Source organism: Gavia stellata, chromosome 4 (genome assembly GCF_030936135.1).
Source record: "Gavia stellata isolate bGavSte3 chromosome 4, bGavSte3.hap2, whole genome shotgun sequence".
NCBI lineage: Eukaryota > Metazoa > Chordata > Aves > Gaviiformes > Gaviidae > Gavia > Gavia stellata.
This window is the reverse complement of record NC_082597.1, coordinates 60,010,127-60,298,484: the sequence shown is the minus strand read 5'-3', so window position 1 is coordinate 60,298,484 and position 288,358 is coordinate 60,010,127. Positions and strand designations below refer to the sequence as shown.

The 288,358-nt window shown below is 41.0% G+C and overlaps 1 protein-coding gene across 3 annotated transcripts; it reads right to left on the bottom strand.

The window, feature by feature from the left end:
• Nucleotides 1–76,143: 76,143 nt before the first annotated feature.
• On the bottom strand, nt 76,144–285,102 carry LARGE1 (LARGE xylosyl- and glucuronyltransferase 1). 3 transcript variants are annotated; one of them, XM_059815933.1, is made up of 14 exons: nt 284,949–285,102; nt 230,196–230,497; nt 223,532–223,614; nt 213,144–213,267; nt 192,035–192,206; nt 145,087–145,191; nt 122,022–122,134; nt 120,380–120,505; nt 110,625–110,780; nt 99,017–99,180; nt 93,094–93,372; nt 86,691–86,837; nt 80,815–81,010; nt 76,144–76,678 (listed from the first exon to the last, which is right to left on the bottom strand). In XM_059815933.1, the coding sequence occupies exons 1-14, from the start codon at nt 285,052–285,054 to the stop codon at nt 76,481–76,483; spliced, it is 2,271 nt and encodes a 756-aa protein (XP_059671916.1). In that variant the 5' UTR covers nt 285,055–285,102; the 3' UTR covers nt 76,144–76,480. The 3 variants fall into 3 exon arrangements, with proteins under 3 accessions (XP_059671916.1, XP_059671919.1, XP_059671918.1); XM_059815936.1 differs by lacking the exon at nt 86,691–86,837; XM_059815935.1 differs by lacking the exon at nt 110,625–110,780.
• Between the last annotated feature and the right edge of the window lie 3,256 nt (nt 285,103–288,358).

The window sequence follows — 288,358 nt, the reverse complement described above, 5'->3', positions numbered from 1 at the left end:
AAAAAAATATCTCCTTCTGTGTTTGTGCCATTGTCAACTAAACGTAAAATTAAATTGTAAATTAAAACGTAGGGCTTGAGGTAACATACTTTTTACACTCGAGGGAGCTGAATAGACATTTCAAACCATGAAGACCTGGCAGAAGACACTGGTTACCATCTTTTAAAAGGAGTTGGTGTGTGTGTTTGTTCCTGTGTATGAGAAGAAATAAGGAAGCCAATACTTTTCCATGCTTACCAGGGGAAGTATTCAGGGAAGAAGTGCTGGCCCTGGTTTGTGCTGAGAGCAGGAGACAAATCAGCCAAACCCCACAATGTTTGGCAAAAATGAAACTTCCTTCTTCAAAAAAGCCACACCACTCTACACCACTTTGCACAGCTCCTCTGTCCTACTTTGTACAGCTCTTCACCTGTCTCTCCAGTCCTTCCATTTTCCTCCCTTTAACATGAACTCTGACTTCTTTTTCTGACCCATAGGAAGATAAGGCTGCTGATGTTCTTCAGGCTGGAGTATTGTACAACACAACAGCTGTCTGTCTTGTTCATATCCCAGTCTGACAGTTTACAGCAAAATTTAATATGCCTTTAAAAACAACTGCAGTTACTCTCTCAGAAGTGATTTGAAGGCAATACTCCCAGGTTCAGGAAGCCTGGAAAAGGGGTCTTTTCTACCCCATCCAATCTAATTTGTTTCCCCCCCATGACAACCCATCACAGGCCACCCTGGGAAGCAGACAATCTTTTCCTCCCCTTCATGTCACTCTCATAGCAATGCAGAATTCAGCCCTTTGCAACAGAACACTATCACCAGGACAAAAGATCATTTCCACCCCTAAAGCCACATGATAGACTCTTTCTCCTACTTTTCCAAGGTCATCTCATTATTTTTTTCCCCTTTATGAGCAGGGTCTAAATTACAAGCACGTGCCCTGGGCCACCTTTCCTGTGGCCAGTCTAGTCTGCTAATGGCAGCAAACCCATACTGCACCCTTGCTTTTGCATTTGATCTGCACAGACACAGTAGGATTATTTCTCATTAAACAGACAATAGATGAGTGTCTGGAATCTGACAACCATTAATACAGACATTGTTAGTTCTGCATAATCACTTAATTTTCCTTGATAACCATATTATAAATATATATGAGTCTACAGTACTGAACCAGTAACAGATCTGCTACAATTGCTAATCAGATCTCTGCTGTTTGTCAGCATTCAAGAAAAATTCCTTGACATTTTCTGATCTCTAGATGAGGTAGGAGAATACCACAACAAACCATGAAGGATGGGAAGAAGTGAAAAATTATCCAGAATGGAGAGAGAGCATGGCTTCCCCACTGCTTAAACAGAAAGGAAAGCATTTTATCACACAAATAACAAGCATATCTAGAAATTGGAAGGTTTCCATTTGGTCTTACCGAGTCTGTTTGAAAACTTATGATCCAGGGCTTTATACACCTCTGGGGATGCAAGCCAGCTGAAAACACAGAGGCCTGAGGGGAGAAGAGAAACACGAGTGAGCAAGGGAGAGGGTTACAGGAGGCAGAGCAGTGATGTTGTTTGAAAGAAAAGGCTCTCACAACAGCTCCCAAAATGCCCTGGGTGTTTTGTTTGACATTTCGAGTTAGCAGTTTCACCTACCAATAGATTACCAGATCAAATTGCTGCACCTTTATCAGCTAATAATTGTATCTGGGCCAGGACAGCTCTTTGTTATGCCCATCTGGGAATTCTGGGCTTATTTGCTTAGTTATTAAAGTGGCAGGAAAGGAATTTTTAGCCTAAAAACTTGAAAAGGAGTAAAACATCTTAGAGTGTTTACTGCAAAACCTGACATTCTAGAGAATTTCCAGACTGAGTAAAAAGTAATCCTATGCCCCTGTAGACAGAGCAGCATCCTCTGAGGGGAGAATGCCACAACACAATACACCAGTCACTATGCCATAAGAACCAAACTCGCTTTTTACCTTTTCTTTTTTTTTTTTAAAGGACAATAATAGGGTTTTTTCCTTGCTGGAAAGTGCAACATAAATTACATATATACATGGAATTTTTGGAAGGTGGAGTAAGATTTGCAAGGTGGAAAAAGCCCAAATTAAGTGTTAAGATTAAAGCAACAAGCCTTCTTAAGAAGGAGTTGTAAAAGTTAAGGGCACTATGTTTCAGTCCTCTAGGGCAGAATTTGCAATACTACAAATCCCATAAGAACAATTTTTCACACATCACATGCAAAAAGAAAAAAAAAAAGAAAGAGAAAAAAAAAAGAAAAAAGAGAAGGGGAAGAGTGGTGAGCCAGAGAAAAATGGTACCCTTTCTGCCCTTTCTGGGGGAGGAAGGATGACCTGGAGAACACTGTGGCTAGCTCATTGTAATTAGTGTTAACATCAATAAGGAGCACAAGTTTTGCATCCCATCACACCCCTCATTACTAGAGTACATAACCTCCTAACCTCCACCAAAGAAAATTATATCATTGCATGAATTAATCATCTGGGCAATTAATGGCAAAAGGGACCTCAGGTTTGCAGCACAGTCTCTGGCACCAATGAATTGGCAATGACGTAAGCTTCCCTGGGAATACACTGGCATTTTGCCCATTCCTGAGCCTCGCTGTTGACTCCGAAGGCAGAAGCAAACAATGTAGTCACCCAACTGGTGATAAACACTGTGAGCAAATGCCAGGCTACTGCTGCTGCAGCGTCAGAGGGATGCTTCTCCTGCCAAACCTCCTGTGTGCCTCTCTCACGGAAGATGCATATCCCAAAACAGGCAAGTGCGAACGGCTTCCAGTGATGCACAGAGATGAACTCTCCAGGTGCACTGAGTATCTGACCCCTTTTTAGTAAGGAGAGCCTCCTGCTCTGCACCTGGAAGCTATGCAGCCTTTTGGAGTGTGTCAATAAACAAGTTACTTAATTATTCCTCTTTTGCTGGGGCAGAGGTAAGGGGGGAGAAGTTTATTTTCAGATGGCCAGACTTGTTTTGCTTCATTTCTTAGCTTACTCTGTTGCTGTGAGTACTTTGAAAGTTGGAGTCAAACTCAACTATGACCATGTTTTTTCTAACTTAGAGGAGCTGAAGGATGGCAAAGGCATGAGAAATCAAAAGACAAAAAACTGCTAGCTTACAGTCTTAGACCTGTTTTTCAGTCAGCTATTCAGGTGAGATGAGGAGAGCATGGCTCTGTCCTATGAGAATCTGCAGCATGTTCCCTTTGGGTTTTCCATCATCAGATACAAATACCCTCTGTAAGGTGGAGCCTTTTTGTATCTGTGCCAGGTGAGTGCCCCTTCGGTGTCACCTGGGGCATGTGCACAAGTTGTGAGGCAGAGGGGGTCAGACTCAGCCTGCCACCCCCAGCAGCAGATCCCAGAGAGTTCAGGAGAGCTCATGGGCAGAGGGTAGATGTAAGCAAGGAGGTGCTCTCTGATGGGAATATCAATCATGTTTGTATTTTCCCATCTTCGGGCCACATGAGAAAACCACAGAAAAAAAAGGAGTTTGGGTGGGGGAAAGTTAATCCCTGATGTAAGGGATTTGGTGTCAGGGAGGAAGGAGAATTTATTTGGGCACAGGTTTGGTTAATCCAAGACAAGCCATTTTGTTGCTTCTCCCTGTGGGGCTTTCTGCCTTACTGCTCCTTTTGGGGGGAGCCTCCGGCTATTGCTTTCTGAGCAAGCAGAAAAAGCATACCTCCCTCAGCACTCATCATAAGAGTTAGTTTCCAGCTGAGATGAGATATCCACAGGTGAGCAGCATCTTTGTCTCAACAATGCTTTCCTCTGGATCCTGGCTTAAAAAGAATGAGGTAGTGAAAACATATGAGAAGCAGCTAAACCTGTTAATGTCTTACAGCAAGCTGCGATCCCTACTCGGGTTAGTGACTGGACTAAGGTTACCCAGCTCAGGACAGCCTTGTCTTAAAGGCTTGCAAAGATGTAAGCTGCAGAAGTGCAATTACAGCATCATCACTCCAAACAACATTCCCTGCCTACATGGCTTAATGCCACTTGTCACATTTGTAATCCAGCTTCCCCCACCTGCCCTCTCTGTTTAGCAGTCACTTGTTATCAAAGCAAAGGCAGTGAAAAAAAGGGAAGGGCAGAGGCTAATTTGCTTGATGTGTTCCTGCTCTTCCAGATAAAATTAATTTGTGAGCTCTAACCTGATCCTCAGAGGTGCTCACCCTTTCTTCACATCATTAAAAGGGAGATAGCAAATCTGTGGAAGCAACTCAATAGGTTACCACTTTAGCAGCAGGCAAACAGGATGGTTTGATCATCAGTTCTTCTAACCAGTCATATAACCTGTCCTGATTCCCCCCGCCTTGCTTTCCAGGTGTAGCTGGCTCAGCAGATAGGATTAATCCACTTTTCTACTCACTTGCACTCTCCATGTTAGAGAATCTGATTACACAGATTGCTTGCAATTTATCTCCACCTGCCATGACTAATGCTCCAGCCTGACCTCCTCTTTTGCATTTTCACATCTCACTGCAGATCTGATACATACACAGACAGATGCACATACACTTGCTCTTTTTTGTTTGCAAACAGCTCACTAAGACCCTCGGCATTTCCATTTTCAATCAAACCAGAAAGCACTAGTTTTCCCCGCACTGCCCATGAGGTAATTTCTCCCTTTTGACTCCTTTCATTACATTCATAATGCACAGGCTTCATACGTTGCTGCTTTATCCACAAAAAACACAGGCATCTCTGTACAGACACACACAATGAAATGCAATGTTATAAACCGCTGCAGCATATATAAAGACAAAGGCACATGCTACATGCACTGAGCAAGTGCCACCACACACATTCTTGTTTCCTCCAAACCCTGCAGGAAAACACTGCCTGCAGAGTGCTTTCCTATAAAAAAACCCCACCCTTGCAGCACAGAGTCAGTATATGAATCTGGCAAATCCCGTTCCCACTCGCTCCCTTACCTTTCCTTAGTCTGCTAATCTGGGGGCCCTGGACCGATTCGCTTTCCCTCCTGCACACAAACTGCCAGTCCCTCCTGCTTCACATTCACAGCACACTAGCAAGATTCACCGTCATCCCATTCTGCTGGATCCTTATCGCCCTATTGGCCAAAGCCAGACAGTAAATTCAATTAGGCTCCTCCTTATAACTACATTATCACAGAAACAGGATGAATAATTCAGTAAAACAACAAGGGTGTGCAGGCTCCAGTGTCACAGACTTCACCCCCACTGGCAGGCTTTTATCAAAGACAGGTGGGTAAAGAAACCAGAACCTGTCATTCTCCTGAAAAGGAGACTTAGATTACCCACTTGTATTTCCCATTCTGTCCTTTTTGTCCTCCTCCCCTGAAAGCCATGGCATTCCCTTTTTATTGTCGTACATCCATCCCCAGCCCACGACACAGTATTTCCCTGGTGAATGGTCATTACCATCTCAGTGGATGCAGAGATTTCTGCCTGGGCAAAGTGAAACTGCAGCCCATCAAACACCTTGCCTCTTCTGAATGCAAGACATGTGAAAAGAATAAAACTGCTCTGCAGAAGGGTGTGACAAGACAAGCAGATCATAAGGAAATGGGAGAGTCTGCCTTGTATCATGTTATGTTCCATTCAGCAATATTGCTGAAATGTGCTGTCATCCTGTCAGTTCAGGCACCCAAGGGATGCAAGTACATGGTTCCTGAAAGAGAAAGGCTCATATATGCGTGGCTCGGGGACTGTGATTTCACATGCCTGTTGTGTGAGTTTGAAGCCCCATATCAAAAATCCACACCAAAGTGGCAGTGTTCTCCCAGACCAAATGACTAAGCTGTTATGCTTTGCTTTTTATTTATATTTTTTTTCCTGACCAGAAATTTGTAGGGACAACTAACTGCATCTGTATTTCCCAAGAAGTAGTTTTCCCAAAATGAACACTGCTTTTTCCTCAGGTGATGCTTTGTTTGAAGAGTTACAGAGCACTGCATCATCCCTTAACAGGGTCACCACTGTCTAAGTCAAGCCTTAGATTACCTCATTTGCCTGAAGAGTTTTTTGTTATGGGACCAAAGCTGGAAGTGGAGGAGGTCAGTGGGACAACCCCTCTGACTCCCAGATCAAACCAAGCAGCCAGCAGGGCTTTTTAATGACCATTCACAGCAATATTGAAAGCTATTGCTAATACGTTCATGCGCACAGTATTTACAAGCAGCTGTGTCATTGCACCGTAACTGAAAAATAAATAGGCAGGATGAAGGAGTCATTCTTCTTCCCTTATAGGAGCCTGCGTCCCTTAGAGTCCAAGAACACCCTTTGCACTCTGCTTCCCCTATGCTAATATTTACTCAGCAGAGTCTATATACCTACCTATCATAATAATGTGAGGTTCAAATTTGTACTAGAGTCCAAACTCCTTCAAGTAACTCCTACACCAGCTCTCAGTTTGGCTCATCTCCCAGGGCTGGCTGGGTAGCCCTTAGCTCTGCCTCTAGAGGCAGCAGGGACACGAGGTTGAAGTCAAGCCCAAGTACCAGCATAGCTACAAAGGCAGACCACCGGTGAGAGACCAGCAGTTTTCCTACTGGAAAACTTCTTTAGGCACTGCCTTCATGGTGAAGGAGTGGCAGAAAGCTGGGACAACCCATGGCTATTGCCACCTTCTAAATTGCTGGGCTATCTACCTCTGTCAGCCCCGGTGCAGGATGGAAGTCGTGCTGCCTTCCCCAGGAGAACAGGGCACAGGAATGGTGGATGCTTTTGCCTTCCCCACCAAGTTCAAGGTGATGTAAGGAGCGAAAAAGTAAGAGTCTCAATCAAGTTTTTGCCTTTGTCTGTTATGGATTTCTCTGCCAGAAAAAGGGACAAAACTGCCTTCCTGCTCCTGAAAATGCTTCACTTTCGAAGAATGGCAGCTGCTTTTTTTCCCCCTCCTCTTTCCCTTTCAGCCATCCAAACTTTTAAGAGCTTTTGTGTTAAAGGAAACCTTGAATTATGCACTTCATCATAGCTTCAAAGCAATTAAATTAAGCCACATGGCAAGTTGCCCAATGTCACTACCAAAACTCAGGATGTTTTTGCATCATTTATTGAAGAGTTTTTACATGATGCTTCCTTAAATCACAAAAAGAGAGCAAATTAGGCTGTTTCCATGACAACTAGAGAATCTGCTCAAAATTCAGGAGATGCTGGGTACGGGGGGAGCTCTTCAAGGGAGAGCTCCGCATCATGAATATGGCCTTTGGTTATCAAATCCCTTTCAAGTTAATTCCTAGCATCAAAGCCTCCCTGACAAATGGTTTAATAATCAGGAGCAAATCTTTGGCTAAAGAGGGCACAAGCCAACTCTCCCAGTACTAATGTGAATTTACTTCTGGTGAGAGGTGCTCAGCTGAGAGCCCCACAGAGCAATCACAGAAGTGGCAGAAGTAGTACATAAACATACATGAGGCAGGTGGGAGAAGTGGCAGGAGGCTTCATTGCAGACAAGCATTGAATTGAAAGGCAGATCATGACTCTGGTGCAGTAACGGTGAATGACAAATTTCACAGAGTAGATGGGAGGGAGAGAAGGAAGCAGGAAACCCTCCGTAAATTGGAATAAACTGAGCAAACTCTTCCACCAACCCCAAGAAACAAATTAAAACAAACCAGAGAACAAAATGGCAAGATAAAAAGCAGGATGAAAGGCGTCAGAAGAAACCGACAGGCTGAGCAAATGGAAGACAAGGTACTAAAAGTCTTCTGCAGGAATTAAATCCTTGGTAGGATTGTTGAATATTTTCCATCAAAGCTGGTTCTCTGGGTAATTTTTTTTTGTTCTCTATGTAAATTTTTTTTCAGCTGAACATTTTTTTGGTTGCAAGCCTTCTAAGAAAATCACTATTTTAGGAGAAATTTTTCAGTGAAGTCTTTTGGTTCTCAATTGCAATAGCTGAGGTATTTTTGGATGAAAACAAAGAATGCTTTTTCTGAAAAATTTCAGAAAGCTTTGTAGTTTATGTGGAAGATCTCTGCTTCCTCATAATTATTTTTGATCAGACGATTTATTGCCATTAGAAGCTTTGGTGTACTACTTTGAAATGATGCCTCACTGGGCATTAGCCCCTTTTGGAGGGTAGGAACAATAAGTGGGAGTATATTCAAAATTAGAGAAAATTAAATACACAGGCAAATGGAGTGAACTGTGAAAGTGTCTCCCAGTTCCTCTTCATCCCCAGATGAGAGGAACTGTGTTTAGAGATGAAAACAAGAAGTAATTGAGAAATTTAGGGAGAGATATATGATTGTATTGTTGTGAGTGTTACACTCTAAGTAGGTTACTTGCAAAAGCATACATACTACAGGGATCCAGAAGTTCAAGAAATTATGAAAAAAAACACTAATAACAAGTACGCATTTTCAAGATGTAAGTACCCCTTTATCTGATGTCTTGTTTACCCTTTCAGTCTCAAGACTGATTGTCAGCCTGCCTTACTTGGGATGTTGCAGCAATATTTCAGCACCATAAGTTGGTGGTGTTGATCTTCTGTTGGGGTCTTCTTCCTTGTGCCTGGGTACCACTTTTACAGGTTACTCATAAGGTCCAGACTCTGATTGGTTGGAACTGAATAAAAAACAAGTCTTTACTTTGTTATCTACTTGCAAATGAGACTGGCTTTTTCTTGCCATGTCCCCTCCCTGTCCCTCCCACTACCCTGCCAAAGCCTTGCAAAAAGCATTTATTAGCTAATGACATTCTAGCAACAGGAGTAGGTTGGGCTGCACACAAGCCATGTAGGCTTGTTTTGGATCCACAAACCGTGGCAGAGATGAGAGGTTGAATTGAGCATTTTTTCATGCTGATTATATTGTGACACCATCTTCAACAGCTGTCAGTTTGGCAAACATGTTCTTGGGACGGTGTAACAGCAGCAGAAGCATTCAAGTGGCAGGTTCCGCAGAAATAAATCTGAGGAATAGAGAACAGGGTTAGAGAGAGAAGAAGGAAAGGGCAATGCATAGCAGAACAGGAATGGGCTCTTGGGAAGTGTCTGGCTTGTCATTTTCTGAAGTGAGATGCCATTGGGACAAGCTGCATTTTACCTGGACAGACTAAGGCATTATCCTGGAGATTCACTGCTACTGCATGTATGTATGGTGGTCTCTATAAGAAACATATTACTATCCCACTGGAAACATCTTTCAGTGTCCCAAACATGCTCCTAATTAAGAGAATTTTTTATTCTTCATCAATAGTGCCTTGTGATTTCATTAAACTTTCCAAGACCTTCTAGGTAGCATGTCTTAATCTAGGAAAAAAAACCCAAACAATTTTTCTAGTGGCATTCTTTACTTACTTCAGTAACATTTTTCTGTAAGTTTATCAATGGCAGTGACTTATTGCCATCTCAAACACCATAGCAATATGAGGGCTTAAAAAGCCATATTTTATCCCACTATGCTATTCTAACACAAGAAAACACAAATACAGTATTTTTCCATGAAGGTCTTTGAGTGAGAATCTATTTAATAGCAATTAGCTTTAAAAATACAAGTACACCACTTCTTCACCAGATCACCTGCCATATTTTGCAAAACACTGTTCGTAGGTTGTGGAAGTTTCCAAAGTGAAAAGAATATTCTTATTTACTGATGGGACAGGTTTCCCCCTCCCAAAGGTTAGAAAAGATAGAGACATGCCCTAATTCCATGTCAGCATAGGCAATATCCCAAAAGTATGGCACTCGTTTAGGATGCAGGAAACAGAGGGCCCAAACCTGAACAAAGCAAACTGGAGACTCACCTCTGGGTCCTCCCCAGGGCCGAAAGTAACTGCAACAAGAGTTTATCAGCTATTCAGAAGAGAGACTATCATTGTACCTCCTGCATAAATTATTCTACAGTACAGAGACTCCTCTGACATTGTGCCAAAGGCTGAATCCATGACCAAGTCACTCATCAGAAAGTGAGATTCATGTCAGTAGCTTGTAACTCACAGAGCACAGCTTTGACTTCTTTCTCTCATATCCCTGTTGTCTCTAAGATTGTTTTCAAACTACAAATCCTACGCTGAACATATTTAACTGGAGATGACAATTTCTGCTTTCTTGTTTGTTTGCTTTCCTGAATTGGAAAAAGCTACTTCATCTTCCAGAGTTTTTAGCCTTTTTTACAACCATGGAGAACGTCTGGTACAAAATCTGAGGCTAAACATCATGTTCAGAAGGGACAGCTGAGCTGAATACTTCTTTGGCTTCCTTTAAGCCAAGAGCATTGCTCAATCACACAGTGTAGCGAAGACACCACAGGTAAGCTCTGTGCACTGACCAAATCTTGTTTCTTGCCTCACTTATTCCCATGCAAGAATAGTAGTTCTGGCAATGCCGAAGGATTCATATTAGGGAGAAACTCATGTAAAATTAAGGCAGGATCATCATCCTCACCTTCAGCAGACAATAATCTAAAAAAGGCCAGTGCAGATATGACCTATTGCAATGGAGAAGCAGTTCAAGAGAACCAAGAGCTGATTTGGCCAATTGGTTTCCTACAGATGATCTGCTTCTTCAGGTGCCTCCACGCTCTTACATCCTCCTCCTCCCTTCCCTGGTTGCCCGGCAACTACAAAAAGGACCGGAGAGCGTGCTGGAGGAAATCACCCCGTAGGGCACCTCGTGGGTTCGGGTTTTCTTTCCTAGAAAGGAAAGAAAGGGCAAAGTGGCCTTGGCTTCAGAGGCGATGTCTCGCTGTGAAACGTTGCTTTGCATGAACACTGGTTGCGGGGCAAGTGATGTATACCCATAATAACCAAAATAAATGTCTTCACAGACTCCAAGCTTGCTTCTGAGCTTTTTCTGGGGCTCAGCTGTTCTTCATCAATTCCACAGATCAATAATTTAAGGAGAGGCATGGAAATCACCAGCCTGTACAGGAGGAGATTTCAGAACACCAGATACCCCATGTAGCTGCGGTGTCTCTGAGGATCACTGCTGTAGCTGGCCATAGCCATATGTTCACAGCATTGACTTAACAGTGTGTCCTATAGGGCAAATGCAAAAGGAACACAACATTTTTGACCAGAAATCTGTTTGCTTATAAAAGCTTAGGCACTTTTGGATGAGGAGTAAATGAGATCAGCCACTAGAAAATTAAACAGAGAGCCCTGTACTGGACTCCATGAAGTCCCTTGGCCAACTTGGTGTGGGAGAGGCTGTCTCATTCTCCCAGGCCTATCCAGCTTCCTTCCCTCAGGGTTTATAGTGGAGGGATAAGCCTCAACTATATGAATAAAAAACCCTGGGATCTGATGTTTGGAGTTGCAAAAAAGGAATACCTACACCCTGAAATGACATGATTAGTATTTCAAAATACAATTTAGTTTAAAAAATGGTAGCATCAACTAAACACAGGTACAAAGTCAGGTAAAAAATACCTGGAAGATTAGACACACACCTGTAATTTTACTTTCAAAACAAGCTTAATTTGTGAAGTCTTAGCCTGTGTAGGACTGCATCTAACAAGAAAGAGAAGAGAAGAAAAGAAACTTTCTATTTCAGCAACTTTAATATTACTTTTCGTTTCCTGTAATCACACTGAATTCTCAATGCTTTTAGTATTTCAGGCATATTTTTGAGACCTATTACTGCACAACAAAATTTGGTTTTTACCCCTACCTCCATATATCATGCCAGAAAGGCCATCTTTTCTAAGCAGTTTTCCATTTTTATTATCTAGTGTTCTGCCTAAAATGATAAAGGCTGTACCCTGAGGCCATTCAACCTAATAGCATTCACTACAGACTCTGAAGTCATAGTTTAGGACCATATCTTCTTAACCACATGTCCCATATATCTTGGGAATTTTCACGGTTTTCCTAAGAAGTCTCCTTCCCTCCCTGCCCTTCTGAGTAGACACTTGCTATTTCTGTATAATCCACAAACCTAAATGATCCAGTCATAACCAGAGCCACATGTTGCTCTCAGTTGAAAGGAGAAATGCTTTTGCTTCCCTCCCCTAAACTTCAACCAAGATGATTGAGTTTTACTAGCAATGAGATAATTTCATGACTGCAAAGGTCCTACTCTGGGTCCTGCTGTTCTTGTTTGAGCCTTTCTTAAACAACTGCATCCAGCCTTCAAGTTTCTCTAGCAGTGCAATATAGGTAGTTAATTTTTGTCCCTGATTTTTTTTTTTTTTCCCCTGACACATCCAAGGTTCCCTTATCCCCTAAGGTCACAGTTTTGCTTGCTGCCTTTTCCGCTGAGGTTTGAAGTCCAAAACAGTACCCTATTACAAAATCTCAGTAGTACTTTTGCAGTTCTTGGAGTAGAAAATTGAAGTTTAGAGTGACTAAAAGAAGGAAACTAGGATTTAGGAATAAATTTTTGCTGAGTTGTCCCTTTCCTCCTTTTAAACACCACTTAAATTTAGCACATAAGGGTAGAAAACAAAACAGATGTTCTGATTAAGTGCTCATATCAGCTTTTTAATGTCAAGGTGCCCCTACTATTACGGGAAGGGTATGGATGGGATTATGAATTCTGGCAACTAAACTTTGCTATTTTTTAAAATGGTCTATCCCTACACTGGCTTTAGAGGGAAAAGTCCTTAGAATAAGGAAATAAGGTATGAAAGGATTTCCTTCAAAGACATGCATAGGCAGGATGGACAGACACATTTTTCTGCATGATGCAAAGACCTCAACTATGTAGTCTTGTGCAGCAGCATCAGCCACAGGATCTCAGCTGGGCTCTGGACAGTGGCACATTTGGCATTATCACAAAACCCAGGACATTGCATCGGGCAGGCTGAGGCAAGACGAATGAGGAGGGGGCAGAACAAGGGGTATGGGGGCAAATGGTGCAGGGAGGGCAGTGGTGAACCAGCAGAGTGGAGGGCAGGTGACATGGAAGGACCCTGGTGTAGCCATGCAGGCTTCTCTCATTGGGGGTGATTGAAGCCTTGCTCCATGTGGAAGGGAATAAATTCTTTCATGAATGCACACATCCTAGGGAAGCATTTCAAATAGCAGTCTGCAGTGGGCAAGAAACCACTGTATTTAAATACAGCTCACATCCCAGGGAATCAAATGAGAAGCTACTCATAAAGCTATAAAATGAAACCACATAAAACATTAACAGAAAAGTCATGTTTTAATTTAGAATTACTCACTGACTGATAAGAGAGCCAAAATACAAACATGTTCCCTAACGTTCATAGCTAAATGCCTTTCTCAAAGCAAGTTAAAGGAGAAGGAGATGGCAGCAGCAGGCTGGAATGAATTTGAGAGAAAGCTGGGCACATGCTACAGCACCAGACAGAATTGCAAGGACCAAATGACACAGCAGGACAGTGTAGGTATTGACCACCATTCCCACTTAGTACCTTTAGTATCTCCTCTGGAGTATCATAAATAATGCGACTTCAGGTAATTTTAGAAATAGCCTGTTCTTCTTTGGGGATAATTTTCTGGGATTGAATAAATCAGAGTCACCCCTTTCTTAGGGCATATCTATGCAGCACAATACAGCCCTGTGTCAGGGTGCCTACAGTAGTTCAGATCTGTATCCTGTCCCAGCTGTGTTATTGTGCGAGGTGCTGGGTCAGCCCACTTAGGCAGAAGAACATGCTAGTGCAGCTCAGGTCTTCCTAGTCCTAATGCCACTGCTGTAGCCCCAGCTCTGGTGTATGCAGCACAGTGCCCTGTGCCATGCAAGTATGCTTCCACATTTTCATAAGGGAGCAGCTCTGGCTTTAGGGACTGTGGTACAGATTAAGACTGTTTGCAGCCTTAGTAGTAAAAAATGAGCTATGTTATGTCTACAAAGCACATAAGTGATGGGCAGTGATGGCCCATCAATTTTCACTGGTTTTCTCCAGTACTGTCCCACAAACACACTTAAGCAAAACCACATGGTAATCCTGTCTCCTGAACACTCAGGAGAACGCTTTCATCTCTACAGCTCCGACAGAGTTTGCACAGGTCTCTACCATGGGGTCTTCTCTATTTCTTAATTGTTTCTACTTCTGCTGCTGCCTAAATGACCTCCTGCCTGAATGACACAATGACAAAAAGATGGATATCTTTCACATTTTCATGGGGTTTAAATTTATATATTCAGTTTATTTCTCTCTCCAGTTCCTTATGTTTTCGGATTGAGCATATCTGGACAGATTCAAGATTTCTATACCTTCCAGACCCAGTACTCTTTCCCAGATGCCCTTAGACATCTCAGTCAAATGCTGTTTTCCACATAAACTTCTTTTCTCTTCTTTGGTTCAGTAGGCACCTTCTCTGGTTCAGTAGGTTCTAAGAGACCCCACAGAGAAGGAAAGACAACACTGAGAGTCCCAAATGTTATAGCAATAGCACCTGCCCCTTCCTTGTGAGCACTGCTGGGCACTCTCTGCTCATTCCATTATTCAACATTGGACTTAGAGCAGAAGTTCAAAACCATCTTGCAATACACGCAGTGCAACTACACGCTAAGCACTACCAGTAAAACACTCAGATTGGTTTATACTTTCCAAAAAGAGATGCAACAATTTATTTGTGCTAGGACTTCTTCTCCATACATATTTATGGGGTCTGTTTACTCAAATAAAGCAATGTGTGAAAATCAACAGACACAGAACCTCACAGAGAAGGCTTCTGTCTGCTTTAATTAAAGAGAAAGGGAAAATACCCAAGGATTCTTTACTGTAGTGAAAGTTAAAAAGATCAACAGGAACCACTGTGGGTGGATGAAGCTCCTACATTTTAATGAATCCTGACATGTCTAAGTCCTCCAGGCTTTCAAACTATTACAATACAAAAAAGTTCACTGTGGTCACTAGATGGACAGATACTGTCCCAAATTATGTACTGGCCATTGATAAGAAGGAGAAAACCAAAACAAAACACCTTCTGCTTCAAGGAAGGAGAGAAAAACAACACACTTTTTTTTATTTTATAGAAGTATACAATACCCAGGATGCAGAGGATGAGTGTAGAGCAGCCCTTACCCTGAGTTAAAGCTCTCTGGTTCTAATATGTATATCGCAAGTAAGACACAAAGAAAAAGCCAAATCTTGGGAACGTCAGTTAGGAAAAAAAAAGCCTACCTGTGCAAAAGAGAGAGATTCATATGCAAGTAGAACCACAATGCTTTCCCATATTCCCTTCTGTTTTGTTTGGGTTGAGCGTTGATTTGTTTACAGTATTTAAAGGTCCTTTTTAATGAGTTGTGTGAAATCTGGCAAACACATAAACTTTTTGAACAACAAAGAATTTACTGCATTAATCAAGGAGGAAAGAAAGCCAGGAATTAATTTATTACAACACATTAATTACTGCATGAAATAAAAGTTCAAATAATCAGCAGGAACCACGAGGGTGAGGCAAAGGTGAGAGGAGATAAAATATGCACATTCTGCTTTGGTGACAGGCAAAAAAGGCCCCATTACTACCAAACAAAAATATAAGAAATGCAGCTGGAGTTTGTTATTGCAGAAGAAAGGAATTATATTGAGGGAACTTCTGGAAGTCTTTCCTTTTGACAAACAACTGCTCCAACCTTACGCTGAGGGAGCAAAATAAAAACAGACAAATCAACTATGGCTAACAAGAGTGAGTGGATAGGTATACAGAATTGCACAGCTTGTTCCGAGACACATATGTCACATATTGAAAAGGCAGCTGTAGACTTGGAGGAAAGTTTTGCCACAAGGAGGCATTAAAAAATACACAAACCCCTGAAACTTTTCCGCTTGAAACAGAGCTTTCAAATTGTATGTTTTAAAAATGTGTGTGCATGCATAGGCGGGGCGGTGTGAGTGTTTAAATACTTACAGAAGTTACCCGACTGGGAGAAGTGGTGAAAATGTCATTATGACAGCATGAAATGTGAATACAACTATTTGTATGCCTATGCATACACAGAGTTGAGGTTCTTCTTTTGCAGTCTATATTGGAATACCTCCTAGAGGCAAAGCAGCAGGGAACTGCGTCCTGCATATCCAAGTGTCCTGGTGTTCGTCACTCTTATCTCCAATCAAATCAAAAGTCTCCACTCAAAGAAGGAATAACAACAATCTTACCCAGAGCCTAGCATTTTCAGTCTTGCATTTACTGCCTGTTGCCACAGCTCTGAGACCATCACACAGTATTGCATGGTATGTACTACGCATATGATTTACTACGTACACTGGCACTGACAAGTCTTGGTAGCTGTGCCTGTGCCCTGCCCTTGCTGATGACCAAGAAGTCACTCAGTGCCACCTTCCACATTTTCATTTAAAGGTTTACTGGGAAAAAGGCACAATACTGAGTATGGTGAATGAAATGAATGACCATAATCTTGCTGGATTAGCTAGCTTGAAGAATTTTGCTGAGTCAAATGTTGGGATAGCAATTGCTGTTTTCAGTTACTTGTAAGGTGGTCTGCAAACCTTTTCACTGGAAGCACAAGACGAACATTTACGGTTTTATTGTATTTCTGTAGTTCTAGGTTTTCTCAAAAGAAATATGGATTTACAATCAGTAAGAGATGTGGGTGATAAAGATTCTTCATTTAGCCATGAACTCACAGAACATAAACCAGAGCTACAGGTAACAGCTCAGATTTCCTGCAGTGCTCCTAACATTTCGCTCTGTGTGAACAGCCAATGTTAGATAGAAAGACAGCCGTGTTGTAGGGGGGGATGCCTTTCGTACTTGTTTCTGGATATCCCACAAGGCCACGTGGAGTGCAAATCTCTTGCTCTAAGAAATAAAGGATGACAAGAGACTGTTAATTGCAAAAGGAAATGGATCAACTGAATGCAAGACTGAGATACTCAGAGGAAATCAACAAGGCACTTTGAGAGCAAGTTTGCTCTGAAGGGGACCATGTCTTCAGTCCTGCTGCTTGGCTGATGCAGAACACCTCAAAGATCACACACAAGACATGAGCTGCAGTGACAGCCTAAAGAAATCCAGCGTACTTGGCAGTGCTCACCCAAGTGCGTTTGCAAGGACAGTGTTTCCTGGAACCGGAGTCCTGCTCCCTGCCCTGGCAGTTCTCCCACTCCAAGCACTGCTGGTTGTTTTGTGAACAGCCTCATTCACTGCATGCTGCACTTGCCTAAGGCTGGAAATCCATCTCCCACCTTCTCCCTCCTCCAAGCCTGCTGCTAGTTTTGATGGCACATTTTTCTCCCCACAGTAGCTTGCTCTCTGCTTCTCTCTCTTCTCGAGCTGGGTCTGTTTCCTCCTCCTAATTATTCATGCAGGAGAACAGATGGCAGGGGGAGTGGATTTCTCACTCGCTGGGAGTGTGCTAGCTTATACAGACACTAGGTTTTGTCACACAAAGGGTAATAACGCCAAATGCAGAAGAAAGCAAGATATTCTAAAGCCTGGTTCCTAGCATCCCCTATTCTCTGTTCTTTGTTCAAGCAGGATATATTTTGGGCAACACCATTCATTTCTCAGTGTGTATTTATGCCAGTTACATCACATGGTGCTTTTTCCTTCTCTTGTTTTAAATTTTTGAGAAAACAATTCACAGCATATCATTTAGCAAAATGAATGAGGCTTTTTAATCTCAAGAAATAATCTCAAGAAATAGCTGCAGTTCAATACAGTCACAAACATTTAGAAGCACCATTTTGAAGTCTGCAGTGGAAGCACCGGTAGTCCTCTGCAAATCTTCCATATTCAGACAATGCAGGTCAGTTGTGAAGAGGTAAGTGGGACATGGGCAGGATCTTTGACTGGAGGACATTTCTATGTACACTTTGCTTGCAAACTGCACTAGGACACTCATCAACCATCCCTATGCCTGGTTCAGTGATGAGGGCATTGCTGGGACTGTTCCCAATAAGCAGCCTATGCAAACCATGCTGTTTTATAGTCCAGCAGTATTTACTGTCACAGAAATAGGCCACTCAATGCCAGTTGGCCTCAGTACCCCAGGACACTCCTGGACATGTATAATTTATTAGACTAGATGTAACTGTGCTACAAGTACCCACACAGGCATCTCAGTTCTGCTGGCTGAAGTGATCTTTTCATTAGCATGCCAAAACTGTGGCTGCAATTATCATTGGTAAAGCTTCTGTTGCAGTTATCACCATCACCAAAATAAAATGCAGATGAGAATATACATACTTTTACCCATCCCTCGCAGTCTGACCAGCTCCAGCTGACAAACCATTATTAGGGACATTATCAGCAAAGCTGCTGTTGTAGCACCACTAATAAAGAACAGCAATGCTTCACATGAAGTCTTCAAATCAAAATTTTGCCTGGTAGGTCCTGTAGCAATAACAAAGTGCAGTCACCTTTTGATTTATAGTGACATTCAATGGGTACCCCAAGAACAGCACAGAGAAAGAAGTCACTGGTAAAGGCCACTGGGGTCTGTGCTGTTTTAATTACAGCAACAATGCTGTCTCTGACTGCTACACAAGTACTGCCAGACTTTCAGAGTTTTTGCTGTTTTTCAGAAAGCCTGAACCGAAATGACCTTGCAGAAAACTATCCGCAACTGAAAACAGCTATTCAGAAAGAATGGACAAGTCAACCAAGTCCAGATTTTAATCTGTGGTTTCAAAAGCTTCTCTCTCATGCTATAAATTAAGGTAACTGAGTTGTAAATCAAGAGTTGCAGTGGGGGAAAGCTGGTGAGAGAGGACCTGTCTGATGTTTTGCACATTAAAGCAAAAGCTCTATTTCAATTTTATGTCAGGAGAATCAGCAGCAGGAGCCAATGGGCTTCCAAACAGCAATTACAGGGATGGAGAGCAAAATAGGCTCCCCACATTCCAGGAGGAAGCAGTTAACGACCTGCTATGCCACCTGGACACTCACAAGTCTATGGGGCCTGATGGCATCCACCCAAGGGTGCTGAGGGAGCTGGTGGAGGAGCTTGCCAAGACACTCTCCATCATTTATCAACAGTCCTGGTTAACAGGGGAGGTCCCAGTTGACTGGAGGCTTGCCAATGTGACACCCATCTAGAAGAAGGGCTGGAAGGAGGATCCTGGGAACTACAGGCCTGTCAGCCTGACCTCGGTGCCGGGGAAGATTATGGAGAGGCTCATCTTGAGGGCGCTCATGGGGCACGTGCAGGATAACCAAGGGATCAGGCCCAGCCAGCACGGGTTCATGAAAGGCAGGTCCTGCTTGACCAACCTGATCTCCTTCTATGACCAGGTGACCCGCCTAGTGGAGGAGGGAAAGGCTGTGGATGTTGTCTACCTGGACTTTAGTAAAGCCTTCGACACTGTCTCCCACAGTATTCTCCTGGAGAAGCTGGCGACTCGTGGCTTAGACAGGTGTACCCTTTGCTAGGTAAAAAAACTGTCTGGACAGCTGAGCCCAGAGAGTTGTGGTGAATGGAGTCAAATCCAGTTGGCAGCCAGTCACAAGTGGAGTCCCCCAGGGCTCAGTTTTGGGGCCGGTCTTGTTTAATATCTTTATTGATGATCTGGATGAAGGGATAGAGTGCACCCTCAGCAAGTTTGCAGGTGACACCAAGTTGGGCAGGAGTGTTGATCTGCTTGAGGGTAGGAAGGCTCTGCAGAGGGATCTGGACAGGCTGGATCAATAGCCCAAGGCCAATTGCATTGAGGTTCAACAAGGCCAAGTGCTGAGTCCTGCACTTGTGTCACAACAACCCCATGCAATGCTACAGGCTTGGGGACGAGTGACTGGAAAGCTCCTCCGCAGAAAAGGACCTGGGTGTGTTGATTGACAGCCAGATGAATATGAGCCAGCAGTGTGCCCAGGTGGCCAAGAAGGCCAACGGCAAGTCCCTTTTAATCTAAGGTACTGTCTTCAGACATCAGAAGCCATTTAATTAAACGTAATGCAAATGCTACTTTGCTTCCATTTGTCATCAGTGATGCTAGACTGTCATGGTAACACAAAGAAAACTTAAGAAATGTGTTTTCATTACATGTCTCACAGATAAAAGCCTTGGCAATTTGAGCAGACAAAGGAAGAATTACAACATTCCCTGGTTCCATCATATGCAACATGTGGTCCACATACCTCCCTTCTAGGATGGTTTCTTCATCACCATAAAGCTTAGACTACTGCAGCTATAATGCACCTACTAATCAACTTCCTTTTAATTGGGTCCCTGCCATGTGTAATTGAGATGTGGCTTTTGCCATGAAGCCAGTCAATAGCTCTTCTTTACACACTACAGCAGAAAAAGTGTATTCAAAGAAGGTAGCTGTAAGAAAGGCAAACTGAATAATCCTCCAAGATTCAAAGGGAAGCATGAACTCAGCTCAGTCACGTTTTGGTCTATCAGTCATACAATCAATGAGAAGTTCCATCTCCTGAGCCCAAAGTTGCATGATGGGATTCTTAACTCCATTGGACTCGTGCCCTTCCAGCCCAGTTGAAGTTGAGACTTCGCCAAGCACTTCAGAGTGTAACAGTATTTTGTTGAATTGGGAATTTAGCCATGGGATCATAAAAAGAAGTTTTTTGTGCAGTACTATTGTTTGCACAAAACCTGGAAATGCGTAAGCCTATTTACAGCAATAAAGACACGCTAGAATATCAAGAACTTCCAGAGTCAATCAGGAGGCTCCTCTGAGCAGTTTAAGTTGTGTTCACACAGCAGGGCCTCGGGAAACCATTCTGAGACACTTGCTGTAGGATTATGCCAAGCATTCAAGCCCAGTCACATTAGTACCCAAAGAAATGGTCTCCAGCCGTATTAGCATTTGTTATTTGCAATACCAGTCTGCAGAAACAACCTTGTGTGCAACCCCATACCACCCCCTTGCTATACTTTATAACTTGGATTTCCTCCTCCCCCATTCCCAACTGTTGCTGACTCACTGGTAGAGTTTTCTTCTTCTTCTACTTTGCTGCAATTGCTTTATGCTGAGGCTCAATTGATATGTTGAGGATGTGTGAGCAGGGTAATTTCTTGATAACTCTGAGGCCACAGGTCTCTGCCTGCTGGCAAGCAAGCATGGGCAAGTCAGATGGGCAGAAGTACTGGGTCAAATCTCAATTCCTTTTTACTGAACACCATCTTTCCTGTGCCGGCGACACCACAACCCTTTACATAGCCTAGCAGAAGCATTTAAATGACCACATGAAATTGTGGCAGTTCCTGCTTCTCCCAGGTGCTAAGACAGACACGAAAACAAAAACAAAAAGCAAAATCTAACAGAAGAACAAGCAGGCTAAGCATGTTACCTACAGTGACACAGATGTTTGATCCTGTGAGTTACTGAACCTAGTTCTTGCAGTCCAAGCTGCTGGTTAGTCTCCATTTCCATGTAGTTTTCAGAGCACTGTAGTCACCTTTCTCAGGAATTGAACTGCTGTTCCACCCACTACTCACAATGAACAAAGCATTTTCCATTTCTTAAACATTGTGCATCCCCTCTTCATAGGCAGCAGAGCCTACTGGGAGCCACAGAGCCCTGACCACAGCCACATAGGTTCTCACCCACTGTTTCCTCAAATGTTAGTGGTTTCAGGATTACTAAATGTTTATCCTGGGTCACAGCAATGACCAGGGATGCTTTAGAAGTCTCATTACTGGTTAATGAAACAGATACTCTGTTTGTCATGAACCAACTCACATTGTGCATCCAGCTAGCTTCCTGCCTGATTTCAAATGCTGAGCTTTTCCCTAGCCAAGCTTCCAAGCATGAAGGTGCCAGCACTTCAGACCTCACTATCCCTCAAATCTCTGGATTGGCTTTGTTGCATGGATGCAGTCAAAGTTGGGCCGAGCAGAATGCACAAAGTACTCGCTTCTCTTTGTATCGCACAAAGCTCTTTCATTAACAGTTCCTGCAATGCAACGTCATTTTGCCATTCAGCATGAGAACTGTTGGTGAAAACGGATTAGTCCTTTTATTTGGAGTGCTCCCAGCATAGGAGAAGAGGGATTTCATAAAATTGACGGTCTGCTGTGGTTCAGAAAGCAATTTTGATGTGCAACTAAGCATGCAAGCTGCATTGCAGCCAGTATTAGAAAAAAGGAAGAAATAAGTGGGTGTATTAAGGCAATTGCAAATGGGGTGTGCAAACATAGAAGACGCTTTTACATCCTTGTCTGGGAGATTTTTGTAAGCAGAACTAATAAGGCCCAACTGAGTTGATACAAAAGAAACATACTAAGCCTGTTTGACTAGATTACAGAGATGGTCCCATTAGAGCGCAATGTTAACACTGATCAGTATACATCACATGGGATTTCCCCCCCCCCCCCTTGCCTGCAAGATTTGTTCTGTCACCCAATAAATTTGATTTTTCTTATTATGACTTAGAGGCTGAAGACTTTATACTGAGCTGGCGACACAGGGTCTCAGGTATTGTCTGGGCTTGTCCCAGTGTGATCTTATTTTAGGTTTTTCTAACAACAAGGAAACAGTTGCTTAAATTTGTTTTATTCTCACTTTAGTTTAGAGTGGTAACAAACAGTTATTTTATATGGACTGTTGTGTTGTTCACACCTTTCCTCACCTCTGTGCTATCAGTAATCTGCTCTCCTAATCCTGCACGCACACAAGGCTTCCTGTGCAGGGCTTGTCACGTAGATAAGAGGCACTGTACGCTGTTACTTACTGACGTGCCCTGCAGCATGCAAAGTAATCAGACATGAAGCAGGGAAAGCAAAGAGGCATGCTGGCATATTAGATGTCCTTAACAGATGACCACAGAGCCCTGGAGGGGCCATTTTTGCTCTGTACAGGAGCATAGCCCTGCACTCCTTGCCGCTCCTGACAGCAAGCATCGCAGTTGCACTTTGCTGCCTGCAACATGCAGTACTTTGTAGGTTGAATGGGCTGCTCTGCCAATGTGTTGGGTGAGCTGCTCAGTTCCTTTGGCTGCCTAATTCACCTCCTTAAAACAAACACTTCAACACTTGGTTTCTTTAATTCAGGCCCCTCTAAATATCTCCTGCCCTGCAAGCCATTTTCAGCTAGCAACACAGCTGAAATACAGTCCTGGTAGAAATCAAGCTGTCATCTTGTTTTGAGGTCAAGAGGCTTTTGTAACTTGAACCCCTGATTGTTTTGGCATCAAGACTACAAGGCAAGAAATATGCCTCTACTTGAACAAACAAGACACCTGCCAAATAGCTGTGCACAGTGACACATAGCTGCCTGTGACTGACACCTTTTTCTGCTAAAACCAGAGCATGGTTCCATTGTGAAGAGCCACTGGCAGTGCAGGATGTACCTCATCTTTCCTTGCACCGGGTCCCCAGAGAACATCGGCTTAGTCTGACTGGAGCATGCAGCAGCCTCTTGTTGTCCCAGCCCCTCGCCCTTGAGAAAGTGGCTGCCTGTAGCAGTAGCAGGAATCTCTGCTGAACAAAAGGGAAAAGAATGACTTGGTGTAAAGCTCTCTGTCCTGTGCAGAGTTGATGACCTCAGCAGCCTATACACAGGGCAAAGCTAACAACCTGAGGAGAAGTCACAGGATGTAGCAGTTTCTGCAACAACTGTACTTTTCAGCCTAGCTAGACAGAGTAAGAGGTGAGAGAAAGGGGCCTGCTGGGTCCCTGGAGAGGCAGAATTGCTGTAGATTGTGCAATGGCTCTTTCGCTCTTTGTCTTTGGCAGAGTTACTTCACAGAGGTTGTCAGACTGGTACGTTTGCACGGCATGAGTACTGCTGCTTTCGGAGCAAAAGACACTATAAAGCAGCAGTGAAGAACAAGGATGGCCTATCAAGATGGTAGGAAGAACACGGAGAGCCTAAAGCATTAGCCAGGCAGGGCCCAGTGCTTGCAACTAACCTTGTGTCGTGGTTTAACCCCAGCCGGGAGCTAAGCACCACAGAGCTGCTCACTCGCTCCCTGCTCTGGTGGGGTGGGGGAGAGAATAGGAAGAGCAAAGGTGAGAAAACTCGTGGGTTGAGATAAAAACAGTTTAATAATTAAAAAGAAATAACAAGCACCCACACCAACCACAACCACCACCACAACAACTTGTAAGGAAAAGAGAAAAAAATAATAACGAAGAGAGAAATAAAACCCAAGAAAGACAAGTGATGGAAATGAAAACAATTGCTCACCACCAACTGACCGATGCCAGCCACTCCCCGAGCCGCACTCTCCTGCCAACCTCTGCCCTAGTTTTATTGCTGAGCATGACGTTACATGGAATATCCCTTCGGTCAGCTGAGGTCAGCTGTCCCCCCTCCCAACTTTCTGTGCGTTTCCAGCCTACTTTCTGTGAGAAGCAGAAAAGGCATTGACGCTGTGTAAGCACTGCTCAGCAATAATGAAAACATCCCTGTGTTATCAACACTGTTTCCAGCACAAATCCAAAACATAGGAGGAGGGAGAGCGGGGTGGGGTATCAGAGTTTGGGTGGGGGGCAATAGGCAGGTAGGGGGGTGCAGGCAGCACTTCAGGGGTCCAGAGGCAGAGGGATTTAGGGGGGGCAGGCAGTGCAGAATATGGGGTTAGGGAGGTTATGGGGTTATGGAGAATATGGGGTGTGGAGGGGGGACTGAGGGGATGGTGTGGGCAACGAGATTGGAGGGCAGGGGATGGGGAAAAACCCACGTGAAGAAAAAAAACATGGGGGGGGCAGGGAAGGGGGAGATGGACCCTCTCACCCACACATGATTTTCTATGTAACATTTTTAAACTGTATTAATGAGGCTTTTCTGTATTAGTTTGGATTACGAATGTATAATACTGTAGCAAAGCTAACAGATAAGATCAGGCAGCTGTTAATCAGCCATTGCCATTCTTGCCTGAAACTCAAACAACTTTTCTGGTGTGGAGACTGAAGGCAGTTTTTTTCCCCATGATACTGAGCTGCAGCACACTGATCAGCTCAGACTCTCAAGGATGCAAGGGCCACATTTTCATCTTGATATCCTTTTCTTTTCCTAGGATCTTCCACAGCTTACTCAGATATACACCACAGGACCTGACAGTTTTCTATCTCATTCCAGGAAAGGAGCTCTGTTCTTATTTGTAAATAATGCAGGCATTTTCATGAATGTCACATAATCTCCAGTTTGTTATTGGTACTCTAGCTCTGGGGCTCCTATGAACTTTTAAAATCACACTTCAGCCTTGAAAAGAAGGATGCTAACCCTTTCTTCTGGAATTATCTAACAACTTTTCCTGACTTGACATTATCAGCTGTACTAAATGAGTGGTGATTCCAGAGAAATAAAGGTAGAAACAATATTGTGAAAACACAGAGTTAATGCGGAACTTAATCCACAGTGAATCTCTAGTTGGCTCACTATAATTTTTATTACAGAACATACCAAAAGAAAACCTTATGCTCCCAATCCACTTCACAGAGCATAAACCACCCAAACCCACCACCAACAGCAAAATCTACTTCTTCCTAGCAACAGTGTGAACCTTGATCCTAAATTGTTTCTGAATTTTCACATGAGATATGACAAAACATTAGGAACTTGGAGATTTTTGACAACTGAAATTTAGGGGGAAACCTGGATAGAAGCAACAGTCTTGCATTAGAAGTACAGCAAATTCTCAGAAGAGTTTGAAAGTACAATTTTTTAAGCTTGTATTTGGGAAGATTTGAAGCATCAACCCTTTCATTTTCCTTTGTCAGAATGAAAGATGTAATTTCTGATCAAAAGAATTTAGCATCTCTGATTTGAAGACTTTCAGAAAGTGTCTTCCTTCAGTATATTTCTGTCTCTGCAGACCAGAGGAGAAGCTAATCTTGAAATGTTTAAGCTTTCAAGGGATGAAAGCTCTATTTCTGGACCAGCTCTACTGAATACGCTGTGTGCCACTTGGGCTTTGTGCTTCGAAAGAGCTTCAAAACCACCTCAGACACACAGAATGAAGCCAGTCCAATTCTGCTCTTTGGTCATGGAGTTTAGCATCACATAGGGCTGACACAAAACTGAGATGTTTTACATCAGAAATGACAGATGGCAAGATGGTTGCCACCCCTATCAACTCTGTCCTGCCACCAGCTCTTGAGTCTGAACCTGCCTGACACCAGGACAGCTCCAGTTTATAGCTGTTAAAGGTGAAAGATGTATTTTTTTCATGTCAGCAGAGAGGAACAGTTGGCAATTCTTCCAGAGTAGAGATTACAGCAGGCTGCCAGACAGCTGTCAGTTCTGACATGCCATTCGGAGAGTCCCTGTTGCTGTGTACCAAATGTCTACTCCACAGCTCAGGAAAGAACTGGAGGGTGGACTACCAGCTGATATGCACGTAATAAGCTGGTATTTCTGCAGCATGGTCATATTTTCCTAACAATCATTTAAAGATTATAAAATATACCCAACAGTTTGCTGAAAATTCTGAGATTTAGTCACACATACACACTGATGGGAGTTAGGCATTCAGGTACACACATTGAACAAGTTCCACAGATATTTCAATTAGTCTAAAACACTTAACACATTCAATTTTTGAGATTGAAAAGGACACAGGCAATATTATAAAAAAGGAGGACAGGAATTTTCTGCCCTTTTTCCCCTTTGCAGGTGGGGAAACAGTGAAGGTTTCTCATTAAAGGGCAGACCCGGGCAGGAGACTGTTCTTACAGAAGTCTATAGGTCTGGCTAGGGACTACTGAATGTTAAGTCAAAGCCACAGCACTGTGTCTGAAGTGAAGGCATATTTCAGATCTCTCAGTGAAGTGCTCTGGTACGCTACCAACACTTGGTTAGTAGGTTGTGGCTAGAAGGGAACGCAGCCTACCTAGAGAGCAACCACCCCTTTCCTGGCCATCCTGTTTTCTCACAAAGGTAGCATTGACCTTAATAGGTCACTGGATCCACTGTCCTGTGGAGAGAAAACATCCCTCAGGAAACATCTTGGCTGTTGATTGTTCAGGCATGTGTGCAGATAACAACTCTCTTGCTCCTACCCTCTGAAAGTCTCCATAAGGCTGATTCCTACTGTTCTGGGCCATCTGGATACATCAATTCTAAAGTACTGTTAATAGAAAAGCAGTCCATAATGTACTAGAAGACAACGTGTAGTGTTAGCTGGGCATCAAAGATGAGGTAGATTAAATATTCCCCAACAGTTGTCATGTGCCATTTATACTGTGCATGTAGGATGTGCGGGTATTTAACAGACACTGTTCTCACTTGAAACAAGACCTCATTGACCAGATGGTCCAAATTGTTTTACAGTTAATTTAAAAAAAACCCAAACATATAAATTCTGATTAACTTGTGTAGCACTCTACTGTGAGAAAAATATTAGGTTGAGTAGGTCACTTGTTACACCTTAAAAGACTTCCAGTGCCCTAGCAAAACAACTAGACTCTGCAGGGCTCCAATGGCCTTGGTTCAAGCCCTACCACTAACAAGACAGTCCTTCTAACAACACTAGGAAGGATAAAATTGCAGCAGCTATTATTTTTCATTCTTTACTTAAGAAAATGACCCACCACCTAGAATTAGGCTAAAACATCTTCCCTTGAAGTATAGTGTATGAAACACACTATGCAAATTGCATGCCTTTCTTTGAGGTATTCAGGTCTAGTAACCAAGTAAGAAGGGCCATACAGTTACTGCAGGAAGTTGCTCTTACACTATTATGTGCCTGAGGCAATTCCCCATCTCTCTTACAGAGGGAAGCAGTGAACATACCCCAGGCCAATATTCTGTGTGATGTAATTCCAGCCAACAATAGACAATTACAAGATTACTCTGATGCAAATGCATCAGTAGGAAAAAGGGTTATCTGCTGCCTCCCCTACCATGTTCCTCACAGCATTTCTGTCACCCTGATTTGCTGCTCTTTTGTCTACAGAAGTGAAGGGTAATCCTGTTGTGCAACCACCTCCTTCTCCAGTAATTAATTTGTTGCTTGAAAGAACAAAACTAAATGACTTTTAATTTCATTTTAAAATAAACTGTGCTTTGCAACTCCTTTTGCAGAAACTAGAAAGGAGATGATTTTCTTCTGGATTGTGTTCTTTCTTAGCATTGTGTGCTTGGTAAATTATATTAGCACAGCATGAAGTTGGCACAAGATACATGATGCAGCTTCAACTGTAAAATCAAAACTGTTTGGCTGGAAGAATAAAGGATATTGCCTCCGCCCCCTCTATCCATGATATTCAGGGAAGAGGAAAAGCACAGTTTGGCTATGTTCCCTAATTTGTCATTAAAACATATAGATACATTCTACAGCAAATTCCTTTTGACTGATGCTAAATGCCTGACTAATTCTGTAGGCTGAGATCAGAAGAAATGACAAATCTACAAAATTTGCATTAAGTCAGTTTTAATGTGACATACATTGTACTTCCTTCTCTTGGATCAGAATCAACTTGCAGATGTTACTTTAAAGAGTTTTGCTCAACCTCTGCAAAGAGTCCTGCCAACAGTATAGACTGGATGGCCAATAAAGAAATCCAAGATAATTGATTCAGGATCTAGCCTCAATATATTCCCTGTCAAAAGGAACAACTTCTACACTTCCTCAGGGTACAACCTCTTTAGTATGCCTCACTGGATAAGTTTGGCCAAAAAACTCAATCCACTGAAGAGACATGTTGTCATGAAACACCTCTTTTGATACTCCCATAAGGCACCTCTGGATTTCAGATAAATTCAGATGCCCTGAAGAAAAATATTTCCATTAAAACAGCCAAAATTTTCCTTTGGATCATTTTGATGTTGAATAACTGTTTTTGCTGTCCAAGTTTTCAATGGACAAGGGGTTTGGATATGATGAAATGCCAAGCAAAAAGCATTAAAGGCTCTTGTTATCATTTTTATTGAAGTTCTCTCTGAAATCTTCTACTCCATTTTTATAACCAGCTTTGAAACTTACATACTGATTATTTCACCTGGCAGGGCTTCATCCATGTGGAAGACCATAAAAATGTAGTTACCTTAAAGGGACCCTCTGCCTTATCTTGCTCACCCTAGCAATGATCAAACTCTTCAGAAACAGGTTTAGAAACCCATTAGCTGCAGTTACCTGCAGCACTGAACCTCAAATTCAGCTATTTTAGCTCTGAGGGAAGCTCACGCTATAGAAAACTGTAGTTTTTCTGAGACCTTTGATATCATTCTCTCAACATTTTGAATATCCATGGATAACGTTAAAACAGGTTAGGGCAGAGGACTCCCAAACCCGACGGAAGCGGAATGAGGATTTGGCTCCATTCCAGGTAACGGCCCATAAAGCAGCTCCTGACTCAGCACCTTGGACAGGGAAACAAAGGTGAGTAGACGGTCCTCGGAGAGCAGCCGTCTTCCCACGTATGAGCACACACATGAACCACAGATGAGTGGTGCCTCTTCCCAAGAGAGAGCAACCCATGAGGTCTTCTTGCTCAGGAAGACTCCAAGAAGTCCTAGAGTTTTGACACTAGCTATAAGGATGTTAGCAAATAAGTATGAAGAGAATAAGTGGATGAAATATGAACACAATCTCCAAATTACCTGCATTGCTGACAGGTTTAGTAAGAACCTGCAGTAGCTGCAGTGTAGAGGCAGTGAGGTGAGGTATACTTCTTAACCACCATGGCTGTATACTGTTCACAACATTTCAAGTCCACCCAAGGATAAGCAATATGAAAAAAAAAAAGTAGAAAAAAGAGAAAGTTAGGGAAAGTATAGTCAGAGTTACTCCTTCTGCAACTCATGACAGCATAGCATAATAGTACACGGTGATAACATGTGAGTTTTTAAAATAAGAAAGAAAAACAACTACTATGATAAACTCAGTGGATTGGAGATATCCAAGTCATGAAAGGGCTTAAGACTCAACGAATTCTCAGGAGAACAGGTAAAGAGTACACTGAAATGCTCTAGAATTTCTTAGGTCTCTCAATCTCTTTTCTTCTCCTATAGCATGCTTCAAGAAAACCAAAGCCCCTGCTGTTTTGTCAGTCTGGCCCTTATTTATAAACCTCACCTTATTCACTAGAGAGGAACAATTAACTTTCCAGCACAAGTACAATTCATGTACTTAAGAAATTGCATAAAATGAGTGATGTGCAGTCCAAAATTAAGCCACACAAATGTTTTAAGCTCTTGAACAGACTGATGAAGATAACTATTAAGACAAAAAGACATATTCATTGAGGGTGCCTGCTGAACTGATCACACCAGGCTAGCCACAAAAATAGCCTTACATATTGCAACATATTACAATAAGCTAGCATCCACAGAAATATAGAACTTCAGTCCAAAATACTACTAAAAGATGTAACTTTTCTTCAGAACTGCTTTCAAACTATGTACTTTTCTATTAGCTTGTAAATCAATATGGTCAAATAGTGCAATTAAGCAAATGGGATCAGAGATCTGACAAATGCCTCCAGTCCAATGGCAGTTTACTCTCACTTACTTGGCAAGAAATACTGACAGTTTAGCTAATCTAGAGTGCAGGCTTGAGTTTCATCAGCACACTTGAGAAGAGGTATATTTACAGCAGGGAGGGCCATCAGTGGAGACATTTATGTTGTTTAGGAAATCAGTTCATGCTGCTGATGCACATGTCTAAGAAGGCTCAGACTGGGGTTTTTTCGTCTAGTCTTGGCACTTGCCAATATGTTATGCAACAATCGGGGGGAGTTTGAAAAAATTTCTGTATCTGTTTATTTGCAAGACTTTTACAGAAGATTAGCAACAGTTGCATACAAACCCTGGAGGAATTTCGTGTCAGAAGGGGATCTTTTAAAATACATATTAAATTTTGAATGCAGGCAAATGCATTTTTACCTTCCCTGAGAGGGGAAACAAAGTTGCTATCACAGCAGAATGTGTTAGTGTTCCATTTCAGAGCTATATGTAGAGAGACTAATATTATCTTTGCAGAAACGTCAATAGTAAGCTGCCCAGAAGACAGAAAAATTGAGCTCATGTGGGGGCGCATGCACACACACATATATAAAAATTTAAATTGCGAAGAGCCTGAAGGAAGTTGGCTACATTTCAATTTTAAGTAGAAAAATCATTTCCACAGACTAGACAATTATTCCCACAGGGTGAAGGCTGGAATATTTTCTGTATTTTCACTCAATATTTTCTAAACTTCTGTTATCATTTTGAAATATGATACCAGGCAGAAATGTTTCAGCATATGTTTGATATTGTTATTAATGAGGAAGAAATTGCAGAAAATACTGCATTAGTGCACTCTGAAGGACTCCCTGGACATGGACAGGATACCAGACTGACTAAAAGACTGAATCCTGGCCTAATTCAATTACTATGAGGAATTTAATTACTTTCTTTTGTTAGAGGGGGTGTACAAGTGTCCAATAGACAGAGATCTGCATACTCAACTCCCATAGGTAGGTGAGGAAATATCATCTAAAGCATGCTCTCTCTGAAATGCTGTATTAATCAAAACTTAAAAATCTAGAGCCAGGACTAAGAAATATTGAAACAAGGGGATCTTCAAATGAGTGACTGAAGGTTTAAATCAGTCAGATCATCTAGATCATCCACATCAGTTTAATTTGGTTTAAGACAGAGCAGCTAGGTGTGAACTATACCCAGATTAATAAACATGAGTGAAAAATTTGCTGTAATGAAACAAAGTAGAAAATTTTTGAGGGCAGTAGAAGGTTTTAAGACTGTGGTTAACTTTTTTCTCTACTGCCATTTTTACAACTCAGAATAACGTGCTATACCTTTTCCTGAAACTAAAGCTCCTCCAGAAGATGTTGTTTAGTAACTCTCTTTTCAGAGGGAGCTACAGACCATATCAGTGCCAGGTACCTCCTCTGCTTTGAGCTTTACAAACTTATTATACAGCTGCTGATCAAGTTCCCTGAAAGAGGTGTGAACTGCAGATCAAAAGGTGAAAAGAAAAGGAAAAAGAATGTATTTCTCTCATTTTACAACCTCAATCACTCTCCGTGTCAGACACTAAGTTACATTTCCACAGATCTCAAAAAAATTAGACACAGAAGCTAAAATGCTGAACTACAGCTTGACTTGAGTTAGACTAATTTTCTACTGATGTTCCCAAGTCACTATATGCTTCTGTGCCCTGCAAATGAGGAGCCAAACTCTCAATGTCCTCTCCTTTCCTTCTTCATCAGTTCCCACGCCGAGTTCCTGGAGGAAAAATGAAACATCAGCCTGCTCACCTGAAGTATACATCTTCAAGCAGTGAGAAACCCTCTCAGCACAGTAAGACAGCAGGACACACAGCTGCACACCTGAGGAGTGACTTTTAGTTTGCTATGGCACACTACAGAGTAACAGACTCTGGAGTACAGCTTTGGCTCTGGGAAGTTGGCTTCTGGAGCCATCTAAGCTTCACCCTTGGAGGCCAGAAATGCACCAACTCCTCTCCTCAGCTTACACTGTCCTGTAACATTGACTGCGTGTTTACAGTTCTGGGTGCTATTTCAGCACTACAGAAATACAAAGCTTAACTGTTGATGACAGGGATGAACATTGCATGTCATGCAATACCACATTTTTTAAACACTATTTGCAGGATGAGTGCATTTTGCTTACTGCTGGTGGGACAGGCCAACAAATATGCCAGGATAGCAGAATGGACACAGAGCTGCTGCCTACTTCACATATATCAGAGTCAAGATAGCCAGGGGGAAGTGGGGTACGTGGAGCACTAGGTCTTGCTGGGAAGAGGAAGAAAAGAGTATGCCTACATCCAGGGATGCTACTAGACCAGAGAGAGTGGAAGAGATTAGTGTTCTACAGATGCACCCAGACAGAGCAGCTACAAAGGGACAACCTACATACTTTAACCAAAACAACTGTTTAAGTATCACCATCAGGAAGAATTGTGGTCTTCCCTACCTGACTTTCCAAAAAAATGAAAAGGAGATTGATAACTCCTCTCTTCCCACCCTGTACAAGATACTTTGACACCACCGAGTACTGTCAGACTGGAAAAGGGGAGCAGGGTGGAAGATAGGTTTCTAGCCTTTCTCTCACTGGGTTTGCAATGGAAATCACAACCATTGATAAATGTGTTGCCAAGCAGACAATATATGTTTACTCATTTTGGTTCATTTGTCTCCATGGAACTCAGAGAAAATTGATCTCCTAGTTGAAACAAGCCATTGTCAGAGACAAACTCTTCCAGCTTGCCTGCAGGGAATTCCTCGCCTTTCACTATGAGTGAAGGCCTGTACCACACTACTGAGCTGCACCTCATTAAATTAGCACTGAGCAGACTTCACAGAGCTGCTTCCTTCCTACCAACACCCTGACAGTCAGAGCTTGCTGCTGCCATCAGGAATGAGCTGCTGCATGTCACAAAACCAGACATTTGCTGCAGCTAGATGTAGCTTTCATTAGGAGCCACACAGCCAGGTTAATAATTTCAGTACCAAATTTCTCTGCCTCCCCCCCTTATGAATAACAAACAGATAACGTTATATTTTAGTTTCAGCAGCCTGATTTGCTTCTCCTGTTTTTAGATTACTTCCATCAACTTTGAGAAAAATTGTGCACATGGCAAACTCTTTGACTCAGACTTGGGTTTGTGTGAAGGACTTCATCAGCAAAGCCTCTCTTTTGCCATAGAGTGCTCGTGCACTTTATTAAAGCACGTATTTAAACACATTGGCAGACTTTGTTCCATCGATTTGCAGAGGAGGGTGGGAGCGTAAAAATGAACCATTGAGGCATGGACTTCAAAAAGATGCTCATCTTTGCAGGCCAGCCCTTCCAGATAAAAGGAAAACAGCCTCATGGGGCAGCTACTGAGAGCAAGGATAAGGCAAAGCAGTTCCCCGGTAATCCTGTCCCCAAACCCAAGTTTGAAACCTAGTGTTTGTGGAGCTGAGTAGCGCAGAGTAGCTGATAAAAACTGCTTTGATCAGTTACCATGATCATTCAATGGGTAGTCTGAGCTTGGAGTAGTGAAGCTGGACAGCCTGTAAGGAACAGGATTTCAGACTAAGTGATGCAAGGATTCTGTCTGGCTTTAGGAGTTTAAGTTGAGCTCTTATCAAACTCTTCCTGGACAAGTGTCCACACTTTAAATGGTGATCCAGGCAGTATCAGGGTGGAGGGGCTTATTAGTATCATCATCCACTCCTGAAATTGAGCCTGCCATGGGAGAGCAGTGTCAGATCAGTATGTGGGAGCTCTGCAGCTGATACCAAGCAGTTCATTGCAGGTCTCAGTGCAGCAGATCTGGAGGCCCTGCTGTTCACTTTGTGTCCCCTTCCAAGTATACCAGAGAGAGCTTTAAAAGGCAGCTCTGGAGACAGAAAGCCTGTTCATGCCATATCCCATGTTAGTGCCCAGTTTGCTTTCTACCTTGCCTCTCAGAGCTGAACCTATGTATCCAAGAGGCCTGTGGAGTTATATACTCTGTTACTGCATTCATGAGTCTTGATAGGACTTTCTTTTGAAGTAATAAATTCAGCTGCAAACAGATAATTTCACTTGGCTAACAAGCATAGCATTAGCTTGTTTCACTGCACACTGCTGCCTCCCTGCTGGAACAGAGCTCAACCTAGAAGGATGCAAAAGAAAAGAAGAACAAAGGCTTGCCATAAGAAATACTAAAGCTTTCTTGCTGTTAAACATTGTTCTCATCCAATCAGAAAGATTAGAGAGCACTTGAACATCTTCAGATTATCACTGGAGATTTAACCTTTCAAGTTGTGACATCTCCTTCTAGCAATTGTAGCCACCACACATTGGCACTGGTCACATCTTCAGATCTGCTGTATGGTCAAGGACAGGCAACCAAACACTAAGGCACATGCAGGCTGTGCAAAATGAATGTGCCATTTTTACTACTACTTTGTCTGAAAGACCACATTCAAAACTCAAGAACTGCTCTTGCTGAACAGCCCCACTGTTACCTCTGATCCTTTGATCAGATCAAGCCTTCTGAGATTTTACCATCTACTGGAAAAGAGCACTGAACTGTGAAGGGTACCCAACATGATTCAACCTGCAGCAACAGCAATGCCTTCAGGTGGCTTCCCCCCAGCTAAACTGAATTTAATCTGTTAAACACAAATTTAAGAGTAGAAACAAACATGATACATCAAAAAAGCATAACCTGATATTCAAGAGAGAACAAAGAAACAGCCACAAGAAGAACTTTCCTCATACCCTGTCTCATAGCAATTACTGCATCTCTTGTGCTTTGGGACTCCATCTTTTTATATTTTGTGAGATGACTTCTGCTGCTTCATTCACTTCCCACCAACTTACTGACTAGAAAATAACAACTTGAGTAGTTCCTGAAGGCCAGCAAAAACATGTTTCTACATTGCCTGCTACCACTTTAAAAAAAAAGAAAAAAAAAAAGGGTGACCTTTCAGCTAGAGTTGGAGAGACAGCTCAGCCTCTGTGGGCTGCAAATCACTTTTGGACCTGCAACATGCCCAGCTGAATTACACTGGCATGGCTGGGCTGCTGAAGAGGAGGATTGCCCTGATCTCTTCGGAGTTGTTTACTATGCAGAGGTTAGGACCAAAGTGCTCATGTTTAAGTTTTACTTGTCTCACTAACTTCCTAAATGCCTTTTACTCAGATAGTTTACTGCTTTCAGCAAATGGGCTGCTTGAAACTAGCTGAAATTTCTAAGTCAGGATAAGGCCAAGACATCTGCACAGAAAAGGCTTTGGGCAGATGTCTTAAAAAAAAACCACCTCTAAACCAGTATGTTTAATGTCTCAATCAGATTTCAAGTTTTTTTGTCATGCTTCCCCATTGGTGGTGGTGGTGGGGGGAATCCCTCTGTGGCAAGAAGGCTGGGAAAGTGACCCCTTCCCAGATTCCTCTCAAAAATGTTACTGGTAGGAGCCACAGTCCTTTGGAACTTCCTGGGAAGGAAGCTGCGAGCTTGGCCCTTCTCACCAGAGCCCTGTTCAGCATAAAGTGAGCATAACACACAGGGTCTTTCCTCTGTGGTTGTAGCCAACCTCAGTAAAGACCAGGTAACTCAGCAGTACTCCCATTCACCATGGCCAGGCCACCAGCAAGACACAGGTCATCAAATGCAGAAGGTTCAAGTCCCCAGCTATTTTGGTGCAGTAACAGTGACTGGGTCTCAGATCACCCCAGGTTCTCTGCTCCTGCCTCCTAGTTCTTATCCTGAAGCACATTTGTTCAGCAGTCCAGATTTATTTTAACGCAGAAATCTCATGCTATACTACTAATTTCATAGGGTCAAAGCCACAACACCACTAAAACACATCCAATCTGGAAGTTGGAGTGTGAGAGCCAACTTTACAGCTGCAAGGAAGTTTTGGCAAAAGGCTCTGCAATTCTGAAGAGTACCACAAGACACAAGGATGACGCAGATTGTGAGTCATGACAGCTTTCCTCCAACAGCTACCATACAGCCAGTTGCACAGAACTCTGTTTTTCTGCTTCACATAACACCACAGAACAATCTACCCCCTGCCATGATATAAGCCAGCAGTTCCACAGAATCCATACAGTTTCATCATGGTATCTAAAATAAGAAACATTTTATTTCTAGAAATATATTTCTAGAAGGACGAAGACCCACCCACACCCACCTTCCCTTGCTCCCTTCAAGAAAACTATTTTCAGACACAGCTTAAATATCTGTAATACCTACCTGCTTATCAAACTCCATTGCCTTAAGTATGTGAAAAATAGAGTATAATTCAGTCAGCACATATAACATGCAGAACAGCTCCATCACTAAGTACAACTTTCATTACTCACATCATATTTGTTTTATGAATTCACTTACCCACTCATTAACAATGTAGTGCATTTCTTGCTGGACAAAACCTCTACCATGGTGGGATATGTGTTGGAAGTAGAAAACGTCAGTGCTGGCTTGTTAAATAAAGTGGAAAGCTGGGCTCACATGCTTCAGAAACAGCATGTAAAGAGGGACTTACTAACCAAGAAGGAACAAGATTTCTAAGGAAAAAAACAGGAAATACAAACACATCTTAAGATATGCTCATTATAATGCATACTACACTCCCAAGATACAGACACTTGTAATATATAACGTTTGCAAGTATATAGACAAAATGACTACATCAAAAGGAATATAACTGGGCAAAAGCATTTTGAAGGAGTGAAGTTTTGTGATACAGTTACTCTAAATGCTCTTGCACTGTTCTTAGAATGAACATTTTACAGGTCCTTTTCATGATTTCCTAACACTCCCGTATCAGGCTTCAGGAAAAAAAAAAATCCCTCCTCCCTTCAGGCTTCCCCATCCGGACCTCACTGCTTATTTGAATATCTGCTATGCATGCTTTCCCTGCACAAACAACTTCATTTAAAAATAGGTAAGTATAAACACTGAATTTCTCAATGAACAGACAAGTTCAGTTTGGCACGCCAGCTCCCATGATTTCAAAGCAACATGTTCCATTTTAAAAAAATACACAGGAAATAGACATCACAGGTTTCCTTCCCTCGCCTAATGGGAATAACGATGCCCAAGCTCCATGTGGAAGTCAGTGATAGCTTTGAAGGCTTAACTGACAGGCTATTAATTCCATAGTTTCCACAACAACTGCTTAAATATTTAATCTCTTGACACGTCTTAATGACATTCCTCACTGCTGAAGGTTTAGCTTTGTGAAGGCACTTACTCGCTGCCCAGCACCCTACTGTTGAAGTCCTAGCAGAGTCCTGCAGCAAGCCAGCAATGAAAGAGTTAAAACTGGAGACAAATGTACACACAATAATTGTAACTAGCCCTCATTTAAGCCTGCTTGATGAGCATAGCAGATTATTTTCATCACAACCGCAAGCAAGTGAAAAACCCCAAATGAATTTGATGCATTCCTATATGGCATGGCTAAGCACAGGGGCTTTAGCAAGTTTAAGGAGAAACGTGAGAAGGCAAACGGGGTTAAACAGCTCAGATGGCAGCTGTTCTTGTCCCTGAAAAGAAAATGTGTTCAATTATTCATGTTCAGCTTAAACTGACAATGAAGCCAGCTTCAACAGAGCAATTCTTCTGCATTATTCATACTGTGGAGCCCGAAGAGTCTCTGCAATGAGATGTTTTTGCAGATGGATGAAGCCTACAAATGGTTCAGAAGCTGGGCTTGTTCATAAACTCAATGAAGAGAGTGTGTGTGCGCGTGAGATTTAAATATGAAAATCCATTGAGTGTTCCTGTGAGTGAACAGATAAAGTTTACATCATCTGGAAGCAACAGAGGCTTAGAAACCTCATTGAGGTAGATTTTCAACCATCAACAGGAGGAAGCAGTGAAGTTTCCATCCCAGGTGTCTGGTCATTGCATCTGTTAACCTGCAGGATGCAGCAGTACCAAGAAAATCCATTTAACATAGTTGTTACTGCATTACAACAGGCCTTTTGTGCTCACTTCTGCTTAACTTGAGGGCCAGGGAATCTCAGTTTCTCCAGACTCCAGCTAGTCTTCAGAGCAACTTCAGCAGACAGCTGCATCCCTTTTCTATGTCTTTCAAGGAACACTAACAGCTGTGCTCCTCTGGCCATCAACAGCTGGAAGAGCTGCTCAGGTCTCTGAAAATCACACCTGCAAATTAAGTAGGAGGCTATTTTGTGAGTAGGAATTTTAAAGAAGTCTGAAGATATACTTTGGCATTGTGTCTATTGCTTATGACTGCAGAGCTCTCCTGCAAGATTTGTAAGGCCCTATTCAATGGAAACACCACAAAACCACAAGTTAACTGAGAGTAGGACCTGCACTTTTCAAAGTCATCCCTTCCATTCTTCTCTGAACCTGATGTTCTTCAGAATAACAACCTGCATGGATGCATTCATAGACCCCAAATAAGTGTCTTGCTATAGATAGGTATCCAAACCAGTGAGCTCACAAGATAATACTTGCCACCACAATGGAGAGAGAATAGTACCAAGCTGTAAGTTAAGGCCACAGATGACAGCAGCCCCTTTTAGTACTTCATGTTTCATGAAAGACCAGAGCCAGAGGTAGCACAGTCCTATAATCCACATCAGGGATCTTAGGCTGACCTCTTGCAGTAAGAGTATGCTAGTGTAAAAGCAGCAAGGCACAGCAGAAGTCTTGCTATGCCTCCTCTGCATTGCTAGCCTCCAATGAATACCCATGTGCCCATGCTTTCTAGTGACTGGTGTCACTGTGCAAAGCTCATTTGTCTGATCTCAGTCTCACCTGTGTTACCTAACAAAATCCCTTATTCCTACTAAGAGGTCCACACATTTGTATGTCTTACCAACTCAGAAGTTGTTCTTCTATAATTGCTTACTTCAGAAACTGAAGCCCACCCTCCACAGAGCAGACCTAAAATTTCTGTTGAAATTTCTGCATTGAGCCCAGAACCCATCTTTGGGATATAAAGCATTTTGAGAATGAGAGCCAGGTTTTTAATCAATATTTAAGTCACATAGTCCTCATGTCCTCCCTACAATTAGTCATCCCATTAACCAATTATCCTCACTGTTGGGAGCTGGAACTCAATTTTCAGTCAGACTTTGTCTCACTTTAGGTGCCACCCACTGTGTGTCAGAATTTTCTCTTAGGTTAGAGAGCCATCTAGCAGTAGATTCAGCACTTTGTAGACTGCTGTAGCACATGAATCACAATCATCTTTCATGTAAGCAAACTAAGCATGAGTTTTTTGCTATACACATTTTCCTAATTTAGCCTTGTAAACATTTTCTAAACCTTTCCAGACCTCTCCCACCACCAATTATCCTTTTTGAAATGTAAGTACCATAGACTGATGAAATAAAAGTACTCAGGGACTTAAGAGGTGACAGCATTACTATTTCACAGATTATTATTTTACTGACTTGTTAATTGCAGTGTTGCTTTTTACTACCCAAACCAATTGATTTTCAGAGCTTTATGTATTTTCACCTCATACCTTCCCATCATGTTACACAGTATCTTGATTTTTCGCTGTGCTTTTTATTGGAATCAGTATTCTGGATGGGATTTCAAAGATCCACCTGGAGTTTATGGAAGATATTTTATGGAAAATGTTTTATTACCAAGAGGAACCGAAGCTAAACATAGCAACATCCTGTCTTTGCATTCATACCGCAGGAAAGCACACACCCTTCCCTCAAGGGCTTCTAGACCTGGCTTCTCCTCCCCACCAGCCTTGGCATAAACCACAGCACTGAAACATGGTGGCAGAGAATGAGGTGTCTTGGAACTGAGGCTTTCATCCCCTGGCAGAAAGCATGCTTATTTTAGTGGTATGATTACAATAGCAGATGAGTAAGGACTGGAGTAATAGGAAAAAGGGGAGAAAAAATAAGTCAAGATCAAGAACAGAGCTGAACCTTGGTGCAGTGAGAACACAGTCAAATATTTATCTGTTTTACAGATGTACTTGTCATTCAGACAAGCAACAGACACCAGTCCGATTTCCTTCATAGTCCTTGAATAAACTCATTGATGTTAGGCAACCCCAGACTTACACAAGCCAGAGTCTAGCCCTGAGCATTTCAGAAGGACCCTCTTTTAGAAAGGGATTTCTGACAAGACATCAGCTCTCAGGCAGACACAGTCTTGATGTGAACGGCGAAGCAGAGGGCAATGCAGTTCTTCCCGTCCTGTGCCCTCATCCACCCCCTGGTTCCTCTGCTACCAAAGACAACGTGAGCTGGCAGTGCTGCAACAGAGGACCAGGAGATGGTGACAGTAGAAAAGTGAACTCGTCATGGCCCTTCTGGTAAATCTATGTGTGAGTCAGTCTCCTGGGTCTGTAACATTCGATATTGTTGCCTTCAGCAGTATCCGCTCTACGTAAGTCAAGTGTAGCCAGAAGGCCAGACTTGTGGCTTAGATGCCTGTTACAAGTCTGGCCTAGTCTAACCTAATTTTTATTACTTGTTTTAACAAATTAAGATTCCTGGCCTTACATTTTTTAAGGAGAAACTGAAAATACGACAGACATGAAGCTTATTCATGAAGGAAATAAAAATATTATTTTAAAATCTAAAAATACGTATGATGATGTTTAAGATGCTGAGAAGTTAAAATTTTTATTTTATTTTTCTGATGCGGAGATACTCCTAATGTTTTGCTTGCTTTGTTTTAGCTAATACTGCTACTTCAAACATACCTGAACCCCAGCCCCTTTGGATATTTTTGCTCCACACTTAGCTTATTAATCAAATAACGTAAGTCCTTCAGATCACTAATAGGCTGCAGGATCATTTCCCCACCTGTGATTAATCTAAGTGCAGAGATTTATTGCAAGTGTAAGCTACTGAATTTCTTTCTATGCTGAAAGGAAAGAAACCACAGTTGATGCAGAATCAGAAGTTATCTCTTCCCTCTAAAGCATCTTTTCTTATTGGGGGGAGCTCACGTAACACAGAGGTTAATGCTTCCATAGTTCAGGGTCTTCTGAAGAAGAAAACAAACCAGCTTCCACGTGCGTTCCTGAGGGACAGCTCTGCGCCCGTGTGCGCGGTTCCCACGCACCCCCGGGCGAGCTCTGAGCCGTTCTGCTCCCCCATCAGCTGCACGATCCATCCCCCCTCGCCTTCCCTGCGCTTTGTTCTCCTGGATGAGCATCGCGATTTTCCCAGCAATGGCGATCAGGAGGCCCCATCTAGTGGTGCCTAGAAAACCCGCTTTTGCATTTAGTTGTAGTTTCTGAGACTTACAGAAAGAGTTTGTCCTATATTTTAAGTGCGCGCCCTCTACCCCCTCCCAGACAGGAAAGGAAACCTAACATAGAGTAGGCAGGACAGCCCTGCAGAAACAGGTATGACAAGCAACTGGTCACCAGAGTCCTGGATGGGCTCTAGGCTAAATTAAGCTGCATAAAAATCCTGAACTACGTGTTAGTGCATAACACCCGCTGAGGGGAGCAGAGCACTGGGGTGTTACCCCTGGACCTTGCCATGGGACATTCAGGCTTCCAGAGCCACAAATGGGGCTCCCAGACCCAAGATCTCCCTTGTCAAGACAAGGACTTGCAAAAAACAGGGTCCTTATACCAAAGCCTGACCCTGAAAACCAGATAGCTTTGTCAAAGGGAGCAACTGCTTTTTGATAATGTGGCCATTTATTGCAAAATTCAGCATCAGGACAACAAGACTCCTAGAGTTTTTTAAAGCCTGCCCTTCCCTCAGCTTTCCCCTTTGACAGCTACTTGTATTCTTTTCCCTGTCCTTCTTCAGGAAAGCCAAAAAAGCAGGCACTGATACAAACTAAGAAACAGATCTTGCCTAGGACTTAGCATTTGCAGTCTGTCTTTAGTTACATGCACTCAAACAAGTTATTTGGAGATAAGTATGCTGCAAGCTTAATGAGCTTCAGTTATTCCAGGATAACCCACATAAATTCTTGTCCCATGGTGAATATAGGATTTTTTGACATTCAGGAAAAGAGTAATGAGCTACCTTCACAAGCTTTCAGCTAGCAGCCCATGCACAGCATTTACTACAGCTAGCAGCCCATGCACAGCATTTACTACAGTTATATGGCACAGTGTAAGTTTTCAACCTTTCTTACCTCCCAGAAGCGTATCAGCATATCCATCCTGTATGGTGACTTCAGCTTGCCCATCTCCAAGAGGATGCCCTGCAAGACAGCTTCCCTGGAAAGTTTCTTAGGTCAAAGCCCCTCAGTAAGCATTTGCTCAGTTTTTGCCATACACCCATCTCTCCAACCACCAAGTCAGCCCTCCCCCAGGAGCCTCATAACTTCTCACAACACTGTGAGATCCTTCAACACTTCTGCTAAACTAACATAACCTCTAACCAAACAGGGGTAGAAAGCCCTCCTGGACTTTTAGAGACATCCACCACACCCACCAGTGTGAGTCAGCTGATTGCCCAGGTGATAGAACACAGGCACCACTGGGCTCAATGCCCATCAGTGATGTTGGGCAGCAACTGGTTTTTAAGTGGGGAAAATCCCATTGTGGGAACAACATTGAGTGCTGGTTCTCTTGGGGCATGTTTCAGAAGCAAAGGAATCAGTACCCCAGAATTTGAACATGGATGAGGTTAATTCCTTTGTCACAGGCCTGTAGTCACTCACCCTACTGAATAAAAACTGCTGGAGGTTCCGAAAAGTTTTATATCCTTCAAGTACTTTGCAGTCCAAATTACTCCTCACCCACTCTAAGCAAGATGGCTAACCAAGTGAGAACTCACGACACAGAAAGCAGCACTTATCTATGGACACACTAGGCTTTTTAAAGGAGTAGGAAACCCTCAGCTTTTAGAAATAGAGTATTTCAAGGTGCATTATCAAACCCTAATTGAAAACAGATTTGCTGCTGGGCTGTAGCTGTCAACATGTCAGCCAAGGGGAGCATGAAGTTGTGGGTAGTCTCCAAAGCATGGATGGCTTTTTAACTTTATGGTTATCTCTCATGGACTTGCACTGACTCATAAGAGCTGTAAATGAAAAAGACTATGAAGAGCTATGCTAGTAGTAGTGGTAGCATTATTAACTGGTGCCTTCTCTGTGGTCTGGTTATGACACAGATAGAGTATCTCCTAGAATTAATAAAAGGCAAACAACACAAACGACCTCGGTGCAAAGTGATGGAACAAGGTTTCATCAACTATTTTTCTTGTATTTCACTTTTGTTTTTTTTTTTTTTTTTCTTCTCCTGAAAAATGAAGAAAGCTCTCAGGTCAAACAGGACGACACATTGAAGGAAAATGTTTAGATGTACACAGGTCTTTGCATTCCCTTTGTTTTTCCCCAATACCCTTTTTTTCACCTTCCACATACCAAAGCTTATCATACAATGGTTGCTGGCAGAGCAATGAAGGAAATGGAACAAATGCACCCTTAGCACAACTGCATTAATTTCAATACAAGTTTGCCAGGGCTGCATTTGGCGTAGTACACAAATACATAATTCCAGCAAGCTTTTTGTTGTAGCCATTAACAGATAAACCGTGTTATTATCCTTAAGAGGCAGGGCAAGCAGTGGAGAGAAACAAAGATGTTTTGGGACAATCTGTTTGGATGTAATGAGACAATAGGGAGCTGGCAAACTAGTTTGTTGGCTAGAGAAAGTTGGTGGGTCCTGAGAAAGGCAGGATTGTGGTAGTCAGCTTGGTAAGAAGCACTGATTAGAAAAAGCCACTCAGCCACCTCTGTGGCTGTGGTGGTCCTGCAGTGCGGCAGAGCACTGGGGAGAAGCTGTGGCATCTGCAGAGCGGTTACTGAAGGGGCTTGTTCCTGCCTCAGGAAACTCCCCCCATGTCACATCACTATTAGGTGGGCTGGGGCTCTCAAACCCTGCTGGGGCTCTTGCGTCGTGCTGGAAGTCTGAAGCAAACTTGTGTTGTTAGCAGAATCCCACCACTGTAAAACTAGAAATAGAGGAGTATCAGCCCTGCAAATAGATGGCTACAGCAAACTTAATTCTGGGTACCCCCAGAGGAACCATGACAGGTGGAAAAGTCTCTCTGTGCCCAATACTGGGGGATGGGTAATCCAAAATCACTTTGAATGTATATATTAAAAGAATTCATCCCTGGCCAGAAAAAATGGGCCTTCCAGGAAAACAAGGATCAAAGGTAAAGAAAGATTATTAAGTCCTCCTGGATTACACGAGAGCCCAGGTGAAATTTTATCCTGTCAGAAATCTGCGTTTGTGGCAAAAATGGGCAAAAATGGTTTACTTTTTTTCTGCATGTGCCAGACAGTGATATCTGTGCTTTGAACTTCCGCAATGCAGCCTCAGGCTTGATAGAAAAAAACCCCACCCAAACAAACAGATCTTTTTGACCAGAAGTTGCCTGTGCCTCAGTTCCCCATGGACAAGCCAGATGATGCCACCCTTTCACCTTGCAGAACTTGGTGGGTACCAGGTGGTGCTGCTGAAGTCTAAGGCACTTTGGTCAGAAGATGCCCATTGCGGTGTCACCACAGCCGGTTTTTCACGAGGACTGAATAGCTGCTCAGGAATGATCCATTTGCATTCAGTGAGACAAAGATCATGGGCAAAGTATCTCTTGGCATCTCCTCAGGTCATTTCCAAAGGGTAAGCTGATCTAAACTCAGGGGGATACTGAGAGATGCTTGTTGATGGTTTTTTTTAATGCCACCTGAGAGCCCTGTGGAGAGGGGGAGGCTGGGAATTGTCTGGAGGCAAGATGTGGCTCAAGCACTTTTTTGGGGGCGCCAGTTATCATAAGCCAAAAACCAGCTCCATCAGGCTGTTGTCCATCCAAGATAAAGTGGACCTTATCCTAAATTTTAGCAGGGGAAAAAAAAGAAAAAGCTTTAAAAATTGCAGTTATTTCCCTCTCTTTCTTCACTAACTTTTTTTCTGCTATCCAGAGCACTTCACACAACAGTCTTATTAGTTCCCATTGCATTTGCCTTTATAACTGTAGGTATTTCACATATAAGCCTTCTTAAGCAGAAGAAAACAAATTGCTCTATAATTATGTAACCCTGCACAATACTGGAACTAATAAAGTTTTCACACTATTTGTTTACTTGTGGTGTTTTCATATCATCCAAGGACGATAATGTCCAGCTTCTTTCAGTAATGCTTGAGCAGTTAAGAGTTTTATTGTAGGTGTTTTCCTCACTTTGCCTCCCAGCACAGGGCTGAGATGGTTTTGTATATGTCTCTGAGTGTTCTCTGTCACTTCTCCCTTATCAGTGGTTTACCCTTTTGTGGCATGGATATTTAGTGTAGTTATCTACCAGCACAGTTACTCTGGCCCATACAAAGAAGAAAGCAGCTCCTTTACTGTTTATACTGTCTCTCCAAAGACAGTTTTCATCCTGTAGACGTATTTATTTAAGGAATATAAAAACAATTGGAATTCCCTCACCTGTAACTATGAATATAACTTTTCTTTTCAGCGTCGTCTGCAGATGCTGCACTAGAAGCACGCTCTCAGGTTAATCAGGTTTTTGTCAAGAAACCTGCGAAAATCAATGAACTATCAGAGTAATATGACAGCTACACTTTGATGTGCTTTGAGTGAGACTGACCCCTCTACCAAAGCCCTTAAGGAGCACTGCAATGAAAGCCGTTTGGTCAGCAAGTGCAGGATCACAGTGCAGTCAGAGCATGGGGAGGACGGAGATCCTGGGTAGTGCCAGTGTGAGATCTGAGCCCAGCGACTATGTCCAAACTGCAGACAGAAGGAAGCCAGACTATGGGGTGGGAGCCTATGGCTCTGTCCTTGGCTTCTTGACAGGCACTAATACGGGTCTCACTTCGGCACTAATTGGGAACATGTGTCTGGACCACGGTTATGCTGGGAGCTCTCTCTTAGTATTAAACTGTGGTGAAAAGCAGGACTGTTTCAATAACGGTGGGTGACAACAATAATATAAAGCTTTACAGAGGTATGTCTTTAAATGCAAATTTCAAAAAAAAGCTGCAAATGTTTATTTAGGATAGGTAAAGTAAAGTTCCAGGATTGCCTCCCCTACTCTTTTCCTGCAAAACAGTTGAAATTGTTCAGCTGATTCTGTCTGGAATATATTCAGCCAGAGACAGATAGCCACCATGGAAAACAGCAGCTTAAACAATCTGTTAACGTTGAAAGCAAGAGAAGACATGCAGATAAAAATGTCAAGAAACCTTAACTATAGCTGTTACTTCTTGCATAACCTATAATTAGATACCAGGGTAGTACCTTATACATACTTAAGATACAAGCCAGAATACCTTTTGCGTATTTTTCCATTTCTGTGTTCCCATCTGTACTCTTTATGTTGTTGCTTGCCAGCTTTCTGATAAAGCAATATATCTGTGGCTGGTATTTGCTAGGAACCATTGTGAAAAATGTTTGCTACAAAACAAAATGCCATTAATTTTTTTCTCCAAATAAGTGCTGAGAACAGTAAGGTTTAATTTCCTGCCTCTCCACTTTCCTGACTTCTTTTGTTAACCTCAATTTATTTTTTCACCTCAGCCTGTACGAGAGCTTTACAAACCACGGTGTCATTTCAACACTTATTTTTCATTCTGATGCCTGGCTTGTGAAAACATCAAGTTAGATATTCTACATTTTTTAAAAAGACTATTTTTTAGATGCCGAAGCACATTCTGAGGCAGCCATTTTTGGATATCATGGCCCTTGCAAAGTGCTCCTCAGACTCTTATGTCTGAGTGATGATTGTGGCCTTTTTTGGAAGTCAGGAAACACAGCCAGTATTTCAGGGTACGTTTTCAGTCCGGCTCTTTAAACCCTCAATAGGGAAGACCCAGAAGGTGTGTCTCGGCAAAGGTGGCTCATGTGCACACCACGTATTGCTCTTGGCACTGCAATTACAGATGAGGGAAAGGGAAAGTCTGGCTGAAATACGCTTGTACCTGCCTATCCACAGCTGGGGTGATGGCCTGAAAGTGCCTTGGGGGAGTCGATACAAGAAATGACATATTGCCAAGCTAGAGAGAGTAAAACGGCATCAAGACTCACAGGCCACCGCTCTGGAAAGCAGAGGGAGAGCTGTGGTCGCCAGGTGGGCTTAGGCACATTTCAGTCTTTGCTCTGTGTCCATACCAGCTTGGCCAAGTCCACTCCTAGGAGTTATGTAATGCAATCTGAGGCACAGGGTCATGGTGCCATTCCAAAATTAAAACTTTGGCCTAGCTCCAGTGCTAAATTGGGTTTTGTTACCACGATCAAGAACACTTGAATTGCAGTGCAAGCATGTGCCTCCTTCTGTGCCTGGTAACAGGGCACTGGGCCACCCTCCTTGACTTTGCTTGTGTGTGGCGAAGTACTGGGTCTACACTATCAAACACACCAGGGATGGATTTAATCTGTCATTCAAGACTCCGATAAAAGATGAATTCGTTAGCTCCAGGTTTGCTTAACAGGTAACAGACAAGAAGGAAAAGTCTTGAGCTATTTTTTCATTTCACTGTTAGCCTCCCTAGCAAAAACTGTGCTGTTTATCTAAATGACTTAAGTATCTAGAGACACTGAAAAAATTCTTTCTATGAACTACCAAAAGCTCCCTACCAGCCACATAACATCTAAAGAATTGCTGATTATGACCGTATATGTAACTTTAATTTCTGTGACTACCGGCCAAAGCTAAAATAAATGTGGAATTTAATGCAGGTGCTCATGAAGTGTCTCAGAAAGGAAAAATATAGTAGTGCATACTCATCTGAAAGAAAGAACGAACTTCTCTGAGTGTCTACTACAGGTGTTAGTTGAATGGGAACAACAGATTTAGAAAAGCCTGAAACATTGGCCTGTTACTTCCTGCTGTCTCATTTTAATGAACTTTTTATACATATTAATAAAAGTTACTTATTTGTCCTCACATAAAATCCTTCATGTATTATTGATTGTTCTTTCTCTAGCTATTTCTTTATTATATCAGTTGCTCTTTCCCAGGATTAGGTTGGGTGAAGGATGTGAAATATTGTTAATTATGAGCTTTTAGTGCTGCGACTGTAGTCAGCCCCTTCTTAGGAACATTTCCAACCGAAGGCCAACTTCCTGTGTGTATTAATGCTGAGGAAAGATTATAGGCATGTAAGTAAGTAACTGCATTGACCTCTTTGGTCATTACTGAGGGCTGTCCCTGTGCAAGTGCCTAAGGCACATCCACCAGGCACAGGGTGACCCTGGCTCACCACCCGCCCCTGCAGCACTCCCACAAGGGTGCTCTAGAGCTTGTCCTGTGTCTCACTGCCCTGCCCCACTCACAGCCCCAGTTACCACCCATTAGGAAACCTATTCACGTTTTGCCATACACACAGCTCTCACTGCTTTAGCGTACTACCCCAGACAACTATTCACCAGGGCAGAAGGCAAGCTGCATACACACGAAGGGAGCCCATGATTAGCTTGTAACTGGTAGGAGTGTTGCTTCATGGGACACTCTGATGATGTGCAGGACTTTTACCTCCTTAAGAGCTCTGCTGTAAACTCCACGCAGGACAAGAAGTTTGTCTTCTTGACATACGACATTGGCACTGAGGGTGCCTACTTACATCCCGTGCTGCCTATCTTCCATTGCCAAACACAAGATCTTTCCTCCTTCAGGTGATTTTCCCTTCCTTTCCCCACTTGCCCACTCTCTGCAGATAGCTGACTGCTCCCTCTATCTCCATAACAACAAACAGCAGTTTAGCCGTGCTGAACAGCCCATGCTGGAGGTCTCCATCCTCCATTTGAGAGGGAAAAGACACAAACCCCATCAGATGCAAGCTTCCCAGCGTCCCCATAAGTGCAAAAGTGAATTCAGACAGCTGATGTACCAACCTGGCTGTCTGAAGAGGTGCAAGTGTTGCAGCTGCTGAGGTGGGACGGCCATGTGAAGAGGTGTCATGGACTCCCCTAAGTACCTGCCCGTGGAGCTTGAGCATGTGTACCAGGCCTGCCTGATCGCTGCCTTCACTCGGGATTTGCTGCAATAGCACTCTCCTCCTCCCCACTGCTGGGGAAGGCAGTGCTCTGCCCATACGTCCTTGCGGCTGACAAGATCCTCTGTGTCCTGGTGGAAATCACTGAGATCTCCTTAGCTGCAGCCTCTGTCTCTATAGGCCCTGGATACAGTGAGCCTTTGGCTGGCTTTTGCCCTCCTCCCCCTCCTCCTCGGGGCTGCAGGAACCAGCAGTGATGAGAGTGCGGAGCAAGCGTGGGACAGGACTGATCCTGAGATGGGCTGTGGGTAGTGACCAGCCTGAGAGGAAAGGCCCCCCACCAACCTCAATACAAGAGGCATTAGGCCCTTTTTTCTGAAAGGCTTTGGTCATTTTAACAGCTCACTTTGGGTAGTGTAGGCTTAGTAAAGAGCATTTAACCAGCTGATCAAGTGGTACTACCTGTTGGCTGAAGGCTTTCAGATGAGACAAGATGACACAGTCCTATGGTGATGTGAGCACTTCTTTTTCAGTGTCTGAGTCATGAAGTCATTTCACCTCTGTGTCAGATGTATCAGAGAGCTGGTACAGGGGAAAAATGCTAAAAGGCATCTGAAAAAGTCACTGCACCTAGTAAAGACCCTAGTGCTGTTTTGGGGTAATAGCAGAGAGAACAGCAGGAACTAGCTTAATATTCAGTTGACAACCTGCTAAAAAGCCAGTGAACATGTAGAAGACCTGACTGAGCATTCTCCCTCTTTATGTGATGTGGTGTCAGGTACAAAGCTCAGAGGAAGCCCACCATGCCCGTGAAGATGGGTATTTCCCCACCAGCCATAACAGTACAGAAAAACCCACCAGCAACTTTACCAAAAATCGATAGATGAGTGCATACATTGGGCCATAAGCTTTCATCTAACACTAAAACCCCCAAAATATCTAAGATAAGCAAAGTCTGTGCTGGGGGACAGCACTGCTGCCTCCCATTTCTAAGAAAATGACAGCAGTTTTACGTTTATTTCGCCACTAATACCTAATGGAATAATCTGCAGCCAGGCCCTAGTCCAAAAGCTCTGCATGACCAGCAGAGGCACAGAATGGCAGAGCTGTTGAGTTTGGAAGGCGCCTCTGGAGATAGTCTCGTTCAGCCCTCCTGCTCAGACTGGGGTCGCCTAGAACAGAAAAGTTGCTCAGGGCCATGCCTGGTTGGGTTTCGAGTATCTTGAAGAGTAGAGACTCTACAACTTCTCCAATCTGTTTTAGTGGTCAGCCACCCTCACAATGAAAAAGTAGAATAGAGTAGAGTAGAATAGAATATTTCTGTTGGAAGGGACCTATAATGATCATGTAGTCCAACTGCCTGACCACTTCAGGGCTGACTAAAAGTTAAAGCATGTTATTAAGGGTATTGTCCAAATGCCTCTTAAACACTGACAGGCTTGGGGCATTGACTACCTCTCTAGGAAGCCTGTTCCAGTGTTTGACCACCCTCTTGGTAAAGAAATATTTCCTAATATCACTATTCCCTCAGTCATGATCCTCCAACTCAGAGGACCAGGTAGCCCAAGGTCTATCAGTATTATTAAAGACTGAGGCAAAAAAACCCATTGAATGTCTCTGCTTTTTCTTTGTCCCTATTTGTCAGGTGGATCCCTTCACTTCCTAGTCATCTGTAATCCTCAAAAAGAGTCCACAGGGTAAGTGAATTAGCCTAGTGTTATCTTAGTTCTTTCACCACAAAACAGAGGTGGGAATGTTTCTCTTCTTCCCAGTGTGGTTGCAAGGGAAGAGGCATGCTGTGAAGCACCTGGACACTGGAGCAATGGCAGGGTGTGGGCCATGAGTCTAACATGATAGATGCTGATGTATCTGATGTGGTGAAGCAGTCACAGTGCTGCTCTGTAGGAGCCACAGGGTACAACCAGAATAAGTCCTGGTGCCACCTCCTGGCATGCTGTATCGGTGACACGGCTTTTGTTGGAGCACCATTGCCAGGCTCTGGGCATGATTATTTTGATGAAATACATCACCTCCCTGCTGGAGTTTAATTGGCATAAGGGAACAGAACAGAACATGGAAGAAACCTGTGCTGCAGAGTGAGCCAAAGATATATGGGGCCTACTTACAAGCTCAGGTGAAAAATGGGAAAATAATGGCACCTATTTTGCAAGGTATTTGACTTATGGGCCTATAACTCTTAAAATCTTGGCAAACGTGCTCCAGAACAGGTTGGAAATATGAGAAATTTACTGCACATTAAGCATTCTTCCCCTACTGAAAGCAGGGGGGCTTCCCACACCTCCTTTTCCCCTCTCCTGCCATTCATCACCAAGTGGAGAAAAGTCAGAAGCTCCAATGCACACAGGTAGAAATATGATCCTGACACCAGGTTTTACACCTCAATCTACCCCTTATTTCAGCAAAGGCTGCTTTACACTATCAGCCTATCCATCAGTTCGATTCACATGATGGAGGAAGCAAAGAGGAGGGAAGGGACGGGATGTCAAGAAAGGTCTGTTTCAGAAGAAGCATCAGGGAGGCGTGTTTTTCACAAAGTGGTTTGTAACTGCAGAGCAGGGCCGCTGCTGGTTGGGAGCTGAGGTGACCCACACTCCTATTACTCCTACTAGACAAAACCATAGGACATGTAGCCCAGCTCCCTTTGCTGCTGCTGCTGCTATCACTGGCTCCTCAGAGTGGCTTCAAACACTGTCCTATGTTCTAGGGATGGTGCCCAACCAAGCTGGTTGGGTCTAGAGAGGAGAAGGATCATGGCTGAGGCAAAAGGAACTTTCTGTTCTGGGAGACAGCCAAGGAAATGGTCTGGAAGAGCTCTGTGAAGGCATTTAGAGATGGAAACACTATAGATACCTCTCAGGAAATGGCAACCAGTAAAAGTAAGATGTGAGGCCACAGGGCGAGGAACAGAGTGAAAAGGTGAGTGCGTGCAGGCAGAGTGAAGATTTTTTTGCTCTGACTTCCTGAAGTATTTTGCCTGTACAGAGCTGAAGGACTATAAAGTTTCAGTGTGTATTTGTTTTTAACACTTACTATTTCTTGTCTTGGAAGAAGAAGCATTTATAGCTTGACAGAAGAAATAAAGCAGTCTACCAGAAGACAAGTGAAGCGTGAACTGTGATAAGAATAAGGGAAGATCTGTTTACCAGGCATGATGAAAACATAAGTAATTAGCTTACCAACAGACAGAGAGTGCTCTATCAAAAGGCAACATGACACACAGAAGATCTTTACTGATGGACACATAAGAAACTATTTCAAGGAGAGCAAATTTAAACTCAGCTAACAAGAACTTAATGATGCTCTGTCATAAGTAATTCAGATAGCTCTTACAGAAGCCCTCACCTGCATTATCCAAACTTTTCCAGTCCATTTTATTATTCATAAAGTATTCATGCGGCCCTTTGCAGTGAACCCCAGGCTGACTGGAGGATGCTACTGGTTAATGAGCATCCCGTTCAGAATTACTGTGGATGAGAGGTAGCCTTAGGCAGAGTCATAAATGCAATTCTGTGATCTTAAAAAGGACTTTTTTATCTGAAAAAGAAGTGTGCATGAAGGTCAAAACACAGTTCAGGATGTAAAAGTTAGAGACTGTCACTTTTGATCCACCAACATCCTGTGTGACTCTCAGTAAAGCATGATCTCTGCATGTATTCATTTCAGAAGCTGAAATAATGGTAATAGTTACTTACTTCAAAAGGCTGCTGTCATGACTAATTGCAAAAATGTTTATAGAACGCTATCAAATTCTCAGGCAGAATACATCAGAGAAATGCAAAGTATTGTTTATAATTGTAGAGAAAAGAGAACTATGTTAAAAACATCAAAGTTGCAAACTCAAGCATTTGAAAGCTGGGAAATGCCAAAATTAAGGTCGTCAGTGAAATCTTAGTTTGGCTTCTCCGTTTGCATGTGTTACAAGGTACATTGCAATTATGACATGTCATTTCAGGAGAGTATATGGCAGCTGCAGAGCAAATGCTCTCCCTCTATAAACACATACATATAAGGCGACATATACATACAAAGGTGACAGACTCCCTTGTGGGTATGTGAGTGGAGCTGGCCAAAAGCCTAAATAGCCATGTACCCAAAAGTTTCCTATTGGCAAGAAATTAAGTGTTTAAAGCTGTGTGATAAAACATGATGCTGGAAGTATCTAGCCTGGTGTATATGTTACACTAATGGAAAGCAACACAACATACAGCAGTGCTATTGACAGTGATTGGTAGCACTTTGGCATTTAACTTTTTGTTAGAATTTGTTTTGAATTAACTCATTCTGGTGTTGCTTTTCCTTCTGTTCTTTCACTTTCTTGTCATGTCTGTGGTGTCTCATATTATTGCTTTTCAATTTCTATAGCTCTTCTTTTGTTCCTTTCCCTTCATCCCTTCTGATTGTCTTTTCTCGCTTTCCTCACACACACTTCCAGTTCTTCAAAATCCAGTATTTCGCCTCTCTTTTCCTCACTTGCATTTAATCTTATTGTGTTATCTTGCTGTCGTCTCTGCTAGAGCCCCATTTATGCCCTTCCTCTTCCCCAACCCAATGCCTTCAGATAAAAACTAATTTCTCTGCCAAAAGCTGTGGCAACAGATTAGCATCACTTTGATTACAAACTTCTCTGTGGAATTTAAAAGAGATCCGAAGCAAGAAAGAAAAAACAACATATAGCAGAGGGCAAGAGGGTTTACGAATACCACAGACCTCAATGAAGCATCTTCCTGCAACCCTGGCAGTCGTGCAGCCTGAATGGCCGGGTGGCAGCCTGTGCAAACTGAAAGGAGGATGGCCAAAGCTCTGCCTCTTCCGCCTCCTCAATAGGATTTCTGTATGGAATCACCCAGGAGAAAGTTAGGCTCTTAGAGAAGAAATACAATTCAAAGCTGAGTGTGTAGTGAGCAAACTTGATAAGAAATATTGCAGAGGAAATGAAATTTCAAAGAGAGAAATGGGTTAATGATAAACCTCTCACACCTGGGAAAATTTCTCATGTCAATTAAGCTTGGAATAGGTCTATTAGGTTTCATTGGAGTTACAACACTGTACACTACATCAGAATTGTCCTACAGTATTTGAAATATTATCCCCCCTTCCCCACCCCGCTCTCCCTGCAGCATGAAAGTGTCTGTCTAAAGGACAGAAGTCACATTTGCACAACCCAAATAACAGAATTCAAAGTGTGCTAATGATCCAAGCTGTTGCATTTGGCATTTTGAAAGGGCAATGCTAGGATCTGCGATTATGGGCACAAAGACAGACTTAAGCAAATCAGATTCTCAGAAATATTCCCATATAGCCCACTAACTTGAATTACAGTGTTTCTAGAGGTGACATTTAGCTAACTATAGCATTTGGAGCAAAAGGACATGGCTTCCTAAGACAGCTTTTTCTTTGGCTTCTTGAAATGATGTGCATTCCCAGGACAGAGGGATAGAGCTCACTGTGCTAAAAGTAGAAACCTCAGTTAAAAACATCAGGTTGTTTCACATAGGATTAAACATTCATTTTTTTGTCTCATTGAAGAGAATTGGCTTTTTTGCAAGCTGAGAAATCAGACTGGGTCTGAGATAAAACATTGATTACATTGAGCCACCCACAGAATTATCCAGGAATGACAACTGCAATTTAGATTCACGGCCAATCTTGCCACAACTTACTCAAGGCATGCAAGTCACTAGAGAGCATCTCAAAGCATATTTACACTTCCAGGCTTATATGCACTTCAGCCAAGCCCACTGCAGAACTCTTCTTCTCTTTTATTCCAATCATGAGTAAAATTTCTGTCAATTGTACCAGATAACCCGGCTGTGTCATAATACAGTTTTCTTTGGGCTGGCTGCATGGACAGAAATTAGTTTATTTGGCTCATTGAGAATCCCGAGTGACTCAGACCCCCTGGAGCATTACCACAATAACCTGTGTAAAACATGTTGCAATCGCTGCTTAAATTACCTGCGGCTCTATGGTGTCTGCAGATAATCTGATCACCCTGGATGTAAATGATATAAAGATCTTGGGACACCCTGATCTGAAGAGGTGTGCTGTCCCTGTGCCACGATGCATGTAAGAGAGACTGATAAGTAGAGGGACTGAGCCTGATCCCCTTTTCTTTTTCAGAGAGAGGAAACTGAGACAAGGCCCAGCAAAGACTTCCCTGGAACTTGCCCAGTCCATAAACAGTGACCTTGCATCTTGACACATGTCAGCTCATCCTGAACCCTGTTCCTCCCTAAGTGCCCCCTTGTTCCTACAAAAAAGGCTCCAGGCTAGGTGTTCTTAAAGGACTTGGCTGACAAAACTTGGTCTTCTCTCTTTGCTTCCACCACAAGCAGAAGCAGTGCAAACTCCCTTGTCCCAGAAACGTCCTTCTCATCCTGGCGCAGAACTTTCCGAAGGTGACAGGTATAGGACTGCCATCCCCTAGCAGGTACCACTCTCAGAAAGGGCTTACCATCAGAAGAACTTACATCCTCTGGCCTGAGTATAAGGGAAGTGGGTGAAAGATTGTGCTGTATGTACTGTGGGGCATAAGCGTACAAGTTCTCAAGTTCATTTGTCCATTTCCATGCTCCAGACTGGGCTTCCCAAGTTACCAGTCACTTGAGAGAAAGCAGGCCCACACTCCCAGGGGAACAACTGTTCAGTCCTTGGGTCCTTTGCTAAGAACGTCTCTTGGTTAACCTTATCCCCAACCATAATGTCAGTCTGACATATTACTTACCCTCCTTCAAGTGTTTCCAATGCATCCTCTGAGATTTCTCTCTACCTGATACAGACTTTCACCTTGTTTGGGTTGTTAAACCTGTCATAGCTGCCATGAGGTACTCTGGAAAGTGACTGATATTTTCCAGGAGTCTCTAGTGGCAGAACAATGGCTAAAATTAACCATAGCTTGTTTCTCCTCCTTCTCCCCCTCACTTTCACTCACAGAGTGCAGGCAACAATGCACATCGTAAGTGGGTAGCCCTCCGGATGGAACTGTTGTCTTTGCTGAAACCAGAAATGAAAAACAACCCAAAATGCAGGAGAAAACAGGCAGATAAAGTTTCAGATAAAAAACAAAAAATCATTATACTCATGATTTCCCCAACAGGATTATTTTCTGCTCCCCAAGGAACAGCTGTTTTCAGACTAGATTAGCATCACTCTACCGCTGACCCTTCAGAGTAAAGTTTCAGGGCAGCAGCTTCTCAAGTTCTACATGATTTACCATCCGTATTTTCGTTGTTGTTGCCAATCATCTTGAGTGCAAAATAACACTGAGCAAACCACTGATTCCTGTTCAACATTAGTCATGAGAGGGATCTTCCACCTGATTCTCCACGCATCCATGTCACACAGAAAGCCATCGAAGAGAGGTGCTGAGCTGACAGCAGTACATCTTAACTGGGGGAATTTGAGATTATGGGCCATGTTTTTGTTGCTGTTGTGTCTCCAAGGACCATCAGCTTATGTACAGCAGAGAATATTGTCCTAAATACTTGGGGGAAGAGGTCAACTGATCCTATCTCTCCTCCTCAGTTGGAAGGAGAAGGATCCAAGCCACCAACCAGCAATATTATTGCATGAAATAAAGCCCCAATGTAGGCTGTACTCCATGACACTAGTTTTGAAGTTTGCTCCACCACAGGAGCACTGCCATCAATCACAAGAATGTATCACTGTAACAGACAACTTGTTATCAGATTGTAAAGCAATTGCAGAGTGTCTTGATCTTCTGTAAAGTTAAGCACAGACACTAAAAAGTGTCGTAGATTACCCAAGGCTACTGCAGTGTCAGATATGGAAGCCAGGTGGTTTCATGCCCACATTAGCGGTTTCTGCCTCCCTTTGCAGGATTTTCCTTACAACTGGAGAATGTAGGGGACACCTCTTCCCAGCTCATTAAGGTGACTGACATGGGTCTCACTTCAGTGTTTCATGATCCTCTGAGCGTGAGGTACATAACAGTGACTTTGCCCCCATGTCAGTACAAGTCCATTATCCTGGATTGTGCTGATACAGCTCATCTGTCAGTGGCGTCCATCTGAATTAGATCTAGGTCCTCAGCCCCAGACAGCAAGGTTCTTGACCGGTAGTGGGTCTTTCTCTGTTGAGCATCCTTCACAATCCTTTGCAAGTAGTGTTTTCAGACCTTTTTCAGCTTCTTTTCATCCCCTGCTCTTCTCCTAGGTCTTTGCTTCTCGGCCCAGTTTTGTAGGCTGCCACTGCTAAGGGTGTATATTTTGGTGCTAATTGCTATGCCTATTGTGCCAGCTCCCCTGGAAGTTGAACACTGGTGGTATCAACAGTATCTATTGGTTGCATTTGATATGAATGATGCCCACTCTGTTTTCATGGCTACTCTTACCATCTTCCAATGTTTAATTACTCTGCCAGCCAGAGGAGTCTGCAGTGTTTCATTGGGAAGACTTTGTAAGTCAACTCAAAGAAGGAAAACCATAGCCAGTCGTACTACTTATCTGGCTCTCAGTGTGAGTTGCTGGTATGGCAGAAAGTAACTTTTAACCAGCCTTTCCTCTATGCTCTTTCTTAAGTTCATTTGCTCCAGTGAAAAAGCCTGTACAAACCATCAGACAGCAGCATGAGCCCTTCTGGTGGAGGGACACAGTGCTAGGCAAGGGCAAAAGAAAAACTCAGTCCCTGAGACTAGTTTGGCTGTTGTTGCTTTGTGATGTGGGAACAACTCACAAAAATCTCTCCATTCCCATTCTGCACCCCTGAAATTTGGCTTACACTTCGCTTCACTCCCATATCTTGTTCAAGAGGTCCATATTCTCCTGGGAAGATACCAGTTCTCCAAGGGCAAGACTGCAAAATGCAATGTGTGTAATGCAATATGGGGAGAGCATGAAAGACTCTTCTTAGGGCTGTTGGGGCTGTGAGCTTTGCTTTTTTTTTAATGCAATACCACTACCACTAAAAGCAATGGGCCTGTGCCTGTCAGGGAATAGAAAGTAAGTCATTAACCAGTAAACTGAAAGTAAATACACTGAAAGAAAGCTCTTTCAGCTTCCTGACACCCTCCAAAGTGATCCTGCCCTGTTTATTCAGCATTTTATACTGCAATGGTTAAAATTTGCTAGCTGACTTGTTAAAAACACTAGCTAGCATTTCCACACAGTTGCTAGCATAGTGGGCAATGCCATCCCTTACACAGAGGGGCAGTAACTTTTGTACTGAGAGAGAGAAGAGGAAGACAAGGCCAAAACTATACACCCACAGGAGAAAAATAAGGGGAACGAAGTGTCAAATACAGAAGTGTGAAGTTGGACCCTGCCCAGCTGCCACCAGAGGAGCAGGAAAGCAGAACAGCCTTTGGGCTACGTGTCATACAGAGAGAAGGAGAGACTGTGATGAGCACGGCAAGAAACCTGGCAAAGTCCTGAAAAGCTGCCTGCACCCCCTGTGCCCAGCACTGCCCACTGGAGCGCCAGCAGGCAGAGGGCAATGCCAGCCCACGTCCACACCGCTTCACTCGCAAAAGCAATCGGGGGTGGCCCTGTCTGCCAGCCTGTGTCCACATGCTATCTGAAAACTGTGAATTAAATGGGGTATTTCTTGTTTGCAGACTTGTGGCACTCTAGTCCTGATTGTGCTCTTACTTTCACTGATACAGCCCTGAACAGCTCTATGTGCCATGGTATGGAGAAACCTGCCCGACCCATTCAAAAAGGTGTCTACCTTTTTTTCTTATCAATCTTGCAGCCCGTGCAATTGGCTTTCCTGAATCACTTGCTATGCACAATGGTCTGAGTTATTATCCACCAGCTTTCAGCTCTGAGGCAGGTAAATGGTGAGCAGTTTTGTGCTGCATGATTTCTCTGTATTTTTAGAGTACGCCTGGTTAAACCTTTGGCACTGGACTGTGCAGCTTGACATCATTAGTGCCTTCAGAGAGATGCCAAGCAGAACTGCAGTCTAGTCTAACAGGGCCCAGGACAGAGGTGGGTGCTAACTTACACACCTAGCAGCTACAGTCCTGGGTATTCTTTCAGGCTACAGCCTCTCCCATCACTTGTTTCCAAAAGTAAAGCTGTCAAGTTTTGAACTGTTGCAAGAATTTTCATGCATTAAATGATAATAAAAAACCTGCCTGTCTATGACCATAAACTTCAGGCCATGGAAATACAGACTGGTTTATATAGTGAAAGGATCAGAGCACAGCTAAGAGAGATAAGGGCAGGAGGGCTGGTGTGCAAGGAGAGCACATGGAAGAGCAGGAGAGTGCTTGGGCTTGCTGGGCTCCCAGAAAGGGTCAGGACTGAGGTGCCAACAGGGAAGTAATTCAGGCAGGTGCTGGGGCAGAGCAGGGCTGTGACGGGTGGGTGCTTGCAGGAATTTCTCTATGGGTTGGATGAGTTTGCATAGCCTCGGTAGAGGCCATGCACTACTGAGAATAGCCTGGCTTCGGCTTCTTTATAACCTCTTCCTAGACACAAGGGGGATGTGGTTAGGTCCCTCTGAAGCCTTCCCTTCTCCAGACCGACCAATCCCAGCTTTCTCATCTGTTCCTCACAGAGCAAGAGCTCCAGTCCCTAATCAGTTTGAGGGCCCTCCCCTGAACTCACTCCAGTTTATCCATGTCTGGGCCCAAAACTGGATGCAGTATTTCAGATGTGGCTTCATGAGTACTGTGCAGAGTAGGATAATCCCTTCCCTTGAACTTGCTGGCTGTGCTGCTGTTGCTACAGCCCAGGAGGCTGGTGGCCATCCCTGCTGCCAAGGTTGCTGCTGGTTCAATGCTCAGGTTACTGCTCACCAGGGCCCCCACGGTCTTTTCAGCAGAGCTGCTCCCCAGGCAGGCAGTCCCAGCTCGGGTTGCTGCACTGGGCTCTTCCTTCCCAGCTGCAGCACTTGGCACTTGTTCTTGTTGAATTTCATAGAGTTTTTTTAGCCCATGCCCTCAGCCTGTCTAGGTTCTGCTGGATAGCCACCCTACTCAGCCTTGTATTGACCTGCCCAGCTGCTGTCATCAGCTTTGTGACACCAATGAACGTGATGAAGACACACCTTGTCACCTCGTCCAAGACACTGAGAAAGATGTTAAACAGGGCAGTGCCAGGAAAGACCCCTGCATTACTCCTCTTGTTTCTGGCCTCCAGGTGAAGAACAATCCATTAACCATTTCATTGCACCAGCCTCTCAGTAGAGGCTGGCACACAGGAACAGGGACTTCCTACCCCCAGGTGTCTGGTGAGGATGTGGGACGAGCCCCTTACCAGTTTCCTTCCTCACTTTTCCTTATATTTCTCCCTAGTCTCTTCTGTACAGTAAAGAGAAAGCAACCAGGCTGAAGGAACTTAATAATCCATTGGTAAAGCCTGTTTTTTTTTTTTTCTTTTTTTCTGTAGGACAGCCTGGAGATGATACCCTTAACCCATGTCAAATATGGATTTAGTATAACCAAGGCATTTCAGGTGTGTTGTTTTGTGGGGCGCTTTTTGGTTGGTTTTTGTTGCTGTTGTTGTTGTCAGGTTTTGTTACATTTTTTTTAGGCATTATTGCCACATTTACAAGCCAGTTAACCTCAGCCTACTTCACATAACTCAGTTCTAAAATGGTGCAGGGCATCCAGCCACAACCATCTCATCTTGATCCCACCTCCTGAGCTCCACAGTTGGGATAGATACAGGAATGAAAATACCTACAAAGGCCTCTCATTTATCTATGGAAACCAGCCCCACAGTACTGCCATCCTACCAGCCAGCAGACTGCTGCTTCCTCATTTGCCCTCAGTCAAAGAGAACCAGAAAATTTTGCATGGCAGCTTTGCTCCAAAAGGAGGGATGCAGTCACACATTTCTCACCACGTCTCAATACCGGCACATATACAGCCCTACACCTTTCTCTTCTAGTCAAAGTCAAGCAGAGATGTGACACAGGCTGAAATATTTTCCTTTCCAATAACCAAATGCTCCACCTCCCGTGCCTTTAGCTTTGCAACAGCTTGTAAAGCAAACTGCACTGAGTGCTGGAATCAGCAGTAAAATCCCATCTGATTATTGGTTTTTTCCCCAGGAACAGCTGGGTTAAAAATCTTTGACTAACAAGTTTTCACTGCCATACTAATCACTTCTCTTAATCAAATCAATGAACCATCCAATTTAAATCTGTTTCTCATGAAACAAACATTTCACAAAGATTCAGGTGCGATAAATAACCACCAAACTCAAGACGCTGAAAGGGGCCCCCAGCTCATGGTGAGGGCTGTGACTGCTCCTCGCTGTGTTGGGAAGAGCAGATAAACTGCCAGGCCGCTGATGTATTTTGTTGTAGCTGAGGGGAGTGGGTATAGCACTGCGGCAGAAGGACTTTTAAAGGCTCCAGCTGAAAAAACCCCATCCTGTTATTATTTTAAGGGACATTCAAAGTTAAGGTCCTATGCCTCACACTTAACTGGAATGAGCAGAGCTGATGGATTTTTTCCATTGCTCAGAATAAACCTATCCTCTCTGCAGGGGGAACACAACAAAATTAAGCCAGACCATGCATAGGCAGGCATTCCTACAGCAAGGCAATTCCCTGTCAGAGAAGAAAGCTCGCATCCATAAATCGCTTCAACATACAGTACCAAACACCCCTGCTATGCTGCAAAGCAAAAGCATGATGACGCTGTGTTAACGGGTTCACTGTGTGGGGACATAGAGACACAGATTTGTGCCTCTGCTCCCTCCCTTTGGAGTAACTCTAAGGAAATCACTGAGCCTCACTGAGATTTCCCATACTCTCTGCCAGCCTGCAGCACCTCAGAGGGACATTGTGCAAAAATCATCTTTGTGAGGGCAGTAGCACGTGGAGAGCAAGAAGGAATTTACCACAGCAGTTCTTCTCCCCATGCTTGAAGTGTCCAGTGGTTTGCAGGCTTCCAGCCTAGCAGTATGAAAGCACACGTCCTCACTACCTGAAGCACCACTGCATAATGGAAAAATACAGAGAGAAATGAAGAAAGGCTGAAGACAGTGTCACCAAAACAGGAACTGAGCTCCAAGGGGGAATGTTACTTAAGACTTGAGGATGGGCAGTGTTCGTTTTTTTAAAAAAAATCTTAATAGATAAATAAATAAATGCTGTCATTATGAAGTGACATTTCTGGTCCTTGAAAGCTGTCTCTGCTGTTTGATGGAGCAGTGTGGCAGCCTTCTGAGCTGTGATGCTTATTCCCCTACTAAAGTCATTTTGGAACCAAGCTGAGTGATATATGTTAGTGGAGCATCTCATGTTTGCTTTCCTTTACCTGAGCTTTTGAGGATTGAGTTTTCTTGCAGAAGGCTCTGAAGATGTCAGTATAGGACAATCTGGGTGATGCCCAAACAGACACAAAGAACAAAACTTCTTGAGCCACATAAGATTTCTCAGCAAAGGATTGCTGGCAAGACTGAACCATAAAGAATCCCCTCAGTCTTGGGCCAAAGGAAGACAAACATGTAATCGCTGGGTGCCTTGCGACTCAGCTGACATACAACATGTTGTAACTGGGTCCTATGTGCTCTTACAGGAAACTACCACACATCCACATCCCCACCCCCTGAGATACAGCCACACTGAGCAACCTGCCAAGTGCTGCATAAAAACGCTAACTGCCTTAACATGGACAGCTCCTAAAGTCCTTGCAACTAATGTTTCATGCATGCCAGGAGGCAAGTACCCTATTTAGGGAAATATGACATTAATAAAAAAATTAGTTACAGGATATTAAACTTGCTGAGGTGCTGTTATCAATAAGTAAGGCAAACAACATTCTGGGTAATTAACAGAAGATATCTATGATGAGCCTGCAATCTGAATAAGGGGTTTGCCTGTGAGTCTCTGGATGTTGCTTTGCTTCTTAAAGCTTCCTAATGGTTTATCCATGTAACCATGATGGACAAGCCTGACTTTACAAACTTCCCCTGGATTATTACAAAACAACGCAACAGTAAGATGTAGCAGCAGTACAGATCTCCTTATTTCTTTACCACAAACCTAAGTAAAGTTTTCCCACTTGCTCAAGCTGAGTGGGTAATGTGGGTGTGCACATGTGCTCCCCCAACACTGAGAAAGAGTTTAATCAGTTGAAGAAGGGACAAGGACTTGGGTCTCTCTAGGAGCAGTGCTGAGACTATCAGGATGATAACAGGTGGGCTGCTCCCTGAAAACAACATGAAAGAGCGATTCTCAGCAAGAAGTATGTGGGAGTCCTCAAGTGAAAGAATAATCCAAGGGCATGATAAAGGAAAGGCAACTGTGTATGGATGTCTCACACTTGCCTATGCAGTTCAAGAAAGGAACAATTGCCTCTAAGAACTGTCGTTATGCCCTGAAGCAGAGGATGAATTGAACCCATTAGAGTTGTTCATCCTTCTCCCTGGTGGCCACTTCAAAACACTGGCTTTTGTTTAAAAAATGTGTACAGCACTTATAATTGGAAAATTAACCTTCAAAATCAGAACTCAACATAAATGAATATGCTGTATCAGCAAAAGCCTGAAACCAGAGCTCTGAGAAGTTGTTGCCATTTACCACTTGAAATTGCCAGCTCTGGAGCCAAACTAGGGGGGTGTGTGTGTGTGAATGTCAGCAAAATGCTATTTCTCTACTGGTATACAAAGGCTATTTAGTGACCAATGCTACAGGTTTCACCACAGGCAGTATTTGGGTTAGACAACTGCCACCCCCTTTTTGCCTTTGCTAAGCATGTGTTATGCTTTTATTTATATTCAAATACAAAATTACCAAGACTAAAGTTTTCAGAATCTCCAAGTGCCTGGGCTATGAAATCCAAATTTTGACATGTGAATTAGATTTTGATTTTTCTTTTCCCCACAGAAACTGAGTACCTTACAGATACATTGACCAATACAGGGCATGTGATTCATAGGTACCATCATGAAAGAGTTATTCTTGAGGTATAATTTGGATGGGGGGAGAAAGGAAGGAAATTGTAGACTGTGCTTTTGTGTGATATATAGGGAAGTGAAGAAATGGCAGCCAGATTTGGTGTGTGGAAACCTCAGACGGAAACTCAAGTGGCAAACCAGGGAGTTAAACCCTCTTTTATGCCATTTTAATAGCTAAATCTGTGGCAGAACTCTCATCAACATCCCCAGCCTGACTAACACCTGGCTCTTGAGCTGCATAACATACCCCAAGGCAGCAAACACACACATATCCCACATCTGTCCATATGATCCAGTCACTAGCTAACTCTACTTTTAAAGCAGCTTGAAGGGGAATGTGGTTACACAAAGACCACTGGGAATCACACAGAGAGCCTGGAGGAGAGTTGGTACAGAACTGGGTAATGCCCCATCAGTACTTCAGTCTTGGGAACTCAGCTTGCCCCCTTTTGATGAAACGTAACTTCTGAGCCCAGGGTAAACATGCTGTAATCCACCCTACTGCATCTGTCCTGGAACATTAATATTTGGCATAAATCCTAAAGGAAACTCTGTTCTTTATTACTGATTTGTTAGAGGTGGATGGATAGGAAGGGTTGTGGGTAATATGGAAATGGCATAGGCAGAGGGTCCCTTCTGGGAGCCTGATTATTGAAAATCAGCTGCTATTTACACAGTTAATGCCATTCACTTCTTGCACCTGCTCAATCATTCTTTTCCCAGTGCAAGCCAGCTTTGTCCTGCTGCAAAGTCAGGGAATTTAAGGGAATTACACCTGCAGGTTTTCTCTTTCTCTCCAAAGATTGCAGAGTTCAGCTTATAAAACTCCCACTTGTACATTTCCAGCCCTTCATCTTCCTTTTCTGTGAATTCTTTTGCTACCTATTTATATGTATATATACACGTTTCCAAGTATTTATGTTTCTGGTAATGAATCCAGAGCTCTCTCTTTCTAACTCTTGTTGGACTCCCAGCCTGCTCCTGTGCCACACAAAATCCATTTGATTCTGCAATCATCCAAAACCCAAGAAATTCAGCTAGCTTCCCAACTTACACTAGTTTTTGTTCATATTCAATTCAAGCTTTGAAAAAGGCTCCATACTCTACATCCAGGGACATCCTATTCTGTATGATGTCCCTACAAATGTAAATTCTGTGCTGACATCCCCGGCAAACACAGTTTTATAGTAGACTCTGCTTTGAATTTTGGTTAAAAAAACCCAAAACAAACCACAAAGGATTATGCAGCTGACCTGTCTTCCCACTCTTGCCCCCATCTCCTTTCTTGATAATGAAGTTCTGCAGAGAAGCCTCAGGCCACCAAGTAGAAAGAAAGGAGAAAGGGAGGGAGCTGTAGTCCTATGGTTCTACTTATTAGTGGTAAAAGATGTATCAGCTGTGAGATTATGGAAGGTGCAATTGCAGTTCTGAGCAGCTGAAAAACCTATCAGGAAGGGTTTATTAATAGAAGAGTGAAGGCTTCTGTTTTTTGCATAGTTTTTTCTATTGTCAAGAGGACTCCTATATAATGCAAAATCCATGCTTCCACCTAGCAGATAAAGCATTTGCAATACTAACCTGTTACTTGGGTTTGCTTCCATGGTGTTGGTGAGGTGTCATTCATTGTAGAGTATCCATAGGCTTGTTGTCTTACTTAAATATGAAGTGAATGAACTCCCTCCATCTGCCAAAGTCTCATCTTTGATTACAGAAAGACAACAGCAGGAAGAAGGTCAAGGTCAAGTAAAGCAGATAAACATACGATTAACTGAGCAGGTAATGTCTTCAGTGGGAACAGCCTTGTACTAACGTGTCTGACTGAACCAGGGTTGGAGGAATAAACCAGATTAAAGGGAATGACAATGCAAAATTAAAAAGTAATAAAAAGCTTAAAGATGAAAACAAAAGAGTCCACAACCTCTCTTTTTTTGTTTCCATCTGAAGAAACAACAGCCAGTACACTCCTGAGACCAGCACATGTCAAGTCAGACACTGGAAATGAATTGAGAGGATTATTTCACAATTTTATTGCACAACTGAAAATTAACTTTTTTTTTAAATATTTACAAGCCATTTATTTTGCACACAATCTAAACAGCATTTTCCCCGGTAAAACTGTCACCTAGAAAACTTACACACGGACTGAAGCATACATGTAAACTAAGTGGTTTGTGTTAAATGCACATTGCCCCAGTCTAACCCTGGAGGGGGAGGCGCTTGGGAGATGGGGCAGCAGAAGGAAAAAAGACACATTTTTTGTTTTTCTTTCCTGAAATGTTACTTAAAGATCTTTCCCCAACCCAGGGAAAGAAACAAAAGGGTTCAGTATTAGTTCAAGCAGAAGGCCAGCCAGTCAGGTAATGTACTGACAGGGTGGTGAGTTGAAGATTCAAAACCCTTCAGTGCCACAAGCCTTGCAAGAAAATGACAAGCCTTGTTTCACACATGGTTCACCTTAAAGGTCACGATATCCCCATTTTCCCCTGGAGAATGTAGAATCACCTTGGTCATGACAGAAAATGAATGAGGTTTGACTCGTAAGAAGAAAGACACGTGAAAGGTTGTTGTTGGTGCGTTGTTTTTTTTTTTCCTTCTTTCTCACAGATTTCGTACCTACACTTTTGGAAAAGTGCTGCCTGACGCATTGCAAATGCTGCCAGTGCTCTTGGCAGAGCTACACAGTGATAATGCAGTGCAACAAACGTTGCATAACTTGACCAGTGATGCCGGGAGTAATATTTTAACCATCATTATGAAGCCCACAGCTTTGTGCTGAAAATGAGTGCTTTCCTGGCTGTTAGCACAAGCTGTCTGTCACAATGCATATCACAGTCTCTGGAGTCCACAAATCACCCCCCTCCCATGGCTGATCTGCCCACATGTTTTCCATCATACAGATTGTTGTTTTCAAGTTTGTCTGCTAATATTGAGTATATGGTCTTGTAGCACTTACTGCTTAGCTTCCAAGAAGTTTTGACACCTGCAATCTTAAACGAGTAGGTGGTAAGCTCCAAAACTGATGCTTACTTGCCCAGATTTGACCCATGTTACTTTGGGCAGGTGTACACCTGAGGCACCTGTGTGGGGACCATCAGCACTGTAACCTTTTCTGCTAGTCAGAGAGCAAAGTGTGATGTAGGGCTTAAGCGAACAGAAATGCCCTCTACAGAAGTCCCACCCACTCCATTGACTATCAAAGGAAACTAAGGGGACCAACTCCAACATCGTGGGTCTCAAGACAGCTGCCAAGTTGTATGGGATGAATCTGGGCCTGAATGCTTCCAGCTGGGCACCTAAAAACCTAGGGATTCTGGCATTGCAAGGAACATTTGGTATTTAGATCACTTTGGTGCTACCTTTCTTCAGGTTTTGGACTCTCTGCTGTAGGGTGGAGAAACAGAGTAAGTGATGCCAACATGTTCTATAGTGAGTTTGGAAGGAAAGGAGTATTGATAGACTTGTTATGCTAGTTAGTCCTTGTCCATTGGGAAGCATGCTACTGGGAGATGGCTTTGTGAAAGGCAATTCAAACACACAGGAAAAGCGAAACCTATGGCCTCAGAACAAATGATCTACATCAAGTCTTCAGTAGTAATAGTTTCTTTCAGAGCCACACGTAGTCATGACCACCATCTTATGCACGGCTGCCAAGTTGTAGTAATGTGTCAGATCCTAAAGAACCTGATCTTGTTTTGGCATTAATGGTATTAAAGGCCTAAGTGTCTCTCTCTCCTCCCCCCCAGCAGCCCCAGTATTTGTTTTTCTCTTGTTTTTTAAATGAGTTCTTGCTGGTTTAAGGGAGCCAGCAATGGGGAGATGTCTTTTTCTATGTAATAGTCATAATCAGACTTCAACACTGTGGAAACTGTCTATACTGTCCTTTAAATACCTGCCAACACCTACCTAAGGCTCATATAAACATGGATTTAGGGGTGCAGCAGATTGGGAATGTGGAGAAAAAGTGGAAAACCCAAGAATGCGCTGGCTGAGGAAGGCTCCTGAAATTGAGCCCCACAGAAATTGTAACAAATTTGTAAATTGTAGAAACTTGTGCTAAAACTTCTGGCTTGAGTAGGTTGCTTATCTACATAAATGCTGCTGATTTCAGCCCCATTGTATTACTTGCAATGACTCTGTTCCTTTTAAAACAATATTATTCTGGTAGATATATGGGTGTAGTTGACAGAAAAGTTTGAACAATATGAATATGTTAAAAATAAACAAAACATAGTGATCCCATTCTTACAGCTTCAAATTGCTGAATTTTTCTCTCAGGTGTAGGCTTAAAGATTAGAATTGGACCCCCCACCCTCGCAGAATAAATTTGTGTGGAGGCCCAGATGCCATGCCAGAAACATAGTGTGTTGATACTGCTTTAGTAATGAACTCACGCAGTGGTCTAGCACAAGCCAGTGGTTTTTCATACTTGCTGGAAGAGACACTGCTAAGGCAGAAATAAAATCTGTGATAGCACAAAGGAAAGAAAAAATCCCCCAGGCTACGGTAAAGGCCATCTCTGCACTAAAGTGGTGCTGAGGACATCTCAAAGACTGCTATTCTTCACCCCAGACAATGCTGTAATATTTGCAAGTGTGATTGATTGATGCAGAAGAAAGCTGTATCAGCTTAAGAAAATAAAAATGTTTTGCAAACTGTTAATTTCACATATGAAAATTGAAATGAAAGCACAAAAATTATAAAATATTTGGGTCTTGGGTCATCTGATTCAGAGAGTTGTTTTTATTACATGCATTTGTTTTGCTCTATGAAGTGTAATCAGAAAGAAGACAATGGTGCCTGTATTCTCTAGATTCATGACAAAGGCCAGCAGGTTAACTTGGTGGATATTTTGCACTGATGAATCTCTGTGAATGTTAATCCTTGTGGGTCCTTACAGAACTCATCGCTTTTTTTTGGTTTGCCTTTACTGTTCTTTGACTAAACCCTAACAGTGAAAAAAGATGTAACTCTCCATGGGCCATGTGAACCCGTATGGCAACATTCGTTGCTATTACGGACAGAAAACGTCATTTAGTTTATCTGTCTGTTCTCTTATCAACCCAGACAGCAGAAGCTTACTGCCCAGTCTGAACACTGAGTCTCAGGCTAGCTGGATTAATTGGTGCTAGTATAATTAGTAAACACTGGGCAAGGTGTCGAGGGAAAATACACACATTTCTTGTTCTCATTCTGAACCAGCAAACTGCTGAGTCCCATCTCTTCCTAACCCCAAGGGGCCTCTGTCACTCATGGCAAGTAACATGTAAAATGCAGAAAAGCTCAGCAAAGTCTATTATCAGAATAATAGATTTCATACTGAACTCACTATTGCCATCTAAAAAACCTCAAAGCACTCAGTGGTGCATCTTCCTTCCTGCTGCTGGTGGTTAGTTCTGACTGGATGAAGCGTTCATGGATCAATCAGCATTGGATAGCTTTTCCTTTCCTTATAGCATTGCTGGAGAGCACTGCTGGAACAACAGTTCCACAGGCAGACCAAAAGAAGAAATTCTGTGAACCTCACTAACTCCAGCTTTGCCCCAACCATTGACCCCAGTGCTGACAATTTAAAAAGGCTGGGTCGTCAGACTCCTGCTGTTATCAAGCTGCTATTATCTTTTTTTTTCCTCTTCTTTTTCTTATGAGCACCAAAGGAGCAATGTGGGAATCCAAAGAGTTGAAACAAATTAAACATCTTTGAGCTGAGAAAGGTTTAATCTCAGTGCTGACTTTCATGAATTTTACAACCCACAGAATTGTGGGCCACACTGGCCAGTGTTAGATAAGAAATGCCACAGATCCAGAATGAGCTTAGTCCAACCCACAGATCCTATAAACAGATCTTCTGAGGGACCTCAGAATGCTTTTGCCTTCCTCATTCCTCTGGAAATCTGGCTACTTCAAACAAACCCCTCATGTCCCCCCCAATTATTTACTCTACCTTTTCACTGTTTTCCTGACGGACCATGCCAATAGCCTTTAATGTGCTCCAAGAGATGGAGGAGACGTGCTTGGACAGAGCTGGGATTCATCACTCTTGCGTGTTCAGCTGTTAGCATTCATAGGTTGGGGGTGAGTGCTACAAGGCCTCCGAGTGTGTAATTTCCATCAGCTCCGTAGGATCCCTCCACACAAGAAAAGCCTGTAGAACAAAACTGCAGGCATTCTGCTCAGAAAGCCTGAGAGCACAGGGGATAATTGATTTTCCTAAATCACAGTTTAAACCTATCCTTTAGAAAAAAAGATGAGAAACGTCTGGCTTTGCTCAGAATCAAGACAGCTACCATATTATGAAAAGCTCAATGAGAGCAAAAGTAAAAAGAGGTATCACCCAGCTGCTTCATTCTGTGAGTACCATCCACTCTGTGCATAGAATGAAGGACTCCTCCAAAAAAACCCCAGCAAATGATCATGTAGAGACTATGTCCTATTACCTGTGTATCAGGGGACAGAAAGAAGTTGTATGAGCAAATCACCAGCAGCTTGAAATATCATATCCTCTAACTTTCACATGACTGATATTGCAGCCTTAGCAGGAGTCTTGTGGTATAATGGTTAATGTTGAAAATTCACACATCCACTGTCTGAGAATTATGTTTCCATAATATTGAGGAATAGGCTTAGCTTGGCTTGAATTGCTTGGCCTCATGTGTTTGGGGACCTCTTCTTGAAAATATTTGGACTATGGAGCTCAAATGAAACCTTTGTCACCTGCACAGCGACTTCCCATGAATCCATGTTGCAGAGGACGTTGTTGTTTAGGACATTTTAACCCTACAGAAACAGTAATTAGCTGGGAGACAGGAAACTCTTCTCATCCTATGAGGGGAAAACATAGCACAGAATGACTGCAAAGATACTAAGCTCTTAGCCTGGCTTTCAGATCTTTTGCATTCTGATACCCTCAATGAGCTAACAATACCATTGCAGTACCCATTAACATGTCTGGACAAACACATTCATATGATCCATCACAAAAATAAATATTTGGCTGGCTTTCTAATTCCTGGATTATTTTTTCAACTGATCATAAAAATTCTACTCTGCAGAGCAAACAAACCTCAAATCCCAAGTATTTGTAAGAGGAAAATGTTCCAGCCAACCAACACATACAGATCTCCTTTTGAAATTCTCAAGGACTTTGTGCCTTGTTTTTGGGAATATATAACTACTGATGAAAACAAATTCCTATAAAAGCAAGGTATTTCTAAATCCAGGTTTGTAAGCATTTCCTGAGCCATAATTTGCTGTGCACAGCCAGAAGCTTTTCCAAACTTCATTTTATATTGTGAACCAAAGTAACACTCTTCAAACAATCCCCAATTCACCTAAATGTTTGGATGCAAACATACTATCTAAATATACGTTATGAATTACTACTGTAAAAATTAATTCATTTAGCTATCAATGCTTCTGCATTTTCGATACTGCAGTGGAAATATTAGGTTATTCGCTGTCATTGTCTACTAGTGACTACTTATTTTTCCAGTCTCACTTACTAGAGTTGCAGAAACTTAGCTGCTTTCTCTTCCTAAAATGGAAATATTTTTTGAACTAACAATGATACTTTTTTTTTTTTTTTGCACTCCCACCATCTAATGTATTAGACCTTGTTGAAGTTCATAAATAATGATGCTCACCCCACTTGCTGAGCTTGCTGTGTTTTCCTGTTGCTGCATTGAAACCTGAGGAACACCCATACAGTATCTGGCAGAGCAGCAAGGAATGTCCTGTGCAATGCCTAAGAGTAATATCTCTGCTGATTTGCCAGGACTCCCAGTGCTGGTGGTCATTAATCTTTCTCAGCCAAAAACAGATGGGGCTATTAGGCAGGCTGGAGTAATGGGGGAAAGTGACAAGACACAGAAGGAAATGCATTATCTTTGGGATAGAATTACATGTAAAAATGAGAACATTAAAAATGTATTTTTCATATTTAATTGGATGATGTACGATTATACCTACCAGAAAATAATGTGCAATGTGTTTTGTGCAAGGCATTTATAAAACTGTTCAGCCGTGCTAGGGCCTTATTTTCCCCTGCAGAGAGAAACAGTAGCTAAATTCTGACAAGGTTTTTGTGCTTTTCCCTCTAACACAGGGCTCACTCTGCTGCAACAGCTACTGCAAATAACACTACAAAGTGCCTCCACTTGTCGCAGTAAAAGGAAAATGCAGTTTATGATTTACACACAAACCACATGAAGCCTACCAGGTAAAAAATCAGTACTTTAGGAATGATGTGAGCATATCTGATATTCAGTCTCACAAAAGTGATGGAACTGCAGGTACAGCTGCTAATTCCTTTATGTCACTGAGTCCAAGATGATGATTACAAATAGAATAAAAATTGCAAATTATGAAGTGCAACTGGATTGCTCACATAGGAAACTAGCAAAGCTGGAAGGAGTTACTGAAAGTAGGATTTGGAAAAAAATCTGATAGATAATAGGGACTATTTGGGATAAACAAAGACATTTTCTAGGTCTGCCAGCTAGGCAAATGGTAGATGACCCTTAGCCAGAAAATGACAGGATAGAAGCTACAGCCAAACATTTGAAGGTATATGCTATGACAACAGAGAGAAATCATGGAAACATATTAAAGGGTTACAATAAGGCATTAAATAAAGGCAAGTGCTTTGCCCAAAACTTAAACTTGAAAAGCCTGTTATATCAAAGGGAGAAGCATGAAAACAAAAATAGCAGGACTGACTGCCAGGCAGCAAATTATTATTTGGAACAATAATTATTGTTATTGTTATTGAAATGTGGTGGGATGTCAGGAGGTGCTGGGAAATACACAGTTCAGGCTCTGGTGCTGGAAGGGGCTTAGGGGACTGAAAACTTTACAGTTACTCAGATGTGTCAATGTTTTGGAGCAGAGGAGGAAAAGGGAGACACAGAACAAAATGTGTCAAGATAAGAGCCCAAATTAGAAGAACAAAAGAATTTTGTAGGATTTCACTTCTGATTACTTGACTAGGAAAAGGTTAGCATTTAGAAAGGTTAAAGAGGAAAATACAAACCCCCAAAACCTAGTAGGGTGATATTTGATATTAGATACAAAAATTTAAAAATGAAAACCACTTTTTCCTTGTAAAGAAAGAACCAGTGGCCCTAAATAAAAATAAAAGAAAACCTAAAAGCCTCAGATTAAGGGCTTATAAATAGCCATGGAGTATGGTATTCTTTTAGATAAATGGAAGACAAGGACAAGGAAATGCTGATATGACTAAATTGGAAATTTTAGAAGTTATTCAGGCCAAATAGGAAACCTTCAGAGAACAGAAATCAAAACTTCATAAAGCTGAAAGGAAGGTATGTAATAGTTAAGATGGAGTTTGAGCAAGCTAAGAGGGAATCTGAAGAGCAAATAGTCGGAATTCAAAACTGAAAACACACATTTGCTCAGTACACCAAAAGCAGAAAACTGGAGATAACCAGTAGGCCACCCCAAACAATAGGTAGAATAAACAATTAAAGACAATAGGGACATTGCCAAGAATCTAAATGATTTATTTGCATCAGTCTTCACCAGAGAGGGTGCTGGAGTGATATCTAAATGAGAGACTCACACTTCCCAAATATCAAAGATAAGGAGAGGTCATAGACTGAAGACTCAAGAGAGAAGTTGGTAGAACAAATCAATAAATCAAAGGCATTAAGTCACCAGGTTTATCTGATATTTCTTGAAGAATTCATGAGAAAACTGAGGATTAAGTAACAAAGTTGCTAGCAAATACCTACTACAGCAGAAGACTGGAAGACAGTCAGTGTTGTAACTGAGTTGGGGATTTTTGTTGTTGGTTTTTTCACCGTGTTGGAGGATCCCTGGCAGTTACAGACAGATATGTAATCCTAATTTGCTATCATGTAAATTGGCTGAAATGTGTTAAAAAAACCCAAGCCCCACACCTCCCAAATTATGAAGCACAGAGACAAACATGACATGACAGATACAAGTCAGTACAGTGTCTATAAGGAAAAAAAAAGGGGCTCTTTGAACCTACTACTGATCTTTGAGCTGGTTACACCAACCAGTACACCTAAGCCTACCCAGGAGGCCCCATGACTTGCTGTACAGATAGGCAAGTAGCAAATGATTACACCCCTGCTCCCCCATCTGCATCTCATGACCACCAAGGAGCGAATAATGTTCATGTTGATAATGGCACATCCAAACAATGTACAGGTCTGTGCTACAGGTTATGCTGCTGCAGGGCAATCCAGTCCATCCTTGGGCAACATTGTTAAGCCAAGAAATGTACATCTGGAAATGAAAGTTTTAAATATATATGACACATAATGGTGGCCACACTGAAGCCCTGACTGGAGTTTTTATGTAGGTACAACCAATGTTAGCCCCTCTTAGGATCAGCTTTTGGTATCTTTCTGCACATTAGCTAATCAACAGGACTCTGTGCTGCAGGGTTCTTCTCATTCTCAAAATGCACAGTGACCTGGGCCTGTAATGGCAAGTAATATGGGACTTGGGGAGTTAAGATTTTGGGTTTCTTTAAAAAATATGTCTTAGCCAGGACTGAGCACTCATTTCACTTCTTCACAGGTCTTCCCAGCTTTTTATGTCAATCTTTACATAAAGCCATGAAGAACAGAAGAAAAGCACTTTGGAAAATTATGCAGTGATATATTCCTATGCAGCCAACACTCCCAGGGGAAAAAGTGAAAATTACACATAGCTGCCCACCCCTTTTTATTTCTTGTCAAAGATGTTGCCTTTTTCGGATTTTCTTATATATACACAGCATGATGAACTGATATTTGTAGTTTAAATGTCTGGTTTGACCGCGTGGTTTCCACCGTAACAGAAAGCTCTCACAAAATGTCAGGTTAGAAATAAAACCAAGCTCTAGAGGGATGAGGTGAGAAGGAAAGTAGAAGGTCCAGTGGCTGAAAAACAAAATGGAAAAAAAGTGAGCAGAACGCAACATGGATCCATTTCCCAACTCAGGCAGTGGTACACGTGGTTGTATGGGGATCTGGGGTAGCGAGACAGACGCATTTCTCACTGAGTTGTTTCTGCTTTCTCTATTAACTTTGCAACAGAAATTACAAATAGCCCTGCAAGGGATAGTGCCTTAAATCTCATCTCTTCATCCCATGTAAACACAACATTAATACTGAAGAATAGAGAAAATGGTAAAAAGTCCAGTGTCTTGTTTTCTGCATTTTGCTTGTTAGGTTTCCTGTCTGCCCTCCAGCATACTGCTGCGTGTACCAAAGTTGTGAACTTGACCAGCCCACGTTCAAGCAAACACTCACACTCAGATTCCCAACACATTCTTTTCTCCCCCTCGAATGGGGAGTTTATTCCTAACAGTTCTGCTCCTTTTAATTATAAACTCCTTTAACGAAGTAGTTCTGAGACCTTGCAGCAGGCAGCAGGAGAGCACCAAGGCTACTAGTTGCCATGTTTATATTCCCTGTTCAGCAAAGAAGTCCACTTAAAGCCCAAGGCCCAATGCCTTCACGGATGGGCATGCACTGAAATGAGCCTACAAATCAATACCACCTGCACAACGTGCCTCATAGGCAAAATCCAATTCTTGCCTGAAAAAGATAAGGAGTTACAGCCAGGCCCTTTATTTTACGAGACACACACGAACAAATTGCTCTGGTGAAAACAGACCTTACACTGACAAGTTTTGTTCACTTTCTGGCAAAGCTACTGATCTTCTTTACTGGATCACCAGAACTGAAGATGGGAAAGAAACACAAGGGAGATAGTTCCTTGGCAAGAAAAGGAGCAGCATTTAGGACTAGGGAAAAGGTAGGGTGGGGTACAGGGGATTTTCCTGATGAACCAACTAATTTGAACCAACTAATTAACCGGCATCATGTACACACCTAAACCAGTAACACACCTTCTCTGGAGTGCAGTATTGTATACGCGTCCCCTTCATTTTCAAGGCTAGTTCAGACCTTTGGCTCATCCTGCATTAACAAGGTCATCCATGTTAACAGGGCCCCTGTGAAAGTTCACAGGTGAAAGTTCCCTTTTAGAGTAGTGCAGATTTGAAATTCACAGGACAGCGACCCGAAGGTCTTCCTTTACAGATAAAAAGCATGTCAAATTATTAAATAGCAACATGAAATCCTATATTCTGAAGGTCTGTCTTTGCTCTGCACTTAGGAGAGCAGAGTGCATTCCCAGCCCCTGCCCAGTCCCCACCTCCAGCAGCATGGCGGGCGTGTGGCCGGCACCTCTCGTTGACACCTCACAAATGCTAAAGCTGAAAGGCCTGGGGTAGTCGGGGAAGGGACGAATGAGCATAGTCAGAAGACATGTCACTTCAAATTTCTACTGTTAGAATTGCCGGGTATGATATAAAAACAGAAAGTATTTCTCAGTTTGAAGTTTGAAGACCAGGCCCCAAACTTTGAGTGGCTCCTCCCTCCGGTGTCCCTGTTTCCCACACATGGGCTCTGTTGTGCTAGCTGTTGTTCTCTGCCGTGAGATATTTGAGGGCTGCAAAGCCATAGTGGCGTGACATATCCTGCTGGAACTCCTCTTTCAGGGTCTTGAGACAGATGCGGTATTGCTTGTTGGAGCGAAACTTGGTGATGTCGAAGCTGGGGGCGTGTGGCATGTGGATCATGTAGGCGTTGGGCAGCACTGTGAACTCGTACTCCTGGGGAAGAAAGACACCAGCTGTGAGGGTGTTCCCAAGCCCTCTTGCAATGCCTCTCTCCCATACCTCCGCAGTCAAACATGCTCCATCACGTAACAGTGCAGTGTGGGTCTCAGAAACAACAAACCCATACAGATATGCCAAAGTTGCTTTTTCTTGGTGAAAGTTCTACTTTCTCTTTTAAAATGTTTTACTCCGTATAAGCCAAATAATGGGGAAACAGTACAAAAGGCATGCCTGAAGCCATGTCTGCAGCACAGATTTTGCAGTAGTGTGCTTGCAACCAACACAGCTGCGACTGCACCCAGCATGAGTCTCAAGTGCCAATGCAAAAGCATGGTTTTGCCCTTACAATTTATCTCGCTTGGGATGCTGGAATAAGCTATATTTACAATGCACACACTGCACTACATACATTGCTTTGCCTGTATACTAACATACTTAGTGACAAAACTGTCCAAAACTATTTATAAACCTGAAATAAGGGTAGAATATGGTATCTTTTATAGGTGATGTGTGAAAGTGGACCTGCTAATTCCATATGCGTTGAGAAGGTTTTACACAAATTAAGTTCTCCTTCACAAAGTATGAGATACTGTGCTAATTCCCTGTCTCCTCTAAAACTACTTCACTAATTCTCTTTATTTATATCTGACCAAGTTCTTTGACAATTTTTGTTGTTAAAAATGATGGTTCATTTAAGCCTCAATTACTCTCGTTAGATTTTTTTTGTTTTTATAATTAAATATATGATCATTAGAACAAAGCTAGACAAAGACTGATTCTTAGACAGGCTGGAAGGTCACTAGTGTAGGATGTGCAAGAACCAGATATCTGCTCCTGCCAGGAACTGGGCAGAGAAGGGATGTGAACCTCAGTATTCTGTAGCAAAGTAAAGTACCCTAACTACTAGGACACTACCTCTTTTTTCATATGAAATTTCAAAAAATATGACTTGTATGGGATGCAGATGACAAAGGAACTTCGAACACTCCACAGGCAAATTTCCTATTGTCCTCACACAGTTTCTATTTACAACTGTTGCTGTATTGACTCATTAACCATCTCTGCAGAAGACAGTGGGCAGGGAAGAAACAGCCACAGAGCATGCTGGCTTTAAAAGAAATGGTGCACAACCTCCCCTGGTTTGCAAAGTCTGGTCACTTGTAGATTTAGGAGTCTGTGCAGAGACACAAAGTATCTGCAGCACAGAGCCAGAGTATTCAAAAAAAATTTGTTAGGGAAAGAGATTTATGGGAAAGAACATATTTGTGCTAATAAACGTGAGTGTTTCACCTATAACTCTTTCCTTACCTAACAAAATATGATCAGCCTGGAAAAGACTGAAAACTGCTGGGTTATCATGCTACCAGAAACCAAGTGTTTGAGCAACACAGCCCAAAATGCAGCCCAAACAAAATGGAAAGAATTGAGCAGAACACAGTGTGGATCCATTTCCGAACTCAGGCAGTGGTACTAGTGAGGCAAAGTGCAGCTAAGGCTGCAGTGCTGTCCCAGAGACACCTATGAAACAGTAGCATGTGTTGGACAGCTAGGTGCACATGCAGCTGTATGGCTACTCCTTTCTCATTATGGGAATGCCTGTTCCCTGCCAGACAGTGCTAAAGGGGTAAATATTTGGGCCAAATTACAATGCTTTCATATATGGGAATGGGCCCCTCTGAGCTTCTGTTTGGGGTGATAAATGTATAGCAAGAGCAAAATAATCTGATGCTCACAGGCAGAATTCATTTGGCTGGAAGAGACTTAGAACTAATGGGTAACCAAATGCAAAAACAAAGGCTGGCATGATGGAGTGAGGAGAGCTGATAAACTACGAACTACAAAATATGTCTCTATGGGACCTTAAAACTAAAGGCTGAAGCTGCAAAGGAAGATACATCCCCCTCATACAATCTTTTCTTTGTTCTCTGTTTGCATCTCAAGCCTGTAATCCTGCAGGTCAGGGACCATCTATGCTCTGCAGTGTAAACTGTTCAGCACAGCGATGCTCCCATCCCTCTGAAAGGCCTTCAGGCACATAAAGCCTTCCAAAACTTATTAGTCTGCTGCTAATAAGCCACTTTGAAAGATGCTGGGCTGGGGTCCTGGAAAAAGGATTGTTCACAGTCCAGTTTCACAGTCACTGGAAGAGCAGGGAAAGGTTTCCTAATGGCTGATCTCTACCATAAGGAAATGTCTGTTGAGAAAGCAATGCACTTGCAGGAAACTCTGCCCCTATCTCACAGGTTATAAATTCTTTAGACGTAGACTGTCGTTATCTATGTATTCGTACAGCATCCAGCTCAGTGGACATCTGCATGCCCCCAGAATAATAATGACGATTATCTCCATGCTGTGTGCTGCTCTGAAGGACAGTAGTGGCACAGGCCCTTGGTAAGGAGTCTGAAACAGTCCTCTTGACAGATGCTGCAGTTGTGAGGAGCAGTGAAATAATTCAATTGAGAAGCTGCTCTGCCTGCTGATAATGAAGCCAGCCAAGCAGCTGGCAGCAACCTGATCTGTGGACACCCTGAAGCAGAGGTATGCCATAGGGGGAGGTTGCTGTGCGATCCCACGTCCCCTCCAGGCTGATTTTCTGGGAGAACAGGCCAATACCCATGTTGCTACAGATGAAAACGAAACTTCTTTTCAATGTGAGAATGTTTTTAAGGCTGGAAGAGTGAGAAAAACAATTCCCCAGAGTTAGTTCCAACGCAATGGCCATTTAAAATATCTGTACTACAATCAACTTTGAAAAATGTTCCAATTTCCCATGTGTGAATCTGTCTGCTGGGCAAATGTCTCTCAACAGAAGAGTTAAATCGTGGGTGCTAGATGAGAGCTGCCAGTGGGAACATAAGCCTTGTTACCCAGATTAAAAAATAATAACTCAATACACTGGCACTCTCCAAAACTGATGGTTAATTGATTAGTGTATGGAAAGTTCATTGGAAAATGAAAGTGCTATAGCAGAGCAAAGTATTATTATTAATGATAATATAAGGGACAATTTTTTTTTTTAGTCTGTAATAATTTTTTCTCAACATAAGTAGGTTCAAATGTGTTGGGAATGCCCTTTTGCAAACAGAGGGCAAGTGGCTGCCAGCCCAAGGTGACCATGTGGTTTTGTAAGCAGAAGTAGAAAATAACACTCCCACCTATGTGCCTGCACACAAATACACTGTAGCCCACACCCCAGAGACACAATCTCCCAGTAACTTGCTGCATGCCTTGTGCTACTCTGCTTCACACAAACTGGGAAGAAGTGGACAGAGAAGGATCAGCTATATTCCAGATCCATAGCAGAAGCTAGCATAGGAGGATACAGATGGCCAAAAAATATGGGTTTTGGTTAGCTACTAGTTCAAAAACTGGGACTGAAACACAGCAAAAACCCCAAACCCCCAAAATAAAAAGAAGTGCCATGACCCAGACCCTGCTGATTAGCACAGTGGTTAGCTTCATGTCCAAGAACAGCAGAGAGATGCAAAACCTGCCATTTCAGTGAGCAGCAGACTGGGCTCCTGCGGAGCCATAGTCACTGTCAGTCTCTAAGATCTAGGTTGGTGGCAGGGACCTTGGCAGCTCTGAGAGCTCTAGTGCCAGTCTGGGTCTCCTGAGCTTTCTCTGCATCCTTCTTCTTATATACTCTGCCCAGCAGCTCCATCCCAAGTCACAGATCCAAGAGGCAGGTAGCTCAAGGATCAAGTGACCGGATCCTGTAGAGTCTGTCCCACAGCCAGACTTTGGAAATGTAAAGTCCTTGTCTTTGCAGAGATGCACTGTAAATCCAGGCCAGAAATTGAAGGTGCTTGCCTTGGATTCAATTTAAGATTGCTTTTTGAATTCTAAAGTAGCATTTGGGACTCACCAACCTCTATTTAACTGAAAAATTTACAGCTACGTCTACAGATGCCTTAGTAGGTGACTAACTCAGACTCAGTTCTCCTTTTAATGTTTGACAAGGCCTAAACTAAGTGTTCCCAACTCAGGAAGCACTCATTAAGGAGCTCAGTAAGGCCAGATGAGCACTTTGGTGATGCAAAGCCTGAAGCCTTTCTACACAACACAGATTTCATTTAACAACCCTGCTGTCCAGCCCTGGGTGAGATATGCAGGTGTTGTCTCCTCACCTGTGCATCCAGTTCCATGATGTGAGCTACTTTGTTCCAGCCAAATCCAACAAACCGCCTGTCATACTCCGGGCAGTCCTTCCTCACAACAACGTATGGCTCAAAGTCTGCTTCCCACTCAACGCGGTAGGGGGTGGTGGCTGTTCGCCACTTAGCAAAGTTCGTTGGCGCGTGCCCTTTTGTCCAGACGTGATACCTTAGACAGACACAAATGGCATGGATGTGGGGAGGTGATTAGGTAGAACGCATCTTGGCGAGGCAACAAAATGTTACTTGTTAGATGAAATGCTCAAAACCAAGGACATTAGCTTACAGTTCACAGCATCGTTTTCAGGAGATATCGGAGGCAATTTCTAGGACTATTTCCAGCACCCTTCCCAGAGCCTCTATGTGCTCAATGTTTAAACACATTTAGTTGGCAAAGGATAGTGTGAAAACACTACCTAACGCTAATGTAAGAAACAATTACAAAGTACACAGACAGTACATCTGCACTACAAAGTGCTGTGTCCCATTGCTAGCAACCAAGCAGCTGTATCAGTGCTCTAAAATTGGTGTGAAATTCTGTAGCTCAGATAAGGTCCCTAAAATTAGCTACTTCTACACCACAGTGACATTCACGATCTGTTTTATATGCAATTTTATGATATGTATGAAAGACACCTGCAGCTCTGGACAGATGTTCTGTTTTATTAATTACTGTTATTACTATGGCAGGAGCCAAAGTGCATAATTAAATTAATAAGTTAAATATTACATAAAGGCTTTCTGCTGTATTTTCTACATTGTGGGGTGTACCCATGTGATCCTGAGTAAGGTAATCAATTTGATTTACAGAAAAAGATCCTTTTATACTTCCTTAATCTTGTTTAGGTCACAGCAGGTCTCTTCCAAGCACAGCTTGAATCCACCCCATTAGTGCCAGGGTCAATGACTGTCTTGCCCACTTATTCGTCTTACACCTTTCCAAAAATCAATGAGACAGGCTCTTTCTGCAGACTCATAGATTAAATAATGAAACAAAGGCATAGCAGGCCATCTGTATTACAACACTTTGAGATGCGTAACAAAAGGGGCAAAACAAACATCCTGCCAGTTTGTAATGTAATGTATCAGAAATAGTGTGGCCAGCAGGAGTAGGGAGGTGATCGTGCCCCTGTACTCGGCTCTGGTGAGGCCGCACCTCAAATACTGTGTTCAGTTTTGGGCCCCTCACTACAAGAAGGACATTGAGGTGCTGGAGCGTGTCCAGAGAAGGGCGACGAAGCTGGTGAGGGGTCTGGAGCACAAGTCTTATGAGGAGCGGTTGAGAGAGCTGGGATTGTTTAGCCTGGAGAAGAGGAGGCTGAGGGGAGACCTTATCGCTCTCTACAACTACCTGAAAGGGGGTTGCAGAGCGGTGGGCGTTGGTCTCTTCTCCCAAGTGACTAGCGATAGAACAAGAGGAAATGGCCTTAAGTTGCAGCAGGGGAGGTTTTGACTGGATAGTAGGAAAAATTTCTTGACTGAGAGAGTGGTGAGACACTGGAATAAGCTGCCCAGGGAAGTGGTGGAGTCACCATCCCTGGAGGTGTTCAAGGAATGTGTGGACGAGGCATTTTGGGACATGGTTTAATGGGCATGGTGGTGTTAGTTGATGGTTGGACCTGATGATCTTGCAGGTCTTTTCTAACCTTAGTGATTCTGTACATTGAATTCACAGGGATGACTCATATGCTAAAGTAAAGGGATTTGAGCATTAAATATTTGCAGCATTAGGACCTGAGGTAATGTTTCTCATAACATTGCAAGCCATTGCTAAAAACAGGGACATAAAATCACAACCTAGGAGTTTCTGCTTTTGCTGTATATTCGTATGGCTTGTAACTGGAAAAAGAGAGGTGTTCAGTTTCACTGACTCTCCTTGTTCAGAGGCAGTGCAGGAGGACAGAATTATTAGGATAGCACTGGGGTCCCAAGTAACGTATGGTCTTTTGAAGGCTGTATTTCTAAACTATAGACAGGTTGCATCACTTTCAGATATCTGGCCTGGGGACCTGGAAAAACAAAGCCCTTCCATATTAAAAAAACCTGTCAATGAATGAATTCTGTAGAGGTTATTAGAAACCAGTGCCAGATTCACAAAGATGCTTACAATCCTTAATGCCCTTTGGAATCATCTCCAAAAAGCCTATCCCTTTTCTTTGTCTCTTTTGGAAATGAGTTGGTAACCTACCCAGTCACTAATATGCAGCTATCTATGCTGGAAAAAAGCACAATCACAATCTGGGGTTTAAAATGATATGGGATTGTGAAGGATGCTGTATCTTCTAACATCATACCTCCAGCATTTTGAAATTAATTATGATAATAATAATAATGACTACTAAACACTTATGAAGTGATTTGTATCTTCAAAGCCCCATACAAACTTTGGTTAATTGAGAGATTCCTGCATAGAAGCAGTCAAATGCTGCTGCTATTCTAGTAGCACTCTCCCACTGATTTAAACAGGAGCGAACATGACACTAACTATAAAAACATCAATTTCTTCCCCCCCTTTTTTGGGGAAAGCAGTGTAAGCAGTTACAGCAGCTCAGGTATAACCTCTGTGAGTCGAGAGAGCTGACCAGCAGGAAAAAAAAAAATGGGGAAAAGACAATGAAGGGAAAATACAGAAGTGAGATTGGAGAGACAAAACAAAGCAGAAAGGAAGGAATAGATCTGATTGTACCAAACAAAATAATACCACAGATGATCTACTTGCCTCTTCAGAGTGACTGATGTGAGTGGAGGGCAAGAGGAAGACAGAACAATAGCTAAGGTCAGGATGAAGAGGAAAATGAGTACAGGACGCTCAAATACAGTATGCACACACTAATGATAAAGGAATAATTAGACTGGAAACAAGAATTGTGAGAGTTCAGGATTAAATACATATCTGTACATACAATATATATGGGTCTACACCTATATACATACACACACACACATAAATCTGCTGAAGCTAGGTCTTGGCCAATGGCTATTCAAGACATGAAATGTACTGCAAAGTAAGATATGCAGACATCATTACATGCATGTCCATATAGAGGAAGCTACCATAAAAGTGAGTAATTTCCAACAGACTTTATTCTCAGTGACGCAGTTGTGAGAAGTGGTTCATTGTCTCTATTGGTCTTCCACCTCACAGGACAAATGAATAAATCTAATTTTCTTGCTCTGGTCCTTCTCATTCAAGATTTAAATACAGATTGAATTTTAAGGCCACACTCAATCTCACTGACTCCCAGGAGAACTTTGTGAAAATTGTGAACAACATATTTTTCACTATACTGGTAGTTTTGTCAAATCCAAACCAAATAATTTGATCTCCGTAAAGTCATGATGAGTTTTTTTCCCATGGTTCATGGAAAACAACTGCACAAACCCCCCCTGCTTTGGGTCAAATGTTTCATCTTACTTTCATTATTGATTGCTTTTATTTAAAATAAAATTACAAAACTATAGTAAACTTTGCTAAAGTTAGCAAAATGAAATAATTATTCTCACAGTGTTCTTCCTCCCTTCCTTGTCCCTCAAAGCTTCCTGTTTCAGTGAGAAAGATGATTCGGTGAAAGAATAACTTTCCTAATTCTGTTCTCAGATGCTTAAACGTTTTGCTGGATTGTGGATGCAATCGGTTAATTAGTTAATCAGTTGTTGCTGGTTATGTTTTCTCAATATGATGCGTCTTCTACCAGCTTTGGTATTCCTTGTGCCTGAAAGCTGTGTTGGCAGTACATTTGTGGTTCATCAGCTATTACCCAGGCACTGAGCTGACATACCCTCGTAAGGCACAGTCACAGCCAGCACCTGCAAACAAAGCCAGCAAGCTGGCACAGAGCAACCCACTTCTGCAAAGGGTTTCCACACTGCACACCTTGCCAGCCGTCGATGGTCACGTGTCTTCCCTTTTCTTCTGGTGGCGACCGGGGGATGTAATTGAGAGCCATTTTGTACTTCTTAGCCGCCCAGAGGTAGAAAAGGTCACCATTTGGAAAAGAGGTGACAAAAGCAATTTCAGTAAGGAAAAGATTGTAATCTACCATGTGGTGTGAGGGACTGGGATGCTGCAGGCACTCTCAGCAATCACTGTCACAGCAGTCCTCCCCAGCTCACTCCCACCCACTCAGCCTCGAGTTGCAGCGTTATTAAAGCACCTTGAAGGTGGAAATTCTCAGCCCAGATCACAGCTGCTTTGTGGCTGTTGATAGATTTGAGCAATGAAATGAGCCAAAGCAAACTGGGGAAGCATTTGTAAAATGTGTCCTACATTACTATGTACACCAGCTACAGACTGCATGTCCTTCAATTCTTATTTAACCTTGCTCTGGCAAAACTCCCAGTGATGTTAAAGAGATTTTTGCCTGAGTGAGACTTGAGAAAGGATCTGCGAATCTGGCTGTGTATGTAACATGCCGACATGCTGTATAGCTTGAAGATGACGTGTAGTGGAAGGCCATTGCTATGCAAGCTGAAAATTTGATTGTTGGTGGAATGTAACATCTGAAAATCCTGAGGGTGTTATATCCCACTGGAAGGATTTTTTCTTTCAACTATGGGAGAAACGATTCTTTTCTATCAACAAATCTCTTGTTAATTTGCATGTCTTTGACTGTTAAAGAATGATGGGAAAGTGAAAGGCACTTGCTCCATCAGTATCCTTAAGTAATTTTCCTGAGAGAGGCATGCCTCTCTTAGTTGCATCAAGTTTCTATTTCAAGGCAGTCACTGGTAGAGGTAGTGTCAGAATTATGTTTTCCAGGCTCACACAGGCTGTCTGCTATGACATGTGCATGAGTGTACATGAGGGAAGGGTGGCTGCTGCAATGAGAGGTGTGTAATACAGGGAATGGGAGAAGTGTGAGGAAAGCTCTGAAGTAAGGGAAGGATGGGAGACATGATATAGAGCTCCATTGGCCATGGATAATACCTAGCTTTTTCATAGTTTTTATCTCTAGATCTCAAAATACTGTAAAAAGGAGAGGTGAACATTGTTACCTGCATTTCAGAGATGGAGAACAGAGATGTAAGAAAGTGAACTGATTTGCGTACCACCTCCCAGCAGGGCAGTGGTGGAGCTCAGAAGAGAATGCATGTCTCCTAAGCCCCCTCTCTGTGAAATATCATAAGGGCATATTGTGCCTGCGATGCTTTACAAATGTCTGCTAGTCAGACCTTACCACACACACCCAAGAGACAGTTAACCCCTGGTAGTTGCACTTTAAAACTGAAGAGTCTGGCAGATAATAGAAATGACTTGTTCACAGCCACAAAAGGAGTCTTCTTCAGAGAGGAGTTCCAAATGTAGGTGTTCTTTGCTTCTCAAATTCTAGTCAGAGTACACTTTTACCTCTGCATTGAGAAAGTCTAGCTATTTAAGCAGCTGTTTCACAGTTTAAAAGAGCACATGACAAGCCTGCATTTGTTTTTCCAGTAAGTCAGTAAGGAAGCGAACCAATGAGCAGAGAGAAATTATTTTTGGTCGCATGAGGGACACAGCTATCCGGATAGTATTTGGCAGTCAAAAAGCAAATTACACGCACATGAGTGTAATGGTTGCGCTTGATTTTGTAGCGCAATAAAAAATGATCAAAATAAAACAAATTCAATTTAACAACTGAAGTGCTTCAGTAGAGGACTATAATACTAGATAAAATGCTGAGCTTACAGATGGAATATATCCACATACAATTCTGTTCACCGCCTCTTTATGCAAAGGGAAAAAAAATTCCAATAGTGTTCTTAATGGAGCTAGCCAGCTGACAGTGAGAGAGAAAAATCAAATATTCACAGAACATCAAAAGAATCTTTAGAGAAAATGACCACAGGTTCAACAAAATACTTTCCATTACCTGAATGTGAAGAGGGTTCCCATGTCCAACATAGATAGCAGCTCTGCTTTTGACTTGGGAAAGGAGAGGCGGTAGCGTAGGGTCTCAAAAGCAGGTACAATCAGAGCTTTCTTGGTGTTAGCCAGGTCTAGCTGGATGACGGACTTCCTGGCAAAGAGAAACAACAAATACAAGCAGAAAAATTTTAAACTGAGAAAATCACTTGGCTTTTCAAAGTAAAGAGCAGAGAATGGGCAGTTTGATACTATAAATGTAACTATGGCCCATATTTTTTCCCAGGGTTGTTTCATATTTTCCTCTCCTTTTGAATCTGCTGCTCTAAGAGCAGGGAGAACAATCACAGTTCAAAAAGAGCTTGCGTGTTTGACCGATCAATGCTGCCCTGCATGTCCAGGGGTGCTCAGAGCTGAACTAGCACTCTGAGCACAGCCAGTTGACCACCTCTGTAAGAGAAACATAGTTGAACGTTACTACATATGTGGTAAAGAGCTGCCCGGTCAATGGCAGTTCTAAAACAATGGGATTTATCCAGGACTCAGTGGGACTTACCAAGGTGAGGAGCCAGGAAGTTTGGTTGCATTTCAGCCTAGCTATTCTCTGTGCTATGCTGGCCATGATACTTGCTTTCCACCTCTGCTTTAGAGCTCTGTGTGTTCTGCAAGGTGAGTGTTACCTTAACGCCACTATGGACCAGATATTTGCCCTAAAGAACACTGTTGCCATGATGGTCGGTCTTTGTTCAAGGCAAGGCACAGATCCACTGCAACAGGACGTGGTGCAAATCAGCAAAACTGTAAATTAGCAGTATTTTTTGACTATTGTTAATCATGTTCATGGTACTGCCCAGAGATCAAAGCTCATTTGTGCTTGGCTCTATACGTAGGGCAAAGAGGCTGTTTGCTGCAGAGAAGAGCTGTGCACTGGATGCGATGAGATACCTTGCTTTTTGCCTTCTTTTGCTGCAAGTTGTTCAGTGCAGAGACTGTTTTGAGGGGGGGGTGTGTTTGTGTGTGTGTGTGCACATGCTGCATTTTGCACAGTAGGGCCCTTCTCCAGACAGGGACCTTAGGATGACTGCTGCAGGAACGCAACAGCTTAGCAACCTTATGCAGTGCCTGCCAGAGGTATTCAGTCTATTCTTTCCTAACAAACTAAAACCCAAAGACAAAGAAAAAGAAGTTGTTTTTCCATCCCTAAACTGAATCTTACTATGCTTGTCATTAGAAATAACTCTGTCTCGATTTTCCTTTCATTATCTTCACATTTCATATGAGAAATATGCCTCTCTCTCCCTGCCAAAGTCAATTCCCCTTAACAGGATTCACTGTCCTGACTTTTATGTTCCTGCAACAAGCAATCAAGGACAATGTTGACAAGCAGCAAACTCTCTACAGCCTTACAAGATGAAGGAATTGGGATTGCTGTCATAATAACAGAAGGACCAAATAAACCACTTTTCTAGGCCCAGAATACCTAGAATTCATTTATATTGCCATCAGAGAAAAAGAAGAGCAGGGCTATTTAATAAAATCTGAATTTTAGAGAATTCACACCACCCTATAGGCCTGTTCTATAAAAAGAAATCTGTTCTCAGTCCCTTACTGCAAAGTTTGCATTGTTTAAAGAACCCCTGCCACATTCTAGTGAACTTTTCACAACTTAAGGATTTTAACAGCATCTTATCCATTTTTTAGGATGCTCTTAATGTTTTTTCCCCCTTCACACCTTCTCTGCAAGCAGGGCACACTAACAAAGTTTCTCTGACATCTCAGGCTTTCTGGACTCTGTGCAATCTATCAGCCTTGAGTGGTATAGCTTTGGGGATTCAGTTCTAGGAAGGAGCAGGTAACGTTTGCAGTGATGCTCACCCTTTGGGCTCTGCAAGGAAACAGCAGCTTCCATTTATGGCTGTTGCTATTTCTTTGTTTGATGGAAAGCTCAAAAGTCCCAGGCAAAAAACAAGGCCCTGCTGTGCTTGGCACTGTCAAAGAGTAGGAGACAATCCTGCCCACTGAAGTTCACAGTCTGAAGCTGAACAAAGCTGAAGTAGGTATAGGTATCAAGAAAAAGTACCAGCAGAGACTGTCAGACAGAGCAAGTTGTGTTGAAACTAGTGTTGAATGTGACTTCCTTTGTAAGGTATGGGATACAAGCACAAAAATGATGTGGATATCAATAGCCCTCTTTGCATACTCCCTACTCTTGTCATCTGCAAATTTAATGTCCATTGTAGAACTGTTGGAAAGAATAGATGACAGCACCTTCATGAAGAAAACCAAAAGGCAGAGAGAACAAACTGATACAAGAGGCTGAAATCACTTGCACCATCAAAGTCAACATGAAAAGTTAGTAAGTGAAGAGAAGCAGAGGTCTGAAAAAAAGATGCTTGTAATGGATACAGTCAGACACAGAGAACTGGTGGACGTACTTCAAGAGTGGAATAAAATAGCGCGATCATCTGTGCAGAAATATTTTCAAGAGATACGTAAGCGTCTGAGGTGCATGTTGGTAAGGCCAAAGGGGAGGGGTTCACCAAAACTGAGCTGGGAGTTGAGACATGCTCAGTCAAGAAGTCCAGTAGCACTGACCTCCAAGTAGAATAGCCTGCCTTTGATGTGGACTAGATGACATAAAGGACTAATGTAAGGGGAAGAAGGAATCAGTGCTAACATCCAGGTGTTGAACCTGAGTGGCAAAGGACAACAGAGGCCATGTAAATTATGATAAAGGCAGGGAGGATTTGATAGAGAAAAAAACACCTTCCATGTTCTTCTGATAACTTGGCTGGTGGTCTGCTCCTTGGACAAGCAGCTGAAAATCTAACTTCTTCCTATTAGAAGCAAATCTACTTTTCCTTTTCTGTGGGGTGACTTTTTTTCCTGTTTTGAGGGGAGGTGCCATTTGCTGGTTGACTGGTTCTGTGATACTTGGAATAGGAAAATTTTCACTGTTGGTGTTGCAAGATATGTGGAATATAATGTAGGGAATACATTTCATTTTTTTGCAAACTAGCACTGGGTAAACTGTTTAATTCCTGTACTATCCTTATGAGGGCTGTTTTTTGGATTCAGTAATATCAATTCAGTATCCATTTTCCTTTATCTGTCCTTCTTCCCCAAACCCCAAAATAAGGATATATGATTTTTATGAAGAGCTTTTTCTTTGCTAGTGTTGTCCAGGAAACCATTTCCCAGGCATCGTTGTATTCAGACCTGATGCATGTCATTCTGACACAGTGAAGGTTGGGTTAAATTTCTAAATCTACTAATCAACCCTATTTTTCACAAAGCATTGAAGAAATGAATCTTAAATCACAAGAGTCTCCTCACAAGTTGAATGAACTCCAGCATGTTGGTATCAATCTTTTCATCTCCATAATCCTTCCCAAAAATTAACACAGAATTTCCATCCTCATGGGAGCAGATATTAATATCATTCCCATTTCTGGAGGATAGAGAGGCTCAGACAGAAAGGTTAGCAACCTAATCCTAAAGCACTGAATTCAGGGAAAGAAAAAAAAAAAGAGTCTATTAATTCAAATTAGCTTCTACCACCAGGACTTGGTAAGTGGTTGGTTTGAGATCAATGAATACGGCAATCACAGAGTTTGTGGTAAGAACTGGAGAGTTGTCAGTCCACTGTTAAATTCATTGGAACATTCTTCTTCTCTGCAAAAGCAATGAATGCATAGCCTACAAAGGCATCCAATAAATAAAAAACAATTGGCTCAACATGAAGTGTGTCTCTTGCTGAGATGCTGAAGAACAACCAGAAATACTTCACAACTCATGTTGCAGGAGACAGGTATAAAACCTGTGGATAGAGCTTGGATGCCAGCTCCCAATTCATGCTAAATGTGTCACTGGAAGCTCAGGGCATATTTTACACAAATGTGTCAGGAAAGAACTTCAGTGCTACCTGTGACAACTGTAGATAGCCTGTCTAGTTATTTTATGTTAGAACCCTTAGGATGACCCACACACCTTACTTGTAGCAACCAGAAAGAGCTTTTACCTCTGGGGCAATGACAAGATGACCTCAGTAACTAATGAGGGAAGGTGACAAAAGACTTCAACTCAGCACAAACCATGAAAGTGTCTGAGTTTCGTAAACAGGAAATCTTCAAATGATACATTTCTTTCCTTTTGTACTTCACAGAAGAGTAAGGTAGGACAAAAAGGGGTTTGATGGAGATCAAAAGCATTGAAATGGTCTTACTTGGCAGCTGTGAAAAAGCTCAATTAGCACAAATCTAAGTGCTAGCAACAGATACCTAGAGGGACAGGTAACCATCAGCTCCATCAGCTTCTCCTTCAAAACTCGCTGTAACCTTTCACATACAACATTTTCAAAATATGTTGAAAATATTTTTCAAAATTCCTTTCTTTCTGAGAACATATTGTCTGTAGAGACACCATAGACAATATATGTAAATCAGCAAACTTGCAGTGAGAGGGACTTTTCTGGCTCATCCTGTACAAAGTGATGCCTGAAACACCACACTATCTCTATTTGCTTATGGTTGTTCTATCTGAGGAAATGAAGATGAAAATGTTTGTATGTCACTCTAACAAACAATCACTGCCATTCAGATAGATAGCACTAATCAGCCACTTGCAGAGGCGGTGGGAACAGTCAATGCAGAAAGATCAGGGTATCCGTATTTAAAATAATCTCACTGCACCTCCCTGCTATTTTGCTTAGAAAAATGATTATTGAAAAAGCAACAAAAGCCTCTAGTTCACACGCAAAAAAATCCAATCCCTTTTTAAAAAGCTGGCAGAAGCAGATTAGCAATTTTGATATTCCCAGGCAGCAGAGACTCACAGTCAGAGTTAAGGTGATATGGGCCTCACAAAAGGCTGGTAGAATAACACAGGGTCTCGGAAACAACAGCTTTCAGTGTGAATCTGGGTTTTTTTCTGAAACAGCACCAATGGGTGGCATTCCTATGCATTTAGTCCTGTAATACATTATCACCATATGAGAATTATTTCTGTGGTTGTAATATCTCAAGGATATTGTGGTACATCATTCTGTCTTCTCTCCTCTCTTCTTCCTCTCAGTGCTGGCTCCCGTCAGTACACTGTGAAGCAACATGGAGGAACAAGTTGCTTTTTTAGTACTACACGCCAGTATCAACAGCTGCTATCCTTACTGTATCTGGCATCGATCTGAAGAAATGTAACAGTATGCAACACTAACATCAAAGAACAGAAAAGCTAACAGCAGCTGTCCCTACATGTATCTTGAGACAGCTAATGTGTGCAAGGGACAGAATTATTTTGGCATTCTCATTGCACAAGTCAAAAAGAAATATCCGTAAAATAAGTGGGAAACAAGCTGACACAGTATGATAAAACTTCAGTGATATTATTGAAATCCAGTGTCTTAAAAGACGTGAATTTGGCCCGTACAGGGATGCAGAAATTGAAAAAGGCAATTAATTCTCCACACAAGGGAGACGTGAGAAGATGCTTACTGAGTTGTTAAACCTGGAACAAAGGAATTCCTCCATCAGTTTATGATACTGGAAAGTATATTTCGCTTTACACTCTAAAACCCCAGGCCTACAGACTGAAAGGGATCACCTACAGGCAGCCCCTCACTGGAACACTTCGAATCAACTTTTACCAAATTAGAACAGAGATGAAAAGCAAAACTGGTCAGGACTAAGGAGCTGAAATCCTCCTGTCTGGCCACAGGGTGTCCTCCTTGCTCTATGCTTTGCCCTCAGATGACCAGCCTCTGCAGGGGAAAAAGGCCTTTATTAAAAAAAAAGCTCAGTTAATGGATCAGTTGTCTGTAGTTTGCTCAGCCCAACCTGCTCACATTCATTATGATATGATAAACACTGAGGTTACTTTTCCCAGTTTCCTTATGCTAATTATTTTGCCTTGACAGGTGCTGGCGTTGCAGTCATAGTTTTGAGCTGGTTAGACTATCACCCTGTTTTCAAGACATGGAACTGGATTAAGAGTGTGTCACAGGGACAACAACTTCAGTAATGCTTTGCATGTTTTTTCTGTCACTGGGATGTTTAGGGAAATCGCCCAGTTCACATCTCTGCTAATACAGGATGCTCTTGCACATATATAATCCAGTTCAATTTTCAAATTGATTCTTCTGCTGCTCTGAGGGAATTATTCTGATGGCTAACAGGGCTTACATTTAGACCTGAGCTTTTTCTTTCATAACTGTATTGCTTTACTTCCAGTTATAGCCCCTTCCTCTACCCTAAAAATTCTTGTGCCTTGCTGGGCATTGTCACACCTTAAACGTCTATAAGCCGGCTCTTTCAGATGTGCTCAAACTGCACTGTTTTGGGAATATGTGAGAAGGGTGGGGTGTGGAGGGGCTGAAAACGCAGGTGACAGTGGGAATCCCTCCACTGTCCATTTACCTGAGGTACTCGTAGAGTCCATACATAGGCAAGAAGTCAATGTCAGACAGAAACATGTAGGGTGTGCTGATATGCTTCATGGCCACGTTCCTTAGCAGATTCACAGGATAGAACTGGCCCTCCTTGTACACGATATGGTAGCCAACATTGTGGCGGCTCATAAGTACTTCTGAGCCCTGGGCGTAGCGCAGAAATTGCTGGGCTTCTGCATCAGAAAGATAGAGTGCCAGGCTGATTGGACCTTCCCAGTGTTTGCAGATGGCTTCAAGCATCTGGAGCCTGAAAGAGGAAGGGTGAGAATAAGAAAAGGCTGTCTCCCTGACTGGGACTCTTTGCCTGGGTTCATCTGTTCAAATATAGATATCTGTCTCTAAGTGAGACAGATTGGGGTCACTTTATATGCTGTGGAAAGCAATACATATTTCTACAGCACAATTCATCTCATCTAAGTTGATGTCTCCTTCTGGACAGAGGGACTGTACCCTAGATATGCCTACTTCTCTCCACTGAATACAAGGGAGTCCGAGACGGCCCTAGCTCAGATACACACATCCACAACTCAGACACCTAAAGCAAGGTGAAATCAACAGCATCCCTTCTGCCTAAAGGAATGCTACAGGAAAACGCACATGGATGATGGGACTTCATCTGGTGGGAGCTGTGAGCAGTTGCAGGGATCTGTCCATGTGGATCTATTTGCAGGATAGGGGTCTTGTAACCTTAAACAGCGTCTAGTGCACGGTTCTCACTTCAGGTCAAGCTATTCTCACACACTAACATACTACAGTGCTCTTCAACAAGCTTGTGGAGGAGAAAGGTGTACAGACCCAAAGATCGTTTTACCTCCTGTTTAGGAAAACCTTCCCCAAATTTTTGCAAGGCACTTAGTCAGATCTTAAAAGCTGTTAAAAGTGATAGGTCAAGGGAATACTGACTTATATGAACATTTGCATTGACTAGAAGAAAACTCACCATCAGGGAAAGGGCAAAAGGATGACACATTGATAGAAATGGGGATTTACTATGTGTAGGGAGTAAGGAGAGAAGGAGGGAGAGACATGGCATTGCTGTGGAATATCAAAAGAAGATTTCAGACAAAACCATCATTTAAAGTACTAGCTTGTATATGTTTTAGCAGTATCTTAAATTTCATTAAATAATTTTTAAAACAGGTTGTATCGATGTATTTTTTTTAAAACTTCCAGCAGTTACAATACTATTGATGAAAATGACAACAAAAGATCTCATATACAAACATAAATCAAACCCAGCCTGGTCAAAATCGTTTAAGCACTTTGGGTAATTTATAGAGAATTGCCTAGAGATTAAGATATGCCACCCAAAAATACAGCAAGGACTGATTGCAAAACCTCTTGAGTTAATACAAAGGGAAATGAACCCATGCAGCCTATCCAGATATTCTATTAAAAATTAGGAAGAGTAGACTATGCAACACGATTATTTTCTCTCCCTTCCACATCCACACTACTAGATTTTTCCTATTAATATTTATACAGAACACAAGAAAAGTTTTCTGCATCATCATAATCAGAGAAAATAATTTCCCCCTCCTACTATCTCCCTAAGCTTTGCAACAGAAAGGAATGCTATACCAGCAAACGCGCATTCTGATTTAACATTAATAGCCTTTTCCTGCATTTCTGAATGATTGTGATGACATCCGGGATGATATAATAATTTTTTCTTAGGTTTGAGATATTACCTTTACTAGTCTACACTTGGTACATTATTTTCTTTTTATCTATTATTGAAACAAAGGTTATTATCAGCCTGAAACATACAGCTGAATTAGAAACACAAATCGATAAAAAAGATCTAAAAAGTATGTGAAGGCTTTAGGCTTTTGATAGTACAAATAATAAATAGAGAAAAATACTTTTTTTTTTTGTCTTTTTCCAACATAGTGGAAACCTATTAATCAGGAGACTCAAATTCATCAGCACTCAGATTTAGGGCAGCCTTTTAAAAATAGGATACTTGCTGTTGTGGTTTAAGCCCAGCCGGACTAATCACCACACAGTTGCTCACTCACTCCCCTTCCTCAGCTGGACAGGAGAGAGACAATATGAAGAAAAGGCTTGTAGGTCGAGATAAGGACATAGGGAGATCACTCACCAATTACCATCATGGGCAAAACAGACTTAACTTGGGGAAATTAGTTTAATTTATTACCAATCAAAATCAGAGTAGGATAATGAGAAGTAAAACCAAATCTTAAAAAACAACACCTTCCCCCCACCCCTCCCTTCTTCCCGGGCTCAACTTCACTCCCGATTTTCTCTACCTCTTCCCCCCGAGCGGCGCAGGGGGACGGGGAATGGGGGTTGCGGTCAGTTCATCACACGTTGTTTCTGCCGCTCCTTCCTCCTCACACTCTTCCCCTGCTCCAGCGTGGGGTCCCTCCCACAGGAAACAGTTCTCCACGAACTTCTCCAACGTGGGTTCTTCCCACGGGCTGCAGTTCTTCACGAACTGCTCCAGCGTGGGTCCGTTCCACAGGGTGCAGTCCTTCAGGAACAGACTGCTCCAGCGTGGGTCCCCCTCGGGATCGCAAGTCCTGCCAGCAAACCTGCTCCAGCGTGGGCTCCTCTCTCCACGGCTCCACAGGTTCTGCCAGGAGCCTGCTCCAGCATGGGCTTCCCACAGGATCACAGCCTCCTTCAGGCATCCACCTGCTCCAGCGTGGGGTCCTCCACGGGCTGCAGGTGGATATCTGCTCCACCGTGGACCTCCATGGGCTGCAGGGGGACAACCTGCTTCACCATGGTCTTCACCACGGGCTGCAGGGGAATCTCTGCTCCGGCGCCTGGAGCCTCTCCTCCCCCTCCTTCTTCACTGACCTTGGTGTATGCAGAGTTGTTTCTCTCACATATTCTCACTCCTCTCTTCTCCGGCTGCTGCTTCCCGGTTTTTCCCCCCCTTCTTAAATATGTTATCACAGAGGTGCTACCACTGTTGCTGATTAGCTCAGCCTTAGCCAGTGGCAGATCCGTCTTGGAGTCGGCTGGCATTGGCTCTATCAGACATAGGAGAAGCTTCTAGCAGCTTCTCGCAGAAGCCACCCCTGTAGCCCCCCCTGCTACCAAAGCGCTGCCACGCAAACCCAATACACTTGCCTAGCAAGAAATGCAGCAAAATGCCTTTCAAGGACTCCAAGCAGTGGACAAATGGCATACATAACTTATTTAAATGGCATACATAACTTATTTAAATGGCACACCTGATAATGCCTGCAAAGCTTTTCACGACAGTTAAGTGGGAACTGGGTTTTGCTGGTATAAATTTCCAGCTGGACAGCTTAGTGCCCTTTAGAGTACTCCATTTTGCTGTGTCGTTCTCATTGACAGGCTCTACTTCCATGAGTTTGATACAGGGACTGCTGGCTGTTGCTCCATGATCTACTCTCTGTAGATTCTTACAATAGTCTCCTTTGACCATAAAACTTAGAATTATGAGTTTCTAAGCACAATATGACCAAGTTATTTTGGTTTTGGTAGCAGTCTTGAGGAATGCGTTCTCTTAAGGACTCTAGAGAAAATAAATATACTTCTGAACTGCATAATAATGAGGTCATAATTTAGTCAGTAATTTTTTTTAAAGGTCTGTTTCACTCAAGAGAATTCTGCTGGAATTCAATAGTTTTGTGATATTTGTTTGAATAGTTTGGAGTTCAATAGGTTTGTTAAGGATACTCAACCAAATTACAACTCATTCTCACCCAGAATTCAATCAGTGTAGTGCATATTCTGTCTTCCCTTGTCCACATCCTGAACTCACATTTTTGTAACTCCCACTCTGATTTCTGAACACCAGGTACATACCATGCCTTTAAAAAGGCTGCCTAACCAAAGCACATGCATGAAAACCACAGCAATGCAACCAAGCCATTATCCAAGAAAACGTCACATCAGTATAAAAGGTGACAATTAACCAATAACGAACAACACTTGGATGAAGTCTACCTCACAGCTTCTATCTAAAGACATTAATGTTAGCTTCTAAACTGCATCCCTCTCCTCCATTCTCCAAGCCTATAGCACAGGCAAACATAAGCCTGTCACGATAGTCATGTCAGTCTCAACTCCAACAGGACTATAATTGGAGACACTGGGAGTTGCTTTTTTGCCTTTCCTCATCTCAGATGATCATTTGAAAGAACAGTGCAGGAATGTAGCATGTAGCACATTGTTTAGGTACATGTCATCTTACATCTGAGACACTATTCTTAAAAGTCTACAGCGACGCTGGAGGAGTTTAATAAAAGTGGTTTAAAGAAGATATAAAAAAAAAAAGGCAGTAACTGAAAGATGTGAAAGAAAACAAAGCAGCTAAGCAGTTCTTTGGCATGATATTATTTATTGATTTTAGCTGAAAGAAAGTATTTCCAACTCAAATCAAAAATTGATAGCAACACACGAATGAAGTAGGGAAGACTTTTCCTGCACAGTATCAGGAGGGCTGTTCTTCCTGAATAAAAATGTGTGGTTCTGTCTATCAATAAAAACATGTGCCCCAGTGAGGATCCAGAAAAGGAAACAGATGCTCAGACTTTGCATCAGTGCCAGTGAATCAGCACTGAGCCCCAGCTCATTCTTTTGAATTAAATTCTGGAGGGAAAATATACCATGTGCACACAGCAGCTTTACTAATTTACTGTGGCACTCGCTCAGGGTCTGGCTTAATTTATTTCTTTAGTTTTTTACTCAAAGGTTTGTGAACACTTAAGAAATGTTTCCTCAATTAAAAATCAATAGAACAGACACTGATGCGCATAGCAAATCATAACATAGTGTGCAGGATGCAGTGCTGAGGCACTGGTGAAGCAGAATAGCTCTCATTTGTTTGTGTTTATTTTTAAAACAGGCTGCAAATGTTTTGTTGATCTGAATTCCTCTGACCCTCCTGGAATACTGCTGACCTTCCACTGGTGTAGCAGTGGTGGTATTCATGGGTCATGTTGTATTCTGTATGTGCTCCGCTAAATGAAATAACAGTTTATGGCTAATATTCAAGGAGTTCTGACCTGTTTTGTAATCCACTCTGATAGCAGTAACTACAAAGTTTGGTCTAGATTTGAACTGAGAAGCAAGAGGAAAAAGGAGAATGACAATTCAAAATTTCACAAAGCTGGCTGATACAGATTGCACTTTCAGAGCTTCTGAAAAATGACAACTAATTGCAGTGGTGGGAATCAGAAAGGTGCAGGTGGAACTTGTCACAAAATGGATTTTTTTCACAAATGAAATACCAGTTAAATTCCACTTTACATCAGAAGTGAAAGTTGAAAAGACTTAAACTAGAAATGTTATTTTGAAAATCAATATTTGTATAAAAATGCAATGACTCCTCTCAAAAGGAGATTTTTAATTTCACACTAGCACATTAAAAAAAAAAGTTTTATTTTCAACTTCCCGATTTGAAACTAAAATGCTTAGTTTTGATTTTGACTATAAGAAAAATCACTAACTGAAATTTTCTGCAAGGAAAATGCCAATGAAAGCAAAACTAACATTGTCTAACGAGGAAATAATGTGTGTAAAACCTTGGTCAGCTACAACTGCTTGCCTAAGTCTATTACAAACATCTGTTTTTTCTAAGTTGCTGCAAATCTCCATAAACTAGTAATGCCTGACAATCCTGACAAGTAACAACCCCTGCAGTTCCAGTATTCGGCCTCTCATGAACTCTACCCACACTCGTGTGTGCACTGCAGGACTCAAGTCTGGATGCATGTGTAATATCTACATGTGCTATTTCTAATTCAAGAAAGGTCTTATAATATGATATCCAAGTTTCTATGAAAGTGAGTTTTTTCTCTCCCCAAAGCATTACATAGTTGGATTTCTCTGTAAGAAAATATTCATTGCCTCATGCTTCCCGATAAACAAGAGATTTTCCCTACCTGTCCATTGAAAGCTGAGCCACCAGTGTTACATCAGTATTGTCTGAAGCAGACTCATATTCGTAATGTAGAAAATACAAATGAGTGCGATGGACGGTGAAACGTTCTCGACGAAATTCATAGCATAAGTCATCCTCGTCCAGCTCAGAAAGCTGTTTCTGGAGCTGTAAGGGAAGAGTGGACATAAAGATAAGTTCTTTATAATTACTTTAGCAAATCAGAGAGAATGAGGAGGTTGGGAACTTGCAGCATGATGCAATGGGGAGTGGAAGTGGAACATACAGAGTAGCAGGGTTGTCCCAAGCCTCGCTCCTGCAAGTCACTGGACAAGAGATTAGAAGAAAGCACTTGTAAGTAAATTGATAAGGCAGACAGACCATTGTATTATGGTCTATCTATGGTATATATTATCTGCATTACGTACTTTCAACATCCAGACTAGCAATGAAACAGTGAACAATCACAAGTTTAATAATTGCCAAGTTTCAGAGTTAATGCTCCAACGTGATGCATAATGTCATTCCTTATTAGAAGCAGTGTAACGTGATGCATAATGTCATTCCTTATTGAGAAGCAGTGTTTCAAACTACTCGTAGACATACAGCTCCAATAGACAAGACTCAGCAGCAGATTAAGCTTGTACGCTGGACTGAGCAATTCGCATTCTGCTGCCTCTGTTGGGGAATAGTAACTGCTGCTAGCAGCATGGACAGTCAGCTGGAAAAGTAACATCTTTAACTGATCATTATTCCATCTCTTGAGATTTATGTATCTGCACCAGTTCAATTTTGCAATGAAAATAGTCTTTCAACTGCAAAGGTGCCAGAATTAAGCCTACACTTTTAACAGGATTTATGCTTCGGGATACCTAGTTTGGGAAATCCAAAGGATGGCAGATTGGCAGAGAACAGGTATTTTTTTGGCCCCCTTGGAAACCAAGCCCCTTCAAAGTCAAAATAAGCATCTCAAAGCAATCCAATCCTGAGTCACTTAGACATGTAGCTTTAAGATGATAAAAGTTTAGCTCTGGGGAAAGAAGAAAGAGAAAAACTGACCAAATGTCTATGCAGCTGATGAACTCCATCCCTGAATTATATTATTTTAAAGCCAAACATCTGGCTAGATTATTTAAGATGCATTCATTTAAAAAGAAAAATCAGTCATACCTGCTGTAAAATGTACTACAAAATGTAATGAAGATGAAAATTATATATGGTCTTAACATGTCAAATAGTGTTTCATTTGTGTTGCTCTAAAATGTAGGTTATTAATAAAGGTATAATTTTTATATTTTATTTCTTAAAAGCATCCTATAAGAAAAATATGATTGCGTATTTATCAGTAAATAAGAAAAATATTGATTTTATAGGAATTTTACAAGTTTTGATAAAAATCACAGTGTACTTCAAAACTGTTTCATGCAACAAACAGACTATTGAATTATAGATATTTATTTAGATTTAAAAATCTCTTCTTTTTGTCCTGTCCAGAATGATTTAAAGTAATAATTTCACCAACTTCAAGAAAAAAAATGGAAAATGCAGGTGTTTCTTTTTCTGATACTGTGTTAAGAAGAAGAGCTGTTGTTCTTGGAACTATAAGCATAATGGTTACCATCAACAATAATGCTTACAGCTGAATGTTTTCCTGTGAAGGCTGATGGAATAATTCGTGATATTTTCCTGTACATCACTCTATAATCTTCTTTTGAATAATGGAAACATATCCTCTGTTTTCAATGAGTTTGGATCAGGCTCTCATTCTTCTGTGCTATTGTTCTGCACAGATCTTAAAACATCCGTCAAGAGAGACTGCTTTTTGAAAGATGAGAGTCCGAATCTCGACAAATCTTTACTCAGGCAAAACTTCTATTGAAATCAAGATCTCTTTTGGTGGAATAGAAACCAGGAGTTCTTTTACGTATTCTTGGAGTTTCATTCATTCTGCTTTACAGATCATGATTCAGCTGAGCCTGTACTTTATTTTTCAAATCATATTTGAACAACATTTGAATTAAACCCAATGTTTACAACAATGACTAAAAAGAATATTGTATCTTTCTGTTTCTTCCTTGAAAAGAGACATTCGTATGCCCTTAACAGAATTATCAAGGAGATGATTGAAATTTAAATTGTTAAAACAATAGCAAAATACATTTCAGGGGTACCTTACCATCCTGCTGTATGTACAAATGACCAGGCTAGAAGTTTATAATTGCACAGCAGCTATTAACCAGGCAGCCACTGAATGATTATCAGATTACATTTGGGTTGCAAGCTAAGAGGATACAAATACTTAATTATGAGTTACAGAATAACATTTGTAGCTAAATTATGGCTTTGCACACTACAGACCCCTAGGTGGGGGAAGAGGAGGAGAAACAGCTTCTTAGAGGCCCCAGTATTTTGATGGTGAAACTCACCAAGTCACAAAATTGGTGACAGAGGTGAAGGAGAGCAGCAACAGCAGAGGATCCCTTCTGCTACAGGGAAAGGGAAACCTTGCTCTTTCTGCTGCATTTCTTAGGGTCAGGATTTTGTCTCTGTCCTGTCAGACTTCTGAGCCTGCAGCTATGCTAATAGTCTGCGAAGTTCTCCTTGGCACTTCCCCTAACTCATGCTCAGTACTGTATGTAGTGTCGGGACCCAAGAGAAGAGATGAGAGGGCTGTGTCCATACCCCTTGGAGAGAGCAGTCCCCACGAGGACGATGAGCGTGGTGTACTCTGACTGTCCCCCAGCCTCTGCCCCCAGCACCCTCCACTCGACTGCTGGCAGGCTGTCAGGGGGAAGCCCAAGCACAGGCTGTCTGAGAGCCCTGGCTAATGTGGGGGCACCACTTGGCAGGATCAGACACGGAGCTCCATCAGCACTTCGCAGGAATGCTTGTGCAATCCTTGCCTGCTTATACCATGAGCATACTGCTAGGCAGCCTTCGGAGCCATGCTCTGCAGGCTGGGCAAACACAGCTTACTAAGGTGTGCTCCATCAGGTAGGACAACCAGCACAGGACAGGCTGTGATTTGGCCTGTAGCGTTGTCACCGTGTATGTGGCAAGCATACTGCATTAAGGATGGGCCTATCCTGCAATGGTGAGGCAACAGGCACTGGAATGCAATAGCATGTGATTATCCATATGAAAACTCCTCTCCTGCTGAAAGCAATGCTGGACACGCTAGGCACTGTGAATTTAGTCCAGCAAAACTCTTAAGCTCACAAGCTATCTTACTGAAGCTAACAGTATGACATTGACAAATTATCAGGACCAACAGCTGGGTGCTGCACAGTTTTATGCAGTTTAAGAGCCCTTTTCCCTCTCTCACTTTCTTTGTTCCCCCCATTCATATATACATTCATATACCCATGCCCCAGTACCCCATACACATATAAAGGCTGCTTCCTCTTTACTATGAAGAGACACAAACAATCTATAAGTGCATATTGTACACAGTCGTATGCCATTTTTACACATATATTTAAAATGAAGAATGTTAAAGATGCACGCCATTCAAAAGATAGGGAATTGACTAAGACAGACACATACATAACCTTAAATTTATCTCTTTCTGAGTTATCTCACATTATTTTTCAGTTACATGATCACATAACATTTTTCCAATGATACAATCTTATCTGCAGCATGCATATTGCATGGATCCATTATTTACAAACAAAGAACTTAAAGCTTCATTTAAGGTTAGCTCCCATGTTATGTCTTCTTGGGTTTCTAATGGGAATGCTGACAGATCTATGCAAGCAGATGCTTACTTAAACACAGTGCACCATCAAAATGAGGACCTTAGTATCAGCTGGATTTGATAAAAAGATGGCATCCCCATTATGGACCTCTCCATTATACTTACAACAATATGCCTAATATAGCAAAGAATTCTCAACCTTAGAGTGACAGCATGTATTCTCATAAGTGAGTACCTGCTTGGCATAAAATTCACTGTTTCTACAAGATTTTCAATGCTAAGGCTACTTGCCACTGAGCATGTGGGAGATGTCACCTCTAGGAAACACTCTCACAGTTGAAAAATGTATTATTTTCAGACTGTGTACGGTAGATGTTCTCTTAGGAAATACTGTAGTGCGAAACAACAAGTGCTTTCATTAGCATCATGATGTTACTTGTTTCAGAAATAAAAACGGCAGCCATGACATGCATAATGCCAAAACAAAGAGACAAATATATAAAAAAAAATATGCTTTTGCTTCTCTGGGCAACCAGCTGTGGCAGGTGATCAGACTTCATCTCAGAGAAAGTAGTCTTTGAAGATAGGCTGGCCAGAGAGGCACAGGCAGGCCAGAATGTATTCAACTCTACCATAAATTGTCATGATTTACCAGGTCTACTTGTCTGTCTGACTAAAACATTTGAATGAGATGAGGTGCTGTTTTCTATTCATGTGATAGATGGTAGACCCATATGATACACGGCACACAACAGGTACCTTTCACCAGCGAACTGGTTAGTCTGCTCATAAATCTCTCTTCCTAAGGCCGTTCCTAGTGTAAGCAAATTTGTGATTGGCTTTGTTTTTTTTTTAACTGCTGTGTCACAGAAACAATTTACTTCCCACCAAAATGCACAGGATTTCATCTCAGATGAGATCAATCGAAAATTCAGGATCAGAAGTATTTTCTTAGGGATTAGCAATATTTAAAAAAAAACACCAGCAAACAAAGTTTTCTGTCTAGTGGCTATTTAGATCTTGGGGAAGGGGATAAAAACCCTAACGTAGGCATCTCTCTGTCATGTAGTGTTTACGGTGAGGTGAGATGACACTACACTTAAGTAACTCACTCACTCAATATCATGCTAACACAACAGGAACTGAGCAGCTTAGATGAAAACTTTTAATTTTCAGATCATCTTTCCTTCTCCCAGATGTGCTCAGTTAAGATTCATAGCACAAAATCAACTCTGCTTAGCCACTGAGATGAAAACTAAGACCAGTCCAAGATGAAACAATAATCTGGTTATCAACTGCAGCATTTTCATTTGCTCCTGTGTAGCTGTCCCAGTTCCCACCAGTGGGCAATTTGGATTGCAACATTTAGTACTTTCAAAATGTGTGAATTAACTGTTGCCTTTAGCATGGCATAAACAAAGCAGATGATGATGTAGGGAGGAAAAAACATTCACTGAGTCTTGTTTGGGATGACCTACATAAAGTACTTCTGGCTTCTCCAATGATTAGTAATAAAAGCCAGACTAATCCCATATCAATTAAACCTTTATTCCTCCCATGCCATAAAATCTTGTATGTTTGCTATGGGTCAAGTTGAGCCTTCTGTGAAACAAAGCTGTGCTAAGGACAAAGAGGATAGTGTCTGAGCAAGCCTACCTAGCAAGAGGAATTTTGCTGCAGCATGTAAAAAGTAGCTAACACTCTTGCTAAATGGAAGTAATCGCTTATCTTGACCACAAATAATCAACACAATTAAGAACCCAATTTTTAGGCATGTATAACATCTTACACAGTTCTGTATATATGAAGTACAACTTGCCTTGATCTCAGCTGCAGATGTCAGATCTTGGTAGTTCTCTGCATCTCCTTTCCTCAGGTCCCTGCCAAACCTTCTTGGCTGAGCTGTTCCCAGACCTCCCTTGCAGCACAGTGCCTTGACAGGTTGGTCTCCTTACTTTTGTCTCCCCAGATTGTTCCTAGCCCTGTTCCTTCTTGCGTGGCAAGTTCCATGGTCTAAGTCAGTCCCAGCCCTGTTTCTAGTCTCATGGTCCCTATTCAACTAGTCTGCCAACTCCCTATACCTACAGGCACCAATCAGTCCTTTCCTCTTCCTGCTCCAAACAATCTCTCTCCAGAACCTATGTCTCAATTAACACTTTCCTTCCTGCTCCAAACACTCTCTCCAGAATGTATGTCTCAATGAACACTTTCCTTTCTGCCTTTCATCTAGCTTTCATCCCTTTTATATGTGAATCTGGATTTTTTCTCCTCCATATTGTCTCGATATCAGTGAGAACAGTGGTTGTCCCTCAGAACAGAGACCAAATAGGTTCCTGCTCTCAGCTCTACTGTCCAGTCAGAACCTGGCATGGAGTATTCAGAAGAAACAGTCACAGAAAATGCCAGTCTTTGTCCAGGTCACCTGTCTGCAGCATGCTCAACTCTGCTGTGTCACTGGGATATATATATGATCTGGTCAGACGTATCCATGCACACTCCTAAGAAAGAGTCTCTGGAGATCTGAGCCTCTTTAAAATCAAAGAAAACACTACTGACAATGTATGAACCATGATTTTTCAGCATTATAATTTGCCTGAATTTTCACCAGGTTGACAAAAGACATGTTCCTGGCCCAAAAGTAAGTTCGTTTTCTGAGTTATGGAGTCTTTCCATGAAGAGGTCATCAGAACTTGTGGTGTGGGCAAATCCCTCAAGCTTTTCCCCATGTTTCACTTTAAAAAATGAGAGAAAAGAAAAAAACAGGCATACCATCATGAGAAAAAAATCCCAGTCCACATGATCCCCCATCTAGAAATATTATAAGCAGTTGAAAGCGGTATAATGGCAACTTTCAGGCAACTAATAGGATGGGCTACCAGCTCAGCATTTAATAACAATAACAGTTATAATAATAGAAACAATACAGCTGGGGAAGTCAGGATTTCACCTCAAAACTGCCATATGCCATCTGTTATTACTAGAGAAAGACTATGTCATGACAAAATAGTAACTTTAAATCCCAGTCCTACAAATGATGCAGTATTCTGAAATTCTGCAGGAGCAAAGGGTATGCAAAGCATCAGTATGACTGCAAGTTCAGCACCCTGATACTGACTTGGAAGCTCCCTTTGCATGCTATTTTTAGACATTCAAAAATTGCTAAATTTGTTAGTAGAGTTTATACTATGTGGTACACTGCTAGAATCTCCTGCTTTTCTGGTGGATATTACAAGCTGGCATGCGCAGCCATTTGCTAATACTAAGAATCTCTGGTTTTGCAGAAAAAAGTAAGTCAGTAAAAGCACATTTAGTAAGTAAGTATGCACCTAAGGAAGTGTTTTCAAGGAGAACTAGATTTTTTTACACTGTTTCTTTATATTGTTGATTCGAAAATCTGAAAATAAAAATCTGCAGAGATTTTTTTCCTGTGTTTTCTGAAAGTCTTCTCTAATGAGAATCTACTGTCCTTTTCTTAAACTGAGTGAAATCAGTGATAAACTTCCCACTGATCTTGCTCTGGGCTTTGGATCAGGACACAGGCTTCACTAATAGGGGACACCCCATTCAACCTTCAGATTTAATGCTTTGGCAGAAGTACCTGGTGAGAAGCTGCCTGCAGGAAAGAAGTTTTATGAGAATGCTACAAGCTTGAGTGTGTGCCTGTCTGCTAAAATCAGGCCTACAATATCTATCTCATAGTGTAACTATAGAGACAGGCTGGTACACAGAAGATACTGTTGAAATATTTTAGGCTTTACAGTAGGTCCTTTAGAATGAAATGCTGGATATAAGCATTAAAAGCCAATAGAAACGTTCAAATTTGAGACTATTGTGAGCTTTGCCTTCATGGGTTTCCCTAAAATCTGCATTGCATCAAAATAAGAAAGAAACAGTGAGAAGGGGGAAATAGCATGGAATAAGTAGGATGGAGTGACTACGGACATGCTCGAAAGGCCACTTGAGTCAATGGCCGTGTTTACAGGAGGGTTTGGTTCACATTCTGAATTTCCCATCCAGAACCTGCACAAAAGGCAAAGGGGTGATTGTAATACCAATTTGCAGAGAAAAGTCTCCTCTGTGTAATCTCATTTCAGTACATACTGAATAAAGGGGACTTACAGTACTACTCTATGGCAAGAGGCATGTGGCAGGCTCCTGTTCACAGCCTGTCCCTGCAACACACAGGGTCTTTCAGCTTGAATATTTCAAGGACAGGATGAAACATGTCTATACACATAGACATCCATATAAGCGCTTTTACATAAACAGAAAAACTACCCCAGTCTGTATTTCTTTGCCTCCAATATCTCAGTTTCAGAGCCCTATCTGTTCTGTTCGTTCCCATTTGTAATGTTTTGGAACCTAGTAACAGTGCTCTTTGGTGCAGCTGAAGATCAACTACTGACTAGATCAGGACTATACAGTATGAGATCCAAAGACTGCCTTTAGACCTCTTCAAATTCAGTCTGTGGTATTATACTTCCTTAGCAAACACTAAAAAAAGAAAAGTACTAATCCTTCCACATGCATATAGACATAGTATTTAAGCATACACACATGCGCACCCATACACAGAGGAAGAGTGAGAGAGATTAATGTAAGGTCTGATTACCTTTTAAACTAATGCCCCTTTACATCTCTCTGGCACTGTAAAGAGTCCTTAAAAAGGGAAGATACATAACTTACGTTCTTTTTAAGGCCATCTCAGTACTGATGAGAAGTGTAAAGGGGCCTTAGAGTAACAGAACCAGCCCAACGGTACCCACTGCCACACTTCCTTTTAATGTTTTACAGATATTTGCATTACAAATAAGATTCCTTAATTACAGGTTGCATTCTAAATAAAACATCATTACAAATATTAAACTATAGAGAAGCAATGGCTGGCATGTTGGAACAAGACCTTAAGGGCAGATTCTGATACAGCCAGACTATGAGCGACAGACTCACAGCAAGCCACTGCTTCTTCTACAATGGGGCTCAGTGCATTTAGTGCTTAAGTAATTGGCTCTGATTATAAAACCAGCAGAGCTATTCTAACATTTTATCCACTGGTCCACAGTGCAGAGAAGCACAGGCAGCTGAAGGAGCACTTTTTACCCATATACAATGCCTAGCATAATATAGCCCAATTGTGTTTTGGGGCTGCTAGTCTCAATCCAGAGAAGAAAGGAAAAAGAATAGGTATTACAATAACTCAAATAGCAATTCCTACTTTACACATACTTGACTTTGCAGGAATTATAGCGTCTTATGTAACATATATGCTTAGGAATCCTAATGGAAATGTATGGCTGCATCTTGTCAGACTAAAGGTCCATCTAGCCCAGCAACCTGTCTCAGCTGTGAGCTGGCTGCCTGGAGAGGAGTGTAAAAGCAGGGCGAGTGTACAGTGATGCTTTCTCAGAACGCTCCCCTAGTCCTGAACTTGTGGTTCAAAGACTTTCTCCACCAAAGCTTAACAGCTTGTGATTGATTTTCTTTCTATGAAGAGTCACTTTTTGAGCATATGTATATTTTTAGCAACATTACCTCCTGCTCAAAGCTTCATTACATTGTGGGTGAAATATCTATCTTTGTTTTGAACCTGCTACTTGCTATTTCCACTTCATGCCCCTTAGTTCTTGTACTGGGAGGAATGATAAACAGTGGTTCCCTGCTCACCTTACAAGATGCTCTGCTTCTGAGGATTATCCTGCGATAGATCATGGGAATGTACTGTATTTTAATAGGACACCTGTGACACTGTATGTGCTACAGCAGACAGAGTGAAAGAGTGGTTTTCATGATAATCCTATTCTTAGGGTCTCATAACATCAAAGCTGAAACTTGCATTTTGTATTCTACAATAAAAAGGACATAGTCAAGTTTAAAGGGGAGCTTACATGAAGGGTAACTAATAAAAAACAATGTCTTCTCCTAAGTGACTGCTCTTAAGCTATCTGAAGTTAGATTTTTTTCTATATCTGATTGTTGTGATAGAAGGCTGTTAACTTTTTGGTGTCTCTTGGCAAGTTAGGACTCATGTATTTTTGTATGCCTAGCTCATTCTTTTCCAGTATCTCTTTTTTTTTTTAATATTTATAAATGGAAAAATGAGTTACATTTCTTTTTCAGACACAAGCCATACCATATACCATATTGCGTTCTACTTGTCTTGAATAAGAAACAGGCTTGAACAGTTAGTCATTTTCAGTGTCTGTCAACTAGAAAGAAGTTCAGTAAAATGAGCCATTTTAAACTTTCAGGACTGCCATTTTCAGCAGCAGGAAGCTGCATTCACTGGGCATTGCTCCTCAGCAACTTGTCGTCTGGAAAAAATCTGTTTAGTAAAGATTTACAGAGCTTTGGATAGTATAGCAACAAGTCTGTGACTGCATTCATGCTCTTTGAACTCACACACCACATTGTGCATTCAGCATAATTTTAACCTGCATTCTTAGAGTGTGATGAAGGTGTGTTTTGTTCTGCTGTCTTTTTTTTTTTAATGTCTCACTCCCCTTTTCTCTTCCTATCCTACCCTCTATTCTGTCCATTGTACCTTGATGTCTCTGACTGTCAAACTTTTAGTGGTCTTTTATCGCATTCAGTTCACTTGATCGTCTAAAAACCTCTCACTCTTGCAGAAGATTTTCTTTCTCCATGTGCTTTTGCTCTCACTGTGTGCTCGCTTTCTCGGTCTCTCTCTCATCCCTGCTTCAGCCTCTCCCAGTTAATGTTTATCTCCAGTTTCTCATCATTCCCCACTCCTTTCAGAAGACAGTGGGATGGTCAAATAAGTATTTGGGAAGCCATGCCTTGGGCTAAAATATATCTATCCAATCTCTGAGTGCTATAGTTAAAAAACTGGGAACGGCATTTCCTGTGGTCATTTTATCCACAGACTAAATGCAAACACTACCGGCCTCAACCATGCTATTGATTGCCAACCACCTCTTAACTGCTAATGTGTACATGATACTGGCTTTGCTTTATTGATTTTTATACAGAGAATGTTGTATATTTTGGAATTATTTTTTTTCTTGAAGATAACATAAAATGTTACAGGTTCCTTTTTATTTCCTTTCAGACTACATAGCCAAAATTGGTACTTGGTCTAGAAGTCTCCAGAGACCACATTATACACAAAGAGTTCATATACATCTGTGCATAAATGTTTCAGTTAACAGTTTTTTACATTGGAATTATATGTACCAAGGCATGCACACACATAAGAACATCTGTATGTAAATAACCTTGATTTTGACCATTTTCAAAGGATTTGCTTCATCTGAAAGGTTCTGATTACAAATTTTATGCAGATAAACATAAATGCTGCTGTGTTTGGTTAGGGGCAGTGCAGAAAAAAACTGCAGTCTCACAGCCTACATGTACCTTGAAGTATTAACTCATTCTATAGTTTGCAGCACGGCAAAAATTCATAGACCTAAATCCAGCAGTCTTGATATTTTCATTTCTTCTTCATTATTTGTGCATTAGTATCTACTAGCCAAAATTGACATCACTATATGCTGAACAAACACACAGAAAGAAACAAGCCCTCCCCTGGAAAGTTTTAGGTCTAAGGGTGAGATTTGCACAATTGCCTAATGGAATTAAGAGCCCAAATCCTCACTTTCAGTTTGTGATCTTACCTTTATTGGGGATTTTTAAAAGGCAAGGCAGCCAAAATAAAGCAACCAGAACCAGGGGAAAGGCAGGATTAATATGACAGTTTTACAGGCAAGGAACTGAGGCACAGAGAAATTAAATTATTTGCGCAGTGTCACTCCTGGAATCTAAGCACTGACCTCAATTCTCCTGAGTCCTTCTGCACCACGCTACCTGCATCACGAACTCTCCAAGTCTTCACATAGCCTGTACCTTGTATGAACCACCCTTTAAATCGTCAAGCTCTAGACATCCCACTTACATTTTCACTGTTAACATCTGCCTCACTGGGGCAGCCAAAGAGTTCCCGTCTCAGCAAATTCCCATCGTATTCCAGGAATGTCAGGTAGAGGTTGCGGAAAAACTCCACGTGCTTGTTTTTCACTCGCAGCTTCTTTGGTGAGTTCCAGTGAATCACCTCAGAGGGAAAAAAAGAGAAAACACATCCTGCTGTTAGAATACGGATTTGCTTTATCTGCTCTTTTTATGTGTGTTCAGTTTGCTGCCCTCTTAAAAACAAAAAAACCAACCCCAAAACTACAGAGACTTCCTTCTGTCTTTTTATCAGGAAGGATTCACCACGTCTTTCACAAGTAACTGCATACTCTACAGGTGATGTGCTTTGAAACTCCTCCATAGGATTACCTGAACATTTGAATTAGGATGTGGTTCTAGTTTGTGATGCAGCAACTCATAAATGCTGCCACAACTCTAACCATGGACCTGATAGGTTATGGACTCTGTTGAAGAAGGTGGCAGGACAAGGGACACAGGGATGTAATTAAACATTAATGTCAGATTTCCGCATGATTGTTTCAGCTAATGAAATTGATTCACTGTTTCAGGCCAGGCAGACTCTTCTGTGGTTAGGTATTGAGAAGAAAAAGCTTGAAATTAATTCCTATACCCATTTACACCGTTCAAAAAGGACTGAATTTAATCTGACTTCCTTTTTGCTATTGCTTCATTTAAACAAGACTGATCTCAGTTGTGTTACACAACACAGTGATGCAGTACAACGCTTCACCCCTTGAATTCCAATTTTTATCGGGTATTTAGCCTCTGCTAATGGGAGATGACTCTCACACTGGCCTAGATTTAACTCTAATGCTGACATAAAGGGCCTGATTCTCACTTACATCAAGGTAACTTTGCACTGCTGCCAGTGTGAACGAGAATGGGGCCCTAAGGAAAAACTAAGAGGGAGCCAAAAGTGGCTTGCAGGAATGATTTCATTTTATAGAGGCTATATTTTAGGCATAAGAAAAAAAAACACCAAATGCTTTGTATTCCGTTTTATTCCTGTGACTTCTAAAGAGATTAAAAAAAAAGCCTCCCTTGGGAATATTTCCAAGCTAGGAGTTCTGGAGGTTCTCTGAATCCATTAAGTTAATTGCATGAAGGCACCGTGTTACTCACACACAGCCACAGAGCTGCAACGCCAGCTGCCGAGCCGGTTGCGCAGTAAGCTCTGCTCTTAACATTGCATTTGTGGGAGGGAACGCACAGAGCTAAAGTGCAGCACGTAGAAAAGAAGCAGCCCGGAGCAGATGAATGAAGTTCCTTTGGTGTCAGCAACACAAGGAACAGGGAGTCCTCTGAAATCACGCTATCTGTTGCCGAATGAGTGGACTGGAGGAGGAAAGAGCAAGACGTAGCCTGAATTCTTGCTGTACTAACTTCAGCAAACAACATAGTCTCTCCACTGGGTATTTATACTGCCATAAAAGCTATCGCACTCTCTCCTACATACCCAATGAGAGCAATGAAAGTATCTCCTGATAGGGAAAGGTTTATCCCTTCCTGGGATTTCACTGCTGAGGCTACCAGGATGTCAGAAAACCATACATGCAGTTACAGAAAAGCAACTGTAGGGAAAAAAGATCATTTCAGAAACTGGCAAATCACTTTTCCCAATTATAGGAACACTTTAAATCAAGATCATGATGCATCTACACACTACATAAATCTGGGAAATTATTTGGATAAAAATACTTGGTGTAGATATTTTTCCCAGGTAACATACATTCTTTGCTGGTTTTACATTTGTCCTTAAGTTCGGAAGTGTAGCTTAACTGTTCAATAACACGTTGCTGCAACGTGTGCTGAAAATACAGAACACCACAGAAACAAAAGGAGCTTTAGGTAAGTTAGGACATAAACTTAAGACGACAGATTTCCTCCACTGAAAAATAGATCTTCGAAATCTCCTTTCTTTGAAAAGACTTTGACATATTTCATCCATTGCATTTAACTGCAGCAAAAGGCATTAAATGCATGCAAAAAAATCTCAATGACGGAATCCTACTTCAGGGAAACAGGCACACATAACAGAAGCATAGGGCTGAAGGAACCTAAAGGGCTGCTTAACAGTTTTACAGGGTACTAGTATGCATTTTTACAAGCAGGCATAAAATGGAAAATGTCTGCCGGTAACTTGCACTTATTTAAGAGTGGATCAAAGAAAGCTGCGAAGCTGGCAAATGGGACAAAAAATACTTGCTAAGAAAAATCTTCTGTGTGTTCTCCCTACTACTCCTACACTTCATGTAAGTTTCCTTTTGGAGGTCTTCATGAGCATCCTATCCCGCTGCTGAGCACTCTGACCACTCCCCCTGGGGACCATAAGCACAGAAATGGCTAATGATGATAAACTCAGTAACTGTTATGGGACAGACTCCCCAGTGCTGCAGGAATTGCCCATCAACATACACTATGTCACGTCACAGCCAAGTACTGGTGTTGATGTCTCTACCCAGCTGTGTGCAGGACGATGTCAAAGCCAGACGACTGCAGTTGTCAGCGTAGAGGCTCTTTGCTGCTGTGCTTCAAAATGTTGTGTGTGTAAAAGCTGGTAGGTGTCAAGGGCCTAGCCGGTGGTTCAGATCTGATCAGATTTGAAACATGTCAGGATGCTGCATGTGTACAGATGTCAGGGGAGCCTGGAGTGAACTGAAGAAAGCTGAAGGGAGCTGGTGACTATCCAGAAAAGCTGACTTTTAATCAAGAAAGACAGCACACGCCAATGCAGCTAAAGAACATGAAGGAACTATGCAACCATCTGGATGACTTGAGGTAGGAAAACCACAAAACAGATCTAGCAAAAAAGCAGGCTGCTTTTCAAATGTAACATGATTAGATAAATATTATGTGATATATGAAAGCATAAAAAAGAGCAGCAGGTTTCAAAAAGCAACAAGACTCTTAACCATTGACATACAATACTACATCTAAAGATCATATTCTTTTTCTACTGTCAGCCCACAAATTCACCTTCAGTTCGGACTATACCTGTCTGATTTGGTCTATTGCACCATCAGCTACAGTGGAAGTTGTACAGGCCAAGACATCCTTGCACAGCCTGTCGCAGGCATCAGTGAGGTACATGATGAAGACAACGGGCTGCACAGGTAAAGCTATGGCCATTACATTAGAAACTTTATTGTGGGCAACAGTGAATTGACTGGAGAAAAAAAAAATCAGTTGGAAAGAGACTGCAGGGAAATCAGAAGGAAAAAAAAAGTCAAACTTAGCATCCACTTTATTTGCAGACTTAGCAGGTGTTATCTCACCATTAAAAAGAGGAAGTGAATCTAGAAACTAAAAATCTCATTACTACAACATCCCCTTTCCAAGACTGAATAGCACCATAATACTGTGTTTATTTCTTCTTCTATTCCCCCTCCTAGTTTCTAAGCTATTCCAAAGCTCTGTTGGCTTACAGAGGAAACTGCAGCTAGAACATATAAAATTCCAGTGCCATTATCTGGGTGGACACCTCAGAACAGTGCTAGCCTTCAGGCTGTCCCACAGATCTTTCCCATTCTTGATTAAGGCCTCCTGAGAACTAAGAAAAATACGCCTCTTAATCTTCATTTAGCAATTTAAGTACTGAAAGATCAGAACTTAAAATTCCACATCTATTTAACACTTGGTTAGTCATCATTAAGCAGGTTGGCACTATCTACATTTCTGTTAATACCTTCCTAGTTAATCAGCAACCGTTACCACTCACTGATTACGCTCAGTCAGCCTCCCGGAATACTTCCATACACTTGTGACCTCGTGAAACAGGCTAACTGCGCCAATAGTTCCCATTTATTCACCACATTCTGACCCAAAGCACTCAAACGATGACACAGTTGGAGCCTCGTAGACTGGCAATGGGATCTGAGATGGAAGGTAACAGAGGATGTGTGGAGTGTAGGAGAGGGCTCTAAGGTCAGTTATCTGCATGGAAATACACTGAAAACAAAAATCCCAGCAAACCTCCTTAGGTTACCAGCTGCATTGTCCTCTCTGGGGAGATTAAATATTTCGAAGCTAATGTTCAAACCACTAAACGATAAACTTCAACACAACATTATTTCTATAGGTACCTTTATCCATTTTTCCCCTGAAGCATCTTTTCTCTCCAAAAGAAGTATTTGGCCAAATGTTTCCTTAACCACAATCTCTTCCATTTTTACCCAAAGACACATCTTGATAATTTCTCACTCTGCTTCAGCCCTTACGAAATCAGAGAATACAGGATAGCCTGTATAGATATATACCTACTTTCCAGGCCGAAGGGGTAAAAACTAAGAATAAATTAAGATTAATTTAAGCCTAAAGAAGTTTAATTTTGCAAAACATTGAAGAGAGATTCTTAATTAAGCCCATGAGTACTTCACAATTTAGGTAAATAAGTAAAAGTGGTATTTTGTAGATGGGTAGCTTTCCTGCTTAAAAATTAGACTCCTTGTTTATGCAACCAGACAGTTCCCACTGAAATCAACAGGAGTTAAATGTTCAGCAAATCTGCATAGTAAAGCCACCTATATACTCCACTTCAATGCCATCTCAATAGGCTTCAGGCACATATTATTGAAAAGTTTAAATATGCCCCAAGTCACACTGCAAACAAGCACCACATGTGTAACGTATGACTCGATTAGAGATGTCTGGAAACTTTATTTTTAAACTGCGTTTTATCAGAAATGGTTTAATAAAAGAACCAATTTCCTCAGAAAGGATCAAATACTTCACAAAAATGTCATCAGGGAGGTTTCAGAGTAATATTTCTGAACTACGTTAAGTGGAAGAGACTCACATTGGAGTAGCCAGCAACCCAGAGGTCTAGGCGCTGCTCTTGGATGTGGGATTCAAATCCCTGCCCTGCCTGATTTGGTGCCCATGGTCCCAGGGATTACTTTACTCCCCAGCTTATTCCCTACACTGTACGGCAGTATGCTGACAGACTGTCCCTGTCTTGTACCTTTCAAAAAGTTCTCAATTTTTCCTCAAAAGGATTTGCAGCTCTCCCTTCAATTCCTGTACCAATGTTTAACGAGAGGCCTCCCACCTGCAATGTATTTGGGTTATGGACAAGAAGCTGTTTAAACTTCTGTAAGCAATGTCACAAAGTCGTCCTGGTGTGGAGGACATTCCCAGGGAGGACAGAGTGAATCACATAACACAATTTCAGAATGGGGAATTTAGGAGGTTAATTATTTATCTACCTGCTAATTTAGTATCAGCTGTATTCAAAAACAGTTTGAAAAGCCATCAACAGGTTTTAAAGCATTTTCCTATTTTGAGGTGTGTGTGGGGTAAATTCTAATAATTTGGTACATTCCCATTGAAGAGTCCAGCATCTAATTTTTGTGATTGTGAATTACCAGATTCTCTGTGTGTAAATAGCATCTGTATCCTTGACAACCAGACTTCTCTTCATGACTAACTCATTCAATGAGGTCATGATTCATTGTCAGAGATATCACAATTCACTATCTTCTTTCACAGAATTTTTCTTGCCATTTGTTTTGTGCCAAATCACAGTAATTGAGATTTCCTTACAGACAGGAACAAACTATTAACCAAAAACGAAAGCAAACGCAGGGCGCAACCCAGCAAAAGTAATGCATAAATGAACCTCAGTTCCAGGCAGATCCCCACAGGCTTTGAAGCCCAGCAAGGCACGGTCCTACAGCACTCATGCTTGTCCATTGGCATTGTGGGCTACTGGGGACAATGCGAGGAGCAAGGAGGATAGACAGTGGATGCCTACACAGAATGACTATTAGCACTTCCACATCTTTTGGCCAGTCTATAGTAACAACTCCTTAGTGTTTCTCCAAGGTGTAACAAATGCCATGCAAAAATAAACACCTCTGGCCTTTAGAAACTGCAGTTGGCTCACTTGGTAAAAAGAACTAAAGAAGGGCATCTGCTTCCTCTTAGCCCACTCTTTGTTTTCTATTAAAATTGTTCATTTCAAGACATTCTTGACAGATGCAAAGCATCCTTAATATAAGTGCCCTTGGGGTGGGGAAAGGAAGATTTCTGTAAGTGTCATTGTTTACATAAGTTTTGGTTCCATATGCCACGGACAGCAGAACAAAGCCCACAGACTTCAGTCTAGTTGTGTACAGTGTGGCCTCTATGACTATATAGTATGACATAGGAGATAAGTAAGCATTTAGATGAATAATAATAATAAATTAGTCTTATTTTGATGTTGCTTTAGATGAATATAAAATTAGTGGTCACTGACAATGCAGAACTTTATTATAAATATTTCTATTCTTCTTACGCCTTTTCTGAAAGATACCCATATGCAAGTTCTTCCAAATTTGTATATGCTGCTCAGCTGCAGCAAGGAAGTAGAATTCAGGAGTAGTCAAATATCTGACCTTCCCTAACATAAGACAGTACAAAAAAAAAATTCAGTAAAATGGATAGAGATGCAACTTAATGAGTACTATAAAAAGAAAAGTGATTAGAATACTCTTCAGGCAATATGAAACATTCAAGTGCTCCACAGGCCTGCAAAAAGTATGCTGGTTATCCTATGTTTACATGAATGTGAACAAAGCAGCAAAGAAGTGTGTATATATATATACATACACACACACCTGAACAGCATCCAGCCCTGGGGGTCTAAGTTTATTTGACACAATGCTGTGTGTAAGAGATGACAAATCCTCAAGCCCCATGGACTTTGAAGCCAGATGGAATTAAATCAGTGCCTTTTCAGTCTGACATGAGGAATGCAGTCTGATTTGAATGAGGAATACTTGACTGGGCCAGCTTTACCTTGGAATTTAAATCTCTCCCTGCATTTCCTTCTTTCCTAAGCTATCCTTCTTAATACTCCAATACAAACTTCACAATCTGTCTTTCTCTCCCTCTTACCTTGGAGGTTCCTTTTACCTTGTTTCTTATTCGAGTCTTACCATGAAATACAGGATGTGCCAAATATGTTGTGTCATACCATTTATATTAAATGTCACGGAATGGACTAACTTTGGTGATTTTAAGAGTATATTTTCTAACTTGAGCTAACAACATGTATTGCTTTTTTGAGAGGACCGCATACCAAACCAGCTGGTTTCTTTTCAGAACTAGAATTTTGCTAATTTTCATAATGCAAATTCACAACTTTAATTGGTTTATGCTTTTTTTTTAATTGTATGAAGAATTTTAAACAGTGCTGTCTGAGGGCCAGTTCTTTAACTGCTGAATATGGGAAGAGCTTTTTTGAAACCAGGGGGCTGATGTGCAGTAGATGATAAGGCTCTGGTCTCTCTTTCAAAGCAAAGAATTTCAGCCCAGATTCAGTATTTAGGAGATAATTTTAGCAGTGTGAATAAGTCCAGTTCAGCTGAAGAAATTGCTTATGTGTCTGCACCCCTTGTTGAGTTAAATATGTCAGATCAGAAAGCCAGTGGAGGATATTACGCATCTTAGACTTCATTGCCTCTGCTGTAATGGAACTGACAGTTGATACAATATACGGTAATAAACAACCAAGCCTAAGTTATACTCATAAACATAAATTTGTTAATCGACAATGAAAAAAGGATTCAATTTAAGATATTTCTATTAAATGCTTACTTGTAGGTGTTACATATGAGCTAGATGTCCCACACTTGAAGCAGATTAGTCAATACAGTCACTGGAGCCTAAAGAGTGATTTGCCTGATTAGTCATCAGATTTCTACTCTTGAGGTGAGTTTATCCAGTCTCCAAAACCACTCATGGGAATCACAGTTCAGCTGCCTAAATACAGATGTATAGCAACACTGAAAGCACCTTAGGGTTATTCTGCCAGCCCATCAGCTGCCTTGCCAAAAGGGTATCATCTGCCGTAGGTCTGTGTTGTATCTGCTAGTCCCATACGGACATCTGAGAGTATCTATGGTGACTCAAACTGTGTCTAGGCAATTGAACCAAGCCCTAGATCCTCAGTTATTAGCTTCAGTATCTTTTTTTCATGTAAATGTATGTGTCTTAACCTTGTGCTGAATCCAATCTGACTGTCTCAGTGGATTATATGAATTAATGTCAGCCTCTAATTCACAGAAAAATACTGTGATATCTCCCAGGTAAGAGGTGTATTTTTCTAAAATTCGTCTTTTAGAAAACATTTGCCCTGGTACTACATCTCTTCTTTTGTTTCAGGCCTTGCAGTTGCTGTCATACATGATTCTCAACATGAGCACAGAACTAAAATCTCTACCAGTACTTTGTTACAAGGCATAAAACCATGATGCTTTTAAGCCCCTGCATTAATCCTGCCCTACAAACACCTATCATAAAACACTTAGTGATCAGTGTACTGACCAGTACACTGATCTAACTTTAAAACCTGCCTTCTATGGACCACACCTGAATAGTTGGTTGTGCATACTTTATGTATGAAATGCAAGCAATACTGGCCAGCTGTGACAGGTCAGTTAACCCACGTAGTGATCTTCTGTCTTTTGGGAACTGCAGCTTTTTAAATCAGTATGTCAAGGGTGATTGATTTTCTGTATTCATCCAGTATCTGGTGTTCATATTAAACACTCCTGGTGTTACTCTACAAATTGTTAGAAGGGAAAATTCGGTTAGATTTAGGAAATATATTGCACCATTAGGGTGGTCAAACTCTGGAACAGGGGTCCAGGGAGGTTGTCTTTGGAGGAATCTCAGTCTTTGGAGGCTTGACACTCAACTGCACAAGGCGCTGAGCAACCTGATCTAAGTTGGTCCTGCTTTGAGAGGGGTTTGGATGGTCTCCAGAGGTCCCTTGCAACCTCTTCTATGGTTCTGTGCTTTTCTTTTTTTTTTTAACCGCCATTTACTAAAGCATTCTCAAAACATAAATTTAGTATATGAACCTTAACTGAATTTTAAAATGAATCTCCCAAAACTACCTAATATTTACTGTGTTCTGATGCCACTAGTCTGCTCTGATGGAATCTACTGCTGTTTAGCCAACCAGTCTTATTCTACACCTTGTCGAAGCTCAATCAATTTCAATTCTGAACTCTCTGCGTGCTACATTTGAGTCTGGCCTTTCAAAATGACCACAGCACAACTGACGTTAATTTACCCATATCTGTTCAAATCCATCCTGTTTTTATTTTCTACTTGACAACAGTGAAAAATGTGCTATTAAACTGATACTATAACTTCATTTTACTAAAGTAATAGGTTCCTACTCAGGCTTTTTTTCCAGGGCAAATCCTGAAAAAACGAGTGGCAGGGTGGCTGGGTTAAGTGTACGCAAAGGCTAAATACGAAGTGTGCAGGGTCTTTAAATTTTGGCTTATGTTTTTCTAGCTAGGGTCCGCCCAACCCTCTTTGTGAGTTTCACTCCATTAAATGATGCTGACTAAAGAGTTTCAAACTTATCCAGTACAAAAAAAAAAAGGGGTTGTATTCTTTGGCTAGGAAGAACTAAGAACTGGGACAGCAATAGGAACTCAGCAGTAAGGTGCAGTAGCATAGGTGACAGGTACAGAATGCAAGAAAGTGAAGCACTTCTCTAACACCTTGCCAAACCCCAAAGCAGCATCAATCTTTGACTTTTCTAGCAGTCAAAATGCACAAAGCCAAAGTCATATTTGATTCCCTTGCTTGGGTGTCCTCATAAACTGTATGTGTTAGTTTCCCCCCTACTTAAGGATCTTCATCTTTCTGTCACAGCGGAGTCCTGTATTCTCTGTCGCAAAGGCTAACACCCATCCAACCTCCTGTAAAACATACCTTCAGGTCAGACACATCTCTGTAGCACTGCTCAGAACGGGTGTGATCAGACAGCTGCACATTCCAGAAACATGGAAGCTGGTAGACAAGGAAGGGGTTTTGTTTGATGACTGCATTGAAGATATCCTAGCAGACAAAACCAGAGAAACAGTTGGGTATGTTGTTTCTACAGTGAGGTGATCTCAACCCCTCCCCAAGCTGTCTGTCCTTCTCCTCCTCACAGGTAGAAATGCAAATGATTATATAAGCTGAACTCTACAAACCTTGCTTCGTAATTCTGTTTCCATAGAGGGTGCTATCAAAGGTGTGATGTGCAGATCTGAACAAGAGGAACAGGCTCTCTTGATACACAGAGCTAATGGACTCCAGCAGTTTTCAGAACATGTATCATGTACTGCTGGCAAGAGATGTGGTTCCTCTTCTAGTCACCAGGGAAAGTAATATGCAGTAGATAACAAACCGTCTGCTGTTAGTAAGTACTGCATCACTTTTCAATAAGGGATATGAAAGTGATCCTGGCAGTTGTCCTGCTTCAAGGTGAATTACTATGTGGGGTTTTAGCTAGCACTTTATTATTGCAACAAGCATTCTAGGTATTTCATGGAAACGGCATGTAGGACAGATTTGCAGAACAGCCTACACCATGAAGGACAGAACGTGTTCTGCCTCTATTCAGCCATCCAGTTGGAAAAGTAAGTTACAAGGACAGTCTTGTGGTTAAGGTATTAGGGTAAGACATAAGCAACCTTGGTCCACTCTGCAAAATTCTGCCCCATGCAGGTATTAGACAGTCACTCAGGACCTCATTGAAAACACAGTGAAGTTGCAAGAATAATTTTAATGAACTTCAGTAGCTTTTAGATCAACCTGCAAGGATAATGTACACAAGTGCACATCTCTATGTGCACAGTAAGCAGCATGCTTCCTTAGTGGTGAGTGGTCATAAGCCAGGTGTAGCTCAGAAAGATTAGAAATATCTAAATATGATGCTGTATTATGTTAATACACTCGAACTGTTGAGCAAGACTTATTGGTTCAGGTCCAGTACTACATTAACAGGGTTTCTGGATTTAAAACTGAGAGCTGGCAGGGAGCACAAAGAGAGTAAATATGCATTTCTGTGTATAGGCACACTATTTCTTCTTTTGGCCTCAGTTTCCCGTCTATAGCAGGGAGACAGTAGTGCTTTTGTCTTTACAGGGGTGCTGTGGCAAGGAGTGTATTAAAAGACTGCTGGGACTCATCTGCCAGAAAGAGTAAAGAAATATCTGAAGACTCTTAAAACTAAAGTCTGCTTAGATAATAACCAGTAGGTAAAGACATAGTATATTTGGACTTCTGGCGTCTGGAGAGTTTTATGTTAAAGAAAGGAGGACAGAAAATTAAAGTTTGAAAACCCCATTTGTCTATCTTATGAATAATCTATGCAGGGGAGGTAAAAATGTCAGTGTAGTAAGAGAAACTTCATGAGTAAATCTCCATTCCTCTCTTCTACGTTTTTCCCAGAATGTTTCCACAAATGGTGACTACAGGCACAACACCTTTCCCCTGACTTTTCCCACATCTCATCCCCTTTCCCTTTCTTACCTTCCTCAATCTGTGGAGTAGTGGTTGTACCACTCCTCTGCAATGCCTTACTTACCTGGTCAGCCAGTGAAGTGGACAGCATGCTCATTAACTCCCGCTCTGCCGTGAGTCTCCACATCTGCTCCCATTTCATCTTCCGTAACTTATCGAGAAGCAGCAAGATAACCCCTGAAGGAAAACACAGTCCAGAGAACAAGAGAAGCCATGATGTCACATGCCAGTCAAGACCCATCCTGTCTATGTGCTGACTCAGCAGTTAAAACAAGGACATGACCTGAGATCCATCAGTGGAAACTACAGTCCTTACCCTGTGCTAACATAGGAGGCTGACGAAAAAAAACTTCAGGTTTCAAGAGGCCACTAAAAGAAAGTTTTCCTGAACCCCTGAGGCTGCAGAGAAGAAATGGAGACATGGCATACAGACAAATGCTAGGTTTTACAGGCTTGCAAGAAGGCTAAAGTAGCCAAAGAAGAGTGAAACTGGGAAGAAGAGAAGCAAGATAAGGATGTTGTATTTCTAGTAGTCTCCTTAACTGATAAAGCTTGATTTCATTATGACATGATTAGCATTGGGATTATTCCTTACAAAATGAACTAATACAGGTGATTCACATGATGGAGGTAACTCCATCCAAAGGTCATTGTCATTCCAAAGAGAATTAGACAATATCCTACAAGAAAGAAAGAAGGAACCTCTTAACATTCAGAAGTGATCCTCCTCACTCCTTATTCTGAAAAGCTACGGGCTCCAAGAGGATATTCTGTCAAGTCACTGTCTACTAGGGAAAGGGTAGAGACAATCCTGATTTATCTAGTATGACTTTATGTCTGTCGTCTTCACACTGAACAGAGATCTGCTTCTTCCAAAATCCCACTGTTTCAATTAATTTCTATCTGGCCTGAAATCAAGATTATGCTGAGACAAAGAGAATTCTGTCACTCATCTAAAACATTTTACTAAATGTGTGTGGGGTGAAATCTGGCCTTTAATACTTACTGCATAGGATGCAATACATATACTGCGTAAGATGAAATTGCAGCCCTTCCTCCACCTAGTAAGAAGCTAATCACCTGAGACATCTGGTCGCAATCCCTGAAACTTTTCTGAGTAACAGATTATCAATGCTGGCTACAAACTAACCTTTGAGAGTGCCTGCCATTAAGGCAGCAAGTGTTCATAGAGCAGGATCCTCAGATCAGAAAGTTGCACTCGAAGGGGGAAAAAGAGATATCTCAACATGAATTGTTATTCCTCAGTTCCTTTTTGTATGGACAAAATCCCTAGTGTAGAAGTAGGGTAAACAGCAGAAGCAATGAAGCTGGATTGAAGCATGAGCAAAACCTTTCCTACAGTGTCTCAGAGAAGTTTATTTGAAAAATTAATTCGGAACAACTTAGATAGGAGCACTGTCATGGGGAATGAATGCAAACTGAAGGACCATAAAGGAAGAGTACTGGTAAAGAGCAGCCTAGCAGGTTGACAGGAAGTGCCTAGTAAGAGCAATGACAGGTTCTGTGTTGTTTCATGTCTTCATTAGTGGAAGGGGGAAGTGAACAGAATAGTAATGACATCTGAAAGTGACGTTACAAGAGGTCTTACCAAAAAAAATCATGGCAACTGTAAAGAAACATAACAGCTACACAGAGAATATGAAATGGCAAAAAGCGAGCACTGGGAAAAGCTGCCCGAGGGAGTCTAGGACAATAAAACTAAAAGTAATGAGAATAAGAAAGGAAATATAGTCTGAATACTTAAGAAAAAGTCTCCTAAACCCTTTGTGGTGAAACAACCTAAAAATGGCAGATAAAATGCTTTATTTCATGAGTCTTTAAAAATCAGACCACGCAACGATTAGCAAATATACCTGGAACAATCCTGCAATGGTTGGGATAGAACAAAGGAGGTTCCAGGTCATTCCTATCTTCAGTTTCTATGACACGGCAAATTTCTTTCTAGTAAAACCTGGCACTGCCATGAATAAAAAGAGAAAAACCTCTTCTGGCAGTGAATTCTGTGGCCTATTTTAGTTCTGTTTCCATTTCAGTCCATCTGGTTCCCAAGGATGCTGGAACCTGTACTGGAGGGATCCCCTTTCATTGTCAGTCAACCTTTCTGCTTCCAGCTGTTGGATTGGAAAGGCATTTATTGCCACAACGTGCTATAATGTATTTCTGCCAGTGTGTTTGTCTTCTCTACAGCATAACCGAAGCCTGTTTGGAGTGTGTAGTGTGCATGCATTAGCTTCTACGAGAGCCATTGTGCATTGCCTGAAATTCTAGATCAATGTGAAGCAGATTCCTTGCGCTGCAGCAATAAACTGGGTAGTGGATTTTTTCCAGCTGGCAAGAACCACCAGCTTTGTTTCAATAGTGAAATACAACTGAGGAGATTCTTTATTAAGAAAAATTAAGACTAATTGTAAGATTCAGTTAACTCTAATGTAATAGTATTTATAATTTATAGACAATAAAACTTTTTTTCTTAATTTCTTTAAGCCTCCAGCCTGAGGAGGAAAAGGGGCAATGTTTTAACATGTGCAGTATTCTCCAATTGTTTTCTCTTCCACTCTTACGCTAGCAGCAGATTATGGCATCGCAGCTAAAGAGATTATGCTGTCCTGAGGGGCTATCATGGTAGCAGCTGAGAGTAAAAGAGGCAGATGGGGTGGAAAAACTGTAATATATGTGAGAAAGGATGTATTAAATTATGATCCAATCACGGCTATTGAAAACATTCACAAGCTTTTAATGTTCCGTCATCAAGACTAATTTCAATGTGATTTCTATTTTAATTCACCTAAAGGCTTGGGTTTAACACCTTTGTACAGCCCCTGTTCAGGGCTTCTTGCACTGTGGCATTCTAATTAATGCTGCTTTAAAAATAACTACTGAAGAATATTTACAGGGAGTTTAAGTATTTACTCACTAGTATTAGTGAGAATAAGACTTTTCTGCTAAGAGAATAATTTAATACTATTCTCCTAATTAGTGTTATTTAGTGCAAAAGCAAAGCAAAAGCATGTGTGTTGGGAGCTTTTAAATAGTTCATGCAGAGGAAAAAATACTTTTTCTTCAGAACAGAGCACTTCAGTTTTACTTCTATATTGTTCTGTTACCAAAAGCAAATATAACAAATGAACTAACTCCAATCTGCACAATTAGTTTGCAGGCAAAGTGTCTGAAATAAGGAAAGGGAATTATTTGCCTCATTATTTATGACATACAGCTGAACATAAGAGGAAAAGGGACTTACTCTCAGCTGCTGTGCTGGGGGAGGAAAAGACTGGAGAAAAAAAAAATCAAAGGAATATTTTATGAACATCTGGCCCCAGGCAGTGGGACTTCTCATCTTTTGATGAGTGCAGCATTTTCCTGCCTCAACCTACCTGAGAAAAACAAAGGAAAAGCTCGGCAGCAAATAAACAAAAAGAGAAAAGTGGCAACCCAAAGGTCTCATGCGTATTAAACAAATTATGATCAGCCACAGAACACCCTATTTTCCTTATCCTGAGGAAATAGTTCAGGCATATACAGAGACACAAATATCTCAAAAGAGCTCTTGGAAAAATAATGCCTTATAACTAAACCTGTGCAATATGTCCTAGTCTAGTTTTCACTTGAATGGCATTTTCTCCCTCTGCTTGATGAGGCTTTGCTTGAACTACTGAAATCTGACAGATTCTGAATTGCTCAAACAAACAAAAAAACCAAGAAAGCAAACAAACAAATAAACAAGAAAGAAAACAAACAAAAGAGTTTCTCAAAAATGTAATTTCAGTACACACACAGAAAAACCCAGCCCCAAAAGCAAAACAAACAAAAAAGGGAATTTGTTCAATAGATTGGAGAAAACAGGGTAAAAAAGCTGAATTAACATATTTGGACTAAAATGTTTCAGTTGGGAAATACTGCAAATATTTTTGGCACATTTTAAAAACCAACTTATTCTAAAATATTTTTCAGTTCAAAATTGATACAAATTAAAAATCTTATTGAAAATGGTTACAAGACCTGAAAAGGAAAATAAATGTTTCATTCTGGGTCTAACAAAACTCTGGGGGTCACTTGAATTTTGCCCATTTTTTGATTCAATCCGAATAAAATTTTTTGTCTTTCCAATGTTTTGACTAAGCAATGGTTCCAGTAGATGCTTCAAGCCAGCTCACTGTTTTGTTTTTTTTTTTTTTTAATCTCCTCCAGAACAAAATATTTCATTTTTCTGAATAGTAAATTGAAAGTTTGCAGAAATATCAGCAATTTCCCTTGGAATGTTACCAAGCATCCCCACCTCTTGCTTCAGGAACAGAGCTGGAAGAAATAAACATTTTAGGATAGAACAGAATCACTTAGCAAAGTTATAGTGAAACTGGACAAGCTTTCAAACTCAATCAATTTATTACAATGGCCCTTTTAAGGTGGCTGAAAAAATACTCAGTGCTGTGGGGGAAAAAAATGTACCCACTAAGAGATCATTTTCTGTAAGCACTACCTTGCCTGTTTCTTTCAGGTAGAACAGAATGCTTTTGTGAGCTGTTGAGGCAATGCCATATTACACGAGCAGCATCTCAGAGCCTATCCTTGTCAGGATTTTAAAAATTCTTCTCGAAACTAAGCCTATAACAGTGAAACATCTAGACAGATAGCAAGTAAATGCCATTACAATATCTGAGAAAGGCAGGCAAGACACACTTCAAAATATATTATAAAGCAATAGTGAGTTTTTAAAAAAATACGGGGATTTTACAATACCTAACCAGCGTACCAAATACCATACAGTAAACCACTGAGCCTTAGATGCTGTAAGAAATAATGTTAAACAGGGCTGACATTATGGATATTTGCTGCAATAAATAACTGACCCAGAGATTTAAGGCAGTACAAACAACAGTAAGCTACCATGTTTTGTGAAATAGATTTGGCACCAAAAGGTTGAGTTCAGTTTTAGGTGTTATGGAAGGGGCTTGTAGCTCTGCTATCCCAGGATAAGTGCCATGATAGTGGTGACTGTTTAGTAGTCTCACATAAACTTACGCATGTTCTTTTAATTCCAATTTATTGTACCTGAAATCAACGGAAGTGGTCATAGTGTGTAATGCTAGGAATGTGACTATGCCTTTGCTGGATTAGGGCCAAAATGACCAGTTTTGCTAAGGACTGCATTTGGAATCCACTGGGCCACACCTCCACACCACTGACTGTGGCCTCTGCTCTCCACCCATAGTATCAAGAGCAAATAGGAAAACACAAGTTTATGGCTGTTAGGGATTAAAAAATTGAATTAAAGCTGCAATTCCCCAACAAGCCACTGCACGGATTTTAAAATCTTCATTTTATATCTTTGTGTGGATGAAAAGCACTGCATTTATTTCACTTGATTTATAGACCATCTATCTAACTGCTGCTCATAATTTCACTAGCCATATCATTAGTATAATAAAACTATAGCTTATATCTATAGCTTTTAACACAGTATGACCAAAGGACTGTCATTCCAAAACATTTTTGGAGTATTCTGATACATTATTTAACTATGAACTTACATTCACCAGCCTTTTTCTCCAAAAAAAGCCTTTCACAATGTAAAAAAACCCAATAAAAACTTGCAGGGATGCACGTTGTGTTAATTGAGAATAAATGATGACTTCACATTTGAACCCTTCTCTGAGAAAACCGAACAGGGCTGAGAAGCTGTTTTGAAATGGGAAGTGGGGGTCCCTCTGGGCACAGTGACAGAATGCAATAGCCCTTGTTTTCTCTGCACATGTATTGGAAGTGAAGCTGTGATAGAGGGCATTTTGAAATGTAGTGCAGTCACTCTGTTGGGAGCCTGGTTCCTCTTGAAGCATTATAAACATTTTGTTTACACTTCCTGATGGCCATTTAATGAAATGGAACAGTTTTATTTTCTTTGTTCTCCTCTTCCGAAGTATGCTGTTTCTCCTTTGGCAGAATTAAGATGAAGGATATTGTGCTGGTTTTGGCTGGGGTAGAGTTAATTTTCTTCATAGGAGCTAGTATGGGGCTGTGTTTTGGATTTGTGCTGAAAACAGTGTTGATAATACGGGGTTGTTTTCGTTATTGCTGAGCAGTGCTTACACAGTGTCAAGGCATTTTCTGCTTCTCACACCGCCCCACCAGCAAGTAGGCTGGGGGTGCACAAGAAGTTGGGAGGGGACACAGCCAGGACAGCTGACCCCAACTGACCAAAGGGATATTCCACACCATGTGATGTCATGCCAGACATGCTAGAACTTCAATACGAATTGGAGGCAAAGGCAGCCAGGTGGTATGCCATAATTGACATTGCTAACACATATTCCAAATTACAAAACCAGGGGCAGGATAATTTTTAGTTCTTGCATAACAGACACCATAGAATTTTTCTAAATCAATTTGTGCTTTAGCTAGAGCATAACTTCCAGAAAAACATTCAGTCCTGATTTAAAAATTTACAATAATGGATAATCTATCACAAACTTTGATAAGTTATTCCAATCCATAATTATCCTCATGAAGGATACTTTCCTTATTTTTAATTTGAACATGTCTTTGAACTTGCAGTCATTTGATCTTGCTGAACCTTTGCTAAACTGGCAAGGCTTCTCTATTAAGAAATGTTTTCTCCTGCAGATACTAATAAGCTATGATCAAACTATCCCTTGACTCGCTCCCAGATAAGCTCCTGGAGTAATTTTTCCCAAATTTACAGGAAATTTTCCTGTATTTTCTTTGAACTTTGTTAATTTATAAGTACTTGTCTTTGATCTCTGAAGATTGGACCTGGACAAGGAGCTAAATCTACATTTTAAAATATATCCACTCCAAGAAGTGATCCCTAGCACCCAGATCAAGTACTATGGAGTGGTTCTACACACACTGTTCAGGGTCTAACTCTTTATCAAGCAGGCTGGCCACATTCATACTATACCGTACTTGTCTCTGAGGGCCTAGTTTGTGTTCCTTTAGTTTTCTGACGTTACAATTATTTTGTTTGCATTTCTCAGTGTCCGATATTATGAGAGAGCCATGTTACAATTTTCTAGATTGGAGTTTTTCGCATGGAACTGAGGGTCTATGTTGTGTGCACTGGAGAATGTCATCAGGGCATGTGGGAATACTACAGTGTGAAGTCTTCTGATACAGTGTTGAAGGACTGGAAAGAGGTGTCAAACAGAGTGTAGTCCTATCCACACTACCTTCCAGAAATATTTCCTGGAGTGAACTATCAAAAAATTACACTCAATATTATTTTTTTTCTTGACAAAAGACAGGTTGCTCCCTGAGAAAGACAGGATACCAACTAATTTTTGTGCCCTGTGGACGATCAGGGAGCCAAGAGTGAAGAATGAACTAGGGAACTAAGTTATCTGACATCCAGCATGTCAGGAGTAAAGAGCAGACACCCAACAGAAAATAAATATATCTCCTGTACTCATACTTGAAATATCCCTGTCTATATAGCCAATGATCACACAAAGTATTTTGACAACTGTATTAAACCTGGAGCTTCTGTTCCCCTGATTATCCATCCTGGAGTGATTCTCATGCATCTCTTCATTCTTTCTGAGTGTACAATTTTACACGTCAGTGCCTCAAAACACAGAAGTGTGAGAGAGTGTCACAACTCTATATCAAGCCAGAGTAACTGGACTTCGTTCAGGGTGAGCTGTCCTGAACAGGAATCACAGAATAGTACAGACTGTACAGGGTTATTGTGTGGGAGGTCCAGTCATTGAACCTTCCTGTGCAGGCGTGTTTGGAAAAAGGGATCACAGAAAACTTGTTTCCATGGGTAAAAACTGAGGAGGTTTGCTGGAATTTGCTGAATATTTGCCCTGATGAAAGCAAGTATGTCTTCCAAAACTAACCTATCTTGGACTCTCCACCAAAGAATCACCCACCTTTAAAAGAAAAAAATCTGTTTCTTGATCCCCAGCTCCTGTAAATCAGCTTAGGTCTATTTACGCAAGAGTCAGGCATTCATATCAGATCTGGACCTTATCTGTGATGCTTATCTGTGGTTTTTTCTTCCCTCAGAATGCAGCAAAAAGTGAAAGGCAACAAAGAACATTGCTTTAAATTATGTGGGTTTTTTTTGGTTTTCTTTTGGTCCTCTCAAAAGCATCATATTTAATAGGAGCTGAAATGTCAACAATTTTACAAGGTTTCCACTTCGGACTACGTGAAGAGGAAAAATGCACCCTGCAGAGGTGATAATTATTTTGGCTGGCTTCTAATATTAACAGTAGTCCACAAGCCTAATTGTAGGGATGGGCACAATGAGTAAGAATCAGTCACAGCTTTTCTTGGTTTGGTGTTCAGTCAATGCCCTAGCAACAGTGAAGGAAATGTGGCTCATGGGCTGAGCAGCCTCTCAGGTATTTCTTTATAGTTGGATGACAAAGAGGTTTGGGGTTTTGCATTCAGAAGCAGCCAGACAACTTTTTTTTTTTACCCTCTTAATGGACAGTTTATTGGCTGGATGAGATTCAGGAGGAATAGAACATTCTAAGAAATGCATTAGGGGAAGAAAAGCAGCAGCACAGAATGAACAGGCCTAAAAATTAACCATAGCATTTTTTAAAAAAGGAAACACAATGTACTTTAATGCAATTGTTTCACCCAAATGTCAGCTGCATGTCAATCCTTCCTCCACGACCATTTCTCTTCTAGTAACAGAGGGACAGGGCTAGGTTCACAACAGAAATACAGGGATGCATTTGAGTAAGGAGAAAATGTGTGTGGAGCTGTTTAGCATGCTCATAGCCAAACTATGGTTTGTTTGGATAGGTGGACTGTAAGGTGCCTGGAAAATAAGTTGGGCTGCCAAGCTCAAAGGGTTGTGTTCAGCAATAAAACATTCAGATGGTAGCCAGTTACAAGTGGTGTTCCACAAGAGTTGATACTGGGGCTGATACTGTTTAACATCCTGATTAATGAGCTGGAGATGAGATAGAATGCATCCTCAGCAACATCACACATGACACCAAATTTGGGGCTGTGGCCCACAGCCTGGGAATAGGGGTCTGTGGTGGGTTGACCCTGGCTGGACACCAGATGCCCACCTGTCACTCCCCTTCCTCAGCTGGACAGGGGAGAGAAAACATAACGAAAGGCTCGTGGGTCGAGATAAGGACAGGGAGATCACTCATTACCGTCAAGGGCAAAACAGACTCGACTTGGGGAAATTAGTTTAATTTATTACCAATCAAAATCAGAGTAGGATAATGAGAAATAAAACCCAGTCTTAAAAACACCTTCCCCCTAACCCCTCCCTTCTTCCTGGGCTGAAGTTCACTCCCGATTTTCTCTACCTCCTCCCCTGAGCAGCACAGGGGGACAGGGAATGGGGGTTGCGGTCAGTTCATCACATGTTGTTTCTGCTGCTCCTTCCTCCTCACACTCTTCCCCTGCTCCAGTGCGGGCTCCCTCCCACGGCAGGCAGTCCTCCATGAACTTCTCCAATGTGGGTCCTTCCCACGGGCTGCAGTTCTTCATGAACTGCTCCAGCGTGGGTCCTTTCCACAGGGTGCAGTCCTTCAGGAACAGACTGCTGCAGTGTGGGTCCCCCGTGGGGTCACAAGTCCTGACAGCAAACCTGCTCCAGCATGGGCTCCTGTCTCCACGGTTCCACAGGTCCTGCCAGGAGCCTGCTCCAGCACGGGCTTCCCACAGGGTCACAGCCTCCTTCAGGCACATCCACCTGCTCCAGTGTGGGGTCCTCCATGGGCTGCAGGTGGATATCTGCTCCACTGTGGACCTCCATGGACTGAGGGGGGACAGCCTGCCTCACCATGGGCTTCACCATGGGCTGCAGGGGAATCTCTGCTCCAGCACCCAGAGCACCTCCTCCCCCTCTTTCTTCACTGACCTTGGTGTCTGCAGAGTTGTTTCTCTCACATATTCTTACTCCTCTCTTATCTGGCTGCCGTAACGCAGTTGTTTTTCCCCTTTCTTAAATATGTTCTCCCAGAGGTGCTACCACCATCACTGATTGGCTCAGCCTTGGACAGTGGCAGGTCTGTCTTGGAGCTGGCTGGCATTGGCTCTGTTGGACATAAGGGAAGCTTCTAGCAGCTTCTCAGAGAAGCCAACCCTATAGCCCCCCGCTACCAAAACCTTGCTGTGCAAACTCAATACAGGCCGCTGTTCAGAGGGACCTTGACAGGCCGCACAATTGGGCTAAAAGAAGGCTCACAAAGTTCAACGAAAAGTCCTGCCTGGGACTGTTCTTGAATGGACAGTACAGGCTTGAAGACAAGTGGATAGAAAGGAGTTTTTCATGAAAAGTCCAAGGGTCTTGACGGACAGCAAGTTGAACATAAGCCAGCAGTGTGACCTTGTGGCAAAGAAGGCCAACCACATCCTGGGCTACAGTAGCCCCTTAGGTCAAGGGAAGTGATTACCACTCTTTACTCAGCACTTGTAAGACCACATCTGAAGTACTGTTTTGGATTCCTCAGTCAAATAAAGACACTGACATGCTAAAGTAAGTCCAGTGGAGAGCAACCAAAATGATCAGAGGCCTGGAGAACATGTATGAGGAGAAGCTGAGAGAATTGGTCTTGTTCAGCCTGGAGAAGAGAAGGCTAAGGGGATCTCTTATTGCTGTCTACAATTACTTAATGGAGCCAAACTCTTCTAAGAGATGCACAGAGACAGAATGAGAGGTAACTGACACAAATTTCAGCAAAGGAAATTCTAATCACAAATTAGGAATTTTTTACTTTTATTTTTTACTTTTCTCACCAAGACAGTGGCCAAATACAGCAACAGGCTGCTTTGAGAGGTATCCTTGGAGATATTAAAAATTCATTTGGAAAAGGCCCTGAGCAATCTGAGTTGGCTTGCAGTGGGAAGAAGACTAGAAGACCTCTGGAGATCCCTTCTGACCTAAATTGCCTATAATTCTATGATTCTATTTGGGAAAGCTTCTCTTTTCACCATCTCTGCTAAGGCCTTGAGAACAATAGTATAGGGACAATCTGTATATATATGATATTGCAGTGCTCCTGTCCTCCCCTGAGCTCAGTTCAATACAGACAGGTGGAGGAGGGAGCGTTGAGGAGCTACAGCAGGAACCATTGAAGTCAGGATGTAGTTGAACATAGGGACAGAAGAAAGACAATGGGGAAAGGAAAGAATTGAGCTGCTGCTTCTGAGAGCTCAGTGTCCACTCAATTTTGCAGATTCTTCTTTCTCAAAACATCTCCAACTCAAGGAGTATAAAGTCTCTTGATACTTTTTTAAAGGGGAAAGGTTTGTCCTGAACCTAGTTTGCCCTATCACTAAAATGATTAAAGCACAGTGATTAAAGCATAGTGATTAAAGCCAATAGCACCTAAGAGTGTGATCTGACTGACCAAATTCAACTGTTTTTTGTTGTCACTCCCTTAGAGGTGACAGCTTTGACACAAGGGTGTAGAAAGACATCTTAGTTACTCTGCTACTTTCTGTGACAGGCACCAGGCTACCCATTGGAGTCCAAAGATGGAGTCCAACTGTGATGCCTCCTTCTTTGCTTTGGGACTATGGCTAAAGCCTCTGTTTCTGTATCTACAAAAAGGAACTGTCTTTACACAATCACTTTTATGAGCACAATAAGAAACTGGAAAGTGAACTTGCACTTCAGAAGAAAAAGTACTGGTTTTACGATTACTATGCATTCGTCTGGGGTTCTCCTGCCATATAATAGAATTTTTTGTTCTCTGTTTAGGCACCTGGATGCCTCTACTAAGCTTTTATGTGCAAGTCTTTAATCTAAATTTAACCTGGTAATGATGGTCCGTCTACAATAAAGAGAGGGCATTTCAGAGTGCTGGACAACGTCATTACTCATCAAGCTATGTACGTTCACATAAAGAACTGTCTTGATCAAGCTAAAAATACCACACTTCAGAATGATTCTTTAAATCATTAGATTGGAATAGTGCATATATATGTCCTGTTTACGTACATTACATGGAGATCGACATCATGAACTCAGGTCAGACGAGTAAAAAACCCGAAACTAGCACAATTGAATCAACTAAAAAGAAATACTTTTTATTTACTCCAATACAATGCAAACTAGAATCTGGTAAAGACTGTCTGAATGCCATTGTTTTTTTACCACAGAGTTCTTAGGAGATGAAAGTTTTCAGTGTCTCAAAGAAAGTGAGGTGTTGTTTTAAAAAAAGAGAGTTATTGCAGGGTCTGATAGATTCAATTGCCAAGGAGCAGAGGATGTATCTCAGAGAATGCAATGAACAGTAGACTAATTCAGTTGCAGCAATGCCATTATTATGTGGATAGGCCTCTCAAACTAGAGCCACCATTTTCAAAATCAAATACATATTGACCCCCATTTCAGAAATGTCAAGTGTGCTGTAAACAAGTTCTCAATACATCACATGCTTTAGAAACTGCATGAGAAAAACTGGAAAGGAAGTTATTCTTTGAGGGTAGTCAGCTTTCAGATAACTTATTTTTAAGTGCAAACTACAGATTACAGCCAATAAAGATAGGGATGTGGTGATCAAAAGCAGAATTATCATTTTAGCTTCCCACCATTCCCACAAACAGACTGACATTTCCTGTTGAGCCTAAAAGCAACAATGTGCTGGCACTTCCTAAACTACTACCTGTACAATGTGCATGATATCTGTACTTCAATGCATCTTTGTGTGTTATAAACCACATGTGTATCAGTATGCTTTGCACTGATAACAGTATTTGCTGAATGAGCTCACAGTATCTTAAAGAAGGAATAATTTAATCCAAAAAACTGGCACAGTGTGAATCTGAGTAGGTGAAGAAAGTGCTACTTTTTGCTTTGACATTGGTGTTGCACTTCATTTTTTCTTTTTTTTTTTAATCACCAAAACGTATGTTTCTGCTGTTTGCAAAGGCTCTTGTACTTACAACCAAACCTAACAATACCAGTTCCTGTACCAAACGTGACTAATGTTTTATGTAATGGGAGCTAGGAATATTGCAATGCCTTTTAGAGAGGGCATGGCTGAACTGAGTCAGGCCCCGATGCTGGGTATTTAAAGTTTCTATAAATGATGAGTTCTCTGACTTCTTCATTCATTGAGAAAATTCAGAAAAATCTCCTCTCTCAAGCAACCAGTATACTCCTTTCTTTACACCATGGAGAAAAGCGCTAGTTTTAGTCAGAATCTGTGGGATATAATTTGTAAATTAGTGCCATATTCAGATGGCTGTCATGGAATTCTGACTCTTCCAGGGGGAAAAACCACATTTTGGTAACAGATCTATGCAGAATTAGGCAACAATAACTATTTAAAGCATTAACTGTGAGGATTTCTGAAAAACAGAAATGTCTGATTAAATTAAAAGTGCTCAGCACTTCTTAACATCAGATACATTACCATAATGTTGTGAGCAGAAGCCCATGGAGCTCAGTTGAAAGCTGTTATCACAGAATCACAGAATCACTAAGGTTGTAAAAGACCTGTAAGATCATCAAGTCCAGCCATCAACTAACACCACCATGCCCATTAAACCATCTCCCACAATGCCTCGTCCACACGTTCCTTGAACAACTCCAGGGATGGTGACTCCACCACTTCCCTGGGCAGCTTATTCCAGTGTCTCACCACTCTCTCAGTAAAGAAATTTTTCCTAATATCCAGCCTGAACCTCCTCTGGCGCAACTTGAGGCCATTTCTTCTTGTCCCATCCTTATCGTGTTTCCAGAGCAGGACCACAGGCAGTTCCATGACCACCACCACCCCATTTTGCATCGCTTTACTTGTCATTTACTTTCTGCACTGAAGATGCATAGTATCATCACGAAGAAGCACAAGATGTGATCCAGTCTAATTTCATATAAACAGTCTGCCCTACGCTTGTCTTTATTATTCACAATTGTTAAATATTATGCAAAAATGACATAACATACACTTCCCACTTCCAATTCATCTTCCATAGGTCCTTTTTTTCAGGGAAACAATAAAGGAAAGAGATTCATTCTAGCATTCTTCCAGTCATTACAAACATGGGAATAATAACGCATGGTGCACACGTAGCCTGGTAATCGTTAGGTGCTAGCCATTCCCTTCTGTTCTCAATCCACCAATCTGGTAATGTGACATCTCTCAGTGTAGGAGTATGAATCTTCAGCTCAAGCTGTTGAGACACCTCCTTACAGTATCTAGTAGTTGCACTGAGGCAGTGCATTTTAGACGTGCCTCAAATCCTCAGGATGGGCTTCTGAAGTCTAGAAGTCTGAAATCCCCTGGGCCAAAGTTTTTACAAATGCCTCCCTGGCACCCAAATTACAGGCACAGATCCATCCTAAAGCTCCATGGCGTGGAGTCTATTCTCAGCTGATGTAAGTTGGCCCTGCTGCACTAAAGCCAAGGAAGCCAGGGGTGATTCACATCAGCTGAGGAAGTAGCCTGAAATCATGGTAACAGTCACCAGAAACTGCTTTTAAAAGCTATTCTCCACCATGATGGGAAGTGTAAGGCAGACAAAGTACTAAAAGCTTTTATGTTTAGAATTTCTTTGACAAGATATTTTTCTGAGGACTAAGATGACTGTTACTCCAGAAATGAACATCAAACCATACAGTGAAATTCTGGAGCTGTCAGTTTAACATCTGTAAAAAGAAAAATCATAGTGTGGCTCAGGCAATAATTTTGAAAGCACAGTTTAGTCAGTGAAAGACAATATAGATTATACAGAGAGAAAAGTGTGCTTTAACTAGTGTATGAGGAGTCTGTAAGAGTTAATCTCAGTGTAGAGAAGCAAAATGGAGTGGATGATATATAAAAAAAGTATTTGATTAAGCAGCTTACTGAGTTTTGGCCAATGAGGTACAGAAAAAACCTGGGTACCTTTGTGGTACAGAAGGAACTGTGTTTAAAATGGCCTGAGGAAGGGAATGCTATCTCAAATAAACAATGGTTCAAACGAAGAACATTTTAAACACAAATTAAATTCTCAGTGAACTGACTTTTGAGTTTGGTCGGGTTTTCCTAAGATTATATTATCATGGACTAAAGTATGACTTGGATTATCTGCCTGTGCAAATGAGGAAGAGGCATGAGAAACAACAAAATAAAATCTTTCCTTAAAAATCTGTATTGGCTGTCAGGAGATTTGGCCTGGGCATACAGGAATAGAACGCACATGCTTACTGGGTTTAAAGAGCTAGTGGAGAAGGAACAAACACACCTTTGGCTTTAATGTATCCACCTTCTGGGACTCCCCCAACCTATATGTTGTCCAGAGTGGCTCAGACATAGAAAGGTAGGAGTGAAAGATAAATTATTTGCTTCAGAAATTGGGAGGAAGCAGTGGAAGACTTTGAGGGATGCTTCTGCATCAAATCTGCCAAGGTTGGGTCTGGCTGAAGAGGCTCACATAAAAATCTCTTTTCTTAGGATTGTATCCTAAGACTGTAGTAAACTCTCTCCCAAGAGCAAGAGCAAAGCCTGTCTGAGAGCTTCTCCCTGATCCAGCTTTGTTTAGCTCATTAAAGTTTCAGGGTTTTGGGGGCCCTTTTACTGTTCCTAAATACAACTCTAAGCACCTGAATTTTTGCGTCTTCCCTTTCCTGGCCCACTGTCTTTCATGAGTGTTTTGCTTAGAGTTACTGCCTCTCTTTCTTGCCCCCGCTTTAGTTTTCTGAATCCTCCTTGGCCACAGTGTTGCATTCAGTGTCATTTACTGAATGCATCAAACAAGCTCCAGTTTCAGTTGGTATTTCATCTTCCCTGAGAGATTTATACCTCCAATCTCTGCTAGATTACTGAGGCAAACAATGAATTCAATTAAGAAAATGGTAATAAATTATGCCAATTCTGTCAATAACATCGTTTGCTACTTCTCAGAGGTTGCACTGTTTCACTCAGTGACCTCTTGTTCCATGTACTTGAAAAAACATCATTCCACTTCTTATGATCACTTGTCAACCTTCCATTCATTATCTACCTTCTGGTTTTCTTTCTAAGGAAAAGAAAGTTTTTATAACTATAGGTGAGTTGTTTGAAGAAAGAAACTGTGAGCAGACTAAAATCATGGGCAGGACTATGCATGGCCTGGTTAGGTATGTATTAACAAACACCAAGAATTAACACATGCAGTGTATGTGAAGACTGCAGATACTCAATTATTTTTGCTTTCAGTGGAAGAATTTTCTGAGATACTGACATCTGGTATCCCTGTAAAACATTTGGAACAGTAAGTTAAGACAATATAAATTAAAGTTTTATAGCATTTTTCTTTACGTAATTGCATTTTACATACTACCCACCATACATTTCTGTGTTATTATAACGTAACGTGGTTGTGACACATTTCTCTCTGCCAGCATTAAAATGGCAGAAAGGACAAAGCAAAAATGCAGTAGAAAGGACAGACCCTCAATGCAGCGACGGGGGACCCTTCCTAGGGCGGCAAAGCGCGAAGGCGAAAGCGCAGGGAGAGAGAGGGTGCCCCAGTCCACCCCCCCAACCCCCCCCAGCCGGCAGAGCGAGCTCCTGACAAGCGGCAGCTCTGACTCAGCCTGGGTGGGGACTCGAGCAGTGACGGCCTAAGCCCCTCACGTACAAGAGCAGCCCCCAGCGAGCGCGGCAAACAGGGCATGGGGCGGCAAACAGGGGATGGCGCGTCAGTTCGTGCAGGGAAGGTGTGTGGGCAGGGCACAGTCCTCCCTTCCTGGCTCTGGAGGCTCTCTTGACGAGTGGTCATCGCCCTCCCAGAAGAGGCCCAGCTATGGTCTCCACTCAGCCGAAAGCCATTGCCAGAAGGAATGTGGCGACCCAGACGGAGCTCCCAGGCACGCGGGTGCCCAGGTCTCTGGCTGCCAGGAGTGCCTGAGCCTGTCACTCATGCCGTGCCAGAGGCCGGGAGAGACAACGCCTGTGTGCGCTGCAACCAGGTGAATGATCTGCTCAGCCTGGTGGCAGAGCTGAAAGAGGAAGTGGAGAGGCTGAGGAGTATCAGGGAGTGCGAGAGGGAGATAGACTGGTGGAGCCACCCCCTACCATCTCTGAGGCTAAGGCAGAGGATGGAGGCTCCAAAAGAAACGGAGGATCCCTTATGCTCTTGCCACCGGGCAGAAGGAGGGGACCTAAGAGGTGAAGGGGAATGGAACAGGTCCCTCCTCGGGGCAGCAGGCGAATCCCCTCCTGGCCTCCCTCGCCTTCCCAGCTACCCCTACCCAACAGATAATGGGGCAATGGAACTTGAGGGCCAGGATAACGAGGATATGGATGATAGTCCATCCATGGGGCAAGACAGTCTGCCCCACACATCACAACCACCTCTACTAAGACAAAAAGGAGGGTAATTGTCATCGGCGATTCCCTTCTGAGGGGAACAGAGGGCCAATATGCCGACCAGACCAAACCCACAGGGAAGTCTGCTGCTTCCCTGGGGCCCAGGTGAGAGAGGTCACTCGGAAACTCGCTGTTGGTTTTACAGGTTGGCAGTGATGAGGTTGCATAAAGTAGCCTAAAAGTGATCAAGAGGGACTTCAGAACGCTGGGGCGACTGGTTGAGGGATCAGGAACGCAGGTAGTGTTTTCCTCAATCCCTTCAGTGGCGGGGAGGAACACTGAAAGGAACAGGAAAGCGAACCTGGTCAACACGTGGCTCAGCGGCTGGTGCCATTAGCAGAATTTCGGGTTTTTTGACCGTGGAGCAGTTTACACAACACTGGGCCTGCTGGCTGCAGATGGAGTTCAACTATCCCCAAGGGGGAAAAGGATTCTCGCTTATGAGTTGGCGAGCCTCATCGAGAGGGCTTTAAACTAGATTTGAAGGGGGAAGGAGATGAAACCAGGCTGCCTAGAGATGAGTCTAGGGGTGGCGTGCCAATGTTGGGGGCGAAATCGATAGCCCAGCTCAAGTGCATCTACTCCAATGCATGCAGCATGGACAGCAAACAGGAGGAGCTGGAAGCCATTGTGCAGCAGGACAGCTATGACGTAGTCGCCATCACAGAAACATGGTGGGATGACTCACATGACTGGAGTGCTGCGATGGATGGCTATAAGCTCTTCAGGAGGGACAGGCAAGGAAGGAGAGGTGGTGGGGTGGCTCTGTATGTTAGGAGGTGTTTTGACTGTATAGAGCTCAATGATTGTGATGACAAGGTTGAGTGCTTATGGGTAAGGATGAGGGGGAAAGCGAACAAGGCAGATATCCTGCTGGGTGTCTGTTATGGACCACCAAACCAGGACGAAGAAGCCGACGAAGCGTTCTACAAGTGACTGACAGAAGTCTCGAAATCGCAAGCCCTTGTTCTTGTGGGGGACTTCAACTTACTGGACGTCTGCTGGAAGTATAACACAGCAGAGAGGAAACAGTCCCCGAGGTTCCTGGAGTGTATGGAAGATAACTTCCTGACACAGCTGGCAAGCGAGCCTACCAGGGGAGGTGCCCTGCTTGACCTGCTGCTTACAAACAGAGAGGGTCTGGTGGGAGAAGTGAAGGTCGGAGGCCGTCTGGGACTTAGTGACCACGAAATGATAGAATTCTCAATTCTTGGCCAAGTAAGGAGGGGGGTCAGCAATACCACTATGATGGACTTCCGGAGGGCAGACTTCGGCCTGTTCGGGACACTGGTCGAGAGGGTCCCTTGGGAGATGGTCCTGAAGGGCAAAGGGGTCCAGGAAGGCTGGACCTTCTTCAAGAAGGAAATCTTAAAGGCACAGGAGCAGGCAGTCCCCATGTGCCGTAAGAAGAGCCAGCGGGGATGATGACCGGCCTGGCTGAATGGGGAGCTTTTGCTGGGAATCAGGAAAAAAAGGAGAGTTTGTCGCCTTTGGAAGAAGGGGCAGGCAACTGAAGAAGAATACAAGGACCTCATTAGGTCATGCAGAGAGGGAATTAGAAAGGCAAAAGACCAGCTAGAGCTCAATCTGGCCACGGTCGTAAGGGACAACAAAAAATGCTTCAATAAATACATTAACAACAAAAAGAGAGTCAAGGAGAATCTCCATCCTTTACTGGATGTGGGGGGGAACAACATCACGAAGGATGAGGAAAAGGCTGAGGTACTTAATGCCTTCTTTGCCTCAGTCTTTAATAACCAGACCAGGTATCCTCAGGGTATTCAGCTCCCTGAGCTGGAAGACAAGGATGGAGAGCAAAATAAACTCCCCGTGATCCAGGAGGAAGCAGTTAATGACCTGCTATGCCACCTGGACACTCACAAGTCTATGGGGCCTGATGGCATCCACCCAAGGGTGCTGAGGGAGCTGGCCAAGCCACTCTCCATCATTTATCAACAGTCCTGGTTAACAGGGGAGGTCCCAGTTGACTGGAGGCTTGCCAATGTGATGCCATCTACAAGAAGGGCCGGAAGAAGCAACCAGGGAAGTACAGGCCTGTCAGCCTGACCTCGGTGCCCAGGGAAGATTATGGAGAGGTTCATCTTGAGGGCGCTCACAGGGCACGTGCAGGACAACCAAGGGATCAGGCCCAGCCAGCACGGGCTCATGAAAGGCAGGTCCTGCTTGACCAACCTGATCTCCTTCTATAACCAGGTGACCCGCCTAGTGGATGAGGGAAAGGCTGTTGATGTTGTCTACCTGGACTTTAGTAAAGCCTTCGACACTGTCTCCCACAGTATTCTCCTGGAGAAGCTGGCAACTCGTGGCTTAAACAGGTGTACCCTTCGCTGGGTAAAAAACTGGCTGGATGGCCGAGCCCTGAGAGTTGTGGTGAATGGAGTCAAATCCAGTTGGTGGCCGGTCACAAGCGGAGTCCCCCAGGGCTCAGTTTTGGGGCCGGTCTTGTTAAATATGTTTATCGACGATCTGGATGAGGGGATTGAGTGCACCCTCAGCAAGTTTGCAGACGACACCAAGTTGGGCAGGAGTGTTGATCTGCTTGAGGGTAGGAAGGCTCTGCAGAGGGATCTGGACAGGCTGGATCGATGGGCCAAGGCCAATTGTATTGAGGTTCAACAAGGCCAAGTGCCGGGTCCGGCACTTGGGTCATAACAACCCCATGCAATGCTACAGGCTTGGGGACGAGTGGCTGGAAAGCTGCCCTGTGGAAAAGGACCTGGGGGTGTTGATTGACAGCTGGCTGAATATGAGCCAGCAATGTGCCCAGGTGGCCCAGAAGGCCAATGGCATCCTGGCCTGTATCAGAAATAGTGTGGCCAGCAGGAGTAGGGAAGTGATCGTGCCCCTGTACTCGGTGCTGGTGAGGCCACACCTCGAATACTGTGTTCAGTTTTGGGACCCTCGCTACAAGAAGGACGTTGAGGTGCTGGAGCGTGTCCAGAGAAGGGCAACGAAGCTGGTGAGGGGTCTGGAGCACAAGTCTTATGAGGAGCGGCTGAGGGAACTGGGGTTGTTTAGCCTAAACAAGAGGAGGCTGAGGGGAGACCTCATCGCTCTCTACAATTATCTGAAAGGGGGTTGCAGAGAGGTGGGTGTTGGTCTCTTCTCCCAAGTGACGAGTGACAGGACAAGAGGAAATGGTCTCAAGTTGTGCCAGGGGAGGTTCAAGCTGGATGTTAGGAAAAATTTCTTTACTGAGAGAGTGGTGAAACACTGGAACAGGCTGCCCAGGGAGGTGGTGGACTCACCCTCACTGGAGGTGTTCAAGGAACGTGTGGATGAGGCATTGTGGGAGATAGTTTAATGGGCATGGTGGTGTTGGGTTGATGGTTGGACTTGATCATCTTACAGGTCTTTTACAACCTTAGTGATTCTGTGATAAAAGGTGGTCATCTCTCAGTAGAACAAAAGATACTGCTTTGTGGTGTAATACTGAATAGAATTGACATCAACAAGTTCAGTTGTGTATAACATAAGCTTTCAGGTTTCAGGACTGTGGAATAATTGCTGGAGGTAACTTAGGAATTAAATTTATATTCACATCATAAGGAAAGGTACAGCATTGAAGAAATTTTCAGGGTGGAGCGTTGTGTATATGCAAGGAATCCATCCCGCACAAGTTCCCTAGGCAACCTTAGATGCTGGCACCACCAGGGGAGCTTGGTGTGCTGACTCTAAGAGAAACTGCACGGAGGGTGGAGCAGAGTGAGGACACCACGGCCAGGCTCTGTGATAAGACGGGAACTGGAAAGTACTATGGAACTGACAAGCTGCATATTTACTACCCTGAGCTGCATTATTTACCACCCTGGGCCAACAGTTTGTCATTTTTTGACAAAATACTATCCTTTGGGTGAACTTTGCTCATTATAATCTCATTATAATACCAAAACCCACACTTCCATCCCAAAGCTACCCACCTCCAAGGTGCGAGCACCCCTCACTGAGCTTGCGCTCTGGATTTTTGTTAGTCTAGACCTTTAAAAGCTGAACAAGAAACTTTTACACCAATTACAATAGAGGTATGTATGACTAGAGTCACTCAAGCTCCACCTGAAAAGACAAATAGTAGAAAAATGGCTTAAGGGAGGGGGGATGCCAGGGAAGACACCATCGCAGACCACCTCTGACACCTGGGATCAGTTGACAGGCTGAGCCTCTCTTCCCCCCCACAGGGACGCCTCTGGGTAAGATTCGAACACTTGGTTATGCCAAGTGCTTCCCTGGGAAATTTAGAAATCTCTATAGAGTTGCTTTATAACTTAATGCATTTGTAGCCAGGCTATATTACTCATATTCTTGATTTGCACATGCTTTGCAGGCAGTAATTTTATCACTGGCAATCCAAAAGAACTTGTGTATCTGTTGCTTCAATAAACTGCACTATTCACTAATCTAGCCATGAGAGTTCTCATTGAACACCACCAAATCCCTTAAGCGTGGCCGTGCTAGTTCATGGAACGCAACTAGACTGAAAGTGTATGGTGTTACAAGTGTATCTGTAATCATGAGAGTTCAATACATTGAATGCGACTGGACTTGTAACACAGAGAATTGGGCATCATTCAGAATCTAAGCCTAGCTGCCCCCAGACCCTCTGATATCTGAGGACAAGCTGGAAGACAAGGGGGTTTATTTTCTGCCAAATTGCCTTGCTCTTTAATGCAACAAGGACAAATCACAAAACTTAGCTATGTTTCATGCTTTTGGGGGTGGTTGTGGGGGGAGAAAGGTGGGCAGCCCAAGCCTTTATATATGCAATTCTGCTCTGGCAAGTGGAGAACCAGGAAACAAACCTCTTTTGCCAAAACCTTGTATCCATATCTATTTGTGTTCTGTTAGGCTATTCTTTTGAACATTTTCACAGAACAGAGATGCTTTGCAGAGGCTGAAATACAAATTCACAAAAGCTGGCGTGATTCCCCCAAATACACAAAGGAATATAGAAATACAGATGACCCAACCACAACTTGTGCAATCGTTTTTCTAGTTACTCTGTTTAATTCAATCCAATATATTTCTGTGAAGCAAAACCACTATTATGGTGAATAATTTTCTGATAGTGCAGGGATATTTAAATGGACTAATCTTTTCTGATGGAGGCTTCACCATCTGTTCTGTCCTTTTGTTACAAATAGAGTGGGAACCTAATTCACTGCATCAGCATGTAAAGCCTAGCATCGAAATGATTTAGATGTATGTGTGTGTTCTTTATGCACCTGGTATGTTTTCTCACATACCAAACACAAATCAATGGGAAGACCTGTCTCCTGTAACCTAATAAATTCTCTGTTCTAGTGCCTTTATTTCTTTCTCATGGCAGCAGAAATTGATGGCCAGTAGTTTGCATTTTATTAGGACAATTATGACCCTGTTGCTGTCCTGCAGGAGTTATATCTTTATTGGGCTGACATTTTGTGATACCATTTACCTCTCTACAGAAAATGAGCCTTGATTCCTATTTTTTCCCTCTTGCTGGGCCTACATACGCTTCATAATGGAGAGAAATCTTGTAAGAGATGTGCTGAGGATGTGTCAAACTGCTGAAAAGCTCTGTCCTTCCCCAAAGGATGCCACACAATCTCCTTGAGACCATTTAGAGAAGGAATATATTCTCCTCAGAGTAGCACAGGACCAGAAACTCCAAAATGCACATTGCATCATTTTTACTGCTTTAAATGACAAATCTTGCAGTAGATTAGGAAGGGAGGTGCAAATTACCACATCTCATACTTTCTATACCAGGAGACTGGTTCCATGCTTAATGCAAATGTTAATTCAAAGAAAACTGTCAGGGCTTACCTGTGTTGTAGCCCCTCCCAAGCGCTGGCCAGGGCCGATGATTCTTCCAAAGGTTGCCCAAATACCAATCACTCTGGTTCTCCACCAAGCCAAGAACCTGCTGCCCTGGAAATGAGCAATTGCACAAAGATCATGAGACAAAAGACACTTAATTAAAGGCAAACAAACATGAAATCTGGGGAGGAACAGCCAGTGGAAAGAGAAGACAGAAGTTTGGGTGCTGCCTTTTCTTTCACGCATTTGGAAGATGCCTGCTTATGTAACAGACAGCAAGCCTGGCACAGCCAACTCACCATGGCTCATTTCCTTCCTTCTCCCCTGGCTAGTCTGAGTAATTAAACACTGTGGGAACCTTTGTCATGCTGACAAAAATATATCACCCAGACAAATCTGAATGCTGCTTGATTTTGGAATACAATGATGGAGAATCCTCCTAGTGAGAAGTAAGTGTTGGTGCAATGATCATCTAATATGAAGATCTGTTTATACTCTGATGAAGATAATATAATTGAAGAACAAGGCTCAGTATAACAAATTAATTCTCTTCCTATGCACCGCCCCTCCCCTTGCTAGTTTCAGCAAGTTTTTTCTCAGTCACAAAGGAAATCCCTTCTTCTAAGGAAAATATTGGATTCTAAGAGTTTACCTACATAAGAAAGTTGTACTGTTTTAATTTAAGAAAGTAATTTAAAAGTCATTTAGGTAAGCCTGTGTGGAACGCTGCATAGAAATTATGATTTCAGTTTTAGATGGGCTTATTTTGGTTTAGCTTACATTGATTTGCAGCTGGCTTCAGCTAGAGTAAAACGTGTTTTAAATCAAATGTGTCTAGAAGGTTTGCACTGCTTAAAAATCAACTGAAAAGTGAATGTTTGTATAGATAAGGACTTAATTATCTAGCCTGAAATGTGCTGCACAAAATGTAAATAAGAGAAGTGATTGAAATGATGCTCCGGTGACACTGGATAGAGGGAAGGGGAAAACTGCATTTGGTTCTAGTCAAAGAAAGGAAAGGGAATGGTGTTTTGACAGAGGGACCCGCTCACTGAGGGCACTAAGACTGGGACTGGAAATTATTCTGCAACCTTTTGAGAAAGCAATTAAGTATCATGCTCTGAAGGCACATTTTCAGATCCCAGCTATGCTCATAAAACTGGGTGTATGGTCACAGTAGTGCACTGAAAGCATTAAATGATCATTTTCTATTGCTTATGTAGGACCATAGCTGTATTACTAAAATTTCAGTATGGACCAAGGCAAGATTGGGCTAAGAAGCAAGACATAAAGACAGAAGTGATTAATTCAATTTTATAATCGGCTAGCAAGAAGTTAGGATAGGTCAGGTGATTACGATACTCTCCTGCATTATCTGTAACTCAGTGGAATGTCAGTAACCACCAGATGTGTCTTGAATGCTGTTTCAAAGAGTGTGAGCAGCAGTCAGAGGCCAATGCATATAATAAATCAGAACATTATAAAAGCATTCAAGGAGTGAATGGAAATCAACCTAGAAATAACCTTGAGAGATTACCAAGTCCACTCACTCCACAGCATTGTTCAGGATCACCCTACTCTATCCCAATCACAACATGCCAGTCCTCACCAGACCTGATTTTCTAATGATGTCTCTCCTTTTCCGTTATATATTATGTATATTATACATATTTGATTTTTCACATTATATGCTCTAACTCATTTTTAAAGAAGGTGGAAAATCTGGGGGAGAGCAGAAAGGATCATATAAAAGACCACCACACATTTATCACCACATTGGTGCTACTGAAAACTTGAAATATTAACAGAATGCAATGCACAAGAGAATGAAGGAAATTACAAGTTAGAGGCAGATGCATCCTAAGCAACTGTTGAGTTGTTCATACAAATAAACTGTAGCATTTCTCAACCTGTGAGACACATGGAACACAATAGACAGCACATGAGGTGCCACAAGCCATATATTGTGAGGATATATGAAAGGATCTCAACTGGCTGAAACAAGTCTTAGCCAAAAAAGACTGAAGGGCACAATTTAAACAAACACTTGTTGGTTCTGTGCTGGAAGACTGCCTGTTCTTTATAACCACTCCCTTACAGATGAGGTAGAATAAATCAAAATAAGAAACTACCATGGCTAGTAAAGGATGAGAAAAAAACCCAATAAAAAAATGCAGGTGCATCTGGGCTGGAATGGATTGGCACAGCTGGTAGGAAGAGAGTGACCCTGCCCATATTCTAACAGCGCATTTCACAACTCAGCAGTCCACAGATCATTTTCAGGATAGTACTGCTAACATCAAAAGAAATGTTAGCATTCCATTTGCACGAAGCAGATAGTGAACTTCCTTACCACGGAGCATCAATCAGCTTTCATTATTTTAGCCCCATGCATTTCTCAACAAGCCACAGAGTTCAGCCTTCAAACTGATGAATAACAAAAAATGAACAAACCTTGCTGCTTGTTAATGGTTTTCCTTTCCTACCCACCAGTCCAAAATCTCAGTTCTGACAATGTATCCCTGAAATACTTATTTCTCTGTTATTATTTTTCATGCTAAGATAAACTGAAAAGGCACAGGAAATTATGTTCACACGTATTTATTGTAGCTGTATCACTTCCTTCCTCTTTCTCCCTTTATTTTTGAAGACAGCAGAACAAATCCTGCTCTCAGTATTCTTTCAGGTTTGATACGGGACATGGATGAAGGCAGAAATTAACACCATGTAAGCTTTTGGGCTTAGATACATGGATCAGATAATGTGACTCGCTGTGTATCAACTGAGCTGGAATAACTGTCTGTACATGCCCTTTTAGCTTGTCACAAATACAAAGTAAAATGTGTTAGCTAACACAGTTTAGTTTGCTTTTGCAATGGCCTGGGAATGTGCACATGTTCACGTACTGTCGTAGGGTAGAGCATTATGCAACTTGTCAGGCTGTTTTAACTCTTGCTGGTGTCTAAAAACCTACTAGGCAGATGTGATGGCTTGTCTCCCAAGCCACCTTGGAGAAGGTTATGAAGATATGTTTTGTATCTTCTCCAGTTATATTTCTATTTTCTTTAGCCTGCAATAGTGTTGCTGTCTCTGCCAAAGAAGAATATATTTTAATTTTCCTTTACATTGTCTCTATGATATTGACTTAGGGCAGAAGTGATCAGGAAAACAGAACTTCAGCTGCATAGCAAATATTGATGGTTCCAAAAAATGTTTTCATTCTGAATCAGTATAAAAAAAAGAAATTCAGAAATATTCTCTGGAAAAAAGTCCCCAAATATTTTGGTCTGAAGATATCAAAATAACCCCATCTAAATGTACAACCCTCCTAATTTTTAATATCAAACAATGTGACATATAATACAGATACATATTACATACCATATTACTCTATGTATCTAAAAGTTCAGATAAAATAAAATCATAAGTTTTGCCCTTCCAATTTTGAACTAAAAATGTTTCACTCGAAACTTTCACTAAAATTTTATTATATTTTAATTTATTTGAATGTATTTGAATTGTCCAGCATTTTGAGCTGCCTGTTTCTGCTTCCTAAGAGTTATTATAATAAAATACTATCACTAGCAGCAAAAGCTCTGTCATTGTTTTCTGCTCTGGCCCTGCAGTTACAATTAAGTGCACTCCTCTCACTCTCTGTTACTCCAGGCACAAGTTAGCTTATGAAAATGAAGCTGTCTTTCTTACTTATTCATACATCACCACTAACAGCCAGACAACAGAAAATAAGGCTATGATTCTGGCATGACCACGGTGAAAAATTATTGAGCAGGCAGAAGTACAGCTGGATTGTCGGGACCGGGGCTGTATGCTGCCTGCCTGTGGGATGAGACTTCTCCAGAAGGCAGATGCACAGCTACAGCATTTTGCACAGTACAGCTCCCTGACAGCTCTTCCATGATGAGAAGTGCTTCTCTCCTTGCAAAAGCTTAGCTATCACTGGGAAGAGGTTTCCATGGAAAAACAGATACTTCTGAGCCTGACAACTCAATGCCTTTGATTCTATTTTAACTTCATAGATTTTTGGTGGCTAGCAGAGGGGAAAGCATGATCCTCTAATTCAGGCATTTAAGGGGGCTCCAGATCACATCTCAGTTCCCAGTGCAGATACTGATTTCTTGGGTGACACTGGACAGATCACATAACAGCCTCTTGCTCAATTCTCCCTTAATAAAAATGGGGATAACAACAACTTTTTACGTCTCTCCCATTTTGCCTGTCCTGTGTATTGAAAGTATGAGCGCTCTGAGATAGTAACTGTGTGTTAGTTTGCACTGAAAGCATAAAAGCAGCTGTGTGTGGCCAGGCTGAAGCTCGATCCAGCGCAGTATTGTGTCTCCAGTAGCAGGGAGTAGCAGCTGTGCAGTAATGGAGCACAACAGGGCAGCTGTATGGGGCACTTGACAGAATCACAGAATCACTAAGGTTGTAAAAGACCTGTAAGATGATCAAGTCCAACCATCAACTAACACCACCATGCCCACTAAACCATGTCCCGCAATGCCGTGTCCACACGTTCCTTGAACACCTCCAGTGAGGGTGACTCCACCACTTCCCTGGGCAGCTTATTCCAGTGTCTCACCACTCTCTCAGTAAAGAAATTTTTCCTAATATCCAGCCTAAACCTCCCCTGGCGCAAGCTGAGGCTGTTTCCTCTTGTCCTGTCGCTAGTCACTTGGGAGAAGAGACCAACACCCACCGCTCTGCAACCTCCTTTCAGGTAATTGTAGAGAGCGATGAGGTCTCCCCTCAGCCTCCTCTTCTTTAGGCTAAACAACCCCAGTTCCCTCAGCCACTCCTCATATGGCTTGTGCTCCAGACCCCTCACCAGCTTCGTTGCCCTTCTCTGGACACGCTCCAGCACCTCAACGTCCTTCTTGTAGTGAGGGTCCCAAAACTGAACACAGTATTCGAGGTGTGGCCTCACCAGCACCGAGTACAGGGGCACGATCACCTCCCTACTCCTGCTGGCCACACTATTTCTGATACAGGCCAGGATGCCATTGGCCTTCTGGGCCACCTGGGCACATTGCTGGCTCATATTCAGCCAGCTGTCAATCAGCACCCCAGGTACTTTTCCACAGGGCAGCTTTCCAGCCACTCGTCCCCAAGCCTGTAGCATTGCATGTGCAGGACCCGGCACTTGGCCTTGTTGAACCTCAATACAATTGGCCTTGGGCTATTGATCCAGCCTGTCCACATCCCTCTGCAGAGCCTTGCTACCCTCAAGCAGATCAACACTCCCGCCCAACTTGGTGTCGTCTGCAAACTTGCTGAGGGTGCACTCAATCCCCTCATCCAGATCATCGATAAACATATTAAACAAGACCGGCCCCAAAACTGAGCCCTGGGGGACTCCGCTTGTGACCGGCCACCAACTGGATTTGACTCCATTCACCACAACTCTCAGGGCTCGGCCATCCAGCCAGTTTTTTACCCAGCGAAGGGTACACCTGTTTAAGCCATGAGTTGCCAGCTTCTCCAGGAGAATACTGTGGGAGACAGTGTCGAAGGCTTTACTAAAGTCCAGGTAGACAACATCCACAGCCTTTCCCTCACCCACTAGGCGGGTCACCTGGTTATAGAAGGAGATCAGGTTGGTCAAGCAGGACCTGCCTTTCATGAGCCCGTGCTGGCTGGGCCTGATCCCTTGGTTGTCCTGCACGTGCCCTGTGAGTGCCCTCAAGATGAACCTCTCCATAATCTTCCCTGGGCACCGAGGTCCGGCTGACAGGCCTGTACTTCCCCGGTTGCTTCTTCCGGCCCTTCTTGTAGATGGCATCACATTGGCAAGCCTCCAGTCAACTGGGACCTCCCCTGTTAACCAGGACTGTTGATAAATGATGGAGAGTGGCTTGGCAAGCTCCTCTGCCAGCTCCCTCAGCAGCCTTGGGTGGGTGCCATCAGGCCCCATAGACTTGTGAGTGTCCAGGTGGCATAGCAGGTCATTAACTGCTTCCTCCTGGATCACGGGGAGTTTATTTTGCTCTCCATCCTTGTCTTCCAGCTCAGGGAGCTGAATACCCTGAGGATACCTGGTCTGGTTATTAAAGACTGAGGCAAAGAAGGCATTAAGTACCTCAGCCTTTTCCTCATCCTTCGTGATGTTGTTCCCCCCCACATCCAGTAAAGGATGGAGACTCTCCTTGACTCTCTTTTTGTTGTTAATGTATTTGAAAAAACACTTCTTAATAGTGGTCCTCTGGCTTCCAATGATTTGTGGTACATGACACATCTGAAGAAGTATTACCTTCTATTTATGTTGAGTCTGGTATCTGCTAGTTTCAATTGGTGCCCAGTAAAATCTTGGTGGCTGTGAACAATATTTTCCTTTTCTGCCCTGATTTTTTCCCAGTTTTAGAGAATTCTATCTCCTCTAGTGTCTTTGGTACAAAGGACCCTAACCTCAGTTCTTGCCTTCAGGTATTTTGCTATTACAAACAATAATAATAGTAGTAAAAAATTACAGTTATTACAACTACTTTCAACATCATCTTTAGTGGAACCCTTTTTTTTTTTTTTTTCCTTTTTTTTTTTTTTGTCTTAGAGACTACAGTGGCTTTCACAGGACTCCACTGCAATCACAGTAAGAGCAATGGGCCCACATCAAACACTTTGGGTGAGTTGCACTTTCTGTGGTCCTCAGGACATCAGGCTGTTTTCGGAAAAGGAAAACAACAAGGCATGTTAGAGGGGTGCGAAGAGGTGGAGTGGGGTGCCATCTTTTATTGCCCATGGCCAAAGGGTGAGCTGATATCACAGGAGAGATCTGTTTCAGCAAAGCTCTCCTGGTTGTTACATTTGCAAGGTTTAGTTGTATTTGGTATGGGCCTCCAAAGCGAAAAGCAAGTGCAAAGTATTTTTCGGCCTTTAAAAACATACATAAGAAATAAGCAATTTCTACACTGTGGAGGTTATTAAAAGAGAACATAGCAGAACTCTGTCTTGCTACTTCTAGTTACTTTAACAGCCATGGTTTAGATCATTAGGAATTTAATACAGACACAGATGCTGGAGCCACAGCCAAATACTGCCAAGCAATGCATGTCTTCAGTGTAAGCTGAAAGAACAGGAGAAGGACTCAACAAGAATTTAAGATTCAAGCTTGGCAGGAATCAGGAGAACTGCAGAGTTCTGCTCCCAAAATGGGACACAGAAATAGAGAAGAAAAAGGTGACAGGAGGGAAGAGGGGAAAAGGTACATATTCCGAATGCTGGGACATTTCTAAATTGGCCGGTACCGAGTCTGATAAACGTAGTCAGGACTAGCAGAATCTATAGTGGTACAATGAAGCTGGGTTATTTTCTGCACAACTTGGAGTTAAAATCTTTCATTAATGTCCTTTCCCTCTTCTCCTGTTCTCCTGATTTCTTTTTCTTTATCTTTTAAACACCTGCATAAGACACCCTTCCTTTCTGAAATGTGTGAGGCCACATGCTTAGCTGGTATAGATCTGCATGACTTCAATGAAATCAGTGTACTTATGCTGACTGATACCAGCTGAATGTGCTGTACTTCACGTTAAGTCTTGCCTGAGTGACTGACTCTGTCACTATGGCCTTCTCACATCAGTTCATACAAAATATGTGGCTTCTAAAATTTTTCACTTCTCCTGACACATCTTTCATCCACTTCTTCAGATCACTGTCAAGTTCAAGCTTTTCATCCTTACTATTGATGCCCTATGCAATTCTTGCACTGTCTATATCAATTCATATTTCTTCCTGTTCCCGAACTCACTCCTCTCTTTTACTGCTATGTCCTCTCTCATCCTTAAAAAAGACTTTGTCTTCTCATGCAACAAATGCCCTGAGTTACCTCTGAAAATATATTTCTAGCACAACAATTCTCAGCATTTCCCTCTAGAAAGTTTTCAGAAATTTTACCATGAATCCAGTGTAAAATATGCACATGAAATCTTGTGTGTGCATTGTAACACGAACCTGCCTGTCCTCAGAAACGCAGGATGACATTTTTTCATATGCCTGTACAGTGCAAGATACACTATGTTCAACAGAACTGAATACTTTAACCTCTTCTGTGCATTTATTTCATAGGTGTGCATACACATAACAGATACATACATTATATGTGCATGCACACATACACATGCGTATACATATATACACACATATATACGCATAAATATATACTGATATGCGCATGTGTGTGTGTGTATAGGCAGGTATAGGAAAAGGCAGTCTCTACTGTGAAGAACTTATCTTTTACATGTGGAAAAATCAAGTTTCAGGGAAAAACACCTCCTACACAAGTTTAAATTTTTATTTGATATCTCATTTGCCTCAAAGATGTTGCTGTTTCCCAATAGCCGTTAGCCCTTCTTAGTGGACTAATTGCTCATAGAGAGAAACTGCATGGATGGTTATTAAGGAACAACTTGGATAAGAAGGAGGCCAAAGAGTATCTCACTGAAGGTACTGCAGGGTTGTTTCAGGAGAGGAGAAGATGGCTCCATGAAAGCATCACATTGGATAGCACACTGGTGCCAGGAGAGGAATAAAGGAGACAGGCAGTGAACACATGATAAGAAAGGTGGGTAGACGAGTGAAGCAGAAGTAGATACAGTACATCAAGGGCAGGGAAAAACAAGATGGGCCAGGTTGACTCAGTGAAGGAGAAAGGAGCTACTGAAAGGAATAAAGGAAGACACTAGCAATGCTGGAACAAGGATCTAAAGCAATGGTACCAGCTGACTTCTGGATGTACTCAGAGGTGGTGATGTGGCCAGGGCAAAAGAAGTTACAGCAACTTGGGCCAGAGAAGAATAACTCAGCAAGAGTCTGTACAGAAAGAAACATGGCAAGTGTTTTGTAGGTAGTAGGAGGGAGGATTCAAAAGGCACAATCATACACAAAAGGTAATCAAGAGGATGAAGTATACAGAATTGGATTGAGAAAGGTTGGGGTAAAGAGCTAAATCTGTGATTCATCTTCATAAGGAAAGATGAAAGAAATAAATCAATCAAAAAAAGAGAATATATTGGGGTTTTGTGCATCTTATCCTCTCCTCCAAGGAGCTTGTTAGAAAACAAAGAGGACAGCGAGGAGTCCAGCAAACTACAACAAAGCTAGCAAATCTATCATTAATGTTTGCAGCACTTTAATCTGCAGCATTTCAGGGAAATGGATTCTCAGCAGCCGAGCACAAGAGAGTAAGTGTAGAAAAAAACTTTTACTTTGGAACAACACTTTTTGAGGTTTTCTGTGACAACAGCAAGGCTTTGTGCACCTGTGACAACAGGGCTCCTGTGTTGCCAGCAACTTAAGAAGTTGACAATGTTATGATTTGGACATGCACAGAAGTTTTTGTTAGTTTTCTACCTGGCAGGAAAGGATACACCCGAGACATTGCAGGAAAAGTGCTCTAGCAATGAGTCTGGGGAAGAATGAGCCTGACCACTGAAACAGTTGTGAAATTGTAAGCTAGACCAGAAGGGATGCCCACACCAGCTTCACATGCTGCTGAGCCTGTCCTTCCTCACCTCAGTTTTTATGTCACTGTTTATAGCACAAAATGTCCCAGCAGCAGAACTGACATCTAATTAACAGCAATAGGAAACTTGACATGAACCCCTTCTAGGGTGATAGGTATTCTCTCCTAACCAGGCTGCAGGAGGTCAGCGAGATGTTCTTGTTCTGTCTACACACCTCACATTTTATTCACACCAATGGCTGCTTTAAAGATTGTGTGCCCTGATACTGCTTTTTCCTCAGCAGGGTCTCCATTTTAATTTTTAATTTTTAATTTATTCAATATAGAAACCCACACTCTTACAAATTCGATAACTTCTTGCTCTGAAAACAGCAAAACATCCTTGTGAAGACAGTGAATTCCAATCCAATAGTTCTAATATTCAGGCATTGGTCTGACAGAAAAGATATTTTGAAATTACTATGCTCAGTGTTTCAGGAACATACAAGCTATTAAAACCACGGCTTGAATTTTTGCTATGTAGGAATACGTGATCACTGAACAAAAAATGTGGTCTTCTTTTTGCTGCCAAAGATAATGTAATAAAACTGTCTTGGAGGAGTGTGTGAAGAGCATGAAAGTATCTGTCCATGCACCATGACTCTCTGCCTGTCACAACTGTATCAATTTTATAAAGGGGATAAGGTCCTGATATGCACATTTTGGTTGGCACAAACCCCATCTGTGAAACGCATCTCAGTAATGGGGAGCTGAGCAGCAGACCGCAGTGTGTAATCAATAATCTAACTCTTATGCAATGCCTTTCATTAGTAGCACTTTATAAAGGAAAGGACAGACCTCCTTACAACAGGAGAAACTGAGACACATGACGATGGAGTGACATTTCAAGGTCACCGGGGAGGCGAGTGGTGATCTATGAACTGGTGCTAGGACTTGTAAGACCCAGAGCACTGCTCTTAGATACTGAGAGATACCATCCTTTTTAGTAGCCTAGTGCCTAAACCACCACGGCCACTCTGTAGTCCTTTAGAAATTCCCACTCAGCTAGTCTTTTGGGCAGCTGTCAGCTTACTGGGTCTGCTGATGGCTGAGTTTTTCTCACTGCATCCCTGAATGCTATGTTCTGCTCTGCCATAGATTTACTTTGGGTGCATCCCTTGGGATTCCAGGCATCACTTTCCTCTTGACGTTCAGGCAGCTGCTCATTTCAGCTGTAGCAATGTAAACCTTATGCTGCCTCTGTTAACTGAACAGACTTCACCCAGATTCACACCAAGGTAACAGAGGTTAGCAGCTGGCTGTTTGTTCCTCACTTTTGTTCTGTAAAGTAAGGATAACACCACTGCTTCACTACGCTTTATCAGGTTTCAGTAATCGGTATTTGAAGTTGTTGGAATAGTAAACTGTTGTTTATTAGCAATGAATTAGAGACAGAGGGTAAGAGCTTTCTAACATTCTGGTGACTGTTCACGGAAACTGTGCACAGCTTCCTACTTCATACCCTTTTTCGCAGTTATACATAAACAGCAAGATATTAAACCCCGTTCCTTTTTATTTAAAAGGAATAACTCTTCCAAAGCGATGGACACACCAGGACTGTTTGTAAGCAAGAAATCAGTAGGTATGTAACATAAGTACTTTCTCTGAGCATCAGAGAAGTCCCAGAATGTAGAAGCAGTGGCAGAAAAAACCCCAAGATGAACAAAATGAAAAGGATTGGTTTTCTGGTGACAAGTAAAACCAAACCAAACCAGAAAAAAACAGTGCCATATTTAGTAGAAAAGGGCTGTAGTCACCCACTTAATGTGAAAAAGATTGCCAAGTTATTGTATGTAGTGTTGAAACTCAGCTATGTTGACATTATTTTTCCCCTTTGTTGGGTTCAGTTCTGTTAAAAAATAAACAAGCTCTGCATTGCCCTTTGGCTATGTGGCTTTACCAGCCTATGCAAATTTTTCAGGATGAAAATTCAGGAGTCGTCTCTTCAGCAGACATAGATTGCAGTAAGATGCTGCTACCTGCCTAGCACTTCTTGCCAATGCTATTAATGGAACATACTATATTGACAATTGGTTTATGTAAACAGCTCACCATGTCCTTTTAATTATGGGCTTCAAGACAGGTTAGAGCTCACAAACACTACAACTAAGAATTATTTATACGACAGGAGTATCAGATGGTAAGATGACATTTGTTAACATCTAAGCACAATTAGTCCTATATCACAAAATATGATAGAGCTCTGATACCAAACGACAACCTGCTGTTTTACATCTTGAGCCTACAGAATAAGAGATGCCTCTGCCTGATAGAACAAAACAGTGGCTGTACCAGAAGCCTCATGCTTTAGTGATGAGCTCAAGAGTCTTGGGATCTGTTCCTCATTCTAACGTTGACCTGCTGTGCAATCACAGATGGGTCACCTCTTTGTTGAGTTTCAGCCTCTCTAAGTAGGGCATGATTCTGCAGTCAGGCTAAATAGCGGACGTGCATATAAGAAGAACAGAACAACCTGGCGAACAGAATGGAAAATTTTATCCTGACACAGTCTTGCAAGTTATTTTGTCAGCAAGAGATGGAGCACTGCAAATACCTAATAAACGTGCAGAGAATTGCTCTTAAATTTGAACACAACCATTCTTTCTCTATGTCCTTCTCTGTCTTTTAACCTGTACCCTGAAGATATCCAGATTTATAGGGCAAAGTGGTCGAGATGTTCTCTTGCTGAAGATGTGTCAACTTGTAAACTCAACTTGAAATGGTATATAGCATTGACTCAGTTTTGCCAGCATGTAATAACCCTGTCTGATACTACAGAGTCAAGACTAGCACAAAGATAAAATTATGAAGCCGCCACTCACACAGTACCTTGAGCTCCAGGGTTGAATAGTACGGTTTATCTCATGGATTGCTAGAAAGCATTAGCTGCTGTTTACTTTATCAGTTTTCAGCTGTTTACTTACGTGTATGACACATTTTGCTAGTATGACAGTGAAGTGGTTAATGCTCTTGATGGAGAATCCAGTAAGGCTTGGAAAAAGCAATAAGAAAAAAAACATTCTTCAGTCTTTTACAGATTAATCTTTGTGGACAGTTCCAGAGGTTTTAGGGTGTTTAACTGAAGTCCACCTCAGCACTGACATTTCCCTTTTTTTCCTGTTTATTAGCTTAGCACTGAGCGATTCGTGTTGTTCTGAAGAGAACCTCAGAGCAAAGAGGAAGAAGGCTGTCTCAACTGAGTAAAGAGATAAAAACAAGTATGAAAATCAGCTTAAGGTCCTTCTCTCTCTCTGTTGTTTAATTATTTAGTTAGTGCAGTTCTGGCTGTAACTGAAACAAACAGATGAAAAATGTGAGCCCTATAGCACACAGAGAGTGCAGAATTTTATTACACAGCCCTGAGCCAGAGAGACTTTAAAGTGTTACAAAAGAGTTAAAGTCTAAAAGTAAAGAGGTGAGAGACTAGCAGAAGGTGCCAGTTTCATTAAGTAGATACGTTGATGATAACGGAAGAAAGGGCAAGACTTGCTGTCCACTGAAACACAACAACTCCCATAATGTATTCTGCACATCATATCGTTCAAGCCTCTAATATTTCATTCATTGATTTTATTGTCAAATGAAAAGGCACTTGTTCCAAGTGGCATTTAGTGAGACAGATGAGGAGAGACCCAGACTTCATTACTGGGAGTTTGCTCTCTGGATAACGTTGACATTACATGGGTAAAAAGCAAAAAGAGTGCAAATGTCTACCAGTCCTAATGTTTAGAAAAGTCTCTTTGGTTCTCTCCCTGGAAGCTGAAGGGCTTTTCATCTGGTCAGACTGCAGCCTACCTCACATGTCATCTGCATCTGTGAAAAAGTGTTGCTCAAACTTCTCACATAGGTGCTTTGAGATAAGCTCTGTTAGCCTAATAGTCAACTTTTGTGTGGACTGCTGTTTTCTGCTATAGGAAGAGAGAAGATCAGAAGAGAAGTCTATGAACTATTAAGCTTTCTGGCACCCAGTTTTAAGGAAAAATATTGCATTGTGCTTACAAAACAGAGAGGACATACATACATGTATTCAACTGAGCTTGTTCTCTTTAGCCTTAGCAGCAAATACCATCAGAGAAACCTTGGAAGTGTGTTTACTGACACGCAATAGTTACAAGCGGTTGCACCAATTGAGAGGCAAAGAAGAGCTCAGCGTTCCTTTTAGCTACAGAAATACATGTACGGAAAAGCCAAACACTGGAAAGAAGGAAACACACGTGTATGGGAGTTCAAAAAGCACACCAAAACAATCTGCCTGTTTCCAAATCTATCTAGAAGAGGCTAAGAGAATACTGAAACAGTGTTGGTGAGAAAAAGCGCTCCAAACCATGCTCTCTTTGGAAAGAACTGGAGGAGGAAAATGCAAAAAGTAAAAGCAGTTTATGGAAGAAAATCCAGAACTTTCCCTCTTAGAGAAGTATCCTCTTCAGTGAATGACTGGGTTATGATCATTCCTGCTTATTCTCCCTCCCTTCCTAGCCTCATTAATTTTGCGTTCCTGGTGCACAGCAGCAGGGCCTCACCAAGAAGCTGTCTGCAGCCAGATGTTACAGATACTTTTTTAAGCAATAGGTGAAGTTGGTTCAAACCCTTACAGGCTAAAGAAGAACCTGCAGGCAGGCCCCCCCTTTTCTGGCCATGTGCTCCTTCCCCTACATTAGTATGTAAAATGTAGCAGTAGCACCCCACAAACTCTCCTTCGTACTCTTCCCTTGTAATGAGGTCAATTTGTTTGGACCTTCTGAAAGGTCGGGTGCAGCAGAGTCAAGATGCAAAATGGATTTAGGCTGAAAATAGCTGGCAGTTGTCTGGCTTGACCAAAATGACAGCATCTGTAGGCTGGCACAGCAGCAGAACTTAAGTACCTGTTGTGTTGTGGTTAAATGCAAGGTGCCTATCAGCAGCTTGGAAAAACTTTTATGAACTGCTTTGTTAGTTACGTGTATAAACTCCACCTGGACTTAAATTTAAACAACAGTGTCCCCTTGTTAATCTGAGCTGAATTTTACTGCTTTTTTTTAAGTGATTTTTATAGCAAGGTTTAGAGTGCAAGCTTTCCTTCAAAAATACTAAAGAGAACAATCAAAATTATCAGCTCAAATACTGAAAATGTCTAGATAAGATAAACCATACTTCCACAATAAAACAAGAGAGAGGCATGGAAGTATTAAGAATTCTGAGGACATCAAAATGCAGTAAGCCAGCTGCAGGAAAGTCCAACCACTGCAGGAAAGCATGCAAAGGGCAGGAAGTTACAGTATCAGTTAATCCCCTTAATCTCTACTAATGCATGAAGTGTAAGCAACATTGCTTTTATGAAGCAGTAAAAGGCTGTTATGAGTTTTGAATCTATCTTGCATATCAATGAATTCTGTAATCAAAAGGCTGAGAACAGCACGTCAAATATGAGTAAATTTCCCTTACTTATTTTCCTTTTCACCTGCCTAGCGACAAGATGGAAAACAATACAAAAATTGAAAGCTGTAAAATGGACTTGGCTAACTCACTCCCTTATAACCACAGATGTTAGATGACACGCTGTACTTGCTCTTGAAAAAGGAAAAACATATAAGTAAGATAAAGAAAATTATCAACAACCTATCTGTATGATAAGCCTCTTTTGCATAAAAAAAAAAGATATTACAAAACAAAGGGCTTCACCCTGTCTTCCTTGGGGAGAAAAAAAAAAGAAAATCCTCACCCACCAAGATGATCACAAGACAGACTCTTTATCAGCTCATGGTTCCATGAAGTGGAAACTGATGTTACCTTTTTGTCAGTCATGCTGCAGATCTATTAAGCACCATAATAAATACAAATTACAGTAGAAACACATTTAATATTTTAGCAAATTAAAAATGGATTGCCGTTCAAGTACTGAAAAATAGCAACAAATTAATATGCATTTGCAGATCAGAAAAGCAATAAGTCAAAAAAAGGATGATGTAGATTACAATTTTGGCTGTGTATTGGGAAGATCAGTAAGACCCAGTTAAATCTAGTGATGAAATCTTGGTTTCCATTGGATTTAACACTGTGAGAATTAATTCAGACCTCAGTCACATAAATGCTGTAGAAGCAAGCACACTAATTTGAGAAATTATCACCCCATAGCAGGAGTTACTGCCTACCTAGTTCACCTCAGTGTGCAGCCATCTGGATTAGCTGCAGCCCTCTTCACTGGCCCTTTATAACGGCTGTATGGAGAGTGAGAGGGACAATGAGTCCCATAAAATCTGTTAATACAGCTCATGGAAAAGTAATGAAGAGATGATGGCAATAATTTCTTAAATCACTCCAAGAAAAATTGTCCAGACATCAATTTATGCCTCCAAAAGCATCCAGTAAATGGGACATTTACAGTTAATCTGTTCTAATCTCTAGAAAAGGTAAATCCTTTGTTAGCACTGAGGACAGATTCTATAACCTGGTAGATTTGTGAAATACTCTTCAGTATCTCACTTTAGTTTCCACCTCTGCCCTTTTAAAAGGTGTAACTGATCTTCTTTCTCTAGGGTCCTTTCCTGGAGATGCACAAATATTGTACTTACTCATAATATCCAACTGTGTAGTCCCAAACAGACACACCTGCCTAGGATTTACTCTAGAAAAGATAATGTGGGTGGCTCCAAATAACTCTTGTGAAATCATCTGTGCACAGATTTTTTTTCAAATGCACCCTAATTAAATCTTATTTTAGTCCATCCACTTCCAGCCTCCCTCTATTACAGTGACTTCAGCATCCCCCTGGGGCATTTCTTAATTCCTCACTTCATTAGCACTACTTTTAGCCTGGACCTACACTTGTTCCCTATCATGTCCTAAGGGTTTTCAGAAATGAACTTCTTTTTCACATGTTGTTTTTTTTTTTCTAATTTGTATGATTTTCTGTCTGTGTTCAGTGCTGTAAAATATGGATTGTCAACAGTGCTTTGTAAATTGGCATAAGAAATGTAGGGCTCATTTTCAATGGTACGTACATACTCAAAAAAACAAAAAAAAAGAGTAAAAGAACACAACACCCTCTCTACAACATGTGAAATGCCAGTTTCTTTCCTTCTAGAATAAGATGTGACCTTCTGACTGAATTTAAAGCTCTTATTCCGTAACTTAGGCTCAGCCCATTAATTGCATGAGGAAACAAACTCCAAGGCATAGATCAAATTCTGGGACAGCCTTCCATTTATTATCACCATGTGAAGAGGAACTCAGCTCCTGCCTTTCCATGAAAGGAAAATAAACAATTTCCCATTTCAGCTTGTAAGATCAATGCTACAAGAAGAGAAATGTGTGAGTATGCATGCACTGAAGGAAAGGAAGATTTATGTAAGGTGTGACTTAAGACACAAAGGCATTAAAAAGAGATCATTATCTGTTTTGGAGGTGGAGAAAAGATCTTCTATATATCATTATCAGAGTCTGATCAGCTCTAGAAACTGAAAAGTACTAATGTTATTTCATTTCACGACAGATGGGAAGATTCACCCCTCAGAAAGACTGAATGAGGGCTGACTCAATAGCAATCATAAATTATTAACTAATTTGAAGGATTTTTCCCCTCCTCTTTTTCTCCAAGTCCTCTAAGCTAATTTTGTAACTAATGCAAGGATAGATCTGAGGAGGTAATTATCAAGCAGGTACGACAGGATTAAGTAAATACTCAAGACAATGCTGGGCTTCTGTCACTCAACCACTACATAAATTATTTGTGGTCAGGATTAAAGTATTTAATTAAATCATCTTTGTGTAGATGAAACATGAAAATTATTCTTTAAATTGCTGCAAGAGAGAAAAAATCTTCCCTTCGTTTGCTTCTTACAATCTATTATTGAGTCTGTAGTTCAAAACCCAAAATGATCGAAACAGCAGTGACTCACTGGCAAGAGCATTAGGATAAATCAACATACCTTGAAAGTTAACTCCTTGCACAGATGATTGCAATGCTATGCAAATGCATTACTGGAACAAGGACAGCTTCCAGACCAGAAAGGTAGTGTCCCTCCATGGTCTGAGTGGCTTACACACAGGAATACTCCTTAATGTAGTCAGTCACTTCAGTGAGCTCTCACTAAACATTAGCAGTCTGCTAGTGGACTCTGAGAGAGAAAAGGGATTGTTAATTTTTTGTTTATACAAACAATAGTGGGAAGTACGGAAAGGCTTGCTATTTAAGAGAAGAAGTGTGTGTAGAACAAAGGATTTTTTGACCCAAGAAAAACAAAGGGGAAAACCCCCAAATTTAAGACAGCTCTTCCTCCTGAGATTTATATTCTGCAGTACCAGAAGGGAGAAACAACATTGCTGATAGAGTTGCTCAGTTAAGATCAGTAGATCCAAAACATCCTCTGCCTCTCTTAGTGCTCACATCAGCAACTGTGAGACACAGCTAGCTTAGGACTGGGGAACTAAGAGAGACATACCTAGAGTTTTATGGACTGTACTGAAGAACATCTTAAGTCATGGCCAAGCTGGGGCAGAGAGAAATTTCTTTGCTTCCATGAAAATGTCTTTTGAAGTCACATTTAGCAAACTGTTCTGAGAAATTAACATCTGAGCCTGGTTTGCCTCCATTTGGCTGCAGAATTGAATGAAATAAACTAGTTGGTGGACAAAATGCAAGGATTTGGGCTTAAATCCTCTAGCCACTGTCAACTAGGATGAAAGGACTTCAAGCTTGTTATTTGGACTAGTATCCTGGCTGGAACAAAACCCAGTGGGGAAGAACTGAGTTGGTTATTAATGCAAATCCTTAATATCTCCCTTCAGAAGATAAAGGTGTTGCCATTTTTCATACTGGATATCTATTTCTTATTGCAGAAAGCAAATCAAACCTTTTGGGTTCTTTCTTTTAACTTCAAGCCCTAACAAAAAGTAGAAAAAATACTAATTTTTACAAAATCATTACAGATGCATCAAATAACAAAATGCTGTGAATTGATTTTTAGGTCTAACAAACCTTGTCAGAGTCCCTTTAAATGACAGCTAAGACGGAAAATCTACCTCCAGTTAAATTTTATTATTCCCTCTGCTGTATGGAAGGTAAAATAAATAATTTTCTGAAGGGGAAAAGAAAGAAAGCTAGATAAAACAAATATTATAAATTTTTATTATTATTACTTCTTCCCAACTCTACTGTTTGGTACACAGCATATGTATTCTTTGTTCTCAAGAACAGCAAAAACAGGTAACAAATTCGTTACAAACAGGTAACGAATAGTCATTAAATAGAAAGTCTATGTGAATATATGTGCAGTAAAATCCATGACCTAACATTCAGTAATTTCAGTGAGCTTTGGATCACACAACTATATACATGCACATGTGCATATGTAGCAGAAGCTAGATGAATGCTGCTGAACAATGTAACAAGGAAAGCAGCTTCTTTTAATAACTCTAGTAATTTCTGGATTCAGTAAGTCACTGTGAATGAGAGAGAAACTAACACGATAAATACGCCTGCAACTGTTTCATGTACTAATGCGGAGAAAAAAACAGTAACAAGCATATGGAACTGCTAATGGAAATTAATTGAGTTCTATATAAGGATTATTGAGTGGAGGTCTGAAGTAAGCTATAAGGTATATGATACTGCACATATTAAAATGTTTCCACAGTATAATCCAAAAGTGATTTAAACACAGCAGTTTCATAGGAAGTTTGATGTATTTCTTCTGGACCAGTTAACAATCATGAGCTGCTGCTTAATTTCCTTTCCCATCATTACTTACTGTCAATAAATGTGTGTGTTAAATTTAATTTTTCTCCTCTGTAATTAGTGTGGGTTTACCTGCCTGACATATTAACTGATTCTACAATCTCACATTTGCGACATCAAATGATTTCCATGGTGACAGATTGAGATACATTCCTCAATGAGACCAGTAAGTGGGTCATACTTGACTGGGAAGGGGAGAAGAAAAAACCCAGCCCTCCTTTATATACACTTGCTTTGGTTAGGCTAATCAGTAATTAAGGGATGACAGAGTATAAGAAAAAAGTCCAAAGTGGTACAGTTAAATCTGCTTGGGAGCTGACAACCACAGAGGCTTGTGAAAAACTTTTTAAGGTTACTGTGAGTAGTGGAGATTTTCAGAATATGTCAATCACTTTTTTGAAGACTGACTAATTTGATTCATAACTTCGGACTTAGTTCAGTACATAACTTAGTTCAATGATTTTTTTATTTTGTTTACAGTGGGCTGTTCTGTAGAATATGCCACTTTATAGGCATGTTGCAGCAGCTTTGATCATTAAGTTCGGTCTAGATTTGACACTACAAAATCTCTGGTCCTTGTCCCTTTGCACACGGACTTTGCTCTCTTCTCAGGTTTATTTCTGTTTATCAACTTCAATTTCTACTGTAGACCATACTTGAGCAATGTAATTGTATCACATGTATCTGGGTCTGGAACAATATTTGATGTGTTCTGCTGCATGGGCACCTGTGTCCTCGGATGCTATCTGTTAAGGGTGCTCCAGTGAACACCAGCACCATCAGGCCCTCAAAACAAAGCACTGCTGGCTTTGAAGGGCAGCTGAATAAAATATACTCAACAGGATAGTCTTAGATGTCAGCAATAGCTGCTGTGTTTTCCGATAAAATGGATTCAGTGGTGTGAGACAGTGTAAGAGGGAACGAAGACCCTCGATGTACACGCATTGACTTGAAGGAGTCAATATAGAGACATGGTAAGCAGGTATGACTCCTTTTATATCAAATGGAGTCATTCCAACTTGTAGCAGGTCAGAATTTGGCTTGCTAAATTTATACTACAGAAGAATGAAGCATTTCTCATATATTTTCTCATAAAACACCGGCTGTTGGCTCTGATGGTGATTAACAACCTCCTACTGTCCCATTCTGGGCAAGTTGGTGAAGAAAGCTGTCAGACCAAGAACAGGATTGCTGGCAAGCAATCCTCTGGCCAAGGCACGCTCCATAGAGTGTGCGGCTGTGTAGGAGAGGCTTTACCATTTGGGAAATGGGGCTTCATGAATTCTAATCCATAGCAGCCCAAGTTTAGTTCCTTAGAAGAGCAAGCTAAATTAAAACTAACAACTTTCCCAAATGCAAAGGGATCCAACCACTATTTTTGAAATGATACCAGGATGGCATAGCAGGATGTGTAAATTGCTGCTTGATTGCTGTGACAGTACATCTAACTTGATGTTTTCATGGGAAGGAACTCTGCGAGAAGAAAGTACCAGAATCATGTGTGGCACTAAATATTAAAATTCACAGAAGGCAGTATTTGCCCTCTAAAGTGTCACTTATCATTCAGGGGTACACACAATAGCATCTGAGGCACCACAATGAAAGCAGACATCTATAACTTCACGTATTCACAGTAAATCATAGAATCATAGAATCGTTTAGGTTAGAAAAGACCTGTAAGACCACCAAGTCCAACCATAAACCTAACCCTGCTAAGTCCACCACTACACCATGTCCCTAAGCACCTCAACCACACATCTTTTAAATACTTCCAAGGATGGTGACACCACCACCTCCCTGGGCAGCCTGTTCCAATGTCTGACAACCCTTTCAGTGAAGAATTTTTTCCTAATATCCAATCTAAACAGCCCCTGATGCAACTTGTCCTATCACTTGTCACTTGGGAGAAGAGACCAGCACATACCTCTCTACAACCTCCTTTCAGGTAGTTGTAGAGAGCGATAAGGTCTCCCCTCAGCCTCCTCTTGTTTAGGCTAAACAATCCCAGTTCTCTCAACTGCTCCTCATAAGACTTGTGCTCCAGACCCCTCACCAGCTTCGTTGCCCTTCTCTGGACACGCTCCAGCACCTCAATGTCCTTCTTGTAGTGAGGGGCCCAAAACTGAACACAGGATTCGAGGTGCGGCCTCACCAGCACCGAGTACAGGGGCACGATCACCTCCCTACTCCTGCTGGCCACACTGTTTCTGATACAAGCCAGGATGCTGTTGGCCATCTTGGCCACCTGGGCACACTGCTGGCTCATATTCAGCCAGCTGTCAATCAACACCCCCAGCTCCTTTTCTGTGGTGGAGCTTTCCAGCCACTCTTCCCCAAGCCTGTAGCATTGCATGTGGTTGTTGTGGTCAAAGTGCAGGACCCGGCACTTGGCCCTGTTGAACCTCATACAATTGGCCTTGGCCCATCGATCCAGCCTGTCCAGATCCCACTGCAGAGCTCTCCTACCCTCAAGCAGATCAACACACAGCCCCACCTTGGTGTCATCTGCAAACTTGCTGAGGGAGCACTTGATCCCCTCATCCAGATCGTTGATAAAGATTTTCAAGAGAACTGGCCCCAATACTGAGCCCCGGGGAACACCACTTATGACCGGCTGCCAACTGGATTTGACTCCATTCACCACAACCCTTTGGGCCCCGCCATCCAGCCAGTTCTTTACCCAGTGAAGAGTGCACCTGACCAAGCCATGAGCTGCCAGTTTCTCCAGGAGAATGCTGTGGGAAATGGTGTCAAAGGCTTTATTGAAGTCTAGGTAGACCATATCCACAGCATAGTTATGCCACGTGAGATCTATCAGAGAGAACTGTGAATTCCCAGTGTAAAGAGGGCTCAGTGTAGAAAACATATATTCCTATGGACAATTTATTTGTACAGGGGGAGCTTATCCAGTGCTCTGCAGTGCTAGGTGCTGTACAAATATACAACTTGTAATGACTAGGGAAGACAGACAATGGGGAGGAGAAAGGAAACCACACACAACACTCAGGACTGGAGAGGCAGTAAGGTGCCCGCATACGTCTGCAGCAGAGCCAGGAAGCAGAAGCCAGATCCCTCCTGTTCCACCCGGTGGAACTGCTTTTCTCATTCTCAACCATGCTATGGATTTTTAACAACTTTTTTCACAAGCAACAAAGTTTGCCAATACACTGACAATATTAATGTGCATAAATCACTAACCTTTTTTCTTGTTTCAACAGAAGAGTCTAAATGCTGTTAAGATTACAAATTAGTTCAGCTCTACTTAAAGGATTAATTTTTTAGATCTTTTGCAAATCAGAGAATTTGAATGAAAAAAAAAAAGACAGATAATAATGTTGTCCCAGAGGGTCTGAAGTAACTCCCCCAGCAACTCCAAATTCTGCTAACCAAGTGGCAAAGGAAAAGCTCTCTACACCAACTTACTCATGTCAGACATGACCTTGGGAAATGTTTTGTAACATGTCAGAATACAAAGAATATATAATTCAGTAATTAGAAAGCATGCAGAAAGATTATATTCATGTTTTATATGTATTGGTAAGGAGACAAACAAAGGAGGGACAGCAAACAGGAGTACTGAAACCATAGCAGGCTGGACAGTCAGTTTGATGAGAGTAGTTAAGAAGATTAATGTATACTCTAAACTGAACTCCCCCAGTTGGCCAGTGCTCAATAATTTAAAAGACAATGCCAGAGCCTTCATTTCAAGGTGACAGAAAATTCTGATGATGAAAGAGGTAGCTGAAAACTTACTTTTAATTAAAAAGCAAACAGGCTGAAGTTCCCATGTGCCTAACAGGAAGTAATACCATTTACGAAACAATGGGGAGGGATTATTATTTAGATAGTTCATTTTATTAAATAAAAGAACTCAAAGAGAACCAGTAACAATTTTTCCACCCTAGTATCTTTAATAATATAAGATGATTACTCATCAACTTAATGAGAAAAAGTTTGAGGCTAAAGAGAAAGCAATTAAACTGACAGATTTATTGCTACCAAGAACAGATACCCACAAAATGCAGAGCTAGGATGCATTAAATGTCCAGAATAATGGATGAACATTCCAAGGAAGATGAATAAATGGATGACAAAGCTCACATCTTTTACACGATACAAATAGGTAGACAGGTGACAAGCAAATTAATACGTGCATGTTCAGTTGGACACAGAGGTGACCTATTCATAAAATTCATTTAAAAAAAAAATCAGCATTATTATACTACCAGTTTATGACAGGTGAGAACTCAGAAATTGGGCAAAAGAGGTCAGATTAAAACGCAGTTTCTATGGAAGCTGGGGGTTTCCAGTTAGCACCACTCTCTTGCTACAAACATTTAACCCGCTGAGGTTTAGTTACAAAACTATTTTAGTGTTAAGAATTTATGAATTGCAGGCAAGAGCTTTTTTTTCTAGGAATCATTGAGCTCTTGTAGCCTCAGGCGTGCATCATCTGCCACAGCACATGCCAGTGGGGAGCAGCAGTTCATCATGGTCACCTGTGACATTTTGCTGACTGGTCCATCTTTTTCCCAATGCTAAACTCAATGATGTTAAACTTCAGCTTAAATTTCAGCACCAAAGGGCTAATAGGAAGTTAGTACATCACATCTTCTCCTCTGCACTTGGAAAGACCACACTGGCAGATATTAATCTATGAGGGGGATAAAAGAGGATGCTGGTGGAGAGCAACACTTGGCCCTGAAACTATCAGCCAGGACAGGCTCAGACCTTACCAGCCCTAACTCAATGCTGTATCTCAGTGCATCATCATTTTCAATCTTGCTGAAGTCAATGAGACCACTCATGAGCTTTTACTCTTCAGCCTATGATTAAGTACTTCACTAAATAAGGTCATTAAATTTAAATTGTAGATGCTTGCTAGGTACTCCTGAAGGTTTTTCTCTCACCTGCAACATATTCCCTTCAGGCTCATGGCTGGCAAAACAAGTGGCAAAATAACATCCCAATCTGCTTGTCAGCAATCCTCCCACTAAACTTAAGACACGGGAAATTGACTGATTCAGGAGGGAGCTGTGTTTAACCTACTGCTGATGTAAGGGAGAACAGTAGCACGTTATGGGTCTCAGAAAAGGAGGAGATACACATAAAAGGAAAGGTGTATGAAGCTGGCATATCACAGTGTCTTGCAGAGATATCTCAGTTTGAGTAGCAGAAGCCATACAACTGTGTTAATGCAGCATTTTGCCACTGTGTATTTTTGCCACTTCTCAGTAGGACTAATCAGCCCAACACAGTACTTTGCTAGTGCAGTTAACTAGCTCAGGTACACGTGCATGTGTTGGCCCCCATAGAGACATATCCTAAAGAATTAACACAGCACTTCCAGAAGCTATCAAGCTATTTTCACTTCTCTCTCCATTCAGCGTGCACACCTCAAAGCAGTCCTCTACCCTGCTTCCTACTCCCAAACAGGCTATCAATCATGCTGAAGTGTATGCTAAAGCCATAATGCGGATAACAGACCATTAAAAGCTCAAATGAGACTGCTAAACACATTTCATTAATCATAGCACAATCTAGTCTTGAACCAGGAGCTACAGCTTTGGCAGGCTGGTAATGGAAGGCTTCTTTCTACCCATTTCTAGTGACTGGGAAAGGGAGAACTGCTCCTGAGCTGGGTACCTTAAACCTTTTGCCCTTCCTCCTCTTCTTCAGGTGCATGTGGCCTGAGGGTTACATTGCTGGGGAAAAAGAGCGAGTAGAGGATAAAGAACAAAAATAAGAGACCTGCTAAGAAGGAAGAGTGTGAATGCTGTTCAGAGAGCCTGGATTCTCAAAGGACCCAGAACACCCACAACTCATGATGGTTTTAATAAAAGCGCTTCTAAAAAACTGGCCAAACTGGCTTCCTCTCCCTGGCAAGAGGTCTTTGTTTAGGGATTTGACAGGATATCAGAAAAAGGACTTTTCTTCCTAGGGGCCCAGACCCAGTGCTGATTCTACCAGTATAAAAGCATAGCAGGTAAATGCTAAAGGAAACATAGTGAACAAGAGATGCCCCCTTTGCACCACTTCTTACTGTTACATCTCTGGCTTTTCACAGTAGCTTCCCACGCCCTTTCCAGGGAAAGTCAGCAGGTTACTAATATTCTGCTAGGCAATTGGCAGGTTAATAAGAGTTACCTGCCAAGCACATCTGGCTGTTTAACCCCCGCTAATGCCACATGCCTCTGCATACTAGCTTAAAGTGGTGGTGGGGGGGGAGTCATACATTTCTTTTTTCTCGGAGAGCAGGTTGGAGAAGGTGGTTCCAGCTGAGGTAGGTTGTTTCTTTGAACAGCAGAGATAGAAGACACTATCAGTAAAAGATCCTATTTTAATAATTAATTGGAAGAGTGAACATGCCAGAACTAAAGGAACCTATCAGCATTGGTTCAACTTTAATCCTAGTGGAGGATTTGAATCAACAAACTTCTTGCGAGGAGGCAAGGTTTCTTACCTTAGCTTCACCTCATTGTGGCCATGCTAAACTCCTCAGTTTAGACTTATAAAAGACTCTTCCAAATGAGTAAAGAGATCAGTTGCTGACATCATTGGATGGAGTTTACTGTGCAATGTTATAAAAAGGGAAAGATGCTTTGAATGGGGAACAAGAGCTTTCAAAAACACAGTAGCAGAGGGTTGATTATGCCAACATCAGTTACTCTTATTTTTGAGCTGATTCTGTTCACAGAGGTATGTATTTGATATGTTATCACGTAATTCCCATATACTAAAATCACATAACTCCTATTACAATGAGGTGTGTCCCAGGTAGCATTCTGGACCATTACCAATTAAAAGGCAAAAATAATTTCCTATTTTAATAATCCCCTGATTCCTGTTCTTTGCTCGGGAAAGAGTGGTATTACAACAATACTATTGCTTTTCTTGTTTAATGCTGCCTCTTACATTTTTTAAGATCTGCAGCACCTACTGCTCTTACTTGTGCCCTGCTAAATGGAGTCAGGTTTAGAGGATCAAAACGTTTCTGCAATATCTGCCAAAGAACTTTGACGCTACTGTGAAATTTCTTTAACGCATTGTGCTTTATGGCAGGGGCTGGAAACTCTCCTAAGAATTTGGAAAATGAAAATCCTATAAATTAATTACGTTTCTACAGTCCAATATCTTCCTTCCTCTGTGGGGCTAGGCAGCAGGAGCCCCACAATACCTTGGGGGTGTTTATTAGTATTGCATATTCTAGAAGTATCTAATAATGGGAAAAACTTGCTTTTCTTCTATTTTTAAAGAGTAAGCTTTTTGCTCTTACGACTGCTATGAAAAGCAAGGAAGCGTAACATTAATAAGCCAGACAACAAACAAGAACTATATACTTTCTTTTTTCTTAACATCATGATTTTCAAGTAGGTCTCCTGATCTTTGAGGGTTTTACCATGGTAGGGTACCCCCATTAATGCAGGTCTCAGGAACTAACCTCTCAAAGTCAGTATTTCAGGTCCATATATTCCTACTCACATGGGATTTTTTCTTCTGTGTGCAGAAGACTATGATGATACCTTTGCTTTCTCTGGCACAGCTACATGTATCTTTCCTGATGCCAGGGTTTTGCAACAGAAGTGATATTTCCTTGCTAGCCATCAAACGTTCATGCAGCCAGCAGGGATACAATAGAGATAAAGAGATACTGGTCCCATACTGATAGCTAGCTGGCAGAGCTTTTTATACCTGTGTTGTGCGTTAACCCTGGTAGGCAGATAAGCACCACACAGTCAGTCATTCACTTCCCATCCCTCTCAGTGGGATGGGGTAGAGGAAAGGAAGAATAAAAGCAAGAAAACTTGGGGGTCAAGATAAAACAAACAAACAAACAAATAATTATTTAATAAGTGAAGGGTAAGTGGAAGAAGAGGGAAGGGAAGAAAACAAAACAAGTGAGGTAAAGGCAATCACTCACCACCTCCTGTGGGTAGACTGATGCCCAGCCAGTTCCTGAGCAAAAGATGGCTAACCCCCTAAAGACCTTTTTCCCTTTTATTGCTGAGCATGACGTTATGTCGTATGGAATCTCTCTTTGGTTAGTTTGGGTCACTGCCTGCTTGTGTCCTCTCCTTGCCTACTGCACACCCTACAGTCTATTCACTGGCAGGGGGAGAGCGAGAAACAGAAGGCCTTGATGCTGTGCAAACACTGCTCAGCAAAAGCTAGAACAGTAGTGTGCTATCAGTACCATTTTGGTCAAAAATCTAAAGCACAGCACCATATGAGCTGCTATGAAGAAAATTAACTCTATTCTAGCCAGGCTCAGTACAACCTGACATGTTTAAAAAAAAAAGAAAAAAACACACACAAACCAAAATCACTCAACTACCGTCAACAACAAAAGAGTAACTAACTTGCTTGCTACTAGAATGTTGTTTCTGTCAATTGGGTAACTTCACCAATTCCTCTTACCTTCTGTCTAATAAGAGGGAAAATATCAAATGCTAAAAGAGGGTAAGATAATTGCCTGTAAACATAAATTTTGTCTCCCTCATTAAAAGTACTTGCATGCTGTAAGGATTTGCCCAAATTCCAGCCACCAGTGTCGCTGTACCGATGCAAAGCACTGCACTAGGCAAAGCTAGACTGGCATCGTGTGAAACAACTCTTTAATTTCAAGCAAATGCAAGTTGCAGTTCACCTTATTTAGACTACAGACAGGTAACATCAAGTACTGATAACCAGATTTTAAGTAACTGCGCAGTGTGAGCAAGGTGAAATACTTGTATATGGAGATCAGATTAAATAAGGTTGGTATACAAAGGAGTCCAAGTCACGCTATACACTTTAGGTGGGAGAGCACCCAAAGGAAAAACAGGTGAGAGTATCAGAGCTACCCCTTCTTGTACATTTTGTTTTGTATTTGGGTTTCACTGCAGTATGGCCTCTTCAAGAGACCTGCCAGTGTTACATGGATGCAACAAGTCCCCATCAGCAGCTGCCCATCTTTGGAGCTATGTCACCTTTCTCTTTCTGCAGGTGCTACTGGAGGGAAGGAGATATTCTTGCCCTGTTCAGCCATCACAACCTACTGCACATGGGTTTCTTTGCTATGGTCTTTTGCCAGACATTTCACCCCCCTGTGGTGGGTTAACCTTGGTTGGATGCCAGGTGCCCACCAAAGCCACTCTGTCACTCCCCTTCCTCAGCTGGACAGGGGAGAGAAAACATAACGAAAGGCTCGTGGGTCGAGATAAGGACAGGGAGATCACTCACCATTACCGTCAAGGGCAAACCAGACTCGACTTGGGGAAATTAGTTTAATTTATTACCAATCAAAATCAGAGTAGGGAAATGAGAAATAAAACCCAGTTTTAAAAACACCTTTCCCCCTAATCCCTCCCTTCTTCCTGGGCTGAAGTTCACTCCCGATTTTCTCTACCTCCTCCCCCTGAGCGGCACAGGGGGACAGGGAATGGGGGTTGCGGTCAGTTCATCTCACGTTGTTTCTGCTGCTCCTTCCTCCTCACACTCTTCCCCTGCTCCAGCGTGGGCTCCCTCCCACGGGAGACAGTTCTCCACTAACTTCTCCAATGTGGGTCCTTCCCATGGGCTGCAGTTCTTCATGAACTGCTCCAGCATGGGTCCTTTCCACAGGGTGCAGTCCTTCAGGAACAGACTGCTCCAGCGTGGGTCCCCTGTGCGGTCACAAGTCCTGCCAGCAAACCTGCTCCAGCATGGGCTCCTGTCTCCACGGTTCCACAGGTCCTGCCAGGAGCCTGCTCCAGCATGGGCTTCCCACAGGGTCACAGCCTCCTTCAGGCACATCCACCTGCTCCAGTGTGGGGTCCTCCATGGGCTGCAGGTGGATATCTGCTCCACCGTGGACCTCCATGGACTGAGGGGGGACAGCCTGCCTCACCATGGGCTTCACCACGGGCTGCAGGGGAATCCCTGCTCCGGTGCCTGGAGACCCCCTCCCCCTCCTTCTTCACTGACCTTGGTGTCTGCAGAGTTGTTTCTCTCACATATTCTTACTCCTCTCTTATCTGGCTGCCGTAACGCAGTTGTTTTTCCCCTTTCTTAAATATGTTCTCCCAGAGGTGCTACCACCATCACTGATTGGCTCAGCCTTGGACAGTGGCAGGTCTGTCTTGGAGCCGGCTGGCATTGGCTCTATCGGACATCGGGGAAGCTTCTAGCAGCTTCTCACAGAAGCCACCCCTGTAGCCCCCCCACACTACCAAAACCTTGCCATGCAAAACCAATACAGGCTTTGAGGGAGGGAGGGAAAACGTTAAGGGACGTTGGGAAAATGCAGGAAAAATCTCACCACTATTAAGACTGCATGAGTCAGGTAAGGTGTATCAATAATTAAACATTAAAAAGAAAGAAGCAGAACGAGTGTGGATTAGAGGTGCCTCCCAAATATGGGTTGGAACTAATGAGGCTTTTCTTTTTACCATCAGAGAAAGTTTATTACATGTACTTTAAAGTTGACTTAGTGAGCAGTGGAGATGCGTCACAGATACATCCTTTCCAGTGACACTCAGCATAAAAGCAGAAGCATTCATAATGGAATGGCTAAACTGACTATGAGAATAATAACCCATGACTTGGGAAAATTTTAAGGAGAGGATGAAACCTTAAAATAAAAAGAGATGGAAGGGAGGAATGGCATATAAAATAAAACCAGAATCCTGCAGTTATTTCACAGCTAGAAGAAGTGGAATTACATCAGTCTGGCACGTAATTATCAATGGCATTGATACTGCAATGGCATTTCAGGAACAGGGCTGTGCCACTATAACATGGGCTATAGCGTATGGAGTAAATAAAGGAGATACTTAAACTAGAGCTCAGGCATAAGCAGACAAATCCCACACTATTCAGAGCTAAATGAAAGCTATCACATCTCCTTTTTCATGATCACCAAATTTATCTACATTTCACAGTTTCCCAAAGTTTGGTTCCTTAATTTTTTCTTGAGTCTCAAGGGGTTTTATTTTTCAGAAAAAAACTTACCTGGATCAACTGTTTTCCTGGTTTTTGTTGAGCATAGATGGTAAGATTACTCCTGGGAGACCTCTGCTGCTCACTTAAGTCTGCTGTCTTAGGAAAAAAAACCCACAGTACATCTCACATATGCACTGTTTTCTAATTAAAAGCTGGATTCTCCTCTCATTTTCACCAATATAAATCCAAGGATAACTTAAATGAAAGTAATGGAGTTACTCTGGATTCAGTCTATGGTAAATGAGACAAGGATCTTGGCCTAATCTCATAAATGTCTCCCTTAAGATCTCCATTACTAACACTGGTTTTTTAGTGAAAAATTCATGCAAGAATCCCTGGTGGGAAAAACGGTGTTTTATTATACATTAATTCTACACAATTACATTAAAACTTTCAGTGAGAACTCAGGGGAAATGGTTATAACGTCCTGCTATCTCAATATACTTCCTCACCAACAGCACTAGAAATAGATAAAGAAACTCTGCAACAACCCTGACATATAATTAAATAAGTAGTTTGAGTTTGTGTATATTCTAAGTCTATAAAAGGAAAGCGTGATTCAACCACACCTGTTTTCCTTCATAAGTATCATTAGTACTAATTACTTACAACTTCACTCATGGCAATCGCTGGATAATATTCAATTGCTTTCATTATATTGCTGAGAGATCCTAATTCCACTAGTAAGGCAGGAAATGGATATCCGTAATTGGTAAAGGTGCTTCAAACTTTCGGGCTAATAATACAATTGTGATAGTACTTTATCCTGATTCATCTGGAAGAGTTTGCCTCCTCTTTGGCCTTTGACAATGGACCCACTATGAACAAGGCATCAGAACTACAAAGCTCCTAGGAACAAGCTCATGTTTTGCCTGACAGCTAGGCCAGACAGCGGAAGTCTTTGGAGAGTAGAACAGAAAATACTAGCTATTTTAGATGTCTTAAGAAGCATATCCTCACTGCATTTTTTCAGAGATGGACATGTAGGCATGACTTCTTTTTTTTTCCCCAAAGCTCTCAGCCTTAAATCACAGCTCTCCTGCCTCTGCTTTGAGCTCTAGCTGCAACTTCCTTCAGAGCTTATCATTGCTTTTTCAAGCACTGGTCACAAGGGGACGAAAATAATGAAAGGTGCTCTCCAGGTCTCAACACAGTTTCCAGAGATTTCTAACCCAATCTTTAGTTCTTAATTTTGACAACCTGGAGACCTTACATATTGTTAGGGAAATCATTAAACATCTTCCTCTTCTACCAAGGGAACAATTAAGACTAATCATAGCTTGGGATCACTAAAATCAAATTTCTTCTACTTTAGATTCTGCCTTCCAAGCTTCATCCCAAGAAATTTGCATTCCCATCTGCCGTCGACGTGAAAGTCAGAGCTACACAGCAAGGTACCCTAGAGCAATATATTTCAATGAAGTTAGTCCAAGCCTCACTCCAGTGATGGCTCTATGTTCATTAGTATACAGGATCTGTTCATGACTGAATCACCCAGCAGAGCAAATCTGATACATAATCAAATGTGGGTACAGAATGCCATTTCTATTGCATTAGCCAGAACGCATGATTTGGAGTTTATGCTGTCTTTAAGCTTACTATGGAAAGATAGATGGTATGTGATCCAGGGTAAGGTTTCTCAGAATAGTCAATCCATTAATATTTTGGAATAGAAATGAACCAGTGCATTTATACCAGATTACCACTTAGTGCTAAGTGTCTATGACATTTTGATCCAGTACCAAGATCTCTAGATTTTTATTTACTCTATCACTAAACAACAGCCTTCATCAATAAGTCTCTGCACCTCATAATTTTGTGCCTTTTAGGGAAAGGTTAAGTACAGACCTGGGTATCTGGTGAAGCGTGCCTTGCCAGTTCAGAGAGAGTGTGTTCCAGCAAGTAACTGCAGATGGACCTCAGGTTTAGGCTCCTAATGTTTTCAATGCTCTATAGAAAACACATGGTGATGGGAAGATAGGAAAAGGGTTGTGAACCATAAGAAATGTGAAAAATAAGGCAGCTCAAATATTGGTGTCACATCTGCAATGACAAAACAGCCCTGAAGCACATGAAGAACTATCGTCACTGAAACACACCGATATTCAAGTGTAGTGTTTGCTGCCCACGCTTAAATAGTACTGACTGTACTGGCTAGGTCAGAGTAATGCTGATTATATGTTCTGTTTTGCCAATATACTGAGACTCCCAGGGGAATACAGTGGGTTAGGATAACTTCTCTTTGTTACAGGGCTTGCAAAGAGAGTATTGCAACCTGCAGCTCTTCTTTACCATTGCTTCACTTTAAAAGGAAATCTCCACAAACCCTCTCTCTGCACAGGTACATATTCCAGATCTAGATCTATCCCTGACATGCTCTCTGGGACTGCAATCTTGCTTCTTTATCTGAGCTCACTTCATACAGCAATCTCAGTCAAGTAAGACAGGAAAAAAAAAATCAGTCATGAAACTGAAGGAATGATTATTTGTTGATATAGGGGGCTCCATTAAAAATGAAGATAATAAAAGGGGTAACCGCTGTCTTAGGATTAGTACTGGGTAAAGGAGAAGCAATTTAAAAAAGCTTAGGGTATGTCTATTATTTGGTTTGATATTATTGCTCTTTAAGAACCCACATATGCATATGTCCTGCTCAAGTGAGTTTTCTAACTATTAAATAAGTGGAAAAGATGGCAGCTTTGAGCTTCTGTGCATAGTCCAGGTCTTAAAAAAATTAAGATCTTCTGATCAAGCCATAAAATCCAACTATGAACCACAGAGTTTACAGCAAGACTGGCAAAAAGAAAAGGCTATGGCAGCTGTTCTGCATTAGAGGCGGAAGGACTGTTCAGAGAATGGATTTGTACTGAATGTAGCTAGTTAGTAAGATTAGCGAATAGAAATCACATTGCATGGTGGTCAGTCTTCAGTAGTTTAATTGAAACAGGAACTAATTTCAAGGTTTGGCTACAATTTTTTTCATGGAGTAGAAGTCAACATGTCATCAGGATGTAAAGGAAAAGGAGAAGCAAGTATTAACAACATTTAACTTTAACCTTTGAGTTACTCATTTGAAACTTCTTGACTAGAAAAAGGAGTTGAAGAAGAGCAAGGAGGGAATCGTGTTCAACAAATCTTGATTAAATTAGATGGAACAGGTCTCATCTGGAAACTTCAAGATCATGGAGGGGATTTCCAATACCATAAAAATGAAGGATAAGGAGCACCCTAGGATGTCATGTCTATGAACAGGCTAGAGGGAGGCATTCAGAAAGCAGGAAGGAAATTGTGTTTCCCACTAATCATCACTCCCGGGTAGAGCTGAGAAATCCAAAATGGAGCCTGGAGAATTGAGGGTCAAATGAGAGGAAGTAATAGCAGAGCGGACTTGTCTAGGCTCTCAGAGGGGTAAGTAACCATAAAGCATGTCTGAACTTCATGGCATTCCCTGCTGCCTTGGCATTCCCCGCTGCCTTGGCATTCCCCGCCTTGGCAAGGGGGGAAACTCTTGCAAGATCCTAGCTGGAAGCTTTTATGTTCTTTAAAACATGCATGTCAGGAATGAAAAGTTTTTTCACCATTGATGCAACTGATCACAGGAAACTGATAGACTTGTGCCTCCCCATAAAAATACTGATCAATAACAATCTCCACAGCTGTCTGGCTATGCTTGTCTATCCTCTTTCCAGATAAGTTGTGTGGCTTGTAACAAAATTATGAACCTGTAACAGTATACTCTGTACAACAACGGTTTGCTGGGGCAGAGTAAATTGTCTGCAACTGCTCCATAACTTCAGTTTGAAGTTTGATAGCAAAGATGCACAGTAATCTATCAGAAGTTAGGAGAGCTGATATGCTCCAGGGGTCCACTGCTCTAGGATAGCCAAGTAACAAGTAGATGGAGGTGCAGATTTCACAGAATCATTAAGGCTGGAAAAGACCTTTGTGGAAGGAAAAGCTCTATTACCATTCTTTACAAACCCAAGAGACTTTGCAGAGCACAGCTGCTAAAGATACCACAAAAGGAGAGGGTAAGTCCTCAATATATACAGATCCCGAACAATTTAGGGCTTGCCAGGTCACAACCAACACCCTGAAGCTCACAGGCTATCAGTATGCAGCTGGAACCAGCTCTCAGCATGAAGCAATGCTTTATAAGAGGGCTGCCTCATTCGGCAGCTCTCGCTTCAGTCTCTGAATAGTCTCAAGGAGCAGCCCCATGCAGAGAACGTTAAAGTAGTCCCGTCTTTTGATAACTACAACTATCATGACAAGTTGTTTTTATACTAACTCTCTGGTACATAATCTAAACCCTAACTCTTGTTTTGCTGCATTTTTGTTCGAGTATTTACTCATGTGGACTGATGAGCCAACCCTGCTCTAAGCTCAATACTTCTGGACCTCCAAGTTAAGCAATAGGAATTTACTCTTTCTCTGTTCTCAGTCAACCATGACCCCAGATTTTCTTTTTTTTAAGTATATGCTTAATTTTTCTTATTTATTATGTCATTCTGACACTTTATGGAACCCTTGTAGTGTACTGTGATATACCTGCAAAAAGGCCAGTGTTGAAGACACTACATGAAGAGGAGGGAAAAAAAAAAGATTCTCATAAAAACTGTCACCCACAACAGCACGTTTCTATGGTAATACCGGACTGCTTTGCGTTGTTATGGCAACTAAACCTTTAAAAGCAATAGCATAAAACCAAAGCAAAAAAAATCACAAAAATGGAGCTTCATCACTGCTCTTCTCAATTTTACAAATCATTCTCAGCCCTCCTACCTCACACCAAGACTAGATTGGGTGTTACAGGGATCAAAACTCTTCAGGAAGAGGAAGAAAACCACTTGGCTTCATGGCAATGGGTGTGCAGAGCCTTCTTATCACTGTCTTTTAGAAACAAGGACTAGAAGCGCTGGTCCACAAGCAGAGCTCTTAGACCATAGAGCAAAACAGAGTGCTAACAATGACAGTAGGACTAATTGCTGACTGCAGCCAATTGGGGATGGTATCTGCACTCCCCACCTTGCAGGAGGGACAGGCCAAAATTACACTGAATTAAATGCTGGGTTACCTCCTTAATGCTACTATGTACTTCATTATTTCCTTGGAGAGTTTCTTCTTACAGTCAGATGCTGCTGGCCAAGGGAATGCAGAAAATTTCTAGATACATACACTTGCTTCTATACAGCTTCACAGAAATTTACTGTGATACATGATATTTTTAGCTAATCTCAGATAGGTTTCAGGATAAATAATCTTGACTAACTTGGCATATGCTTCCCCTTCTCCCTTTTCCTAATCTTTCTTTCCTGCTCAGTATCCTGTATATTCACTCCCACTTTCCAACTCCACACTGTGTTCTCATTTACCTACCAGATATGTTCACTTCCTATTATTATGTTTGAAAGTATTATATGATCATGGAATGGAACTGACAGTCTGCAAACATCCTCTTCTAATTCTGACAAGGTGCCTCAAAACTCATACCCCAGCAGTGCAATCTGTTTGCTGCCCTGCTTATGCATTTCAGGCTTCATGCACATCAGACCTGGCTGAAGTCACCCAACTCTTTTTACTTGTGACCCATACCATGGGTCTAGAGTTGAAAGGAAACCATATTTAAAGATTACTCCTCCAACTATTCACATCTTTTTTTAGTTAGCCTATACAAGAAGCTGTAAGTTCAAAGCAGAAATGTTTATGTAAATCAGGGAATATAGGAGCTAGACTTTTTTACTGAAGTAAGTCGGCGTCATCCTGTTCCCTCCAATGTTTTATCAAGCTAGTTTATACCAGCCGAGATGTGCTCTCTCAGGATTTTAGGACACTAGTGTAGCAATATTCAGATCATATTTCTTAGTAGCCGAGATGTGCTCTCTCAGGATTTTAGGACACTAGTGTAGCAATATTCAGATCATATTTCTTAGTAGCATGGGAAAGCACCTGAATCTCCAAGTACTGTAAAAATTGGTGCCAATATGACTCCAAAGCAGGTTGGCAAAAAGCCTGTAGACAGCCCTACAGAACACCACTTGGCACATGCAGTAATTGTATCCTGAAGCATGCAGGAAGGAAATATTATTACTGTCTATTAAATATAACATGTGCAGGAAGACATGGTAATGTCATGAATTAATGAAGTTCAGGAGATCCTGAGCCAGTTTCAGAGGTGATGTGCATTTCAGTAAGTTGCTCTGAGCATAAACTGGCAGACATTTTGTGTTGATGACAGAAGAGTGGTAGCATAGAGTCAGCCAAGGACAACTTTGTATGAGAAAAGGTACGATGGCTCACTCAGTTGTAGGGCTTCAATCCTACCCAGAGTTACCAGTGTCGCAGCAGGGCCCACTTTTACTCTGCATCTCCCAAGTGAAGTGGACCATTACAGACATACCTACTTCTTTCTTTTAGCTTGGGGGTTAAAATAAGCGGTTCAAACATCCCTGATTCTCTAGGTTGCTTGGAAAAAGGAAACCTGTGAGGTTTCTACATTTCCACAAAATTGGATTGATTATTGGTTTTGTTTACATGTCTAACTTTTAGTTCATGCAACTCTCCACAGTTTTTGCTCAGGGTGCATTTGTACACAGCCTTAGTTCAGTTATACAATAAATTGGTTTAATTTTGTACACTCTTTTCCCTCTTCCCTGGTTGTGCAGAGAGCAATACCATGCACTTATCCTGCCGATGGGACAATCATACCATTGACCTCTGGGCAACACATTCTACCTTCCAGCTTCAGCCTGTGAGACAGATATTCCCTACGCCACTTTTTACCTATGCAAATCCATGTGCTCCCAAGGACAGTATTACAGACATAATTTGCAGCATGAAACCAAAAAGGTGAAACCTTGGATGAGAGCTTTGTAATTGGAAATGGGGCCTTAGGTCCTTAAAAATATGGATTGCTAATGCAGAACAAGGTAGGTTCAGAGAATATGCCTGGTTCAGAGAGGGAGAAAACAGAGTATCAAGTTATTACAATGCATGTCACAGAGAACTGTGAAAAGTGTATGTACTTGATAGATTGCATGTGATTAGAATCAAGGCCTTAGGCACGGAAACCTCTCTATTAAATGTCTTTCTTTCTTTAGTCCTAGTAATATAACTATCAAACCTTAGAGTAAACTACATTTGTTAGGTGAATGACCCATGTGTCTCATCTGCTTGGCTTTTTCACACATGCAGAGGTGAATCAACATTACACATTATTAATTGGAATGATAGACAGGTTGCCACTCCCTCCATATTCACTGCCTGCTCATGCACTTGCTCTGCTTTACTGTCACATAGGGAATGCAGAGTGACTGGCCAGAGGGATTAGTACATGGACTTAATTTATGTGCTCCACCCCATCCAAAACGACAGGCAGATATTGGGTTTTTTTTAATAGCCCTCTAAAAAACCCCAAAACAATTAAACAAGTTGTGATGGGGCAGGGGTACTAAATGTATCTGAGGGGGTGCATGTCCATAATTGCACAAGAAGGTGAAGAGATTGCAGGAAAAAATGATCAACCCAAAACATTTATCAGTGGACAGCAACTCCTGACTGATTTCCCCTTTTTAGTTGGGATGGGGGGGTTATTATTATTATTTTCCTCTCCAGTTTGTTCCCTCCCACTGTTCTCATAGGGTTTCATTTCAGCACAGCCTACTGGTATCCTGTTCCCAGAAATGCACTTTTCCTCTGCCAAGAACAAACACACAAAGCAGAAATGCTCCTTTTCCCAGTGTCCACCGTCTGCGAGCTGGATTTTCTAGCTTCTGGGAAGTCACAGCTTCTGCTAGTCAAGGGAGATGGGGACATGCACTTTGCTCCTCTGATGCTGCGCGCTGCCCAGATTTCTCTCAATAAATATTTGCAAGGCAATTCAGAAAGCTCTAGGTCCATTCTCCACAGTTGGAGTCCTTGATATTAATAGAATTAAAGTCTCTTTAAACCCTGAAGAAGGAGCTCAGAGGAGACAGAAACTGTTTTTTGCTTTAACACTGTGTGAGTCATACAATGTTTAGTTTGGGTGTTTGATACATCATAGCATCTAAGCCAAAAAGACAGCTGTAGAATGAGTAGCAGGTTAACAAAGACTGGAGAAAAATAATGCAGAAAAAGCACTAGATTGATGCTGAGAAGGTAGAAAAAAGTCCTCAAAATTTCAGTGTTGCCAACAAGATTTTATTACAAATCTTGTAGTATGTGGTGGGTTTGTATTCTGAAAACTCCAGTTGTACAATCAAAAGATGACAAAAGAATATCAGCTTTCATTTTTAATAAAAACATTACTAGCTCCCGTTGGAAAAAGCTTAAAAACATAATCAAAGGGTATCCCTTGGAAATCAAAATGGAAAACTAAAGAACCCAAATCTTTTATTTTATTTTACTTTATTTTAAAATTTCCCCCACCAGGAGTTATACCAAATTTCTATGCACTGTTGGCCTTTCACCTCTAAATATTTCTGCCTGGTGGCAGAAACAGACAAAGAACCATTCAGCTAAAAGAGAACTACAGATGTTTCAGAAACTGCAGCCATTCTATTTTGGCAGCAATTCATAATCAGAATTTTCTGATTATGTCCCTTGTCACATTAAAACCGATAAACTAGAATGTGCACATGCTGATCCATATAATAAACTCTCTCCCCTGGAGCTCATTTACTGAGGTCAACTTTCTTACATACTGCCTCCTCCATAAAGGAATACCATCGCAAAGCAAACTTCAATTAGAAAAAAAATAAGGGAAAAAAAATTGAACTTCCAGCCAGTCAGCTTATCTGACAAGTGTGGAGAAACAGAAGTTTTTTACCCTAGACCCACAGAATCAGTAAGTCGTCTGTCTTTGCTTGATCCCCTCCTAATTAAAATCAGCAAAATTAACCTCCAATCACAGTTAGAAACTTGTCTTTTTTCCAAATATTCTAAATCCTTACTTTCTTTGGCTCTTCACCAAGATAAATCGGTGTTCACTCCTGTAGTTTCACACATAGATGATAACAACAACATCATGAGACAGAGGAGCATGACACACCCCAACATTTCTATCAGCTATAGCTATCAGCTATAGCTATAGCTATAGCTAACAAATAGGATTCTTTATCAATGAAGCTTCAAAGCTTCTGCAGCAGAAAAGAAGAAAACACTGTGATGTAACAATCAGGAATAGAAAATCTTAAGCAGATAGAGTCTCCACAGGGACCTTTTCAAAGAGAAAATCTATTTCATTTGTGGAATAACCCTAGGATGAGCTATGTAGTGTAGTCGAACACACAAGTCTTTCAGAAACTAACAGATGTTCCTTTTATGAGCAAAGACAAGTGCCATTCGGCCTTTTTAGACACATATAAAAATTCAGAAAATTTTAAGCTATTTTAACAGCTGCCTGACAATTTTATTAATGCACTCCGCTACAATGTGATCCTGTTTCCTTCACAAAAAGACTGACTCATACCATGGATTTTTACACACACTAAGGTGCACGTTGCTAATGCTTTCCTCTTGATTAGTAAGAAAAGGAAACCTATTGTACTGACCAGAAGGAACATAAAGATCTCTGCAGGATTTAACACAAACAGTGTCAGCCTGCAGAGATCCTGTCTCAAAATGATTCGTGGAAGTTTTAACGATTTACTCAGTGTAAACTGACAGACTGAACTACAGAACTTGCCCAGAATCAATTCTGTGGCTCAAATCCTGGCTTCAGCCATAGGTGACAATGAATTTTAAATTTTAATCTTGGCAACAACTGAATATTTTACATCATCACAAGAAAAGCATATGTATAAAAAGTACAACATTTTCAGAAGAAGACCCTAGGTCTATGACAGGTATAGTTTATTAAAACGGGGCTTCACTGAGAGCCAAATTCAGGGAAATTTATACAGCACCTGCTGGCTCTGCCTGACTCTCACTGGTGCCATCAATATCTCACTTTCTGGCACACTAAATTCACACACAAATGAAAAGTTATGCATGCATTTGATATTACAACCTTATGCATAATAGTTCTTGTAGGAATATCATTACTAAACCACCTACACAAGATGTTGAATTTTGTGATGGTTGTGATTTTTTTTTGTTTGCTCTTTTTCCTGAAGAAGCTGCAAAAATAGGATGAACTTAACTTGTTACCTCAGGCATTCTGCAGAGCAATATGCCAAAGCACCCACATACTGAGTGTTTGCAAATTTTAAGTTTGGGATTGACTATGTGTCAATCCCTCTTCAGCTGTGGGCACTTGATCCTGCACCAAAATTGCTGTTGACCTTTTCTAGTATTTATGATGTCAGTATGGATTTTTATCATTGTTTGAGCTCCTGACACAAAGCAGACAGCTTCTATAGCATGTTTTTATTCATGCAAAGCATGAATATGGGAATCTCAGTCTTCCTATCAAGCTTGCCATTTCTCCTTCTTGGATGCTTGGTTAATGGAGGCAGATGATTCTGCCTTATTGCCTTCATCAGTGTTTCAGAGAAGACTTACTTGAACAGATGAACACTAATTGTAGCTTATATTCTCTGGATGACTTAATTTACAAGTAGAGTTATTTGAAATACTCTAGTTATGTACTATCCAGTCTCTATTGTTTAATAGTACTTAAAATATTCATCATATCAGCTAGCTGGATTGTGAGCCTAAAATGTAGTAGTAGGACATCACTGTTCAATATAGCCTCTGAGTTACGACATGTACTTAAAAATACCATAATGCCCTTAGATGTGGCATTCAACTTAACACACGGTCCCTCAACACTGATCTCTACAGGGATTATTCAGGTCTCATTTGTGGGTCTCAGCTGTGACTCATACATAGCAATGGCCTAAAGGAACCAGACAGACACAAGAATTGTCACCTGACGCTAGGTAAAGCACAAAGACCTTCTCTTGCTGTTTATATGTACAGCACCCAGCACAAAGAGGCTGTGATCCTGAATGGAACTGCAACCTGTAGCACATTATGACAGCTGTTATAGTCAGGTCCCAAATAAATTCACAGTACCATTTACAATGAATGCTTTTGAGAACTTTAAGATTGATAGCAGAGAGCATAGCTTTGGACCAGTTCTTTGCTCAGAAGAATTCACACAATTTCTGCAATAAAAGCATAGTGGTTACACTAATCCTTGCTGTCTGAAACACTTTCCAGCACTTCATCCAAGAATGCATATGATCTACAGACCCACTCTTCTGCCCTTAGGCTAGATGCTTTCTCAAGTTTAGAACTGTCAAAATCCAGCGAAAGATCAATAGAAAACATAATCAGTGTCAACTGAGTCACAGAAAACACGCATGACAGGATATCTTCACCAGACTGGCTGCAGACTCACACCTTTGAAGTCAGTATTTTGGAGGTATATATCTGTCCTAGAGAAACAGACTGTTTGGGAGAGGAAGAGAGAATGAGGCTAAAGCAGAAATGTTCAAATCCCAGCTGAAAAGTTGGATCTGACTCTTGAAATTTAAGTTACTGGTTCCCAAAGACATATTTATGCATAGAGATTGAAGCTTGAATATAAAAGGAATAATAATTATACAACCCACAGTAACTGCTAAGAGGAAATTTTAAATGCTACATTGCTTGAGAGATGCTGTTGCAGGCTACCGAAGAGAGGTGTGAATTTCTCCCAAAGCCTAAGGTTGCCACTTCAAAGAAGAGATTTTGAAATAAAATCGCTTATGTATAGCCCTAATTTGTTCACTCAGTTACAGAATAGTTGGATCATTTATTGTAAGGGTGTATGCAAAGAGCTTATCAGAAAAGGGCAGAAGAGCAAGAATTTACAAAGGAATCCTACTCCCTTTTTTCCATCTACAGAGTGAATGTAATAGTAGCTTTACACCTAAAATATTAAGTTACTATGTAAGGGTCTGATCTTTTCAGCAACTCTTAAGATGACAGGAAGAAGAACCTTTACAGAACAAGGATAATGGGTATTGCAGGTGCTATTTAAAACATACTGTGGGCCTTTCTACACATCAAATTGGACCTGGTTAAATTGCAAGACAATCCCGAATCTGAGTTTCTTCCAAGCGTAGTGTCCTAGAAAAAAGGAATCTGAGCTACTGGTCTCTCTTTGTCACTACTTTTGTTGGGAAGAAAAGTCTTCCTCGGCACATAAAGAATCACAGACTCTAGGACCTTCTCTCTCTTTATCTATGTGGCTGTAAATTGGAAGAAGCTGTGCTGGACTGTCCTATCAGTTATCCTGCAGCAATCTGCAGAAGGAAGCTCTTGTCTTTCCTGCACTGATGTGAAAAATTCTTCTATTTGCTCAAATAACATCCTGGTGCAAGCAGGTTTTTAATGGCTACTTCCAGCCAAAAATTGGGTGTTTGACCATTTCTAGAAGGAGAGCCTGTGGTTCTAAAGCTGCCCTCCAAGCTGGGGTTGGGTATAGTGTCAGGTTCCTTTGGAGAGTAGAACTTCCCTTCATAGGAGTTTTATTTCTCTTCTGTTTAAGTAATATTTCAACAAACACACTAGATTGTCCCAAAGACATCTTCATAAACTTACTTGGGACTTCTGAGGGAGAAACAAGGAGGGGACTAAAACATTAGTTTAGAAACAGATCCTGTAGAGGAGTATTTGGGGCTAATAACATGAGACATCCTTTGAATCCTTTGTAATGCTGGCAGGAGAAATGAAACGACACTGAGGACAAATTGAGAATCACCATATGATTTAAACCAATTTTTTACAAAGCAGTAAAAGAACAACAGTATCTCTCCAACTTACTTGCCCTTGCTTTCCAGGATGATCCATGTCCACTGAGTCTTTGCCTACTGAGACTGCACCCTATGATACAGGCTGGAGCACAAGCTTGCACTCAGACACTTTAATTTCTCTCTCCTCCCCAACATTTAGGATCCCTGTTTTAGGCATACGTGCCTTCCAAAGTCCTCTCCCACACTGGTCAACTCCTAGGGCTATGGGACTGTCACATTAATTCTTTCTTTGTGAATGACCATCGGGGACATGAGCAGATGTAGACACTGACCAATTTATTGCCAGGATTAAAAAACTGTGGAGAAGCAGGTGGTCAGCTGGAATTAAAAAGACAGACTGGACAACTTACAAAATGATACATTTTGGAATTGTGATACGTATGTTATGAGGGCTTGGCAGCAGCACAGAAATTCTGTCTCCATGTGTAAGTTAGAGCTTTTCACAGCTCTAATCAGCTGAACAACCTTGCCTAGCTCTATGGAGACTGACTTACACCCACTTTTTTACTTCCAATAATTATTCTTCTCCACATTTCCATATTTTCCATCTGTATTTTTTTCAATTTTAGGCCTGCCTCTGCTCCATATTCATTTCTTTACATGCAGTCTTTATGCTTGGTTTCTTTGCCCAGTAAAAAGCAAGGGACCTTCATTGAAACTATGGCAGAAAATATAAGCAAGGAGATGATCCCCCTCATCGTCTCAACTCAGATCTTGCTATCTTTGACCATACAGTGCTCTATGCTCAAGTTCAGTTTATACACGTCTTCACCTGATACATCATGCTAATACACCATATTCAGTAAAATATTACTATTAATGAGACAGTAGCACACAGTGAGACAGTACAATAGCACAGCATTACTCCCTATGCATACATTTATGTAAATTATGGTTGTCAAGATATGTGTTTATATGAAACTCAAGGTTCAGTGTAGGGAAAGGCTTGGTGAAGAGGTTTGAACGCTACCTGAAGAGGAGGAAAATCTTCATATTCCTTAATGAAGCAAGTTTGTGAATAGTTCAGTTAATCATAGAATCATTTAGGTTGGAAAAGACCTTTAAGATCACCAAGTCCAGCCGTAAACCTAACCCTGCTAAGTCCACCACTACACCATGTCCCTAAGCACCTCAACCACACATCTTTTAAATACCTCCAGGGATGGTGACTCCACCACCTCCCTGGGCAGCCTGTTCCAATGTCTGACAACCCTTTCAGTGAAGAATTTTTTCCTAATATCCAGCCCGAACCTCCCCTGGTGCAATTTGAGGCCATTTCCTCTTGTCCTGTCACTTGTTACTTGGGAGAAGAGACCAACATCCACCTCTCTAAAACCTCCTTTCAGGTAGTTGTAGAGAGTGATGAGGTCTCCCCTCAGCCTCCTCTTCTCTAGGCTAAACAACCCCAGTTCCCTCAGCCGCTCCTCATCAGACTTGTGCTCCAGACCCCTCACCAGCTTCGTTGCCCTTCTCTGGACACGCTCCAGCACCTCGATGTCCTTCTTGTAGTGAGGGGCCCAAAACTGAACACAGTATTTGAGGTGTGGCCTCACCAGAGCCGAGTACAGGGGCACGATCACCTCCCTACTCCTGCTGGCCACACTATTTCTGATACAGGCCAGGATGCCGTTGGCCTTCTTGGCCACCTGGGCACACTGCTGGCTCATATTCAGCCGGCTGTCGACCAACACCCCCAGGTCCTTTTCTGCAGGGCAGCTTTTCAGCCACTCTTCCCCAAGCCTGTAGCATTGCATGGGGTTGTTGTGACCCAAGTGTAGGACTCGGCACTTGGCCTTGCTGAACCACATGCAATTGGCCTCAGCCCACCGATCCAGCCTGTCCAGATCCCTCTGCAGAGCCTTCCTACCCTCAAGCAGATCAACACACAGCCCCACCTTGGTGTCATCTGCAAACTTGCTGAGGGTGAACTCGATCCCCTCATCCAGATCACTGTAAAGATATTAAACAGAACTGGCCCCAATACTGAGCCCCGGGGAACACCACTTATGACTGGCCATCAACTGGATTTGACTCCATTCACCACAACCCTTTGGGCCCGGCCATCCAGCCAGTTCTTTACCCAGCGAAGAGTGCACCTGACCAAGCCATGAGCTGCCAGTTTCTCCAGGAGAATGCTGTGGGAAACAGTGTGACAGTCTTTACTAAAGTTTAGGTAGATTATATCCACAGCCTTTCCCTCATCCACTAAGCGGGTCACCTGGTCATAGAAGGTGATCAGGTTGGTCAAGCAGGACCTGCCTTTCATGAACCCGTGCTAGTTGGGCCTGATCCCTTGGTTGTTGTGCACGTGCCCTGTGAGCGCCCTCAAGATGAACCTCTCCATAATCTTCCCTGGCTCGGAGGTCAGACTGACAGGCCTGTAGTTCTCTGGATCCTCCTTCAGGCCCTTCTTGTAGATGGGCGTCACATTTGCTAGCCTCCAGTCAACTGGGACCTCCCCGGTTAGCCAAGACTCCTGGCAGATGATGGAAAGTGGCTTGGTGAGCACTTCCGCCAGCTCCCTCAGTACCCTTGGGTGGATCCCATCTGGTCCCATAGACCTGTGGGTGTCTAAGTGGTGTAGCAGGTCGCTAACCATTTCCCCTTGGATTGTGGGGGCTTCATTCTGCTCCCCGTCCCTATCTTTCAGCTCAGGGGGCTGGGTACCCAGAGAACAACTAGTCTTACTATTAAAGATTGAGGCAAAGAAAGCACTAAGTACCTCTGCCTTTTCCTCATCCTTTGTCACTATGTTACCCCCCGCGTCCAGTAAAGGATGAAGATTTGCCTTAGCCCTCCTTTTGTTGCTAATGCATTTATAGAAACATTTTTTCTGAAGTAAGAAGCTGATCGCTTCTGGCCTGCTGAAGGGACATCAGCGTATCCAGAGAAGGGAAAGGAAAGAAATGCATGGAGAAGCAAGCACTAGAACCCAGTCCTTGACTGTAGGGCTGAAGATAATAGCTCCTGCCTGTTAGCTGACTACTGGGAAAGGCAAAGAGGCCTTATGGATTTCAGCATAGGGTAAGTATAGTAAATGAGCTCTTTTTTCTGTCACCTTTCTAACAGAGTGGTTTATATTGGCTTCTGTAAATAAATAGTCCCATTTGCTTAGGCTGACTTTGCTTGAGGTAATTTTAAGAGAGTTGATGATATGCATCAAGGCTACACTTTTACAGGGCTGTAAATCTTCAAACCAGGATACTGGAATGCCTCTGCACTTACCAGCACTCCAATACGTATCTTGAGGGCAAAAGGAGAACAATAGGGCACGTCTCTGACTCTGAAAAGCTAGCAACACTGGAGCCTGGGAGAATTAAATGGTTTTAGCAGTGTTAGCCAGGAAAGCGCTCTGGTTTGTGACAGGGTAGTGGGGAACTTTTTTGTGATCATCTCCTTACACAGTTACTCTGAAAGTGTCCTTTCTTAGTCAAACTATCAAGGAGTTTTTCAAGGAGCTGTGGGAAATGCGTATAGGTAGAGAAAAGTAATTTAGGTGGATACTTCAAATCCATAACCCTTTATCAACTCATTAAGAGGAGCAAGCAGCAACTAATTTCTATTCACATGCATAAATCTGCCCCCTTCATCCTCCTCCCCGGTCCAAGTATGATCCTGACTTCATTCATTTTCAGTGGTAACATGGAAAAGTTATACTGAAAGTAATAATTAGGTTTTATTAATAAAAAGTAATATAAAACAAGTTCTTCCAAGTATTGAATACCAACAGGTGCTTGAACGGTAGATCACTACAGCTTTCTCATAATTCTTTATCATCCACTGTATTGTCAAGCTCTCACCTGTCCCAAATAATTAGACCAATAAAACAAGCTACATAGATAATCAGTGCTGTCAATCATTATATATGGAACATCGTTAAGGTAAGAGCTCACAAATAGAACAATTATATTCAAACACCAAAGATTGAAAGAGTGAAAACATTTAACAAATCTCAGACAGCACTTTTACCCCCATTGTACTGTTTGCTTTACCATTGTCCCTCCCCCACAAATAAAGACAGGAAAAAAATCATTAGAATACCTTTGAACTTGTGAAAGACGGCCCATAGCTCAGCAATGTCAGTGGCAAATGTTATGTCTGTGTCGAGGACAATGACTCGCTCAAGATTGGAAGGTAGAGTCTTAGTCAGAACCAACTTCATCAGCCCGTAAATCCCAGAGTAGTGTTTGTTGGGGATCCAAGACACTTCCGACTGACAGGAAATGGGAAGTGGGAAAGAGGAAGAAAAAATAATCTTCATTAGAAAGGGAAACTCTTCCTGACACAAATTACTTGTAATAGTGGAAGATCTCTGAGTACCAGCAATACAACACCATGAAATGCCAGGTGGAAAGAGTCATCTAAAATCCTGCTTTTAAATTAACCTCAGAAGCTCTGAAATATGCTAAAGTTTCTGAAAGCTTGAAAAAAGAAGATCTCTAAGGCAACTGCTTTACACAATATAATTAAAATTAGTTGAGCCTTTCCAGCCTGGTACAATCCATTCTGAGACATCCATGTAGCCTGATAAAATTGAAATATATTTTTAATCCAAAACTTCAGGCATATTGTACATTGTTTTAATTTTCAAATGAAACAAAAACTTCTGTGTTTGCCAGTCCCAGAATTTTCTGAAATAGAAGGAACAAACATAACTTCTTTTCCTTTTATTTCTTACAGATTCGGAGGTCAGAATTTCAAAAGGCCAGTCATTTGGAACAATCGGTCAGAAAACTGCAAAAAAAATTGTTTCTGACAAACTCAAATTTTCCTTAAGCCTTACATCTTTAACTTACAACTAGTGACATCACACAGACATGCTCAAAAGTGGAGAAAGTGGTAGAACATTTTAAGCCACATTTTTTTGTTCATTATATATTGAAGAGGCCAACCCAAACATTTACATTTCATCAGTAAGGGCTAAATAAAACATTTCTAGAGCTTGTAAAATAAGTTGGGAGACTAAATTCAATATTTCATTGTGCTACTGGCACTGGGATGTTCCATGAACTACTTTTCTTTTTCTTTTTGTGAGACTCAAGTTCTCAAATATCAAAAGTCACTGCTGAAAGTGGGATATAGAAGTTTTTGAATAGTTCCTATTGCCCTGTCTGAAACTACTCTTGTTTAATGTTTTAAAGGGCATGCACTACAATTCCCAGATTTTAAGTTTACCCCTGAGTCACACTCCCATTAACTTTAATTAATATTTTTTCTATAGGGGACCTGAGTGAGACAGATCTCAGGAATTGTCCTGGCATGTTATACTTAATTAAGTGCATTCATAGAACTGAGAAGATTTATTCTGTTGTTTAACTGTCTCATATCTATTCACTGGCATTCTGAAGTTTATTATGTGAAATAGCTTTTGCACAGAAGAGCTCATTTCCTCCAAAATCGTTCAAGAAAACCTTCCCATAATAGAATGGGTTCCTAAACTTTATTTGGAAGTTGGAAGAGTGGTTGAAGAAAGGCTAATAATAGCTGCTTAGAGTGCATTTCTTTTTGAATATAAAGTAACAATGCCTCTGCCAACGTGAGCTGACCTGCTCTCTTCCCTTTAAAATGACACACAACTGTCTTCTGTATTCTTAGGGTTCCTGTACCAGTGCAGAGCTTTCCCCCACTGCTAAGTTGATTAAAAAGACTGAGGGTACTAGAGCAAACCTTTAAGGAGAAAGGCAAAATTTTAAGGGGAAAGGCAGGAAAAGCAGGTTATCTTAAAATAACCCCAAAACAGAAAGTGCAAACTGAAGTATGAAGTTTTGTTTGTTTTCTTGAAAGGTATCTCATCCTGGCAATCCATTTGTGTGTTCCCTTGTCTGTGCATATAACGCACCTGCATATACAATCTGCCTGGCATTGTCACCTACACATGTCTATGTATTATTTACTTGTGGTCTCCATAGGATTTGCACTGTAGAATGCCAAAAGTAACAATAGCAAGGAATGCTAGGACACCGGTATAAACCATTGTGAAAGAAATTAGAAAGTGAAGTAACACATAGCATGGTTTTATTCATGGGTCTAAAGAGCCATCATTCTTATTTCATTTTTTCTTGCTTGCTCTCTCTTTAATTTGTATGGTGCTTAGAAGAGAAATCTAGTTTCTGTCTCCCAGATATATGCCAATATTAAGTCTCTAGTTATATAAAAATGAACCTCAGTGCTCCCCAGAAATTTCTTCTATGTGTGTAACAGAAATAATTTCAAATCCACACCCTCAAAACTCTAGTTACTTGTGGTCCTAGCTCTCCCACATGATGGCCCTAGGAATGGACCATCACATCAAGGTGTCAGCAAAGCAGTATTTACCCTGCTTCCCCAAACTCTGCGGATCATTCTGAATCTGCCATTTGATGCCCTTGTGCTAGACCAGCCATGGAGATAGCTCTCTAGTCATACTGACATAGTAAAAGAGTTAAAGTAATTTTACAGACTTGAGCTTGCTTTTATTATTACCCATCCCTATGTTACTAACTTTGGATGGCACATGCTTCATTTAACTAGTCCAAATGCAATGCTGCTCCAGAATAACTCCAAATACACTTATGCAAATAAGCCTAATAAGGCAGGCGTTCCGATGCTGCATGGATAGCCTGAGGCAAGCAGGGAAGGTAAAAGGTAGCTGAAAAAGTAAGAGTCACCTGCAAGGAGCCATTACTTTCTTTGGTCTCGAGATTCCCAATATCTACCACCACTGCAATGTATCACTGCAGGGAAGAGATCCTTGCCTGGCTGTTCCTTCCAATCTGGCACACAAAAGCCAAAAGCCTGCCATCCTGAAGCTTCGTGTCTGAAAGGATCGCTTTTGAAAATGAAAGGAGCAGTCCCAAATGGTCCATCACAGTTGGCTAGAACGTGTTTGATTTGAGCATATGTTGAAGCTTTAACTGTCAATTTGTTCAATGTATCTGCGGTTTTCTCTTTTCTGATGCAGAGTTGACTAAGACATAAACAGGGGTCCTAATTAGTCCCCAGCATAATTTCTTCACTGCTTTGCTACTCATGAATAATGTAACCGTTCCAAGTTCATGCCAAGGAAAACTCCTTACACTACATAACAGCACTATGAAGGCTCACTCTCTCTGGATATTACATATAGTCGTACTAAAAGAAATGCAATAACACTATGGTTGAATAGGTGCTTAGTAGTTAAGAAGTGCCAGTTTGAGATACTTAAGATGGCCTAAGCACAAACTCTTGCAAAATTCTGCAACCCCAAGCTGTCCACTTGATATACCTGGTAACATTTAGCCATTTAATTTATCTAAATATTTTCTGTAATATTTAGACATATCTTAGACAATATCTTAACACTTTTTTTTTTCTCTAGCATAGTTTAATGGCCTATATATGGAATGTTTGTGAATCATTTGCCTTACAAGCTAGATCAGAGTAGCCTTCAGAGAACAAATATTCCTAGAAGATATAGCAGGAACAGAAAAAAATAGTAAAAGAGGAAAGTGAAACAAAATAGTGTGACATACTTTGCCATTTGTACAATTCTCAGTTCAGCAGAAATAGCACACCTCGGATCTCTAGCTCTCAAGACCTGGATTTTTGTTCATGAGAGAAGAGTAAAGAAAGGCATTTAGCTGGTGCTGACAGTGATTCTTTTAAGTAAGCTAAGTGAAATAATATCTTTTCACTAAAGATCTTTCATCAGAACCATCTTTATTCTTCCCATAATTGAAGACTGAAAACACACTAAATTATCTAAATTATTTGCTGCTTCTGGCTATGAATATAGAAATTACATGCCCATGAGTCTGCATGCTGTACACAACTGATCACTCTGGTAAATGCCAGCGAAGCAGGAGCAACAGTCTCCATGTCCAGTGATACTTTACTAGCAAGTTGTCTTCCCTAATTATGCTCTGACTATCTCTGGGAAAAGCTGGCTAAAACACAGTGGCTGTACACAGCCTAACTCAGCTTTCTCACAGTTGCTACTACTGTATAAATGTTCATTAAAGTTAGCAGAAGTGCCCTTTTTAAGGAGAGAAGCCTGATATAGACACATAGCTTAAAATCAAGCTTCCCTGTTTCTATGGCAGAGAGAGGGGAAAACAGCAGTTCCTTCTCTGTTTGTGAATGAATTGTATAGTGACTACATTCCCAAGTATTTAGGTATTTTTATTCTTAAAAACACTTGATTCTGGTTGCACACATATTGAGATCAAAGAGCACAACTCTTCTACTAAGTCATCAGAAATATATTCAGCCAGACTTCAAGTATTACACTGTACTTCTTTAGGAAATTGTAGTGATTATTTTTTTTCCCTAGGTATGCTATTTTTCCCCACAAACAGGTGATGGGGAAATTTCCCCAGGCTTCCCAGGTGAATACTGATTGCTCTGTAGCTATAAGTGAAGTCTGTACACGGGCAGGTATCTTGAGTCTCTTTGAAAGGGATGGAGACTTGGTCTTGTAGACTTAGCAGAGAGCAACTTTGGAAAACACTACCAACATGAGCAGAATGACAGCAGGAAAGTAACCAACAGGAAAGGACAAACAACTTAAGGGTGCCTGTATTGTGTCAGATCAAAAGCCCATCAAGCTCAGTAGCCGGCCTCTGATAGTGGATGGTGGCAGGTGCCTACTGAAGAATACAAAACCAGGGAAATTCTACAGAGATACCGCCCCCATACATACTCCTATCCTCTGGCAATTTGCACCAAATTTTGGAGCTAGAGGTGGTATTTTTTTCGTTAACAGCTTTTGATGGATTTTTCATCGGTGAATTTGGTTGATTTTTGAAGTCCTGTAAGTTTTTAGCAACCACAACATCCTGCAGCAAAGAGGGACACAGCTTATTTACAACTCCCGTTTGTTTGGACCTGGCTATCTACCAATTTAGTTTGGGTCACATTCGTTTTCACGGAACTACCAGAACAGCAAACCCATTTCCCTGCGTAGTTGTGGCTACTTCAAAACCCAACACTGTACACATAAACTTAGGATTCTTTTTTCTCATGTGTCTTACTCTGCATTTATTGACAGCTGCCACCCGATCCTCATTGGGATAAAGACAAAGAACACAGCTCTTAGAAAGATGAATGTGGGAAGTAGGGTGCAGGGCTGGGTACCAGTCATGAGCATAAGTGTGGAAAAGAACAGGGCAGGTGCTCTAGTTGAACAAGGAGAAAAATGCACTTATATGCCAGGACGAGATACAGTTTCATATTTTCTAAAAGCCCAATTAATTAAATTAAATTATTCTTACATTTCTATTTAAACCTCGTGCTCTTAAAGGTCATCAGTCTTACAGGCTAAGGTATTTCGTTTGCAAATAATGATTTTGCTGCACTCACCCTTCTCTTTGTTACATTACTAAAATTACAATAAACAGAGCAGTAAGGTGAAGCACAACAAAAGAGGAAATGTATTTGCTGTCTTACCTTAATGTTGGTTTATATATACACAGAGTGCAGCATAAAAATGGTAGCGAGCACAGAAGAAGAGGAAAGCCAAACTAAGATTCTGTAGGACCGTACATGTTTCTCTCATTACTTACTATCTTCCTTTAAGTACTGGAGGTCGACAGAAAACCTAATAACCTGTCTTGCTATGTTCTTCTTGGATTGGGACAGAGTGTATAGTAGTACCATTAAACAAAGCACTCAAGAGTTTTAGCTAGACGACTAGGTAAACCTGAGACTGCATTTCCGTTCCAAATGCAGCCTTTCCCCAGTTAACCAGATCTGACTACCTCCCTACCAAAAGAAAATCTATCCTGACTTTTCCTGATGAATAGGTTTCAGTCCATACAGCATCACAGAATCACAGAATGGTTGAGGTTGGAAGGGACCTCTGGAGGTCACCTGGTCCAGTCGCCCCTGCTCAAGCATGGCCACCTACAGCCAGTTGCATAGGACTGTGTCCAGATGACTTTTGAATATCTCCAACGATGGAGACTCCACAGTCTCCCTGGGCAACCTGTGCCAGTGTCAGTGCTCCCTCACAGTAAATAGTGTTTCCTGATGTTCAGAGGGAATCTCCTGTATTTCACTTTGAACTCACTGCCCCTTGTCCTGTCACTGGGTACCTCTGAAAAGAGCCTGGCTCTATCTTCTTTGCACTGTCGCCTCAAGTATTTATATACGATGATGAGATCCTCCCTGAGCCTTCTCTTCTGCAGGCTAAACAGTCCCAAGCACTCTCAGCCTTTCCTCATATGTGAGATGCTCCTGTCCCTTCATCTTTGAGGCCCTTGGCTGGACTCTCTCCAGTAAATCCATGTCTCTTTTTTACTGAGGAGCCCAGAACTGGACCCAGCACTCCAGGTGTGGTCTACCAGTGCTGAGCAGAGGGGAAAGATCACCCCCCTTGACCTGCTGGCAATACTTTGTTGAATGCAGCCAAGGTTACCATTAGTTTTTTTTGTTGCAAGGGCACAATCCTGGCTCACATTCAGCCTGGTGTCCACCAGGACCCCTAGGCCCTTTTCTGCCAAGCTGCTTTCCTGCTGGGTGGCCCCCAGCATATACTTGTGCATGGGGTAGTTCCCAGGTGCAAGACTTTGCACTTCTCTTTGTTGAACTTCATGAGGTTCCTGTAAGACCCTCTTGCCCGTTAAATAGTATTTTTTTCCATTTTCTTAATAGAATTCCTCACTGTCCCACAGAATATATAGCACTGTAGCACCCCCTCAGATACAAAAAGTGCTTCCTGTTCAGCATGATAAGATGAGGAAAGTTCGGCTGATGAAATGTTTTCCCTGGCAGCGTGTCCTTAAACACATTAACCTGGAAAAATGCAACCTTCAATACTATATTGATTTTCTCACTACATTCACTGCATCTTCCTAGATATGCTTGGAAAAAAAGATCAATCAACATAATCCTCAGCTATGACATAATATCCCCATCCCCACTCCAAATAAAAGACACCCTTTCTGCTCAGCTGATTTCACAAAAGCACCACTACAGACAGTATCTTGCAAGAGCCTGAAGGTTAGACTGGCTGGCTTGATGCACCAGGCTGAGAAACAGCAAGCCTGGAGGCAGAAGGTGCCACTTGTATACATCTCTTTCAGAGGTGGGCTAACAAATGGGATCAAACAGACCCAAATCCCACCACCACCCAAACTTAATGACTGCAGATTCACTGTGGTGGGGAAACAGCCAGCAGCAAATAGGAGGAGTCAGAAAAGAGAAAAGGCTGGGGCAATTTGAAAGGGCAGTCTGTAGGTAATTCTGCCTTCCTAGAGCCTTCACGCCACGTTTTGCTATAAAAAAGATCTGCCATCTATAATATACTGATTGAAATAGAGAGAGTTGTGAATTAGGCTCTGTAATGAATAACTTGATGGAAACCTGGATTTCTAAAAGTATTCAGCATCTACTTGCTCTCACCAACTTCAACATAGCCACCATCTTCCTGAAGATTTTATCTGTCAGGTGATAAACTAACTTCAGGATCTTAAAAAAAAAGCAAACAAAGCAAAGCAAAACAGAACTTCCAGGCCACAGCACAATCATAAAGAGCGCTGTAGGTCTGCACAAATTGTATCTGAATTGTTCTGAACTGTATCTGACACTGATCTGAAAACCAGTGCAATCTACATGGTGCAAGAACTTACAGCTGGAGAGATCTCTGTGAAGGAAGACCAGATAAATTCTTTGGTAGCTACTGTCTTCAGGCAGCCCTTACAAATGGCCCAAGCATGGGAAGCAGCCCTGGAAATTCTGATGTGTGAATCAGGTAAAAATAAAAATTGTTATTTCCTCAGACTGGATAAATAACTTCCTAGACACAGTTGATAACTTCTTTTCACAGCTTTTTCATTACTTGTTTAGTGCTTTGCTTATTCTGTGAACACTAGAAATAGCAAGATTTTTTTTTTTTTTAAATCATGTGACCTTCATTTAAGACAAAGCTAATAGAACTGGGGCTTTCATGTCGTTTCTAAACTGGAGGAAAATACTGTCACCATTTTAATGACCATCATATTACTAAGTTTTTCTGCAACACAAAGCATAAAAAGAGGGGGAACACAAAGGATATCGTATTGCTGGCACAGGACAGGGACTTTTATTGATGCACATTTTTTTTCATAACTTTTTTTCAATTTCACACAGGGAGAACTTCATCCTGCTGTGAATTTTTGCCATACTTCTTCTCACATGCATGAAGACTGAGTCACAATTCCAGCAGCACTAGCACAGCTGAGGGTTAGTTTCAGGATAATCTTTCCCATTTCACATTGTCCATACCTCACAATATCTAAACTCTTTGCAGGGACATCTGGCTGATCCCCTTTCTCACTCTCTTGCTTCCAGGAGAGCAATATCAACATCTTATTGCTGAGACTGTGTTAACTGAATCATTGAGAAAAGAGGGGAATAGCAGGTTAAAATTAAATATGGGTAACATTCATGCCTGCCTTTAGCACACTGCATTTATTTTTTACAAATAATAATAATAAAAAAGAATGAAAAGCAAGAGAGAGAGACCAATTCCAAATGACCAAAGAGCCTGGGAGGAAGATGGTGACTGTCACCTGTAATAGTTTCCTCAGGAGGAATGCCAAAAGGAATCACCTTGCATCTCACCTTTGGAAAATCACTGCCTTTGCTCCATCCTTGTCAGGTATCCAGCAAACATTAACTGAAGAGCCTTATTTAAACAAAAACAGACTCTTCTGTTAATGTTTACTGGATAACTTGTAACTTCAACCTTGAATTTAATTTTTTCCTAGGTGATCCACGGGTTTCGATTATACTGATAGTCCCCCCCATAACAGGTCCTTACTATTTTTATGAATGGTTGTCAAGGAAACAAGGAATCCAGCAAAGCTGGTAACTTTTCTAGATTCAGAATTTCTGGTGCCTGAGTATTTAAAAAAATAATAATAATTCACACTGAAAAACAACTGTGAGGAGATGGGAATTCATACATTTTTGCTAAAATTATTTTTCTATTTCTGCTGGCCTTTGCTGCTGTTGTTCTTACTCATCACAGAAGCACTGGTGACTTTAATAGAATTCTGCCTCATCTCCTGCTTTATGAACAGATGATATCTTCCACACATACATGCAACAAGTCTGGATACAAATAGCAGTGAGCAAAAAGGTTGAGATAGAAATGGATGATTATCTGAATCTCTGGGTCCTGGATAATGTAGAGCAAATGCAGAAACCATGGAGCAAGCCACAACTGGAAAGGAAGATTAGATATTAAAAAGGCAGAACAAACAAAACCTCCCAAATTAGCATCAGCATATAGCAAAGGAGAACAACTGCAAATTAATTCTCATCTCTGTAGCAAAGTCTGTAACATAGTCTCACTGATGCTGATGCTTGTTTTTCTTTTTTTTTTCTTAGTTCTTTCCAAATCTCTCACCAATACACACATATACACAAAGGGCAGAGAAGAGGAAAAAAACCCGATTTAAGAATGCTTCTTCAAAACAACTTCCTTAATAACAAAATTAACTGAGGGTGCCAAGAGTTAACCCATACTCCATGTTTGGAACCAACATGCTTTATGCAGATGAAACTGCAGACTGTTACATAAAGTAAAATGAATGTTTGTTTGTCTCTGCCATTTAAGTAACAAGATATTCAGCCATACAGCTTCTTCAGAAAAGAAATGACCAAATAGTAATTCACCTCCTGAGATCTTTGAGGATTATCTCCCTCCCCTTAGGTCTTTGGCTGGCTTTCCTCCACAAGGTTTCCATTCCTCCCCCTTCGCTTAGCCCCACCAAACTCAAATGGCCAGTTTCCATTTGACTCTGAGTCCTTTTCTTTACTCTCATCTGAGACATTCTTAATTTTCTCCACTGTTTCTTGCTATCTCCAAAATGCTGAATGCCCTCTTTGTTTTTCTCTACTCATTTGTGCAAGATGAGAATGCAGAATAGAGAAGTCTGGCCAGTCTCAGTTAGTGCTGTTTCTTGTTCCTTTGGGGCCTCTGGCTTCAACTCCAGCTGTTTTTTAGTGTGGCAGTCAGGGGTGGAGGACGTACAAGAGTCAGAGCATCCTGAGAGAGGTCAGTGAGAATAAACCAAACACCAGCCTCCCAGTCCTACCTCTCCGGCAGAGGCAAAAGTGCAGGTCTTCCCTAGAAGGTAAGATAAAGCCTTTTTTTTTTTTTTCTTCCTGCCAGTGAATGAGTGAAAAGAGACACACAAGGTGGACTAAATAAATGGCAGGAAGCCAGAGCTTTCTGCTAAAAACTGATTGACAGGTAGATCTGGCTAGAATTTGGCCGGTGGTCAAAAGCAACTCATCGCTGCCCTTCTCACTTCACCTGTATGGAAAGATAAGAAAGATCAACTGCACGCTTTAATTGCTAGTGAACTCAATCAACAAGCTCTTTGTACTAATCCATTAGGGGAGATACAAATCCATGAAAATATTAGCATTGCCAGCTTTTTAATTTTAGTAACTATGCAAATACATGAACGTTAGATGCAGCCATTACATGTCGTGGCAAATTTCCATGCAGCTCTTGGAGTCAAAGTCCACAGGCATCCAATCTGTATTTTGCAGGATGTCAGGATATTATACAGGTATCATCAAGATACACTGTCCAGAATAAAAAGCAACACCATCTCCTGCATAAACGCATGTTATGTTGGACAGATAATAGCTTCAGCTCAGTGACAAAAATGTATCTGAAGTGGGATTTTTTTCCCTACTGGATTTTGGGCAAGGGCCCTTTTTTTAAGGATGATGAAAGAAGGTAGCAGAACAGTTACAGTGACTATTATTAACCAAGTAATACCCGGTAGGGAACTGCAGGTCTAAAATATTACTTATCATGTGCAAAAAAAAAAAACCAACCAAACCCCAAAAATGTTGAGGAAAAGACTTTTCACCCTTTTAAGACCGAAAGATCTAGTCCTGTTCGTATCCAATACAAAACAGAATGCACCTCAATGCAACAGCTAGAGTTGCAAAAAATGATGATTTGTTGAAAGGATGTGGGAATGCAACGTCCACCAGAACTCTGACATCCTAATATGAGGTCAAAACATAGCAAATACATATTAATAAAAGAATTCATTCTTCTATTCAGGAGGAAATCACTAGATATTATCCAGCATCTCACCAGTAAAATCACCTCTCTCCAGACCTAAACTTTTACTGTTTCTACCTTCAGAGCAAGAGCGATGAAACTTCAACAGCTGAAAATGCTGCACCAAGAAAGAAGCCATTAGTGGGTGGAACACACATCCAGATGGTAGAATAAATGCCATATCCCATAAAGAATTATTAGGTCTCTTATTTTCAGCAAAAGCAAAGAATTTGCAGGAAAACAAATCATCCTCCACTCTGCAGGGCTGGAGGCCAGGTGAATGGGAACTTCCTATATTGCAATTATTGCTTCAAGAGAACAAAAATTACATGAAGCAGTGTTCTTTTCTCCAATGGTAAGTATGATAATAGTTCAAAACTCCTGGAGACTAAAAAGCTCCAGGAATACATCTGGGATAAAAAGGATAATAAAGGATAAAATATATTACAATTATGAACAAGCAATACTAACAATAACCTAGTATAAGAAGCACTGAATGCGACAGGGGGGAAAAAAAAATATTATTTTTCTTTGTTACTAGAAAGAGATGTCTCTTAAACAACACCACACTAACTACAGAAACAATCTGAAGAAAATAAAGACATAATTGGGTGTCATGGTTTAGTCCCAGCCGGCAACTAAGCACCACACAGCCGCCCGCTCACTCCCCCCAAGGTGGGATAGGGGAGAGAATCGGAAGAGTAAAAGTGAGAAAACTCGTGGGTTGAGATAAAGACAGTTTAATAGGTAAAGCAAAAGCCACACAGGCAAGCAAAGCAAAACAGGGAATTCATTCACTACTTCCCATTGGCAGGCAGGTGTTCAGCCATCTCCAGGAAAGCAGGGCTCCATCACGCGTAACGGTTACTTAGGAAGACAAACGTCATTACTCCGAATGTCCCCCACTTCCTTCTTCTTCCCCCAGTTTTATATGCTGAGCATGATGTCATATGGTGTGGAATATCCCTTTGGTCAGTTGGGGTCAGCTGTCCCAGCTGTGTCCCCTCCCAACTTTTTATGCACCCCCAGCCCACTTGCTGGTGGGGCTGTGTGAGAAGCAGAAAAGGCCTTGACTCTGTGTAACCACTGCTTAGCAATATCTAAAACAGTCCTGCTTTATCAACACTGTTTCCAGCACAAATCCAAAACATAGCCCCATACTAGCTACTATGAAGAAAATTAACTCTACCCCAGCCAAAACCAGCACATTGGGAAAGCTGGGCTCCTCCAAAGCAAGAAATACTGAGCTTGATGTTCATGACACCAGCCTAGCTTCTTGCCTAGGTTAAATAATGGTCAAATACTTCAGATAATAGTGAATTTGCATGAGTGGTGTTTAAAGGAAGTGTCTGTGTAGCAGGCGTATATCTCTTACACTTCTTGAAACTTTTGGTGTGAGGGCTAAGGCCACTGGTGTCACCCTAATTCCATGTAATCTTGTAGTTTCTCCCTAAGGATCATCAGATATAAATGCAGTCAGATAGACAGGTGAACACAGCTCCTAAATGGCTGATTAAAACAATACTCCTAAATGGCTGATTAAAACAATACAGCTGCAACAATTTTATACAGGCTTTCAACTGTATCAGCTAAAAACTGTGGAATCCATACAACTGTCAAAGGGGTCAAACCTGAAGTAATGGAACAGTAGATGGGAAAGTTGTCAGGGGATCGAAACACTGCTGAGTTTTCATCTTTGTTGCTGAAAAGGTGAGACCTAGACACCATCATCTTACCCTCAAAAAATGAAACTTTTGCAGGATTAAGTCAGTTTGATCTGAAAGGTGATACCTCCACTAACAGAAATAAAATTTCTCAGTTTAGAAATTCAAATGTTCTCATATCAAGTTGATTCAAAAAGAGGTACCATCAGTGGCATCTAATTAATAACCTTATATATCTCTGCTTTGAAGCAGGTACTCGAACTCCAAATCAGCCTGAATGTCCTTACCCAGGCTGAGATGGTTTACGCAGACCTATGAGAAGAGTGACTTCACTTCACTGCGTGCTCGTGCTACGTCAGATGCACAGCATGGCTTGTAATTTCCAGTGCTGTGAAAAAGTGTCATACAGAGAGGTGTGCCCAGGTAAGATGAACATAATTTTTCACCACAAGAATGACCATTTCAGCCCTAGTCCTTCAGAATACCTTCTGCCTACACTGCCTGCTGGACCACTCTGTAGGAAGAAGCTCATATCTGAACTATCGTGCAATGCTTCCCTGAATTCCAGTTGTTTCTCAACACCAAGACAATGCCAAGTACTTTACAAATTATGAATTCTAACAATTCCAGCTCCCTGGTGGTGAAGCAAGGATATTCTTCAAGTCCTTCCAGCCTGCTATCTTTTTTCAGCTTATCAATCAGACATGGAAATATATACACTTCAGTTCTTTGTAAATCTATAAGCAAGGATCACTAAACATTTTTATAAGATGCTCACATCAATACCAATCCTGAATAGGAATGTCTTGAACAGTCACTACTGTCATCTATCAGTAATTGAATACCCTATGACAGGGAGGTGTCCTTATGAGCAAGTAAAAAGCTATTAAGATCTAAGACCATAGTCATTACATGTCTTTCCAACTTTTTATCTGTAGTGCTAAGAAAACAAATTGTGCTGGAACACAGGATGACCATTAACTCTCCCCAGCAAGTACAGGGGATATACAACCTATATCCCTTATGCAGATGAAAGTGTTAAATAATTTCCGTATGTCCAAGGTTAGGACAGAAAAATGCTTTAATGTCTCATGGATAGATGATAAAGTTCCGAGATAGCAGTTATTGTAATGGGGATACATAGCACAAACAATAGTGGCAGCAGTCAGTTTGAGGCACTGCGTGTTTTTAACTTCTCTTTTTCCAAGGCACATTGGATAATTCTTGTCAAACCGAATAATTTTTGGAAAATCTCGTGCAGTAATTCAACTTTTTCTCATTCTCTGCTAAAATAGCCTTCCCTGGAGGTGCAGCACATATTGCTGCTATAAGAGTGACGTTTAAGAAGCTGAATGCCAAACAGGAATCCTTACTATTGAAATGTCACAGTCAGCTACTAGGATACAAATGTGGGTAACAGCAGTGGAAGAGAGTTGGCTCCTTATTCCTCACTTCACCTATGTTAAAAAGAACAGCTACCATGGCTTCTTGGTGGAGGTAGTACACAGTGACTGTACTGCTTTTCCCTAGAATGAAGAAAAAGGTAGAGCTACAGAGAAGCCCACAACAGTTAGAGATAAGTTATAAAATTGACAAAGAACTCCAATGTTTCTAAAACACCAGAAGCAGTAGGAAAGCGTAAGGGGTTTATATAACCAGGCATGAGGCTTTCTTTTGGAAAAGCCAGTTGTGCAGTAGAAGCACTGCACAATATAATACAGCAGGCAGACTGGGACCCTTGAAAGAGGCCCAGGAAATACTGCACCTTCTTGCACCCCACTGGGCTTCATCCCAGTATACCAAATTCTTACAGTTCCAAATCTTAAATTAACTGACAGCATTTTTAAATCCAAGGAGAAATTACACAAAAATCTGCAAAAAGCTATTCCACCTTTGGTATCTTGCCTCCCTCGACAGACAAAGTCAGAGGTGAGGCTGCTCATGAAAGCCAGATGTCACTAAGCAGGTGACAACTGCTGGAAGTCAGTAACAGCACCATGACTCCCATTCTCATGACCAATTTCTGACCAGCCTCACCAATTTCCACAGCAATTCTTTCATCACCGCCTGTTTTGAATAGGCAGAAATTTAAGACCCAGTGTGATTTTATGTAAAATTACTTTTTTCATATTCTAGGCCTGAATAATAATGGAAAACATATCTAATAATAATTTGTAATGTTGCATGACTTTTTTTGTGCAGAAGAGGAATCGGGAGGGTAGTGGAAGTACTAATTAGGCTACTCAGACTGCACAGATAGATTCTGACCACTTCACAAAGGTTCCACTGTGCTGGGGAGTTTGAATTGCTGTCTGTTTCTTGGTGGATACTCATTTCCTCCCAAGCAGTCTGAGGGAAAATATCTTGGCTTACAAAACCTGTTCTGTTAATGTCCAGGCATCTGTACTGAAAAACATGGATAAAAGACCCTGTTCTTAGCACGGTAGCATTGTGTCACAACCACGAGCATATTTTATCACCTGAGACTTCACGTTTCTGCTATTCAATATGTTCATTAGCAAATACACAAAATCTCAATTATAATGTGGAAATGTAAGTCTAAAACTAAGCCATGCAAGTTATGAAAATCTGTACAATGTTTTGATTATAGACTTTGGTTTTCAAAATCTTAAATTTGCATTTTAAAAAAATAAATATTTTTTTAAAAAAGAAAGGGAAAGGGCAGGAAGAAACAGCAGTCTATTCTTATTATTTCACTGACATGTACAGTAGGCCAGTTTACAGAAAGACAAAAGGTTGGTGAAATGCAGGAGCATTGCAAGCCCACCATAACATGTGACAGTATTTGACCAAAACCGCAGTGCTGTAGAAACACTTTAATCAAATACCTACCACTGTGTGAATGAATGTAAACATAAACAGATGCTGTGTTTCACATCCTGTATTGCTTTAACAGCAATTAGATCTTGCATATGAAGTGGAAAAGAAAGGAAGGAAAGTAACGTATGTCTGCTTTATAACTTTGTGTGTCTGCCTCTGAGGCATACAGTGAACTCCTTAACAGATAAACAATCATGCACTGCCCTTGAACAATATATAATTTGCATGCAGTGCAATGCAAGTATAGTCTAACTGTTATAATCCATGATAGTTAGTATCTAGTTACTAGCCCTGTGAAAATAGATCACTATGGATGGCTGCTTCTGCAACACCCAATGGAACTGCTTGACCAGGAAGATGGTGAAACGCAGGAGAATGCTGGCCAGTTCTGTTGTTCGTGGCTTTATCAAGACCGCTATTGTTGTTATCCTCTGCAGCTGATGTGACTAACACTGAGATAATAATCTGTTCATAGAATCATAGAATCATGGAATGGTTTGGGTTGGAAGGGACCTTAAAGATCATCTAGTTCCAACCCCTCTGCCATAAGCAGGGACACCTTCCACTAGACCAGGTTGCTCAAAGCCCCATCCAACCTGGCCTTGAACACTTCTAGGGATGGGGCATCCACAACTTCTCTGGGCAACCTGTTCCAGTGCCTCACCACCCTCACGCTGAAGAATTTCTTACTCATATCTAATCTAAATCTACCCTCTTTCAGTTTAAAGCCATTACCCCTTGTCCTATCACTACATGCACTCTCCAGCTTTCTTGTAGGCCCCCTTTAGGTACCATCACTATAGATTACCTTAATCTACATACAAAACATTTCCTAACTATCTTAAGTATGTACAAAAGACTGTCCTACGTGATCATGTCTACACATGTAGGAACTGTTTCTATTGATTATCTTACCCTTGTACAATTGATTAACTTTGCAGCAGGAACTGTCTGGGAACCTCTGGGACAACCAGATTCTCCACCCAGGTTGTTAATCAACACATTTAAGCATACAAATTGGTCTAGGCACAGCAGGGACTGCCTGGGAAATCTCAGGAACTGTCTGAAATTCTCACTGGGACAGCTCCTGTAACAAACTGTCAAATACTTCTTGTGAAGATGGCCAGCAGTTCAGTCAATCACCTAGTTTCAACTTGGTCTGCTGTCTCAAACCAGCCCTTTACCTCATCTGTGCAGACGACCAGCCTGGGAATTCCTGGACCACTCTGGGAATTAGGAACTTAAGTGCACTGGGAGTGCACACAGGCACAGCACTGAGACCCAGCTACACTACAATTATAATTAAAGAATTAAACTTTATATTTCTGCTTAAAACCTCATAGACCTTGCCCATCTATCTGACCAAATGATGTCAATGTCTGACCTAGTGAACTGCCTTCACAGTTCAGATGGAAGTGGCTAAGGAGTGACTCACCTCATGCTTAAGTAAATGCCTAAAGTCAGGTGATATTTATGCCATGCCTTATCCCAGCTTGGTTTTGCTCTCTGGATCACAGCACTGATTTTGACTGAATGTGCAGACTACATCAGTATTTCTGATATGAAATCACCTAAGGCAGCACTGGTAGTGAGATTTGTGGTCTACTGTTTCTGGAAACACTAAAAATTGTCCATATATGCAGCAAAGTAGGGAGCTCTTCACATTTCACTTTCAGGTCAAATGCTCATCTATTCAAAAATCTATTCACCATCCTTCAAGTTCACAGATCAATTGCAGCATGTTTGTGGGCTCAACTAGTTAAAGGACATGGCTTTTCTGCTTTACCAGTAATGAAGAGACTACGTTTATCTGAGCCATCAAGATTCACACACAGCAGAGCAGGCAACTGCTCATTCTACCTTCTGCTTCCCTCAGTTCACCTGGTGTTGTTGGCAGTCTGTCAGGCAACATCTGGGAAAACAAACTCGCCTCATCTGTATTCTACAGGTCATATATACAATACTGCTTTATCAGCCTCTCCTTCTGCTCTGGGCCAATGCAGATCACAATGCATAGGGTTTAATGCCTATGCTTCCCTGTGAGTGAACTGACATGAGATTCCACGTTGAATAATGAAATGTAGAAGCTAAGTGCTCGTGTTGCACATCTTCAACAGTTAGCTCTGGAGTTTCTTCATGTAAGACTGGACTGAAAAAACCACAATATCCTGCAGCCTGATATTTGCAAGCCACAGCTGTAATGGGTCTTTTAGATCAATGATTCACAGGTATGTTTTTTTATTTTATTTAATGTTCAAAGAAGACAATTTTGAGTTTCCAGTTATTTTGTGGGATGCATTGCTGTAATAGCTACATCTATTGCATTAGGACCAAAGCTGAGTAACATGGCTAATGTGATCTTATGAAGTGAATCTACATTGCCAAGCAACTTTCCAGTTTGTAGTCAGAGTCATATGTGACCACATAAATTTGGAAGAGTTATGTGTGGGCCATACTGAGTAGAACAAGAATGAAGTCTGCAGCTATGGAATGGCTCAATTACTGGCACCATTATCAGCTGCTCACACTTCAAGCATGCTTATTGCTGATTACTAACTGCAGTAGCAAGTTTAGTTAATGGGAGAGAATTGAACTGGCAGTACAGTTCACAATCTGAACAGCTTCTAAGTTGAGGGAGAGCTTTTAAGCATAGATCTCCCTTGTGGTTATTGGCAAGGCAATGAGGAGACAGGCCAAGTTATGTTGGGGGAGGTTACAAGCATCTTAGTAGAAATGACTGTTACAATCATCAAACTAGCTGTTTAAAAGAAATATATTCAGCAAGCTCCCATCTCAACTGTGTCTGACCCTCTTTCTGGAAATGCTGTTATCTTGGCTTAGCTCCACAGCCAACTGTCCTTCTCTTCCGCCCCATCCCCTATCATTTGCCTCAAGCAAAGACGGACGTCTCCCTGGCCATCATTTCCTGTGCTCCATCCCTCTTCCAAGCAGGCTGGTGTTAGTTTGGCAGCACCCACCTCTAGGGAGAGAATGAACATAGGCTCTTTGTGGTGCAGGATGAACATGAACAGCTGTGTCACCTTGCAAAAGGAAAAATAAGTCTTCTCTAAATTTTAAAAGGAACATCTGACGTGCTTAATTCACAGCAGCAGACAAAGCAAATATGTTGGTTTGCTGGCCCTATAAATTCTGGGATAATCAGTGGTACCTTGTCTTCCCTTTCTTGCACTGAAGCGTCCAGTTCTCCTCTAAAACCTGAGAGAAAATGACACCCACTGCAGAGCCTTATTTTCCACTCCTTCCTTCAGGACACTGGTTGCTCTAACTCTAAGCTAAACAGCATACATTTTAAGAACCGCAGGATATGCTAAGACACATTGCCAAATATTTTAGTCTCCAAATTCGGCTTTTTAAAAAATTAATACTCTAGTGGAAAGTGTTGCCTGAATTCTAAATAGCTACTTGAAAACAAAAAAGCATCCATACTATTTATGGAGGATCTAACATTATGTTCTTCCTTCCACTGTTTGAGCAGGAACAGGAGCAGAAGCAGCAGGACTTTTCCCAGGACTTAAGCTAACATACCAGCTCCTGATACTGATACTTATCCAAAGGGAAAAAACCAAACATGAAATGAAATGTTTTCTGTAGCAGCTAAAATGTTCCAAAACAATGAAACATTGGTGAATGAAAGCTAAACAGAAAATTCTCATGCTACTGTTCAGTCTAAACCCTTTTAAATGTCAGCAATTGGCATTGATGATAGGTTTAAGAAAGAACTATAGAGGGTCATTAAAACTGAAACATAGTATATACTGTAACACTGGATTCACAGATCACTTTACAGAAAGGTAGACTTTCCAGTAAACATTCCAGCATCAGCTTTATGTTTTCCTAACACTGGACAGCATAATATAGCTCCCAAGAGTACAGGTGAAATATATGAACCCAAAACAATCATTAAAACCTCTTTAGAGGCTTTGTAGGAAACAAATGAGATGAGCTTCTACAGCTGTCTGTAATCAGCTCCTCTGTCTTCTTTGCTAAAACTTGCAGAACGATCTGGATATGAACAAGCATCATACCTGGCTTTTTAAAACTCCACTTATATTTATAACTCTTTGCTGTCCTTTGGCAGTGTCTGTCACATTCATCTATGCTGAGTACTACTTTATATTGTGTTCTTTGGCTACTGAAATCAGGGAAATCGCTTGGAATGCAGCATGATGAGCTCTGAGCAAGAGTGGCAGACCTGGAAAGATGTATTTATGCATCAATATCTGCACCTAGTAAGAAAGTGGTCCCCAAACTAAAGCCTATGGGTTACATGCAAGACAGTCCAATGCTGCTTTAGGTCACTGACCACATAAAAATTCAAGTTGAGTGAAGAGGGTGGGACAAAACAAGACTTTGCTCTGTAGCCTCATCTGCACAGTGTTTTGCCTATAAATCAGCAAGTTGGGGATCACTGAAGTAAGCTCTCTTGGTTATTATTTACTTAACTAGATTGGTCCATACCCAAATGACCAGAAGGAAAACACTAAGAGGTCTGTCTTGCCCAGCTGAGAGGCTAACTAAGCACTGTAAAATCCTACAATTTGCAGAAAAACACATGTAAACACGTGTAGACACGTACAAGATTTACAAGAACAAATCTCCTTCTTGATATGAAGCTATAAAGAACAAAAGGGAGACCTCTAGCTAATTAGGTTAGTATCAGCTTATGGCTTCACGTAGAAGGACCAATAAAACAATAAAACCACCTAGAAACAAAATATTTTTCTCAAGGATCATTTTTTCCCTTTTCCACCTCTTTCTACCACTTTTTGTACTCAAGATTCTACAACATAGTGTGCTTTGAATTTTCCCCTTAATTAGCCCAGCAATTTGCTAAATATTGTTTTTTCCTTATTTCAGGGTGCTGTTCAGAACAGTCTGATAAATCATACAAATTATTGCCACCAACTCCAAATGCTAAAATCTGAATACTTCATTCTACCTCCACAGCTAAAAAAGGTGTAGTTCAAACTCAATGCTGTGCCTCCGTGATCTAATTTAAACTTTCTAAGTATGAAAAGATAATTACTTTATGGTTTGAGTAAGTGATTCCCCCCCCAACCCGAACTCTCCTTTCTTCATATTCATTCCTTTTGAAAGGGCATCCAGATAAAAAAGCTAACTATTTAAAAATGTAATACTGATACCCGATCAGAGTGTGTGTACTTACGGTGTTACACACTCATGCTTAAGGAATGCAGGGAAGTTGAGTGTTGCCAGTAACAGACTTGGGCTTATTCAACAAGATACTTAAGATTCTACCACTGCTACTAGAAAGAAATATCCTTAGCAAAACATAATGTGATCAGATGCAATTCAACCAGGGCAACCAGAATTTTCTGATAGCAAGTAAAATTCTAAGCTGCTAAACCACATATTCCATTGGTGGAGAAACTGTACTGATTTTAGCCATTTAGTATCTTCTAGTTAAGTATAACTGGGGTTACAATCACGTGGGTTAGAATTAGTTTTAGCCAGGGAGAGTATCTTAGCCAGCAGTTCTCCCCCAAGTCCCCAAACCAGCAAGATGAGAAAAAAGGGATGACGTGAAACCAGAATTGTATGAGTAACATTTGTGCCTGTCTTTCTTTACCTTGAGCTCATCTGCATCATAGAAGTCTACGCGCACAGCAGGGACCATCCATGTCTGGAACAGAGTCGCCAGGATCTGTTTGGCAATTGCATCTGCGATGAGGTGGAAGTGGAGTGGGTTTCGCCTGATATGAGAAGGGAGAGAAATGCATTAGTCCGAAGGTTTCTAGTTCCTATTGTAAAAGGACAACATCAGAACTTACAAAGCTTTATCTATGTCTAAGGTCTCAAGGTAAAGTGTACAGCATGTTCAGTGGAGTCCTGCTCTGTGGCCAAAATGCTGAGACACTTACAATTTGAATAAACATGACAATTAGAAATACTGGATCAGGTTCTGGGTGGTTGTAAATAAATACACTTCCTTTGACTTCAGTGGAATGTGATGATTTGTAACAGCTAAGGATCTGGTCCCTTCTACCAGCTCCTTAAAAGAAGACCAAGTTAATACCATTTTGTGGACTTGAGCTGTGAAAGTGAATGCTTTCAGTTTTCTAGGTCAATCTGGTAATTTATCTTTGTGGCAAGAACAACTGTCTGTGGAGAAGTGGGGGGAGGGAAGGTTAAAAAAATAATCGTCTGAATGAGGTGAAATTCCAGGACCATTGAGTTTACACGCATCTTTTCTGCAAAGTAAACGGGGTATCAACAGCTGTCCTACAGGAACTCAAAATTAGATGTTTCAGGTGAGTGCCTTCTAGCTACTGCCATAGTGAATAGAATGGAGATTGTAAATTTCCCCACAAACCTTGCTCCTAAGAGGGATGGAGGATTGAAAAAAAGCAGGAACAAAGAAAATATTTCACTTCAGAACACCAGATTTGGGTTCACCTCTGTACCTATAGGACTTGTGCTAAGTCAAAAGCTTCACAAGAAGATGAGTGAAGCCAGTATCAGCGTAAGTGGCAAGGTTTGACAAGGTGTATGGTTTTTTTATAGTAATGTGTACTTGGACATTACAAATACCATGTTTAAATCCCTTAACCTTGCTTCTCTCTTTGAGGTACAGTAAGCAACCAAGTCTGGTCTTTACTCAGCTTCTGCTGTAGGACTATGAAAACCTGCCAGTGGAAGTTAGTCACGATTTGTAGTCTTCCATGTTTATCCCTAGCTTAGCAGCTTTCCCTGTTAGCAGAGAAGGACAGAGTTTGCAAAAGCCACTAAGAAGACAGATGGTTTATTTAGACTTTAGCATAGGCTCAACCTTTCTTCAATTCCTAGGGTGGAAGAGTGGAGTCTCATTTCTGTGAAATTTATAAAGGTGAATGGGTGTACTTGCTAACTGATATTTTTCATCTAAAAAGAGGAGCATTTAGTTACAGATGCTGGTTAAAGTGGAAGACGACCGATGCTACTATATTCTCCTGTGTGAATGAGAAGTGAGGAAATCTATGTCAGTTCAGGTCAATTTACTTCCATGACACTTTTGGGCGTAACCCAAAAGATGGTTATTTCTTTCTCCATTTCCTGCATTAATGAACAAGATGTGCTTTTCTCTTTAATGCTACTCTTCTTGCTTTGATGAGTAATACTGTTTCTCACTGAATAAAGTCCACAAGAAAACGTAAAAATGCGTATCATGGTTTATAGTATCATAACACACCTCTCAGCTGAAACAGGAGATTCTTGTGAGAAGCAATGTATGCCTGGATTTTGCAGTGTTAGAAATACTGCACCTAAGATCCAATCCAATACCCAGGGATGTCAGTGAAGCTGTTGTATTGGCTTCAAGGGCACTGTGGATCAAATTACGTGCTTACAAGAAAAGCAGAAAAAGGCTGGTTAGAAGCCTTATATATAGATAATCATTACGGCAGAATAAACCCGCAGTTGATCTGTGTTTAACAATATCCAAAACACTAAGCAACAACATGCTTTCCAAAAAGACAAAGCTCTTTAGATCTCCAGCTTGTCCTGGATTGAGGAGGGGAGAGGGAAGGGCGTAGGCTGCTAGCTGCTGAGCGTCCCATTACCAAGCTAAAGGGATCACAGCAATTATTTCTGCTTCACCAGCCCAGCAGGAGGGAAGAAGAGGACATCCCGGCTCATGCAGATTCCGCAGTAACCAGGCACCTTGCCAAGAAAAAATCAGGAAATAGCAGTGATCAGGAAATACATTTCATTAGCAGAGAAAAGGCCAAGAGAAACAAAGTACAACACTAGTAGCTTTGGGTACAGGCAAAGCACTATCTTAAGGCAAATAGGTGTTGAACGTCAACATACACGTTCCACACAGGTCCCTCTGCTTAGCAGGGGCTGAGTCTGGTATCTGGCAGGACTATTTCCCAGCTGATGTTCTTTAGTAATTTCTTTTCCTTTTTTCCAGGGTCATTTATCTATATATTGCAAAGTAGAATAAGAAGAGTAAAAAATCAGTTAAAAACAAGAAAGCTACATCTTCTTTCAAACCATCATTTAGTTAAATGGAATTGATATAAAACATTTGAAGATGAAACACACTAGTTGAAAAGAAAAAATCTGAAACAAAGACACTCAGATGTTCAGTAGCAGTTTATACTTATCTGAATGACCCAGAGTGTATGAAACTTAAATGGGAACAAGTGGGTGACATTTTCTTTAGTTCAGCTTCTACTGGGAAAAAGAAAAAAGGAGTAGTTGTACTCCTATACAGAAATCTCTTTAAAGTTGTTAGCCTCATGGTAAAGATTCAGCTGGAAGGAAAGTATTTGTCAGGGGCAAAGCAGAAGATTATCACTTACAGAAATATATCCCCAAAACAGAATAGTGACCTGCTAACATCTACAATTAAATGTGCATCACTCACAGAAAACTTTAGAAAGGCTTTAGTTATGTGAAATGTGAGTTTTAGCATGGTGCTAGAAGCCAACAGAGCACAGAGTCAAACCTGGAAGACCTTCTAAAGGTAACGGTACTAGCATACACACATATGACATGTTTTACCTCTTCTGGTGTCTGCAATATGCAAAGCCTAAAAGATATGGATTGCTTCAAAGTGTTTATGAAACAAGTTTAGAAGCTTAAAGATCAACCAGCATGCATTGTAAAAGATACAGAAGAGATTCTGTAAGATGAGAAATCTTTCTCAAGAGATATGAGAAAGGGATGCCATCTTTCCTCTTAATTATTAGCCAACATGACTGAATCACTGGCTGTAAGAATTAGGGGTGACAATCAGAATATTGTGAAGGATTCCACTGAAAGCTACATTTCATTAGACTCAGATGTTTTGCTGTACCATTTGGTGTCAGTGAAAGCTATTCCATTCTTCAGATTGGTCTTTTTCCAGGACAGAGACATTTTGGGATATGAGGTTTATAAAACTGAAATCAAACTGTATTGCTCCTATGATAAGTTAAGGGATAGCTACGTGGAGAGCTATCCTTCACAGGCATTTAGCAGCTACAGTTTAAAAAGTCTGGGAGATACCCGAGTCTTACAGAGGAAGGCTGGAGAGTCCCTCACTTGGTTAACAAGGAAGGGTGGCATGGCCTTTGAAGAATTTTAACGAGGTGCTGAAGACACTGAAGTTTGCTAGTGGAAGTTGATAGGCATGAAACTGGAAAAACATGATGCTCTGGTTAAAGAAAAAACCGACTTCTTTCTGTTGTGAAGGTAGATCAAGTTATGAAAAGGATTTCAATGCTGTGGTTTCCTGCAATAGCAGGGGAGTTAATGAGATGACCAAACAGGTTATTTCCAGTTCCCTGAGCCTCAGGACTTCAGTGCAGGACATTTTTCTTTGGTTGAAGGGAACCTGGAATCAAGTCTCAGAGAAAGTGATGACCAACACAAACCTTCTCTTCTCTCATTCCAAATGTGAGATGGACTTCCTTTGACTTCAACTTCTCTAACCAACTCAAAGCACAGCTGTATGTTGTGTTTATTTTTAACATATATGTTATCCCATATAACTCATTTTCCACTGAGCACATCAAGACAATGAAAGAACCACACACGGTAGAGGTTGGTTATATCTTGTACTGCTAGAAAGCACTATACTGTAAATGGTGACAGTATATGCAACTGTGGAATAATATAGGTCAATATATGACAATTTTGATAAACTTATCTTACAAAATTAATAGCTTTTGGAAAATTCCCAGCATTCATGTGAATTCTTATGTTGGAAGTTAAGGTTTCTAGTGTCCCGGGTTTGAAAACAGACAGCCCTTGAACTCTGAGCCCCAGGTCTTCCAGATTCCTCACTATAGAAGTAGGTATTGAAACAGCCAGATAATTTCTCCCAAGGTCCAGAAACCACTTAATCTCATTTACCTCAAAGTATTTGAACATCTGAATTTTTACCAACTACAACTTTTCACAGTTTCTGCTACATGGAAAATGCTGACGCGCTAATGTCTTAATGTGGAAGAATGCCATTTCAAAATATGGGTATTTCCCATCAAGTGGAAACTCAAGCTTTTAACCACTCTATTCAGAAAACTGGAAATGTTCATATATTAAATTATTTCCACTTATCTTAAGATCAGAACACAATCTGACAAAGTAAACCATATGTAAAGAGCACACATTTATTTTCCTAAATCGCTTTCCTGAAAAGTGAATGAAAAGAGATTCTGGCCAAGATTTTCAAGCATGGATGCTTAAATACAGGCTCTTAGACCTAAATATAGAAGCTTAAATGAATGCTCTCATTTTTAGAATTGCTGAGGTCATATAAAGTTTAGTAAAATGAAAAGAAGTCAGTAATTTTAAAAGTCAGGCTATGAATTTAGAAGCCTATTCTGAGGTACCCATTTCTATTTTTTTTTTATTATTATGTCTTATTTTTACATTTCAAAACTGATCTGCTCGCTCAAGCATTTGTGGCCCATTCTTTTTGAATAGCCACTGCCACAGAGTTAAATACAAAAATCTTCAACTGAAAAAGGGAGTAGTGAACCAAGACTCACTCTTTCTTTCTGTATTATTCCATAGCTCAATTGTTAGCAATTCAAAAAGCAGCTGCTTGGTTGCACAGTTCTTTCTCTTTAACACAGGAATTTTATTTTCTAAGAATATAAAAAGGTCAGTAGCCCAGTGGGTTTATTTCCAAAACCTATACTTTATTAAGGGAAGCACAACAAGGTAATACCTTTTATATCTGTAACAAATGGTTACAAGAACTTCAAACAGAAATTATAAAAGGCAGCTTGGGAAATTTTTATTTTCCTAATGCCCATATGGCAATCCCTTTCTCACATGGGGAGAATTTTAATGTGGAAATCATTACAGATTTTTCATACCCCTTCACATCCAGTAGTGATTAAAATGCTCCCCAAACTATTGGAGAGATCTTAAAGATGCACTAGCTGCCTCATTGATGGATCTTCTTGTTTTGTGTTAATTTACAGAAGCACTTTGGGAAATAATAAGAGATTTAATGCATAGATTTTTTTTTAAACATTGCTTTCTCGATTATGCCTCCATTGTTAGGACAGCTAGAAAATACAAAAAGAGGTGTGTATTATTGATGCATCTATACGGATCAGAGAAACCAGTACATGCTTTACAGTTTTTACCAGAAGAAACTCCCACAAATTAGGCTGACATGTTAGAAAAGTTGGAATCAATGACAGAGGTTTTAAATTCTCCGATTAACTCCATTAAGGCAAAGTGGTCTCCATGGAATACAGCCATTAGATTACATAAGCTTTAATTACTAGCCAGTGTTGACTTGTGACTCTTACTTGGAAATTACATGTCATTCTTTTATTTAATTTAGATTTTCATTTGGTTTGCCTTATTCTACTTGCTCTAAGAAAAAAAGTTTATTATTCATACAGCAATCTATAACAAAGTTCAATATCCTAATCTTAAAAATGCTTAGACATATGCTTATCTTTAAGGTTATAAGCAGCCTTCTTAAAGCAAAGAGGTTACTTCGTATTAGAAAGCATTTGTCTAGTTGACTGGTTTTGTTTGCACTACGAAACCCCATCATCATTACTATGCCACTATTGCTGTTGGATAGATGGAGCGTACAGCTAAAGAAGTAACCATAACGACTTCTCCAAAGAAGAGGGACCAACATAGGACAAAAATAAAAAAGGCAGTATTAGCTGGCACAAAAGAGAAGTTAACTTTTCACAGATTCTCAGGTTGACCTAACTGCCAGCTACATGTTATAATAGTGTAATTTTGGTCTTTCTTTGTTCCCAAATGAAACATGGTTTTTAGCATGTCTTTGGAAAAGATAAGATTACATTAAAAATCATTTTATCTCTTACTCAAGGTAAGACTTACCTAAGCAGAGACAGACATGATCTTTGTAATACGAAACTGTAACTCGTGGGCTGTTTCTGTGGCACTTGAAGCTTTACAATTTTCAGAAACAGAGTAAAACTTTGAAAATGACCAATGTAACTTGGACAAGTAGTTGCAAAAGTTTCAAGGAGAGTTATTAGCCACAGGACACTGCTTCAGTTTTGAAAAAGAAATGCAGATACTTTTTGCATACTGCTATATGCATTGTTTCCAAAAGCACCTGCATTTCATTTTGCCTATTTGACCCAATATCTTTAATTTTATTTTTTAGTCCTTTGCTTGGGTAAAACTAAAGTTAAGTTCCACTTAGGACACAGTGATATGAGCTTGGCTGTGTTAAACTGGCTCAGAAAGAAGATTTTTTGCCCCTGCAAAAGATTTATAAAATCTGTTGTAATTAGGAACTAGATGCCCGAGAGACGAAAGCAGGAAAGTTACAGACTAGGACTAAGTACTCATTCTACAAGATTCCCTCTGTGCAGCACTGCCAATGCATATTTATCACAGTCTGCAAACCCTGCACTATCCCAGCTCTGCTGAGTCTCCTCCTGAGAACAGACTGTCAGTTGTGTCAAACTAGGTGTTAAAAGCTGCTGGGATTTTGTGGCTTGAACATACGTTTTCTAAAGACAAAACTGGAATCAAACTCCTTTTCCAGTAGGAATGAAACACATTTCCGAACTATGGTGTTCTTATAAGGAATCAGCCACACCACCCCTTCCCTCTCCCCACTCTCGAACCTGAAGACAGATATAGTTTCTCAAATGGTTTGAACAAGTAGCTTGCCTAGGTCTCACAATATTTATAGTATGACCAGAATCAGAAACTTGCTTTTTTAGACCTGGGGAGAGCTGAAATGTTCAATATGCAGGACTTGCTGTACATTCATGCAAGACAGAAGAGACAGAACACTCCACCTATAGAAACTCCTGTAGCTTTTATTCTTAATGACCCAGCACCCCTGCTGTTTTGTGTCTCTCTATCTAGCACTCGGGCTCAAAGCTGGGGGTATAACAAATATGTTAATGCATGGAGGGAAGATGATTAGACTGACATGCCCTCCTTTTCTCAGAATTCTTCTATTAGAGAAGTAGGGATTCCCTACAGAAGTATGGAATTTAGGCACCTCTTTTCGTATCAAAATGCACAGCTAAAACATCCTTTAATTACTAAACTAGATGGAAATGCTAATAAAAGCACATGACATCTCCATGAATCCCAGACAGATTCACTGAAATCAGTACCGTTACAACAAACGCCAAGTGATGTGCAGCAGGAACAGACGAGGATTTAAGTGTGGTTGCTTTGAGGGACCAGTTGTTTAACCAGTAGATTGTATTCAGGGTGTTGCAGGGCAGGATTGAGGTGTAATGGTACAGCTGCTCAAGGAGAATCCACACTGTGCCTGGCTACATAGTAACAGCTGACTTCTACACAAGCGTCTTTCAATTGTACAATGCACTCTCTTACACGCTTGTTACTGGCAAATTCTAGCTGTATCAGGTTTGGTTGAACACTGATCATCAGAAACTTCAAAAAGGAAAAAAAAAATATCTCTTTTACAATATGTTTCGAGGCATGTTCTGTTCTTGCAAAACTATATTTGAGATTGAATGTGGTGGTCCTACAAATGAAGGACCAGTAGTCTAACTTTAGAGATTAGGATTGAACAAGCAAACTTCTTCTCCACTAGAAACATACAGTCCTTTCAAATGTCTGTTTTTCTTGGCTTATTGGACAATGCCAGCTAGGATGCATTCCCTGGTGCACATTTAGGGGTTGGAAGAAGAGACATTTCCATGCCTGTTTTCACTGATGACCCTCAAGTCAGATGGTGAACTTGCTACTGATGTCATGAAGTATCCACCGTCTGAACCAAACACATCCAACTTTCCTAACTCATTCCTCCTAATGCAGTATCATGACCTGTCTCCATCCTTCTTTCCTACAATTAAATAGATCCTATCAATTAAAAGAAGCTTTCTTTCCAATCATCATAATTTTTGAAGTGCCTACCAGTCTCCAAGATAACATTGCTTGCGCATGGCAACCAATGCAAGGAATCTTGGTTCTAAATGAATTTTCAGCTGAGTTTGTTGTTTGTTTGTTGTTTATTCTCCAGGCTTCTTCACCATTGCTACTCCAAAGATAAAGATCCAAGAAAGGATTGTTTCTGAGGCATGGACCTCTGCACATGTAGCCGTAGCATCAACAGAGAAGCCTGTGTTTTCTAGAAGATAAGGAAGAAATGTCTGTAAGAAGCTCTGTCTCTTCTTTGACAACATATTCCCTTTCTAGCGAACAATTTAATGCCTAGTGAGAAAAGCTAGTTCTAGGCAGGAATGGACTTAGATTTTTCTTTAAGTATATTTTGAGCAAACAAGCGAGATAGGTTATCTTGAATGTAACTAACTGTACTAAAGTTTCATTAGCTATACTGGACTTTATCTTGATCACTTCTGCTGAGCTAGACAAATCCTTTGAGATGAGCCTGCTAGCCAAACAGCGAATATGTTCTTGACAAGGGCAGAATCCACCAGACTTAGAAATACCCATGTTACTTCCCTTTGTTTTGATTTCATATTTTTAATTAGATATATTTCCAAATTACATAATTCTGCTATATAATGGCAGAATTGTTTATAAGTTTGCTAATTGTTCAGATGAATGGCTTATGTAAAACAGGGACATTTCCTTTAAGTAGCACAAAAAGAGACTGTTTAAACCTTTGAGCTGTGAGATTCCTATTATTTACAGCACATTTTGAAACCTACAGAATATTAGAGTCTTCTCAAAACAGATGCAAGTACTAGGAGAGAAAAATGGGGAGAAGCTAACCACTAGGATAACTCGTATCACCATAAAAATGCGTATTTGCAAGAAATCCCTTAGAAACAACAATCAAAATAGACAAAACCCTACACATCTTTGCAATATAAAGCCAGTTTACACTGAATAATTCAAAAGTCTAATTGGAAGTAGATACAGTTTTAAAATTTAACAGGATTTTAACGTTCAGAAAAATTCTGCACAGAGCATCATACACGTTTTTACTGTTGTTTTGCTTTTGTTAAGTTTATGTTAGCATTGTTTTTCCTGCTCCTAGCCCTCATCTAACATGAACATGCTACTTCTGGAAAGACTTGCAACGGCTATGTGTTGATAGTGAAATGTGCTCTCATACTTTGGAGAATTTCCCCTCTCCACCTGCACTCTAGTCAACTTCTTAAATAATATTTACTGAGTCTTTTTCCACATTGTACAAGGTGAGCATTTACATTCTTTTATGACGCTTACCAAAAATGGGTAATAGTTAAAATGGTGTACTAAAACCATTGTAAGGGTGTGATTACTAAGACTGTTCCAGCAGCGGACTGGAGGCAAACATAAGGAGGAAGTTAGGGGACTGGAATGCCCCACTCCAGCTAGCTATAGAAAGATATTAGCACACAACATGAACAAGAATCATCCTCCGTCGTATAAAATATCATTCAATATAAAGCAGTGTATTGAAACTACCTTCTTAGTAAACTCTTTATACTTTACGCATGTTTTATTAGTCTATTTGTCCTGTTTGAGTCAAACAGTCTGATTAGTCTCTCATGTCCCTACTTTGATCCATTTTCTGCAACACTGTTGGAAAACATCTCTGAGAGACATTACTAAACTGGATAAGGGATATACACATATGCCCACACACAGTTTAATACCATTTCTCTTTTTCTGGAGCTGCTGTTTATTAAGGGAATTGGTTGTTTTGTCTTCCTTGTACATTTATGCCTCTTTATTTTGGGATCTAACTGTGCTCCATGTGCTAAAACCAGGTTGCAAATGCTGTTATTATTATTATTGACAACATTCAGGAGTGTGCAGATGCTTTACAGTACAGATGGATACTGTCACTATTCCCACAATGCAACAGGAGTAGCAGGTGGATCTCTGATCCCTCTAATTCACTGTAGAAATCTTTACACAGGTGAATCTATTTGTGGTGGTCATAAATTTCGTGCTTCCTTCCTTCCAAAGAAAAAGCAACCAGGGAAGGGAATCTGACTTTCTTTTGAAGTAAGAGAGCAAATGTAAAAAGAGCTTATTTAGCCATAATCAGATATACAATATACAAGAAAAGAAAGCTACCTTTACCTGTGAAATAAGACAGACTTGACAAGTGTGACAACATCCCGACTGGCATTGTACCCTGCACAGACAATGGCAACATGGATGGTCTGTGGGAGAAAAGGAACAAAAAGAACAAAAATTAAAGCCTGCTCCTGTGTTCTATCATTCATTAAGGAAAGCACATACATGACAGTGCTATTATTTAGTGCAGCAATTGTTAAAGATTTGAGTGGGCGTTTTGCAGCTGTTTGCAGCCCACTTGAGGCAGTTTGTTAAAAACATCTTAATTGAGTTATAACACCATCATCATTCCAAAGTCATTACTATCCCTAAATTACATCAGATGTCTGAACAGAATCGCATTTATTAGCTAAGAACATATGTGTGTGTATGTGTACATACACATATACCCATTTCGCAGCACACAAAATTCTGCATATGCAAACATGCAGACACTTTAACCTTCTGAACTGAATTTTAAAATTATGTCTGATAATTAGAAGCAGATATGCTCTTAGAAATTTTGCATTATTTCCGTCTTAAGGACAGCTACTAAGGAGAGGGAGAGCAAGCTCTGATGAATGCGTATGTGTGGGACAATTGGTTTGCCAGGGGCTAGGTGCATCCCAGTGATAAGACAGGACACGAGCTGTGAAGGCAGGTGGTCACTTCCCTGCTTGTGACTAGTAGTACGGGCAGTGTTAATGTGAAGTTAAATACAACTCCCACACACATTCTTCCCACCCCAGCACCTTGGCAAATTACCACTTATTCTGTACCTTCTTACCTCCCTTTTTAATATGAGGCAGAGGTTTACTCATCTCTTCAAGAGGAAAGGGAAAATTGAAAAGGCGCTACTAGTCATTATTATTAAGGTAGTAAGTAATAATTTGAAAAATGTTGTTAAGTTACTCTTCTCTGGTTTTAAAATTAGCCATTGCTATTCCCTGGGGACAAAAGAAAATTAATCTTAGCAAGTTCTGACCCCAGCTTCTGCATTTTTCTATTTCTTAGTGGTCACAGAAACGAAGGAGAGTTCACCATGCTGGAAGCACAAAGCTGCGACTGGGGACACAGCTGTGAAACTGCAGGGAAGCCTTATTTGGCTTCCATTTAGTTAGCTGTTTCTCACACACACAGCTTTCATTTTCCACAGAAAGCCCACTACGCACATAACAAATGGGGAATTCTGCCTCCTCACGTCGTCATAGATTCCCAAAGTCTGGCTTGTAATGGAAGCAGATTTACACAAGAGGTGGCATGTGTTGGGCACGTCTAAAGAATCCATAGCCCCATCGATTAACATCACCTGGTACAGGGCACAATTTGAATCATATAATTGCTAAGTGGCTGTGCCATTGTGCAATCCCCACATGAACATCGCAGCTGCCTCCAGCCCTAGTGTGCCTCACAAGCTGAGGCACATTGAAGATCTGAAGTTTTAAGAGGACTTGAATTAATAAGGCAACTGTCTGTCCAGAGAGGTGTGAGAAAGAAGGTATTGCAGTACATTATGGCAACAGCTCTGTGAGGTATTCAGCACTTTAAATTTATGTTAAAGTCAATGGGAGTTGAGCATGCTCAGCATTTTGCAAAAACTGATTGTGTTTCTCTCTTGTGATAACAATAGGCAAGAACAGAGGCTGCTTATTGACAACTTTTATTGCAGCAGTGGTTTGTACCATACTTATAGGCATGGGTTCCTGTGGGTGCAGATTCCTGACGCTGCCTGCACTGCCTCCTCTCTTGTCACCAGCTGGTCTTTTTCAGGCTTTTGGAAGGCCTAAGATCCTTCTGTTCAATGCCAATTAAAATCAAATTAACAGAGAATGGTTTCATGCCTGCTTTAAACACTTCACCTGAAGACACTGGACCAGACACAAACGTTTTATGGGCATTGACAGAATAGCACTGTTATACCACCGTCAACATCATTTTATACTACCTCTACTTGTCAGAAAACCTCTCCTCACAGCCTCTCTCTCCACCTTTCAAATCCCCACAAAATCAGAGTTTATTCTGCAAGGACTTCCTGCATCTGTTCTCCTTTTCCTAAAGCACTTTGTTTCAAAATTAAAAGTATGCTTTCCCTGGTGTCTTTTCACAGGTGCTGTTGTCTTGCACGCTGTTTCAGCCAGGGCACAGCGAGAAGACAGCACTTGCTGCTCTTCTGAATGTCCTTCTCCAGTTCAGAGACACAGGCATCCATATACCTTCCGCTCAGCCTCCCTGGGGTGTTTGATACTATTTATCAATTCTATTCCTGCCTGCAATAAGCTATAGGAAAGAGCAATAATCCTCAGAGAGAATAGAAACCTAGTCCTTTTTTTTCCAAAGTTTGTGCCCACAGCATGCTGCAAGACTCAGTCTGTTCCTCCTTTTCTTGATTCACTTACCTCTCCCACAGTGTTTAACTGTTAAACAAAATAGTGGGAAAATTGATAAGTAAACGTGAGCTCAACAACCTGAACTGTTTGCAGATGTTTGCATCCTAACTAAAAAGTTTTATTTGGATGTTTGGATAGAGAGCAGCTGGCTGTAGCCAAATCCTGGCAAGACAGGGCAATAGTGGCTGGAAGAAGGAAGCACTTCAAAGAACTTGCATCCTCCTGAGTATACTACTATAAGCATCAGCTCCCAGATTATGAAACTGGTTAGCAGCATCACAGCTCTCTCAAACTCGTCCTTTTCTGTCTGCAGATGGCTAGAAGACTGTATCCCCATCCCACCAGAATTGGGCACTGTGATTCATACAACCTCCAGACTCGATGACTGCAGCAAACACCTAGAAATAAAGCCAGATAAGCCAAGAATGTTCCAACTTCTGCAACATGCGGCAGCCTGTCTGCTTGGTTCAACATGCCTCTCCAAACATCTCACACGAAGGCACTGCATGCTACACTTGCTCCACACTGTTTACAGTCTGTGATAATTCTAGTTGTCAAACTCCAGCTTGGATATTCAGAAGTCACTGAGGGACTAAACTGAGCTCCTTGAAAGTGTCCATCCTCCTACGACACTCTTTTTAAATTGAATGATAGGCATGTTCATCACTAGTAGATGTTGCAAGAATTCTGGACACAGGCCATTCACCGGAGCTGCTTTTAGACAGATTAAATGATGATACATCTGGCTTTCCAGAGTCAATGAATTCTTCCTCTGCTTATACATACAGATATGAATAGCTAATCAAAACACCGTGGAAGTTAATGAAATTGTTCTTCCTACAGGTTGGGGATCAGGGACACAAAGAGAATTATTTTTGATTTTAAATAGTTTAGGGAGCACTCAAGCCCAGGTACTGAAAGGCATTTAAGGTAGTTAAGCTTCTTTAGGAAACGGAGTTTAAATAATCCAAGGTGCATGCTAACATGGTTTAGAAACTATTACTTTAGCCACTACAGACAAAGAAAAACTGTTTCTGAAAGCAGTATTTCATATAAGTACATTCTGAGGTAATATTAATGGGACGAAAATATCCAAAACCACATGAAGAACTGGGCCTTAGATCCCACGCTGGTGAGGAGTATAAGGTACCTAGATAAACAGATGTTATTTTTTTTCCTCTTCAGGCTACTTTTTGGAATGGGGAAATAATGAGCTTAACAAACGCTAATTAGTTCTTACAGCTAAAAATAATCTTCAGTAAAGCATTTCATACTTCAATAATTTTCCAGTAGTACTAGCCAGGCCTTCCATTGCAGTTGCTTAATCCTCCATAAATAATTATTGAATGTGGGTAAGAGATATTAAAAGCATGTTACAAAAATGTAAATATGCTACAAATGTTTCCCAGAGGCAGGTAAGATCTGCTTTTCCTGTGTTTTGTGGTGCTTAAGTTGCTGGGGGCCTGTTCTTTGTGGCTCTGGAGCACTACACACTTAACCCTATAGAGCAACACTGTTGAGAATAGTGACAATAAAAATACGCCTGTAAAAATGTTTCAAATGTTAAATATTCTGTTAACCTACTAAATGCTATACTGCTAATTAACCATTTTCATAGAATCATAGAATCATTTAGGTTGGAAAAGACCTTTAAGATCATCAAGTCCAGCCGTAAACCTAACCCTGCTAAGTCCACCACTAAACCATGTCCCTAAGCACCTCAACCACACATCTTTTAAATACCTCCAGGGATGGTGACTCCACCACCTCCCTGGGCAGCCTGTTCCAATGCCTGACAACCCTTTCAGTGAAGAAATTTTTCCTAATACCCAATCTAAACTTCCCCTGATGCAACTTGAGGCCATTTCCTCTTGTCCTATCACTTGTTACTTGGGAGAAGAGACCAGCACCCACCTCTCTACAACCTCCTTTCAGGTAGTTGTAAAGAGTGGTAAGGTCTCCCCTGAGCCTCCTCTTCTCCAGGTTAAACAATTTTCTCATATATAACCTCTTTTAAAAGTATTTATAAATGCACACTTAATTTAAACTAATCGTCCAGTTTATGGAGGCACAACTGGAAAGATACTGTGATAACATCGTAAGAAAGAGTGGTATCATTCTATTACCTTCCATAAGCATTATGATCTTCACCTGAAGCCTGTTATTTGTGCCTACGTCTGTGTAAGGACTACTCTTACCTATATTTCCAAAGTTTGTGTTAAAATTGTCTCCTACCGGGAAGGCATGACAGGGATCTGCTCCCTTCAGGGAGAAGACCTTTGGTTGGAACTCTGACTTTTTCTTGCAATATAATGCTGGTCCATTTTATAATATCAGAAGAGCTCTCCTGTGATGCAACAAAGTAGGAAGCAGTGGCTGGAATGCAACAAACCCACGATTTTTTTATGTAGATCACTATTATTATCACACAGATTATGCTTTATCAGGTATTTAATGTTCATTCATTGTAACTGCATTTTCAAAAGTTTTAATCATCACTAAAGACCATCCCAAATTAGATTCTGAAATGTCAGCTTCAGTAAATCTCAAAGAACTGCCTCAATGAAATAAACAACTTATTCCTAGCTCTCTTTGTCTCCCCCAGAGCCCCAGTCTTCTTCTCAGGACCCTTGTCTCTTTCTACTCAAGCTGTTGATTCTTGCTGTGATATATTCCAGGATGAGAGGCTAAAAAAGATTTAGTTTACACCGCTGAAACACTGAAAACAGAGGGTGAATGCACTCAAGATACCACTGACACAAACATGGAACCAGAATCTACAGTAATAGGATAAATGATGAGACCTCTGGCAAATCTGATAATAAGGAAGTTTAATTTTAACTTCCATTGCTGTTACTGAATTACTGAGTGAATTCCTTAAGAAAAAGAAGAAAAAGCTATTTCGTTATCAAAATAGTGTGTGGTGAGATAGGGGGTTGGCAAATAAAGTGAAGTTTCGTATTTTATATAACCATTGCCTCCAGCACAATGCTAAACCCCACTGAGCAAGTAAATTTATTGGCAAAGCACATTATAATCTGAACGGCCACTTAAACTATTCCTCCTTTAAGCTGCTATTTTTGTGTCCCAAATTGGTTGGTGCATTGAACAACCGAGAACTGAGATTCAGCTCATCACTGCATGGCATGATAATAAGGGAGAAGTGAAGTTTGCTTATTGATGGCCTGCACCTTCCCTTATTAAAAGAAATACCAAATTGCTTACAGGGAGGAAAATCAGACCCTCATTATCAGGAGGAGGGAAAATGAAACACAGGCTCCTCCTTTTCCCTCTCCTTAAAATAATGTTGGTTCCTTTTTCCACACTGACAGACAAAGCTGTCCAACTGGAAAGCAGTAATTCATTCTTAAAAGATATTTGATAGTTCCCATTAAATAGACTTAATGTGAAGAGATAATTAGGACTTCTTTTTTTCTCTCCCACTTATTTTCTTTCAACTTTTATCTTCCCAGTGGCAGAAAGCAGGATAAAAGGTGATACGGTATTACCCTCTTTGTAGAAATGAATGGAGGAATTATTTTTGATATCTTCGCCAGCTGGGATTGGCACAAGGCCTTTAAGCAAAGATTTCTGTTTTGGATCTATCCATATTCAGAACTGTCATCATTCAGACACCTGACAGCTAAATAGCTGGATGACATCCACAAAACTACTGGCACAAAATGGGGAAAACCGAACCAAAGCAACCCCCCAAAACCTTCTTAGAAACAGATCTCCTGTTCCCTGCAGCTAACCATACCTCTTGTGTACGGCTCACACAAAGCAGGTGGTTCCACAGTAGCATCCAGATACACTCCTGAAAGTGACTCAAAAGCACAGGCTGGCTCCATAAACCACAATTTAATTAATGGTAAACCCTGAACTGTTCCAGTACAGATGCACAAATAAAGGAATAAGGCTTTTCAAAGCACTGCGGTGCTTTCACTTCACTTAGAAACACACGGGGTCAGTTTGCCACAGGTCATTATCAGCACAGCTGTACTGAAGTCAGCTTGGAACAGGGCTTTGATTTTCACACCAGGTTTGGGGACACAAGAATGAAAAAGACAAAAAACTCTGATCAAATAATAACTCAAAAGATACTCAGATGATTAAATGTTTTAAAGGTTTTTAAAAAAAAAATAATTAAAAATTATCTAAAAAGTTGCACCCAGTAGCCCTTTTAAGAGGCTAGTTTCTGAGCAGAAAGTTTTGGGGGGAAGAAGAGAAAGATCTGCAATGTCCTTCAGGGATCAAATCTACCAAGCTTTGTTTCTGGCAGGTTCTTTTTGTTTATTTACCTCACATTTTTCCACTGCTGGTTGCTGCCCACACTCAGAGCTGTTCCCCGCCACAATGCCAGCCCGCAGGCTCTCGCTGTCGCCTGTCCCTTCTTCCATGGAGTAGGTTTTGGAGTGATTGCTGCGGTGGTGAGAGGGGCTGCGACTCTGTGCCAGGCTGAGCTGCTTGCGAAGCACACGGTTCTCCTCCTCCACCTCCCGCATGCGGACTTCCAAGCTCTCGCGCTCCCGCTGGCTCGACGCCGTGTACCGAGGACTGTGGGGCTGGGATTCAAGTGGAGACAGTGACACTGGCTTCCCATCTGCAAGAGAAGGAAACAAAACACTTCTGTCAGAATACACTTGAAGTTGCATTTTCTGTTAATGTTTGCATCGTGAGGCAGGGATGTGTTTCAAATACAGCCATGTTTTACAAGGACATGGCACTTCAAGGCACTGCTTAAGTGCACAGTAAACTTGGACAAATGCTGAAGTTCTATGAGCTACAGGTCCTAAGAATTTTAAAACCACACTAAAAGATAAGCATGTGTTTCTTTTGTTCTGGATAGGGTTGCCTGCCAGTCTCTAGTCTGGGAAGACAGTCAAGAACAAAAGGATTTAATTCAAAGACAGTTAATATATAGTTAAATATATTTTAGAAACATATGCAATGCAAAATTATTTTCCTATTTCCCCTTTCCTCCACAGTCAAGCTACAGCATTTTGGTTACCATTTTGTGCCAAAAAGTAGCCCCAGCTGATTCTCATGCGAGGAGCAGATGGTTTTTATTCAGCAACACAATATTATATGCTTGCTGAGAAGTAAGAGCTTCAGAGGGACAGAAACATTCAATACACATGTGGGTCAAATTCTGGCAAGTTATTTTGGCTGAAAAAGACAACAAGGGAATTTTGAAAAAACCAAAATGGTACAATTCATCACCTTTAACTGAAAGCTTATATTCCAGAAATATGAAACACTTAATTTTCACATTTTCAAAAGGTATCTTTTTTGTTCAAAACAGCATTAAATAATGAGCTAGATATAAAGTATAAAAAAGGTAAATTAACCTGAAACCAAGGTCCGTAAACAAAGACAATAATTGCAACACATTCTACCATCACTTCCCAGTACATTACTGCTACCAAATTTTGAAGGGAGCAAATAGGGATGCAGATTATGTGATTTCAAAGGAGACATATTTTCATATAATTTTTAATAAAGCTGTATGTATATGCACAGAGTACAAATGCTTGAAAGGTGGTAAAAAAACCTCAAATGAAACTACTGTTCAAAAATGTTCAATTGAAATAAAATTGAAAAAAAGCAAAAGACAGTGACTGTTATCCACAGTGTTGTAATTAGCAAGACATTCCTTTACAGTGAAGATATGCAAGGGTACTGAGGGAGCTGATGGAGGAGCTTGCCAAGCCACTCTCCATCATTTATCAACAGTCCTGGTTAACATGGGAGGTCCCGGATGACTGGAGGCTTGCCAACATGACACCCATCTAGAAGAAGGGCCAGACGGAGGACCGGGGAAATTACAGGCCTGTGAGCCTGACCTCGGTGCCGGGGAAGATTATGGAGAGGTTCATCTTGAGGGCGCTCACAGGCCACATGCAGGACAACCAAGGGATCAGGCCCAGCCAGCACGGGTTCATGAAAGGCAGGTCCTGCTTGACCAACCTGATCTCCTTCTATGACCAGGTGACCTGTCTAGTGGGTGAGGGAAAAGCTGTGGATGTTGTCTACCTGGACTTCAGCAAAGCCTTCGACACTGTCCCCCACAGTATTCTCCTGGAGAAGCTGGCGACTCGTGGCTTAGACAGGTGCACTCTTCGCTGGGTAAAAAACTGTCTGGATGGCCGAGCCCAGAGAGTTGTGGTGAATGGAGTCAAATCCAGTTGGCGGCCGGTCACAAGCGGAGTCCCCCACGGCTCAGTTTTGGGACCGGTCTTGTTAAATATCTTCATCGATGATCTGGATGAGGGGATTGAGTGCACCCTCAGCAAGTTTGCAGACAACACCAAGTTGGGAGGGAGTGTTGATCTGCTTGAGGGTAAGAAGTCTCTGCAGAGGGATCTGGACAGGCTGGATCGATGGGCTGAGGCCAATTGTATGAGGTTCAACAAGGCCAAGTGCCGGGTCCTACACTTGGGTCACAACAACCCCATGCAATGCTACAGGCTTGGGGAAGAGTGGCTGGAAAGCTCCACCACAGAAAAGGACCTGGGGGTGTTGATTGACAGCCGGCTGAATATGAGCCAGCAGTGTGCCCAGGTGGCCAAGAAGGCCAACGGCATCCTGGCCTGTATCAGAAACAGTGTGGCCAGCAGGAGTAGGGAGGTGATCGTGCCCCTGTACTCGGCTCTGGTGAGGCCGCACCTCGAATCCTGTGTTCAGTTTTGGGCCCCTCACTACAAGAAGGACGTTGAGGTGCTGGAGCGTGTCCAGAGAAGGGCGACGAAGCTGGTGAGGGGTCTGGAGCACAAGTCTTATGAGGAGAGGCTGAGGGAACTGGGGTTGTTTAGCCTAAAGAAGAGGAGGCTGAAGGGAGACCTTATTGCTCTCTACAATTACCTGAAAGGGGGTTGCAGAGAGGTGGGTGTTGGTCTCTTCTCCCAAGTGACTAGTGACAGGACAAGAGGAAATGGCCTCAAGTTGCACCAGGGGAGGTTTAGACTGGGTATTAGGAAAAAATTCTTTACTGAGAGAGTGGTGAAACACTGGAACAGGCTGCCCAGGGAAGTGGTGGAGTCACCATCCCTGGAGGTGTTCAAGGAACATGTGGACGAGGCATTGTGGGACATGGTTTAATGGGTATGGTGGTGTTAGTTGATGGTTGGACTTGATGATCTTACAGGTCTTTTACAACCTTAGTGATTCTGTGATTCTGTGATCTTATGCTAAGGTATTTCTCTGAAATAACTTTCTACCTGCATGCATTAAAATAATTGTTTGCTATTTAATAATTTCTCCAATGCAGAGAGTCCCTTTGGCTTTATCAAACAAACACCAGCTTGAGTGGGTTAGAAAATAGAAATCATGCAGTTAGTGTTTAGCAGCTCTCCTTAACAAGTACACTTCTCACCCTCTGACTCAAAACTATCTCCCTGCTTTAAAGACCTCCTCATTGCTTCTTCTCTTCCATTGTTTCGTATTTACATGAATGGTGAGCAGTCCTCTCAACTGAGTTCACAAAAAAACAGCTATAGAAATGAAAACCTCATTTCTAATTTCCATTATTGAGTTATACAGGTGTACACACTTCCTGTTATCTATGTAAATAGCTATCCCGGTTTTAATACAACATTTGGATAGAATATCTTGCATTTGCTTGCAGACATTCTCCTCCAAAATTTTTCTAATTTATTATTTTTACCATTAGCAAAGCTTATGGATAAATCTGAGCTTGAAAAATGTCTCAAGACAGATTCTGAAGTTTGGCCACTGATATTTTGGAACTTGAACACTCAAGCAAATAGTTATTAAAAATTAAATGACAGATTTGAAAAGCCTGAAAATCATGGGTGCAACAGTAGAAAAATATCAACATTAAGGACAGAGCCATGCTGCAATTAGAAATACAATGAAATACTGATTATCTTTCTCCACCTAGCTTGGAAGGCATGAAACTGAAATCGTGTTATTTCTCAGCTGCTGATACCCAAGCTAGGAAGACTAAAACTCATTTGGTTGTGATTATATGACATTCCTATTACTGGACAGCAAGAGTGTATCATGTAGACACTATCAGATAAAAAGAAAAACAGCACCCCTACTAACCCGCACAACAACCAACCTGTGTTACCATCAGACATACAACGACAAAGCAAATCTAGCCAAAGACTCCACTGGCAATCATAACTCACTACTTGATGAATATCTAGTATGACACAGATGTTACTTATCTCTTCCTATTCTTGTCATTGCATTCTGCTACTTTCTCAAATAATTACCAGAAAAGGTACTGAACAATACATAAAGGTAACAAGATATGTGTGGTGGGTTGACCCTGGCTGGACACCAGGTGCCCACCAAAGCCACTCTGTCACTCCCCTTCCTCAGCTGGACAGGGGAGAGAAAACATAACGAAAGACTCGTGGGTCAAGGTAAGGACAGGGAGATCACTCACCATGAATGTCATGGGCAAAACAGACTTGACTTGGGGAAATTAGTTTAATTTATCACCAATCAAAATCAGAGTAGGATAATGAGAAATAAAACCAAATCTTAAAAACACCTTTCCCCCACCCCTCCCTTCTTCCTGGGCTGAAGTTCACTCCCGATTTTCTCTACCTCCTCCCCCTGAGCGGCACAGGGGGACGGGGAATGGGGGTTGTGGTCAGTTCATCACACATTGTTTCTGCTGCTCCTTCCTCCTCACACTCTTCCCCTGCTCCAGTGCGGGCTCCCTCCCACGGCAGGCAGTCCTCCATGAACTTCTCCAACGTGGGTCCTTCCCACGGGCTGCAGTTCCTTATGAACTGCTCCAGCGTGGGTCCTTTCCACAGGGTGCAGTCCTTCAGGAACAGACTGCTGCAGTGTGGGTCCCCCGCGGGTTCACAAGTCCTGCCAGCAAATCTGCTCCAGTGTGGGCTCCTGTCTCCACGGGTCCACAGGTCCTTCCAGGAGCCTGCTCCAGCACGGGCTTCCCACGGGGTCACAGCCTTCTTCAGGCACAACCACCTGCTCCTGCATGGGGTCCTCCATGGGCTGCAGGTGGATATCTGCTCCACCGTGGACCTCCATGTGCTGCAGGGGCACAGCCTGCCTCACCATGGTCTTCACCACAGACTGCAGGGGAACCTCTGCTCTGGTGCCTGGAGCACCTCCTCCCCCTCCTTCTTCACTGACCTTGGTGTCTGCAGAGTTGTTTCTCTCACATATTCTTACTCCTCTCTTATCCGGCTGCCGTAACGCAGTTGTTTTTCCCTTTCTTAACTATGTTATCCCAGAGGCGCTACCACCGTCACTGATTGGCTCAGCCTTGGCCAGCGGCAGGTCCGTCTTGGAGCTGGCTGGCATTGGCTCTATCAGACATAAGGGAAGCTTCTAGCATCTTCTCAGAGAAGCCAACCCTGTAGCCCCCCCACTACCAAAACCTTGCCACGCAAACCCAATACAATATGGAAGTAAATCTCAGAACAACATTCATCAAAATTTCAAAATATGGAAAAAATTTAGACACCTCTTTAGCTATTCTATGGACATAAATTAATAGGTCATAAATGTTGCTTTGCCAAAATTCAAAATTAACAAAAAAGATAAACTGAACAATTGTAGCTATATTCATGAGAACAGCTGAACTGTTTCTATACAGTATTTAGAAGAAACAGAATAGTATGAGAAAGGGACTGAAAGAAAGTATCACCTCACTGCCTCAGACTGGAAGTTGCAGCAACTAATGTGATCAGCTCAGTGTTTATGCAGCCTTAGCTTTAAATGCCAGTAAACTCCACTACTGTCTTCTCAGTAGTACATATTTATGCTGGTATGTAAAAGGCAGTAAGGAAATCATGCCAGGAATTATACAACCACCTAGCTGCTTGATCTGAAATATGTAACTACTTGAAATGTAATGTTTTACTATAGGAATTATCCATGTTTTGTTACAAAGTGCTAAGTCCAAGACACTTTCTGGGATGATCTCCTCAGGGTTTGTACAGCTGGACAAGTCATGTTTTGTTACTAACATTGCTGATTATCCTCAGGTATATCTTGACGTATTTGGTATATTCATAACACCCAACCTCCCTGCTGCAAATGATAATGTAACAATTCCAGGACCCATTTGAAATAAAAGTATAAAATCAAAAGTGAACTGAGGTTGATCTTAAGACTCAGAAATCAAATAATTTCGTCATAAATGTTGAGATAGTCTAGCTTGTAACTTTTGCGCATCTGAGGCTGGCAAGGCTGGTGGCAAGCTACTATCTGATTTAGTCCTATTATTAGACTGGACATGTAAAGTTATTTTGACCTCAGTGAACATACAGACATGGCAAAATGCCTCTTGGGAGCTACTGCCTAGTAGGGAAATACCAACACGTGCTACTCTGATCTGCTTCCAATCAGTTTTCAAGGCAATACAAGGACTGTGTGTTTCATCTCATCTTTGAAGAAGAAGTGGACTAATGTAAGGGACCACTAATATTTGATTGACTCTGTGTGCTGCTTGGTAGAAAAGTTAAACTGATTGCACTGCACTTGAGTTTTATAGTTTTAAGTAACCGGCAGAGTGCTCTGAGCTGATGTCTAGGCACTTTTTATGTAATCTAAATCAAAATAAAATAACGTAACACATAACAAGGTCTGTGTGACTTAGGGACAAAAGGTCTCCCAGGGACCATTGCAAGGAACATTGCTGTGCTCTGAAGCAAGTAGTACACTTTTGAATGGTGCAATAAATAATAATAAAGCTACTATTTTTTATTCTTCATTTGGGGTTATTGCTCTGGTTTTGGGCTTTGGCAATCTCAGATTTAATATTATTTTTTCCTATCTGTGTCAGGCCTTTTACTTCAGACTTTCTGTGCTAATACAACTGTACAAAAAAAATAAAAATTACCTACAAAATTCCACTGTCCACAAAACAAAACCCAAACACAAACCTGACTAACTATTTCACGGTTGACAGTAGTCAATGACTTACCATCACAGTAGGTCCAACAATTCGGAAAACTCAAAAATATGCAAGTTATGAAACCTATGGATTACTGAATGTTTCTGCATATGTGGAGTCACTTGTATTTAAGAGAAGATATTTTATTAAACCTTACTTAAGCAGAGCACCTTAAGACACTGGAAGAAATAAAGCCAATAGAAAGCAATCCAGCATAGTTTATTTGAAAGGAGAGGGACTGAAGCAGTGGAATTTTCTTACATACAAAACCTGAAGGATAAACATTAACACCAAGTTCCTAGTTTTGTAGTTATCAGACTTGGAGAGGTGACAGTCCTGAAAAGGACCCAGTAGCATTGGAAGATTGCTGGGGAAAGAGCCACAGAGAAAACAAAGCTTAGGCAAAGGTTAACTGCAGGTCTGCATAAGGGAGAAAGAAGCAGAGTGTAGGAAAGAAAAATTCGCCCTGATTCAGAGGAGAAGACAAGTGCAGAAGCAGGGATCCTGAGTTTCTCAGACGACCCTGATCTGAACTCAAATGCTTAAAATTTTGTTAGGAACTAACTGAGGCAGGCTAATTTGTGTAGCATGTTGTGGGATTTTTTTCCTGAATTTTTTACATTTCTTTTGCTATCTTAAGTGCAAACTACTTGTTTTTTGGCATCTTTACAAGGTCTAGAGGCTTCTACATGTTCTAGGTATTATTCATCCCCTGCCTAATAGCATGCAATGCCTTTATAATGAATTAACTGATGACAGTGAACTCTACGCTGCCTCTGAGATAAGAGGAAGTTATGCTGCTCACCAATAATGTTTCACTCTGTCTGGCTACAGATATGAGAAAACACTACTCCTCCATTTCACATTTGTTCACATTTGAAAATTCACATTATCAGTGCACCCTTTGAGGACTAGCAGTTTAACAATATTAACCAAAAGCCAACATTCTGCAGAAAGAACTGGGATAGCAGGCAACCACCCTCATGATTTCCCCCTGTTAAGGCCAAGAGCAAAATCATTTGAAGTTCTTTCCACAATTATTTTTTTTCCCCAGAGAGACCATTGTAGAGAACTCCATGGACCCTAAGGGAAAAGAAAAATAAGATGACTGCAGTCAGGACTATGGAGACATAAAAGCTCTGTGTAAGCAGATAAACTATCCCTTTTCTTTTGGAGCTCTAGCTCAGCTTTAATCATCTAACACCTTAGTACTCTATGTACTTCTGCTCAGCTGGATGCTCTGGTAGGTATTAGTTATATGGGCAGCTATGAATGAAGTCCTTTTTGTTAACAGTTTGGTACTTTAAGGTATATGCCTCCACAAGTAGGTGCTAAGGCATCCCAAGGTGCCTATTCTCACACTCACCAAGGCATTTTTTTCTCTGATGCCTTTTTGTGAATCACTGCAGTGTGATCTCAGCTGGAAGTAGAAAACCTTGCCCAAATTACCATCTTAATAGTGGAATACAGTCTAAGCAATTTACTCCAGATCTGTGAACAAAGAACTTCTTCATTCTAACGTGACATGAGGCAATTATGAGCTTATGCTTCCAAGTTTCAGTGGTAGAAAGTTGTGCCATTGAAAGATGTCACAGTAAGAACACTGAAGGCTGATGTCCACTAGACAGAGACAGCACAAGAAATTACAACCAAGCCTTTCCATACTGCCCAAAGAAGTTTCTTCAGCTCTGACAGAAAAGCTGCTCCCATCAGCATAAAGCACAAACACTTCTTGGGATTTGGCATGGACAACATATGTTCTAAATTACATGTTCATTGGTAAGAAGACACTGTTTCCGCATGAGACGCCAATCAACCATCAGGCTTGGACTTAGGCAATAGTAATTGCACTTAGGCAGTTCAGCATGTCCTTTAAGTGCTAAGTCTGTGTTCACTGCCAGTGCTGTTAATGGTACTTAAGCACCTGCTAACAAGTTTTGTTGAACCCAAATCTGAACCTTTCAATTCCAGTGCAGGCCAGCCTTACTGAAAGCATCACATTACTGCCTGCTGCTCATATATAGAATCACAGAATCACGAAGGTTGGAGAAGACCTGTAAGATCATCAAGTCCAACCATTACAAAAAAACCCAACCAAACAACAACAACAACAACAACAACAACAAAAACCAACCAAAAAACCACCCCACACACACAAAAAAACCACCACACAAAAAACCACCCACACCACACAGCACCATGCCCATCAAGCCACGATGCTCTCCCACTGTCCTTTCCTTGAACAAAATAGCCCTCTACAATCAGTGGATTTGGAAATTAAGCGTATCATACACAAAAACCCTACACACACAGAACATCAGGTTTGCAAAGTATATTGGGTTTGCATGGCAAGGTTTTGGTAGAAGGGAAGCTACAGAGGTGGCTTCTCTGAGAAGCTGCTAGAAGCTTCCCCTATGTCTGATTGAGCCAATGCCAGCCAGCTCCAAGACAGACCCACTGCTGGCCAAGGCCGAGCCAATCAGTGATGGTGGTAGAGCATCTGTGCTAACATGTTTAAGAAGGGGAAAAAACTGCTGCACAACAGCAGCCAGAAGAGAGGAGTGAGAATATCAGTAGGAGGTACAGAAATTGGGATTGAAGTTGAGCCTGGGAAAAAGGGAGGGGTAGGCAGAAGGTGTTTTTAAGACTGGGTTTTATTTCTTATTATCCTACTCTGATTTTGATTGGTAATAAATTAAATTAATTTCCCAAGTCTAGTCTGTTTTGCCCATGACGGTAATTGGTGAGTGACCTCCCTGTCCTTAACTCGACCCATGAGCCTTTTGTTATATTTTCTCTCCCCCGTCCAGCTGAGGAGGGGAGTGATAGAGCTGCTTTGGTGGGCACCTGGTGTCCAGCCAGGGTCAACCCACCACAAAAGTCAAACACTCAGAAGTTTGGAAATGTGAGAATAATGGTCTCCTGTCCAATCTCTGCTGCCATTCCCCTGTGCCTGATGACAGGATCATTACTTGCATGATCAACATTTTATTTCCAAAGAACCTTGGCATCACTGCGTGCACAGGATGGATGGTGCTTACAGCTGTTCAGTAGCTTGTTTCAGCTCATCATTCAGTTTGTGACCACACATGCCCTGCTCTGAATAAAGTCGTATTTATTCTCTCATTGGCCTATGATGCTATTTGCTATAGTACTTGAATGCCGCACAAGGATCAATGACTTATTTTTTGAAGTTATTTGAGGTTCTATCAGTCCCCTTTTACAGGCAGGGCAGAGAAGTTTGGAGTCATCAATGCCAAAAGAAAATACCAGTTTTGGATGCACAATTGAGATGGTTCTGATGTAGTTTTTCAACAAATAAGCACCTTTTCTGCACTTCATTTGTTCAGAGGACCTCATCACCTGCATATGCAACAGTATACACTTAACATTTCTGTAATGAAAGAGTCTGCAAGCTGGAAACCCAGAAAATGGGGACAAAACCGGTTAGCAGCCACTTGTAATAGCTTTGTTTTATGAACATCATGTAATGAACTCAGTGGTAGAGACAGAAACAATTTTCCAGGGCAGATTCAACTTCATAAACTATAAAGGTGTCCCTTTTCTTTCTATGATCCCCTGCCTTGTTCATATCACACCTTCCAGTCTCTTTAATTGACTAAACAGAGTGGTCCAAGAACCACTCACCGCATTGCTGCATTTGCTCTGCACTCAAAATGAGGAAGGGGTTGTGTCCCAGAAAGAGTTAGCAATTTTACCATTAATGATGGCACCACGTTGCAGAGCTGCAGAGAGCTGTTTATGTGTTGGCTGAGTGACTGTAATTCTGGTACTTCTAACAGGGATAATAGGGATGGTAAAGACTCCAGGTAAAGAAAAAGCATGTAGCAACAGAATGCAGGAAGAAAGAGGGAAGGAAAATCTAAACATATCCTACATCTTTCCTAAAAACGAATGTGGTTCTTTTTAATAGTTTTTTTCAAATGAAAAATTAGCTTATTAGCTAATGTTATGAATGTTAGCTTATTAGCAAATTTTAAAAAAGAGCAGATAAGTCTTAAAATGATTTGCTTGTTTTCTTGTCTAGAATACAATGACTTTTTTTTTCTTTCTTCTGTTGTCTTCTCATTCTTCTTTTCCCTGCTTTGCAATGCCTTGGCAAAATATATGTCTCTCCAAGAAAAGGACTAAAAATAACTTTTTCCCCCTTTCCATTGGGAGTGGAGATGTAAGAAAATAATGTCTTAGAGTGAGGACTGAGTGAAAATAGGATTTTATCAGGGACTTGGATTGACGAAGATAACATTATCAAGAGGGGAACCTGGCAAAGATAACACATTATCAATATCAGGAGTAAAGCTTGGGGAAAATAATGTTTTAATACCTATTAGATTCTAAATAAGCCATCTGTGCTCTTGATGAATTGTTATTTTCTCCAAGCCCCATTCCTGTAAAGATGCTGATTTTTTGGCAAACCACTTCTGTAGCAGTTGGGGAAGGGGGGAAGAAAGAGGAGAAAAGGAAGCTCCTTCTCCATAAAGCTAGAGGGATATTCTCTTTCTTTTCAAAAGCTTTGCATGCAGGTAAAGACTGCAAATGTGAAAGCTCAGGAGACTCAAATGTTCAGACACTAAACAGTATTGCAGGGAAAACTACAACAACACTCTGCAAGTATACTGCAGAGAATCCCATAACAGGAGAAGAGGGTCAATACCCCTTCTGTCCTTGACCACCCTATCCAGGCTCAGAGGTGCCGCCTATAGTATTTTGGCAGAAGCATTTCTCTACAGAGCCAATGACCAGTCATCACTTAGCAATGACTTTTTGTCATTAACAACCACATCACAATTAGCAGTGGTCACTTGGGGGCACAAATAAATGACCCCTTTTAGATCAGTTGCAGAAATTATCACCATTCAGTTGGAGGTCACCATTCCCACAGCTTATCTGACCCAAAGGGTCACACAACACTTCTTACCTCCTGCAGTGCAAAGCATCCAACTCAGTTTAAGTGGTCAGTAGAGCTGGTTTGAACTAGCCTGATTGCCTCCGTCCTGAAGCATTCCCCTCCATCACCTCCAATATGGGGGTAGAGACAAACCACCGTCTAGTGGGTGTCTGTGCCCTGAAGCTGGAACCTTCTGCAACTCAGTTACAAATCTTCAGAGTTACAATCCAGAAGAATTTAAATAAATTGTGGCACCTCCTGGAAAACGAGAAATCCAATTCATAGTAGGATGGACTACCAACTGCCTTAAATGGCAGAATGTGGGTGAATGCCACTGGTTATTCATAGGAATGGGCAAGCAGGGAATAATTAGAAGGGAAGCTGTGGAGGGACTGTAGGAGTGTGATGTGAATAATAAAGCACACAGGAAAAGGCATATGAATGATATCTGCAGGGTAAGTATTTGTAGCCAGCTGAATTTCTCTGGTGTACGGTAGGAGTGGGAGGGAAGACAATAGGATCTGTTAATCTGAACATTTCCTATGGAGGAGCTGCATCTCTTTTTTCATTAACCATTTGGATATCTTATGCCCAGAGATTTCTCTACATTCAGGTGTGAGCTTGGTGTTAAGGTAACTTCTGAGGCCCTGATACAGCTGAATACATAATCAACAGCAGGCAGTCATTACAGCTCTCTAAGGTAAAGCATGTGCCCAAATGCATCCCTGCAGCTGTGCACAGTACTGTGACTATCATTCATGGCAGTGGGATGTAAAAGACTGAAACTCTTTTATGTTGGCTCCTGCTCAGTAAAACACTGTGGAAGAGATAGGAAGGGAAAAAGTCTAAAATACAACATTTTACAATGTTTTTTTAGAGTACAGAAAGTACAAGAAATAAATATCTATAAGCTTAGAAAAGATTATAAAAATACCTATAGGTTTCTACGATTGCCACAGTAACCACAAGCTTGAGACAAGTATGCTCAAAGCCTACTAGTAGTTAATTCAGATTCTGTTGCTGATGATTAGCCTCAGCTGCTCATCAATAGAGATAATTATTAAGTTAAACTTCTGAGCATTATTTGCATATGTAAAGCACACTTTCCCTGCTGAAGCAACAATGGATGCTATAATGCATTTCCTGATTGTACAGCACTTGGATTTGGGGAACCTGGGCAAGAGAGTCTGCTTTGCATATCCTTCCTTACCCTTATCAGGCCAACTGTTCAGAAGAAAAGCACTTACACATACTGACATCTACAAGCTAGAGCAAAAAACAGTCCTAACCCTGCATAACAGGAAAAATGCAACCATTCATGTCAACCAGAATATCTCTAATAAGAATAATATAAGACAGAGTTTTGCATATTTCTCGAAACATTTACATAAGCTTCCTTACAACCTGAAAAATGTGTAACAACTGCTCTGTGACAAGACAGCCTGGTCACCTTAAAAGACATGCAGAAACTTCAGTGGACAGATTCAGCCCATTAATTCCTAGTGACCTCCAGATGTGGCCCCCTCCTCCAAAGCAATATTGAGTATCATTATGTGGTTCTGTTTAGTCTTTTCTCACCTCACTTTCTCCAGATCAGAACTTAATTTCCTGAATGTGATTCTTGGTCATCAGCCATAGCCATGCCCCCCTGGTTAACTGTAGTATCAAGAATACAGATAAACACACACAATGTGGAGATTACAATTATGTATGATATTCTCCGTGTTTTCATAATTATGTGACAGAGAAGGCATGCCTAGATCTGCTTAATACCAGAGGAGTTCATAAGCACATTTGCTTTGGAGATGAGGCAACATGGAAAAGAATTGGGAAGATCTTTATGGAATCAGTAACACAACTACCTGTCCCCATGTAGCTACCGTACCACTTCGGTTTAAGAGTCCATCATAGGCTTATTATTAACAGACCTGAATGTTTTTTTATCAGGCAGAGACGAACGAGTTTGGCTTTGGTTAAACATGGGAGTTGGGTTGAAAAAAGGAGGTCTAAGGGAATGCAGGTGGTCAGCCTCTTTGAAAGCCAGCATTTAGGCTCTTAAGTGATAGTTTAAAATATAGCTACAGCAAAATTTATGTGTATTGCTAGAAGTCACCTGGTAGCACTGTTACACACAATCTGAAAAGCTGATTTTCAACACATCTACAAAAATGCTGCAGTATTAGTTCAGGCTGGTTGGGGCTGCTGAAACCTGCTGGAAAGCTTGTTATATCCCTTAATCTCCCTTGGCACAGAGATGCCGTCAGAAAACCACGCGCTGGTATTTTGATTGAGGCTGCTGGTAAAGGAGATTGTCTGAATACTGACTGACCATCAAGGATTGATCAAAGATAAATAAGTAGAGTAAATAAAAAAATCCAAATTCTGCACCACACCTTTTCTTCCTTAGCAGGAACCAGATCTGTAAGAACCTTCAAATCTTATAGAGCTCTAGCCAACAACAACAGATATAAGCACATACATATATATATATAAAGGCAAGTAGCAAAGAATAAATTTTCAAAACAATGATTTCTCTTCTTTCTAAATGTATCTCAAGATTACACAAGCAGACAGAAATATTGCAAGTTTATATTTCTAGTTTAATATGATGTTATGAAATAACATCAGTGTTATTTCACTGATGACATAGCAGTGCATAAGTTATTAATATCTTTCAGTATTGAGTCTTCTACTTTCCCCACACATTCTCAGCACTTTTCATTCGCTGCACCTGTCATTTCAGCCATTTCAGTCCTGAAGAACAGTGAGGGGAAAATGCAAATAACTGCACATTCAGAACACATGAAGGCTGATCACTGTTATGACATTTATCTTCTCTTATGACAAGAGATAAAATAACTCATGAGTTACTTTCCCATCCTCCTCATGAAGAAAAATGTCATAACATATCGTCATGCACTATATACAGCAAAATTTCTAACACACTTTGCAGAGAAAAAAGCATCACAGCAGTGATGCAGATGGTAGGCTACATGTCATGACTATGACATCAGAAATGAAACAAACAGTATGTTAAAAGAGTAGATATAAAAATAAGCCATAATATAAAAAAACCCAACCCTAGAACAAGAACAACAGTTCACAAATTAGCTAAAGGCAACTAGTTAGATTATTTGCAAAAGTTATAATTACATTAAACAGAAGTGAGTTGTCCATACAGTTCAATGGAATCCTAAACAGATTTTCACATTTTCTTATTCCCCACATTTTGCAAACAGAAAGCCACAGCTGGCCAATATATTGTGTTTGACAAAATAGTACTTTTCTGCCTAAAATCTCCAAAACCCATAATATACACAAAAGGGAGTAAAGAAATTAAAATGAACAAACTAGAAAATACATTCTTAATTCTCATGAAATCCCATGGAAACCAACAGTGGTTTCAGAATTAGCTTCAGTATGGCCAGGTATCTACCCCAGGACTACAATCTATTTTTGGTGACCAGACTCCATTGACATGTAATATGGAACCTCTTTTTTGCATATACTTACTTAACATTTACCTTTTAAAAAAACACTTAGCTTTAATATATCAGTGATGCTCCTTGTACAAAGATATAGTAAGTATGTACAGAATTGATTTCATATCAGATATATCACATCAGGTAGATACAGATTTCATTTCAATCAGAGACCTAGTTTTCTTATAAAACATGACGAAATTACTCTTCTTTATGATATTCTTGTTTTGTTACGAAAGTGAAGACAGCATATCAGAAATACAATCCTATTTCAAGTAAAAGGCAAAACTCAGTGACTGATGAAAACAAGCATAGGTCTAATATTTCATCATATTCTGCATGCATATAGCATGGTGGTGTTAATCATTTTCCTGTTGTACCATAAATGTACAGTGCTGTACTATGGCAGGTCAGAATGTGAGCCATACCCCCTGTGCCCCACCACAAACCTGCAGAACTTCCTGTGCAGCAAGCAAATGAAAATTTTCATTTTTGAGCAGTTACAAATTTATTAAGGCTAAATATCATCAACTAACAGCAAGATTTAGATGTTCTGCCAAGATTTTGTCTTGTAATAGATGAGATATATCTTTGAGACTAATTCACATTTCTGCTCCAGTGCACAGAAACACCTTAGTGTATGTTTAGGATCCTAAATAAGGATCCTAAAGAATATGTCTATTTTTGTGTAAGATGACACTGAAGTTAAACCCCACTGACATGCTTACTTACTATTCCAAAATAAAGTTGCTTTACTCCATCAGGGCTCAATACACAAGGGATCTGCATGTATTTAAATAAACACTTTCTCTTTTTTACTGAAGTAGATCTCTTACTGTCTAAGTTTTCTTTATCTTCAGGAATTTCTCTCAAAAGTAGAATATACTGTGGGAGCCCTCTTTAATAAGTACAAATGAAATACTACGGTGTGGCATTTTTAATGATGCTTTTGTTAGGTAGCGTGTGATCAGGGCTGATGGCCATAAGCTTTCTACACTATGAACTAATTGATGTCTATGACAAGTATTTGTCTTGGGGTAAAGGGAAGATGAAGGTGGAGGCATTTACAAAAATTCTTGCATTGTGTTTAGGTGTAAATGGGTTGTGTGCAGTGGTCAATTACAGTTTTGCAATTGCCCTTTATTTCTGTTGATAGACTTTCATTAAAATATCTATTCATCTTCCTTTGTTAGGGCAATTATAGACTTATTAATTTCTATCATTTGAAATAACTCTTGTTATCTTGAAGTCTAAGGGGAATAGATGGAGACTTGACCAAAATTGCTTCATATTAAAAAACCCCAAATCCACACACTTTATGCCTAAAGAACAACCAGACATGGAAAGAAACAATAGCTCAGTTACATAAAAAAATGCTACAACTGTAAAAGTCCTCTAACGTCAAGCTAAAGAAGAAACAACAACAGCATAAAAACCAACCAACCAACCAAACACCCCCCCCCAAAAAAAAAAAAAAGCACAACCAAGAGAAAAAAGTAGCTTCCCTTTCCATTTACACCCATCTTGTTCTAGGAAAAGAGAAGGATCTTAATAATTATTTTTAGTTACATATTCCGTATTAATTTGAACAAATCTAGACATAGGAATCAGCTATTAAGAACTGACATAGGATAAGGTTGAGGAGTGAATGCTAGAAGGACATTGTTTACTTCACCCTTCTTTTCCCTCTGAGAACAGGCTGCTGCAATACATACCCTTACAGCAAATAAGAAAACATGGCCTTCTCCCTTATAAATTATGACCATCTGCCCAGGAAAAACTGAGGCAGACAATAGAATAAGAATACTTTATTGTGGTATTACTAGCAAGTTTACTTTTTAAATTATGCCTTCTTCTGGTCTTAACAATCATAAAATAGTACAGATACTGAGCTATACCAGTTCTGACTTCATGTGCTCCTCTGAAGAAAATCCTACATTTCTATCAGTATATAATATGCATTTTGTCCCTTATGGTAAAATTCTACTTGGCAGGACATTCGAATGTGATTTCTTATGTTTTGAGAGACAGCCTTTCCTTTTTTAAGAAACTGTAACTTCACCAGGTATGTATTTAAAATTCATACTAGCACCTTATACTAGCACCTTCTATGGAAACGACTTAGTTTCTTATTTGATGAGCACAAATATTTATTGTAAATTCCATCAGACAATGCTCTTCTTTCTTTTCCTGAATAATCTGACTGAATCCAGTAACAGGGAAAGTAAAATTCCAGACTTGCCTAAAGACTACATAGGTCTATTCTACTCTACTACTATGTGACAGTCATTAAATTTTGTTCAACTTGGAACATTAAGAAGCACATAAGATGTAAGAGTGAGAATTTGCTGCCTGTGTTCAGTATTTCCAGTTCTTAAAATTGTATTTAAAGTCTTGCAATATTTTATATTTATTGGAAAGTAAAATCTTGTAGTTACAGGAGAAAATATCAGTGCTTTTTGCTTGTTTGTTTCCTTTGCAGTAAGATCTCATTTTCATCTCTGCAAGAGAAAGCTGAAAAAACCATGACGTGTCATGATACAAAATCAGGAGACAAGGCTCTTAAAAACTTATAATTTTAGATATAGTGAATCATGACTTTTGAACACTTTGAATTAGCAATGCCAGTTTTTTATTATGACTGTTTAAATGACTTGTGCTTTACTATGACGGGTACATTGTGTAACAGCAGACATGTCAGCTTGGGTGGATAAATGGAAGAGCCAGCACCTGTGACAAGCTTGTGATAGCTATGGTGCAGCAATCAATTCAGTCTGAAGAGCTCTTACTAAGACAATCGCACCTGTTGCTGGGCATTTAAAGGAGCACTAAATATCCTGTGGCAATTTTCAGCAGAACTTTCAAAACAACAGTATTATACCAGATAAATAAATACATAAAATTAACATTTATCATCAATCATTTGAATTACTGCTTTTTTTGTTTATTTTTGTTGGAATTATCCTTGAGAGGGCTCTCCAGGCAAAGTTTTGTACTGAAAAACGTGTTGTTTTCACTGATATCTCCCCAGTACACTTAACAGGGTTTTTTCCTTCTCCATGCTGGGCACTCAAAAGGTGTCCAGATCCCAGGAAAAAATGCTCAGATACAAGTAAAGTGATATCAATTCCACTCTGTCACACTATAGCACTTAGAAAGCAGAAGTTTCACTTTGCCAAGAATATAAACCTCCAAATCTGTTGGATATCAGTTACTATGTATTTAATTTCACAGCTGTTCCTTTTCCTTTTTTGATTTTTTCCCCCTTTTTATGCTTCTCTTGTTCAAGCATTTTGGATCTGGTTCTTAATCGGGTCCTGATGATCCTTAATGCCTTAATTTCAGAGCCCAGCATTCCCCAATTCCCTTCTTCATTTTGAAATTTCTGCAAATTCTATATTCATCCTCCGTGTGGCTGTGCAGACTGTAATCCCTCATAATAGCCTGATGCTGATCCTGCTCTATAGATTAACCAGTGTAAAATGCTTATGATGTAATGAATTTTCATCAATTCATGCCTTCCAAACTCAGCCCCGAGCAGCCCAGGTATATCTAATCTAACTGACTGGCTTTTATCAGCTGCACACAAGAGATGTGAAAATAAGCCTCATTTCAAGCCTCAATCACATAGCTAAAACTATGTTATTATTTATGTTATTTAACAGAATGAGTATATGTGAGGAATACTAAGGTACACTCTGTAGTTATACATCACTAGATTTGGTATGGTGCATGTTGCTTTGAAAATTGTGAAATGACAATATTTTCATGCTGCTTCTTGATTATTTCTCTTAAAGAGAGAGGGAAAAAATATAGCTGAACTTCAAGTGTAATTCTGCTGCTTTCTTCTTACCAAATCTATATTCCCATGCCAGATGGTGTCTGAGTTATCAAAGTTATTACCCTAAACTCAATTAGGGAAGAATGAAAGTAATTAAGTAGGGGATGAAGTGACAGAAGTATTCAAGATATAAAGCATCTAATATAGGTGAGGATTCTCTAAATTAGATAGAAATTCATCTATAAATTCAGCCTAAAATGTAACAGCTTGAGCCTTAACTTTCAAATATTCTAAGACATTGTGCAAAATTCAGTAGTGCTCAAGTGGGCACAATTCCCAGTGAAACTGTGGTCTGTAGAAGGTGGGAGTAATTTTTGTATTCTGCAGGGGCTATTATTACTAGCAAATCACCAAATGCACTCAGACAGTTACTGTTCACATGTTCCTGCATCTGTTGTGGGATGGTTTTTTAGGATGTTGCATGACCTCAGGAATGCTCTTTTCCTTTCTTAATCCTGGCTGTTTCATACCCACCACAGCAAAAAACAATTAGAGTAAATATTTTTTACCATAAAACCTGTAAAGTAGACACCACAGAGGTGCTGTTAACACTCAGTTTATTTTACATTTCTTTTTTCTTTCTCTATTTGCTTTTCCTTTGGTGAAGTAAATGCTAACAAGTTGGCACCAAGCTACAGGAATGACCAAGATCTAGAGCTACAGGTTTTAAATGCAGTGGCAAAGCAGACAAAAATTATTTTTTAATTTACTAATGACAGTCTACTTACAGGAGAAATATGTAAGAAAACCTAGTGAAAACAAATCTCTTTTACTTATCAAAACTAATTTCTGCATAGCTTCTATTGACAAGAATCATGCATTTATGGAGAAAACTAATCAGGATAATTTGTTAGTGCTCTGCAGGCTGTTCACTCATTTTCTTCTTAGCAGAGACATATATAGCCAAATTCTCAAGGTATGTATAGGTGAAGAAGGATGGTAAGGAAAATACCATTATGTTCTGGAATGCTCAGAATTGGTACTGCATGGCTGAAAGAAAAGAAACATCTACTGCTTTGGAGAACAGGGATATAGCTTGTGCTACTGCTACAGGCAAAATCCCTGGCCAGAAAGGGAACAAATTAAATCCTAAGAATGCATGAATCTTTTGCTGCCACGCTGGGGATAGAAGTGCTGGGAGAGAAAGGGCCCTTAGGAACATACACTGATTATACCACACCATACTATACTATACCATACCTGCAGTACTATGGGGAAAGAATAAAAGTATTTTAAGTATAAGCACAGAAAAGTTAGGAAATACCAGAATTACTTCTGCCTTCGTTTGCCTTACATGTCTGCAGGACAAAACAAAGCAAAAAGCACTCCTGCATGTGCTAGCAGCTGAGATGCAAACACTAACAATTTTTAATGTAGACCACTTAAATCTTGTTTTTAGCACAGCCTCACAAAGGTTACAAACTTATGCAAGGAGGGAACAGTGGGAATGAGTAGCTGTTTAGGAGAAAGAGTAGAAGCACAGGCAGGGAGTATGAACTTCCTAATTCCTAAACCACCTGGGCCAGGGCCTCAGGGAAATCCGCCTTCAGTTACATCCTTTCAACAACAGTGGCACACACCCTTCCTGAGCAGGGCTGCTCTCGAAGGCTTTACCGGGACCAAAAGCAGATACGTTCAAAAGACTCAAATTTCTGCAGCTCAAGAAAGAGAAGGAAGGGTTGGAGTATGGCCACAGCAGAGACACCACTCAGAAGTCTTAGAAAATTTGATCCATGAGAAGTGAAGCTAATTTATGCCACTGGGAACCAAAAATCATCGCTGACAATAGTAGGTTTTCAATTGTATGCTGAAACACAAGGTTTGAATTGTATTCTGAAGCACATGGGGTTTGATTCGTTACTGAAGAACTTTTAGGGGAGATCAAAAAGAAGCTACTGAGATGAGTTGGTGATAAAACAAGAACCAAAACCAACTCGCATAGATCCTTGTGGACAGGCAAGTTAAACAAAAAGATGGTGGCAAGGGCAACAGAGTTCTGCTTGCCCAGGTAATATCGTTTCCCACCCTTTATTACTCATACTGAGCACTGTTGTCTCACCTGGAAATAGAAAGATCATCTGCTTACAGGACTAAAACTTGCAGAGCCTCTGAAGGCTTATACAATCAGTGGTCACAATTAAAATGGATCATGAAAAAATCGAGAGAAAAATTGACTGCTGGAGACTTACATATCACTGGGGAATTGATCCACTACAGTCACATATGGGATGTTAGGGTACGTATGGGACTGGCGCACACACATTATATGTGTGTCTATTAAAGGCTTCTAGAGAAAAAAAAATCCCATCTGGAACTTTTATCAGTTCAAGCTGCAACATCACTAAACATACTGTAACAATCCATGATATTTTCATGACTGTTGCAGGTCATGAAAGGTGAGGCAATGGCACTTTCAAGTGGTATATGAACACTTTCATCTATTCCACATGGGTAGCATAAAGGGCAGACTGCAAATTGTTCCCTTTTTGACCACTCCTACCCTATCAATTAAAGCTACCAATAAATCACAATGAGCATATCTTGCCGATTGAATTTCAGTGCATGGAGAATTTTGTACCTAGGGCATGGTACAATGATGGGCTTATATATGCCTTTAGGAAAAAGAGCTTAAACTTTTAGGGCAATGGAGTATGCAGAGAGCAGTGAAGCACTGCTCCAAGAAACATGAAAATCAGTAACTTCAGGTCACATTCCATATATTGCTCCGTAAAATGAAAACAGCAAAAGAGAGAGAGGCACAAAGCCAATTTAGAAAAGAGAACACATGAACCAGAAAAAAAGTGTAATGAAATCCCAGAAATGGAGCTGTTAAATTGAAGATGTCAAAAATATCTATTGAGTTTAAGACAAGCATAGCAGACGCTGACCTTAGTTTAAATTTTACTAAAGAAAAACATAACTGGTAGACTTTTGGTTAATTTGTTGAATAAGAAGAGATCACACACTCTTAAGACTACTAAATTTTAGGGAAATCTAAAGAGCACATATATTACTCTTAGCAAATGCACCTATCCTAGTTTTAGCAGACAATGAAATCCTAAAGAACTAGTAAACTAGCTCCTGGTACCTAAATCTTTTATAACGTTGACTTACTCAAAGGTATGAGAAATAAATCTAAACCAATCGATATATCTATGTAAGAGCAATTCTCCTTAAGCAGTGACATATCCACCAGCACTTTCTTTGAAAGAAGAAGAAAATTACTAACTTCAGTAAAAGAAGCAGTGGTGATTCCCTTTATAATTCAGAGAGGGTGAATCCTACCACTCATCTAGCAGGCCAAAATTATTAAGACAGTTGATTGAGAACTCTTTCCTAGAACAGCTTGCTCTACCAAATCTATTTTTTTATCTTAATTTGCAATTAATTTATTCCCCAGCTGTCAAGAAAAGTCTAGCAATCAAAAACTTTTTAATTTTCATTTTACCCTGTTTCTCATTCCTATTTCCAGTGTAGACTGGGGGATGGAAGAATACTGAGATAGAAAAGCACACATAATTATTGTTTTCATTTAGGTGATGAAGAAGATGAGTATTTAATTAAAAAACCCACCTATATTGATACTTTCCAATGAAATTCTATTCTCTGGATTTTTTGTAAGTCTTTCTACCATTTTGACAAATATAAGGTCTTAAAGATCACTTAGATGATTTAGAAGCACATTCCATTAAAATAAATAGTCTCTGAGGAGCCTAAGAGGCTTAAGAGGACCAGATTTTCAAAGAAAAGCAGGTGTCTACAATGCAGGTAGGTGTACCTTTAGGCATCTATCCTTATTGAAATTGCTTAAATGACTTTAAAAAGAAAGTCCTGACTGACTAACTTTGCTCTTGAATATGAAGCTTAATATTCTTTTGAAAATGCTATCCCAAGACTAATTATAAATCCATTCTGACAGCCAGGTACCTGCTAATGCTCTGTAAGCAGACAAGCCTCAGGAAATGCAAGGGATGTGTAAAGGTGGAGAAGAAAACCCACAAACCTGGAACATGCTCTGTATGCCAATGGCTGCTATTAAAGCGTTTGACCATGTCCAGTTCTAATTTCTATGTTGTACTGCAACAATTTGGCTTTGAAGATGTTGTTAACTTCTGCTTTACATTTATTATATTGATAATGAAAATGCTGCCAAAATTTAAATTTGAGCTCTCTTTCCTATTTTAATAAATGAGAGAGGGTACTGCCTTGTCCTACATAGCGATGATTGGCTTTGTGCAGGTAACAGAACAAAGCATTTCAGTCAGCTCTTAAGTATGAGCATTGATAAATGTAGCCTAGTTTTAGGCTGCTCAGTTCATCGCAGTGACTCTGAGGTTGTGCATGCTCAGAAATTTCAGAATCAGAACAACTTCCTGTGCTACTGATTGAAAGCCACCATGCAACAGTTAAGCCAAATGTGAGAGAAAAATACTAAGCAGCCTCCCAAAAGTGTATGCATCAAACATCTCTATGTGGATGTGTAATGTGGACATGGAAGACAAACAAAAAGATTTTTGGAAGAACAGCTCATTAATTTCTTCTTAAGTAAGATCATATTAATTAAAACAAAAATATTTCCCGTGTGCTTCACCAGCTCCAAATACAATAGGAGGTCCTAAGAGTATCTTTTTCCCAGCAGAGATGAGAAAAACTAAAAAAGAACCCAAAAACCCCCAACCTTTAATGATTTTTTTATTATTATATTAAAAGCCCTGTTAATTTGGTAACAAACTAAGAACCAAATCGTTGTTCAGGGGATTCTTCAGGCTTTCAGGAAGTACACCTAAGCTTCCGAGGAGACTTCCTGAGCCATGAAATGGGGTATGAAAATGTTTAATCCCTGAATGAACTGTCATCCTTGTGGAAGCACTGTGAGTATGTTCACCAGCAGTACATTTCATTGTTGGGAAGCAGCTTATTATAACAATACAGAGGGTTTTTTACAGGTACAGTTGCCTCCATGCTAGAAATGCTTTACCAGTATAACACACAAATTATTGTATACTGGTGAAGTGCTCTTAGAAAAGACACTGGTTAAGCCACTGCAGTATTGTGTGATTCCTTTATCACATCCCTTCCTGTACAACTCCATAAATAGCGTTTTTTAAATGCTAGCAATTTAACATATATATAAAATTTGGGAGTTGAGTGGGATTTTCAGAATGGCATTCATTAGTTATAAGAACAAATAGGCTGTGCTCGTCTTCCTAAATCTCTCAGATGCTTTTGAGCCTGCCATGTAGGCCTGTTTCCCTAGCTCCCAAATCACTTAGGTACAACTGAAAAATATATACCTGGTCAAAATAAATTGTGCCCAAGACTCTCAAAATGGGATGGCCAAGATTAAGCTTTTAAGTTAATATTTAATTCTGACATGAATTAAAAATATATTCAAAATTGTTTGTCTGGTTTAGCTTTCTAAACATTTCAAAACATAATAAATTTACTTTTGCTATTAACAGCATTTAGTCCAAGCACCTACAAAAATTATTAGATACCCAAAATCACAGATTTGCTTTTTTCTTCAAGTCATAAATTTTGCAAAACATTTTTTGAGGTTTTAGACAATTTTTTTCAAGCTTTCTTTTGGAAGTGTGAGGACTACAATTTTTTACTTCAGTTATAAAAGAGATCGGCCAACAATCATATTAATCTGTGAAGGTATTTTTTTAAAGAAAGCAAATATCAGAAAAAAATGGGTATACACTAATAGTCTTAGTCTGTTTGGCTTCAGGCAGATGCATGAAAGGTAGGAAGGAAGACTGTCCTTGCCAGAAAAATAGCATGGCTTTCTGGCATTTCTTGTTATTACTTAAATGAGCCTATTTTATAAACAAAGCTACAGACTGTATAGAGATACCAGATTCTGTAAGGCTCAGGTTAGCATCAAAACCGTACAAATTGGACATCTTCTATACTGTCCTTCTTTTATTGTTTTTTTCTCAAGAAATTCTGTGAAGACCTGCAGTTCAAACTCATATAAGAATTCTGGTTACTGTATAGAAGAAAAGCTGGAAGAGGGACTACATTAAGCACATGATATTTTGCAGCAAAAATTGTATTTAAAAAGTTATCACAGATGTCATATACTTTTACTCAGATATTACAATGTAGTGTTGTTTTAATGATAGGGTCAGCTGGCAAAATAAAGATTTGGAAGGGTAATTGGAGAAAAAAAAACACATCAAGAAGTGTGGGTCCAAAATTTCCTCAGTTGCAATCCACTTTAAAAAGTTTTCTTAGCAGCTATAGTAAATACAGAAAATCTTCCTTTGATATCACTGAAAAAAACAAGCAAACTTTTCTCACTAGTGCATGTTCATGATGGTGGGCTGTGGAGGGGGGGCATATGTAATATTTGGATTCTCAGCTGTAATTGTGAAATTCACTGCTTAGAAAATCAGAGTACAAGGAGTCTCATTTTCTTGTAATGAATCAACTACAAGAACAATACTCCATCTTTTTAGTTTAAATGAATTTCATGGCACAATTGGACAAAGCCATCTGCTGCCAATTGTCTTGGCAACTAATAGCATTGCTGCTGGCAGCTGCCAAAGAAGAGCACATTGCCATACAGCTGTTACAGTCGCTGTAAAACAGCTAGCTAGCTTCATTGCTCCTCTCCATTGCTTCTTCCTCCCAAATCTCTGAAGGCTAGATCATGGCCAAAGTACCACCGGTGTGTCAGAGAGGAGAAAGGAAGAGGCCACACAGAGGTGGGAGACCTCATCCAGAATTCTGGCTATACTGGTGAGCATGCAGCATCTCTCTCCGAGCTCTGTCCATCCCTCCTGGCCGCTGCAAAGGCAGAGAAAAACTATGCTAGTATGCCAGTAGGCATAGCCTCCCTTCCAATACTTATCATTTGTTGATATGCTAAAAAGGCTTCTGGTAGTCATAGACTATTTCAGATTACCAACTATAGTCTGCAGAATTTAGCCAGTGCGTCTTCCTCCTTCTAGCAGCTCTACAGGAAACTGGGGTCAGGTTGCCCAGACAGAAGATAATCCGAGCTGTTCATCTCCCTCTTTAACTTAGGTGTTGCAATTTAGACACCTAGGCAGCTACTGTGAACTTAGCTCATGTTTTTAATGAGGATTTTGATCAGTACCTTTTGAAGCATGCTGAGAAGACCCTTGAAAGCTTCTTCAGGAACAAATCCATGAAATTTTAATTTGTGGTGCAGTCGAGAGTGGGAAGATACATACCCAGTCCATGTGTCAACTACTATCATTCAGGAGAACCGGATTATAATGAACTGTTGTAACAGGAAACAATGGTGAAGCATCTAAACATTATAAGCACTGACATGAAACTCATATAATGAGTTTCAAAATACTTGCTGATGTTCTCCAGTCTCTCACAACTGCCATAATGGAGTTATGCAGGATCTCATGTTCTAAATGAGTGCAAAAATACACTTAGCCCTGCTAAAGGTAGAGAAAGAGAGAAAAGTAGTTCCCTGAAGTTTTAAAATTAAAAGAGTAAATAAACTTTCTCCCTCACCACCCATCAAGATTTTCTGAAAGAAGTCCCAACCCACTGATACCAATGGTAAAACTTCTGGTTTTCTGATACTGTCTCTTTCGGTCACAAAAATAGATTTAAAAAAAAAAAAAAAAGCAACATGCAGTCACAGCTGCTTCTTAAATCACCACATTTACTAAATATAGGCAAACAGGCCAGACTAAGTTCTCTATATTTTGCTACTCTGGTGTGTTCTTAGAGGTTTCACAACAAAACAAGCATCAGCAGAAAGGTCACAAAAGACATAAGGAAATACCCATTTGTTCTTGGACCATATATATTTTAAAAAGGAGAAATAATTTCTTACTGGTTAGGCTGATTTGGTGGTTTAGAAGAAAATGGAAGTCAATTCAGTGTATTTATAAACTGGCACACTAAACATGTCAGAAATTAACACAACAATATGTAGGCCTGATGCTTAACAGAGAATAAATCAATCAAGTGGACACAGATTATTTTATAATACACACACTCTGAGCAGCAAAGAGATGAATGGTAGGTGAAGGAGAGGGTAAAAACCAGAAAACCTACTACCTTTTATTACAAACTACGATGACTAGAGCCAACAACCACTTTGCACATGTAATAGTAGGGACATCAGCATTACATGATCTACAGGCTATAAAGACTCTTAGACAGCATTAAGTGAGTTAACTGGATTCTTAGTCAGTAATAACTATTAGCTAAAGCAAAAATATCCAGTCATAGAGAATCCATGGTCTCCTCTGCTGCTCAAGGTGGGGAGTTCAGGAAGCTGAAGCCAAACTGACAAATCAGCAAGAATCTTAATCTAGCTGCCTTGAGACAGAAAATGTGCTTTGAGGAGCAGGGGCAGAAGGAAGGAGGTAAGGCTACTGTCTTTGAAGAAAATGTACAGTGCCTTTCAAAGTCACTGGGAAGACAGCGTATATCTTTGCGCCTTGCAGCACAAATAGAACTTGGTGGTGACCACAGAGACAGTCTTTAATCCCCTGGGATCTTCCCTCCTTCCACCCACGCATGAGGTGACTTGTACGGCTACCTTGCTATAATCCAGTGCCCCTTCCCTTGCCATGCCATGGACCAATGACTCATGCCTGCTCTTTGCCTCACAGTTTTGCATCTAAGGGTGACTATCAGAGCTACTTAAATCAGTTATCCTGGGAATGCACATTGCTCAAGATGCATTTACCCAGTTCTAGACAAAACACCAGCGTTGCAACTTGTGTGTGCACCAGAATTTCAGACATCTTCAACTTCTGCTCTACTTAGGGTCAACAGGGCTCTGTCAGATCCAAAGTCGTGTGATTCTGAAAACACACCAGCTTCCACTTTGCATAACATGTTCATTTTCATTTCTTAGTTTACATTGTTTCTAGGATGCCAGTAACTAAGCCCAGTAAAAACTTATATGCATGTTAACCACATGAGGAAGAAGTTACAGCAGGCAGTGTGGTTACTTAGATGCTTGAATTTATTTAAGCACTTAAGTTTATGCAGAATCAGGGCCTTGTATTTTAGAACAAGACGTAATTCATTCTATACCTTACATATTCAGTGGGAAAACAGCTGTGAGTGAGTGCAGTCTTGGGGTTCTGAATTTCAAGTCCAGAAATACAAAGTCATACATGGTTCCCATCGCATCTATTACTCTCTCCACTGGCACATATATAGTGTTCTGCATTGCTGTTTATGCTAAGAAATTTATGCCCTGAAGTGTATGTAAAACATTACCAACTTATGTTTCCCACAGCTGCTGTAACTCTAAAATTATTGGCTTCTGTGCATTTAAATTAACAGTCATAACAATACACCAAAGTCTTTTCTTGCACTGAAATTCAATTCTAGATTTTTTATTTTTACAGTCTATAACCAAAACACTCATATTGATCTCCTACTGAAATAGCTCTCCTTCTCAGTACGTTCTGAAATAACAGTGGCAGGTCATTTACTGCTGCTTCTGCACAACTTCTGATTTTCATACCTAACGTTTTCTCAATTGTGTGTCTTTTTTTCCAATGTCATGGTCACTTGCCCTTGTGAAAGGTCGTATTCATAGCACATGTGAAGTTTTCCAGTTAAGCCTTTTTGAAATCACCCACTCACAGAAAATAACATCAGAACAAGGCAGTTAACATACTGTTTTATCCCCTATCCTGTGTCAATCTGCACAGCATTTTAGTCAACTCCTTTGTACTTGTCCCCTCCTCACCATGAAATAAATAAACTTTCTAAACAAAGAAGTACTGGAAACATCAATTCAATGGGTAACTTCCTTAAAGTCAGAATTGGCAAAAATGGGGACAAAGAATGAAAGTACTTCCTGTTACGGTTAAACAGTGATTGAATAATATTTGCAAGGTAAATTATCTTCTCCTGGAGAATAAGCAATTTTCTCAAATAATTAAAAAAATCTTGCATAGGGTCTGCATCAAAAATTTCAAATTTTAGCCTGAACAGTCACAGTCTTTGAAAAAGTGTAAGCCTCTTAAAAAGGACATTTAAAATGGAAACAGTTTGACAGTCTTAACCCTTGACACTTCAATATTTTCCTATGTGTATTCATACAATATACACACACGAGGAATATGGAACACTGTTTTGTTCTGGTGATCCTTTTTAAACAAGGAACTTGATAGGAAGGATTATGAGAAGAGCTGCAGAACGGCTCAAGTGCTAGAAAACGTATTTCAGAATGAACTGCTGAAGGACAAAAATCTGTTCAGATAAACAAAAGCATCAATAATAGGCAATTTGCTCATATCCTTAAGTACCTATGAGAAATACTAAAATTCATTCCAAGACTCTTTCAATTGTACGAGAATGATAGAAGAACTATTGGCTGATAACTGAATTTTCAAAAATGCAAGACAAAGTACCAATTTTGAGCAGAGAAAGTAATTAAACATTGAAATAACTAGCAAGAATCACTACCAATTTTCTGCCTTTGTACATTTTAAAATCAAGAACAAGTTTTTGTAAAAGGCAATGAAAAAAATCCAGTGGCCTGTGTCATGCAGAAGACTGCAACTGTGTCTTTTTGCTTGGTATACTAGAAATTCCCTTTATATGAGTGATTTTGGTGAAGGACTGAGAGGACTATTAGAGCTAAAGAATGTGCACCCCAGAGCTCAGTGATGTCCACTGCACCTTAGCCCCTGCCTGGAGGACACACTTCTGAAATTTCAAAGAGGAATTTGGAAGTGTGAGAGTTCAAAGGTTTAGGGCGTGTGAACTAATGCAGTTCTACCACACTACCACTGTGAAGCAAGCCAAAGCCAAACTGCATTAATCTGCTGCCATATCTCATGGCACCAAAATGGCCAGGTTTCGTTTCAAAAATCTACTAAATCATACAAACCTTACGGTTTAATATTAATGGCTGCAACCAAAGAAAGAAAGAAATAAGCAATATAAATGTTAATGAGAAGATGTCTGTTTCACTTTATTTAAAAGCCAGACTAATCCCATAATCCTAACAAACAAAAATATTAGGGTCTCCACAATTACAACATAACAATATCCAGATTCTGTCTGTCTGTCTGTGGGAAACAAGAAGAACAAGGGGCTTTACAAGCTAAATTCCAGTGAAAAAATCCAAGTCCCAAGGAAAACTAAGGCCAACCTACTAGTGGAGGTGTTCAAAGAGTGACTTGACTGCAATAAGTAGCACCTATTGCTTATAAAGGTATTCCATTTCATTTTTTAAGAGGAATTCTCACAACACAGTGAGCAGAGGAGTTAGGTGTATATACTCCAATATTGTAGAAGGAAGAATAGTTTATGTAACATAGCTTGAAGATTTTTCAGTTTTCCTTTCTAAATTTGTGTGGTTTATTTATTTTAAGAGCTATAAAAATTACAAATCAGCCCTTGAGTTGTCAATGACAGCTGCAAGATCTAAAGGTAAGCATTAACAATATAGACATATGGAGAGCTAGAAAGACAAAGAAGAGAAGATTACAGAGTTCATAATTTTTCTCTTGTGAAGCCTCATTGTGGTGCGTAGTTGGAAGTGCCATTTTAGTCATACTGAAGTAGAATTATTGTACAAAGATATACCCATTCAGTTCTTGATACCCGCTCAGCCCATGATGCTCTAATGCAGGCTTAAAACAGGGCTTCCGCAAAATTTCAAAAGGGGTCTTGAAGCCGGATGACTCAAGCTAGAAGTATATTCCTTCAAGCAAAGCTTTTGAAACTTAACTGAAAAAAATGAAGGAAGCTAATATGCTGATGGGGAAAGAGGAGAAATATATCTATTCATCACACACCGAAGTCCTGGAAAGCACTGCATGCTTGGAAGACTAAATGTACTTGAAGTCAAACTGAATGTGACCTTTTTCCTTATTTAGAAATTTTAGAAAATTGGTAATTTTTGAACACAATGAGAACTGTGATTTTACATAATATAATTAGTTGCATTGCAGACAATTTTAAAACTTGACTTTTGTTAAGAGGAATGTAAACTAGGATATCTTCTACCCTGTATGGGTAGTATGGACCCCTACTAAATAACAAGGGGAAGACAGTGTGCTCAAGCATGAAGGAGGGAATTTGTCCAGGGAACACCCAAGAACAGTACATAATACCTATCAGAAAGCATACGCTGTTTAATTGACTTAAATACTTATTCTGTGCAGTACTCAAAAAGGGGAAACAAAATGATCATCATGACTCTTGGGCCTGTTACACTGATGCCAAATGCACTAAGTGCACTTAAAGTAATGAAAAAGTTAATCCAGAAATCAGTAGATAGTAAATTAATTGATAGGAATATAATTAAAGATACACCTTTTTTTTTTTTTTACTATTGATCTGCTCTGATCAGACTGATTTTTATCTTTTTATCAGGTTTAAAGCTGGCAAATAAAGATTATGCACAGATGTAATATATTAAGGCATCTGCAAGGTGTCTGATCTAGTAACAAATTTTCATGTTGAAAAGTTACAATAACCAGGACATTCTGCTTTATGAACTAAAAACTGGCTAGCTAAACAGATTGCAAGCAACAGGTGTCAGCTGCTAAAACAGGAATATATGCTGGAACCTCAAAGGAATCAGTACTCTGCTGGTTACTATTTAACATTTCACTGATGATTTGAAAATCAAAAAAGAACTTTACATATGACACAAAGTTAATAGTGTAAATTATGCTAAAGACAGAGCAATCCTGTCCCACTCAAGCAAAATGCAGTTCAGTATGTCCAATTGCAAAGGTATACCTTTGAGAACAAACAATGCAGACTGTATCTATAAAAGAGAATCATGTATTTTGGAAAACAAGGATCATGGAAGGGACTTAAAAGCCAGAGTAGATAAGCAAGCAATTGAAAAAGAGCTTCAAGAGCTGAAGCTATAAAAGAAATGGGGCTGTAAGTAATTAGGTCTTTGGAAGCATAATTGGGAGAGTAAAGAGTAGGAAGAGATAAATACTTGTAGTACCTCTGTATGTAGTACTGACCAAAATGATACTTCATACCACTATGACTTCTGTCACGTGCATTTTTAAAAGCATGTTGAAACTCTGGAAAGGGTTCAGAAAAGAGCCAGAAAATGAGTTAAAAGACTAGAGAAAATGCCCCACAATTGAAGGAGACCAATCTGTTTCGCTTATAAAAAAGAACACTGAGAAGTGAGTTGATTAAACTGTATAAGCACCCTCACAGGGAGAAAATAGCAGGTATTGAAGAGCTCTTTAATCTAGGTGGAGAACTATATAGCAAGAACCAGTGACTGGAAGCTGTAGTCGGCCAATTTCAAATTAGAAATGGGGTGTAAATTTTTGTCATCGAACATGACTAATCATTGCACAAGCTTCCCATGGTGAGTGATAATTTTCTATGTTTTGAATCATTACTACATTTCTGAAGGATAGTTTTTAGCCTCACAGAAGCAGTATTGCAGTAAAAACTAAGTAGTCTGCCTCACTAAAGTAAACTTTGGGGTAAAATACAATGATGTGATGCAAAGACCAGCTCAACTGGGAGGTCCTTAATGGCCTTGACAAAATGAACATATGACTTCCATCAAAGTTTATAATTGGTCCTGAGAAGTGCACACTGACAAACTTCATCGAAGGTTTTGCTGCTGTCAGGATCAGGCTTCTCGCTACCTACTCCACCACTGCATACAAGGTCTAACCTAATATATTCCCCAAATGTCTCTTTTGCCACATTTTAATTGGAAGGCGACCTATTAAGAGAGGAAGCAGCTATTTCTCAACCTTTTTACTAAGTAAACAAGCAGGCAATTGCCACAAGCATCTGTGGTCAAATTCCATAAAGCCTACCAAGCTACCAGATGATAGCACAACCATCAGGAGCTGCACATTGCACTGCAGATGCTAAATTCATAGAATCATAGAATAGTTTGGGTTGGAAGGGACCTCCAAAGATCATCTAGTCCAACCTCCTTGCAATGAGCAGGGACAATCAGGCAATCGGGCCCAGCCAGCATGGGTTTACGAAAGGCAGATCCTGTTTGACTAATCTGATCTCCTTCTATGACAAGGTGACCTGCTTAGTAGAAGAGGGAAAGGCTGTGGATGTTGTCTGCCTAGACTTTAGTAAAGCCTTTGACACTGTTTCACACAGAATTCTCCTGGAGAACCTGACTGCTCTTGGCTTGAATGGGCATACACTTCGCTGGGTAAAAGTCTGGCCGGATGGCCGAGCCCAGAGACTTGTGGTGAACGGAGTTAAATCTAGCTGGCAGCCAGTCAGCCACAAGTGGTGTTCCCCAGGGCTCAGTATTGGGGCCAGTTCTCTTGAAAATCTTTATCAGTGATCTGGATGAGGGGATCGAGTGCAACCTCAGTAATTTTGCAGACAATACCAAGTTAGGCGGGAGTGTTGATCTGCTCGAGGGTAGGAAGGCTCTGCAGAGGGATCTGGACAGGCTGGATTGGTGGCCCAAGGCCAACTGTATGTGGTTCAACAAGGCCAAGTGCCAAGTCCTAAACTTGGGTCACAACAACCCCATGCAACACTACAGGCTTGGGGATTAGTGGCTGGAAAGCTACCTGATAGAAAAGGACCTGGGGGTGTTGATTGACAGCCAGCTGAATATGAGCCAGCAGTGTGCCCAGGTGGCCAAGAAGGCCAATGGCATCCTGGCCTGTATCAGAAATAGTGTGGCCAGCAGGAGTAGGGAAGTGATTGTCCTCCTGTACTCCGCGCTGGTGAGGCTGCACCTCGAATACTGTGTTCAGTTTTGGGGCCCTCACTACAAGAAGGACATTGAGGTGCTGGAGCGCGTCCAGAGAAGGGCGACGAAGCTGGTGAGGGGTCTGGAGCACAAGTCTTATGAGGAGCGGCTGAGGGAACTGGGGTTGTTCAGTCTGCAGAAGAGGAGGCTGAGGGGAGACCTCATCGGTCTCTACAACTACCTGAAAGGGGGTTGCAGAGAGGTGGGTGTTGGTCTCTTCTCCCAAGTGACTAGCGATAGGACAAGAGGAAATGGCCTCAAGTTGCACCAGGGGAGGTTTAGGCTGGATATGAGGAAAAAATTCTTTACTGAGAGAGTGGTGAAACACTGGAACAGGCTGCCCAGGGAAGTGGTGGAGTCACCATCCCTGGAGGTATCTGAAAGACTAGATGTGGTGATTGGGGATATGGTTTAGTGGTGGACTTGGCAGTGTTAGGATTACAGTTAGACTTGATGATCTTAAAGGTCCTTTCCAACCTAAATGATTCTATGATCTTCCACTAGATCAGGTTGTTCAGAGCCCCATCCAACCTGACCTTGAATGTTTCCAGGGATGGGGCATCTACCACCTCTCTGGGCAACCTGTTCCAGTGTTTCACCACGCTCATTGCAAAAACTTTCTTCCTTGTATCTAGTCTAAATCTACTCTCTTTTAGTTTAAAACCATTACCCCTTGTCCTATTGCAACAGGCCCTGCCAAAAAGTTTGTCCCCATCTTTCTTATAAGCCCCCTTGAAGTATTGAAAGGCCACAATAAGGTCTCCCTGGAGCCTTCTCTTCTTCAGGCTGAACAAACCCAGCTATCTCAGCCTTTCCTCAAAGGAGAGGCGTTCCATCCCTCTGATAATTTTCATGGCCCTCCTCTGGACCTGCTCCAACAGGTCCATGTCTTTCCTGTGCTGAGGACTCCACAGCTGGATACAGTACTCCAGGTGGGGTCTCACCAGAGTGGTGTAGAGGGGCAGAATCACCTCCCTCAACCTGCTGGCCACGCTTCTTTTGATGCAGCCCAGGATACAGCTGGCTTTCTGGTCTGTGAGTGCACATTGTGATCTCATGTCAAAACAACCCAAGACTTGTCCAGAGAAGGGCGACGAAGCTGGTGAGGGGTCTGGAACACAAGCCTTATGAGGAGCAGCTGAGGGAACTGGGGTTGTTCAGCCTGGAGAAGAGGAGGCTGAGGGGAGACCTCATCGCTCTCTACAATTACCTGAAAGGAGGTTGTAGAGAGGTGACACTTCTCCCAAGTGACAAGTGACAGGACGAGAGGAAATGTCCTCAAGTTGTGCCAGGGGAGATTCAGACTGGATATGAGGAAAAAGTTCTTTACTGAGAGAGTGGTGAAACACTGGAACAGGCTGCCCAGGGAACTAGTGGAGTCACCCTCCCTGGAGGTATTCAAGGAGCGTGTGGATATGGCATTGTGGGATGTGGCTTGATGGGCATGGTGCTGTGTGGTGTGGGTGGGTTGTTTTGGTGTGGGTTGTGGTGTGTTTTGTGGTTTGTGGGTGGGTTTTTTTTTGTTTGTTTTGTTTTGTTTTTGTTTTTGTTTTTTTTTATGGTTGGACTTGATGATCTTACAGGTCTTTTCCAACCTCAGTGATTCTGTGATTCTGTGATTAAAAGGAAAGCATTAGAGACAAGGAAAAACTTTTTTTTCCCCTCTCAACCCCTGCTCCCAAAGTAAAATGTGCTTCAAACTTCAAACAATTGGTGCAGATTATCACCGAATTTCCTAAGTGCTGCCATTTCCTGGACTTTTCATCTGAAAACTAATGATTCCTAAGACTATTTTGGAGTTAGAGAGAGACAGATGCAGCACTCAGCACTCCTGTGCTGTATGTAGTAAGGACAGTGAACAGGAAAAAAAGATGCATATCCCAAGTACTACTTGAGATGTCATACTTCTTCAACAAATCCTCCTTAGGACTCTATGACAGCTGAAAGAAGAAAATTCAGCAGTTATTTAGGTGACAAGCCCATGTACCTGCCTTATGAGTACTGCTTAGATTATACTATCTTCATTAACGTGAATGCACATGTGGACTGTTACTCAAAGAAGAGTCTTGTTTTTCTTTTTTATAGCAAGTAGATTTCTTGTTCCATACAATGCCAAAGCAAAGCTTGAAATTGTTACTTAGTTATAAATTCTGATCTAATAATTCATAACCCAAATTGCAACTAATGAAGACTTTTATTTTTAGGAGAACAGATGCAGAGTTGCTTTAGAAACAAAACTAAAAATTCAATGTCACGATTTTTGTGATCCAGAACTCATCATATTAGGACATTTGGGATTGGCAATACTGTTAATGATATTTTTTCTAGCCAAAGAGACACCATCAGTCAAATTAAATTCTATTAAATCTTTAAAAACTGACAGTGTTTAAAATATTTAAAAGTTTGAGGAATTACATCCATTCTTTTCTCTTTCTGCCTATTTTTATGATTTTACTGTTAGATTTTCTTATTTTACAGATTAAGAATAGAGAAAGGTTTTCTTTTCGCACAGAGATAGACAGATATAATCTTTATTTATTTTTCTGATATTGAAAATCGGTATGTAATGACGCTTTCCTATGGGTGAGTTTAATTCATCCATGACAGTTATGTATCACCTTGTCTTGCAACTTTTTTAACATATCACCATTTTTGAAAAACTCAATTAAAAGAAAAAACTCTTTAAATTGCCAGAGATAACATTTATCAGCTTCAGGCTGGGATTCACCAAGAAGCCTGAAGCTCAGTTAAGTATCCATCTTCTTATAATTAATCAGGTTTTTTTCTTTTTTAAAGGAAGAAAAAATCTACACAATAGAAAGAATGAATAAGACTTAGAGAATAATTACCCTTGAAGGTTAAAGATTTTCAAATACTCATTAAAGAAATGAATGGAACTGTTTTAAAAAAAAAAAGTGCTGAAATTTTCTTTTCTGATAAATTTCAAGAAAATTAAGAGGTCCACTTTGATTTATGTGGTAAAATGTATCTCAGTGTCCTCCCTTCTTTGCCTCCAGTGAGGTGACGACTTATTCCCTTCCAGAAGTTTTATGCTCATTTGATGCTACAGACTCAGAAATAAAGAACAAACAAAGTTACATTTTTACAGATACTGACTTGTGAAAACCTTAGTTGCAAATACACAGATATCGGTCATCTCACTCTACAACCTGGTTTCTCGGCACATGTCTATTTTTGGCTTCAACACTCGGGAAAGAGACCCAGAAGAAAGCCGGCAGGGTTCTGTGGGAAGGAGTGGGATCCTATGTCAGGCTCTGGACTAAAGCATCTGCATTTCACATCCCACTGTGCATCTGACAGTGAGAATTCCCACTATAACCAAATCACTTCTCAAGCTAGGAGCAGCTACATCCTTCTGCCATTTCATATACAGTACATTTACGGTTGTTTCCTACCTGAACACAGTATCTACCTGTTTGCAGCTGTGGTATAACATGCACACAGTTTTGTTTGCCGTTTATCAAGCCCAAATTGCTCACTACTCCTCAGGTAACATGCACTTCTGCTCTGGATAGGCATTTGCCACACAGGCCTTATCTGCAATTCAAACAACCCAAGACTTAAAGGAAAGAATTAGAGACAGGGAGTAACATTTTCCCCCCTCTCAACCCCTGCTCCCCAAGTAAATTGTGCTTCAACCTCATGATCTATTTAAACCTCCATCATTCAAAAAGATACTCTTTTTGTCACTGTAGAAAAATGGACATATCTGTAGGTACTCCGCTGATAACACTTAGTTCTTCAAGTGTCTTCTAAATCAAATTGCATTTCAAAGTTTCAAAGTTCTACTTTGACTACAGATATCAAAATAATGCCCAGCATTTACTAACAGTAATTACCCCAATAATTACTAATTAATAATTTGTGAGTTCCACCGAATCTTTTGTCCTAAGGCTTTGCAAATTTCTGACAACAGGAACTAGGAGGTAGGAAATAAATTGCCCTCTCTGTGCTTGCCAGCCGCATATCGGAACCTCCCTGGAAGCAAGCCGGTGCTGGCTGAGAGACAGGACATAATTGGATCAGTGGCTCAGATCACTTGGAAAGGCCTCTCTTCTCCTTTACTGCTTTTTTCAGTCCTTCTACTCTTAGGATCCCCTCTTGCCCCTACTCCTATCACACTAACCATTATGTCTGTAATTTTGGTGATGGGTCATGGCAGCTTTGAAGTGCAGACACACCAGAGATGTTTTCATTAACTAGTTCAGACACTGACAACAGTGAGGCTGTATCATCTCGGCCTGCACACGGAATCCCAAAATATCCATGTTGCCACGGTACCAACAGCAGTGAAGATACCAGATATGCAACAGCAGTGCTCCGACTGTGCTTTTAAATGCAATGTAGACGTGCTTTGAGTTTTGCTACCCTGTCAGAATGAATTGCTTTGCTTATTTCTATAAAACATCTAAACATCTATTCTCCCTCCTAGCACCTCTTCCCCCCAGCTGCCCCCCAGCCTGGGTTGCTATCCTAAATGACTGAAAAAGAGACAGAGCTGCTTCTTTTTGTAAAGGAAAATCATGTCTTGCCTCTTACTTATTCCTAGCTGCATCAGTTACAGTGAAAGAATGCTAAAACCATCTAGCAACCAGCTAACTGTAAGTACAAACACCCTCCAACAACACCACCATTTCTGGGAGGCATTAGCCTAACATCATGAACATTAAGCAGAGAGAAGCAGGGCATGAATTTTTGATGAAATTTTCAACTCTCTGAAAATCTTGTACTTTTCTAGTTACTCTTGGCTGGCCGTATGATTTCAAATCATATTCTCTTCAGTGGAAGCCCTAAATATAAATGCTTCTAACCAGCATTTAAGTTTGTGCAAATAAACTAGATGCAAGAAAACTATACAGCTGAAGAGTATGTTACCAAAAAAGAACAGAAAGCTAAGTTAGTTAGGAGAAATTTACTCATAAAGAGGATAATTAATTACAATATAAGAACAAGTCCCAATACAGTAACAGAAACTGTAGTCAGTGGGGTTTATATGTTAAGCACAGCAAAGCAGGCATTTAGATAGTAGAATATATAGCATAGGAAGCAATAGACAGGTGGACTGTGCACAACTGATTTGCATGACTTCTCCATTCTGAAATTTCACTGTTGTATAGAAAGGAACGTCTAAGCCATATTGGATCTTGTCTGTTATAACTGGGAGGATGCCACACTCTTCTCTTTTAACTCCATTTTCAGACTTCTTGGGACTTTTGCACAGAACACATTATAACTTCACTGAACAATGTTGCTTGGTTTTGTATCTCCAAAATAAACTTGTTTTTCTAGTGAAAATCAATTTTAAAAATAGGAAGCAAATGGGATTATATATTTTTTTTTAAAAGAGGAAGAAAATTAATGATGTACATGTAGAGGGAAACTAACAGTGGTTAAGATTTTCTATTCACACCATCATCAGTGCTGAACAAGGAACATAAAGACTATTAGAGGAATTCTAGAATAGCAGCCCTTATTCCCGCTAGGCAGCACTGCAAATATACCCCCAGGAATTCAGTGATAAAATACAGAAAATTGAACACGTGTGACTGAGAGCCAGAGTGAAATGAAACATGAAAAAGAAGTGCAACACAAAAAGCTTAAAAGGGCTCAAGGTGTGAAAACACTGAGGAAAAAGTAAGAGGGTGAGGGATGTGTGAACCAGTGCAAGAGGAAAACACAAACAGGTTTTTGAGTGAGTGAGGCTGAAAGTGGTAAAGGGTAACCAAGCATAAAAGTGAAAGAAAAAACAGGGTTACAAATGAGTATACAAGTGAGCAATAGAGCATGGCAGAATGACAGGCTGTGATGCAGTAAGAGATGGCAAAAGTAGGAAAACCAGATTGAAAAGAGTTCTAATGATGAATTTCTTTTTTTTGGCTATTTTTACCTTCATCATTTATCAAAATAGAGACTGTTACATGAAAACAGACCAGCAAGCAATGTAAGAAAGAAACAAGAGCCATAGTAACTACTAAGACTTCTCAATAATTAAGACATTTGGAAATTGCTATAAATTTTTTCCACCAAGCTGAGGTGGACAGAATGACCTTGCAGCACATCCTTTGGAAAACATCAAACTGCAAGAAAGGGGAACCAATAACTTCAAAAGTGCAGCTGAGCATTTAAATGTTTTCTCCCTTATGTAATTAACTGTTCTTGTCACAGAATACTGTGAAGCCAAACATATGTATAGCATCACAATAAAAATTCTTCAGGAAGGAATTAGGGGCAGAGGGACTACAGCCATTAGACACAACTATCTGTAAGAGATGGCTAAAGAAAAGTTCTACCACACAGCTGTAGTTACATAAAAATATGAAACCAGGAAATATTTCTCCATTAACATGAAAGAAACTTGAAAGAAACACAGGTATTCAAATACTTCTCTTGATAACAACAGCTATGGTGCTCAAATTACTCTGCTTATCCTAGTAACAGCCTTGATGGATCTCCTGCACTCTTTCTTTCATATCTAGACTACAGGATGCCTTTTTTTAATCTAGTATGTTTTTCCAAGAGTTTCAAGAAAAACTCCATCTATGTAAAATGTCAAGTAGAAGAAAGAGCAAGCTCTTTCATTTTGTGTGGTTAATGATAGAGAAACTGCTTGTTTTGTTTTTTTGAAGACAGCCTCAAGTTTATTAGAGTGTAAGAATATTAAAGCCAAAAGGTTGGATGGCTTCCCTGTGAACATTCAAACTCTCAAAATACTGACTTCATTTAACCTTTCTACAGTCGTATTTATTTTATAAAAGATTCAATTTGTCATACTCATGTCATAATCTTGAAAAACTGTAATAAAAGTTTCCTATAGATTAGTTTATATCTTGAAGGTTATTGAAGGTCTAAGTGGTGAATAAATAATACTTTATTTGTGCTTATCCAGTCTCAAATTTGGATCTCATGGACTAGATATCATCAACAGCTTCTAAAAAACTACATACAGAATATATTATAAATAATAATGAAATAGATTATTAAAATAAAATTTTCTTTACCCGAGTTTTAAATGGGAGTGACCTTTTCTTTCAAAGACAACTGGGCAAACAGGAACATGTCTTCACATTTTATGCATACATACTTACACATACTTTTATAAATGCTTTTTGATCTTTAATTATTGTTTTAGAAATTTGGTTTACATACAAACTAGTTTCAGCAACTAGAAATACCCAAAACTCAACCTGCATCACAAAAGAATCCTTTTTTTTCCAGCAACAATAAAAAGAGTTGCTCATCAGAATGCTGCTAGTAATTCTGTTGCTATTCAATTCAGAATAGTTTCCAAGTCATTCTCCTATACATGGAATAGCTTTGCAGTGCTAAAAAAAATCATTTGATGAACAACAGAAAAAGCATATGAAAAAGGGAGGTGAGTCCAAAAGAAAGTTGATTCCATCTAATCACTTTCATACATAACATAAAGTTATTTTTCAAAGAGACTACCTTCTCTTCCTGTTAAAAATCTATAGACTTGGACAACATAAATTTAGTACCATGAGTGCAAAAAACATGCAAGAAAAGATGGACCTGGGTCTAGGCTTTAGGGCCACGTGACTTGAATAAGCACCAAAACATATGGAAACTACATCAATAGAGAGGTGACCTATATCTTATAAATGCAAGTTGGGCCAAACAGGACACAATGCAATTCCACCTAAGAAAAGCTGTACGCACTATGTGAGAGACCCAGTTAGCCACAGTGTGGTCAGTCACCATGACTGAACAGGGTTTGGGCACGCTATGAAAAGAGATCGTAGCCACTTATCAACAATCTCACTGCATTTTTTGCAGAACTGGGGCTGTTTGCCCCTGCGTTTTGGTCAAATACGAATATAATAACTATACTCGTCTTTAAAATTCCTCCGTGTCAGTGTGTTATAGTGTTACTACTCACAACCTAACCTTTCCTCTTCTGCAATGCTTCCAAGGGGGTTTTTATGTTTGATAATGATGGACACTAACTCCCCACAAATAAAATCTAAGTCATTGGGAGCTACAGGTTCTCAGCATCTCTCAGGTTGAAGTCTGTATTTTGCAGAACACTTCTGTATCCTTCAGGACAGGAAGTATAGCAGGAGAAAAATCAATGTGCGAGGCAAAGAAATAACAGGTGGATCAGAGCTTTGTCAATACACGCTGTGTATTTCTTTACAAATTGCATTCCCCGAACCACCCACTTTGAAAGAAATCCACTTTCCCACAAAAGTGCTTTGAGTAGTTCAGGTTACACAGAGAGACTGTCACTCAAAAGAAGACTTATAAGCAGCATTCCCAAAGCTTAACAGCATTCCCTTTTCTCCATCAACACTTCTTTTCCTTTGGCTAAAAAGGTTGGTGCGACTAATTAGTCCCCAACACTCCATTATAATAACAATAATATTAGCTAGTCTATATATTGTTTTTCATCAGTAGATCAAAAAGTACTTAGTAAAGAAGGCAAGTGTCATTACCTCATCAAGTAATACTCACTAAATAATCAGCTCTGCTGCTGCTTTTATCCTTAAAAATGGTGTTTTAAAACCACGAAGAAGCCAAAACATAATCTCCAAATAATACACCTTCTCTAGCAAAGGAGATTATTGCCTCTTCAGTGGAACCCAAGAGGGTTCCATGAAGCAAAAAGGGTATTTATTTGCAAAGATACCACACAGGATTAGAAGGGACCTTTTCAGTTATTGAACTAAGGCCCAGTTGTCCCATGCTGATATATCATATAAGCCCTTTCTTAAACAGCTCAAGTTTTGCCTCAGAAATAGTGAGAACTTTTTGCCTTTCATTAATCCCACGGAGAGTCTGTGCCAGAAGTGTACTGATCTGATGAACAGATATTTTCCTCTGATTTTCATCCTAAATGTATTGTTGATCTGATAAAAAACATTTGTATTGGTATTAACAGTAGCTGTTCATCTGAAAAGCTCTGCCCTGCCTTGTGTATTTAGAAAGCTCTCAATTTGGTAAAGGAATGGAAAAATACAATTAAGTCTCCCATTCTAATAACTAGCAAGGTCTATCAAATTTTGCCTGTGGCTACTGACATATATACATTACCTACTACCTTCCAGTGTCAAATTCAGCTTTCTTAGGAGTATTTATTAAAAGTCCAAGATCTAGTTCCAGAGCAGTGACAATCACATAAGAGTCCACTGTAAGGCTGTAACTTGTTATGTTCGGATCAAATCTACTTCTGTATACAATGAAGAGTCTAGTTGGCTTGCAGCATTGAATACAAATGTGCAATCCTCATCTTCCTGAGATTTTCACTATTTATCAACCTTTCTCTCTTTAAACAGCCAGGAAAGAGGTTTGACCTTCTACCATATGCTTTAGGACAGTACTAAGATACACTTCTTTCTCAACAAACATCTTCAGAAATAATACTTCAAACGTCTCACATTACCGCATGTGTGAAGTTCTGATCTTTTTTACCTCATTTTTGCTATCTGAAGAAGCAGCAAAGATGTCCTCATATACTTTTTTCTCCTGTATCCTTGGCTGACATCTCCATCAACTTGGTAACAACATTATGCTGTTTTCTTTGGAGACAAATAATCAATAGTATTAAGTAGGAATGTGGTTTTGCCTGTATTCTGGATTCTCACAGCCATTATCTCATGTTCATGTTCAACCAGACGCCTTGAAATAATGACAATGTTGACTCTTTCAGTTCAGTCTCTTAACTTTTCTTCCTCTTCTTCAGTTTTAGCATCCAGAAGTATACCAGTCCTTTTATATATGTATAGAAAACAATCACACAAAACTTAAGTGTTCTAATTATTTCTTAAGTTGATTATTTTGTGATACACTGGAACTGTTGTTTGGAGTACAGAGGCAGAATACAACTTCCGTATCAAGTTCCAGTCATTGTCTTTCAGTTATTTTATTCTTCATACTATTTTTAACCACATAACTACCAGTTGTCTTACTGGGGGCGTTGAGCCTCAGCTCTTGAGCTAGACTGATAAAAAAAGGTGCTGGGAGGTCTAGAGAGACTTGAATTACCCTTAAATACCCTTTCTTTTTGCAATTCCTAGTCTCACTCGCTGAAAATCTGGTTCTTCCAACAAGCACCACTTAAAATTACCATGGATAATCTTTCCACCAGTAAAAGCTTTTCATTTCCTGTCTGCCTCTAAGCAGAGTCTCTATTCCACCACAGCTCCTAAATCAACTATGTTACTTTTGTGCAGCCAAACTGTAATTAGCACAAACACATCCCCTGTTCAGAAATGGTTCAGATTTTTCCATTACTTCTGTGCAGCCAAACTGTAACAAAAACACCAGGACCTTAGTGGAATACTTCTAAGCAATATCCAAATAATATAATAATTCCTCCCTACTCCTTGTAATTAACTGCTGGACAGGTAAGGTAAAGGATCATTTAGTTATTAAAAATATAACTGTCTGTTTAAATACACAAATGTTTTCCCAAACAATTTGTTTCCAAGGACAATAGCTTACCCTTAAAAAAAAATAAATTACATGTCTTATCCTCCTCTGTACACCAGATATGCTCACAGAGTGCAGTCCAGTATGCGCTAAACATTTTTTCCCCAAAAAATACCACTATGCTTTGCTTCATGTTGACAATATTATTCTAGAACTGGCTTCCTTGAGTCAACCCGCAAAATAAATTATCATGCCAATTAAAAGAAAAACAGTACTAATTGTTGTAGATTTGTTGCGGGAAGGGGTTCTGCCCTTTCTTTAGTGGTAGCAATCGCAATGGGTAATAGCAATTTTTTCTAAGCTAATGTTATTTTGTCTTGATTTACTGGCCTATTCTGCTTCAGTCCCCAAGGTGGAAAAGTGACTATTGATTGCAAAAAAGTTCTTTTTAAAAGGCCATTTTTAATAAAGCTCAGAAGGTTCCATGACTAGAAAACTTAGAGGCCTGCTGCAGTTACAAGGCTCATCCCAAGTGAGTGGTGTAGACAGAGGCCTTTTTGGAAGCTAAAAAAAAAGCAAGTAATACAAGAGTCTTCCTGGCAAGAGGGAATAAATCAATCCCCCTAGTACAGCAAAGTATCAGTCTTTTCTGCACAGATTTTTAAAATTAATGACTGATATTGGATTAAAGTTCCCAGGTGCTCAACTTGAGCCGCTTCAAATTGGAAGGGGCCTGTTTTTTAAACAGGAGAAACACTGACTCAAAAGCAGGCATCCAGAGCTGGTAAAGCAAGTACAGTAGCATCCACAATTACAAACTGCTTAAAATTTTACTTAAGTGATTTCACAGCATGTGCTGCACAAATTAATCAGCTACATCACCGTTCAACCAGCAAATCCACTAATAAATGAGGTCTATCTGACACATACAGAAGACTAACCATTTTGCTTTTGTGCTCCCTGTGTTGCTTCATCTAAGTCTGATCTGTTCTTCTCTGATTTACAAAACTGTAACATGCTGCTCCTAATGGAGAGCTTCTGCTTTTAAAGCTACTTAGAAGTTGATAAAACAACCCCCCAAATAGCTGGGATAGGCAAATTGCACTTTAACACCTATACAGACAGTACTTCACTGTCTTATTGTAGTTAACAGGTGACAGTAGTAGCATCATCTCAGAAAAGTATTCTGTTACGTTTAGGGCTTCTCTGTAAGATAAGCTTGTGCCAGTCTAAGATGACATGCCATTTTAAACAGCTATTGCTATGTCAACTAGCATAGTATCCCACATGACTGCTTTTATTGGTACATATGTAATTTTGGAAGCTGTTTTAACTGAGTTGGCAAAAGCCATTCTTACACTGCAATAATGCTATCCACAACAATGACATAGACCAATGTAATTGTACTGGTGTAATTTGTGAAGTTTTCTATGTGGTTTCTTTCTTGTCATCCCTTGATTCTGTGTGCTCCACATCTGTATTGCACCACAAATCTAACCATACTTCTGAGGCACAAATAAATAAATGTGTACAAACAGGAGCTGGAGACAGGGAGGATATAACATTTTTGAAGGGTACTCGTAGTGAGTCACATACCAAAACAACAATTCCCATAGTTTTCAATATCCTGATTTAACTCATCTTCCTTCTGAATACAATAAAAACCACGAGTCCCTCAAATAGCTTTGTTCAAGGAAGAATTTTCTTCTCTCCATCTCCTGACAGTGGTCTTCAATTAAAGCCTGCAATGATGAAACTCACTGAGATTGACAGAGGAAATAAAAGGAGAGAAACCACTGAAATGCATCTTCAGAAGCAGATTATTAAATGTCCCGCAGACATCGGTGCGAGTGACAGCCGCCAGAGCTTAGTGAAAAAAGAGAAGCGGAAAATTAAACTTCTCATTGGGCCTGATGATGATTAATATCTCTTCTCTGATGAGCTGAAACTGCTTAATCTTTCCTATTAATATCAAATCACTGAGGTGCAAGTATATTAGCTGAAGAGAAAGGGGGCATATGAGAATGTTTAACATTGGGGAGAGGAAAAGAAGACAGAAATAACTGAGGTGCGTTTTGCTCTTAAATCTCCTAAAGCAAGAAACTCAAAATAAAGCTGTGAGTCACCATCAGAGGCTCTGAAGTCAGGTTACTATGAGGCAGCTCTTGGGCAAAAAAATCATACAATTTAAAGGAAATAAATAGTAGATTTCAATTGTTTGGTTAAAGGCATTTGCATTCTACAGAAAGACTTAATTAATCACATCTCCATTCAAGTGTATGTGAACAAGCAATTTAGTAAACTGGACATCCACAAGTCCATGGGTCCTGATGGGATGCACCTGCGAGTGCTGAGGGAGCTGGCAGAAGTCATTGCTGGGCCACTCTCCATCATCTTTGAACGGTCCTGGAAAACAGGTGAGCTGCCTGAGGACTGGAGGAAAGCCAACATCACTCCAGCCTTCAAAAAGGGCAAGAAGGAAGACCCAGGAAACTACAGGCCAGTCAGCCTCACCTCCATCCTTGGAAAGATGATGGAACAGCTCCTTCTGGGCATCACCTCAAAGCATCTGGAGGAAAAGAAGGTTATCAGAAGCAGTCAACATGGATTCACCAAGGGGAAGTCCTGTCTGACCAATCTGATAGCCTTCTACGATGGCATGACTGGATGGACAGATGAGGGGAGGGCAGTAGATGCTGTCTACTTTGACTTCAGCAAGGCTTTCGACACTGTCTCCCATGTCATCCTCATAGGCAAGCTTAGGAAGTATGGGTTAGATGAACGGATAGTGGGGTGGATTGAAAACTGGCTGATAGATAGAGCTCAGAGGGTTGTGATTAGTGGCACGGAGTCTAGTTGGAGGTGTGTAACAAGCGGTGTTCCCCAGGGGTCAGTACTGGGTCCAGTCCTGTTCAATATATTCATCAATGACCTGGAAAAAGGGATAGAGTGTGCCCTCAGCAAGTTTGCTGATGACATAAAACTGGGAGGAGTGGCGGACACACCGGAAGGCTGTGCTGCCATTCAGCATGGCCTGGACAGGCTGGAGAGTTGGGCAAAGAGGAACCTTATGAAATTCAACAAAAGCAAGCGTAGGGTAATGCACCTGGGGCGGAATAACCCCATGCATCAGTACAGGTTAGTGGTTAACCTGCTGGAGAGCAGCTCTGTGGAAAGGGACCTGGGAGTCCTGGTGGACAACAGGATGACCATGAGCCACCAACGTGCCCTTGGGGCCAAGAAGGCCAATGGCAGCCTGGGGTGCATCAAGAGGAGTGTGGCAAGCAGGTTGAGGGAGGTTATCCTCCCCCTCTACTCTGCCCTGGTGAGGCCGCATCTGGAGTAGATTAAAGTCTCAAAACAAGAACTGCAGAAGGCAAAGCAACACAAGAGAGGTAAAACTTCAAGTGAGGGAAATAACTACTCAATTGAACAACTCAATGGTTGTCATGACAGAAAAATATTTGAAAAGGGTAAAGAGGGAAAATAAAGAGATGTGTTGAAGATACTGGTATTCTTAAGCTAAGCACACCTAAAACACATCCATCCAATATCAGAATATTAACCTTCACACTGAGTTGCTTTTCCTAAACCATGCCAGAGCATTATCTGCAGAACATAAGAATGACCATACATGACGTGTGAAGTACTTCTTCAAATTTATTTTTAACTTGACTCCTTCTCCTTCTGGTATTATACACATTTAAATTAATATTCAAAATGTAAGTTTCAAAAGTACTGGAAGACACTACAGATGCAATTTGCTGTCTAACAAGAAAGATTCTGATTTCAAACTCTTTCCTGATTTGAAAAAAACCCCACACATTTTAAACACAAAAACTCCACAAAAATCAAATATTGTAAGTTAACTGTTCTGACTTAACTGAAACATTCACATAATCAAAATATTAAATTTTCATTTTAATCTTTTAAAACATTTATATTTTAGGTTATTTTTTTCATCCTGTACGTATACATTTGTTGACCTGCTTGCCTGTTTGCCCCCAAAGCCCCCAAAGCTCATTTCAGATTATATTATTAGAAGGAAAGAAGTCAGAGGTAATGAAGCTTCTACAATTGTAAGGAACACAGAGAGAGAGATGAGAGTTGCTATACATTTTACCATTGAGAAGTACACTTCAGCATGAGCTCAAGATTTATTTAGTTACCAGGAGACCCATATGGGAGCTAGATTTTATAAATGCCCTAATTGTGGGAAAAGCAACTTCAACATCAATCAGCTGCATGACATCAATCACAGCAAGTCACGCTACGTTAGTTCCAGCACTCAAAGAAGGTCTGGTGTACTTATAAACTACACATTTTATTTCAAAAAGCCAAACACTACTTCTTAGGGGTTTGGCTTTTTTAAAAAAACAAGACATTTGAGTTCATCTTGCTTTTCTGTTTTTCTGCAGAAAAACTTTTTTACTATAAAGTTAGCAAGTACCTAGCTTCGAAACAGAAAAAGAGGAATAATCAGGAAATAGCTCTCCTACTGCTAGTCTTCCATGCAGCCCTAACAGAATTTAGACATCCAGATGTCCCTTCTTCTTGGAAGGAATTTGTTCACCTTTACATAACTCAACTTTTATAGACTGCATTTTTCCCAAAAGTTTGCTCAAAGAATGAGGAAGACAAAGATGAAACAAAAACCTTAAGAAATCCCACAGATTATACTCAGTGTAAGCTGTTGTGCCAAAGAAGCTGGCAATTTATTCCTGCTCAAAGAATTCCTTTTCATTCTGACCTTTATGTTTCTGCCAGAAAGTGACAATTCTCAGCATATCTCCTAAAAAAAAATAACAAGAGAGGAGTAAACCACCACTATTTACTCCAGAATGGAAATGTACACAGAAGCAGCTTTTATGAAGGGGTTGCTATGAAGCCAATCTTAACTAAAACACATCTCTTGTAAACCTGTTCAGGCACCCATCACAGTAACATCCTTATTATATGCAGAGGTCCCTTTCAGAACCTCTTTCCTCAGAACTTTATTAAAAAGATAGGATCAATACAGAGGTTGAAACTTCTACTTTAAAAGGACACTGGATTAAGTTTTCTTGTTTAATCCTGTTGAGACACACAGCAGATAAATTTCAGGCAAACTGAGCAAATCATAATGAAAAAGGCAATTTTAGATTTTGCCCCTTTTTGATTACATTGTCTGTGAAGGGATTATTTTCTGATGTTTGTTCATCAGTTGCAAGTGTATGATAGACATTTTAGCAATTAATTATTTGTTTGCCTCTTCCTATGAGCAACTCATTGCAAGCATTAAAAATTCAGGCAGTTTTCATCATGCACATAGATCATGTGATAAACTTTTGGCACTTAACTAGAGAAAGCTGAACTCCCAGAATCAGTTTTCTGATTCAAGTATTCACAAATAAGATTTCAAAATCTGCTTCCCATGAATATTAAAACTGGTTATTCATTGTTTCTGTAGACAGTCTTCCCAATTAACATATTCACTAGAATATTTATGGAAAGCATACACAAAAAGAGTGTGAACAGCATCAAAGTGAATCCATTTAAATACTAAGATGAATACTTGCAGCCTTCCTTCATTTCACTTTATTGTATTTTACGAGGTGTTTGCCCAACTCTGGCTTCAATCATGTCTCTACAGATTACTTGGTCTAAACGGTACTGTCAGAGAATGATAGTTGTCCAACACTGGAGTGAAAAGAGGACAATCAAGGAAAGCAAGTCCCAGGAAAGAAGGCAGGCTCTGTTTTTAAAATGTTGCCCTGGCAGTTAAGAAAAAACAGACTCAACTTCCTGCTCTCTCACAGACTCCCTGCATGATCTCAGAAAACTTCTCAAGTTTTCATCTTAAGGTTACGTTATTGACTCTTCCTTTCTTGTGAAATATGTTCTACACAGGAGCCCTACACACACACTTCATGGCTTTCAACCTGAAGTGGATCCACCACACAGAAACTGACAATTCAAGGTATTTTCATCCTGTCAAAATGGAGGTGACTGTGAATCTGCTGAGGCCACATAGCTACAGTGGACACTTTTTTGAGGAATCAGTAATCTAGAGAGCAAGCGTCAAATTACAGTTCCAAGCCTCCATTTTACATGACCTTCATGCTAAAGGGGATAGGAAACTGCCGCATGTGGCTAGGAAAATGATGCTGTTCCTGGAGCTACTGTTGGTTAGTGAAATTGCTATTTTCCTTCTAATGAAAATTCACAATATATTGTTTGATTATCTCCTCTTCCCAGTTTTAAATGCACTCCACCCTTCCTACTCTATTACCTTGAATGTAACTTAAGAATGTTTTAACAATTAGCTTTTTCATTCAAAGTAACTGGTAACTGAAATTATGCTGTCCTTGTGCGCTATTAGAAACAACAACAGTAACCAGGTACATTCAAAGGTTATACAATATTCAAAATCTGCTTTAATATTCTAGTTCATAACCTTAATAGACATTTATACATGATTAATGAGGCTTTTAGTAGCTGTTGCTGTCACAGCTTGGGTAATGCCACCTCCAATGAATATTCCAAAGGAAGGGTCTTACTGGCAGTGCCTGAGTGACAGCTGTGAAGTAGCAGGCTGCAATGTACTTTCTGACGAGAGAAACAAAACCCAAAATGAAACAAAATTCTGTCCTATAGAATTGCAAACTATTTAAAAAGCAGAACATGGGAACTGATTACATTAGGGCATATTTTATATTACAGATTCACTAACAAAGAGTTTATAAAGGGTTTCTAAATGTGATCCCACTGCCATGCTATGGCAAATGAATAACTTAAGTTCTTAGATATAAATACATGGATGAGTAATATAATTCCTAATTACATCGAGAACATATAATTTTAGGACATAGCACTGTAGATATCAGTACTGAAGAGAGAGATTTGATTCTGGAGCCCTGAAACATACAAATAAACAAACAAAAAACTGCAAAGGAATATTAAAAAAAGAGGACGAATTTTTTTGCTATGACAACTCAGCTAGTTCAACCTTTTTAGCTTACTGAAAAAAAGACTGAGAAGTGATTTGACTACTATATGTAAGTACCTTCAAAGGGAAACATACCCAGGCCTGACAGGGGAATAAGTAGCATGGATTCCCCAAAGGTAAATAATGTTTGACCAATCTGACTGCCTTTTGTGATGAAATGACTAGATCTGTGTATAACAGATGACCAGTAGATGCGATCTCCCTTGAAAGGGAGCACAGGTTTCAACATGGTCTCCCACAGCATCCTCGTATTCAAGTTGGGATTTTACAGTCTATATGGGTGGACTACTAGATGGGTGAAAAACTAGCTGGAATGTTGTGCTCAAAGCACGATGGTTACTCATTCATGCTCTGTCTGGAAGTCAGTTACACGTGGAGTTCCTCAGTGTCTATTCTGCAACCAGTCCTTTTTAATATTTTTATCAATGATTCAAAGGAGAAATCAGAACTCACCCCTATCAAGACTGCAAATGACACCAAGCCTAGGGGTTGCAGTCAATACACTCACAGGCAAGGGTGCCACCCAGGGGGACCTAGACAGGCTGGAGGAATGAACAAAGCAAAACCCTGTACGTGGGAAGGAGTAACCCACTCATAATGGCACAGGCTGTGGACTAGTCCTGCTTGGAAGGACCTGTAGTCCTGGTGGACAGAACATGAAACATGAGCCAGCAGCATGCCTGGACAGTGATGAAAGCCAATGGCATCCTGGGCTGTATCAGCAGGAACATAGCAAATAGACTGAGGGAAGTGGCCATTCCCCTTTACTTGGTACTCATGAGACCACATCCGGAACACTGTGTCCAGTCTGGGTTCCCAAATATAAGAATGACATTGATCAAGTTCAGCATAGGGCCATCAAGTTGTACAGGGGCTGAAGCGCTTGCCCTGGGCTTGTTCTGCCTGGAGAAGAGAAGGCTCTGTGGGACTTATCAGCAGCCCCCCAGTACCTACAAGCAAGCTGCAAGAGTACGGAGCCAGGCTCTTCACAGCAATACATGGTGAGGGTATGAGTGCCATCAGACATAAACTGAAGCAAGGGAGGTTCAAACTAGATATAAGGAGAAACTCTTCCACCTGAGGACAGCCAAGCAGTGGCACAAGTTGCCCAGGAAGGCCATGGTAGTCTCTGTCCTTGGAGGTTTTCAAGACACAACTGGCTAAAGGCCTAAAAAAACTTGCCTGATCTCAAAGCCCACCCTGATTTGAGCAGGAGTTTAACCAGAGAACTCCTGAGGTTCCTTCCACCCTGAATAATTAAGTGGGTCTATGAAGATAGCAGGTACTGACAATTTCTTTAACTTAGTGGAGAAAAGTGTAACAAGAATCATTTACTTAAATCTAAAACCAGATGAAATGAAAAGAAAACTTCTAGCATGGCCTGTGATCAACCAAAGAAACTAATGCCAGAAGACAGAGAGGATTCTTCACTCCTGCTGGTTTCAAATCAAGGCACAATGCTGTTGTGGGACATTTTTTACTCCAGTATACACAGAGAGCTTAAAATGTAAGTAAATTGTGTGAACCATAGTGGAGTACAAAACAAGAAGTCAGATGACAAAATGGCTTTAACTCTCTGCCCATAATACCTACAAGTTAAGGAAAATGCTAGCTATTACTTGGTTAAATAAATATTTTAACTGACCTTAGTTTTTAACCAATGAAGATTAAATCATGCCCCATCCAAAAATTAAAAGAAAAAGAAAACAGATACAGAAAAATAACAGAGAGAGTTACTAACTTTATATAATTTCCTGCCCTTTTCCAGTGCAAGGCTTCTTAACAGGTAATGGGCTTTGCACCCTGCTTTGCATTTAAGATTAATTCACACTGAGAGCTTTAAGTCACTTCAAATACCATGTAACAGCAAATTTCAAGATTTGTATTGAGCTTTCTGTAAAAACAAAGGATTCTACACACACAAGAATTTAAAGTAGCAAGCCATTATCAATTGTGGACACAATTAAAATAGTCATTACAGCATACTATTCTTCTAAAAGCAAAAAGGTGAGGCCTGCATTTGCTCAGCTTTTAAAAATGAAACAAAATCAGTACTGTTCTGCCTGCCAATCATTAGTTTTCAACTATGCAGCCAGCACCCCTTATATTTTCAATTTAACATGAATCTTGTAAGTGTTTCATTCTAGAATGAGCTTATAGAGTTACTGCCCATTAAGGCAAAATTTTAACCAAATAAATTTGCATAAGCAAGTATTTGTACCTGGCATGGAAATAATTCAGAAATGTATGTAATAAACACTGAAAATCTTTACATGTTCTTACTTGTAATTTAACTTGGAATCCAATTTTGTTTTGAAACAAAGCACAAATTCATCAGCCAAGGTTCCATGAAAGACACTTGCCATTTTAAACAATGCCTTTTTAAAATTATCAGACTGTAAACTAGTGTTTTAACAGTCTTTAAAAGGCTGAAACACCTTTCCTTGCGCTAAGTCTATAAAGGCTGAACAGGTTTTTTTACTCTTGCTGAAATAACACACCTATTGCCAAAAATAAAATGCTCCATCTCAAAAAAAGAAAAAAAAAAAAGCAACAAGCTACAAAGTAACAAAAATAAGAGATCCAGCATCTTCTAACCTCACCTAACTGAAGTATCACTACTGAACTCCTTTAAGGCCAGAAAAAAAAGTTCATCAGATAGACAGTTTAAAAGGCAAAGTGGTTAATCCAAGTGTGATTATAAGAAGTGCCAGTTATATAGCTGCAAGTCAATGTAGCTATAAACTTGAGGATGTCCATCTAAAGTAAGAAGACGACAGAAAGATATTCCAGATATAGCAGCTCACCACTACCCAGTGGGATATGGATTCAAATTGATTTTATATAAAGAGATTTTATATAGGTATTCACTGATTTTCTGTGTTCAGTCTTCTAGCACAATAAGCATAGATGCAGTGTCCAGGACTAATAATCTTCACACAAAGCCAAGAAAAGAGCCTCACGTTTTTGCAAGTTTGGGCCATGCAGGCATTTATATAACTAAATCAGGAGCCCATAAAACATTTCACAGAATTCTTTCTTGCTACATTTACACCTCATAGAATAGAGTCTCACCATTGTCCAACATTCTACAAACTAGGTAACACCATGTGTTCCCTGGTCCAGTGAGCAGCAGCACACTGGACCACAGGACAAGAGAAAGCCTGCAGCTGAGTGACCAATACCTAGCAGAGCCCACTATGCAAAGAACCATGCCAGACACACATTTCCCTCACTTGTACTGTAGGCCGTCCATGCTCTTGTACCTAGATACACTTCCCGTTTCGTGTCCCAAAATCAGACTCAGTGGCCCATGTCATCCATACATATGAAGTCTAACACACAGGTCCATAAAAACAAGAGCTGTGTAAAGAGTGCCCAGAACACGTACAGATGCCTTTTTAACACTTTAAAATAACATTAAGGGCAGATCTGAAATGAGATGTTAATTTTAATTAAAAGTAAAATCTTACAGGGCATAGGATAGATCAACTTTTAAAAATTAGAAAACACAGAGAAGAAATGAGTAAGGTGAGGTTTTTTGGTTGCATTTTTTAAGAAAAAGTTCAAAGATGAGAGGAAAATCAAGTAACTGGGGCAGGCAATTACCTCCTCCTCAGCAATAAGAACATGGTAAGGAAGGCCCTTTGTTGAAATCTGCATCTTGGGAACTACTTCCTATGCAAGCCAAACCAGATTTATTTAAATAAAATCAGTGATGACTGATCTGCATTTGTCTGCCCTGATAAAAATCATTCAGTAACCCACCCCCCACCCCCAGCCATTATTCCCCTCCTACCTTCAAAACTCCCAGCAAACAGATAAATCCATGTAATGGCTGGGACAAAAAGGACAGTCAGAGAGGCAGCCAGGAATTTCCGTCGCCCTCTGCAGATTCCCAGCATTCTCTCAGGAGTGCAGATTCCCAACCCAGTGCTGTTCCTATGTCGGAAGCAAATAATCCACAGCCTCCCACATATTACTGCCTGAAAAGGAAAGGAAAAAATGTTTTAACAGCTTATCTCTCCACAGAAAGGTGTTCCTGAAGAGTTAAAAGAACAAGGCTAAAAATAGGGTTAATTGCAAAGCAGTACCCATTTCAACATTATCCATGACTACTTAATAATAAACCAAGTTTTAGAAGTCAGACTAAGACAGTAAGTCAATGAAATGCATCATATCACCTAAACACACACAGAGCTAATCTTACAAAGAGATGACATCACCTTTATTTGTTTTTTCACCACCCTTTTACTCTACAGAAACTATTGGTTCTTTGATACCTATGTGTGGTGGTGCCTCTGGGCAGATAAGAGAAAGCCACCTGTATTTCTTCCCCTGCTCCCAAAGAGCAAAAGTCACACCAGTGAATCAATGAGCTGGCTGCAGGTGGTCATGCACCCAAGAGAGTGAACTGAAAAATTAAAGGTAAAGTTTGGAGGCAGAGGGATGTTATTAAAATGACCCACTTTGCTAATCAAAAAGCAATGCTGATGAACTGCTATATAAAAGGGGAAAAGAGAAAGAGCAAAATGGGCAAGGAAGCTTTCTTAGGCACAAAAGGGACTATCAGGAGCTTCAGACTGTATGCTATTAGAAAAGAAGGGGATTTTGGAGAGTACCATTGTTTTTATGAGAAAAAAAAAAGAATCTTAATTTGTTTAAATTATTGTTCTGCATTTCACAGAGGCCAAGATGGCAAAATAATCTGATGACTTTTATTCACAGGAAAATGAATATTCCCACACCAGTGCAGGCATGCAGAGCATAAAGAAAATGTTTCACATCTTTTGCTTTTTTTAAAAAAAAGGGGAGGAAAGGCTAGTGTTAGATTAGAGAAGTTGGAGAAGGAAAGGGAGGTAGTATTAAGTCCATGCATATCTAGTTCAAACTTTGTGTGAAAGTACTTCTGTTTTCTGATTTTAAAAAAAGAATCAGTCTACAAGAGTGATAGGGAAAGAAACACAAACTATGGCAGTACAAGGTGTTTAATAAGAGTGCCCTTTGACTTGTGCTTAAACTAGTACCAGAGCTGAAATCAGCTATTAAAGCATTGCTACACTGACATATTAACAATGGCCACTGTGTGCCTTGAAAATATGTCTGAGCTCTACAACTCCACGTATATTGAAGTGAAAGTCAATTCTGAAATCAAATTACAGCAAATATGAGAATTATAAACTGGAGAAATGGATTCAGACAAAGAACGCTGCTACTGGAGATACCTGGCTGCAGTAATCAGGCAAACTTACAGCTGTTCCTTGAAAGTTCAATAGAGCCCACTTTACTACACTACAGTTTAAGAGCCATGATAGTACTCCTGACCTTGGAACTGATAAAATGGACTGTAATTTGTCCAGAGCCAGCACAAAAAGCATTCCATTGTGTCAGCTTTTCAATGCAATGAATGCCTCACCACAGAGATTTTGCACAAAATATGTGGACAGACTTAATATTAACAACTATGGTATTAGAGTCACTGTGTTAGACCGAGAAAGACATTTAGCAGATAAATTGTGGAGAACTCTTATCTTTATTCACTGTATTTGGATAACAATTACATGTCATTTCTTTTCCTTACATCACGTAGCTTGTAGAACTACTCTGAAGAGAGCCGTTTACATGCCTACTTGAAAAATACAGATAATTCTCCTGGCTTATGTGTTTCACACTTGCTATATGTGTACATTGTAAAGTGCATATAATCACTTACTTTAAGTAGGAATATTATTATTTTTTTCCTGTAACATCATGGTGTGCACCACTGACATCAATCTGTGCATGTAAAAATTAATCTTAGAAAAAACAAAGTCACAAGCAGGGTCATTCTCCAATAGCAACATCTTGTAATGCAACATGCATAGGATACATACCGCTCCTACCAACGATACCTGTAAAACCCACAGGTAGCGAAGAGTCAACACTACATGCTTCTGAAATCACGCTGTTACAAGTACACTGATACCAGTTTTTGGGATAATAATGACACCCAGACTCTGAAGCTTGGGGTTACAGTGCTGCTAATGGATTAATTAATGCTGGGGCTGCATATTTAAGAAATAATTCATTTTTTCCTATATATTTTTTTAAATATCCATACATGCTAAGTTTCTGAATAGGTCAACATGGAGGATGAAATCCAGCTTTTCTGCCCCATGAATGTAAAGTACCCTAGCAAATTAAGAAAGTATAAGGAGTAACATTGAACTCCCAATTCAGCGACAAAGAAAAGCTACGAATGTGGCAAATTCAGCTTTCTACAAATTGTCGTAATTCAGACAAAACAGCCAAATCATTCTGCACATTCATGCACATCTTTTGTCTAATTAGGAAGACATTTGGGAAAATCCTAGACAGACAAGTCAGCTTGTGATGGATCACACTAGGAAATGTTGAGATACTTCTTTTAAAAGAGCTTTAAAAGAGAAAAGAGCCATAAACTATTTTAAAGAAAGTTTCTACTATCTTACCACCTCTCCAAAGTTGTGAATAGATTCCCTTGAGTCATAAATATTCATTTTCAGTGTATAAGATCACCACACCTGCTGAGTATTTTTTCCCAAACTAGACAATGCATCATGTGCAAACCCTACACAAGCAATTGTATAAAAGGTCCATGAATGGTAATAGAAGATACTTAGCTTAAAGGAAAAGCTTTGGACTCAATCATGTATTCATTATTGGTTTTACTTGTAAAGAATTTTACCTAACATACCATCGTCAATTAAATTGAAAGAAGATATTGCAGTTCCTTGACTTGGTTTTCCTTTCAATTCAACAGGTGCCAGACTGATATCCGTCATGAAAGGAAAGTAACTGGCAACACTGGCTGGAGCAAGGGCTGAGCACAGAATAGGAGAGCACTGTGCACATTTCTGCCATATGAGCTCGCCATTGCCTTTCAGACCTCTCCTACAGCATCCACTGTTCCTCAAGCCATAGTCTTACTGAATCAGACTGTCACCTGCCTAAAAGGTCTTAGAAAGCAGTTTCATGGTACAGGCTAAAAATGAAGCTACTTCGGATGTGACACTGCTAGCTATATTCATCTTTTCAGTAATAACAAAAACTATAAGATGTTTCACTTCATTTACACAAATCCATGCAGTGTTCCTCCTGATAGCTTTCAGTCTTAACAGCTGTGCTAACTAAACACCTGTACTCACAAATACATAGCATGAAATATGTTGGAAGAAAAAAAGAAAGGAT

Bases quoted from the DNA above. Each gene is read 5' to 3' on its own strand.
- LARGE1 (XM_059815933.1), bottom strand. From the start codon at position 285,054: ATGCTGGGAATCTGCAGAGGGCGACGGAAATTCCTGGCTGCCTCTCTG. The intron at 99,181-110,624 runs GTAAGTGGGATG...CTTCCCTTACAG, and splicing joins CAGATGTTAACAGTGAAAAT to CTCCAGAAACAGCTTTCTGA. The intron at 86,838-93,093 runs GTAAATGGACAG...TCTCTTTGCCAG, and splicing joins GGACTCTACGAGTACCTCAG to GAAGTCCGTCATCCAGCTAG.